The sequence below is a fragment of the Tamandua tetradactyla genome, chromosome 16, assembly GCF_023851605.1.
Source record: "Tamandua tetradactyla isolate mTamTet1 chromosome 16, mTamTet1.pri, whole genome shotgun sequence".
NCBI classification, from domain to species: Eukaryota; Metazoa; Chordata; class Mammalia; order Pilosa; family Myrmecophagidae; genus Tamandua; species Tamandua tetradactyla.
In genome coordinates this window covers 59609194-59897551 of record NC_135342.1, presented here as the reverse complement: position 1 = coordinate 59897551, position 288358 = coordinate 59609194, and the positions used below count along the sequence as shown (strand labels likewise).

General features: G+C 45.8%; 4 long non-coding RNA genes across 7 annotated transcripts; 2 read left to right on the top strand and 2 right to left on the bottom strand.

Moving 5' to 3' along the window:
- Nucleotides 1-52627: 52627 nt before the first annotated feature.
- LOC143659542 (uncharacterized) lies at nt 52628-61359 on the bottom strand. Of its 2 annotated transcripts, XR_013163601.1 has the most exons (5): nt 60873-61359; nt 59787-60214; nt 57096-57216; nt 55034-55069; nt 52628-54920 (listed from the first exon to the last, which is right to left on the bottom strand). It is a non-coding gene; the product is annotated as an uncharacterized LOC143659542 (long non-coding RNA). The 2 variants fall into 2 exon arrangements; XR_013163600.1 differs by having other exon boundaries at nt 52630-55069.
- Nucleotides 61360-61380: 21 nt separating this feature from the next.
- On the top strand, nt 61381-231512 carry LOC143659543 (uncharacterized). Of its 2 annotated transcripts, XR_013163603.1 has the most exons (6): nt 61381-61624; nt 67831-67935; nt 135969-136107; nt 202180-202252; nt 214220-214330; nt 231156-231512. It is a non-coding gene; the product is annotated as an uncharacterized LOC143659543 (long non-coding RNA). The 2 variants fall into 2 exon arrangements; XR_013163602.1 differs by lacking the exons at nt 214220-214330; nt 231156-231512 and adding an exon at nt 202435-203111.
- LOC143659545 (uncharacterized) lies at nt 226276-259905 on the bottom strand. Of its 2 annotated transcripts, none has more exons than XR_013163605.1 (4): nt 259666-259905; nt 252372-252415; nt 251823-251903; nt 226276-226527 (listed from the first exon to the last, which is right to left on the bottom strand). It is a non-coding gene; the product is annotated as an uncharacterized LOC143659545 (long non-coding RNA). The 2 variants fall into 2 exon arrangements; XR_013163606.1 differs by lacking the exon at nt 226276-226527 and adding an exon at nt 243639-244300.
- Nucleotides 259895-261126, top strand: LOC143659544 (uncharacterized). The gene is made up of 2 exons (XR_013163604.1): nt 259895-259981; nt 260844-261126. It is a non-coding gene; the product is annotated as an uncharacterized LOC143659544 (long non-coding RNA).
- The last annotated feature ends 27232 nt before the right edge of the window (nt 261127-288358 follow it).

Here is a 288358-nt window from a genome sequence, read left to right as displayed (position 1 = left end):
GATTCTCAGGCCCCACTCCAGAGATTCAGATAAAAGAAGAGCTGGGGGCCTGGGAATCTTTATTGTCAACAAGCTACTGTGGTGCTTCTGAGGCTTGAGAATCGTGGGAGGTGGGGAGAGGCGGGTCTCCGCGCTGCTGGAGGAAGTGTGGAGAATCCCAGCCCCCCTGTTCCCCGGGTGGGGCGTACCACCAGCCCTGCTCCCCGAGGAGCACTTTCCAACCCTCTACTTCCTGTTTTGGAGCCTCTTAGGAAAACTGTCCTCCCTGGACAGGAGGGTAGGGCCTGTTTTCCTAGAAGAGCACGAGCCCCTGCTGACCTCACATTGGCTATCAGTAAGCTTTTCCTTTTAAGTCGCTTTCAATCTCCTTATGCTCCAGTGGGACACACCGCTGTGCCACTGTTTGCCGATTCTACTTCTCTCTGATGAGCAGGGGTGTCAAAGCCACCGAGTAAATGAGTGGGAAAAAAAAGAAAAACGGTAACCTACAGGAATTAAGAAGTTGAAGACTCCAAACCAGGTGCAGGCACAAGGCTGTGGCACAGGCAGCCACCCCAAGGCCTGGGAGGGCTGCTGCCTTTCTCTTTGTCAGTTGCAGGAGAAGCCTTGAAGGTGGCTGGGATGCAGGACTTTCCCTGATACTCAGCATCGTCCAACCAAACTGGTCCTCTCCTCCCACCGTTGACTTCTCCTGTGCTTGTCTGTGACCTCTGCTTCTTCGCAGTCACCGGCTTCGTATCCTCTCATGCCTCCCCATTTGCCTTGAGGCTAGCTCTCATATGGGTTGTGTCTTAGTTTGTTGGGGCTGCTATGACAAATACCACATTTAAATGGCTTAAAAACAAATTCTTGTCCCAGAATTTGGAGGCCAGAAGCTCCCAAACAAATTGGAAGGCCCTGCCCTCTTGAAGTCTGCAGCACTGGGGGATGGGGGGGAAGCTGGGGGTGGGGGTGGGGCTTGCTGGAAATCAGTCTCTGCCTGGTCACATGCCCATCTGTGTCCTTTGTCTCCTTTCGTGGCTTCTACTTCCATGTCCAAATTTCCTTTGCTTATAAGAACTCCAGTCATGTAGATTTAAGGCCCACCCTGATTCAATTTGGCTTCATCTTACATCTTAATGGAATTTGGGAAGATCCTATTTACAAATGAGTTCACACCTGCAGGACTGAGAATTAGGCCTCGAACATATCTGTGTGGGGGATGTGATTCTCACCGCAGGCTGGCATTTAAGATCCCTTCAGTTCCTCTGCTCCCGTGCCCTTCCCTCTGTGGGCGCTCCAGATATGATTTGTTGAGGGCGTGAGTGACTCGGCTCCAGGCTTGTCATGGACAGACCTGTCTTCTCTGTACCTCTGCCCCTGCTGTCTCCTCTGCTGTGGGCACCTCCCTAGGCATCTGCTTGTGCCCAGTGCACCGGCTTCCCCGGGGGCAGCTCAGATGATTTTTGCCCCACCAGGCTTCCTCTGACAGTCCCCACCCGGTGCTGCAAGGCAGCCCCTCTCTCCTTCTGTGCTCCCACCACGGGGTGAATCCTGCTCTCCTTTATCTCTACCCATTTGCATGCCCATTTCTTCTTCACCCACTGTCGCTCCTAGTCACGCATGGTACCTGGTGGGCAGGAGGTGCCCAACGACGGCCAGCGGCAGAGACGTAGTGCAGACCTCACGTGGCTTTTGAGACCTGGGGGAGAGGCCGGTGTCCGCCTGCAGGATGGCATCCTCATGAGATAAAAAGGACCTCTGTTCTCAGAGGTGCGTCTCCAGCTTCAGGCCCTGAGAAGTGGGCTCTTGCTGAGTCTCCTCCGGGCCCATCCAGTCATGGATCTGGGTGATATTCCTAGGAGCGGAGCACGGTGCAAGGCTGTGCTCCTGGAAATAGGGGCTGAGGGACCGGACTCCACCTCGGCTGGCTGTGGGGGGGACTCAAAAGCACATGGGCGGGGCAGGCCAGGGTGGCTCAGCAGGCTGAGTTCTCGCCTGCCATGCCGGAGACCCGGGTTCGATTCCTGGTGCCTGCCCATGCGAAAAAAAAAGGGGGGGTGGTGGTGGTGGTGGTACAAGAGTAGCTCAGTGGCAGAATTCTTGCCTACCATGCGGGAGACCTAGGTTCGATTCCTAGCTCATGCACTCCCCCCAGAACAAATGGTGCTGCGATAATGTGTCAATCACGTGGAAGAGGAATGAAATGCGACTCCCACCACACAGCATACAAACAACAACAATTACATGGGCTTTGGAGTCTGCTGCTAACTGGCTGTGTGACTGCAGAAAACTTCCTCAGCCTCTCTGAACCTCAGTTTCCTGGTTGGGAAATATCACTAATGATCCCTCTAGGATCATTGGGACTATTAGGGATGGTATCTATAAAGCACATGGCACCTTATAGGAGCTCAGTGCTTGATGGCTAGTATGATTATCATCACCATTGTTAGCAGCCTCGGTTTTTAATTATTTTTTGTAGACATTTTTGTTCCCTCCAGCTGTTGGTGCCTGTGCTGGGATCACCTGGGGCCGTGATCCAGCCTGGAATACAGGTATCTTATAATTAGGTTGGCGGATGCAGGATGTGGCGGACCCCCTGCCGGAGATCACAAATTAATTAGTGTTGTTTGTGGAGCAGAGATCCTTTGCCAGGCTTGATGGGGATGATCCAATCCCAGGGTTGTCTGACCTTGGCTCTTGTGATTCTGTAGAGGAGCGAGCCCTGTTAACATCAGCAGGATGTGGGTGCTCGGAGGGTCTGCAAGAAACCCAAAACCTCAGAGGGTGCCCCTGCGTGTTATGTCCCGCATCGAGGCTGGTCTCAGTCATACCCTGTGGGCTCAGGGAAGCTCAGAGAAAACCTCCCCTTGTCTCCATGCCCCCCATCCTCGCACCCTGATTCATGGCTTGTATATATGCCTCAGTTTCCCCAGACAACATCCTACCAAGTCCGTATGCCCCCTGGCCTAGTTCCCTCCCAGGGCTGGGACGCCTGCTCTGCATGCCGGGAACCTCCCCTGCAAATCAACGAGCCATGCTCATCCATCTTCTCTTTGCAGCCTCCAGCAGCCCAGAAATCATGACTGGCTCACAAACAACAATGTCAACCTCTATTTATGTCTGGGGCTGTGGAGGGAGACAGGGCTCCCGGCATTGGTTCCCTCCAAGGATGCTGGCCTCGCTTTCTCCTCCTGGGGGGCAGTGAGAGGGCCGGCGGCCCCCACCTCCTCCCTGCCTCTGCCCCGCCCAGGGCATTCTCCCCTCACTCCACTTGCTGAACCATGGGACCTCCCGGGAGCTACTTTCATTCGATTAACATTTATTGCATGTTTTTCCAAGTGTCGGAGTGCCAAGCCAAGCTCTCCACACACATTCTTTACCCCACTTAATGGCTGTGAGGGGACCAGAAAAGAGCTATTATTATTCCCGTTTTATAGGCAAGGAAATGGAGTCTCAGAGGTTCACTGGCCCAATGTCACAGAGCTGGTAAGGTTTGAACCCAGACAGTCTGATCCTACAATCTTTTTCTTATTGAGGGATAATTAACATACAACAAAATGCACAGATCTTAGGAGTGCAGTTCAGTGAGTCTTGACAAATGCATTCGCCCATGGAACCAGCCCTCCAAGCAAGATACAGGACACTTCTTCATGCCTCTTCCCAGTCATCCCTGACACCGGGGGTGGAGGCCCCCACACACTGTGTGATTTCTACCCCCATAGGTGAGCCCTGTCTGTTCTTGGATTTCATGGAAATGGAATCAGACAGCTTATCCTCTTCCGGATATACTATATATACTTTTACGTACATGTATGAACTGTTTCTTTCGCTCAGCGTGTTTTTGAGATTTATCCATATTGTCGCACACATAAATAGTTGATGACATTTACAGCATTCCGTTACATAGATACATCACTATTTGTTTATCTCTTCACTTATGGATGGACAGTTGGATTGTTTCCAATTTTAAGGCTATTATAAATACAGCTGCTGTGAACAGTCACAGCCATGTACCAGACTGTGAGTGGAAACTACATCTTCATTTCTCTTGGTTAGATAGATACCTGAATTATTAGAATTGCTGAGTCATGGGGTAGGTGTATGTTTAACTTTCTAATTGCCAACAGTTTCTAAAGTGGCGATGTCATTTTATATCTCACTAACAATGTAAGAGAGTTCAAGTGCCAATATTTGATATTGTTAGTTTCTTTAGCTATTCTGGAGGATGAGCAGTGGCATCTCATTTTGGTTTTTATTTGCAGTTCTATGATGACTAGTGATTTTGAGCTGATTTTCATATACTTATTGGCAATTATATATTTTCTTTTGTGATATGATGGGAGAATACAATGTGCCTGAAACAATGTCTAGACTAGAGCCTGTGCTCAGAAAGGGATTATTTAATTTATCCTTTCCCTTCCCTCCAAAGTCTCTTTAGGTGATTTTCTCTACAGGAATAATTGTCTTCTGTTCTCCAACCAGCCACATTTCACTTTTTCTTGAAAGCCCAGCTCAACAAGGGTCTCTGGCACCAACCTTCTTAGAATGCTCTGACCCTGGAAACAATCTAAAAGCTGGGTCAGATTTCTCTCTCATGCAGTGGATGCTTTCTTTTGCATTGCTGGATTGGCCTTTGGGAGGTGGGTAGAACTTAATGCATTGCTATTAAGTCCATTTTGCAGATGAGGAAACAGGGTTAGAGAAAAGCCAGCTGCAGCACAGATGGAGATGGAGTCTAGTCTTCAAATCCACAGCTGTCTACAGAGGGCAGCTCTCTGTAGCCACCTGCTTTACCTCCACTGCTGTCCTCCAGGCCGTCCCCACCCCTTGCCTGGACCACTGGAGTGCCCTTGTCCTACTTGCTCAGGCAACACAAATTCTTTACGTTTCAGCCACTCGCAGGGCCTCCATTAAGTTCCCAGGATATAGTAATTAACCAGGCATTACCCTGCCCTCTAGGAGCTCACAGACCAGGAAAGCACATGCAGCCATATCGTTAGAATGCAGTGTGCTGAGGGGTCTGCGCAGTGGGTGGGTGGATCTGGCGCAGAGAGGGAGGGACCCTGAACTGCTTTATCTGCCTGGGACTGGGGCTGTGGGTGACCTCAGGGAAGCCTCCTTGGAGGAGGTAACCCTTGAGCCTGGCATGTCACTAAGAAACTTGGGTTTTATCCTGCAAGTGATGGGGGAGACTTTGGAGGATCTGAGGGTAGGGAGGGCATGGTATTGGGTGCTAGGAGCTCAGGTGTCGCAGTCATTAAGAGGGTGGATGGGGACAGGCGGGGTTAGAATGGGGCCTATGGGTGGCCCTTCCAGCAGTTGGTCCAGGAGAGAGATGGAGGTCTGGCCCCAGGCAGTGGGGCGGGTGGAGGGGACACTGCATCTCGTCCCTCCCCACGGAAGCTGCTGAGCGACCATGTGCGCTAAAGTAATTAATAACATCAGAAACAATCCCTCCATCGGAAAAGGGCAAATTGGTGAATTTACTGGGGAGAAACATCATGCCTTTTGATTATGAACAAATCAGACCCAGGCTGTCTGACCTGGAACGGGAGACTGGCTGTGTGAGGAGCCAGTGCTAAGGCTGAATTGGGGGGGGGGGGCATGGAAGGAGCAGGGGACCAGAGAGTCTGGGCGTGGGGGAAGAGTAGATGGGGCCAGTGAGGCACCTGGAAGTTCCGTGTGGTCGGACAGTTAGGGGAGCGCCTCCTGCCTCTGGCACTCTCCTCCTGGACAAATCCGGTAATCTCCCTCAGCCAGTTTCTTGTCCTCTGTGGAATAGGGGACATCAGAGCCCATGGAGCGGTTTTGGGGATTAAGTGCTAAACTGCACGTAAGGAAAGTCCTTGGCAGGTAATTATACTCTGTGGCTGCTGGATTCCAGGGTCTTCCTGCCGCTGCTTTTCCTGCCTGGGTACAGGTGGGGGAGGCATTTCCCAGGAGAGCGTCACCAGAGCCCTGTGTCCCCCGCCCCGCGCCCCAAAGCAGCAGCGGGGTCCCCAGTAGGGCCTCGGTGACAGTTGTTGGCGCCTCCTTTAGGGAAGGCTTCCCTGCCACTGCTCTGGGTTAATGAACATCGCCCGCTGGCAGCTTTTCCGGGGTGGAAACGCCAAAGGCAATTTCTCCCCAAGGAGGTATTTTATGGGTGGTTCAAGCCACACCACTGCTGTGGTTAAGAGGGTGGCTGGGGACGTGCCCTGCGCCCACCCGCCGCGCCCCACAGAAGTCGCCTGGACTCGGGGTCTCAGGCCAGGTGGGGAGGGCGGGGTGGGACAGGCTTGCACTTCCTTCTCCCTGCGGGGCCGCGGGAGGCTCTGGCCTGGGAATAGCGTCAAGATTGCCAAAAAAGGCTGTTATTACAGAAAACCAGAAACCTTTCTCCCTTACCTTTAAGGCAAAAGGAGGCAGAAAAACTCTAACTGCCTTAATAAGTCGACAATAGCTATTAAAACTATGAACTATTTAGATATGAGAAATTTGGGATCTAAAAGCTTTTAGGGGTACTTTTAAAGGCTGCCTAGTGTCAATAGTAGTGTTATTAATTTCCAGCTCCAAGACAGTATTTAAAGTGTTGGTTACGAAAGTCCGGGCGTGGGGCTGGGGTTATCTTCACTAGCATTCAGGATCTGAGCTGAAGGCATTTCCGCGGGCCCCCAGGGGGCTGCGCACACCTCGCCTGCAGCACCTCCGAGCGTGGGTGCGGGGGCAGCGGCGGACCGGGGAGCGCTGTCGTTCCTGCAGTCCGCCTGTTGGGACCCGGGACTTGCCCTCCCCCTGGCGGCCGCTAGGGGGAGCCCAGCTTCGCGCAAAGTGAAGACGGTTCCTTTAGAATTCGGAAAGCGGCGCGGGCAGGCGGACAGCGTGGCTGCTCCGTGGTCTGACGGCTCGATCTCTGACCTATGCTCGGACCCTTCCTCACCGATCTGCCCCCTCTTAAACCAGACCAGCACAGCTACATTTCACCAACGAAAGTGACCTGTTCCAGGAAACCTTCCAGAACAGTCTGTGTCCCCGTCGGTGAACCCAGGGCTTGTAGCAGGCCTGTTTTTGTGCCTGCTCCTGGCCCCTGGGTACTGTCCCCCCAGAGAGAAGGAAGCCCAGGACTACTGCCTTCTGTGGCTTCCTCCTCCTGCCCCCCCCCCCCCCCTTTTGAAGCCCCTCTGTGTGTACAGTGCTGTGGATGTGGTGTTGAGGGGCCGGGGGCTGCAGGTTGCACGGCCGGGACATTTCCCAATGTCACTGAGGGTGGGTGGGCCCAGACTCTGCATTAACAGCTCCAGGTCACACCCTGTGTTGGCAGAGGAGATGAGGTGGGGAGCCCTCGGGCTCCTGCTCATCTCCCTTGGCAGGATTGAGACAGAAGCCTACAGCAGGCAACAGTATCCCTTGGCAATTTAAGGTCATTGCTTTCTTTCCACTTACTTTTGACAAGTGATACATATACTATAGTGACACAGTGTTTCCTTTAAATGTATTCATTTACTTTAAAAGAGAAGGACATCAGTTAAAAAGAAAGTTAAGTAAACAATAGTACAGGTGGTGGTGCATGCATATGGCAAAAGTCCTGATGCCTGCACAAGAATCACTGCAGGGGGTTGAGAGCACAGGATTTGGAGTGACAGTTTGGGATCCTGGCTCTGACTCTTGCAGTGGTGTGACCTCTCGGAACCTCAGTTTCTTCGTCTGTGAAACAGGGCTAATGATACCTTCTCAGGAGGATTGCTTATGAAGAGCAAGTGAGAGAGAATGCGTGTCAAGGGCTTAGCACAGGGCCAGGTAAACAGGAGGTGCTCGATAATTGTGGATTGTACAGCAAGGGTGGATGTGGGTGAGAGAAACAAACTTCAAGCCAGAGCCCAGGCAAGCTTGACCCTTGGGGGTGGAGGGTAGAAGGAGGGGGTTGGGGTGTCCTTGAGGAGTGGCTGGGATGAGAATGCATCCCAGCTCCCTTGGCCCTGAGCAGGAAGCCAGGAGCTCTCCTGAGTTTCTCCTTGGGGTTGGAGAGATTTCCTTCCCTGTCCTGCCACTCCACCACCTGTTCTTTCAAGATTTGATTCAGAATTACAAGTGTTCATAATAAGATTCTGGCAATGTTAGCCTTGAAGGTTCCTAGCCTGAAGGGTCACATTTTTTACTGAAGTTCAATATCAACCCGTGAGAACAAGTCTCACAGGGAGCCGGAGCTTCAGCTGATGAGAATTACAATTAATCTCCAACTCACAGGCAATTGGGGTATGCTGGAAAAATATTAATGAGCTTTCCAACTTGTGTCTTCATTGATCCATTCACTCATTTGTTCATCCACTCACCAGGTATTTATTGAGGCCATACTGGGCCTTTGTACTTTAGCCTTTGCCGAAACCAGGAGTGCCCCTTCTCTGGCAGAAGCCTGATTCCAGTTCTTCAAACATGACCAAAATGCAGAAATTCCAGGGTGCCTGTCACTTGGCTCAATCAGAGAATTCTTGTTTATTTATTTGCTTCCAGTGATAACATAACATCCGGGTCACCCACACACGTGGCTTTGAGTTGTGTGCCCATGAGAATCATTTTTGCACAGCCTTGGGCACACTTGCTGGACTTTGTGACCCTGCCAGGAGCTGGCCCACCCTCCAAGCCAGCCTTCCCCCATCCCTGGAGCAGCTGCCAGCCCATCTTCCTGTGTCAGGGTGGCTCCTTCCAGCCCTGAGCACCTCTCCCCTGTGTGCCCTCTGCACGCTGGAGCCCCTTCCTGGAACACTCGCTTTCATCCTGTGTGCTTTCCGGGGCTCTCTGAAGCGACTCCCTGAGTTCTCTGCCCTGAGATCCGACAGAACCCACCAGTCCAGGCCCCACCATGGCCCTCGTGGGCCTGCATTGTCTGAGTTCTCCCACGCTCTCAGTCCTGTCTCCCCAGTGGGGCGGCGGGCTCCTGGGGCCAGGTCCTGGGACTGATCTTTGCTGAGCGCTGTGACGCAGTAGGCTGGGTGCTGAGGTGGGTGCCCGCTTCATATTCAGGAGGTCACATGGCAGGAGATAGCAGAGTGAGGGCTTGAGTAAATAGGAAGTCTGGCTCTAGAGCTCCAATCCCAAAACAGTGCCTCAGCCCCCTGCCCTTCCTCACTGCACGGTGCTGGGCTCACGGGAGCCCGAGGACGGAGGTGGACCCGGGCAGCTGCTGGCCCATGGGTGCCGAGTCATGGACTCAACCTGGAAAAGCATCTGCTGGGCATTAGATTGGAGCTGCTGCTGGTCCCCATCATTTTGGGGTGTGTGTGGGGTGTCTCTGCACAAAACCCACCTCTGGCTACCTGAGAGCTCACCTCTGTCACTGGAATGCTGTCCCTCTTACGCTTTAACTCAAAGCATTTATTTATTTTTGTTTTGCTTTCTTCCCCAAAGGACTTGAGCTGACCCACAGGAAGCATTCAACAAGTCATAATAAAATATAAATAAAAACAGCAAGGGAAGATGCTGCTTGCATCGCAATACTCCGTTCCCTGCACTGGAAAATCAGACTCGCCTCACTTCAAGAATCAGACCGTCCTCAAGGAGCTTGACCCTTGGGGATGGGGCTGGAAGGCGGTGGCATCCCTGAGGAGAGCTCCTCTTGCACTTGTCAGATTTTTAAGGTAAAAATGCACAGTTCTCTGGGACCTCCGAGCTTGTATTTTAAAGACTCAAGGGCTTCCCTGTGCTCGTGTGCATGCTCTGTGAGTAGATCAGTTTCCCAATCAAAGTTGCTAATTTGAAAGCCTCGGCTGGCCCTGGGCTCCTCGCCCGCTTTCACCGGCTGCTGTCCGTGGCCCTGCCCTCGTGCTATGGCCCCGTGGCTAGCACGACTTGAGAATACTGTAGAAAGAGGCTGTGGCTCAACTCTGGCAGGAAGAGCAGTGACCTTGGCTGTGGGGATCTGCTCGGGCCCAGTGGCCGGCACCGAAGGGCCCCCTTGTCCTTGGGGACAGTGGCTGCACCCTCGTCTCATCGCATGGGTGCCACTTTTCACACCCCCTGCCCCCTGAGGGTCCCGCACATGTGGCAGAGCCTCCCGCCTCTCCGATGGCTCTCCTTGCTGCGAGGAAACATTGCCATGGGGTGCAGGTTTTGAGCCCCAGGTGCTGGGGAGGGTGTCTTGAGGATGCTGGGCTTGGCTTACTGAGCTACCAGGGGCCCTGGCTGCTGACAGGCGTGAGTTTCGAGGGACATCGGGGCAGCGGCCCGGCGAGGCGTGTCCTCTTTCTCGCCCAGGTCTGTCTCCTTACATGACCTGCCACCCTGCCTATGACTGGCACATGTGAATACAGCAGCAGAAGCTGAGATTACAGTTGACCACGTTCCGGCTGTGAGATGCAGGAGGGGTGTTTTGCCAACAAGCTGCTTGTCATTTCATGGAGAACTTGGAAAACTGGGTGGGGAGGAGCCTTGGATTGAGCCAAGATTGGATCCCAGCTCTGCTCCTGTCCAGCTGTGTGGCCATGGATGGGTACCAAACCCCTCTGAGTATCCAGAAAAGGACTCGAGGTATGTGCCAGGCAGAAGAGATATTTCAGGTCAGGGGGCTGACCTAAAATATCTCTTATATTGTGATGGCTGCAAAAAGGCCTGGCATGTGCTGGGCGCCCAGTGCCCACTGGGACCTTCCTGGTCTCCTCCTTGTGGCGAAGGGGCAGTCTTACTTGGAAGAGGAGTCTGGATAAGACAATCATTGACGGTTCCTCCTGTTTCAGGGTTGCAAGGTGTTCTAGTTTGCTAGCTGCTGGAATGCAATATACCAGAAACAGAATGACTTTTAACAAGGGGAATTTAATGAGTTGCACGTTTACAGTTCTAAGGTCGAGAAAATGTCCCAATTAAAACAAGTCTAAGGAAATGTCCAATCAAAGGCATCCGGAGAAAGATACCTTGGTTCAAGAAGGCCGATAAAGTTCAGGGTTTCTCTTTCATCTGGAAAGGCACACGGCGAACACAGTCCCAGTTTCTCTATCGGCTGGAAGGGCACATGGCAAGCAAGGCATCATCTGCTTTGTGGTGCTGCAGCATTCTCTGCTCTCTCATTCTCCAAAATATTTCCTTTTTTATAGGACTCCAATAAACCAATCAAGAGCCACCCAAATGGGTGGAGACATGTCGTCCCCTAATCCGGTTTAACAACCATTCTTGACTAAATCACATCATCCAGGGAGATGATCTCATTACAGTTTCAAACATACAGTATTCAATAGAGATTATTCTACCTTTATGAAATGAGATTTATATTAAAACATGGCTTTTCTTAGGGGGCATGCTTCCTTTCAAACCAGCACACAAGGTATGGTCAGAGCTAGGCCTGGTGCACTTGGAGAGTCTGCAGACTGAGGTCCTTGCCCTTTGGGAACCGGCTCTTGCCGGGTGTAGACAGACATGTCGCCAGGTGATGACACCACGACCTGAGCGCTCGAGAGGATGCACCAGGCCAGCCTGCAGCTGGAGGGTGGGGAGCTGAAGATGGGGAGGTGAAGAGGGCAGGCCAGAGGGTGTCCTGGACCTAAGAAACGACATGAGCAAAGCTTGGGAGGGGCGTGAGGATTCAGGTGCACCCTTAGCATGGCACGTTTTGATTCCAGGAGCCCTGAGAGAGGAGGCAAGCTTTGTAGATAATGGCAATGATCGCACAGGCCTTGAGTGCCAAGCCGAGGATCTGGGCCTTGACCTATATCCTTCGAGCTCCCCTCTGCCCCCACCAGTCCAGTCCTCTCCAGTTTTAGGGCAGGGCTATGGGTGGCCACATCCAGTGCAGTTTCAAATGTGAGTCTTCAGTGGCCAGTGAGGTTGCTCATTGTTCTAACCCACTCAGGGATCCCGCCAGGTCCCTGTTCCACACCCTTCCATGCTGTCCCGCTGCCCTCCTGACAAAGTCCTAGCCTTCAAGACCCGTGACCTGATCCTACCCCGCCTGCCACCCCAGCCTCTCCTCTCTCCCCTCCCTTTTCCGGCTCCTCACTTCCGCTCCCTCTTCCCTCACTCACACTCATCTCTTCACCTCCCCTTCACTCAATTCGTTCCTGCTCATCCTTGGAGGCTCAGCTCAGGCTTTGCTTCCTCCAGGAAGCCCTCCCTGACTCCTTTGAGAGTCCCGTGGCCCTTGTGCTTCCCTTTGCAGCACATTTCAGGCTTTGGCTAGTGGCATGTTTCCCCACCAAGATGTTAGCAGTTCAAGGGCAGGGGCAGGGGCAGGGCAGTCCTATTCCCTCTGTACCCAGTGTCCTGGCCAGTGCCTGGCACTTAGCAGGTGCTATGCATCATTTTGGCATGAATTAATGATTGAGTGAATTAATGAAGGCCCTTTATTTCCTCTTTGTAAGCTGCTCACTTCCCAGACCTCAGCTGGGAACTTCACATTTATATGGCCACAAGAGATTCTAGAACTAAGATTTTATTGCTTAGATTCATCACATTTATTTCCTGCTTTCCTTTTTCTGGCTTTTCTGTCCCACTGCGTGGTGCACGAAAGCATTCCACTTTTCTGTATCTGTAAGCCCACCCACTCTGCTTCTGATGCTGGAGACCCTCTGATTCTTCAATAGGAGAACGTTTCATCTTTTCTGGTCACAGCTATTCCAGAAGCATGATTCAAAGCTTCCTGAAAGCGAGCTGCTGTGGCTTTGATGTCTTTGGTTGCTCCTCTGCAGGGGGAGACAAGCCTGGCTCACTGGGGTGGCCCTGGGGCCGAGGACAGTGGGGGACAGGAGTGCCCCGTGAGGTCCCAGGAGGTGTGGAGGGCAGTGGGGCCTGTCTTCTGAGACGGGAGGGGATAGGCAGACACCCTACTCCCAGGCTCCTTCCACTGCCTCTCCTGGACAGCAGATTCTCCCCACTGTAGAGAATGCTGTGGATTCCACACAGACCCCATCTGTAGGGTCTTTGCACCATTTCCCAGATGCTGGGAGTATCTGCCAGCTGTATCCCTCACTGGGAGCTGCCTCTGTCGTGGGGAACGGCCTCGATGGAGGTTAAGTCCGAACTCCTAGCCAGTGACGGGCTGATGGGTGTGTGGGGGGAGTGGGTATGAAGTCCCGGGCCCTGGCCCTTGATTTAGGTCCACTCTGAGGTGCCATCCTGGTTCCAGTCCCCCTGGGGAGGGTAATCTAAAGCCCCAGTCACACCTGTGCCCGGTCCAGTCCTCCTCATCCCCTCGCAGGCGCATCACCTGGGAGCACTCCACAGCAGATGGCACCCTGCAGGAGGCTGCAGCCCGGACTGTGTTTCCAGGGAACTTAGTCCAAGGCACCTTCTCCTCTGTCGCATGACAGTGTTTTCCTGGCCACCAGCTGGCGGTGTAGAAAGAGCACATCTGATGTCGATGGCTGGAGCATTCTGACCAGAGCCTCTTTTCCCTTCTCTCACCACCAGAAGATGCTCACCATGGGCACCGGGCTCCCCTTGTCTCTGTCTTGGGGTTTTGCCTGAGAGACTGACACACTCAAGAGATAGAAGCCAAGAGCAGAGCCCTCCATAGGTGTGTTAGGAGCTGGGAAAGCAGGTGGTAGGCCTGTGCTAGAAGCTGGATTGGAGCAGGCAGCTTGGCCATGAGGCCTGAGGGGAGATTCCTACAGCCTGTGATGAGTCCAGGATGGCCACACCTGCTGGACGAGACCCAAATGACCACGTGAATGAGGATGGCCACCCTGGCTCTTCCTGTTTCCTCCCGAGACCCTGAGTCCAGAGGAAGCAGCAACTCCACACACACAGTGACTCTGCTTTCCAGTAATGTGGGGCCTGATCAAAGTCTCAGGTTTGACCAGTCAGATGGCCAGGCCTGTCTTCCTTGAGGGAAGTGGCAATAAGAGCATGGGGATGAGCAGAGGGGCAGAAATATGAGGGGGAGTCCCCCTCTCAACAAATGCCTCTTGACTCTGCTCCTGCCCATGCCTTCCCTCTGCAGAGTCTGTGGGACTCTGCTCCTTAAGTATCTTTCCTGCTGGACTTTCTCCACTTAGAGCAAACTTCCTCTCCCCAGAATAACTGCAGCTGCCCCAGCTGTCACATCTTTGACCCATGTATCTGGTTGATCAGCAGTGGGGAGATGGATTTATGCTTTGCTCAATCTGGAGACCATTCCCTGGGGCTTCTTTTTTTCTCCCAGCAAGGACAGGACCTGGAGAAGTCTGTTGCACCTTGTAGAAGGGAGGGTGACGTATGCAACAAGCATTACCTATCGGCCAGCATCTCACTAGGCACTCTGCACACAGGAACTCCTTTCATCTTCCCTGTAATGCCTGATTTCTAGATGAAGAAATGAGGGGCAGAGGGTGTCCATTGTCATCCAGGTGACTGGTGGCAGAGCCAGGGTTAGAACTCAGGTCAGCTCTTTCCCTTATACATTTAGGCAGGTTCAATATTCCCTAGGTGCTGAGAACTCAAAGTCAGGTCTCAGGAGACAGCTTGCATCCAATGCAATGATCATCACTGACATTTATTGAGGGTTTAAAATGTGCCATGCACGATGGTTGGTGCTTTGCACACATGTAGTCTTCACTGCCTTCCCACTGTGAGGTGTGTGTTATAACCATCCTCATTTTAGGAAGGAGGACACTTGCCCCTTTTGCAACCTTGTTTACCTTGCCTTGGCTTCCCAGTGGAGCTCGGAGACTGCTGTCCTCTCAAGTCCCGGAGGCTCAGTCTGTTTTCTGGCTTCACTTTGGACAGAATACTGCAGCCCGTGTACAGCCACATGACTGTCCCCCTGGGATTTCCAGCCAGGTCCAGGGAGATGATGTTGGACTCTCTGGATGGGGCGAGTCATCCATTAGTGACCAGCATTTGGTGCACTTGGCTCCTGCTTTGGGCTGGCCTGTTCCCACCTTCCTCCCCTCGTGGGACTCTGGGAGCCGGGCCAGAAACTGAATGGCAGCCGTGAGGGGAGTCTGGGCTCATTTTGGGAACTGGTCATGGGGAACCCTGGTGGGGCCCATGTCCCTGCTGTCTTGCCCCCATGAGTTGTTCTTGGGGGGATTCAGCTGCGCTTTCCATCTGTATTTCTTTGCAGAAGAGCTTGGAGTGGGCTTCTCTGGAGACCTCAGAGTGGCATTATGTTCCTGACCTGAGGGTTAACAAACTCCAGGAGGCCCCTAGGTGGGCATCCTTCTCATGGTGAAGTGGAAAGCGGGAAGCCTCTGGGGTCAGGAGGCCCTGGTTCCAATCCTGGCTCTGCCACCTGGAAGCTGGGTGAATTGGGCAAATCGCTTAATCCCTCTAGGCCTTAGATCTGTCATCTAGTAAAATGCAATTACTCCAAACTTGGCCTGGAAGTTGACCTGAGGCTGTTGTGAAGCAGTGGCTAAGAGAGGACTTCACCTGTGCCTGGGACCTAGTAGGCTTTTGACAACAGATCCCCCCCCCGTCTGGGCTAGAGGAGACAGGATCGGAGCTGGCCTGAGCCCTCAGACCTTGTTTCAGCGAGTACCCACGGACTTCCGATTCCATCCTTGCACCTGATGGCTTTTCTGGAACCAGGGAGGGCCACTCTACCCCTTCTCCAGCCCCTTGGGGTTGCATTCTCTTCCATTGATGGAGGTGTATAAATACCTTGGCTCCTTTGCCTCTTAGGTGAGTAAGTTCTCAGGCAGGTTTTTATCGAGTGCCCTAACGACGGTCTGGAGGTGGCCTGCTTTTATAGGACACCCATTGCTTTCTCTTTCCCTGTGTCACTTTCCCAGTCTCTGACTAGTGTTCCTGCACCTCCAATTAAACTACTTGCACTTGAATTCTTGCCTCAGGTTCTTCTTCTGGGGGGATCCACCCCAAGACTCTCAGCAAACCTTTAAAATTAAAGACAGTGCAAAGGCAAGGCAAACCCAGTTGCAAAGGCTGAAGACGGAACTCAATGCATTTTGATGGGACGAGGTGCGGTCCCCCATCCTGCAGAAGGCCACACTGAGGTGGAGACAGCACCCAACCCTCTCCACCCCACGTCTGTCCCGCCCAGGGCTTCCGCTCCTGCCCGGTGGCCAGTGTGACTGCGCTAACAAATGACTCATTCCCCTCACTTAGCAAATTTCAATTTTAAGTGATTGCCTGAATCAAAGTTATTTATTGGGTCCTTAATCCACTTCAGATTTGAAACCAGTTTTGATTAGTTTCCATCATATTAAAATTGAAAATGCGTTTTCCATTCGGTGGTGATTTTCCTCCATGGTGACGACGGAGCCAGCATATCTGGTTTTAGACATCACTGAACTTAAATCTCTTTCTGGACCTTCCCCTCGAGATTCCTTCCCTTCTGTCTTCAAAAAAGCTCTTTGTTAGCACAGCCCTCGCTGGGCCAGGAACCCAGTGGCCACTCAACAGCTGATCTGGCAACTCATTCTGGCTGTGCTGGTTTGAAAGGATATATGCTCCCTAAGAAAGTCATGTTTTACTATAAATCCCATTTCGTAAAGGTAGAATAATCTCTATTCAATACTGTATGTTTGAAACTGTAATGAGATCATCTCCCTGGTTGATGTGATTTAGTTAAGAATGGTTGTTAAACTGGATTAGGGGATGACATGTCTCCACCCATTTGAGTGGGTCTTGATTAGTTTTTGAAGTCCTATAAAAGAGGAAACATTTTGGAGATTCAGAGAGACTCAGAGAGAGCAGAGAATACTGCAGCACCACAAAGCCGAGAGTCCATGAGCCAGCAACCTTTGGAGATGAAGAAGGGAAACGCCTCCCGGGGAGCTTCATGAAACCAGAAGCCAGGAGAGTAAGCTAACAGATGATGCCGTGTCTGCCATGTGCCCTTCCAGCCAAGAGAGAAACCGTGACTGTGTTCGCCATGTGCCTTCTCACTTGAGAGAGAAACCCTGAACTTCATCGGCCTTCTTGAACCAAGGTATCTTTCCCTAGATGCCTTTGATTGGACATTTCTTTAGGCTTGTTTTAATTGGGACATTATCTCGGTCTTAGAACTGTAAACTAGCAACTCATTAAATTCCCCTTTTTTTTTTTTTTTTTTTTAAAGGAAGGAAAGACAGAGAAGGAAGGAAGGATGGAAGGAAGGAAAGGAGGAAGAAAGGGAAACATCTTTAAACATTTTCTTGTTTTATTATATTTTGTTTGTTTGTTTGTTTTTTTTACATGGGCTGGGGCCGGGAATCGAACCGGGGTCCTCCGGCATGGCAGGCAAGCACTCTTGCCCGCTGAGCCACCGCGGCCCGCCCTAAATTCCCCTTTTTAAAAGCCATTCCGTTTCTGGTATATTGCATTCCAGCAGCTAGCAAACTAGAACACTGGCCATTGTAAAGAAAAATGAAAAATACGCAGAAAAGTATCAAGTCAAAAGAATCTTCATGTTTCCACTGTTGGCATTTATCATATTTGCCCCAAATTGCAGAGGCAACATGTGACCCATCGCCCACGAACAAATTTAGAGGACAACTGAGAGGGCTCAAGTCCCCACCGCTCCCGAAATCCGCATCTTCTTCCTGGTGGGATCCCCGTAATGCGTTTGGTTTGTATCTATTTAGTGCTTAAAAAAAAAAAGTCTTTCATAGATACTCACACATCCATAGGAAATAACAGTGTCCCCTTGTGTACTTTTACCTTCACAAATAGTTTTATGCTTTTCGGATCATTCTGCAATTTTACTTCTTTTCAGTCGACAATGTGATTTGTAGGGGCATGTCTGCTCAAAACAACAATTCTGGCTCATTTCTTTCAACTGTGGGTTTCATCACATTAAAAAAAAAAAGAACATCCTTTAGCAGCCGTGTAGTTATTTCCACTTCCTTTTTGCCGTCAGGCAATGCTGCAGTGTGTGTTTCACGTGAGTGTCCTTTTGCATGTGTGTGTAGGCAGGCAGGTGGCAGAGAATGAAGGCTACTGCAACACAGGTCAGCCGTTTCGGGTACTTCCCTCCAGCCACTCCAATACAGCATACACTAAAAAGGGATAGCTATATAATGCATAAGATTATCCTCCAAAATAACCTCTCGACTCTGTTAGAAACCTCTCAGCCACTGAAACTTTATTTTGTCTCATTTCTCTCTTCCCCCTTCTTGGTCAAGAAGGCTTTCTCATTCCCGTGATTCCAGGTCCTGGCTCATCCCAGGAAGTTCTGTCTCACGAAGAGGGGAGGGCAGTGAGTTCACCTGCCAAGTTGGTTCAGAGAGAGAGGCCACATCTGAGCAACAAAAGAGGCTCTGTGGGGTGACTCAGGCATAATTATCAGTAGACTTAGCGTCTCCTTTGCAGGAATAAGTTTCACTGGGGCAAGGCACTAGATCAAGGGCTCAGCCAATTGAGTTAGCTCTCTCCACTGCTTGTGAGAATATCAGGAATTCCCCAGATGGGAAATTTTAATATTTCCTCCTTTCCCCCCAGTATTGCAAATACTTTTTTATTTTCTGCCCAAATTACTTTGGGATATATCAGGGCATCACACTAATCTGTACAAACCAACAAGATCTCACATCTTATTCAAGATTCCATGTAATTATAGCGTTCAAGTAAACTGACCATACAAGTTAAAATAATGTGCTCCCAAAAATATAAATTTTGCATCAAATAAACCTCTCTCCCTTTGATCTTGCACAGAAGTTGAAGTTTTAAAATATGGTCCATATCATCCTTTACCTAGTATTCTAATCTACCTTAGTCTCATCCAGGTAAAAAGTCCTGTCAGCTTCATTCATATCTCTAGATGAAGGCTGATCACTTTTCCAGCTTTTTTAAACAGTTGCTGAATGGGGTTATGCTGACTTTCATAGCTTCAGAGCTCTAACTCTGAGTCTCACGGTGTCACATAAATACCTGAAGTTTCAGGGAATAACCAGGTTATATACAAATATCTCAGTATCTCAGAATTTAGAAATATTAGTTACAACACCTAAATATATGTGATTGCTGTAAGAGCTCACGATCTAGGAACCTTTACAATGGGCTCCAACTTGATAACCCATGCTCTCGACTTCGATTCTCTGAGTTTGTATGTTGCATTTAATCCATATGAGTGAGGCATGATAATATTTGTCTTTTTGTTTCTGGTATCTTATTCCACATACTGTCTTTAAGGTTCATTCACCCAGTTGCATGTCTCATAGCCTCATTCCTTCTTGCAGCTGCTCAGTGATCTGTTGTATGTAAACATCATTGTTCCCCCTTCCATTTCTCAGTCGTTGTATCCTTAGGCCACCTCCATCCATTGGGAAACGCAAACACTGCTGCCATAAACACCAGTGTGCAAATGTCCATTCGTGTCCCCTCTCTCAGTTCTTCCAGGCGTATACCTAGCAATGGGGTTGCAAGATCGTATCTGCCGCAGTTTAGAAACCAGGTGAGTCGTGACTCGCTGGAAGTTTCAACACTCTCCTTCTTCCCAATCCGCAAGAATAACAAAGCGCCCCCAGTTCACATACCAGTTTCCGTCACCCAAATCCCCCCTCAGTCCCTGATGGCAGGGGCTGGCCCACCTGGGTGGGCACTGGCCAGAGGATGGATGGGTGACATGTGGCAGGTGGGGACCTGGGGAAGGGATTTTTTGCAGAAAATCACGAGAAGTGATGCGGGCAGGTGAGGGGCATCAGAGAGGGAGGCCAGGATGCAGGCTGCACCCAGGTGGGTGGGGGTGGGGCTGGGCGTGCAAAAATTCAGAGCTGGGAAAATGGGCTGGTTCAGAGTGCTACGAGCGGAAAAGATGGTGAGTAAGCTGAATGCAGCGAAGGCTGTGGCCAGAACAGGGGTGACAGGTATGTGGGGCTTCAGAAAACTTGAAACTTCCACTTGATGTAGAGAGGGGCTGGCTTATCAGTCTGAAGGGGTCCTTCGAATGAGGAGGGTGCCTAACACAAGCTCTCAGGGACTCCTGGGTCTGGAGGAGTCATGGAAGGCCAGAGACCAGCCTCCTGTTCCCATGTGGGAGGCTTAATGAAGTCCAGAAAGCCAATTTCCTTCCATGAGGAGGCAGGGACTGCCCCAGCCAATGGTTTCAGAGAGGACCACTATAGTAAGAGAGCTTCTCGTTTGCATGAAGGTGAGTTTTGGAATCTTTCATTTCGACTTGCTCCTCTCTGCAGTGTGCCGGGGGCAGGGCCAGAGGGGAGAAGTGGCCAAGCCCTATCCACATAAGGATACGTCCAGCCCAGGTTTAACTTCAGAGAAAGTTGCTGGGATGGATGATGGTGATGCCGTGTCTCTTTCCTATAAGAGCTGGGCAAACATGGGTCCTGCAGTGAACAATAGGGGGAAAAAGAATTCTGGGCAGAGGGAACAGCATGTGCCCTGGCGTGGAAGGGTAGGAGAGCCTGGAGTAGTTCGTGGGCCAGAGATGTATGCTGCGGCAGAGCAATGGGGCTGGGAGAAGGTGATAATCGAGAAGTGGCCAGAGGACAACTCAGGCAGGGCCTTATCAAGTATTTAAGGCCATAGGAAGCCACTAACAGCATTAAGCAGGGAAAATTGCGATTAGATCAGCAGTTTCATTATATCACTCTGGAGGATGGAAAAAGGGGGAACTGGTTACTGATGATGATGGCTAATATTAAATTGGGCACTTAATTTTTGCCTGAGTGCTTGACACATATTATCTTATTTACTCTTACCTAAAACATAGATGTATCAGTCAGCTAATGCCACAATAATGCCGTGGAACAACCAACCATAGCATCTCAGTGGCCTACAACAGAAAGCATTTCTTTCTAGCTCACACACCAGAGGGCTGGCTGGGGCAGCTCTGCTTCAGGTTGTAGGTCTGCAGATCAGTGGAGGTCTCTGCTCCAGGTGTCTCCCCAGGGCCCAGATTGGAGGGCCAGTGGCTTCCAAGGGCATTTTCTTCTCATGTTGAGTACAGCAGCATAAGAAGGCCAGCTGCACCAGGCACCCACATTTCAAGCTTCTGCTGGGGTTGTGCCCACTAACATCCTGTTGGTCAACACAAGTTGCACGACTCCCCACCACCCCCCCCCCCCCACCCCATGAGGTCTTGGCCTTGAAGGGAGGGAACTGCTGCAGGGGAGTGAAGAGCTGGGGTCAGTAATTCAACCCTTCAAAGGGGTTTATTATAATCCCCATTTTACAGAAGAGTGTGAGAGAGAGAAAAACGATTTTCTCCAGGTTGCACAGCCAGTATGCACGGAGCTAGGATCAGCTCCAGGGGAGTCTGCCCTCTCCCACCCTCTGGGCTTCCTTGTGCTCCGGGGTGCCCTGGTGCCATGCCCGGCCATGCAGCCACCCCCTCCCCACCCCTCCCCTGTCAGCAAGGAAAGCTTTCTCTGCTACAAAGCAGGCCCCTAATCCCTTCCAATGAGTGTGCTGAGCAGCCTGTGACCGGAGCCTTTCTCGGGCTGCTTGGGGAGATTAAACCGGGCCCAGGCCCAAGTCGGGTGACTAACCCCCTCTCAGACCCCGCCCCGGCCTGAGCACCCCGTTCTGGGAATGACTTTGGCTCCCGGTACCCGGTGAGCGTGGCTCCGTGTGGGGCCGCCGCTTGTATGAAGAGCCGGGTCCGCCAGCTGCCATCGCTCTCGCTCAGAGACCCGCTCGCAGTCCATCAGTCAAGAGGGGATTATTACTTTCTTTTTCCATACCCGCAGGATGGCGGAGTATTTTGCAGCGAACAAGCCCTCCTATTTGCGACAAGCCTCACTGAGGCGGAACAGCTCATTGTATAGATGTCTGCCTCTGAGATATTACTTACCTAATTAAAACACACTCACGGCCAGGCCCGGCGCAGCCCTGCCACCGTCATTTGCACGTGTTACAGGGACCGGCCGGGAAATGGCAGGCCCGGTGCGCCCAACACCCGGATGGGCACGGGACCCACGGCCGTGGGTTTCCCGGGGGTCCCTGAGGTGGCTTGGGGGCGGCAGTGTGTGTGCGGGCCATTGAGGGTGGGCGTGGGATGGGCCGGCGGGGTCTCGGCGCCCCGCACGGCTGGGACAGGGTGGGGTAGGAGTGACGTCACCCCACGCAGCTGCGAGTGGCCCAGCAGGAGGCACGCTCCTACCCTCCGGGCGATGCCAGAGGCTATTTTAATTTGCAGATTTTTGTTTTCAAGACACACTGTCGAGTCATCCTAAAGAACAGATTTCTGTTTAAAACGGGGCTGGGGAAATGGTTCTTGTTTATTAAAACATACACACACAGTGAAAACTGCTTGACTTCTTATTACCAGAACAAGATTGGAGGCCGGGGGCGAGGTGGAGGAGACTTGGTTTTATTTATTAGAGGAAGCACATTTTATACAGGCAGACCTTGGAGAGAGCGCCGGTGGGGTGCCAGACCATGCAACAAGGGGAGCATCGCAGTAAACAGAGTCACATGAAGTTTTCGGTTTCCCAGTGTTTATAAAAGTTATATTTGCTCTATATCGCTGTCTATTGAGTGTGCAATAGCATCTTGTCTAAGAAAAGCAATGTACATGTCTTAATTAAAATGTGACACAGACAGGGAATGTGCACATGCTGTTGGAGAAATGGCACCCATAGACTCGCTCGATGCAGGGTTGCCACAAAGCTTCACTGTGTAAAAAGCACGATATCTGCAAAGTGCAATACAACGAGGTACTGCTGTATCTGCTTCTTAGCTTCACCCTGAAGGATGACTGAGTCGCAGGAGAAGAGAATGCCAGAGGGAGGGCAGGAGGGAGAAGGAGGAAGCCGGTTTTCAAACCACTACTTCATTTCTGACCCTTATGTTGGGTTCATTCCCCAAGGGCCATGCAGGCGCTCTTCTCCGTGGCTGGGACTTTGTAGGTGCACAGGGCAACTCTTCTGTAAGCAAATGAATGAAGGTTCTCATTCAACCCCTCACCAACTTTCTCCGACCGGGACTGATGTCCACCTCCCATCCTAGCCTCAGTCATGTTTGCAGCCCCTCCCTTGTGTCGCTGACTTCTGGGGTCCCCCTGCTACTGGAGGACCTGAGTCTGCCTCACACCTCTCCTGGACCTTTCTGGAGTCCCCAGAGCATCTCACATGAGCCCCTCTCTGCCTTTTCATGGTGTCCACCATCTTGTTCCTGCTCTTGCTCCCCTTTTTGCTACCCACTGATAGGGACGTCCTCAGGACCACCCAGGAATGTGAGGTTCATGCACAGAGCACCATCTCCTGATGCTGCCCCAGCCTCCCACCCTCGGGGGTCCACTTTCCTTTAGTTTTCTGTGCACCCAAGCCGTGCTGCTGCGGTACATGCAGATCTCAGCAGGTGCCTCTGTCCTCACTTGGCATTAGACTTTGTCACCTGGGGGCCTCTTCAGGCTTCCTTGTGCCCCTGTGCTTGGAGTTCCCTGGGGTAAGAGTGCCTTCCGCAGGAACGAATGTGGTGGCAAGGCACTAAGCACCCTGCCAGGTCCACGCCAGGGTGACATGTGTTAGCTTCCTTTCCTCTCTTCTCTGCTCCCAACTGGAGGAGTGGTAAGGCTGGAGGTGCCCGGGCCAGGATGGACCAGGGGGCTGGAGGCCCCGGCTTGTGCAGAAGAAGGGTGTCAGGGCTGGAAGCCAAATGTGGCTGAGTTCCATGGACTGTCCATCTGGGCTTTCCAGCCTCTTCTTCCTCAGACAGGAGGTCAAAGACCCAGTGGGAGCTGTCAGATGGCCTGAGGCCAAAAGAGCAGCCATCAACAAAGGCAAAGAGAAAGTGGAAATTCAGTAAAGACCCCCATATCTGACCCATTTTTGTGACCTACCCATTCCTCCACTATGATCTCTGGTCCTCTACAGATGGCCGATGGTCTTGGTGGTGGGTGTCTGTCTGAGCCCTGTGCTGTCCGTCCTTGTCCTTTACCACCCAGATCACCTAGATTAGGTATTGCTTGGTCCCTCGTGCCCAGGTGCCAACAGGGCAGGTCTCAGCTGGGCCTGCCAGCTGAGTGGCCTCTCTCAGTCTGCAGCTCCTTCCCATCCCATCACTCTTTCTGCATGCTCCCCCAACTGCACTTAGCTGGGGACATCGCACCCCCCATTTGTAACACTCAGAGTGCTGTTTTCAGTTCCCAGATTCCAGTATCAACAACCTCTTTACTGAACTGAGACACAGCTCAACAACCATTCCAGAAAACTCCTATTAGAGACTTTATATTGTGTTTGTTTCTTCCGCTTATCTGTAACCAGTTTTTTTTTTCTTTCTGGAATTTGATGGTGTTTCTCCTTAAAAAGCTGAACAACTAAAGCAAAACACAGAGAAGATAAATTCAGTTTCACTGATTTCTGTGGCTGGGACAATGCCCCAGAGTCTTCATTTAGTCTGGAAAGACCTGGAATCTTGATTGCCATAGAACTGACTTATACATTGTAAATGTCAGAACAAGTTTTATCACCCACAATTGGGTGTCATAGTCAAAAGAGGCCTCACTGCATCCCTGGCCCCAGCTCCCTCAGAGCTCAGTGCAACAATTCTCACAGCCATGCATATTTTACAACAGGGAGGCGTCGTCCCCACTTGACAGATGAAGAAACTGAGTGTCACGGAGGTTAAGCAACCAGCCTGAGGGAACTTAGGTGAGAGCTCCAGTCTGTCTGCTCTAATAGCAAAGGTTTTTTCCAGCCTTTTGATTTATGTAGCATATGCCTGGACTCTACCTGCTGTGGTTACTATTGTGATGTAACAAATGACAGCAAAACATAGCAGCTTAAAACAGCCATTTAATTGTGCACGTGGAATCTGTGGGCCAGGCACTCAGAACAGTGGGGGCCACGTGTCTCCATTTCCTGATGTCTGAGCCTCAGCTGGGAAGACTTGGAAGCTGGGATGACTTACTGGCAGGAGCTGGGAGTCACTTGGATGCTGGCTCAGTCATATGTCTGCTGTCACAGCTGGGATGACTTAGAGGCCAGGATGCCAGCTGGGCCACTTCCATGTGGCTACCTCACAGCCAAGTGGCCTCAGAGGAGTCCCCACTTCTTACATGGTGACTCAGAGCTCTGAGGTGGATGTGCCAGCGAAGAAGGTGGAAGCTGAATTAGCTTCAGCGACCCAGCTTGGAAGTCACACAGCATCACTTCTGCTGTATTGTGGTAGCTGTCAGATGCTGGCCGAGACCCTTGGCCCCCCCTCCATGGGGACAGTGTCAGGGCCACATAGCAGAAGAGGATTTTAGATGGGAGAGATGGCTGTGGTCATCTTTGGAAAACACAATCCACCATTGGTAAATGCTGGCTTTACCAAGCCCAGCATTGTGAGCACAAGGCAGTGCACTGCCCATAAATAGGTTCCGAAATTGCACTGCATTTTAGGAATATAAAAACCTCAGTCATGCAGTCTTACTGGCAGGCAGGAAAGGCAGCGTGCTGCGCTGCGCCGAGCCCAGAGGTGTACAGAAGGGCTCTGCTCTCCATGGTCCAGCAAGCCCTGCCCGCATGGGTCTTCCATGGCTCTGGGGCCACCACCCCATGTGACCACTGCTCCAAGAGTCATTCAGAAATGAAGACTCTCTCCTTTGGATTCTCATCCTTTTCTCTCTGGCTTTATGGCTCCTCGGTCTCCAGAGCCCTTGATCATCTGCTTGCCCTCTTTAAAGGCTGGGGAGCATCTGTTCCCACTGGCTCCACTCTGATGGCCACAGACAGCGACAGGAGCAGGAACTTGGCGTCAGGTGGGTGGAGCAGCTGCAAGACACTTGGCGCTCTGACTGATCGGCACTAGCCTTGTTTATCATGTCTCCCAGGGATGTGCTGAAAGGGGTCTGTTCCTTTACCACCTTGGCCACGTGCCTCCTCTTTCTGCACCCTGGGGAAGGGCCATATCTCAGGACAGAGGAAGAATGTGGGAGGGGGGAGGAAAGAAGTTTCCACTGGAGGAGAAAGACTGTTCCACTTATAAGGAAAGGGCCTTATTTCTAATTAAAAACATTAGCTGTTGCCCAAATGTCCTGATTACTGCCGGGAAGAGGCAGGGGAGGTATTCCCCTATCAGATCAGATAAAGCCGAAGAAGGAATCAGTTGCTACTGTTTGCTTGTTTTCACACATGCTCGTGCCCTTAGTACCGACTTGAAAATTCCTTCTACATGCACCATTAGAAAATCACCCTTCTTTGCCTCCAGTACATGGAGCCAACTGATAAGGACGGGTTTTGTCTTCTAGCCTCTTCTGTGTCCACGTAGTGTTGACCTCCCCACCCCTCCCCTTCCTTGGCTTTCATATAATTTGTTGGATCTTTGCTCATTTCAGTTCAACCCACACGAACAAAGGTTATGGAGCACGGAGTGGGGAAGATGAGGATGCTGCCTGGCTCTTGGCCCACACCCTCTCCTGGGGGAGACAGGACAGTCTATGCAGGTAAGTGACAAGTGCTGTGATGGAGGAGACTTGGGGGCTGAGGGAGCCAGAGGAGCGCCATGGAACCTGCCCAGCACGGTGGCTCAGAAGAGGAGTGGCCTGAGCTGGAAGGAGCAGCAAGGGCTTGTGAGTTGAAGAAGGTGACAAAATATGGCAAGCTGGATCTATGCAAGCTTTCCTCCTCCCTGCAAAAGAGACCTCTTTTTGCCCTGTAGCATCTGCCTCCCTGTGCACTTTAAGAAGACCTGGGCCCTTCCAATTGGAATCTCAGCTTTCATGATGAAGAATAAGATAGAAGAGAGGGACAGAACCTGAAGGAGAGAGTTAGAAAGGAGAGGAGCAGACCAGAGGAGCTGGCCTGGTCAGGGGCATCAGGGCACTGGGGAGGGGTGAGAGCCAGGGATTGACAAAGTCCTGGACAGCTACAGGGCTGGTTACCCTGGGAGGAGAGCAAAAAAGGATTTTAGGAAGATTTGATGGGGAGCAGCTATGACTTGGAACCCGTTTAAGCGTCTTTGAGAGGCACAAGGAAAGATCTGAATTATGTTAGAATCCATTTTGCTTGGGGGACTGTGGTTCCTTGCATGCAACACAGCCCAAGACCGGGCAGACTTTGCAGCCAGACTAAGTCGATGGGAAAGCAGGGTCGTGTTAGGAGAGGAGAGATCAGCTTGGCTGCAGGAGAGGGTGAGCTGTGGAGCACGGTACGGACTGAGTCTCAGATGCCTGCAGATTCGGGGCTTGATGGATTACTGGGTAAGTTTAACCAAGCTGGAAGGCAGCAGGGGAGCCACTGAGAAGTCAGATGAGATGGTGACACCGTCCAAAGGCTCCCTCTGACTCCTGCATGGAAACTGGATAAGAGAGGATGGAAATGACCAGAGATAGGGGCCGGCGTGGGAGACTGAGGCCACATCCTGCTAGCAACGCTGGGGCCTGATTTACTGCTGTGGCTTTGAAGGACAGATGAGGGGGAGGGGGGCGAGTCAGCAGGGCCGTTGGCCAGTTGCTGAGGACATGATGGTCCGGATGCCGGCCCAGGTCTCGATGGATTATTGAGCGGCCGAAACAGGTCGGTGGGTGGCTCACCTGGCCCACAGCGCCTGCTCCATAGCAGGCAGAGCCAGCGCCAGAGAAGTTTCCACTGCAGTTAATCTGTGGGATTATTTGCGAAGATCTGTCCCAACATCAGGCATGAGGGCCCCTGAGGACAGAGCTCAACATGAGGCGACATGCACTCAGTAAGTATTTAAAAAAAAAACAATTATTGTAAATACTTACATATAATATTTGTCATTTTAACCACTGTTAAGTGTGCAAATCATTAGCATTAATTCCATTCACAATGCCTTGCGACCGTCATCAGTGTCTATTTCCAAAACTTTTTTTTATCACCCCAGACAGAAACTCTGCACCTATTAAGCAATAACGCTCCATTCCCACCTCCACCCCCCAGGGAATCTCTGATCTACTTCCTGTCTCTAGGTCTTTGATGATTCTGGACATTTCGTATCAGTGGGATCATACATTCTGCGTTCTTTTGTGTCTGGCTTATTTCATTCAGCATAACCTTTTCATGGCTCATCCATGTTGTAACATGTGTCAGGACATCATTTGTTTAATAATAGCCCGTCATGTACAGATACCATATTTTGTTCATCCACTCATCTGTTGGACGCTTAGCTGTTCCCACCCGTTGGCTGTTGGGAATATCCTCTACAAACATCGGTGCCCAAGAATCTGTGTGAGAACCTGCTTTCCGTTCTTTTCTCAGTGTTATTTGAATGAATGAAAGAATGACTCAAGAGCTGTGGCCCTGCCTTGCTGCCCTCAGCCGGCCCTGGCCAGGGGATGGTGCTTTTCCCAGAAAGAATCCGAAGTCTTGGGGCGGTGGGACTGGTCCACACGAAACTCGGTGAGGGTCTTTCTTCCCACCAGACCCGTCTCATGACTTAGGATGTCAGCAGGCGTGTAATCACGTAATGCCATCAGCACACTCTCCAAAGGAGTCCTCTGAACTCAGAGCTGATAAAGTCGACAGAAAGATGAATTCTTAATAACGGGATGCATGTGAATGAATGCCTGGGAACTGAGGACCATAAACATTCACTTAGCTCTGAGGTTCCCCCCTCCTCCCCCCTCTTAGGGACTTTAGGTATCTTGGCCAGATGGGGCTCAGGGGGACATTTCTCTGGGTTTCTTGCATCATTTGCCTCATGGAAGTCCAGCCTGGGCTGCCTCTCAAGGCTGGGCCACCCCTGGGGCGAGAGGGAAGGAAAGCTCTGGTGACTGCAGCTTTGAGTTGTCTGGAGTCAGTGAAGACAGGACAGGTCACAGAGTGGCGGGTCGGTGATGGAGACGAGAGGACGGGTGGGGTGGGGTGGGGAACAGGTGTGAGCGCAGGCCGAGGCGTGAGGGAGGGACCCTGCGCTGAGCAGCAGGCGGGCGGGAGCCCTCGGGGAGCCGGGCTGGTTTGGCCCCATCCATTCCCCGCGCTGTGGCCACACCAATGCTGACTTCCGTGCCCCAGGGCCCTTTACACCAATTGCCTGGGATTCTCAGTCTCTCCATCTGCAATTTCTTGGCAGCAAATGCCAAGTACAGAACCTCTGGCCACAGCGTCCCTATAAACCCGGCTCCTGCTGTCCCTGTTTGGTTATTGCAATGGTCAGAGGGCACATTGTGTGCCTGGGGGCCGTGGGGGGTGGTGGTGGCTTCACATCCCGTTCTGATCAGTTTCTCTCAGTTCCACATGACCGCTGTTGTCCTGTGTTCTAATAGTGGGGAGAGTTCTCACAGTCCCTCCTCTCTTCCGCTCCCCCCAGCCCTCTTTTGGACAGGAAAAACATACAGAACTCAGTGTTCCTTGTAAAACTTCTCTGCCGTGCAGAAGCCACTGAGTCCACGCTTACTACTGGGCCACACTGTCCCATGCAGACGGTCACCTACAGGCCCTGCTGGGAAGGGCAGGGCCAGGGAGAGGCCCGAGCAGGAAGCCAGGATTCGATGGACTTTTCCACCCTGCCCTTGCCACACGGCTGGCAGGGTTAGAGCCAGGAATGGAGCTTCGTGCCCCCCCTACTTCTCGCCTACCCAGAGGTGGGGACACTGCTTACAGAAGAGCGTGTTTCTTTCTTTCACCTGCCAGTTCAGGAACCTTCAGCGGCCTCCTTGGCGGTTCTTCCCTGGCGCGTGTGCCCTCCTCCACTCAGCCCTCTCCCTCCTTTCCAGCGACAGGCCCCTTGTGTCCTCTGACGCTCCTGAGATTTAGCCAAGAGCTAAGCCTCCTGCTTGAACCTGCTCTCCTACCTCAGCCCCTCTGCTCAGCCTCTGCAAGGTCCCTGTGTTAGTTAGATTCATTTGTCAACTTGGCCAGGTGAGCATACCTAATCTTGTTGCTGCGGACATAAGCCAACAGTACGTGAACCTCATCTGTTGCCAATTACATCTGCAGTCGGCTAGGAGGCGTGTCTGCTGCAATGAGTGACGTTTAACTTAATTGGCTGGTGCTTAAATGAGAGAGCGCAATGTAGCACAGCAAAAGCAGCTCGGCATTCCTCATCTCAGCACTAGCAGCTCAGCCCAGGCCTTCGGAGATGCAGAAAGAAGTCACCCTGGGGAAAGTTGTTGGAACCCAGGGGCCTGGAGAGAAGACCAGCAGAGACCATCTTGTGCCTTCCACGTAAGAAAGAACCTCAGTGGAAAGTTAGCTGCCTTTCCTCTGAAGAACCAACAAAATAAATCCCCTTTTATTAAAAGCCAATCCGTCTCTGGTGTGTTGCATTCCGGCAGCTAGCAAACTAGAACAGTCCCCAACCTGAGACGTCCTCCTCACCCCACACTCACCCTGCAGCACCCGCACCCACCCCTCCCCACCCATACCCTTCCTTGCTCTGCCCACCCCCATCCCACCCTCTCATCCTGGCACCCTCAGTCTTGGTGGGGCTGGTTTGGCTCTTGCATCTTTCTCCTCTTATTCTCATTTGCATAATCAATTATAGATATGCCCAAAAATTCCCTTATGAGATCTAAAAGGAAAAAAAATCTTTATATTGATGTTTCTAATGTGTGAGGACCCTAAAGCACAGGCCTCAGGCAGGAGCCCCTCTCGCTTGGGTCTAAGGACAGTTCCGGGGTCTCTTACCAAATCCTGTACTCTTTCATGCCATTGTGAAATAATTGTAACATTATTCTTTATCTAATCAAAAGTGAACTACGTAGATGCTCCTGGCTGCCACAGTCGAACTGTGAGCCCCATAAGGCCAGCGAAGTACATTCCAGCTTCTCTGTTTCTGTGTCTGTTCCATGCACTTTACCCATGTGATCTTTTGCTCTGTGTCAGTCAGTGGCACTCATCCCATTATGCAGCTGAGGATACTGAGGCCTGGGCAGGGTACGTGACTTGCTGTGTTCTGTGCAGCAGAGGCAGGATTTGAACCTAGTTCTCTTCCCATGACACTGGACGGAAGTTCCCAATCTTAGCAATACGTTTGCTCTACCTGTCCGTGCTGTGCTGAGCACAGAGTTTAGCACGTGCTCATCACCTGAAGGAGGCTGGAGATGGCAACCAAGGAGGCCCAGAGGGAAGGCCTCCCTTAGCCCCTGCCCCAGCCTCCTCATCTGCGACCCCCTCCCCTCTCCCCTTCTGGATCTGCTCACCTGCCTCCCCTTGGTTTACGCTCTGGGGGATCTGGGGACCTCCTAGCCTGGGCAAAACCTCACACCAGGCCACATAGCACCTTTAAGCACATTAGGGAAAAGCTAAGCCTTTCTCCAGATGTCACTTCCATTTGTGGGAAACTTGTTGTAATGAACTGATGCTGTAAGACTGAATCCCTTATGGCCATCTGCTGGTATGTTAGGCAATAAACACATTTATGATGTTTATGATGCATGCCGCCCCCTTCCTCTCCGCCAAGGTGTGGCACCTTTGTGCTACCTGTCCACTGTGGCCATTCTAGAAGATAAATATAGCCCAAGGAAAGAGTCTCTGGAACATTCCAAAGCCTAGGGAATGAGATGTATGGATTTTCTGCTGGCAGGTAGAGCTTGGAGGGAGTCTTATTTGAATGCAAGCCACCTGGAAGGAGCCCCAGCATTCCATTAACCCCTTTATTCCACTGCCTCAGTTTCCCTGCTGGGCTTCCAGTTTTACCGCCTGACCTCTCTCAAACCAGCCCTGGAGCCTTGGCAATTGGACAGTGCTTGTGGGTTTGCTAGCTACTGGCTGGATTCCTGCTGGGGTGGACTGAGCATCCCTTCCCTGTGTATATTGGACCATTAGCTACTCTTCTTTGGGATCAGCTTTACGCTGTTCAATGCATGAATTAACCATGCATTAACTCATTAATTTAGCAGATAATTAGTAAGTGCCCCCATACTACGCCAGCCCTATGCTAGGCACTGGGGAACCAAGGTGAGGAAACAAGCAAGCACATGGGATGCAGAGATGGCTCTGGGGCCTTGCACCATACCCCTTGGCCAGCTCTGATCCAATACCCCCCTGCCCCAGCTACAGTGGACGGTGGCCACTTACAACACAGCTCAGACTATCCTTGCTCTTACAGTGTCCACTTCAAGCATACACTAGGTCCTTTTTTGGATAAATTCTGCAGCCTCCTCTCTTGCCCTTTAGGGGACCAATTCTAGGGGTCTTCTCAACGCCTCTGGCAGGTCCCAGCAGGACTGAGTCCCATCTTGCACAGGAGTGGCTGAGACAGCACCCCGTTTGATGGGCTTTTTCTTCTCCTCTGTGCCACTGTCCCTGCCCCCTCACTCCCTCACTCCTGCTCCCTGGGAAGCTCCCCTAAATAATCACCTATTCCCAAGTCTTGGTCTCAGGCTGTGCCTTCTGGGAAACCAACATAAACCACCTGGTCCTTTATGCTAGACTCAGGGAGATGGAGATGACGGAAGATTTCCTTGAGACAGTGACTCATTTGCTGTCAGCTGAAGAGACTCCATAGTTGAAGGGTGAAGGGGTATGGGGGGGAAGGGCAGTGCAGGCAGAGGGAACTGCATGTGCAAAGGCTCAGAGGCTGGCTTCAGGAGCATGACCTGTTCCAGGAACACACCAAGGGGACCCCCAGACCCCCACTCCTGTCAGTTCCTCACTCTTTCTGTCCCCATGGCCCCTCAGAACTTAGACCCCTGCATGCCCTGCCCAAGGTCCAGTCAGTTATAGCAAAGAAGAGTATACCTAAGTGTCAATACACTCTTCTTTAAATTCTGGGGCATTCAGGGGGAGTTGGTGGGTAAGTTCCTACTAGGGAGAAGGGCAGAGAAAGGGTAATTTGTTTTAGTAGGAACTCAGTTTGGCCTCTTTCTCCAGGGTCCACTGGCTGTGTATAAATGAGTGTGCAGCCCCCTCTACTTGCCCTCCTTCCTTCCAATATTTCCCCAAGACTGACTCCTTTCTGGCTCCTGGGGCTGTGGGCCCAATTGGCATAGAGGAGGTCTTGTTTGTTTTCCAAAACTGCTCACCTACGCAAGGGAAACTGGATTCTTTGTCAGCTTTCACAAAGATGGTTCCGGTTAAGTGTAGGCGGCTAGCCTGGGTGTGGGCCTCTTCTCGCCCCGGGTCCCCTCCCTCTCCTGCTGGCCCGTCCGCGGCGCTGGGGTTTGCTCTGTGGCCTGCTGAGGGGCTTGCAGAGGACCCAGGAAGGTTTTAAAACAGCTCAGCTGGAAAACTGGGGACTCCAGATCCCAGCCGGGAGGAAGGCTCTGGAAGGCAGAGAGACTCCAGCCCTCTGGTGTGTGAGGTCAGGCAAAGAAATCAGGGGTTCAGTGAGGTTTCTATGCCCGCATTTCTGGCAGAGGTTGGAGGGGGTGGGGAACAGGGAGACCCAGAGCTGAATCTGAAGCCACAGCTCGCTGCTGTGCCAGGGGTATTACAGTGGAGACGTGACCCTGACTGGCGAAAGCTCCATGCTCCGTTTTCCCCAGAAGTGTCTTTTCTTCCCTATTAACGGGGACCCATTCCCAAGCCAAGGGAGACAGACAGAAAGGTCTGACTGGGGAGGGCGTAGCAGGGAGACCCCTAAGCTCCATCCCTCTGTCCATCTGGTCAAACCTCGGCTCTGTGGCGTGAGCCCACCCCAGGGGCCCCCACCTCATCACCGGGTTCTGTACAGGCACTGGTGGACTCTCGGCAAGGCTTTCTGAACTCTCACAAAAAATGGAGGCACTACAGCTTTCCAATACTGCTGGGGTCCTAGACGCGACATTTCTTTTTCTTCCCCTCACTCCCTCCTCGTTCCTTTGACCTCATTTTCTCTTTTGGAATCAAGACTGCCTGAGTTAAAATCCTGGCTTCCCCTCCAAATAACTGTGGCTGTGGGACCAGTTTCTTAGCCTCTCCGTGCCTCAGTTTCCTCATCCTTTTATCATAGAGAACTGCTGTGGGGAACAGCGCCTGGGAGTGCTTGGAGCAGCTCTAGCTGTTACTAGATGGGCGGGGTAGGAAGTGGCTTGGTCATTTAAAGCCCTGAAAAGTGAGCTTTCAGACATGCCCTCCACTGCCACAGTTTACATTAAGGTCCTATGAGGACAGGGGGAGCACTAGAATTTGGGGTTCCTCCTTTCGATTCTACTGTTTGGGGGATGAGTTCAAACATCACAAGAGAAGTGTCTATCTCCTTTGGGGCTGGGTGGAGGGCATCCTCCTTTCCTCTTTTAAATATATGACTTATTAGACAGAGGAGGGACCCTGTTTGCCCAGGAAGAGCCTGACACCGGATGCCAGCGGCACGTGGCCAGGGATATGGGGTGGGGTGTCTGCGAACCCCAAGGTGCGCTGAGCCGAGACGCGGCCTCGGCGCGCGGGGAGCCCGCGGGCCGCCAGGGGGCGCTGTGGCCACGCGGCCGGCCGCGCCCGGACCCGGCGAGCAGCCCCTCCCCCGCTCCCGCCCGCGCCCCCCTGCGAGCCGCAACCCCAGGGACTGCAGCCCCGGCTGTGCTGAGTGGCGCCACCGGCGCCCCGCGCAGCCTCGCCCCGGCCCAGGCCTTCCGCTCGCACTTCTCAAGGTCACCAGCCCCTGGAATTCGGTGCTCAGCTCACCCAACTCCATCCTACATTTTGTAGGAGCAAGTCAGGTCTCTTTCCTTCCTCCTTCTCGCCTCTTCCTTCCCCGGTCTTCCTCCCTCGCTCCCTTTCCCCCCTTCATTCCGCTCTCAGCTCCCCCCCCCCCCTCCCTCCGCATTCTTTCCTTCCCTCTGGTTGCTGAGTTTCCTCCCACCTCCTTGGCTGCTGCTTCTCAGTCTTTTTGGCAGCTCCTGTCCCCCACTTCCCCCCTCCCAAAGCTGGGCGTTCTTCAGGGCACCTGGGCGGGGGGCGGGGGGTGGTGGTGGAGTCTCTGCTCTCCCTCCCAGCTCTGTCCCTGCACTTCACCCATGCTTCTTGGCCGGATAGACCCCTCTGGGAACAGGCGGTCTGGACCACTTCCTTTGAAGGGGCAGCGCACCCCGCCCCCACTCCCTTGGACCCTTGGGTTTGATGGGTTGAGCCTCCATTTTCTCAGGCTGTTAAATGGGCCGCCTCTTGGCCCCACCCCAGGCCGCTGATTCAAGCAGAATCTCTGAGGCTGGGCCCAGGGGACGTGATGACCTCTGGGCTCAGAGGTCTCTGTGGCTACAGCATGAACTGCTGAAATAGGTGTGAAAATATCCTGCTGAGGGATTAGGCTAAAAACCATATCAAGCAGGTGTAAAGTCATCAGGCAGGAGCCTGTGCAGGTGGATGTAGCTGGTGGGGAAACTCAGGGTGGGCTGGGAGGCCCCCAGGAGGGGGCTGTAAGACACAATGCCGTGGGGTCTGGAGCCTCCGGAGGCAGCTTGTTGGAAGCCCGGGGCTGGTGGTGGGTCTTCAGGTTTTTGAGCCAGTGAGACCTATGTTCCCAGACTGTCACTGTCATGGCTCTACTGATGGGAACACTGGCCTAGAGAGGACTATCAAGGTCAGCAGCAGTGAGTGGCAGGCAGGCTGGACCAGGTCAGAGGTCTTCCCACTGCCCACCTGTGGAGAGGCAATAGTGAGCCATAGAAAGCTCTAGAGTTCTCTCAAGGATGAGAGGGTCATTTATTTCTCCAACTAGAGGGTGGCAGATCGCAGTGGCCTGGCAGCATCTCTGCATAACCTGAGTCCTGGGCGCGGGCAGAGGTAGCAGGGAAAGACTTTGAAGCCATGGCTACCTGCTGACAGGGCAGTGGTTGGAGGGAGGCTGAGGATTCAGGTCAGAACCTGCCACACCCTTTGCTGCTCATCTTTGGGAAGGAGGAGGAGGGGTCCTGGTGACCAGCTGACTAGGTAATGAAAATAATTTCCTTTCTTCTCAACAGGAGGCTTACACCCATAGACTCTTTAAGGCAGGTGGTAAATAATGTAAAGGGAACAAAAGGATGTGTCTCCCGCACCTTGAGCCCCCCAGCCTCCCAGTTGTTTTCTGGAAACAATGATGATTCCTGGCATCCTGCATATCTTTCCAGTACGCCACGCGGCTAGACGCATACATGTCTGCATGTCCCCTTTTAAATAATAGCGTGTTAGACAAGCTCTTCCACACCTGACTTTTTGGCTTAAAAATATATCTTAAAACATGTATCTTGGAGACTGTTCAGTATCACTGTGTGAGGACCAGCTCTTGCTAGCTAAGCTAAGAGCACAGATCCTGGCGGTGCAACCTACGCTTGAATTGAGGTCCTACACCCACCCGCTGGTCATTCTGGGCAAATTACCTAACCATTCTGTGCTGTTGTTTCCTCACTTAAAAAACAGGCAAAATAATAATAATAATAATTTCATGGAGTTGTTTTGAGAATTCCCAGACATAACGTAAAACTTTCAGGGCCTGGTATGCAGTACATTCTCAATAAATGCTAGTTATTAGAATCATCACGCATTTACTAGCTTCATTAAAAATCACAATTTAAACTTGAAATGCCCCATCCTGTAGTGGATACTTAAACTCTGGAGAGCCGCTTACACCCTGGCTTTGCTGGCTGTGTGTCCTTGATCAAGTGATTTTTCAACCTCTCTGTGCCTCTGCCCAACCCATCTGTAAAGTGGGGATAATGAGTCCAACCACTGGCCAGGTTGTTGGAGGGTCTGGTGAGATCACGGAGACACAGCCACCGGAGCAGCACTGGACATGGGTTAAAGATGATGGAACTATCAGGAACAATGGCAGTATATTCTGAGCTCTTACCACATGCCCCGCATGGGGCACTCAGGGCCTCTCTTGGGCCTCCAGTGACCCCATTTGGTCTCACTTCCAGCTTTTATTGCGTGCTTTCCACGTGCCTGACACTGCTCATTGTGCTCTGTGCTTCTGTATGACACAGCTGCTGTATTATCCCCATTTTACAGAAGAAACTGAGGCTTAGAGGTGTTAAGTAACTTATACAAAATCACACAGCTAATAGAAGTCTGATTTACGTATTTCTGATCTGAGACCTGGAGGTGAACGCTACACCTTGCACCATCCCTGGGACTGGAAGGGAGCCTGCTACTGCACTCCTTCTCCACCTCACTCCGTTTCTTCTCTCCCTTTCCCCTCTCTTTTGCCCTTCTCCGTACCTCCCTTTTCTCCCTCCCTTTCTCTCTTTGTTCCCTTCTACCTCTTTTTCCTTCTGTTGCCCCTTTACCCAGATGCCAGATGTACGGACTGATGTTGGGTGCCCTCTGGGGGAACAGAGGCAGGGAGAAGTACACAAACAGCACCCTTCAAGGGGCTGACCCACCCAGCACCTGTAGGACACCTGGGGCATGTGTGTGTGTGGTTGTGCAGTTTGTGTACCTATGTCTCCTTATGTACCTATGTGCTGAGCGAGGGGATGAGAGCATGTTAATAGCCACTTTTACAGGCCATCCTATCAGAAAGGCTGGGGGCTCCCTTAACAGCAAAGATGCGGAGACAGGAAGTTTCCCAACCAGCCATGAAATGAGAGACACTGAGGGACAGGAAGCAGGAGCGGGTGCAGGTATGTGTGTGCCATGCAGGCGTGTGTGTGTGTGTGTGTGTGTGTGTGTGTGTGTGTGTGTGTGGCGGGGGGCGGGGTATGTTCTGGAGTCCTCCCCGAGCCAGCGCCTTTGCCCTTCACGCCTAAGGTCCCCGCCCCACCTCCCCCAGCTGTGGCTGGCAGCCAGCCCCTGCCCTGCTGTCACCGGCTCCTTAGGTCGCGTGTCCTGTGCCCTGGAGTGAGGGGTCATCGGACTCTCTCAGGACCTGGGCTGAGGTCACACAGCCTTGGGCTTCCCTTCTGTCCTTGCTGCTTCTTGCCCCTTAGTTATTCCACTGGGTTCCTTGGGCTTATCTGGAAATGGGCTGGTCATGTGCACTGAACAGGAACACTGTTGTGGCAAGAGGGTGTGTGTGTGTGTGTGTGTGTGTGAGCTGCCCCCACGTGGACCCCAGAGTGAGGGACAGGCCTGCATCTCAGTAGTCTCTGCCTGCTCAGACCCTTGGTTGCGTTTGTCCCGGCGTGGCTGTGCACGCGGGTCCTGCCGCGCCTACAGGAAAACCCGGGCCTTGAGCTGTTGAGTACCGTGTGGGAGCAGGGCCGGGGGCCGTGCCCGTGACAGGCCAGGGGACGGGGCTGGCACGCGGGATAGGCTCAGTGCCTCCCCTTGGAGCGTCCCACGCTGTGGTCTCCAGGCCAGGATGTCGGGTGGGGTTTGGGGGGGCATGCTGGTCCCCAGGCAGGGGCCACCCCGCCAGGCTTCTGGCCCCACCGACCTCACATCTGGATGCAGTTGCCTCCAGCTGCCGGGGAGGGGGGTCAGGGGCTGGCTGCCCTCTGGCTTCAGAGCCATCGGGGGGGGGGGGGCCCTACTTGTGGGGAAGGAAGGCTGCAGAGAAAGAAGAGGGAGGGATGGGTCAGGCTAAACTGTGGTGAAGAAATCTGAAAAAATGGATGTGTTTCTTAGGCATTTCCACTGTACATTTTACTGTGTATTTTACGTACTCTTTCCAATAATAACTTCTGAGAGTAAACCATTTTCTAGGAAAACAAGACAAAGGAATGTGGGGTGGGTAGCAGGGAGAGTGTGGGAGCAGGGCAAGGAATAACTTTGCATTCTGAAGAAACTTTTGGCCTTTCCCAACAAATCACAACCTCCAAAGGGGAAATGGTTTTCACTGTAGCCACACCCATGTCTAAATCCAGCAAGCCTGAGCCACACACATGGTTTTGTTCCTAAAAGAAGCAAAGTTGATTTCAGACCTGTATGGGGTCCTAAAAACACATAGTGAAAATTGCTCTTTTCCTCACCGTCTCCCTTGAAATTTATTTTGTGACTTAAAAATTTCTAGAAATTTGACGTCTCTCTGACTTCAGGCAGCAACGGGCCTCATTAAATAGACATTTCCTGAGAGTGGAGGGGTGGGCAGGGAGAGGCTGGGGTGAGAGTGAAGTGTTTTCTGGTTATCGAGGGAGGTGGAAACTTCTAATTCAACCTCTTGTTTCGTAGCTGGAGAAAACCGGCCAGGAGAGGACGGTGTCCTGCCCCAGGGCCCCCAGCAAAGCCTCCCCGTGAAATGACACAGTGCAAGAGGGGTGTGAGCTCAGCTGCTTCCTATAAGCTGTTTTGCACCCTTCCGGGACCTCTGGGAATGCATCTTACCTGTGACGGATCAGTGCAGGGTGTGGAGGCAGTATTGTGGGGGACACAGCCAGGCTGGCTCAGAGCCCTGGCTCGGGGGCTCCCGACTCCCTCTGCCACTACATGCTATTGGGTGTCACTCACCCCGGATCCTCAGTTCTCCATTTGAAAAGAGCAGCTGTAGCAGAGACACTGACATTTGTCATTAATGAGCACCCACCGTGCACATCTCACACATTGCATCCATTTGATCTCACGCCGCTTACAGGCTGGCATGGTTAATAGCTCTACTCTGCAGAGGAAACTGAGGCACAGGCAGGGAAAGTGGCTTGGAGTTGGGAGTTGAACCCAGGCAACCATGATGCTCTTAGCACTTTCATGGGGGGCCCTGCCCCTCGCCCCAGGCTTGAGGGGAGCTTCACAGAGACTTGAAGGGGACAAACTGGAAAGGCCTGTGCTCACTGCAGGCATGGGGGCAGAGTGGACGGGTGCAGCACCCAGAAATCCCCTTTCTTCTGTCTCTCTCCAGCAGGACTCCCTCTCTCCTGGAGCCTCACGGCCTCTGCAGCTGGGCCTGACCCCTCACGCCTTCCGCAGGGCATCAGGGCTTCACTCCAGCACTCTGTAGGCAGAAGGGGCACATTAGTGCCTGATTAGGAGGTGGCGAGGCAGCTCCCCGCGTTCCACCCCAGGCTGCTGGCTCTGTCCTTCCATCTCCGCCATGGCCTGGGTGTCCCTGCCAAGGCGAAATTAGAATGCGCAGCTCCTGCAGAGAGGGCAGATTGGACCAAGCCTCCCGCCGCCTGGCTTGCCAGGCCCTTCCAAGAGCTGACAGGCGGCTGGAGAGGGAGGCTCCCAGGCTGATGCCCACGACATTCCTCGTGACAAGGACGTTATCTCCAGGAGGGGCTGCTTGCTGCTCAGACACACAGTCCCCCAAACTGGCAGTTACTGGGGGACAGGCAGGCCCATGCTCCCCTCTCCCCCACCTTGGCTCCAATGGCTTTCCATAAATGTCCAGTGAGCTGGAAACTTCCAAGACACTGTCCCCTGTCTTGGAGGGGCTGTGAGGATTGCTTTGAGCCCACTAATGGACACTGCTTCCTGTGGGTGACAGCTGGGCTAAAAGCAAGACTCATTTTTCTGGTTTATTATACTAGGATTAGGAAAAAAGTCCCCTTTCCCCCTGAGTTAGGCATTTATCTATTATAGATAAGATAAGAGAGATCAAGTTGGAGAAGGTTATGTGACAGTAATTGGAGGGCCTCTGGACTCTTCCACAAAGCAGCCCTATGATTTCTGTCATATATTTTGTTCTGGGGCTCTTGATAAAACAGCCATTGAAGTGATTTGCAGGTTTGCTTTTTTTTTTGCAGAGCAGAAGCAGCCCAAGGGGTGGGATTCTGGGCCTTGGCCTGTGAGGAGAGGACCCTTCTGAGTGGGGTCTCCAAGGGTTGGCCAGTGGATTGGAGGCTGTTGGCTTCATCATTTGCAGGCTCCTTGATGGCCTGGCTCTGGAATGCAGTCCTGGCCTTGGCAGTGAGCTCTGGGTGAAGCTGCCTTCTGGCTTGAGTTGCTTTGGTCTTCCTATGACCGATAACATGTGCCTATGCCAACTCATTCTGGGGGCCACAGAAAATCTCCTGCAGCTGCATTACCACCCATTCTGTCTCTTCCTCTCTGGCATGGCATGGCCTGGGTTGGTCTGGACTGGTCCCATGAGGTGCCAGGTTTGGGGTGTGGGGACATCATGGACTTAGGACAGGTTCAAGGAAAGGATCCAGAGCTCTAGAGGCCAAAGTTTGAAGGAAATCCCAAGCTTAGTGGACACCCCGATTTTTTTTTACCTCTTTCTTCCATAACGAGATGCTCATTCACCAGGAAACTGCACCAGAGGAGAGGAAAGCAAGAAACAGGGGTTAGGGGTGAGAGGGGGGCAGGATATTCACGCCTGTCCTTCCGGATCATTCTTTATGCTGCTCTGGACCGGGCGCCAGCTGCTGTGCCCTGCGACACCCGGGCTCTCTCCCCTGGCTTTGGCCTCAGTTTGGCCAATGGGCAGCAGCAGCAGGGATTGGGGAGCAGGAGAGAGAGGACAGGCTTTTCTTCCCTGTCCCCTCCCTGCCAGGCTGGGGGCTTATAGCGACTGTCGCGCCAGCTCTCTCCCTCCACGGTTGGGTCCCCGCCCTCCCCTGTCCCCATAGGGGCATTTGTCGGTTTCCTTGGGTTGCTCTAACAGAGAAAGTGTCACACACCCTGTGGCTTAAAACATCAGGAATTTGGTCTCTCACATTTTTTGAGGCCAGACACAAGATGTTGGCAGGGTCATTGTCTCTCCGAAGGCTTTAGGGGAGAATCCTTCCTCGTCTCTTCCAGCTTCTGGGGGTCAGAGGCATCCCCTGGGTTGTAGCTGCATCACCCCACTCTCTGCTCTAACTTCACATGACCTGCTTCCCTGGGCATCGATGCGTCCTCTTATAAGGACACTGGCCATTGGATGTAGGACTCCCTTCACCCAGTACAGACTCATCGTAACAAATTACATCAGCCAAGAAGCTATTTCTGAATAAGGCCACATTCTCAGGTTCTGGTGGACATGGATTTCGGGGGACACTATTGAGCCCAGCATGGGGTGCTCCCTGCCCCTGGCGGTCCTGCCTTAAGCCTGCCTGTACTTGTGTCAACGGTGCCTTTCTTAGCCTCTCCTCCCTCCCCCTGTTGGAGTATGCCAGGGCCCGGACCGATAGAAGGGGTGTCATCCAGCAAACATTTGAGGGCCAGCAGAGGGCCCGTGGCCCCAGGGCCCTGGGAAGAGACGCGTGGTGGAAACGGCAGCCCTAGCAGCTGCGGCAGGTGCTGCAGACTGTGCACCTGGGTGCAGAGTTTGGCCCACCTGGATGTCACTTGTAGCTTCAGGGGACAGTTCCCAAACACACCAAGGCCTCCCGCTTGGATCACCTATGTCTCTTTGCCAGAGGGTGTTCTCCAGCTGGTAGAGCAGAGCGCACTCAGCCCGTGCAGGCAGGAGGTGCCGGGATTTTGTCATCCCCAGGAGCAAGCAAGGGACAGGAGTTCTGAAGTGTAACAGTCACTGTTTCCTGGGGGTCCCATGTGGGACCACATAGGACCACATGGGACCCAGCTGCCCACTGGGCACTTACCCTCCATCGGCTGTCCTCCCTTCCATTTCACCTCCTGGCTCCCCAACTTGGCCTCCTGGGATCACTCCCTCTCCTCCCCCATAAACTGCTTGCATTAGAACCTTGTTTCTAGGGTTGCGTTTGGGGAAAATGAAACTAAGTCAAGAACTAGCAAGGCCCAGGCTTACTATTCCCCCTTTTTCTATGCAGTTGATAGCATGGCCAAACTATGCAATAGTGCATCTTTTTCTCTCAAGAACCCCTGAGGCTGCTACATGTGTTATTTCTGTTTTATGGACGAGGGAACACAGCACTAAGAGGTGCAGTTACTTACCCAGGGTCCCAGAGCCGGGCCTCACCCCCAGGCAGGGTCTGATTTGGGGGCTGGCCTTATCCTTGACCTCTGCTGGGCTGGCTGGTTAGTGCTCAGAGGAAGGGGGCACGGGGCTCACACTTGCCGCACATTTGCCAGGTCCAGTGCTGGCACTTGGCATTTGATTAGTCACTGGGTCCTCTCACAACCCTGCCAGGTAGAAATTGATGTTGTTCCCATTTAATAGATGAGAAAACTGAGGCTCTAAGAGCTTAAGAAACTTGTGCAGCCTGTAGGAGGGTAGCAAAGCTGGGACCTGGGCCCAGTCCATTGGCCTCTACCCGCATGGCAGACTGTGCTTTTCCCACCCCGATCCTGGGGAGCCAGGTTTTTAGGTCCTTTCCAGGCCCCAGCAGCCTTCGCCAGGGGCCAGCCCCCACTTCTGCCTGCTGCCCCACGTATCGCCCCGGCGACCAGTTCACTGGTATTTACCAAGTTTCCCAGCCTTTCCTCCCTCTCTTCCTGGATGCCGCACAGTCTTCTACAGGACTCCGGAGTTTTGAAATAGTTGTTTCAGATTCTTACCAGTTGTCCTGCTGGAGAGACGGATTCCTGGAGCTTCCTGCTCTGCTTTCTCCCCACAGTTCCTCTCCCTGCACTCGCTTTTTTGGCTTTGTCCCCTGTCTCTGTCCCTTGGGGGACATCTGGCCCAAGGGAAGCCAGGGTCCTGGGGTGCAGCCTTGCCTGTGGCAGTGGAGGGGGAGCTGTGGACGGGCGGTGGAGTCTGCTGTCCTTTGCTTTACCACTCACGACCCTTGTTCTCTTTGAACAGGGACAGGCCCAGGGAGCTGGAGTTCCTCTCTGGCTCCGGGGTGAGCAGGGCGCTTGGGAGGCAGGGGGGCCATCCTGTGGTGTCCCTGAGATGATTGGTACGTGCTGGGGAAAGCGCAGGCTTGGCGACCTCACCCGGAGTGGGACAGCCGGGAGCCCTGAGGAGACGGTGTTGCGCCGGGGATGCCGTGGTCTGTCTTTCTCCCAGGAGAGTCAACAACAGGTCAGGGTTGCTTCATCTTCCTGAATAAACAAGCAGGTGAGTTGCGGGAACAGCAGATGTAGCCTGACTCTGAGTGTGTATACGTGAGTGTGCTTGTGTTGGTGACTGTGCATGTGTGGGTAGGTCTGTGCGTGTGCAGGAATGAGAATGTACACGCATATATGTGTATGTTTGGGTGTTGTATGCCCGTGTGCATGTTGACGTGTGTACGTGTGTGCACAGGGGTGCAGACGTGCATCTCTGAATGGATGTGTGAGCATGTCTGTGTGTGAGTGTGTCTGGGTGGGGAGTGGCATGAGTGTGTGGGAGAAGGTGTAGATGGTGTGTATGAATGTGCATGTGTGTGTATAAGGACCTGTGTATGTGTATGAGAGAGACAGTGTGTGCATGAGACCAGGGTTTGGCTTTCTTTCAAGACCCTCCTGAAAGAATATGCTGGGGGCCCTTTGGAGATCCCTGGGGAGACGCAGTGATAGAACGTGCTGAGGGCGCCCGGCCCACGGCCTGACCTCTGTGCGCCCCTGGGTGGCTCAGCCTGGCTCAGCCTGCTAACAGGCCACCCTGCCCCACGCGGCGCGGGCACTGGTGCACACACCTGGGCCTTATTGGGAGCAGCCTTTGAGCCCCTCAGGCCCTGATCGAATCCCACCTCTGCCTGGTCCCGTGGGGCCTTCGGCAGCTTGGACACCTCCCAGACTGAGGTTCTGTAACATGGGGTGACAACGTCCATGCACGAGGGCAACTTTCCAGAAACCTACAACCTCCAGATGGGGCCCTGGACCAGGTAAGTCCTGAAATCCAGAGGGCCCAGCCTCTCCGGAACATCAGCTAGTTCTATCCCCCTACCCCATACTGGTGACAGCCCCTGCCAACATGGAAAAGTGAGAATGGCCACAGCCCAAATACCCCTAAAGAGGGGGAGAAAGATCAAGGGTGATGGTGGAGTTACACAGAGAAGGTGGGGTTTAACAAAGAGTATGATGGCTGAATCATTAAATTGATATTCTTTTACTCTCCAGTATCTTAGAGCAGCTAGAAGTAAAAACCTAAAATCGTGGAATTGTGACCCATACCAAACTCTGAAATCTGTTCTGCAACTAATTATTGTGCTGTGCTTTGAAATTTATTGCTTTTTTGTATATATATTATTTTTCACAAGTGGCCATCTCTTTGCTGGCCCCAGGTGGCTGCTGGGCGTGCGGTCCGCCAGCAGCTGCACCCACACCTCCACTTGCAGGCAGGGCTGAGAGGCGGGGACAGCCGGCTGCAGAGCTCGGGTCAGCCTCTCCCCAGCCCTGGACGGGCTCCTTGCCCTTCTGGGTCTTGGACTTCCCCTGTGTATATTTGCTGCTCGACTGGCCCGTCTGGCTCCAGGGGAACTGGCACAGAGGGTTATACCAAGATGTCTGCGTGAGTTTCTGTGGGCATTGTAGCAAATCACCACAACCCGAGTGGCTTAAAACAGCACACACTTATTATCTTACAGTTCTGGAGGCTAGAAGTCTGAAATGGGTGTTATGGGCTAAAATCAGGGGTCAGCAGAGCTGTGTTCCTTCTGGAAGCTCTAGAGGAGCATTCAAGATTGAATCATGTCCCCCATAAAAGGCATGTTCAGGTCCAAGCCCTGGTCCTGTGGGTGTGAAGCCATTTGAAAACAGGACCTTTGAAGATGTTATTAGTTAAGGTGTGCCCAGGATGAAAGAGGGTGGCCCTTAATCCAATATGGCTGAAGCTCTTATAAGTAAGGGAAATGAGAGAGAAGGAGAGGGAGAGAGAGCGAGAGGAAGAGAGAGAGAGAGAGAGGGAGGGAGGGAGGGAGGGAGGGAGGGAGGGAGAGAGAGAGAGAGAGAGAGAGAGAGAGAGAGAGAGAGAGAGAGAGAGAGAGAGAGAGAGAGAGAGAGAGAGAGAGAGAGAGAGAGAGAGAGAGAAAGAAAGGAGAAGATGCCACCATGTCCATTGCCATGTGATGGAAAAGCCAAGAAGCCCCAAACATTGCTGGTCAGCCAGATTGCCTACACTGAGCCCGGGAGGAAGCAAGCCTTCTAGCTTCTGAAACTGTGAGCCAATAAATTCCTGTTGCTAAGCCAATCTGTTATGTGGTATTTGTTTTAGCAGCTGGGAGACTAAAACAGTCCACAGCAGGGAGGATGTGTTTCCTTGCCTTTCCTAGCTTCTAGAGGCTGCCTGCATGCCTTGGCTTGTGGTCCCTTCATTCATCTTCAAAGTGTGTCCCTCCAACCTCTGCTTCTGTTGTCACCTCTCCTTCTCTGCCTCTGACTCCCTGGCTTCCTGTTTTACTTGTAAGCACTCTTGAGATTATGTTGGGATAATCCTGAATAATCCAGAGTAATCTCCCCCATTGCAAGATCCTTAGCTAGTAAGAGAACATATTCACAGATTCTGGGGGTAGGACTTGGACATCTTTATGGGGGCACAATTCAGTCTCCCACAGTGTTCAGAAGAAGGAGAAGCAGCTTTGTGATTGGCAGGGATGGGAGCTGCAGCATGGGCATCCCCGCTGCCCCAGGGGAGTGACCAAACATACTATCACTCATTCACTTGGTCATTCCCCAACTATTTATGGAGAGCCGTCTGTAGGCCTTGACAGAGGTCATGTGTTAGTGGGGGACACTGATGACAAACAATTTGATATATAACATAGCAGAAAGCGACAATTTCCATGGAAAAAACTAAAGCTGGGTAAGGGCAGGGACTGGTAGGCTCTGTTAGATGGGGTGGGTCAGGAAGGCCTCTTCCAGGAGGTGACATCTGAGCAAAGCCTTCTGTGAAGCAAAGAGGCTTAATGAGGGCGGGTCACGGTGGTTTAGTAGGCAGAGTTCTCGCCTGCCATGCCAGAGACCTGGGTTCGATTCCCACTGCCTGTCCATGCAAAAAAAAAAATAAAGGAGTTAATGAGCCATGCAAACAGAGGTGGGGAAGGTGTTACTGGTAGAGGGCCCAGCAAATGCAAAGGCCCTGGGGCAGGAGTGAGCTTGGCCTGTTTGAAGGACAGCAAAGGGACAAATAAAGGTGGGACCTTGTAGGCCATGGCAGAGAGTTTGGACTGGAGGTAGCCAGTGGCTGCCAGTGATGATTTATTGAGGGCCTAGAGTTTGCCAGGCTCCATTGGATGCGAACGTTTCATTTAGTTCTCACAGTGAACCACTGAGGTTGGTTTTGACATTGCATTTTAAAGATGAAGAAACTGAAGCTTAGGGAGAAGTAACTTGCTGTTGGCCATCATTTGGGGTAAGGTGGAACCCAGCTCAGGCTGGCCATCGGGCACATCTCATCTGACTGGCTTTGAGCTTCACCATTCCAGGCACACTGGCCTCTGCAAGGGGGGGTACTTGCCAGCCACGTGCCTGGGGACCAGAGCATCGCACTGAGCTCTGTCTCCTATCACTGAGTGGCCAGAAGAGGGTTAGATGGAGGCGACAACAGCAGGGGCTGGCAGGAATGAGCTTTGTTCTGCAGTTTCAAAGAACAGGGATGCAATGGTTTTGGCCCGTGCCAGGATCAGCTTTGCCTCCTGTCTGCTGGATTCGTGATGTGGGAAGAGCTGGGGCTGCTGCTTGGCCTGCGATTAAATTCATTCTTCCTTCTCAGCCTGCTCCGGGGGACTCATCAGGCTCAGCATCCCATGCCCTCAGGGAAAGGCACTGTTTCAAATTCCAGTCATTCTGGATGCTGCCAAGGTACACGTTTTATTGCAATGAGAATGTGGGTGCCTGGCTTGTTAAGGGCAAACTCAGCTCCTCTGACCTCCTGAAGGCTGGGCCAAGCCTGCTTGGCTCCAGGGGGCTACGGCATGACCATGACTTCTCTCTGTGGAAAGGGCAGCCACTCCACCCACTGAGTTTTTCTTCAGAACTGCCTTCTCTTTGGGCCAAATGGCAGGTTTCCACAGGAGAGTCTTGCTGGCGGACTGTGGGAAGATGCCTGGCAGGGTGTGCTCTCAGCCGCCACCCCTTCCTCCCCGCAGCAGTGCTGGGACCGGCCACCGCACAGTCTGCTTTCCTCTGCTGTTCCCAGGCTGGTGGCTCAGCCCTGGCCAGGGGCCATGGAGCTGAGGCCTGGAGTTGGCTTCTTGCAGTAGAATAGGTGAGCAGTTTACTTGGGATTGGTGAACAGATCTTCCCTCTCCATAAAAATAAATCATAGCTATCTGAATTTGTGGAGTTTTTCCTTGTTGCCTTAATTTTAAATTGGTTTATGAAACTTACTGTGCAAACACAGGTTTTACAATGATTATATGAATACTTTATTTAAATACGCCTAAGGTTAAGCTAATGAAAAAATCCATTTTTGGTTGTTCTAAGTATATTGTTTTTTTTCTTAAATAAAAACGTTAAAAAACAAAAAAGAAATCATAGTGGCTGCCATTTATTGTCCCTTCATTGCCAAGGATGTTGCAAACATCGTCTCATTTAATTCTCACACAGCTTGACGAGGTGGTTATTGGTAGTGGCCCCATTTCACAGATGAGAAAACCGAGGTTTAACACTTTAGATGATGATAATTGCCTGTGTGCATCCAGCTATTGAACTGGGGAGTTGTAACTCGAACCCAGATCTTTTCTGTGTCCGAGGGCATGTTGTTCATCAGATCCCTCGTCTGGGAGCAGTTTGGGAGCAGGGCCCATACCATTTTTTTCTTCTAATATTTCCACGTGCCTAGCTGAGTACCTTGCACATAACAGCCAGTTAAAACACATTGATTTTTGCATTCATTAATGATCTCTTAAGTTTTGACAAGAGAGTTAAGTTCAATCAGAACTTTTCACAAATCCCAAACCAATTTTCCCTACTCTGTTGATTTATTTATTCTGTAAACATTTGCTGAGAGTCCCTTTGTGCCTGGGCTGCTCGGCAAGGTTATTTTCTCAGTCCCATCCTGCTTAGACTCTAATTATAGCTGCAGTTTTGAGATGACAATGCTTGCATTCTAGTTGGGTAAAGTACCACAGTATCTGCTAGCATGGCCTCCTGGGGCCCAAAAGCCACAGCTGGAAATGCCCCTTGACTGGCAGTGCCACCCTGTTACAGATTCCTGTTTGCCTGGAGGGGTTTTGAGTCTTTGAGCTCTGCAGGGCTTCCCATCAACCCTCACCTCCTTGGCCCTGTCCCCCCTTCCCCTAGGCAAAAACATGCATCTGCCCGGCCCCTAGAATGTGGGGGCCAGATGGTGCCAGGAGTCTTTATTCCAATTATAGTAGAGAGCTGGTCTGCTCTTCCTTCTTTTATCTTCTGTTGCTGTCACTGACAAATTCAAAGATGGTCAGGAAGGCCATGTTTTGGGCATTTCTGGTGACCCCAGGTCTCTGGGTGTAGCTATTCTTAAACATTTTAGGAGATGGCTGGAAAACTGATGTTTGTCTGTGTCAGGATTTTTGGGAGGAAAAGACATGTGGTAGTGGAGAGGAGGGTTGAGAAATGGGATAGAAGACTTTGACTAAGGAGCTAAAGTGAAAGCATGTCAGCTAAAATGATGAGATTGTCATTTATTGTCCATCTGCTTGACACTGTCTCAAAAATAACAACAATGAAACAACTACTTGGTGGTACCCAGACTGCAGGGTTGCATCCTTTCCATGGTGAAATATAAATGGCATGACTTCTCCAAAGAGCAATTTAGCGTCATGCATTGCATTTTAAACCAACACCTACCCCTTGATCCAGCAATTGCTTTTGCAGAATGAAACTCAATGAAATGAGCAGATGCAAAAAGCTTTATGCATGAGGTTTATTTAGGCATTGTGGCAAACTTTTGGAAAGACCCTAAGTGTACAAAAACAGGGGACTGGTTAAATAACTTACATCCATCCATCCATTCAGTGGGATGGTTTGCATCCATTTAAAATGGTGTTTGGGCACATTTTTTGCTGCCATGGAAACAGAATCATTGTGGCAGTATCATTTACAATGTGCCTATTATGTGCCAGGCACTGCTCCAAGCACTTTGCAAGGAACAGCTCAGTTAATCCTGCCAGCCCCCTTATGGTCCAAGTGCACAATTAGAATAATTCCCACGTTACAGATGTGAAAAATGGGCAAAAATCCAGGTTTGCCCAAGTGGCACCAAGTGGTCTCGAACCTCAGCTGTTTCTTAACCAGCTACCCTACGGCCTTTACCTGTGGCCCTGAGACAGAAAAATCAAGGACACAAAACTGCAGATCCAGCCTGATTCCATTTTCACAGGGAAAGATATGTGTTAGGTGTTAGGTCGGGGGAACAGGGAAAAGCAATGCAACTGGAGCTGTGGAGGCTGTGCCGCCCCTCCCAACATGGCTTTTGGAACCGCCCCTTCCGGACACCTGACTTCCGGAGACCCGCCCCTTCCAGACGTCACCTGACCCCCTTGCTTAAAAACTGCCCACGCCATCACCCAGGCACTGACTCACTTCCCTCCATCTTGGATTCCTGTTCTCAGCCTGGGAGCACAGAAATAAACCCACCCACTTTAAATTTCCCGGTCTACCGTCCTTCTTTCTCACCCTTTTACCTCCTAAACCTTTCATTAGGCATAGACAAAAGACTGGAGAGGAAAACAACCGTGATGGTGGCGCTGATTTTGGATTTTCTAAATTCTCTTCAAAATTAGTGCATTAATTTTATAATAGAAGTAGAGTGTGAGAAGAGAGAGAGGGGGAGGACATGGAAGTGTGAGTGTCTGGATGAGCAGGGCCCCAGCAGCCCTCCTCTTGGGGTGCGGATTATGGGGTGTGTGGGTTCCAGGGCATGACCCAGCCTTGCCTCCAGTTATACTGCAACTTTGGGGAGGGGAGTGGGGGACATTCTGTGGCTCTGAAGAAGGCGACAAAGACCCCCCAGTCCTCTGACTCTGGCTTCAGGAGCACCGAGAGCGAGGAGGTTTGGATTTTGAGTCCCTCCTTCTGACCAGCTTTGAATATTGTTCCTCCTAGGAACGCTTACAACTGCAGTATCAGGGTTGGAAAAAGGGCTGAGGATTGTCTGGGGCATGTTTCACCGTCATTTTTCTTAGTGGCAAAACAGTTTCTTCAAAATGAGTCTTGCTCATGAAGCAAGGCAAAGAAATGATACTTGGACATCTGGGACCAGTTTCTTTTAGATAGGGGATTGTTCCGTGTAGGAAAAGAACAATCAGGGGAGGCCCTGAGGATATGGTTTGTCTTTACAGTGAAGTCAAAAGGACTGTTCTCTATAAGAAACGAATAAGTCTTTTGGGATGGAGGAGAGGAGAGGCTGGGGAACTTGGGCAAGAAGGCAGCTGGGGACGTTCTTTGAACAGCAGGATCTTTCATGGTCCATTTTAAGGTCTTTGTGTTGCTGTGATGTTGGACCTCGCCATTTACTAGCTGTGTGACCTTAGGAAAGTCATCTTACCTCTCTGAACTGCAGTATTCAGCTGGAAATTGGGGACTATCTGCATTTTTTTCTTTATTATTATTATTTTTTATTTCTTTGGAAACCATCGACTTTTGAGGGTTGTTGTAAGGATAAGAAACAATGCAGGGGTTGTGTTGGTCCCGGGCCTTTGGTCCCGGGCCTGTTTGCTGTCAGGAGCATTCCTCTACCATCTCCACTTGGCTCTGTACAGCAAAGGGATGGGGTGACCCCTGGAATCTGCTCAGAAGACTGGAGGGCTGGAGGAAGGGAGAAGCCAGATTATTTCTCCTCTCCCTTTTCTGCCTCAGATGGGTTCCTGGGCAGCAGCTGGGTCTTTTCTGCGGGTCAAACTCTTGCCTCTTCCCTTGATCCTTCCAGCCCAGAGTGACAGCCGTCTCCGTCTGTTGAATCGCTCTGCCCTGATCGATTTATCGGCCCTTCCACCACTTTCGTCTGCCCAGTTCCCCATTAATTCCATCAGGGTGATTTGTTTGCCTGGTTGGACCTGGCTGATGAAGGGTTGAAAGAAAATTTGGCTTTGACTTTGATATTAAACTTTGGAAGACTGACTAGCCAGACGTCTGGTTCAGTGGTGTTTCTGGGATCTGCAAAGTTGTTCATGATTAATTTCTGAATAATCATGTAGGTTCTATCACTCCTCGTTAGATTATATCATCTAATTTTCATAACAATGAAATAAATGTGAAAGTTTACATCTTTTGGCTTTATTGTTAATATCTAAATATTCTCTTTCAAATATAGGTAAGTTTTGGGAAGTGGACTGTTTTTTGTTTATAAGTTGAAATTTTATCACTTGCTTGAAGTATAAATGCACGTCTATTGTTGCAAGAGTGAAGTTCTTCACTAATTAATTTTGATTTTGAAGGTTGTTAATTTTTTTATGAAAATATTTACATTTCCAGTAGTCAGGTAAATAAGGAGATACAGTGACAGTTAATGCCAGTATTGAGAGTATTAACTAGATAACTTTAGGAAGAACAGTATTTCCTTCCTGAGCCAACCTGTTTATAAAATGTAAATAATAATAAAGAACAGAATATGAGAAATTAGATATTACAATTATATTTGTAGCATTGTTATTGAGCCAGCATTCATAACGTTTAACGAAATAAACTTTAATAACTGCATTTAATTTTGAACTATTTAACTGTATTTAGGAACTCTAAGTCATGAGGATTTCAAGAAGATTGGGAATTTTTCATATCTTGGAAGGATGAATTGGAAACGGCCACTTTGCCACCTCAAAATGGAAGGAAAAACTCCCGAATCATGTGCAACATGAATCTTTGATCCAGTTATAATAAAGACAACAAAGAAAGAAAATGCTGGAGAAAGATGAGGCAACCCCCCAAGCATCTTTCTCCTCTCTTGACCTCAGTCGAGAGTAAGCATTTATTTAATAACACACAATCAAGGTCAGAGGCCACAGGCCCCCAACTGTTTTCAGTGCCGAGGATTTCTTGTTCCTAACTCTAAAACACGAATGCTCAAAAGTGATACTAAAACAAAAATGAAAAAAATTGTAATAATCATTAACTTTTAAAATGAAAGGTCGAATTGTGCTTTCATCCCAGAATTGAGTTCCATGACAGTGCCATTTAGCTTCAGTGGGGGCTAACTACTAATTTTGACACGCAGCCACTGGGTCAAAGTGTACGCCTTGCCCTGCCTGCGTGCTTTGTGATGGCTGGTTTGCTTGTCAGTATCCTCCACGGGACTCCAGGATGCAGGAGGCAGGGACAGTGTGTGCCATCTCCCTGCTCTGTCCCCAGCAGTGCGATTTCTGGCCCATATTAAGTGCTCAATCAATTCTTGTTGAGGAAGCAAAGTACAGTACAAGGCATTATTATTAAACCCCCAAGGGGCAGCTGTTGGGCATGAGTTAGGCAGCACTGTGGATTCCCAGACACCTCCTGATCAGTCAGAATGCTTCCAGCTGCAAATCGCACGACACAGAAAAATCAACAGGGCACGGCTTAAGCAATAAAGGGAATTTATTGACAAAGCTCAAGACTCCACGGTTGGAAAGGCCTGGGGGTGCACGGTGCTTCCCAAGTCACGAGGTTGTGGGATCTGTGGCTCCTTTTCTCGGGATTCCCTTTCTCCATCCTCCACATCACGCCTGCATCTTCTCCAGCTAACAGCAGCGTACGGGGTCCAGATCTGCACCACCCGCAGAGCAAACCAACGCCCTGAGCATCATCTTGATTGGGCGAGGTGGGTCACATGCCCAGCCTCGCACCAATCACTGAGGCTGGAAACGATGGGGCTCACCTGATTGGCTTAGGCAACAGGGTCCACCCAGTCAGGCTGTCTGTGAGCAAGGGAGTGGAATGGAGTGTGCCCGGGGTGTCTTCGTTTTCTCTTTCTTTGTAACACATCACCACAAACTTAGCAACTTAAAGCAACACACATTTACCTCACAGTTTCTGTGGGTCAGGAGTCCAGGTTGGGTTAGTTGGCCCTCTGCTCAGAGTCACAGCAAGCTGAACTCAGGTGTGGCTCATCTGAGGCGGGGCTTCTACTCCAAGGGCGCTGGTTGTGGGTAGAATTCGTTTCCTAGAGGCTGTGGGGCTGAGGCCCTCATTCTCTTGCTAGCTGTTGGTCAGGGACTGCCACAGCCTCCCCCTCTCACCACATGGCTGTTTGCTTCTTTCAGGCCAGCTGGAGAGCCTGTAGAGGAAGCTTCATCTCTGACCGCTAAACCCGCTTGAAGTCACCCCCTGATTAGGCCAGGATCACCCAGGATGATTTCTCTTTTAACTCAAACTGAACAGATTAGGGACCTTAACTGCATCTGAAAAATCTCTCCAGCTTTGCTCTATAATGTAACTTAAGGGAGTGCTAGCCCATCTTATTCACGTGTTTGGGTCACATTCAGGGGGCAGGGATTATACAAGGCCAGTATACAGTGGATGGGAAATCTTAGAGACTGTCTTAGAATCCTGCCTCCCGCAGTGGGTATCCCCCACATGCCTGGCCCTTCTTCAGATCCTGTCCAGGCTTCCTGACCCCCCAGTCCCAGCTGTGCTCACTGGGGCCACAATCTCCTTTCAGCCTGGAGGAATCACCCAAGAGAGGCACCTCTGTCCCTTCTGTCCTCCCCTCTGCTGGGTGCAGACCCTCTTTACTTGGAAGAAGAGTCAGAATCACTCAGCTTGAATTGCTTATCAGAAGCTGTCGGCAGCTTGGTCAAATCCAGCGTTGACCAAAGTCTTCTGAGGCCTGGACTTGTGCCTCCAAAACAAACCATGAATTTGTTGTTTGCTAGAGGACTTGATTGTGTGCTTACTATGTGCCAAGCAGCCAAGTATTGCACTACGTGTCCTTCCCCCATTACTCTCAACAACCCACAAGGTTGCCATTATCCACGTTTCTATTTTACAAAAGAGAAAATGGGGAAACAACTGTGTGTGTGTGTGTGTGTGTTTGTGCTCAGACCGCAGGCCGAGTACTCATCCTAGGTCATATGATCCAGAGCCAGGACTTGAACCCAGGGCTCACTGACTCCCAAACACACTCACTCAGTTAGTCGAGTAGTACACCTCCTCCCAGAATGTTCCAAACCACTGCAATCTAGCTTCCACATTCTGCTGATGGAGAAAGGGACAGATACAAGTTCAGAGTCCCCACCCAGAAGGTCAGCCGCATTAGTTGGTTTAATTTCATGTCTGAGCCTGGGGCGTGCAGACCAAGCCAAATAGATGCTGGGGAACAGTATCCACTTTGTCCGTTCTCCATCCCTTGAAGCGTCATATACGCATCTGTTGGGATAGCTCTTGCAGGCTTTAGAGAGCTCTCCTCAAGGGGACTATTCACAGAAAAACAAGCCATTCGATGCCAGTTGGAGAAGAAAATGCTGGGTGCTTTTTAATTCACCTTGTGAAATGGCTGCTGCTGGGTGTGAGCTATGGCAACCAGATAGCGGTGCAAAGAGCCAAGCATTCTGCGCCCCAGTTCCTGCTCTCGATGGCACTGGCTGTTCTAGAACACATCCTGACGTCTCGTGCAGAAACAACTTTGCAAAATTCTCTGAACACTGTCAAGCACACTCAGGAGCCAGGTTCTTTGCTTCAAGGCATTTTAATTACTCAGTGAACTTGCAGCAGGAGAGGCAGGGATGGACTGAGAGGACATCAGCAGTTTGGCTGGAGTGAAATGGCCCAGAGGTTGTTGCTATGTCCAGCCGCTCTCTAGTCTGACTGTTCAGCAGACACTGCAAGGCAGCGCTGTCCAGTAGAAACATAACGTTGAGCCATCTTTGTCATTCCAAATTTTCTAGTAGCCACATTAAAAAAGTGAATGGAGGGGGGCCACGGTGGCTCAGTGGCAGAGTTCTCACCTGCTATGCTGGAGATTTGAGTTCGACGCCCAGTCCCTGCCCATGTTAAAAAAAAACAAAAGTGAAAGGGAATAAGTGAGATTAATTTAATGTTTCATTTAACCCAGCATATTATCATTTCAATATGTAATCAGTATAAAATTTGTTGATAAGATATTTTACATTCTTTTTGTTGTTCTCGGTCTTTGAAGTCTGGAGTATATTTTACACTTAGAGTACATCTAGATTTGCAGCAGTTACATTCAAGGAATCAATGGGTTCTCTGGCTGTACCACAGCTATGCTCATGCCCTCTTGTGCTCGGAGACCTTCAGTAGCTCCTCAGCGCCCAAACTTTTGTGGGCAGCCAACTATTACAGTCATTTGTGTTTGTGACTACTTCTCTCTCCAACACTGAGAGTTTTTATGGGTCTACATGGGCACTCGTGCCAACATGTCCTAGTCTGAAGGTCCTTGAGTGATGTTAATGGTATTTACTGCTGCCCCTCAGAAAATCTTGGTAGGATTCACAAATGTATCTGTAAAATATCAGTGTTAGACGCTTTACAGAATTTGCTCCTTTAAATCTCACAACAATTCCATGAATTAGGCATTGAATCTCCATTTTATGGATAGGAAAACAGAGGCACAGAGAGATGAACTCAGACCAGACTTTTTATGAAACAATATCGTGCTGAACCCACATTCTGGATTCTCAGAAGACATGTATTAACTGGGTTGAATTGAAACAACTGACTTTGGCAATTCCTTGGGAAGGCGGCGGCAGGGGGAGCTGGGATGGCTGCTGAATAGCGTGTCCTTTGTGGTCATGGGTGTACAGTGTTAGTGGCGGGCCCAGGAGTACAGACAGTGGTTTCTTTGGGAGCTGGGCTGAACAGAACCGGCGCTTTCAGCAGCCAGGCAGTAAATTGGAAGCGCCCCGACTGTGAGCGATAATCGCCCGGGTGCTGCCCCTCCCATCCCTGCATCAGGCTGATAACTGGCACCCTGCATCTCGGGCTCCCCGAGTCGCTGCTATTTACGTGATGCATGAGCCACACTCATTTATTGCCAATGAGTATGATGCTTCGCCTTGGTACCTTACTGAGAGCACAATAAAAATAAAGATGAGCTACTAATAAAATGTCAAAAGAAAATGTCAATTAGGATTACCATAAAAAGAGGCCAACACTATTGTACATCCTCTCAGTGAATTCCCTTTAATTAGTCAAGTAAATATGCAGTCCTCCCACTCAGGTGTGTATTTGTTTGCTTTAAAACATTGTAATTACATCCCCCGATTTGGAAACTTCTGGGAACCGGAACCTCCACACATGGGCTTTGGCGAAGAGGATGTGAGCCAGCGCTTTGGCAGGAGTGAAACTATTTCTGCCTGTAATAAATTACTGGGATAATCATCCTGAAGCAGGCTGGGTCTTGCTCTGCCCTCACTCAAACACCCTCAGTGGCTCCCTAGGGCTTGCTGACATCAGTGCCAACTCCACCCTATATAATGGAAAGAGAACTGGGCAAGGGAGCTTGGAAAGGTAGTTCTGTATGACCTTGAGCAAACTCCCATTCGATCTATGTCTCTGCTGCCTCTTTTTTTTGTCCCCCTGCTTCCTCTGATGTGACAGGTCTGTCCCTTTTCCTCCAGTTTATCCGTATTCCCTCAAGAAAACATTAGAACATTACAACTTCAGTTTATATTTGCTTCTTATGTATTCCTTCTATTTTTGTGTATGTACGATTATAAAATTAATAGAGTAGAACATGAGTATGATGAATAAAATAAAAACTGATACATAGGTTGGCAGTGTGTCCTGAAAAGTGTTTTTCATGAAGAGTCTGTGTGATTAAAAAAAATAATAAATGGAGGCAGCCAGTATCAAGAATGGGGACCAGACGGACGAAATAAACTTTAGTCAGATGACATGCCGTAGAATGCTGGTCCTCTCTCTGGCTGAGCACAGCTCCTTAGAAAATGTTTGACCTTCTTTGTCCTGAAATGGGACTAATCTCACCTAGATGGTTTTAAGGGAGGTGATTCTGGGGACTGGATTATATCATGCATATGAAAATACCTTGCAAGCTCTGCCTCCTCTGTACAATGAGGGACAAATACGACGAGGTCAGCTCAAACCTCATGGGCCGGGTGCTGGGTTGGGCCTTCACACAGGCTGGTCACCAGGAAAGTCTCTTGAACTGCATGGACAGGTCAAGGTGTTAGGTCGGGGGAACCGGTAAGGGGACTATAACTGGAGCTGCGGAGGCTGTGTGCCCCTCCCAACATGGCTTCTGGAACTGCCCCTTCCGGACACATGACTTCCAGAGAACCGCCCCTTCCGGACGTCACCTGACCCCCTTGCCTAAAACTTGCCCACGCCATCACCCAGGTGCTGACTCATCTCCCTCCATTTTGGATTTGGTGAGCTCAGTCTGGGAGGGCAGAAATAAAACCACCCGCTTTAAATTTCCCGGTCTACCTTCCTTCTTTCTCACCCTTTTGCCTCTTAAACCTTTCACAAGGGACAGGTCCAGAGAGGTGGGGTCACAAACAAGCCATCACTGTTCCTCCTGGTCAGCATTTAGGTTTGAGTTTCATGAAGCTCATGATCTTACTACCAAATCAGACTCCTTGTCACCTGCAGCCTGATCTCAAGAGCTCATGCCTCATTCTAAACGTCAGCTGGACCATGTTCTCTGCATCCTGTGGCCAGGAGAGGATAGATTTGCTCTTTTAAGGCGCCACTGACCTTATCCAATAAAGGGAATCAGGATCTAAGGAGTCTGTTTAATTCATTATTAAAGATCATTTCCTGTTATTATCTTCCCTGTAGCAAAATTAGCTGTTAACTCTCCTGTTAGCATAAACCAGCCAGTATTACTAGGAAATTAGGAAAAAAAAAAATCAGTACAGGGATATGCGAGCTGAGCTCAGGGGATTCCCCATCTTTGGCGCTTATTAACATTAAGCCTTAGAAGTTGAGGAAATGTTCTGTTAAGTGGAAAAAGAGTGGCAGAAATTTTACTTTCAAAAGTCAAGTGAAAAAAGTTACTTTTTTTTTTTCCCAAGTCAAATTAATTTTTGTCTCAGGGCAAGAAAAAGTAAATTAAAAATCACACTCCGCCACTTCCTGCCAGGCCCGGTTTCCTCTTGGGTTTCCCTCCCTCTTGGCTGGGGTTTTGGGTTTCTCTGGCCCATTTAGGACCTGGGAGGTTGCTGGGATGGAGGGGTTTCTGCTCCAGGGACTGCTGGGCTGTACAGGGGTGGGGCTGCCTGCTCCTTCGCCCCCCCCCCCCACCCCCCCCACCCCCGCCTGCCCGCCCTTCTGCTTCCTTCCCTTCCCCCTGGGCAGTCTTTGGGGTTGAGGGGGTGAGGGGGCAAAGCCTGAGTCAGCTCCGGAGACACAGGGAGGGCCCGAACTTCACACCGTGGAGTAGGTGACATCTGACCCAGCATGGCTGGGAGGCTGAGCGCCGGTCCATTGGGCAGCGTGGGGCCTGCATAGCTGCGGGTGGGCACAGAGGCCGTGGAAGGATCCGGGCAAAAGGAGCAGATGGTGAGCTGATGCTTCCAGGAAGAGGAACGCAAGTGCACTGGCCCCCCCCCCCCCCCTCCCCCCGTGAGCGCTCACCCTGACTGCAGCCGCGGGTGCACAGAGGGGGTGTGTAAAGGAGGCACGAGGTGGCGGGTGCAGCCACAGGGCTTGGAGCAGACAGTGGGTGGGCTGGACCCCTAACCCCGTTACTTAACATCCTCAAGCAAATCGCATAACTGCTATGGGCATTGAGTTCTTCACCAGGGAATAGAAATTGATCAACCTTTGGGCTTGCAGAGAGGGCTCCCCTTAAGGACATCCCCAAAGGCTTTGCCAGATCTCCGAACGGTCTGAGGTGACAATGCTTGGCCAAGAACACAGGAAGGGGCTGGCACTTGCCAAGGCCCTGCAGTGTTCTGGGAGCTCTGCTAGTCCCAATACACATTTGTTATGGACTCACGGGTTCTTGCAGTTCAATAATTACCAAGAATATTAGAATTAGGACAATGCAGAATGTCAGCATTGTGAGGGATCCTGGGAAGCCTGGCAGAGTGACCAGCTCATCCTGGTTTGTCTGGGACATTCCTGGTTTTAACACTGAAAAGTCCTGTGTCCTTGGAAACCTCCCAGCCTAGGCAAATTGGGATGGCTGGTCACCCTAAAAATCTTTGTTTTCATGGACATGAAAACATCCGGTGTTTGCCCTTCTGTGTCTGACTTATTTCACTCAACAGGATGTCTTCAAGGTTCATCCGTGAAATGGTATGTATCAGAATTTCATTCCTTTTGACAGCTGAATAATTCCATAGTATCTCTATGCCACATTTTGTGTGGGCAAATTCATAGAGATAGAAAGCAGATTACAGGTTACTAGGAGGAAGGGAAGAGGGGTAGGGGAAATAGGGACTTGCTGCTTAATGGGTATAGAGTTTCTCCATGGAGTGATGAAAAACTTTTGGTAATGGATGATGGTGATGGGTGCCCAGTAGGATGAATTGTGCACTGGAAGGTGGCTTACATGGGAATTTTGAGTTGTATGCATGATACCATAATAAAAAAATAATGAATAAAAGACAAAACTTCTTGTTTTAAAGGTGAGAGGCAATGCCAGAGAAGGTGTAGGTTAAAGTCAGATGGCCGGGGAGTGGCAGAGCTGCTTTTCACGTGGACTCAACCTTTTGGGCAGAGGTGGAATTCAGTGTGGCTTCTGCCTAAGGGGGCCCCACCACCCACCTGTTTCCCTGCGCCCACTTTCACCTGCTGGTGTGTGACTTCCAATTGTTCTTTGTTAATGCCATTATCTTTAATTTGCAAGAACGCAGCCCACAGGAAATCTGTGGACACTTTCTCCTTAATGAAACACAACTTGATTACAAATCATTGAGTCCCCTGGTGGACAGCCTTTTCTGGAGGGTCTCAGCCTGCCCTGGCTGCTTCAGCACAACCTCTGCTCCTCGGGGGTCCCCTGCCAGCCTGTATCTTAATGCCAGCTTGACTGGTGTGGGGGAGATTGAAAAACACCCTCCCTCATTGCCCTGGGCTTCTCCTTTAAGATGAAAAAATGTTGTTCACCACAACATTTAATGAACATGTAAAATTTATGTTTTGTTGCAGCTGCCAATAGACGCCATCGTGAACAGTCGTGGAGGTGGGTGGGTCAGCTGGAGAAGGTAATGAAGGCAAATGGGGAGAAGGATTAGCCAAGTCACAAGGGCGCACCCATATACCAGGGCGTGGGAGAGTTTTGGCCTGTGAATGTCTAAGGAGGCTGGGACAGGGCCAGCCACCCTCCAAACAGGCTGATGGGATTCAGGGGTGAAACCTGGCAGACTGCGTGCTTGTGGCAGCATTTTAGTAGACATGATGATACCCTGCTGTGCCTGGGACAAGGCAGCAATGACTTAGCATTGCTTAGAGTCTTTTCACCCTGTCAAGTGTGCCAACCAAACTTCAACCACTTACTATCACGCCTGCCACAGATACCAGGAAGTTCAGAACCTGGGACCCGAAGCCTTATTTTCTTCCACCAGCTCGCGCTCGCCAGACGCTATTCTCAGCACCAGCCTCAGACTTTCACTGACCCAGGCATCACCCTCTCCCAACCCCAACTAGAAGTAAAACACAGCATCAGGACACATTGGAATTGGCCGAGCTTCCAAGCCAAGACTCCAGTCACACCGGTGGATCCCTGAACCGGATTGTACCTGGTATTAGTTTCGTGTTTTTGCGCGAGTCGCTTAACACTTTTGAGCTTAGTTTCCCTCACTGAAATGGGACCATGTGTCTCTAGGTATGGAATAGGGTAATGGTAGCACCTGCCTAGCAGGGTTGTGATAGAGATGGACAGACATGCAAGGACCTGCGTTGAGCACAGAGCCTGCACTCAGGGACCCCGAGCGTAGAGCAGGACGGTGTTCCTTGGCTTGAACAGCAGGGCGGTCAGGACCCTCTAAACAGTAACTTCTATTACACTGCAGATATTGGCTATGACAGCCAAGCAGTAATGCAGATATTGTGGCTATGACAGCCAAGCAGTAAACTCCGTGGTGTTCAGCTGCGGACAGAAGAGGTGGAATGCGTGGCTCAGTTCATATGCACAGTGATAGGTAAGGCCAAGCCTGGATGCGGCCTCGGGATTCTCTTTCAGATCCTTCAGGGGTCTGCCTTGGCCTCACGAAGACTTGCTCTGAACCTGGGAGGAGGGTCTTATCTGCCCGAGATGATGGGTGAGACCTCTCACGGTCCTTCCCACCACAGACAGGTAGAAGCTGAGTGTGGCAGGAAGCATGCAGGGTGCTGGTCAGAAAGGTGGGTTCTAGTCCTTGTTATGTCACAAACCAGCTGTGTGACCTTGGGCAAGTCACTCCTCCTGTCTGGTCTACTCGGTGTCCCTACTTGTGATATTGGTGAATGGATTGAACTATGCCCAGAAGCTTTCTCTTTTCCCTCATTCCATTTTCTAGGAACCATCTCTTTATTTCTTAGCTACACACAATCTTATTCCAAATTCCATCTGCCTTCTCTGTCGAGTGTATTTCCTCAAGGCAAAGGATCTGCCTTGGTGGACTCAAGTAGGTGCCCCACGCATGTGGGATAATTAACTTTTGATCTGGGTCTAGGAATGCATAGCAGTAAAATCAGGGTCATGTTGGATGGGGGAGGGCTTTACCTCATCCCCCAGCTTCTTAGAGTTGAAACTATTTTAATTGCGGGAAAGAAGGGTGCATGAAAATAGCTACTTGAATTCTATTTTTATTTGGCAATATAAAAATCAGGAAATTTCCATCAAGACAGATGATTGAAAGAAACAAAAGCAGAGCACTTTGTTCCACTCAAGATGCCGCCTCCACCAGCTGCAGGCTGCGTGGCCCAGGAGTGGTGTTCACAGACTCTTCCAGACTTTGTATCTCATGGTTCACAGTATTCTTGCTCTCCCTCATTGGCTCCACACATTCACCCAAAGCTGTCTGTGGTTTCTCTCTTTCTGCAGCTGTTTGAAAACAGTGTCAAAGCAAATCTCCTTTATCACACTGCTAATCCCTCCAGGGTTCTACTGTCATAGACGTCTCTCTCTCTCTCTGCCTTCCTCTCTCTCTCTCTCTCTTTCTCTTTACTATACCTGATTTCTTGGGGGACGTGAGATAGGGCTCACCTCCTTCGCAGGGTGGAATACCAGCCTTGGCCACTATTGGGAAGTGAAACAACCCCTCCTCCAACACTGTGAGTGTGAGCCCATTTCTTAATAAAGGTGTGGCCATACTGGACGAGGGTGGGCCTCATCCAACAAGACTGAAGTCCTTAAAAGCAAAAGAAACTGGACATGGACACAGAAGCCAGAAGAAACCACGTGACAGATTGCCATGTGACAGATTGCCACGTGACAGAAGATCTCCGAGGCTTGTGGCAAGCGGCACCAGAGTGCTACAGACTCTGGGAGAAAGCGTGACCCATTGAGACCTTGCTTTTGCATTTCCAGCCTCCAAAACAGTGAGACAGTGAGTCCCTTTGTTTAAACAACCAGCAGGTGCTGTTTGTCCTAGCACCCCTGCTGGACTGAGCTACCCTAGAAAGCCGAGATGCTGAGACTCTCCAGCAGTTGCAGGCAGTCCACTTGCCTTCTGCACCCCTTACATGTGACTCCCACATGTCGCACTGAGGTGTTCAGCTTATGGGAGAAAGAAGGGAGGAGGTATTTGAGAGGAGAAGCTCCCTGCTGTAGTGGTGGTGCTGGTTCTCTGATGTAGGGGGTCCATTGCCAGACCATCAGGAGATTTGAATTAGATTATGCCTCCAGCTTGCTGAGGGTCATGGGACACAGTTACCCCAAATGAAAAATTTAAGGCATTGAAATAAGTAAATCATAAAGGCCATTTCAAGCTCTATACGGAGATGAGGCAAAACTAGATCTTAAGTCCCTACTTGGGGCCAGCTATTGTCCCAGGTACTTTATAATGTACTCCATATAAGCTCCAAAACAACCCCTTGAGGAAGGCATATTATTAGCATTGCTTACAGAGGGGCAAATAAGGTAAAGGGCATTGCCAGTTTAAAAAAAAAAAAAAAAGACCAAATCCTGTTTTGTGACTCTGGAGATTTTTCGAATTCTACCCTCCCAAATAATGAGATTTTGGTATTACTCTCAGGAAAACCAGTGAGAAAAGTTTATTTCCCTGCTTCCGCTTGCACCATGTGTCTCATGTCACGGAGAACTTTTCTTTCCAAAAATTTGCAAAAGATAAATGATGCGTATGTCCTCAATTCTTGGCAACTTTACACAAGAACCTTAACAGCCTCTCGGCTTCCAACTCTCAGGGATGACATCTGAGCTTGTATGGCCATCGAGTGCCTGTGGTTTAAAATTTTAATGATGGACCCTTACCCCTGTCTATCTTTATTGGCTGTGACACTGTCCCCAGCTTCCTGGAGGTCACCGGGCTCTGCAGGACCGTGTTGCTCTCCCCCTCCTGCAGTGGAGAGGGCTGTCCCTCCTCCCCAGCTGCAGGTCCTGGTTCTATTAGCCCAGCCAACAGGCTCCACGGGGGCTTTCAGGCTTGCTGGCAATTTGGATGTCAGTCGCTGGAAATAACAACTTATTATTTGATGACATTACAAAGTCCACCTGTTCCCCAGCAGAATTAAAAAGCAAAATCCTCACAAGAGCCTCCCCCAAGGAGGTGGGGGACAGTTGGTCTGTGAGTCACGGTGGGTTGATGGGGGGAGGCCTGAGTTGGGAGTCAGCAAGCGTGGGCTCCGGTTTTGCCTCAGTGGCCAACTAAGCTGTTGACCTTGGGCAAGTCTCTGAGCTTCAGCTTTCTCCTGCATAACGAGGTTCTCTTTCCTGCTATGAATACTCTGATTTAGGAACGATGCTTTCTTAGATGGATGTCACTTTGTGGGGGTGTTTCTATAAGCAACTTCAGGAATGGCCTGGGCTTTGGGAGGAGGGTCAGGAAAGGAAGTATCCTGGAGACCAGGTGAGGAAGACTGGTAAAGGGACCAGCCCTGTTTGCAGGACCTACAAGAAACCCAAACCTGGGCTTTGGGATCCAGGTTGGAATCCAGAGGTTTTGGAGACCTGGAGGGTGAAACAGGTACCCATGACTTGGGCAAAACCAGGTTTCCAAATCCTGCCACTCTCTGGCTGGATGCTCAAGGGAGCCTCTGAGCTCAGTTACCACCACCAGACTCGCGCTTCCCTAGCACCTGCGCATCCCCCACCACAGGTGCTCCCCGGGTCTTTGGCTGAGTCTCATAGGTGCATGTCTCATCGGCCTCCAGGATGGCTTTCTGTGACTCAGTGTCTGGATTGGCTGGAGTGAGAAGGCAGGCCTAGTGGGGACAGATGGGCTGGAGCAGGTATCATGTCAAGTTAGCAGCTGCCATGCAGGGGGCGGGGCATATATGCATGTTCAGAGGTAGATTTGAAGATCAAATAGGAAATGAGGCAAATGTTCTGTTGTAGGCAGAGTCAATATAGTGGGCTTTAGTGAGGAAGAGTTTAGTGGATGTAGGAGAGCAACAGAATCTCTAGAAATAGATGAGTATGTCTAGATAGTCACAAAAGAAATCTCATTTCATTTCCTGGTGTTATTTGTTGGAGGAACCTGACATGTTATATTTGACCCAGAGAATCAAACTTTTTCATGCATCTATTACCAGATTGAGGCTTTCTGGGAGATCCCAATTGACACTGCAGTTGCTGGTTTGATGTGAAGAGGTCCTTCTAATCTTTGATGAATTTTGGGAATGGTCAGAGTAACCAGGATGTCAGCAAGCAGAGGCATGTAATGATATAGGAGCTGGGAATTCTAGAATTTGACACCTTATGGGAAAGACTCCCTCAGATGGGAAACTCCATTGTGCACCATCCTTGCAAATCAATGGCCTGTTTGGTCAGCCTTCTCTCAGGGAACCACTATCTTCATATGCAGAAAGTCGAGGTTTTCTTGGACTATCTTTCCATTGAATGCACCATGGCCTGGCTCAGTCCTTTACGATCTCAGAGTAAAGGAACAATGAAAGATGTTTTTCCTTAGAAGACTTTTTTTTTTTTTTTTTAAAGGAAAGACAGAGAGAAGGAAGGAAGGATAGAAGGAAGGAAGGAAGGAAGGAAGGGAAACATTTTTAAACATTTTCTTGTTTTATTGTATTCTGTTTCTCCGTTTTTGTTACATGGGCTGGGGCCGGGAATCGAACCGAGGTCCTCCGGCATAGCAGGCAAGCACTTTGCCCGCTGAGCCACCGCGGCCCGCCCCCTTAGAAGACTTTTAAAAGTGAAATACAAAACCCAGAAGCCATAAAAGAAAAAAACAAACAAACATGTCCATTACATTGAAATGTGCTTAATTAATAAAGGCACCATAAGAAAATCAAAAGTCAAACGTCAAACTGGAAAGATGTTTGCATCCTATGTTAAAAGGGAAAGTCTGGTTTCTGTAAAATATAAAGAGATTTTACAAATCAATAAGAAAGGACGGTGAGCTCAGTAGAAAAATGAGCAAAGGACATGAATAGAACTCAGAAAAGGAAGTAAAAATGCTTCATAAGCATGTGAAAAGTCACTCAGTTCCAGTAATAAGAAATGAAAATTAAGACTGCGTGGAGATAACTTTCAAAAATTTTTCAAATTGGTAAAGATCAGAAAGTTTGAAAATGCCACAAAAGTGATATCTGAGTGTATCTCTGTGTCCGATTTTGTCAGTGGCAGTGGAAATTCTTATAATCTTGATGGGCGGCAATTTGGCAATATCTTTATCACCTATTCATGAGTCAAAATTGTGAATGTTAAGTCTACAAATGACAAGGGTTTTCCACATAGGCTGATGTTTCCCAGACAATATTTCATGGATTAGGTTCTCCTACTATGTTGCTGAAGATATTTCAGGAACACAGTTGAAAAACCTTGATACATATGTGTAATGTAGTAAGTAGGTAGAAGGCACCTGGGAGCTACAAATATCATCCAGGTCAAACTGCAGTGATGGTAACTGCTCCTTTTTAGAAATGGGAAACTGCTCTCGCCTCCACCTTCACTTTCCGCTCCTGTAAACACTTGTCCATCAGGAGTATAAATGCCAGAACTGCGAAAAGGATTCCAGACCCAAGAAGGCTGCCGGGGGACAGACTCTGCTGTCTGCGGCTGGGACAAGGAGATGGCAGGCTCTTCTCTTTCCATCACTTCCCTAGTGTGCCGTGAGAGGCTGGAGACTAACCTCGCCGCCTTAATTAGGAGAGATGCAGCATTTGGAGACAATCTGTTTGCAAAAGCCTGCACAGGGCATGTTTGCACTCTGGGCTCTGGGGCTCAGCCATGCCAGCAGCCTGACTCCATGCTTCTCCATGGAATTCTCTGGCAGAACCTCTCCAGAATGTGTGGGAAAATCTGTCTTTGCCAGTTCTTCTTCGCTTCAAGGTGAAACAGGCGACTTCCCTTGTTGCCTCTCTGGGGGCAAGGTGAGCACTAATTACCCGCTCCCTGCAGAGCTGGCACCCAACGTGAACTGCCGTAGAACCTCCGGTCCTTTCTGGAAGCAGGCCAGGAAGTCAGTACAAACAGGTGAATGGACAGCGAGGTGGAGCTGGGCCGTGGATAATTTATGCTGATCAGTTTAAGGTGTTCCCTTCTGTTTCTCCAGTTCCTGGGGCAGGGCGGGTCAGGACTAGCTGGGGTCCCACCTGCAAACCACTGTCTGTAAACCTGCCTCACCTTTGCTCAGCGGGTGTGTGTGTGTGTGTGTGTGTGTGTGTGTGTGTGTGGTGTGTGTGTCTACTGCCTAGGACAGGGGCCCTTCAGCCTTGGCTGCACATTAAAACCACTGGGGAAAGCTTAAAAACAATTACCGGTGCTTGGATTTCACCCTCATCAGTTTTGATTTATTTGAGATTTTTCTAAAGCTCCCAGGTGATTGTGATGTGTAGCCAAAGTTGGGAACCTCAGAACTGGGATGATACTTGTGAGTGCCCGGGGACACGACTGACCATTATCTCAGGACAGTTTGCACACATGGGACCATCCTAGGCAATCTGGGATGCCCGGCCACCCAATTTAAACTTGTGTTACCCTGAGAATCGTCTCCCAAGAGATCATCTCATAATTGATTTTTTTTTTATTTTCTATGTCGATGAAACCCTTGGCGTGTTTACACCACTGCGGGTGACTATAGAAGTGTCAGGAATCTGATTTTGAGTTCTGTTCTGTTTCAACAGCTGCAATTCCCCCCCCCCCCCTTCTGGGATGTGGAGGGGGAGATATGGCTCCAGTAATTCTTACCCCTTGTTAGCTGCCTTGTCTCCTCGCAGAATCTCACCCCAGGAAGATAGCTGAGCAGTCATCTGGCTCCCCCCTTCTCTACAGTGCAGTCATTCCTCCTGCAGGGTCCGGGGCAATGGCAGTGGGGGGCAGTTTGGACTATGCTCTTTGCTCCTCAGTGTCACCCGTCCCCCCAGCTTTGTATGTTCCACTGACAATGCTGGAAGAGGGTCTCATCTAATCCTTACCTATCTTGAGGGATGTAGTATGATGTCCCCATTTTACAGATGAGAAACTGAGGCTCCAGATCAGAAAGGTCACACAGAAACTTGGCTCAGTCCACAGGGGAGACCTGTCTCTATTGTGTAGTGTGCAGTAGTTTTCTCTGCTAATCGCCTGTCCTGAATGGGTGACAATCTCTTAATACTTTGAGGATTGACAGGTGGTAATTGCTCCATTGTTTAGGAAGAATGGGGTGCCTTTGAATAAATGAAGTCCATCGTAAATATTACTATTTTTTTTTTTTAGCAAGCTTGTTCCTGGAGCAGTGAAATAAAAAGCAGAGAGCATGCCTGCCTGCTGTACAGATGGGAAGATGGGGAACCAACCGTGTGGTCTAAAATCTCACAGCAGGTAACTTTGCTAGAAAGGGAAGAGTATTAACAGTCATTGCATGTCTTGGAGCCAGTCTCTTCCCCTTATTGAATTTCATTATAACCTTTCGACAACTCTGCGCAGGAATTTTGTCATCCGCACATCGTGGTTGAGGAACCCGAGTCTCAGGGGGGCTATGTAGTTGGCCCAGGACCAGGGGACAAGGTGGCCCAAGGGGCAGGAGCAGGGAACGGCCTCAGATCCCAGGGGAGATGGTGATGCCCGCCAGGCGTCACGTCTCTGGAAGTTTCAGGAAGTTGTGAGATGGGTCACATCTTCTAAAATCCCCAGTGAGGCCTCCCCCCTCACGCAGACACTGCGGCCCAGAGCTCCCGCTCAGTGCCGTGCGAGGTGCTGCCCTCCGCCTTTGCCGCCGCCTCCTCGCCCTAGCGTTCTTCAGCGCCCGCAGCCTGCCAGGATCCCCGCTCTGCCCTGGGAGATGCGCAGCGATGGCTGTGACGTGGCGCTGCCCTCAGAGAGCTTCAGATCTAGTAGGAAAGGTACAAGGAGGCGGAGAAATGCCCGGTGGAGTGAGGGGTTGTGCAGAGGAGGGGTGGGCAGAGGGCAGGGTTTGGGGGCTCCCAGGAGAGAGGATTCAGCACGACACTGCCGGTCGGGAAGACAGCACAGAGCAGGTCATTTTAAAATCTGGGCTGGGAGCAAGGAGAGAAGGAGCAGAGAGAGGAGCATGTGCAAAAATATGAAAGCCTGGGAAGACGCTACCTGTTTATGACGAGTCACGGGGTGCCGGGCGGCGGGAGGGGGCTGGGCGGTTGGGCGCCGGCCCCTGCTCTCCCGGGACTCCTTCGTTCTGAACGCCCTGGACTCCGCCAGCCAATTCCCCACCCGGCTGCAATTCGCACTCAAAGCGGGAGCCAGGTCCCACAGCCTCATCTCTTCAAATTAGGTGGAAAAGGTGAAATGACTTAATTACTGTCCTTGGGTCAGTTGTCTCGTCTCTCAGTTTCCCTCCTGCTGCACGGGTCTTTCCAGATCACCCCAGGAGGATGCTTCTGTCCTCACAGAAGGCCTCGCCGGGCGTTCCGCCTGCCGTGCAAATGTGGCTACACCCTCACTTCACTCTTCCGGAGACCTTTGCTGGGTTCTGATGATTTGCTTATAAAAAGTTCACATTTGTTAAAATGCCACGTTTGGAAATAATATATATATATTTCTTTGGAAAAATAATCCATATTTAAATTGTTCTGTTGGAGCAAGCTGCATTTTATTAGTATTTCACTGTGGTTTGGTGACAGACCCAAGTTAGCTTGAAGGCTGTTAAAAAGAGATTCTTTGTTGATTAATTTGTTTTTTCTCTCCCATGGTTCTGACACTTAGGAGACACTTAAATTATATTTTGCCACTTTGTGCGAAATTATTCTGAGAATTATAGAGCAATGTGGGCAGAATTCGGGTGTATTTAATGATGTTGTGGAAGGCAGTACATTTGAAATTCACAGAATGAAATACACCTGGAATTGGAAGGACTTCAGGCAAGAGCCGTGCTGCTTTAGCTACTGGCTGCTGGTACCAGCATTCCTGTTAGGCAGTAGATTAACTTCTGCTTGGATATCTCCCGTGGCAGGGAGCTCACTACCTTAACAGTGGTCCTGACTTATTGCTATGGGACGTGCCTAATGATATCACCCAGGAAGTTTTTTTCTGTTTGGCTCGAGGATGAAGATACCACAGCCCTGTGCCGTGGAAGTCTGGAAGCTGCTGCTGGTGTCAGGGAGAAGAAACATGCAGATGCAGGGGAACGAAGCCTGCCCCAAAGCCACCTGACAGTGATTGGGAGGGGCTTGGAGCCAGCCCTAAGCAGTAGATGTGCAAATACTCAGGGTCGAGGGACTGGGGAGCAAGAGACAGATGTTTCAGGACAAGAACAGTGTGGTTCCTGCAGCAGTTTGCAGACCAGACCCGCTTGGAGGGTGTCTCCTCTGCTGCCCTTGTGAAAGGTCACTACCAACCCACAGAGGAGAGAAGTTGGAGGCGTGTCCTGTACCATTCATTTGACGAATATTTTCCTTCAGAGGAAATGACTGCACAATGCTCTCCTTCCAGAGTGGGTCTGGAAGGAGACCCACTCCTTCCTGTTGCTGTCTTAAAGCGGGTGTGAGAGCAGCCCTAGGGAGGTACTACGGGTGCATCCCTGGACCAAGGAGGCCAGGGGTTTGGCTGGGGTCAGGGGCCCTGGGCCCTGCTTCTTAACCAAGCAGAGATTCAGAGGGTCTGCGGTGGGGCCTGGCCTTGGCAATTTTCAGGCTCCCTGCGGGAGGTGCATGCTCGAGGGAGCTTACTTTTCAGAGCATGGGCTTAAGGAGGCCCATCTGTCCTAGGTGTGCTGCATGTCACAAAAGCACTGTGAGAGAAGAGAATGTTGCACCAAGGTGGTGGGGGGCCTGGGGGCTGGGCAGGGGCCCCGTGGCCTCGCTCCATCCTGTAAATTGGTTGTGCTGGGTCTCCTACCCTCTGTCCTGCCCCAGGTGTACCGAGAACTGTAGTGCCTGAAATTTCTTTTCAGGCTTGACACACTGCTGGAGACACTGGAGAAAAACCCATTGCCTCCCCACCCCCTCCTCACCTTGGCCTGTTCCGCTTCTGGAGAAATCTCACTTCTTCCCCGCTGCCTCTCGCCCCGGGGCAGATGCCCGTCTGTGGCTGCGAACATCCATCCATTCCTTGCACCTCACACCCCGGCTTTCCCCATGGTGCGATTCCTTCCTGCTCCCGGCTACGGGCAGGGAGGTGTGAGCTCCACTGAGCCGGACGCGCCCGTCAGCCAGGGCCGTGATCAGCCAGGCACGTGGTCCTTTTCCCCGGAGCCCAGGGATGGTGTGAGCTAAGCTGGCTCCGAAGACGCTGCCGGGAAGACGTGCTGTTCACGCTTCAGCTTTTTAACACGTCTTGCCGAGAGCCGTGCAGAAGCTCCCAGCTGAGGTTCCGCGGCAAAGGGAAGTGACACAGGGAGACCCAGTGCAGCTCTGCGCCCGGCCACACTTCCAACTTGCCTTTCCCGTAGGTTCTCAGGGAACCTGAGCCCAACGGTTCTAGCAGAAAACCTTAAATGTTTTCTGCTGCCGCTCCCGTCTTCATCTTGACTGTTAGCGGCCGTGTCAACTTGAGCAAACGGCTTTACCCTCTGAGGCTGAAGAGCCATGTCTGCCTGACGCCCAAACCTCCCGGAGCACTTGGGAAGGAAGCGCCATTCTGCTCCTGCTTCCTGGTCAGTCAGCAGTTTGTCTGTACATTACTTCCTGCCTGGGAGAGCAGGACCAGAGCACATGCACATCTGGGCTTTTTCACTGCACATAGCTCAGAGCCGGACAGCGCAGGAGAAATGAGTCATCAAAAGGAGATCCCAGTTCTCCGAGACCCAGTGAGTGAACTTCCTGGTGGGAAGAAGGGTGCTGGTGAGGGCAGGGTGGGGGCCAGGGCCTATGGTCGCAGCTGGTTAAACTGACCCTTCGTGCTGGACCGTCCTGTGTTGTGTGAAAATAATGACCAATTCTCCTTCTTGTTCTTGGTCCTTGGCTGTCTCCTCCGTGCCTGCTGTGGAGGGGTCCCTGCACCCCTGGGAATCCTTTCCTTGTCTGGTCCTCCGTCTTGGAGTCATCGGGCCCAGGGGCCACCTGCACCCTGGCAGAGCCTAACGGACACCGTCATTCTTCTTCTTACTTTGAACGCACACAATGAAGACCGAGGATATGATGATGCAGTAACGACCAGGAGTCTTGTTAAAATGCAGATCCTGATTTAGGGGGTCCGAGGTGGACCCTGAAATCCTGCAGCTCCCAGAGACCCCAGGGCCACGGCGGCACTCGGGTCACAAATCAGAATCACCCTGATTCTGAATCCTCGCTGGACCTTCTTTTCTGGTCTCTCTTTCCCTCTACTCTACTAATTTTCCTGGGAACATTCCTTAAGAAATCACTTGGATCTGAATTCTCATCTCAGCTTCTGCTTCTGGGGAGCCCCACTTCAGACATGCCCCAGTCCCGAGAGATGGGCGTCGCCATCCCCACTGTACAGACGAGGAAATCTGAGCTCGGAGTTGGGGAGTCGCTGGTGCCACGCCACCCGGCAGTGAATGGCGGAGAGGACGGTCCATCTGGGTCTGCCTGAGTCCCAGACCCCTTCTCCTCCTGGCACACCGTTGTCTAAGGGACCTGCATCACGCGGCTCCACTCACTCTTCTCAGCTGCATTCAGCCTCTTGTTGCATTCATTGTGTTCTCTCCTTCCCGGACCTTCAGGTTTGGAAACCAGTTGGGGGCAGTCCGAGACCACTCCCCACCCGGCTCAGTCACAGCTTCCAGGCCTGGAACCCTTTGTGCCGGGGAGTGCACGGAGATTTAATTGCAGCGCCGGCCCTACCATCCCAGCCCTCCAGCCAACACTTGCAAGCATCGTGCAGGGGCCCATTTCTCTTTTATTTTGACCACAAGATAGTTAAGTGATGGGTTCTATAAAAGCCATTAAGTAAAGCAGAATGTCAGGATCAATCCAAAGCCCTTGAATCCTGTTATCCACCTGGAGATGGAGCAGAGGTCACGCGTTGTGCTGAAAGGCTGTTCTGTGTTCTCAAAGGGCCCCCGCAGGCCTATGTCCCGATGGCTGGGGGACGGCGTGCGGCCACGTGACACCCTGTCACCCCTGAAACAGCTTTTCTCCATTTCCCCACGAGACACCTGGGCAGATGAAACCCCATTACACTGCTTATAATTATAAATGCCACCCCGATCATCGTCGTAGCTGTTTCTGCCTCGAAGATATTAAAAAAGGGAACAAAAGTTTATTTTTTGGTGCAGAGTGGAGTTTCTTTTAAGCTTTCACCCTGAGAAGCGGTGCAATCATGGAGTGTTTGGTGTCCCTCCCAGTGGCCTGCTCCATCTAACTGGGAACCAGATTTCTTAATGCTGGTTTCTCAGGAGGGGCTCCCTTGGTAGGGGTGGGTTGTGCTTTGGGTTGGGGGAGTGAAAAAAGCTTCTCCCCCACCACCATCCTCAGACCAATGAGAACTCACTGACACTCAGATGGACTGAACACACATTTTGGGAGAAATAATAAATTTACCTGCAGTGGGTGTAGGGAAGGGAAAGGGGGTCCTGGCAGAAGAGAGGGGTGGGGGGGCATGTTATCTTTGGTCTCTGTAGTGGGTTGACTAGTGTACCCTCCAATTCATGTCCACCTTTTATTTGGAAATAGGGCTTTTGAGATGTAATTTGTTAAGAATCTTGACGTGAAATCCCCTGGATTTAGAGTGGACCCTAATGACTGGGGTCTTTAAAAGAAGAGAAGAGGACACAGAGAGACACACAGAGAAGCCCATGTGGAAATGGAGGCAGAGGTTAGACTGATGCATCTACAAACCAGGGAATACCAAGGATGGCTGGTAACCACGAGAAGCAAAGAATCAACCTTGTAGACAACTTGATTTCAAAAGTACGACTTCCTGGATTGTGAGAGAATAAGTTTCTGTTTTAAGCCACCCAGTTTGTGGTGATTTATCATGGCAGCCCCAGGAGACTAATACAGCCCCACATCTTCCTTTGTGCAAAAACCGGAGTGCATGGACATGTGACTTGATCCCTTTTCTCTCTCTGACATCTGGGTCCCAGAGGTGGTGCTCTGTGTGGGCTAAGTGATGCCAGGCAAGTTCCCTCATCTTCCAAATCAGTTTCCCCATGTGAGGTGGACTCACATGTATTAAAGGAGGTAAGGCACATAAATCACTTCGGACAGGAATAGCAAGTTCTGAATAATTGTGTTACTCTGGTAATTGGTGTGTGGCTCTCAATCTCTAGTCTTCCAGGTCAGGGAGGCCTTATGGAGAAGGCAGATCAGGGAATGAGGTCTTGATGGATGAGTCAGCGATACCTTTTCACTTGGAGGTTGGGGCTTTTCTCCATCAGGAGCTTCTCCCTCTGCTCCACTTGTATTTTTAATATATATTTTAGTTAAGGTGCCAAACACTGTTTCTGGATCAGATGACAATTTAGCTCAGGCTATTGACTTTCTGCCTGAACCTAATCCATGAAATGCCAGCAGAAAATGGTGGAGGTTTGTGGATCTTAGAACTTTCCTCAATCACTGCCCGTGAGGCTCAGTGAAAAGTGAAAGGTGGCTGGGTCCCAGCATGGGATGATAGGGCAGCTTGGAGGGGGGCCAGGCGGTGAAGGCAGAAGTGGCTCCTCTCACTATCATTCCCAGTGACCCATGTGGGGAATTTATGCTTCCCATCCCCTTAACTTCAGAATCTACTGGAGGCACATTAAGCTTCCTCTAACGTACAGCCATTGCCTGATGCTGGTAGATCAGTGGCCCAAGGAAGAGTTATACTTCTGATAGAGTCAATGACGGATTATTGTGAGGAGGTAGAGTTGTTGCTGTATAATGGGGGCAGGAAAAAGTATGTCTAGAACTCCAGAGATACACTGGGGCAAGTTTTGATGCTCCCATTCCTGGCAATAACCATGAATAGGCAATTATAGCAAACATAGCCAGATAAGGGCATGGTACCAGGGACTCAGACTCCCAGGAATGAACTTGTGGCAAGAACCTAGACCAGTGGAAGAGCTTGCCAAGAGGATTCTAGAATGGGTGATAGAGGAGGCTAATGATGAACAGCAGTTACAGTTCAGGACCAACTGCCCCAACCATCTTTCTGTGGTAAGTAAACAAAATCTTCTATTAAAGAAATTATGATCAGTCACCACATTGGAAAATCCATGACAGATGGAGAGAACTTAATGTGGGGCATGACTGAATCTGACTGGGACAAGGGGTGGATTGTAGCTACCCCTCTCGGGGTCCTGCCCGTACTGCACCAGTATCCATTGTTCCCATGCACATAGAAGGCTTCCTACTGCAAACATCGGTGACTGGCCTTCCAAGGGCTTTCTCTGGCACGTTCATCTGTACTCAAAACAGTCAGGAAGTGCTGGGGCGTCGATGTCTGTAGGAGCAGCCCTCAGACAGGGGTGCATGTGAGTTGGAGGAGAGATATTCTAGTCTCCTCAACCTCAGCAGGAGTGGAGGTGGGGTCACTTTGAGACATGCTCTACACTGTCTCCCAGAGGTCATCAGTGGAATGGAGACTCTGTAGCCTGTAGTGTGACTTATGATGTACCCTGAACTGCTTCCTGTCTCATTTCCCCACTCCTCTACTGGTGCTTCCCGGGATTACCGCCATAAAAATGACCTACATTTAAATCCTTGTCTAAGGATTTGCTCCTGGGGAACCTAAATGAAGTCAGAACAAGAAATAGGATCCACTTGAGTGCCCGCTATGTGCTAGAAATTGTGTCAGGCTGTTCACATCCTCATCTCTCTCTTTTAATCCTGCAGAGTTGACTTTGTCATTTCCATTTTAACCCATGAGGAAACCAAGGTTACATTTATTTGCTGGGGACCTGGTGCCCCACAATAAATGGTGGGATCAGTGTTTGTTTCTGATGATGGAACAGCTTCTAGTTCTCAAACGACAGGCTGGTTAACCTTCTGGGATAAACCCTGGACTAAGTCAGGAGCCCTGGATTCAAGTTTCAGGCTTAGAACTTACTTGGACAAGTTACTTCCTCTCTCTTGCCTCCTGTATCAGGTAATTTTGCTTCCCTTATATGCCCCCTCCAGTTTCCCCATCTGTGAAATACAGGATGGGGTCAGCTCATATCTGAAAGCCCCTCTGGCTCTTAAAGTATAGGATGAAAACCCATAGGTAATTACACCCCTGAGCCCCATTCTACTCTTTACTTTCCACAACACAATTGAGTCTCAAGTGTGACTTCTTCTGGATAAGACCTGAAGGCTGACGAATTTACTTCTCAGTGGCCTCCTATCAAGGTTTATTGACTGTCAGATGTTTAAGGGTTGGATGGATTGTCTCCCTGTGATAAGACAGTCATCATAATTCTCTGAATGTCATTTGACTCTCTAGGAAAAGCAAATTTCTTGGCTGCTCTGAAATGTCATGAAAGAAAGTCATTGGAATTCATGGATGAAACTAATTTTTTCTCATGTATTTACCACCAATGCCACACAACTCTTTTATGAAGCTGTTTCTATAGATTTAACAAAGAGAATGAAGCAGGTAAGAGGATGGGTGACAGCAAATTAATGCCTGCTTGAAGGTTGATACCAAGATGAAAGCTGATGATGGGCAAAAAGTCAACATATATGCATTAAGGGCTCTCAGTGTACCACATGTGATTTGAAGGGACTGTCTCCATTTCTGAGATGAAAAAACTCAGAGTCAAAGAGATGAAGCAGTGAGAACAAGGTCACTCAGCCAGCTGGTGGCAGAATTGGGGGCTAAACCCAGGTTTTTTTGAAAAAAGTGAAGGCTTTGGAAAGAGGGGTGTGTGTGTGTGACTTGCATATGAATCTGCCACCAACTGATTAGTTGTGTGATCTTGGTAGGTCAACTTTACCTCCTTGAGCGTCAGATGCTTTGTCTCAAGAACGGGGACAACACCATTAATGGATCACTGCATGTATGGTTGTTAACATGATTTCAGGCATGTGAAAAATGCTCAATGTGTCACTGTGACATTATGCTGCCTTTCAGGGCTCTGCGCTCCTGCTGGCTCTTTCTTCCCTACCAGTAAGTTACCATGGCTACCTGGTATTGCCCCATGGGCCATTCACACCTGGCAGCAAATCCTGCCTTACCCTTGCTGGCCCATCTCCTCTACCTTAGGAAGCCCCTCCTCCCCTTTTTTTGCAATTGCAGAAGGGTGTGCAAATAACTGGATTCTAGCTTTTCTTTATAATGGTTTCCCAATTTTTCCAATTTCAGGACATCTTTGCTCTGTTATGGGATGTTCAGTGATGTCTGCTTGTTCTTGACCTTGAGGCTCCTACGATTATTCGCTCCCACATGATTTATCCCAATATGCAAATTCTGCTGAGTTTACTGCCCACATCACACCACACCACATCCTCCTTCTAGCTTGGGAACCTTGACTCTACATTATAAGTTCCAGATGGATATGGCATTAGGCTCCTCATTCACTTGCCATGGTGCTTGAAGCCCCACCATTAGAAAGTCATTTGTTTGATTAAAGTTTAGTTGTCTCCTGTTAAAAAGCAGCCATCTCCAGGAAATGCACACCATGTTCTTCAACCATCTTTATCTTAGCAAGAGTTATTTGAAGGAAGCCTTCTCAGTAATGGGCTACAGAGTGGATAAGATGCTGGGTAGTTCTGATAGTCTCTTTAGTGAGTGAAGAAATCTCAGCTGTCTTCATAAGCCCATGCCTGACCTTTCCCAGTGGCAGCCATGTTCCCTTTAAGCTTGGCCTCCAAGACTTTCTGAAGTAGACAAATTTGATTCCCCCTCTCACACTCAGCCCATCAGAAGGGAGATGAGGAGGAATTTTGGACTTTATTATAAGTGTGAAATTAGGGAAAACCTAAAACAAGTCCAATAAGAAAATATCAAAGGTTGGAAGGGACTAATTTTTCTGAATGCTTATTCCTTAGCCAACATCTCATTTCTAATGGGCTTGTATGGTATGACTGGTTTAAGAAGTGCAAATTTGGGGATTCAGAACAATATTAGAGGCCATATGCCAGAAGATGCAGTTACAGAGAGGAAATAAAAACAAGTACGGCTACAAAGCCAGAGGACTTTGGGTGTTCCTTCTCCCTGGTTCTTTTGTAATAATAGCTGAAATTGTTGGGGGCACTTATCACATGCCAGGCATTGTTCTAAATAATTTATGTGTATTAACTCAATGAAGCTGCAAAACAACTATTATTTCATCCATTCTGCTGATGAGAAAACTGAAGTGCAAAGAAGGGAGTTGATTTTCCCAAGGACTATTATCCCCTTCTCTCAACTGATGGCAGAAGCAGGATTTGCACCCAGGCATCCGCAGGCTGCTCCTTTAACCCTTAGGCACTCCTGCCTCCTGTGTGTGGTAGACTTGCTTCCCTATTGACCCATAAGGACCTCTATGCCAAGCAAAGCGCATGTCTCAGTTTTCAGCCAGGGAAAATATGGCCATACAGTCTCTGTTCCCACCTTGTTTGCTTCCCTTGCACTGACATGTGCCCCACTTCAGACTGTGAAGATTTATCTGTGACTTTTGAGAGGCCATATCAGTAACAGGAAGGTGGGACTTTTGGGTCTGTCAGATGTGGGATAGCTTGGTGTAATTATATTCCTTTGGACAAATTGCCTCTGTGATTATTATAAAATATAGTATAAATAATATATATAATATAAAAAATAAATAATGTAAAAGAATCACGCAAAATTATAATCACAAGCTGAGATGTAGTGGAATGCAGGACAGGAGCTATACACAAAGAGGTAAGGGACATTATATCAAGGGAGATCATCCAATCGTGAGGTGAATTGTGGATGCTTCCCTGGAGCAGTGATGTATCAGTTGAGATGTAAACTATAAGAGTAATACTGCTTTGGGGTGAAAAATTCAGACTAAAAATGTACACAAATACTAAATGTCAGTAGCATAGTTTTTGAATCTCTTTGGATCCCCCTGAATAACAGACAAAGCAACTAGACAGTAAAACGAAAAGCCCATGGACACCAGAAGACCTGGGTTCGATTCCCGGTGCCTGCCTATATAAAAAAAAAGCCCATGGACAATATTTATAACATAATTATAACATAATTAGGTGATATGGTTTTTCTACAACCCCCGACATGCAAGTGGGTAGAGAAAAAAATCACTGATATCTACTAGATTTGCATGGCGTGTGTGAGGAAGCAACTCAGTGAAGTTAGCTTTTATAGCTTCTTCAAAGAAATTCAGAAAAATTATTTTTACATGAAAATGATCCACATTAAAGAATAAAGACCAAATCCCCTGCAAAATTGTTTTAAGAAAAATGAGCATAAAGGGCAAAGACATCCCTACAGACAAAAAATATGCCACAAAATAGAACAAAAGTGTAACCTACTATCTTAAATAAATAAAAGACATTGTGATATAATATGCAAAAGAAGAACATAAGTCAGAGTTAGAAAACCTCATAAAAAATGACAGAAGTCAGGAAAGAATTAAAAATTAAAAAAAATGAAGACCAAACTAGGAGAAATAGAAAGAAAACATAAAAGCACAAGTGTCTCAATAGAAATAAAGGATGAAAAGGAGAAAAAAATGTAAAGAAATATGACAAGAGGAAAATGAAAAGGAATCAGGGGAGACTGACTAATGTTGAAGATAAGTAAAGACAATCCAACATATGTGCAATAGGAGCCCTAGCAGAAGAAAAACAAAGCAAAGGAATGGAGCAGATACCAAAATTATAATTCAGGAAAACTTTTCTGATTGAGTAGATTGAGATACTGGTGGTCAATGAGAGGAAAGGGTAAGGAGTTTGGGATGTATGAGCTTTTTCTTTTTATTTCTTTTCCTGGAGTGATGCAAATGCTCTCCAAAAAATGATCATGGTGATGAATACACAACAATATGATGTTATTGTGAGCCACTGATTGTACACTCTGGTTGGACTGCGTGTGTGTGAAAATTTCTCAATAAAAATATTTTAAAAAATAAATAAATTGAAAGAGAAGGGAAAAATGAAAATTACAAATTATTTGTAATAAATAACATTAAGGGAAGCTATCAAATCTTGTTGAGATATGGCCAAAACAGTATTACAAGAAAATGTGTAGCTTTAAATGCATGCATTCTGAAATAAGAAGAGTTCATTAAGTAGTTAATTTTTAAAAAGGTTAAAAATTATTTAATGTTATTAAATGAACCTAGTGGGGGAAATAAAGAATGGATTAGGAAAAACAGAAAACTTTGCTGAAAAAAAAGATTTAAAAGCACATATTGAAAGAGCACACTGTATTTCTAAGAATACAGACACAAAATAATCAATTCCAAAACATAATCTGATAAAATTGCTAGAGCACAAAGAAAAATAAAAGAAAATTCTTTTGAGCTAGTGACATAAAGGAAATAAAATTAGATTTTCATCAGCTTTAGAAAATGATGCTTCATTTCAGAAGAAAATAGAGTAGCATATTTAATGTACTCAAGGAAGGAATTTGTGGGGCAAGGATTTTATTTTCATCAACACTGACATTCAAGCATAAAAGGGAAAAAATTCAAACCCACATGCAAGGACTTAGGGAACACAGTTCCCTTGAGACCTTCCAGAATAATTTACTAGAAGCTCCAGATACCGAAACATCTAGAGGGACATTGCGATAGGGACTTGTGGTAAACATTAAATGCATAGTTACTTGCAGAACTAACAAAAATTTAAAATATCAGTGGGAGAGAATGGTCTGTAATGGCTAAATGCTCTGACAGTGTAAATATAGCACCTCTACAAAAATAGGAGGAGAATGAGATCGAATGCAAAACAAGTTATATTTAGCTTTCAGTCATCAATTTGTGGTGGTAGTATTAATACTGCTGTTTTGAAATTGTTATGTATATAATGTTGGATAAATCCAGTGAGTAATTCTGAGATATTCTAATTCCATCATCGCCCACATCTTGTGAGCCATTATTCTGTGTAGGGAAGAAAGGAGATGCAGATGTAATACATAAGTGGTATATCAATCTTGAATTCAAATTGGAAGTGTCAGTACATTCATGCTATCAACTTTTGCTCATATGATTTTATGTAGGTCTAACTCATTCTTTCTGTTGGCTGAAGAATATTCCATTATGTGTTTTTGCCACAATTTACTCAAGTAATTCTTTACCAATAAGTATGTAAGTTTTCCTCCCAAATGTTTACTAATACAAATCATGTGGCCATATCTACCCAAATATGTGAGAAAATATTTTTTAATGAGAAATCACTATAAATAGACTGTATGGTATAGGACTATACTTATGCCAGTTTGAAAGGATTATGTGCCCTAGAAAAGCCATCTTTTCATTCTGATCCATCCTGTGGAGACAGCCATTACCTTTAATCCCTGTTTAGTAGGGATTAGGTTGGAAACTTGATTAGATCACCTCTACAGAGATGTGACTCACCCAATTGTGGGTATTAACCTTTGATGAGAGGGAGATGTGATTCTACCCAGACCTAATCAAGGTAGATTTTGATTAGTTTACTGGAATCCTTTAAAAGAAGAAGCATTTTGGAGAGAGTCCCTTTTAGAGCTGTGCGAGAGCCACAAGACCCACATGAGCCCATGCAGCCAGAGACCTTTGGAGATGAAGAAGGAAAACGCCCCTGTGGGAGCTTCATGAAACAAGAAGCCTGGAGAGAAAGCTAACAGATGTCTCCACGTTTGCCACGTGCCTTTCCAGTTGAGAGAGAAACCCTAAACTCCATCGGCCTTTCTTGAGTGAAGGTAACCTCTTATTGGTGCTTTAATTTGGACATTTTCATAGACTTGCTTTAATTGGGACATTTTCATGGCCTTAAACTTGCAACTTATTAAATTCTCTTTTTAAAAAGCTGTTCCATTTCTGGTATATCACATTCTAGCACCTAACAAATTAAAACAATGCTCTTCAATAGATATTGAGTAATTACCCTCCAAAAAAGTTGTGTCAACTTCCACTTCTATTATGAACGGATTAGAGTAGTGCCTTCCCACACCTTCACTGACTTATTTTCAGGTAATAGGAAAAATATTTCTTTGAAATATATTTATTTGATCACTAAGGATATTGAGAATTCATTTACAAGCATATAGGTCATTTCTATTTCTTCTTTTGTGAATTGCCTACTTATTATTTGACTCATTTTAAGTTGAGTGCTTGTCTTTTTATTGTTTATTTGTAGACACTTTAAACATATTATGGATATTTATCCTTTTTCCAGTTATACATTTTGCAAATATTTTTTCTTAATCTGGCACTTCTTTTAACATGGAGATGATTGATGTTTTATGTAGCCAAATCTATCAATTTTTCCCACAACTCCCTGCCTTTTTTATGGTTCTTGGGTTTTTTTTTTTTTTACATTTAAAAAAATGTTGTTTACCTCTAACTCATAATAATTCTCCAATATTTATTTCTAGTGATTTTACAGTTCTTTACATTTGGACTTTCATTCCATTGTACTTTTAGTTTTATGTATGGGGTGAGGTAGGGATTTATCTATTGAGTCTATCTATCTATCTATCTAATCAATCTATTTATTTATCTATCTATCTTTACACCTATCTGATCTTTACAATAGATAGCTATTTTCCCAATGCCCTTTATTAAATATATATTTGTTCCCTATTGATTTGAAAAGTTACTTTTCTGCTCATTTTCTGTTATCCATGCTGTCACACTAATTTATGCCTATTTCTTTGCTGGTACCATACTATACTTTTTTTTAATATAATGAGAGGCAAGGGCAGTTTGTAAAAAATTATTTGATATATCTTTTTCCCTGTCACATATGTAAGTAGGCCTAGAGGTCTCTGACAACTTTCAGAATGTTGTAACAGCAATCTGCTCTGTAAATCTAGCGCTGCCATTTTAAATCATTCCTCTGACCTCTTGTTTGACCTCCTAAGTCTCCTTTGTCTCTGTCTTTAGTCCCCCTAAGGACTATTTCACCTTGACCAAAGATTGGTGTTATACCTTCAATTATTTTAAATTTAAATAAATTTCGATATTTGGCAGAATAAGTTCCCCTCTTTTACATGTGTTTTCACTATTCTTACACATTTGTTTTCTAAGTGATGTTAATAATTAATTTCTGATTGAAAATAACATTATATTCATGAATTAACTTGGAGGAGAATAGAGGAATATGCAGCATTGTGTTTTTACATCCAAGAACTTGATCTCTCTTTTTAGGTTTTTGAAAAACATCTTTTAGTACATTTTCATAGAGAGTACACAAATTTTTCTTGTTAAATGTATTTTTAGATGCTTTGTAATTACTGTGGATATTCTGAATGTAGTTAAGCTTTTCACTATATTTTACTACTGATTTCTGCTTACATAAAGTGAAACTATCACATGTAAAAATGTTTACCCCCATAAGGCAGTGGGGGGATCCTTTACTGTGGAGAACTTTGGAGACAGGGCAGCTAGGTGGGGGAAGCACTCAGCTGAGGGGATGACAGGTGGCTTTATAATCTTCTCCCACATTGAAGGGCTGGTTCTGTGTTGGGGTAGCCTCATTCCAGGATGAACTTTTATCTGGCTTGAGCCTTGGATACGACCAAGTCAGTGGTTGGCTCATTCAATAACCTTCCAGAATCTCCAGGTTATCTCTGAAACTTGGACCAAATGCCACAACTTCTCCCTTTTAAGTCCATACACCCCCTTTCCCCAGCCAACTCAGAGATGGGATATATGCAGCATTTCTGGTGACTGTTCTAGTTTGCTAGCTGTTGGAATGCAATATACCAGAAACAGAATGTATTTTAAAAAGGGGAATTTAATAAATTGCAAGTTCACAATTCTAAGGCTGAGAAAATGTCCCAATTAAAACAAGTCTATAGAAATGCCCAATTAAAGGCATCCAGGGAAAGATACCTTGATTCAAGAAGGCTAATGAAGTTCAGGGTTTCTCTCTCAAGTGAGAAGGCACATGGCAAACACAGTCAGGGCTTCTCCCTCAGCTAGAAGGGTACACGGCGAACATGGCATCATCTGCTAGCTTTCTCTCCTGGCTTCTGGTTTCATGAAGCTTCCCGGGAGGCATTTTCCTTCTTCATCTCCAAAGGTTGCCGGCTGGTGGACTCTCTGCTTCATGGTGCTGCAGCATTCTCTGCTCTCTCTGAATCTCTTTCTTTTATAAGACTCCAAAAAAACCAATCAAGACCCATCCAAATGGGTAGATACATAGTGTGCCCTAATCCAGTTTAACAACCACTCTTGACTAAATCACATCATCCAGGGAGATGATCTCATTACAGTTTCAAACATACAGTATTGAATAGGGATCATTCTACTTTTATGAAATGGAATTTTTATTAAAATGTGGCTTTTCTAGGGGGCATACATCCTTTCAAACCAGCACAGTGGCTCAGTCTGCATGAAGCACATACACTCAACATTTGAGCCATGCTATGTAATCCTACTTGATAAAACTTCTAAGCATATTTTGTAGAAAGAGGGTTTAGATTTCCAGGAGTTCTGGGTTAGAGACTATGGCAGCAGGTTAGCATGTAGAAATTTGTGCAAAACTGAACTGGGATATGTGGAACAAACACGTAGTGGAATTGTGGGGGTCAGTATTTTTCAAGCCTGCATGGCATCTCTGGCGCTGGGGGTAAGCTCAGCACAGCGTGGAATTGAAGTCACGTATCGAGTGTTCACAATTAATATGGGAAACTGTCTAACAAGTTGTACAATTTGGTTTAATGGGATGTCTGATGAGTGACACATGGTTGTTTGTCGACTAAAAATATCTTGAAGACCTTTGAGCAAACCAAGAGAGACCTCCCTTGTGTCGCATTTCACAAACAGCTGTGCCCTGCCCTGGGTACACATAATTGCTGAAACCGATTTGGGAGGGTGGGGAGTGTTGATGCTGTCACATTAAATTTGCTCCATAAATCAACACATGGACTTGACAGCCCTTTAAAATCTTTATCATCAGGCATTTACCTTTGTTTTCTGAAGGAGCCTTAACTGCATTTGATCCAAAGCAAACTCACACTTATTAAACAAATATTTATTAGCATCAACACGTGCTGAAGATGAAAAACCTAGACCCATGGGCAAGGAGCTCACGGTCTAATGGGGAAATATACATACATGCCCCAAAGTTGCAATTTAATGTGATTGGGGCAGCAATAGAGTTAAGCACTGATCTGATGTAGTGTAGCCAGAAAGATTTATTCATTCGTTCACTTGTTCATTTATCCAATAAACATTGGGCTGGAGACAGACATATAAGCATATTATAAATAAATACAAGCTATAACAGATTCTCAGGGGGGTAGGGTAGGACAGGTCAGAGTAAGGAAAGGTCATCTCATTTGGGAAGATCAGGCAAGGCTTTGTAGGTGAAATGGTGGTTGAGCTGAGTCTTGAAAAATTGGGCACGTTTTTACATCCCGGAAAGGTAGAGAAGAGTATTCCAAGTAGAGAGAGTGGTGTGTACAAGGCCTCTGGGAAGAAAGAACAGATTATTCAGGACCCAGAAACAGTGTGACATGGGCTGAACATGAGGGGCTGATGTGGTGAAAGTGGAGGCTGGAGAATGAGGCAGAAGTCATGTCGTGGGTGGTCTTGAAATGGTATAAAACACAGTGCAAACTCTCAGCTTTGAGAACACTGTGCATATGAAATAATAGAATTTGAACTAAGATGGATTGTCTGTTTGTGGTTTTTTTTTTTTTGGCTTTCTTTACTTGTCTGTTTGCTTATTTTGTCATATTTTAGTATAGGCAGCATCTAATATTGAGCATGAAATGGTTAAGAAAGCTGCTGCATGAGTGGGATTATGCCACCCACCCAAGAAGAGATCCCTTGCTGCTCTCAAAGACGGTGGCTTTGAGGAGGTAGACCAGTTGTATTAGTTAAGGTTCTCTGGAGAAACAAAACCAAAAGGAGATATCTGTAAATATGAGATTTACAAAGGTGTCTCACACAACCATGAAAATGGAAGAGTCCAAAATCCGTAGGGCAGACTGTGAAGCTGGCAGGTCCAATGAAGGGTCTGGATGAACTCCACAGGAGAGGCACACTGACTGGGGAAACAGCAAAAAAGTATCTCTTTTTCCTTAAAAGTCTTTAACAGATTGGATTATCTTATTGGTGGGGGCCATGCCTTAGTTGATTGCAGATGTAATCAGCCACAGATATGATCAACTGACTGATGATTTAGTACACCTTCTGGTTTATCAACCAGCCATGAAATATCCTTGCAGCAATGGTCAGGTCAGTGCTTGCCTAACCAGACAACTGGGGATTATCACTTGGCCAAGTTGGCAACAGAACCTAACCATCACAGTCCACCCCTTGTCAATTTGGTGCCTATGCACATCACTTTGAAACATGTTTATCCTCCAAATAAAACATAAAAACAGACATGTTTTGCCTAACAATACTCAACTGTTGTGCATACAACTGGAAATGCACTACATCTCTACAGAATGGGAAGCAAGTCCTTAAGAAATACTCACTCTTTAACTTCATATCCTAGGACTTAAGTACTATAACTTAAACAATACAACTTTTATCATATGATAAGAGGAAAGCAAGATATTTGCTTACATATGAATGCAAACGTATTCATAACAAAACAGGGAGGAAATATTCATACAATCACAGTCCTCATTTCTGTAACGGGTCACATAGTCATAGTTCATAGTTATCACTATTATTTTCTACTAGCCATTCCATGTTTCCTTTACCCTCAGCCAGCACTTCAGCTGGCCCTGTTTCTTTGTGGGGTGACTCACACCTTCATTCTTGAAGTTTCTGAGTAGTCCTGCCTGGATTGGGTTGTTGCAGTTTTCCATTAACTTTAATCACAGGGCATGGTAGTACTAAGAGATGCTCTAGGGGATCTCCTGTGTTCCAGGAAAACTCTTCTTTACCTCCATTGTGTAGTTGCAGTTCTATTTTCCCTTGATAGTCAGGATCAGTCACCCCAGACAGAACAGTAATTCCCTTTTGTTGATTTAGTGGCATGAGAAGCCCAAAGTGGCCAGATGGCAGTCAACTTCCAGTTCAATGGAATCATTTTTGTATATCCTGGTTGGAGAACCCTTCCTTTTGGAACTAAGACCAGCAGGCCAGCAGAGCTTAAGGTTTCAGGGCTAGGAAGCAAAATTTGTGCTAGGGGGTGACTAGGGGTGATAGCAAGTGTGGTTGCCACTCCCATATTCACTCCTTGATTCCTCAATGCGTGAATGTTGGCTATGAAAGAAATAGCACCATAGAGTGGATGCTGATTCAGAGCATACACAGCCTCCTGGAGAACATTGCCCCAGCTCTGCAAGGTATTGCCACCTAGGTGGCACTGTAATTGGGTGTTCAAAATGCCATTCCACCGTCTGTCAGCCCAGCTGCCTCTGAATGATGGGGAATATGGTAAGACCAGAGAATTACATAAGCATGTGCCCATTCCCACATTTCATTTGCTGTGAAGGGGGTTCCTTGATATGAAGCAATGCTGTGTGGAGTATTGATGGTGGAAAAGGCATTCCGTAAGTTCACAGACAGTAGTTTTTGTGAAGCATTGCATGTAGGGAATGCAAACCCATATCCAGAGTATGTGTCTACTCAAGTTAGAACAAACTGTGGCCTCTTCCATGATGGACGTGGTACAATATAATCAACCTGTCACCAGGTAGCAGGCTGATCATCTCAGGGAATGGTGCCATACTGGGGACTGGGTGTGGGTCTCTGCTGCTGGAAGATTGGGCACTCAGTAGTGGCTGTAGCCAGATAGGCCTTGGTGAGTGGAAGTCCATGTTGCTGATCCCATGTATTACCTCCTTCCCTACCACCATGCCCATCTTGTTCATGAGCCCATTGGGCAATGGCAGGAATGGCTGAGGAAAGAGGATGACTTGTATCCGCAGGATGGGCCATCTTATCCACTTGATTATTAAACCTTCCTCTGCTGAAGTCACTCTCTGGTGAGCAGTCACATGGGACACAAATATCTTCACGTTCTTCACCCACTCAGAAAAGTCTATCCACATACCTCTTCCCCAGACCTCTGTCACCAATTTTCCAATCATGCTCTTCCAAGTCCCTGACCATCCAGCCAAACTATTAGTGTTCTTGTTTGCTAGCTGCTAGAATGCAACACACCAGAGACAGATTGGCTTTCAATAAAAGGGGATTTATTTAGTTGACATATAGCTCTTCAGAGGAAAGGCAGCTAACTTTCAACTGAAGTACTTTCTTACGCGGGAAGGCACAGGGCAATCTCTGCTGGCCTTCTCTCCAGGCCTCTGGGTTCCAACAACTTTCCCTGGGGTCATTCATTTCTTCATCTCCGAAGGCCTGGGATGAGCTGCAAGTGCTGAGATGTGGTATGCTGAGCTGCTTGGGCTGTGCTACATTGCACGCTCTCATTTAAGCACCAGCCAATTAAATCAAACATCATTTATTGCAGCAGGCCCGCCTCCTAGCCAACTGCAGATGTAATCAGCAACAGATGAGGTTCACCTACCATTGACTCATGTCCACAGCAATAGAACTAGGCACATTCACCTGGCCAAGTTGACACCAGACTCTAACTACCACATGTCCACCCCTTGTCAACTTGGCAATTACACTCATCACGTTAAATGATATTGAAGTGCAAAAAATTCTCTTCTAGCTGTGGACCTATGAATCTTAAAACAAATTATCTGGTGCCAATATGCAAAGGAGGACATTCACAGGATACAGGTTTTCATTTCCATAGGGAGAATTTGGAAGGAACACAGGGATCACAAGACCCAAACAGTTCTGAAAACCTACAGGGCAAAGACCATTGGATTTCAAAGTCTGAAAATCATTTATTCTTCAGCTTTAGAAAGTGGCAGTCCCTCCCACCCTTTCCAAGGGCCTAGGCAGTGGCCCGTCTCTTTCCGAATCAACCTTAGGGGACATTGAGGAGACCACCTTTTTCTTGGCTCCATCCTCTCCAGGCATCGGGGCCACACCTGGGCTCTCTGCAGTTTCTGGGACACATGCTCAACCCCTCCATGTGGTGGCAGCCAGGCTCTCCCCAGTCCCCAAGGGGTATGCTGTACCTTCTTCAAGGCCTGAGGCTGCACAATTCTTCCACTGCAATGAGGTAGGAGACTCATCCTTGCTTGCCCTGCAGGGTAAACTCACCCTCTCCATGTATATGAGTGGGTCCACTCTCCTGGATAAGATTTCTAGGCTTCAGACCCAAACTTCCATGGTTCTCACTCTGCAAACTCCAATTTGTCCCTTTTGTATCCTCCTTTGTCCAGATTGGCAGTAGTCCATTTACACCAACAGTCTCTTCAAGCACTCCAGGACTTCTTCATCATTCTCTTCAGTTCCTCCAAAATCTTCCCCTTATCCATCCAAAAAACTGGTCCAACATGTCTGGTATTTGCAAACTATAGCAGCACCCCACTTCTCTTGTACAAAATCTGTTCTAGTTTGCTAGCTGCTAGAATGCAACACACCAGAGACGGATTGGCTTTCAATAAAAGGGGATTTATTTAGTTAACGTATAGTTCTTCAGAGAAAAAGTAGCTAACTTTCAACTGAGGTTCTTCGTTACATGGGAAGGCACAGCGCAATCTCTGCTGGTCTTTTCTCCCGGCCTTTAGGTTCCAACAACTTTCCCTGGGGTGACTCCTTACCGTATCTCCAAAGGCTTGGGCTGAGCTGCGAGTGCTGAGATGAGGTATGCTGAGCTGCTTGGCTGTGCTGTGTTGAGCTCTCTCACTTAAGCACCAGCTGATTAAGTCAAACATCACTCATGGCAGCAGGCACACCTCTGAGCCGACTGCAGATGTAATCAGCAACAGATGAGCTTCATGTACTATTGGCTCATGTCCATAGCCATAGAACTAGGCATGTTCACCTGGCCAAGTTGACACCTGAATCTAACTGCCACAATTAGCAACAGCCCATGAGTCAGTATACAAATGCACCTTTAGCAGTTTTCCTTCCAAGCAAAATGAACAAGCAGGTACACTGCTTGAAGTTCTGCCTACTGGGAGGATTTCCTCTCACCACTGTCCTTTAAGGACATTCCAAAAAGGGGTTGTAGTGTTAGAACTGTTCACTTCTGGGTGGTCCTGTATATTGTGCAGAACCATCTGTAAACCAGGCCAAAATTTTCTCTTTCTTGGTCAACTGACTGTAAGGAACTCCCCAAGAGGCCATAACTCTGGTCTGGAAAAGAGAAGGTAATGTGGCAGGAGTGGGGGCCATGAGCATTTGAGCCACTTCCTCATATAACTTACTTGTGCCTTCAGGACCTGCTCAAATCCTATCTCGTATAAACCATTTCCATTTTATGATGGGATGCCGCTGTACATGCATAACTTTATGACTTGGTGGGTCAGACAATACCCAGCTCATGATAGGCAACTCAGGTCTCATGGTAACTTTGTGGCCCATGGTTAAGTGTTCAGTCTCTACTAAGGCCCAGTATTAGGGTAAAAGCTGTTTTTCAAAAGGAGAGTAATTACTTGCAGTGGATGGTAAGGCTTTGCTCCCAAACTCTAAGGGTCTGCATTGTGATTCTAGGGGCCTGCGAGAGGCTCCAGACAGCATCCCAATTTGCCACTGACACTTCCAGCACCATTGGATCTGCTGGATCATATGGTCCAAGTTGCAGGGCATACATAGCAGCTTGGATCTGTCACAGAGCCTTCTCTTGTTCAGGTCCCCTCGAAACTAGCAGCTTTTCTGGTCACTCAGTAAATGGGCCAGAATAGCAAACCCAAATGAGGAATATGTTGTCTCCCAAATCCAAAGAGGCCAACTAGGCATTGTGCCTCTTTTTTGGTCATAGGAGGGGCCAGATACAAAAGCTTACCCTTCACTTTAGAAGGGATATCTCAACATGCTGCACACCACTGGACACCTAGAAATTTCACTGAGGTGGAAGGTCCCTGCATTTTTGTTGGATTTATCTCCCATACCCTGACACACAAATGCTTTACCAATAAGTCTAGAGTAATTGTTAGTTCTTGCTCACTAGGTCCAATCAGCATGATATCATCAATAATGGACCAGTGTGATGTCTTGTGGGAGGAAGAAGCTATCAAGTTCTGCAGACAAGATTGTGACATAAGTTTGGAGAGTTGATATACCCCTGAGGCAGGGCAGTGAAGGTATTCTGCTGACCTTGCCAGTTGAATGCAAACTGTTTCTGGTGGCCCTTATTGACAGCTATTGAGAAAAAAAGCATTTGCCAGATCAATAGCTGCATAGCAGGTACCAGGTGATATGTTGATTTGCTCAAGCAATGATACCCCATCTGGAACAGCAGCTGCAATTGGAGTCACCACCTGGTTAAGTTTGTGATAATCCACTGTCATCCCCCCCAAACCCCTCTGTTTTCTGCGTAGGCCAAATAGAAGAGTTGAAAGGGGATGTGATGGGAGTCACCACACCTGCATTCTTCAAGTCCTTAAGAACAGCACTCATCTCTGCAATCCCCCCAGGAATCTGCTGTTGCTTTTGATTCACTATTTTGCTAGGTAGGGGTAGTTCTGGTGGCTTCCACTTGGCCTTACCTACATAATAGACCTCACTCCGTAAGTCAGAGCCAACATGAGGATTCTGCCAGTTTCTGAGTATGTCGATTCTAATTATGCATTCTGGAACTGGGGAAATGACCACAGAATGGGTCTGGGAAACCACTGGACTCATTGTGAGATGGACCTGAGCTAAAACTCCATCGACCACCGGACTTCTATAAGCCCCTATTCTGACTAGTGTGCTAGAGTAATGTTTTGGATCTCTTGGAATTAGTATAAATTCTGAACCCAGTATCCCTGAAATAGCTGATCATATCTTTTTCCCCAGTGCACAGTCACCCTGGTAAAAGGCCATAGGTCTCCTTGGAGAAGGCTGGGAGGAAGGTTAACAGTGTAAATTTTGGGGAGGGTAAAAGTGTCCTTCCTCAAGAGAACTGGTTCTCCCCTCATTCCAGGGGCTCTGGGTCTGTAAAAATCTTAAGTCTGGGAATTGATTAAGGGTCCATGACTCTCTGCTTTTGTAATTCAAGTTAGATTTTTGTTCATTTGACCTAGAATTCTTCTGCCTATACAACTCAAACAAGAATTTACTAAGCTTCCCATCTTTTTTACTTCTAGGTACCCCATGATCTGTTAGCCTATGCCACAAGTCTCTGCAAGTCAGATTATTTTTACTGCTGCTATGAGTCTGCTATCCATTATGGTGGCCATGCCCACCTTGTCTATGGTGATTGTTGCCGCAGGACTTCTGCCAACTTAGGATCTGGCATCCCCACTGTGTTTAAGGATTCCAGCTCCATGACAGCAGTTTCCATAGTAATATGTGACCTACAGAGAAGGGTGACTACAGAGCTCTTCAGGGATGATGGAGCTAGTCTCACGAATTTCTCAAGGTTCTGGTGAAATGTGTCCTCTGAAAATTCCTTGAGTGTGTGAGCAGGTCTTCTATGAAAAATCCACTCTAACATTCCAATCTGTCTCAGCCTCTAGATCCCCTCATCTACATTATACCAGGGCAGTGCTGGCATTTCAACCTCAGGTAATGTCGGCCAACTTTTGATCCATGTTTCATCCAACCACCCAAACAAACTGGTCAAGCTCTTTCTAACTCCTTGAGCTACAACATTGAATGCAGAATCTTTGCTTAGTGGGCCCATACCAATAAATTCAGCTTGATCCAACTTTATATTCCTTTCCACCATCATCCCACACCCTTAATATTCATTCTCACACATATTCCCCTCATTTCTGTCTATGTAGATTGGAAAACTCATGCAGTTCTTTTGGAGTATAGTGTACCTCCTCAAGAGTTGTGACCCTTTGTACCTCACCTTTTGGGGCCTGCTGGGGGTTTTAGTCTAGTTATAGGTCCCAAAGAAGAGAGGGGTGTTGGGGGGTGAGTCATGAAAAGAAATAGAAGTGTCTTTCAAGCCAATTATCTCAGGGTATTCCATTGCAGTTTCATCTGTTGAAACAGGATTAGTCGCTCCAGACAGTGGAGGGAAGGCTGTTTCCCTAGGGGAGGTGGTTAAAGGGTTAGGCAGTGAAGGGTTAATCCCATTAGGTGGAGGTTGGTTGGCAGACTCTTCTGGGCAGACTGGAGGCCGGGAAGCTGTTTCATCAAGGCGGGCTGGAGGTTAGGAAGCTCTCTCCTCAGGGCAGTCCGTTACAGGTCTATCTAAAAAGCCTTAGCAGATTCCAGGGATCCCATCTCCCCATCGTCATCATTATCAAGCCATATATTTCCACCCCATATCTCAGGATCCCATTCTTTTCCAATCAAAGCCTTTGTTTTAGCAGCAGATACCCTGAAAGGTTGAGATTTCAGTTTACATTATAAATCTGCTACTTGTGCAATGAGGCTCTGTGTCTGGTTTTCAGAGATCTGAAGACTGCAACTGCAGGAAATAGGAGGAGACAGATAAAACAAAAATTACCACCTAATTTATTATGTAATCGATTATAGCCCTTCTGTGCCACTGTTTTTTTCTGCGAGTCCCAATTTCAAGCATTTTGTTCAGTACCTAGACCATGTATCATGCAAATGTCTCCATCTTTGTTTGGAATGTATATATAGACTTTAAGCTGAGCTATATAACCTGAGTTACATTCTAGTTATCAACAAAGTGTTTAAGGGTAGGGATGTGGACCTGAGGAAGTGGTGGCTCTGCTGAAAGAGGGGGTTCCTGGAGGTGATGATCTTCATTCACTCACTTGACAGATATTGGTTGAGTCCACACAGGCCAGGCACAGGACTCGGTGCTGGGCATGAGGAATGCACAGATGCCTTTGATTCCTGCCCTTGATCCACCAGGGGAGACGTTGTTTAACAGCGTATATCATCACATGATGCATCAACTAATTATTGCAACAAAGTTCGGTGGAGTAGAGGGTTCTATGGGAGTGTGTGATAGAGGGAGGTGACCCAGACCAAAGTGTCAAGAAATGCTTCCCTGAGGCTTTGACTCATGAGCTGAAAGTTGAAGGATGAGTACTGTAAAAAGGAGCAGTCCAGGTAGCAGGAATGGTAAGTGCCAAGGCCCTGGGGCACCAAGGGATTTAATGCATTCCTCCAAATAAAAGGTCAATGTTTCTGGAAGAACTTGGGCCATCCTGCACAGGAGATGTCATTTTTGCTCAGGATGGGTTTAAATAATGAGTATCTCTCTGCCTTGTGGATGGGAGACATGTGATGAAATAGAATGAGGTGTGATACAAGGAACCACTTACCCGTTATTTAACCATAGGGACTGGACCTTGGTTTCCCCATCTGCCCGTGGGGATCCTGACCTCATGCTTATTTTCAAGACATCACAGATGGGAAGGTACTTGGAGAAAGACAAACTCTACCACATAGTTATGAAGTCCTTCCCCTCCCCCTTACCTCAAGAGCACATGTGAGGGGGTGAACTGAGGTAAAGGGAATATGCTTTTGGCTTCCATATTGAAGGATGGTGGCTAATTAAAAAGACAAGTGTTTCTTCTTAAGCACACAATAGCATTTAGGGAAATTGCTCTCCCCAGCTGCATGCAAATGCTCAGCTCCCAATCGGAAGCAGCAGACAAAGAACTGATTATGACAGAGTGGCACTGGGCTGTTGGCACTGAGCTGCCAGATGCCATTAGTAAGTGGGAATAAAAGTGAAATTGGGAAATTGCTGGGAATGAAGCCACCTTGCATCTCACAGGCCATGGGTGGGCAGCACAGTGGAGATGGAACTTTGGTGGCCTGAGGGTCAGAGCTGGGGACAGAGGTGTCTCCTCCATGGACCCAGGCAATTTCCAGAATTGTGAGGACATTAAGGCATAATTACTCTAATTTCCCAGAGAAGTGGGAGTCAGTGGCAGACGGTAGAAAGAATCAAGCTTGAATTTTGGGGATTAGCAATTTAAGCGCTTCCTATGAAGAACATTTAGCTTCTCTGGCGTCTCCAGTAAGACAAAGGCAGAATGTTTTTGATCTAGACATGGGCCAGGCAATCATCCTCCTAGGGACACTGCCAACGTATCCAAATATTTATTGTGCACTGACTGCCAACCTACATTTATCCCTTGGCTCCATCCGGGCCCCGTGAAAAGGGAAACATCCTTGTGGTGAGTTAAAAGCAGTTGCTTCACAGAGAAGCAGACCAGGGCCAAATCTCAGCTCTGCTCCTCACAAGCTGTATGGTCCAGGGCATACAAATTTCCCAGGTCTCAGTTTTCCTATCTGTAAAATCGGTATTGTAGCACCTCTCTCCTGGGTTGTTGCACAGATTAATTGAGAATATGCATGTGAAGCGCTTAGCAGAGGTCCAAACCAGGAAGTGCTAAGTATCATCGATTATTATGAATAGTATCCTATTCAGCAGGTGCTTCTTTCAGCCCCAGGCGTGTAGGTCTTGGAGATCACAGCTTGTGGGAGAAGATGTTCAGTGACCCCAAAGTTTAACCCCCTTAACGGGAACCTTAGGGGATGGAGAATGGACAGAGTTTTGTTGGCGCTCTCCCCTCTCTCTCTGGCCTGGATCCCTATTCTTCAGGACCATGGGTGTCTTTCACTGATTCTTGCCTTTTCTAACCTCTCCCCTCTGAACTCTGAACTCTGAACTGTGCCTGCTCTATGCCAAGGATCTCTTTCTTATCTGCTTTCCTTTCCCTTTTCTCCCATGCAAACGCAGAGTCCTTCACTATGGTTGGTCTAAAAGAGATGCTGAAACTAGGAAAACCATCTGGTTTAAAAACTTGGAGAAAGGTGTGAACAAGTGATCATCTACAGAATTTCTTGGGGCTTCATCATTTTTTAAAATAGAATTTAACTTCAAAGGAGTTCTATACGATGGGGTGGGTGTGGGGTATAGTTTTGAGGGCTGGATTTGGGGGACAGTGCCAGAGTTTCTGCTAAACAACTCCCAGAAGAAAAAAACAATGTGTCAGCAGCGTGTTACTTTATTTTGGAAAGGCTGCCACGATGGTTTCTCCCATTACCAGCCACTGCTCTGGCACAGTTTTCTGTCCTCTGTGCGGGGGGAGAGTGTTGTTTGAATCAGCCACATCAGCTTGGCTTGCTTATTCATCATTCCCGGAATTTCATTTACTCATTTCTAATCCCGTGATTTTGTTCTCCATGACTTTTCTTCTTCCTGATGTTACCATTTTAATTTTAACTGGTTCAACCCCAACTAGGACCTGTGGCTGGAAAATACGGGAAACTTTATTCGAATCAGAGTCTCAATCCAGCTATAAAGGAGAATTCCTCCCAGGGATAACTGTTGGATTTGCCTGCCTCTTCCAAGTCTCCCTGCTGGTCACCTGCTGTTCCCTTCACTTGACTACCTTGTCTCCCTGGTCAACTCCAGCTCATGCCTGCTCACCTGAAGGCTCCTCTCTGAAGTCTTCCATGCCTCTCTGCGAGCCCACTGGGGTGCTTGTCACATGGTGTTGACTGTGTTTCTCTCTCCCTGTAGACTGTGAGGTTCTTGGGAAAGGTCTAATTCAAAGGCTCTGACATGTAACTGGGATTAGAAATAATTGATGCACAGGTGAGTGGATAAATGAGTGGCGAGGCAGGGAAAAACAGGTGGGTGGATGGATGGATGAAAGTGTGGGATTATTGTAGCATCTCTATTACTGCTTCTGCCAAGTTTGTGAGTCACCTGTGGATACTCACCTATGGATAAAGTCACCTGTGGATAGAGGGCTGCTCATTCATACCACCAGCGTGGTTAAATGAATGAATGAATGAGAGAGGGAGCTAGAGAGAGAAGCAATCTGATTAAAACAACTTGTTCTAAGATGTGAACAACTGATAGTCCCTAACCTTCCCTGATGTATCTCATGAGTAGAGTTTATTAGCTCTAAAGAAGTTGGTGGGCTGTGTAGGGGATATTTTTGAAGGTTGCAATCAGGGAGGGGACAGCTCCCTGTGCCCTGCTTCTATTTCATGTTCAGAGCTTTCCAACCTGCTCTTGCTGGTTGCCCTGGATCTGGATTTCTCCTTTCTGCTCCCTGCCTTGCCTTTGGGTTGGATTTGGCTGTTCTGATTCGGCCTGCGACCTGAGTTCCTGTGGGACCTCACAGCTTTGCAGGTGCCTCGGCGTGGCAGTGCCAGGGGAACAGACCGGCCAGGTGAAAGTCCCCTACGCCTGCAAGGTTGTAGAGAGGGCACAGGCGTAGTCAGAGAACTGCCTTTGCTCCTGGCTGAGATGTTAGGGTGTGTTCTGTTGCTGCTGAGCATGCAGCTGCTTTCAGACTGACCCCTGCACGGCCTCCTTTATGTGTCCTCACTTTCTTATCTAGCCAATGAGAATTGTGGGTGGGGCCAGAGAGCAAGGTGCTTTATTCTAATGTCAGGAAGGAGAACTGAACAGCTACAGTTTTATTTTTATACAATCCAGAGTTCTTAAGTGAGTGAGCTCTGTCAATTCAAGGGTCCTGAAGATGTATTTTAATGTAAAACATACCTGCCATTGTCTAAAGGGCAAGGGGAGGCCTTTGCCCAGGGATTAACTATTTGGAGGCGATTTCCTGCCCCCCAATGTATAAAAGACACCCTAAGAAAACCTCAGGTTACTTTAATCGGTCGGTCCAGATCTGTAAGATTTTTAAGACCTTTAAACAGCTTATTGGACATAAAAATGCTTACAGATCTGGCACACTTTGGCGAGGCCATCACTTTGACTCCCTGGGTCTCCGTTTTCTTCTCTGTGCAATTGTTATAATTATACTGTTGTACTTATTCTAAGGTACTATGAGGATCAAATAAGTTCATCTAAATTGTAAAATGTTAAACAAATGCTAAGGTTTGAGGCTCATTATTATAAACACAGCATGGGCCATCCATCTCAGAATGAGGAAATCTTCCAGGAGAGCGGGAGAATTAATGGGGCGAATGACATTTATCCTCCAACATGCATCTCTTCTCAGTTGTCCATCTTTGAGTCCTTGGGGCAGGGACAGAAAAGGAGGGTGGGGTGGGCAGGTAGGAGAATTGGAGTTAGTTTATCTTCTTGATTGTAACGTTTCTGGCTGGGGAAAACTGTATGGGATGCTAAGGGATGCTGCTGGAAGACATAACACCCAGGTCTTGTGATGATGGAATGTTTGGCGTTCAGGATCTACTACTGTCTGCCCAAAACCTCTCCTGCAGTTCCCACCTTTACCATATTTCCATCCTCCCTGGATACATCCCTCTTCTGCAGCGAGGCGAGTCCTCACCCTTTCGGGAGCATGCCTCACCTGGTGTCTTCTCCATATCTGGGCTCACACATTTCCCTCTTCTGACTGTGAGATGTTGTGCCAAGCCTAAGATCTTCTCATAGCCACAGGACTCAGGAATTCCTAAATCCTGACGTCTATCAGACACCCCTTCTGTGGTGTTCTGGAGGGGAATCTATGCTTAGGACAATGACTACAAAACAAAGACAGGAGCTATTTAGCAGGATAGTTAGCTCCAAGCCCCAATGAACATCTCTGCTACTCCAGGCTAGACACTTTGAAGGGTTCTCTTTCTATAATTTATGACTCCAGTGACCTCAGACTATCCTGCTCTGCCCACATGCCTTAAAACAGACCCAAGTCTCAGCAAGGCACCTTATTCATAAAAAAGGTTGCACCCAAGGGCTGTGGAGGAGAAGGGTTGAAGGCATCAGGATAGGAGAGAGGTCTCCATTCTTGAGGGGAGGTGGCCCAGGCTGCCCGCCCCTGGGCTTGGTGGTCTGAATGGAGCCTGAGTTGGGTGCCCTGTTGGGAAGTGGGAGGGAAAGCCACAGATCTGCTGTAGGTTTGGAAGGAAAGAGCAAGAGGAAAGTTCATTTTCACTTGGTTTTTATGCTCTCTCCAGCCCAGCAAGACTTTCTATTTTTTTAGGTATGAAAATGGGTTTTTATTTAAAATGAGAAAAGAAATAGCAATTTATAAGAGCTGACAAACACAACGAATATCATAAAAACCCAGAGAAATAAGCGAGTTTTATTATTTTCTTGGCAAATTTTGAATACTTTTTTTCCTATAATCTTTGGCTGAACACTGTCATTGCCTCTTAATACAACAACAAATTTATAATATAATTTTCCACAGAAGAAAGGATAAGTCAGTCTTTCCTCTAACATGATTGATTGACATGTGTATATTATTGATAATTTAGAAACTTTTTTCAATTTCACTACTCTTTACTGGTAATGACATACATTTTTAGGAATGTTGTCAAATTTAGGAAAGAATCTATCAAGTTTCACTTGTGCGCTCTTACAATTTCAAGGCATTTCAAGATTTCTTATGCAATTGCTAATCTTTTAAAAGTTTAATTTTTTTGAGATATAATTCACATACCATAAAATTTACCCTTTCAAAGTGTACAATTCACCAAATTGTGTAGCTATCATCTCTGTCCAATTTCAGAACATTTTCATTACCTGCAAAAGAAACCTGTACTCATCAGCAGTCAACCCCCCATTCCTCCCTTCCCCCAGCCCAGCAAGACTTTCTATTTTTTTTAGGTATGAAAATGGGTTTTTATTTAAAATGAGAAAAGAAATAACCTCTGGGAACCACTAATCTGTTTTCTATCTCTGTGTATTTCCCTATTCTGGACATTTCATATAAGTGGAATCATATGATTTGTGACTTTTTGTGTCTGGCTTCTTGCACTTAATATGTCTTCAAGGTTTATGTATGTTATAGCATGTGCCGATACTTCATATCTTTTATGAATGAATAATATTCCGTTGCATGGGTATACCACATTTTGTTTATCCATTCATCAGTTGATGGACATTTGGCTAGTTTATACTTTTTGGCTCTTAGCAATAATGCTGCTGCAAACATTAATGAACAAGTGTTTTTGTGAGCATATGTCTTCAGATCTCTTAGGTTTATACCTGGGAATAGAGTTACTGGGCCATATGGTAATACTATGTTTAATTTTTTAACCATGAGATTTTAAAAACATATGAAGGGTAACGACAGCTCTTCTCCCTAGAGGGAAGGTTAAGGGTGGGGGTATTAGATGGGGACAGGGTTAGGGAAGGAGAATGTTGAGTGTCCAGCAAAGGGTGCTCACTGTGCTGCCCGCTTCTCTCTTCTTTGATTGACTAGATCAAAGAAGGATATTTGGCATCAAAGACACATCAGGGAAAATAAACAAATTTGTGGGTTGCACTTCTAAAGATTGAAAGTGAAAGTAGTTTGATTTAGTCCCATGGGCAAAAAATGCATTCTGGCCGCTTAAATGACATAGTATAATGTTTAGGTGTGGTTTGTAGAATGGGCTGCCTGGGTCAGCACCCCTGCTCCATTGCTACCAAGCTGTGGGATTTGCCGAAGTTGCTTAACCTTGCTGTGCTTCAGTGTCATCATCTGTGCAATGCGGATATGCCAACGTGCGTACCTTCCTGGTGGAGCTGTGGGGCACCCCAAGTGTGATAATGGTGTACCACACTCAACTGTGTCCCTGGTACACTCAGTCACTATGTTATGGGCAATTTTGTTAGCTTTCTATAGGAATGTTAATGAGGACATTGTAACCTAGAGATGAGGTTACCTTTGAGGTTACCTCCTTGCAGGAGGGATAGCAGTTAACAGCAGAAAAAATGGCAAAGGTGAAAGAAACTTGATTTTCAGAGATATGGAGATGTGGCGTGCTTTGGGAGGCTGGAGGAGAGCATGTGGGGCTGGGCTGCCTTGGAGATGAGATTGGACGACAGCGCTGTGTGGGTGGGGTCAGCTTGTGGGAGGAACTCATGGAACTGCTCACCCCAGTGGACGGGGACAGATGCCAGTACCCGGCCCTGCACACCACAGCCTTCTCTGCGGTTCTTACCTTGAGCGCAATTGTTGGTGGCCTCTCTATCTCTCATCCCTCAGGCACTGGGTTAATGCCAATAGCCATCTCTTTAGTTGACTGCCTGGGCTGATATTTCAATTCCCATGCTAATGGACATTTAATTTACAGCTAAAAGCATCATTAGGGGCTTTTAGTAAATCAAAGAAAGCATATTTGTTTGTTGACCCCCGTAAAGAGATAAAATGGGTTTGCTTATACTTGCTTTCTCCAAAACAATTGTTGACTTTTCTTAGAGCACCTCCAGCCCCACTTCCTTTCTTTTAATTAGCTAAAATCCGCAATGGAGTTGATTTAATAAACAGAGTTGAGAACCTTCAAACTGCCAATGCAGACACCTTCTACTGATTGGCAGGTCCCCAGTGGACATGGGCCATTGAGGATCCCCTGGCTACATCAAGCAGTGGGGAATCTGTTGTCCACAATTCTGAGTCCTCCCTCTGCATAACCCCCAGAGACTGGTCCTTGGGAATAGTGAGTGTTCGAGGCAAATTGCTCAAATGACTCTCTCCCAGGACTCCAGGCCACCTGCGTGAGCCAACCCACACACTCTTATGCCAAGGTGTTCACCTGGGCACACATCCTCAAGAAGAGCACAACTGCAGAAGCACCCAGAAGAAGGCAGTCCAACCCCTGTTTGAGTGAGTAGCCAATGCAGAGTCACTTGGTTTGCTTCAAACTCAGAGCTGCTCAGCAACGGGAAGAGAAAAATGTCCATAATTCACCATGGAGGGAAACAAATCTTCTCTCAAGTGCCTATCGATTTCTTTCTGCATTCTGGAAGATTTGTGTAGGTTTCCAAGAATTTAATATCAACAACAGGCCTGGCAGAAACTTAACTTTCTCCTGAATTTTGGAAGGTTTGTGTGAGCCATTCGTGCTGCATGCCATTTAGATCTCTGCGGTCGAATAAGCCTAGTTCTTCCATGTTAGCATGGTACGTCAGTATTGATAATAATTGATATTATTGAAAACTGAATATGAGACAAGCATTGTTCTAATTTCTTTATGTGTCTGATGGGATGGATGGTGTTATTGTCAGATTTTACAGTGTTATTGCTAATTTTACACATTAGCAAGATGGAGACCCAGAGAAATCAAATAACTTGCTTAATAATAACTAACACAGAGACCTTTCCATACACCAGATACTGTGCTCAGTTCTTCACATGATCTTTATTTAATCTTCCATGAGATAGGTACTATTATTATTTATATTTTTATTTATGAGGAAATCGGGTACAAACAAATTTACTTGTTCAGGATGATGAGTTATAGGCTTGGAACTCAAAACCAGGGTTATATTAATTCTTAATTATCACATTAACCTACCTCTTGGATGTATTTTGATAGAATAACTTGGTTCTTTGTGGGTTCATATATACTGCTGAATATTTTTCCCTTCAAAGCATAGATGAAGTGCTTAAAAATGATTATTATGCTATGTTCATAATTTATTTCCATTTCTGAAGCCAGTCTGCAGAAACTTGAATTATATCAGAATGAACATTAAATGAGATTTCTACCTTTTTGGAATGTAATCTGCATTATCCATTACAACAAATAACATACTCATCTTTTTAATTCAGCAGTCCCACTTTGGGGATTTCTCCTATAGAAACAAAAACAGCAGCATGATTAGGAGAATGATTAAGCAAGTTTTTGCAGCATTGTTTATAATGACAAAAACTGCCCATCATCCCATCCTTGGGGTGGGGATAGAGACAGGTCAGTAAATTGATAAATTATGTTTTACTCATGCGATGGAATATTGTGCAGTTCTGACATATATTTTCTGACCTGGGATATGCTCAGGTGACAGCAGCAAGTAACAGAAATGTGTGCATAGGAAACTCACACATTCCCTTGCTATGTACATGTGGATATGTCTGCACGAATCTGAGAGGGCTGTGCAAGGATACACTCCAGGTTATCAATGTTTATATCACGGAAAGTGAGAGTAAGACATGGGGAAGAATGAGGTTTGGAGTACTATTAATTTTTTGTGTTGTTTCTCAGGGAGTGATGAATGTGTGTTACTTTAAAAAAAATTTCAGAACTTAAAAAAATTGAAGTATAATTTATTTGGTGAACGTCCAGATCTTAACTGTGCGGTTCCATCAGGTTGACAAATGCTCACATCATAAACCACACCCCTATCAATATATAGGACACTTCATAGCTCTGGAAATCTCCTTTGTGCCCTGCCCAGTCAATCCCTGCCATCCATCCCCTCTACCAGAGGCAGCTGCTATTTTCATTTCTTTCATTGTAGCAGTTCATCCTGTTCTAGAATGCCCTATTAATGGAATCATGCGGTGTGGATGCTAATGGGTGTGGTTCCTTCTGCTCAAAACACTGTTTTTGAGGTTCACCCAGGGCTGCATGTATCAGTAGTTTGTTCTGTTTTGTTACTAAGCAGTATCCTATTGTATGACTATACCACAATTTGATTACGCATCTTCTTGTTGATGGACATTTGGGTTGTTTGCGGTATTTGGCTTTTATGAATAAGATGCTATGCATATTCTTGTGGACATATGTTTTAATTTCTCTTGAATAAGTACTTAAAAGAGCAATTTCTGGGTCAGAGGGTAGCCACGTTTAATTTTTTAAAAAACTGAGGAGTTTTCCAATGGTTGTAACATTTTATACTCCCACCAGCAACAAATGAGTTCAGACTGCCCCACATCCTTGTCAATCAGCCTATTTCATCTTAGCCAATCTATTGGATGTGGAGCAATACCTTAGTAGAGTTTTAATTTGCATTTTCTTGATGACTTTTATTGTTGAGCATGTTCTCGTGTAATTTGTAACCATTCACATATTTTAATCCTTACTGACTCCAGAGATACCTTTAAATTTCCATGAATTTCACGGTCTCCTGATTACTTAAGCTTTAGAGTAAGTTTTGAAATCAGGTATTTTAAGTTCCTCAATTTTCTTCTTTTTCATAATTGTTTTGTTCTGGGTCTTTTGGATTTCTGTATGCATTTTAGAATCAGTTTTCTAATTTCAACACAAAGCTCTGTTGTATACAATGGCTAGGATTGCACTGAATCCATAGATTAGTGCTGTCCCATAGAAATATAATGTGAGTCACTTGCATATAATTTAAAATTTTCCAGAATTACTTTTAAAAAATAAGTGAAATAAAATTTAATGACAGTCTGACCTAATATTTCCAATTATTATCATTTCAACGTGTCATCAATGCTAAAATTATCAAGATATTTTACTTTTTTGCATTAAGTTTCTGAAAACTGGCATGTATTTTACACTTCTAGCACACTTCAATTCAGACTAGCAACAGTTCAAGCGTCTGTTTCTTGTGTTACTAGTGGCTATTGGAAAGTGACATCATAGATTAATTTGGGAAGAATTTTTGTCTTTACAATATTAACATTCAATCTGTGAACATGGTACATAATTCCATTTGCTTAGGTCTCTTTTAATGTCTCTCATTAAAGTGCTTACAATTCTTGCACATATTTTGTTCAATTTATCCCTAAGTATTTTATGTTTTTTGATACTATTATAAATAGTATTTTTACAACGACAATTTCCAATTGTTTGTAATATATATGTAGAAAATGGTAAGAAAACTATGAATAAACTATTAGAACTAAAAATGAGATTTTTCTACAAATATGATTATGTTGTCTGTAAATAAAGAGGGTTTTACTTCTTCCTTTCCAATCTGTATATCTTTAATTTATTTTTCTTTCTTTGCTACACTGGTTAGGACAGTCAGTAAAGTGGTAATATAAGTGGTGAGAGTAGACATTGCTGCTTTGTCCTAGATCTTAGGGAGAAAGTGTTCAGCCTTTCATCTCATTAAGTATGGCATTAGCTATAGGTTTTCTCCAGATAATCTTTGTCAGGTTGAGGAAGATCATTTCTATTCCAATTGTGCTGAGAGTTTATATCATGAATGGATGTTGGATTTTTAAAAAGTAATTTTTGGCATCAGATGAGATACTCAGGCTGTTTCTCCTTAATGCTAAGTTACATTGCCTTTTTTTTGTGTGTGTATGCTGTATGGCAGGGATCACATTTCATTCTTTTTCCATGTGAGTATCCCATTATTGCAGCACCATTTGTTGATTTTTGTTTGTTTGTTTGCTTGCTTGCCTTCTTTTTGCGGGGAGGTGGGAGGAGTGCATGGGTCAGGAAATGAACCCAGGTCTCCCTTATGGCAGGCAAGAATTCTACCACTGAACTACCCTTGCACCCCTACATTGACTTTTGAATGTAAATCAATCCTGCAATCCTGGAATAAACCCTACATTGTCATGATACATTCATTTTTATATATTGTCTGATTCAATTTGTCAATGTTTTATTAGGGGTTCTCATGTTAATGTTCATGAGAGGTATCGGTCTGTGGTTTTCTTTTCTTTTAAGTCCTTTTGTCTGGTTTTGGTATTGCTGTAATTTTTGCCTCATAAAATGGGTTTGGAAGTGTTTCTCCTGTGTTTTCTGGAAGAGTTTGTGTAGAATTGGCATTAATTTTTTCTTAAGTGTTAAGAGTTCAGCAGTGAAGCCATCTGGCCCTGGATATTTCTTTGTGGGATGATTTCTGATAATTAATTCAATTATAAAAATAAATTTAGGCTATTCCTATTTTTTATTTCTCATTGTGTAAGTTCATTGAATTATCAAGTTTAGTGGCATAAAATTGTTTAGACTATTATCTTCTTGTTCTTTTAATGTTTGTAGCATATATGGTGATGTCCTCTCTTTTATTATTATGGTTACTGAGACTGGTAATTGGTAATTTGCGTTTTCATGTTTCTTCCTTCCCTCCCTCCCACCCACCCTTCCTTCATTCATTCTTTCCTTCCCTCCTTCTTTCTTTCTTCCTTCCTTTCCTCCTTTCTTTCTTCCTTTCTTCCATCATTCTCATTAGGGTCTATTAATGTTATCAATTTTTTTAAAGGACCAATTTTTGGATTCATTGATTTTTCTCTACTGTGTTTCTGTTTTCTATTTTATTGATTTCCATTTCTATTTTTATTATTTCTACCTTTCTACTTAAAGTAATGTTGTATTTAATTTGCTCTAATTACTTTTGATTGTTAAGTTTGTAGTTATTCCATTGATTTTCAGCCTTTTTCCTTTTCTTACGTAAACATATAAAGCTATAAATTTCCCTCTAAGCCCTGCTTTGGCTGCACCCTATAGATTTTACATGTTATGTTTTTATTATTATTCATTTCAAAATATATTCTAGGCTTCTTTGACCCACGACTATTTAGAGATGCTTCAATTTCCAAGTATTTTGGGAATATTTCTCATACCTTTTTGTTATTGATGTTTAATTTAGTTCTCTTATTTTCCAAGAACACACTCTGTATAATTTCAATCCTTTGAAATTTTTTTCTAGTTTCGTATCTATCATATACCTATTTGGTGAATGCTTCATGTAAGTTTGAGAAGAATGTGCATCCTGAAGTTGTAGAGTATAGTGTTCTATGATATCAGTTAAATTTAGTTGGTTGATAGTGTTCAAATTTTCATATTATATTTTCACTAACTTTTCTGTTTACTTGCTCTATCAAGCACTGAGAGAGGAGTTTTAGTGGCTTCTTCTACTTTATAAATGTGAATTTGTCTGCTTCTCTTAGTTCTATCAGATATTATTTTATGTGTTTTGAACTTTGTTTTTAAGAGCATGTACATTCAAGGCTGCTTTGCTTTCTTAATGAATTGACACTTTATCGTTATGAAGTGTTAATCATTCTCTCTAGCATTATTCATTGTCCTGAGATCTACAGTTTTTTTTCATTTAGCAAATATTTATTGAACAGATTTTATGAGATGCACATTGCTAAGGTCTATTAAAGATATAAAGATCTATCCAATTTAGACTTATGGTTTAAAATACCCATCTATAAATATTCACATACTGCCTAATTTCAGATAGCTATTAAGAGCCTCTCAAGGCAATAGAAATAGTATGCTCATGCCCCCTGAAAGAGAATGATGATAAAGTACAAATGCCCTCTTATCTAAGCATGGAAAATCAACATTCTCTTGTCCAAGTCTCAGTCCTGATCATGTTTTATACCCTAATTCCTTCTTCATAGTCTGTTTAAAAATTCTTCTCCATAAAAATTTCAATGTTTATATATCTTAGGGCCTGCTAATCAGTTGATTTAAAAATTCTGATCTGTTCAAATCATATGCAAAGTGACATTTAATTTACAACCTACAGTTTCAAAAGTCTCTATAGCCATTTGATATTTTATGAATGATGGCTTTAGCCTACTGATGATATCATGAAGGGTGGGAAGGCATGCATAGACACACACACATCTTATTGACTCATTTTAAATAAGTACATATCTGAATTTTTTATAAAAATAAAATAAAGAAATTCTCCTTCTTAAAAAAATGATATACTTTTGCAAACTCAAATATTGAACCATGTTCACTCACCAAGAGGATTTCTTGTCCTCCAGTCCATTGGAGCAGGCTTACTATGGTAAGGGTTTTCATGCCAAATCTTGGCTCATGAGCTCCTCATCTAAGCAGCTGCCTGCTTGCAGGAACCACTGCTTTGACTGTGTGTCACTCAGAAAGTCATAAATTAGGAAAAAGGACTGTTGAAGGGCAAGTGTCTTGTCTACCTTGATATAAATATATTTAGCTTTTTATTGTTACTGCCCAAATGATGTGCACAGAAGTCAATGCAATGACACCAGAATTTCAAGAAAATAAAGAGTTTATTGCAAGGCCAGGCCAGCTGGAGACAGGAAGCAAGCCTCAGATCTGTCTCTTTGAGCAGAAGTGGTTGAGCATTTTTATATGGTTTGGAGAGGGTTGGTTTAGGATAATGACATAAAATGGGATGACATGACATGGATCAAGGGATAGGGTTAAGTGGAGCAAGTTCAAAAATGGTGGCTTAGCATGATGAGTGGGTATGATTTTTACTATTATAATTAGCAATAAGTAACTCCAGGTCAAGACGTCTTCTGTCTGCACATGCTCCTGTGGCTAGAACTGGTCAGAACTGGATTTAGCAGGTGCAACAAGGGAAGAAGAAAGTTAGATAAACATAAGGAGGTGGGAGTTCTAAGAAAAGGGAAGTGGAAACCTCTGCAAACCAGTAAAGGATGGGCTACTTTGGAAAGTGGGTCAGTAGGTGGTGGTTTCATTATGATTAGTTGTTGTATGGCATATCCTGCCCCCTGTTCTTCTGTTTATTATTTATATTTTTCATTAGAGTGAATTTTTTGTAAATGGCATACAATTGGATTTTGCTGTAAAAACATCCAGCTTGACAATCTCTGTGCTTTAACTGGAATATCTAGACTACTTACATTTAACATAACTATTTGTATGGTTGTGCTATTTCCTTTGGATTTGTCCCCTTTGCTCCTTGTTCATCTTTTCCTACTTTTCTGCCTTCTTTTACATTCATTGATAATTTATTTAAATTCCATTTTGTGTTCTGTACTGGATTTTTCTCCATACTTCTTTGTTAATGTTATAGCAATTGTCAAGGAATTGCTTATTGAATAATTTAAGAACATTACAGTGGTATACTTTTGTTTGCCTCTCTGATTCTTTATACTATTATTTCATGAACTTTACCATATTTTACTTCCCTGTAAAACATTTTTATTCATTTTCTCTAGATAGTCAATTATCTTTTAAATAAATTAAGAAATGAGGAAAAAATTCTTTTATATTTATCCACATATTTACAGTTTCTAATGGTCATACTTCCCTCAGGTACTATAACTTTTCATTTGGTATCATTCTCCTTGTGCTTGAAGAACTTCCTAAAAAAACTTATTTTTGGAATTCAGGTTTGCTGGTGATATGAAAATGTTTATTTTTAGTTTGAAGGATATTTTCTCTGGATTTAGAATTACAAGGTGTCAGTTGTTATTTTCTGGTAATTTAAAGATGTTCTGTTCTTTTTTTGGTTTACATTGTTGCTGATGAGAAGCCAACAGTTCTTTTCATTATCTTCTTTGTCATGTGTCTTTATTCTTTGGCTTCTTTTAAGATTTTCTCTTTAACTTTGGTTTTTAGTCAGTTGATTATGATATGCTTTGGTGTGATTTTCATTACATTTGTCCTGTTGAGTATGTTGGATCTTTGAATGGATATGTTTCAAAATGCTGGACATTTGAAATTATTATTTCTTCAAATAGTTTTTTCTTTGAGCTAGTCCATGTCTCCTCTCCATTTGGCTCTCTCATTATTTATCTGCTAGACTTTTTGATATTGTCCCATAGGTCACTGGGACTTTTGTTCTTTTTTTTTTTCTGCTTAAAAAAAATCAGTACTTTAGTTTGTGTAGTTTCTTTTACCCCATTTCAAGTTCACAGATCTTTTTTCTACGTTGTCCACTCTGCTTTTAGGCCACCCACTGAATTTTTCATTTTGTATATTTTATCATTTGATTCTCAAATTTCTCTTTGGTTCTTTTTTAAAATTCATTTTAATTTCTTTACTGAAATTCTTCATCTGTTCCCTCCCTATGTTTATGTTTTTCTTTAAGCTTTTGAACATATTTATGAAAGCTGTTTTAAAATTCTTATCTGTGTATTTTGACATCTCTTTTATTTCTGGGTCTATTTATATTTTTCCCCTGGTCATGGGTCACAGGTTCCTTTTATATGCCTAGCAAATTTTGATTGTGTACTGAAGACTGTGAATATCACATTGTTGAGCTTCTAAATCTCATCGTTTTCCTTTAAGGAGGGTGCAATTTTGTTCTGGCAGGCAGTTAATTTATATTTAGATCAGTTAATAATTTTAGGTTTTTTAAAAAAAGCTTTCTTAGGATGAGTTAGGTTAGTCCTTCCTCTAGGGCTAGCATGGTCCTGCTTTTAGGGTGTGCTCTCTCAAGAGTGTCAAATGAATGGCCAGAGTGCTCAGTGAGTTATCTCAACTCGGGCTGCTTGGAGCCACAGTGACTTCCAGCATGATGGGAGTTCCATTCAGCTTGCAGCTGCTCCACGATTGTTCCCTGCCAAGCCTCTTGCTTTCTTTGCAAGTGCAGCTTAGTGTTTGACCAAAGACTTAGGAGGACCTTTATGGAGATTTCTGGAGACCTTTTTTTTGGTACCATTTCTTCCTCTCCTGTACCTACCCCACAAATTCCAGCTGCCTCAGTGGAAGTCTGATCTCTGTCTCTTTAGCTCACTGAGTTCTCTGTGCTCTATTTGGGCTCCCTGCCCTGCATGGTCTGGACAGTGAGTTAGGGCAGAAAGCCAGGGAAATGTGGGCTCATCTCCTTTACAGATTAAGGTCCTGCACTGCTTGTTATCCAGTATCCAAAGGCAATTGTTTTATATATTTTGTACAGCTTTCTAATTGTTTACAGCAAGAGGGCTGGTCTGGTACCAGTTACTTCGTCATGCTGGAAAGAAAATTCTGAATACTTGTGTAAAAGAGAAATTAATTTTTTTTTCAAAAGAGAAATAAATCTTAAGATATTATTTAACCAAAAGCATACTGAGTAGGGTAATTGGATGGGATGGGGTGAGCAGAGCAGAACTTCTTGGTTTGGGAATGCCAAAGAAAAATACATTCTTTCCCCTACTCTCCTTTGTTTCCCTTTTCCCAACCATGTGAACTTAGGGGACAGGTAGTTGAGTGAGTGAAGGATGAAAGAAAGGCTGACTGCCTCTAGCTTAACTAAAAATTTCCATCCTCATGGTCCACGCTGGAGCCTGCAGCAGATGTAGGGCAAGTGAAGGGCACATCTTTGTCATCTCTACCATGGTGTAGAGGTAACCTCTTCCTGGGGACCCCAGAGAAGTGGATGGTTCCCAGACCTCTCATCATGTTGTACAATCTCCTTTTATGGCCAATGACACCATCACCAAATGATGAAACAAGAGAGGTGAACCCATGAAGGGAGTTTCCCATCCAAGGCTTTGCTGAGGATGAAGCTGGAGCTCTGAAACCTATATCTAGGAGTTAAGGGTACCATTATTATAGAACGCAGGCACGGAAGAGGCACATACAACTGTTGCTTGGCTTGCTACTTGGAGAAGTATCCTGCTTAGAGCTCGGGTGCCAAATATATTGAAATTGAACTCTCCCAACCCCAGACCACGAAATCAACATTTTTTCAAAACAAAGCTTCCTGGAACTGTCTATGGAAAGATCAGAAGCTCCTCTTTCGGGTGAAGTGCTCCGTCCTGTGAGTTCCTGGGAAAAGACTCTGTCCTGGTGGGTGGGCTGGTGGGAAGGGGCCTGTCCAGAGTCTGGAAAGGTTTGGTCTGGGCTCTGGGTCACGTCCACTCTGGACTGCTGGGGGGAGTCAGGGGACTGCTTTGAGAAGAGGACTCTGAGCTCGAGTCATCGCTCTTGCCTTCCATGCTTCTCAGCCTTTGGAATCCAGTGACCCTTGCTTCTTGGGGCGAGGAGCTGGCAGCCCCAGCTCAGCAGAGGAAGAGTTTCTTTGACCAGTAGCCTCCTTGATAACTGATTATGTTGCTTCATTCTCAGCCACAGCTCTGGGACTTTGGTAAATTATTTTTAGGAAGCAAAAAGCAGGCAGATGGAAGCCTCTAGTTTGGTCACTGGGAATGGTTTCCTCACGCTTCCCAGTTTAGAATATTAGACAGTCCAACTAGAAATAGCTTTCAGAGATTTCCTGCCTTGGATCTCTGATTTTTAAAGGTGGTGTGAATGCAGGACTCAAATTAAGGCCCCCAGGCTCAGCAGAGTTCCTTCCAGAACTAGCAGAACGCTTCTTGGTAGAGTCACAAAAAAACCAAAACACGCCTTCTCGACACAGCAGCTCCGTGTGGAAAACCCAGGCGCGGAGACAGGGAATGATTTAGCCGAGGGCCTTTGGGCTGCAGAAATAGAACACAGGAACCACAATTAGAGGCTGCTTCACTTCCCACCCAGCCCTGCAGCAGGCAATGGTGTATTTTGCCAGACGAAAAATCTTAAATAGGGGGTTTTAGGGACATCCAAAACTGGAGTGTCTCAACACGACATTTCGTTTGCTTGGAGACATTGCCGAGTGGTTTGGTGAGTTTTCAAGATAAAACAACACTTGGATTATCACATTCCCAAATCATGACTAAGACGACTCAGGCTGTCTAAATAAAGGGAAACAGTCCTATTTAGTGGCCTCCAAATGTAATTAAACCACCGGATCAGTAATTTTCTAAATGTGGGCCCCTCATGCGTGACTAACACCTTCACTCTCCAATCAAAACACTTGAAAGGAAAGAAGAAAACAAACAAAACAAAACAAAGCAACAGGGAGATATCAAAACGAGGCTCTAAGACATCAGCCTTTAACGCTGCGTATTTTATTGCAAACTCATAGCTAGGGTAAGCATTGCTGAGGAAGTCACCCATTCCACTGTAGCGGGCTGGTAAGAGGCCGGTGGGAATCCTGGAAGAGGCGGCGTGGCCTTGCTTGCTCGTGAACCGAGATGGGAAAGTCTTAAATTAAATGCCTGGGGAATCGAAGCTGTCAAGTGGAAGGACCAGGTTTTGACCCGGGCCACCTGGCTCTGGGGCCGGCTCTGCACGAGGCTTGATGGCCACCAGCCTAGGTCTGTGGCCACATGGACATTTGGTGTGTATTGGTTTTCCCAAAGCCACGGAGACAAGCAGCCACAGACCTGGGGAGGGATGTGTGTGTGGCCACCTGCACTGAGGTCAAGGAAATGGGGAGATGAAGAAGAAGAAAAAGAGTCGCCCATCCTCGGCTGAGGCTCTGAGATCACTAGTAACAGCAGAGGTGGTGGAGAGGCAGCCCCCATCCACCGATCCAAGAGGCTCAGGTGGGCTCTTCCCAACACCCGCCTACCCCACAGAGATAGCCCAGCTAGTGGGTTTCATTTCGGCAGGATGCGAAGGGAAGGGCCAGACTGACTACTCGGCTAGTCTCATGAAAGGAGTTGGATATTGGCAGAATTTTCAAATTCTGACTGCGGGCCAGAGCTATTAATGTTGAAAACATTTGAATGACTTTTTTTTTTTTTTTTTCTTCCTTTTCCCCTTTCTCACAAGGGAAGACGGGCACACTTCCAGGCCTGCCTCTGCACCCAGCCAGCCTCCAAAAGCCACCTGGGGTTCTCTCTGCCTAAACTGCGAGGAGCCTGGCTGAATAAAGGCCCCCACCCCCACTCTGTAGAGCTCCAGGAGTGCTCAAGTTGAATATGCACTTGACCGCTTTGTCTTTCAGAAATGAAATTTTTTGAGTTTGGATTCTGGCGCCCCCCCTCCCCAGGCCCCCACTAACATCTAATTAACCGGACCACACTTTGACTTCAAAAGTGCAGGAGAAAATGAGAAGATATATCATGATGTTCTCTCTGCAGGAGTCTCGAGGGAGGGGCTGGAGAGCGGAGCCAGGGGTCTTTTGAAGTGTCTGAGTTGGTGGTCTGCGTTTCTGCCAGAATGTGAGATGAGCAGGTCAGCCTTCCTTTGCAGCTTTCTTTTCGCTCCATAAAGAGTGATTATCTTTTCTTTTGTTGTCGTTGACTCTTCTTGGCCTGAATTTCCCAGGCTCTGAATCTGAGCTCCTCTGATGCACTAGCAGACAAGGGGGCAGCCAAATGTTCTCACACACCTCCCCCTTCCAGTTTTCCCCCAGGGCTCTGCCACTGGGCCTGAATCCCACCGTGAAAGCCACTTCTTTATCCTCAGGGCCCTGTGTCTACAAAACCCCAGGAAAATCCATCATCAGAGATAGTTTACTGCATTAATAATCCTTGAGAAGTGGAATCAGGGCCTATTGAAGTTGACTTTGACAAGTACTGATTTAGTGCAATTTCCTGTTTTTAAGGCATGGCTGACAAAGTAGAAGGCGAGAGAAAAAGCGAGGCAAAATTGTCTGGCGCAACTAAGAATGACCACAGAAGCCACCTTGTTCATTTTCCTGCCTCTGTTGTCTACACTTGGGAGGATACTGATTGTGGATTATCCTTGGGAGACTGGGCTGGTTACTGGAATGGAACAGGTGGGCGTTTCTAGGACATGCGAGGAGTGCTGTGATTTCAGAAGCAGGAGATCATGGGGGACAGTGACTGGGCAGGTCTGGGCAAGCCATGGCTATAGAAACTGATCAAACACTTCAGGGCTCATCTAAGTAAAGGAGCAAGGAGTTGGCCAAAGGCAATGACCCAAGAGTTGTGGGGACCTTGCCCTTAATTAGGTCTTGGTGCTTTCTCAGGAGGCCCCATCTGGTGAGTGGAATAAGGTGGGAGCAGGGTCTGGTGGTGGTGATTTTCAAAGTTGAGGCATGAAATCAGGGTTGTTTTAAAGATTTAAATGAGATAGTACTTGTAGATCCACTTAGCCCTCTGGCTAGCAGACTGTGCATGTTAAATGAGTGGTCTCATTCATCATTGTTATTATTATTGTCAGATCATGTGGATGAGATGAAAGGAGCCTAAATTAGAAGGAATGAGAGATGGAGGGATTGAGATGAAGGCAAAGGACAAGACAGGGGTCAGGGATACAGAGAAGTAGAGACAACCTCTGGGTGAGCAGCAAGGCAGGCTGTGGGGGCCTTGTGTCCGGGAAGTCCAGGAAGGGGAGAAGGAGGTTGCAGGCAAGACCTGCTGTTTGCCATGAACAGTCTCCATGAGGTCAAGGACCATTTCTGACGTGTTCACCATTGTGGTTGGGGTATGTAGCACCATCCTTGGCACATAGGGTAAGCTGGTAGCGCGTGTTGATGCTCCGCCCTAGCCCTTCACCCATACCATTTCAAGGCCAGTTGGCCTGATTTCCAACTTCCAGCTTAGGCAGTTCTGTGCCTGAGAACTTCCTCTGTTTGCTGAAGTCTCCTTTGCCCTCCTGAGTGGAAGGTCAGGAGTGGGGGGATTCACTCTGGGAAGGCAGCCCTCAGCCAATGACCACGTACATGCTCTACCCACTGCCCTCTCTGGAGTGACGTGTCTAAGACACATGCCCTGTACTGACCCTGAGAGGCGCCACAGTGGGGCACTTGATCACACGTGCCTTATGGGCTGCTTCTCTTCTCAATTAACTTCTTTTGCAGTGTTTTCTTTACCTCCAAAACGACCTACAGGGACTTGAATTCTTCTCTCAGTGGCCATTTCTAAGGGCACCTAAACTAAGCCAGGGCTCAATAACTAGTTGAAAAAAGGAGTAAATGCATGAGTTGGGTCTAGTTGGTATCAGTGCAGTTTTTCCCTCCCCACCTGCCTTTTCAGAATTCTCTGTTGCACAGACACCCACAGATTCAGAAAGACATACTCCAGTGGTCCCAGAGCACGAGGCTGTGTGATCAGCCCTTATCCTTTGTTTTTATGTTACTTTTTTGCTTTCTGGTATGACCAGGGGGGAAAGAAGAGATTTTCTGCTGTAGAACCTCCATCCATGGCCATTCTGCTTCATGAATCATTTTGTATCAAGGAGAAGCCTTCTTTCATTGCAGCTTTCAAAGTCTACCTTTATCTTTCATTCTTAATGAGTCTTTAAAATAATCAGTCAAGAAGCACACTAGACCATTGCAGCTTTATCTCCAAGAAAGGCTGAGAAGATGGGATAACAATGCCTGTTATGCAAAACATAAGAGCCATATGCACCCAGACGACCAGTGGAAAGATGGAATCTTAGTGTCTGGGGAATTCAAGCCATCGCTGAGCCCTTATTTGGAGAAATTTGTTAAACAATCTCCACGTCTTGTACAATTAGATGACAACATTTATTTGCAAATAGGAAGGGTGATGGTGACAGCACTATAATTTATGTCTTCAATAAGTGGCTCATGCCCTGCATATCAGAATAGATCCATTGCCATTCAATCTCGCCCCTGGTTTTCACATTTTTGCATTTATATTGGGGAGGTAAGTGACAAAATAGAGCATGTGACAGGCCAGATTGTCGTTGGCTTCACTCTTGGATTGCCAATTGCGCTGGCTTTTGATAAGATAATTATTCCATTTTGTGTGTGTTTCTTGCTTCTCTTAGGACAAATTGAGCAATATTGGGTCTGTCTCTGGAGCATTTCTCCTTGTGTTCACAGAGGGAAGGAGCAGATAGTTATTGCTTTGTTGCTTGAGGTTGGAAATTTCCCAGTGAGACAATGGTACATCCTGGGACCTCTAACTCCATAGAAACCTCCAAGTTTCTCTTATTCATCCAAATGGTCAAATTGCCCCCCAGCATCCCCGGCTAGCAGCACCTTTGATAGAGGGAAACGATAATTTGCTGTCCAAACTGGAACACTACTGAGGATGAAAGGGGGCACTATTAATAATTTTCCTGGGAAGAAAGTGTGAATTAGACAAATTTGGCCATAGAGACACACTGTCTTCTATGATTGCACCCCCCCTGTTAGGGTAATCCGCCTTTACCTGATTAAGTGTATATATCCAAAACCTATAGCCAGGGGGAAATAAAAACATTCCTCTCAAAATTAAGAAGAAGACAAGGGTTAAATTATTACCTTTTCTTTTCAATATTTTACTGGAGGTCTTAGCCAGCATAGTTAAAGAAGACTAAAGAACAGGAAGTATAAGGATTGGAATGAAGAAACGAAACAACCTTCTTTTCATAGAAATTAAAGTTGTCTACATAGAAAACCCAAAAGAACCTACAGACCCATAATTAGAATTAATGAGAGTTCATTGAGTTTGTTGGATATAAAATCAATATACAAAAATCAACTGGATTCTGCACATCAGCAAACAGACATTAAAAACACTATCTATAATAGTAGCAAGAGGTGGGGGATACACTCTTTCAGGTGCAAAGATTTATTTTCAAGCTGTAGTAATTAAGGAAGTATAATATTCTTGTGGGGTTAGACAAATAGATGAATGCAACAGAACAGAGAATCTAGACACTCAACTACACAAATGTCCTAAATGACAGAAAAGACAGAGCAGATCAATGAATGGTGTGGGGACAATTAATAATCCAGATGGAAAACAATTAGATGCTAATTCAAACACAAAAATAAATTCCCGGTGAATTAAACACCTAAAAATGAAAAGCAAAACTGCAAAATCTTTAGATGAAGATTTAGGTGAATATCTTCATGACCTCAGTATAGAAAAATATTTATTTATGTTATGTGCACAGAATTGGATTAATTATAATCCTTGGTTCATGGCACACTCTCCCTGTTGTTCCAAACTTCCTGTTATTAGTAATGTTTCACTATTACTGATAATGCAATAAGCATCTATGATGAACTCACTACCTAAATTAAAAAAACTAGGGCCTTGACAATAACCTGTATTGAATAGGAAGGCTCCCCTACATCCCATCCCTTTGTCTCCTCCATCACTAGGAAATCATTACCTGAACCACATGCTCATTATTCTCTTGATTTTCCTTTTATATAGTGTTATTCCATTTATGTTTTCCTAAGACTGCATGTTTTAAATTTAGTTGCTTTTAACTTTATAAAATAGATGTCAGGTTGTTTTTAATCCTTTAGGAATTACTTTATTTCATTTACTATCAAACTGATAAATTTTTTCCTTGTTATTGTGTACCAGTAGTTAATTTACTTGTATTGTTTTTTTATATTCCATGTATGACTATATCTCAATTTATTTCCCCAATGATAGGCATTTGGTTGTTTCCAGGATATTTACTTTCATGAAATATGATGTAATGGACATTTTTGTAGAGTCTTCTTTTGTACACGTGCAAGGGTTTATCATGGGTATCCTCAGGGGCAGGGACAAATTTCCTAAACAAGATACAGAAACGTTGACTATGAAATTCATTGCCTAATTTGACTACATAAAGATTAAGAATTTTGTTCTTCAACAATCTCCTTAAACAAAGTGAAAAGACAAGTTACCAATTGGGGGCAAAGAATTGTAATAGACACAGCCTAATAACAGGATTTGTATCAAGAATATATAAATAACTTATTGGTCAGAAAGAAAATAAACAAATTAAAATGGGTAAAATATATGAATGGCATTTCATATATAAGACTACACAGAAGGCAGATAAACACACAAAGGAAAGAAGTTTAACCTAACTAATGATCTGGCAATGTAAATTAAGGCCACAAGGAGATACCATTTTCACCCATTCAATGGGCAAAATTAAAAGTATGAAAATACCTAATATTAGAATGGTCTGGGACCATAGGATGGCTGACACTCTGCTATATTGCTGCAACAATTTGGAAAATAGCATTGTCATGGTCAGGTTCATGTGTCAACTTGCCAGATGGTGGTGCCTGGTTGTCTGGTCAGGCAAGTGCTGGCCTGTCTGTTGTTATGATGACATTTCATGGACTCAAATCATGATCACTTTAGCTGGATCCACAGCTGATTGCATTTGTAATCAGCTAAGGAAAATGTCTTCTACAATGAGTGACACTTAATCTAATCACTGGAAGCCTTTTAAGGAAGAATCAGAAGAGATAAAACACTCTTCCTGCTTCAGCCAGCCAGCCTCTCCTGAGAGTTTGTTGAGGACCTTCATTGTAGCTTCCAGCTTGCGTCCTGCCCTACAGAGCTTGGCCTCTGCATCCCCATGGTTACGTGAGACACTTTTATAAATTTTATATTTACGGATATCTCCTGCTGATTCTGTTTCTCCAGAGAACAGTAGCTAATACCAGTGTATATGTCCTAAAGCTGAACGCTCACATACCCAATGACTCAGCAGTTCCATTTCTAGGAAATAGTACCCAACAAGATGCAAAAATACAAACCATAAAAAAGGACTGATAATTTTTACTTAATAAACATTTTTCTTGACCCTCACTTGTCAAAAAACACCATCCAAATTGAAGAGCCAGCTGACTGGGAGGAGATATTTATTAGTAATGCTACCAATGAAGGATCAGTAGCCGGAAGAGAGAAAGAACAGTTACAAATCAACTAGATGGAGACAAACACCATCATTAAAAAAATGGACAAAAGGTATGAATGGGTAAACTATGGAAGAGCACAAATGGCTAATAAACAAATTCTGCTCAACCTCACCAGTAATCAGGGAAATGCAAATGAAAATACTAATGAGATACTCTTTCATACTTATTAGAATAGAGAAAAACTAGCAAAAAAAGTGCCACAGAATCAGATATTGTAGAGATTTTGGTGCCACTGGAATATTACATTGCTGTTGAGAGTGGAAATGAGTAAAGTAAATTAGGAGAAAAGATTTCTAATTTCCAGAAAAGTTAAGCATGTATAAACCCAAGGGCCCTGTGTGTTCCATCCTTAGATGTAAACTCTAGAGAAATTCAAACCTGAGTTCCCAAGCACACTCATGACCACATGGTTTTTAATAGCATCAAATTGGAAATAACCTAAATGTCCATCTACTGGAGAATGAATGAATCAGCTGAGGAGTTACCATAATGGTGAATCTACAGCTGGAGTTGGCAAACTTTTTCTGCCATGGGCCAGAGAATAAATATTTTAGACTCAGTGGGCCATATGATCTCTGTTGCAATGACTCAGCTCTGTGGTTGTAGCAGGAAAGCAGGACCGTACAATTTGCAAATAGGCGTGTCTGTGTTTCAGTGAAACTTTATTTACCAAAGCAGAGGGTTGACCTTTGGGCTGTAGTTTACCAGTCTCTGCTGACAGAATGAAAATGAATCAACTACAGTGACAAATATCAACACGGATGAGCCCCCCAATATGAGGTTGAGTGAAAAAATGAGCTGCAGGACAAAATAACCGTATGATACCATTTACATAAAGTTTATACAAAAACTTGTACAACAATACCAAATACTGCTTTGGGACACAAATATGTACAGCAAAATGTGAAGAGATGTATAGTAATGATGCACACACTATTAGGACAGTACTTACATTCCAGGGGTGGGGGAAAGAGGCAAGGTAGAGACATGCAACTGGGAAGGGAAATTTGGGGACTTCAGCTATTTTAATAAGGTTTGTTTTCTTAAGATGGATGGTGGATACCTGAGTGATTGTTGTAGTATTCCTCACATCTTTTTGCATATCCTAAGTATTACATAATACTTATATGTATAATATATTTAAAAATAACACGAAATAAAAGGGGTGGTTTTCTCACTGTGTAATTCTGTCATTGTAGCATCTGTCCATGCACTACCTAGAATGACCATAAGTCATTTCAGGGCCTCCAGGAACAGGCATTGCCATTATATGGTCCTTCTTTCCTTGTCTCCTTTACTCCCAGAGGAGAGGGAGTCATGGAGGCAGAGCTAGAACTTTCTGCGGCTGGTTTCTCTTGTTACAGTTCTGGGACAAGATGCTTCCCTTTGCCCAGGCAAGTGCCATTGGGTGAAACGACTTGGGAAGTCAAGGAAGATACAGGTGTGACTGGAATTGAGTGGCCTCTGGCTTCTTTAGATGAAGGAGCGGGACTTCCAGAGGCCATAGGCTCTGCTCTCCCACCCATCCTTGGTATCGTCTTGAGCGGAGCATACGGTGACTGGAGAGCCAAGTCCTTCCAGGGAAGTGGTTTGACCTCTCTGAGCTCGATTTCTCATCTGAAAATTAGGAATGACAAATCTCTGCCTCACATTGCCTTTTGTAACCATGAGGTCACATCACATGCAAAAAAGTCCTCAGCCATACTCTGCAGCTATATTATATGTAATATCTACCTCTCTGGGTTCTTTTGTCATTGTTCCTAGAAATTGGTACTAGCAAAAAAGTGACTGAAAGAAAGGGTGGGACAGGAAAAAGTCCCCTTGGAAACTCAAAACTGAATCATGCTTCTTTCAGAGCTTTTCACATTAGATAGGATTTGCTTATCTCTATCACCATAACAGTTCTTTCCATTTCTTCTCCACTGTAAATGAGATCTTTGCCTTCTCCTGAAATTTTAGACTTTTGTAGGAAGGTCTTGTCCTCACGATCATTTTTTTTTAAAGTCCTGGGTATCTAGAATTACAGGAATCTTGAAAGGCCACCTCACTCATGCTGAAGGCCCATAGCTATCCTAAGAGGTGAGCACTGGTCTTTGACTGCTTCTGGTGATCGGGGAGCTCATCACCTGCAGAGGAAGAAGGACTTTTTACAGACCTGGTGGCGGGGGGAGGGTCAGGAGGTCTGGGTTCTAGGGCCAGCTCCACCACTGACTGAGCAACGTTGGTTAAGCGCTGTCCCTTTCTGTGCCTCAGTTTTCCCCCTTTGCAAAATAAGATCACTCCCGTAATTACACCTGCCCATTAGGGTTGTCATGAGGATTAAATGAGAAATTTGTGAAAAGTACTAAATAAGTACTTCGTGCATAATGTGAGGTCACTATTGCTTAGGGATGGTCATAAAGGAGCAATCTGTCTACAGAGTGAGTGGTAGAGCTGTCCTCAAACCCAGGCCTCCAGATTTTGGGGCTGTGGACCCCACTTGGCCCCACCTCAATGCCAGGACAGTTATTTGCCTGTGGAGGATGGACAGTGGCATAGGTTGTCATGGTTCTGTAATGAAATGCTGGCAATTTAAAGCTGGGGCACTCAGGCCCCACAATTAATGTGATTCTTCTAAATATTCTTTTCCATTTCACATATGAACTATGATTACAGGCGTTCTTGAGAGCTTGGAGCTGCCTCTAACATTGAGGTGCAAGATACTAATTAGGGGCTCACTTTCTTGGGGAGCTTAAAAAATAACACACCAAGTCCATTAACAAGGTTTTAGAATAAGCTCCATTCTTAATTGCTGCTGCAAAGAGTAATACATGTATTTTCTCTTTAAACTAAACACATTTTATATATACAAAATCTTATACATAATACATTACAATTATATATAATATATAAATTATACATGTGTATATATATTATGTTTGTTTGTTTGGTTTTGTCTTCCCCAAACATTTCTTTCTTTCTCTTGCCCAGTTTTGCTGTAAAAGTGCTAGGGGAAATTGTTGCAGAATTATAATGGTTTTGAACTGTATCTCTTTTGAGTGAAATGTCCTCCCAGCTCCTAGCACATGGAAGCTACCTGATAAGCGTCCATTGAATTGAGATACCCCAAAAAATATCTGAGTCACAAACGAAGCACCAGAGCTCATCCTGAGACCAGGCAGGCTAGAAGCTCTCTGTGGGAAAGAATGTATTTTTTACTTTTATTTATAGTTTTTTTCCCTCTGGTTATAAGAGTAAATGTGCTCATTATTAAAAAAAAAATAAAAAAGGAGGAAATTACTTAAAAGCATGTTGCAGAAACTGAAAATTATCCAAAGTCTCACCAACTGGAGATAAGTCCTGCTCATAATATATATTCTAGAAGATATTCTAATAATCTTTTAAAAAATAATTTTAAACTTACAGAAACATTGCCAAAATAATACAAAAATAATATAATGAACTCCAATATATGCCCTACACTGATACCCAGATTTACCAACTTTTAACATTTTGCCACATTTAAAAAATCATTCTACCATTTATGTATCTATTCATCCATCACCTACTATTTATCTTTCATCATCATCTATCTAATCAACTATCTTCTAAACATTTGAAAGTAGGTTGCATAACCTAAATATATATATATATATATGTCATGATTTAGTGGTAAAGGGGTGACGATTATTTTACTGCGAGGAAACAGAACCCAAGCCTTTGCCTAAACATTTTGCATATATTAGTCTCATTTAATTCTCACAATGACTCTGCTTAAAATGATCTCTATTTTATAGATGAGGAGGCTTAAACTGTGGAATGTTCAAGTAATTTTCCCAAGATCACTCGGTAAAAGGCAGAATTTGTACTCTTAATCACCACATCAAGTTTACCATGGAAATTCTAACCTATTCTTTTAAAACATCATACCCTATGCAATTTACCCTATAAAACAAACCTACGTAAATAAGTTGGTAAGAGGCTCATCGAGGCTATAGCTGGCAGGGTGCATGGTTATACCTGTGTCCCTCCCAGCTTGTGAACTCCCCTTACGTTCTAAAGAGTGCCTGCACCAGTGGTCCACTTAAATGCATCTTAAATAGGCTGTTTTGAAATTTTTTATTATAATAAATGCCGTGCAATGAATATCTGGTGCTGAAACTTTGTCTGCATCTGATCATTTCCCTAGAAAAGATTTCCAGATGGATAATAACTGAGTCCCAGTTTCTGATGCTTTTAAGGCTCTGGCGCGTTGGGCTGCCACCAGCGGAGCAGGCACAGGTTTTGGAGATTTTGCAGGGTCACGGATGGACGTACCCGAAGGTTGAAGCCCTGGCCTGACTCACTGGGTGTCACCTTCACTTCTTCCAGTCGGAAGGGGCCCTTTCATCTCATCAGGTTCTAGCTTCCAAGTAAGGCTCTACATAACAGATAGCAGATGACCAGGCTGCCTTCCACTTGCAACCTAAGCTGGTGCACCACAAATTCTAGGAGAATTTTGAGGCAATTTAAAGAATCTAGCTTTGTTGTTTCACTAGCAGATGGTTGGAAGTAAGTTCATCTACTTTACATCTCCTAACATTTGTTGGTTTGGACATTTTCTTCATAGTAAGAAAAAGCCCTCTATATATTTTTGAATGGGTTAAAAAATGTTTTCACATGGTAAAGGCAAAAAAAGTAATTTTGAATTAGAAATTACAGTACATCGGTGTATTATTAAGTATAAAGTTATGAAGCTCAACCTAAGTTTTAAGTAATATAGAAGCAGGCAAATTTTGACCTTTTGCAAATTAATAAATGACAAATGATGCCTTATGAAGAATGAAAAAAGATCATTTGTTGGCAAATATAAAAATTGGCTTTTGACATCATGTTTGGTTTTGGGACCAAAGGTTTATTGAATTTAACTATCTATCAGAGCAAGAGAAATGGATATACATTGTTTTCATGACCTGATGTTTGGTACGCCTGAAATTTTGCTTAAAATTAAAGCTGTTCTTTTAAAAGTAACTTTAGCATTTTTTTTCCAAATGGCATGCTAAGAGAGAGGGTTTCTGGCTACTCTTTGAAAGCCTGTCTTCGCTAATAAGGCACTGTGGGCTGCAGATGGTCTTTATTTCCAATATATAAAAAGCCATTTGGGAGGAACAGTTACCGTCCTAGAAAATGACTTTCAAAGTTGTGGAGCCATGTTGACATGTGTCTTTAAAATTTTGTCCAGATGAATGCAATTTCTAGATCTGGGGGTAAGTTTGCAGGATCATCATTCCTTCTGTGCCCTCTTGTGTGTCCACATCCCTGCAATGACGGGTCCTGATGTCTGAGCCTCAAGCCCATGCCCAGCTCACCTCCTGCAACCACTGGGCACTCCCGTGGTCAGCCCTCAAAGGCTCTTCACCTCTTCCGTTTTAAAGGGAAGATGTTCCACTGATTTTTTTAAAAAAAATAAATGGTTATTAAGGGGGTGAAATTGCAATAGACTGTTTAACCACTAAAATGGCAGGAAACCCTGAGATGTGTGCATGAACCCTGGGCCCATTTAAACCCTGGCTTCAGGGACAGCCATCTGGGCCAGCTCCCCTGGCCCTTTGCTGGATGCTTTCTGCTTCACTTTGGTCATGGCGTGCCATGGGGTGGAGAGAGGATCTCTGTTTTGAGGACCCCGTTCAGAAACTCTTCTGAAGTGGGCAGGAGCAGGGACTGTGTGTGTGTGTGTGTGCGTGTGCACGTGTGTGTCAGATGTGGAATTGCCGGTCAGGACCCTGGGTTCTGTGCCAGCGCTGCTGCTCTGTCTCTGGGTCTCAGTTGCCTTATCTGCAAAAGGGAGGCGTAGAAGTACATGTCGTTGAATCATAGTCCAGGACTTGGATTTTTTTTTTTTTTTTTTAGAGCACAGAATCCCTTCTCTATCTAGCCCCATGAAGAGCAATTTTAGGCAGCAATCTGTTCTCTAAAATAAATCACCTGAATTAAATACATCCATGGGAGCCACAAACTTTGCCGGGAAAAGAGTTGAAGAAAGTCTAGGCTACCATTTCCACTCTCATTTGTCCCAGTTTCAGAGCCACTGAGAGCCCTGGACAATTCATCTGCTGGCTGGTTTTGAAACTATCCTTTAAAGGCCTTTAATTTCATGGGGCTGGAGAGGAACAGAGAGAGAGAAATTTGCAATTATTTTCAGCAATAATGAACTGATGCAAAAACAAAAATTCAGTTCAGAGGCTCGGCCCCCATTCTTTGGGAACCAGAGCTGAGCTAGCTCTCGAGGGTGAAGGATATATCCCCGAATCTTTTAGACCTGGCCATGTTAGTGATTGGTTTCACACCTGCAACTCCAGCTCTGGCCTCCAGAGGGCGCAGGACACACACTCGGGGGCCCCGGACCAGAAGCCTGAAGGTTTCTTGGGGGTCCTGGAATTCTTGAATGTCCCGGCTGGGGAGGGCTTCAGGAAACGGAGTTAGTTCCCTTGCCTCAGTTCACAGGCGGGGAAATTGAGGCCTGGAGAAGGGATGGAACTCAGGGTTGCACAGAGTTAGAGGCAGAGCCAGCGCTGGGGCCCAAGTCATCTGGTTCCCATTCAGACCTTTGCCAGTCCCGGATAGGCAGAGGTGGGGAGCTAAGGTGGAGACCTCCCCTCGCCTGTCCACCCTCTTCCTGGGCCACCTTGTGTATCACGAAGGGTCCTGGCATTTGTGCCATCCCAAGCCGTGCAATCCCTTTGGGGTGGAAGCTTCCGAGATTGAGACATCAGCTCTTAGGTCTTACTTCAACCTCTCCTGATTTTGAAGACTCTGGGGTCCTGGGGGATGAAGGGTCCTCTGCTGAGGGACATAGAGCTGCAGCCTGGTAGGGGCTTCAGGAAGGGACCCCAGAGGAGATGGCACTTAAACCAGAGTCAAGGATGATGCCAAGTTGACATTGGGGCAGAGAGGACAGCAGGGCCTGGTGGGGGGGGTTGAGGAGGAGTGTGGGGAGGTGGGATGGAGGCAGCTTTGGGAGAGGGCACCGCACACCACGCCAGAGACAGCTGCTTTTCCCTACAGGCACCCAGGAACCACGGAAGGGCATGGCTTAGAAAGAGGACCTCCCTTTGTGTCTGTCCCCAAGGGAAGGTCCCTCCGACGCTTGGAAAGCAGTCGGGTAATGGCACCAGCGCTGCTCCCCCACCCGCACAAACTTCACAACGCGTGGGGCCATAATTCTCCCTAATAAAATAATATGAAGCTCAATTATGCTCCTGTTCCCATGTTCCTGGACTTCATTAAGCACAGAGGGATTAAAAACTTGTATAAATTAATCAATGTACCATAATCCTAAAAATTAGAAGATGAGTCCTTGAGGAAGTAATGTAATGCGGGCTTTTTAATTAGTAGGGCCCCTGAGATTCATTGCGCTCCCCTGCAAGTCTCGTATTTATGAATCGCTTTATCCTTTGAAGGGGAAGGCTCAGCGGGCTCTGGGCCTGTTGTCAGGAAATGCTAAAAGCTGTGCTATTCCCAGGGCTGACACCCTCCCAGGGCAGAGCGACAGGGCTGGTCTTACTTTTCTTCCTTCCTTCCCCCCAAGCCCTACCCCAAAAGAGCTGATCTTTAAAAGGAAATGTAGATAAAAGAATCCAGAGGGAAAATGAGCCTATTTATTCTTCTTCTTACTGGGAATGTGGAATTAAGAGCATAGATTTTGGACTCACTGGGATCTGGGTTTGAATTTGGGCTCTGCTACTGACTGGCTGTGTGATGGGGGCAGGATGTGTGGTCTCTGGAAGCCTCTGCTTCCTCATCCCGTCAGGCCTTTCTGAGAAACACTTACATCAGAAGAGAGCTCCCTGCAGACCCAGAGGTTTTCCCCAGCCATCCCCTCACCTTTCATTTCCCAAATGGGACAAACACCTTCTCTTCCCACCAAGGGTGAGTCAACCCAGGCTTGAGAACCTTTTTCTCTCTTGACCCTCTTCTCATCTTAAGTTACTCACCCTCTCTCTCCCATCAGCTTTGAGCCAAGCCCTTCCATCCTATCAAAACCAAAATGTAATCCTTCCTCTACCCACTTCCCCCTCCAGCTGCTACCACTAACCTTTCTTCTTTGCAACTTGCCTTGGCCTCACTCAACACCACTTGGTCCCCCAGAGCTTGGCTTGTGCCTTCAGTGTGACTCTGACATTTCTCTCATCAAGACCTCCAGAGAGTCTTCATCTTTACCACCTTTCCTACCTCCTCAAAACTGTCTGGTTTCTTCCTGGGCTTTTGGACACTTCTTCTCTGAATCTTTTTTGCCCCTCATCTTTTCAGTGTTGAGTTTCTTGGGTTTGTTCTCTTCTCTGTTAGAGGGGCACTCATCCACCCAGAACCTTTCTACCACCTACATTAGGCCTCCTGCAGGCCTGCCTGCCTCAGTCCTGTCTGATCTGCTCCAGACTCAAAAATCCAAAGTCCATTGGCCATTCTACATTGACATCTTGCAGACCCTTCAAACCCAGTGTACCCATGAACAAACCCACCCTCTTCCCCACTCCCTTCCCTGGAGGGGCTTCTCCAGAATTGGAGGCTGGGGTATGACTCTGCTAGCTCCTCCTCTGGATCAGACCCTCCTGGAGAAGCATTTGTTCTCTTTTCCAAGAAGTAACTAGTAGGATAGCCACTCACATCTGCAGTGAAGCTGCTCTGCTCTCATTTCTCGGCTGTTCTCTATTTTTATCTGGTGGTTTTGGAAAACACAGACATATGTACACACAACAGCAGTGCTGCCAAAATCTACACCTCCTCTCCTTACAGGATTTTTCCTTGAAGGCTTGGTGCTCCTGGAGAGCCAGTGCCTGCCTCTGGACTGGGATGAGCTCCTGGTGAGGAGCCAGGCAAGGGGTTCTTTGCTGAGCAGTTTTGTCAACCTGGGTGTCAAGATAGTGTAATAGGGAGCGCTGTATGGCTCTAGGGTTCTAATGCTATTGACACCCCTCTTCCAATCCCCCTCTTGTCTCTTGGGAGAGTCTGGCCCCTATCCTTTTGTCAACAGGGGTCTAGTTGGAGGAGCAGACCTCTCCTTGCAGATGACATGGGCCCCTCAAACCCTTCAGGGCCTTCCCTTCTCCAAACTGTCAGCTGCATGCCCTGAGTACTGTCAGTGCTTGCAGGCAGCATGGAGATCGGAAGTGGAGACCTGGGTCAGGAAGAGTGTTGAGAGTCTTACTTATCTTTGTAAATGATCCCTTGCCTGCCTCTGCTTGAATAGGCCAGGGTTCCAGGCTAGAAGGTCTTCCTTACACCAGGGTCCTACACCTGCATCTTCCTTACCCTGAGACTCAGTCTCCATAATCTTTTCAGTGGCCCTGGTTATGCCTTGTGAACCTCATAGCCTATGCAGGAGACCCTCCCCATTCTTTCCCAAACCAAGACTAGCTCCAGGAAGGCAGACTCCTGGAATGCAGAGAGCAGGGCCTTAGGTAAGTACAGCTGGGGGAGACATCAGGGAGAAATTCCAAAGAGATGCTCCCCAAACACTGCTGCCTGCCACACCACTGTGCACATGCACGTGCATACATGCCCACACACTTACACATGCACGTGCACACATGCACACATAAATACGCATGCATGTGCATACATGCACATGTACATACACATGCACCGCACACACGCTTACACACATACACTTGCATGTACATACATGTCCACATACCCACACATGCGTGTGCATGCATCACACATACATACACATGCACGTGCATACTTGCACACAAACATACACTTGCACATGCATACATGCACACACACATACTTACATATGCATATGCACACATGCCCACATACCTACACATGCAGCACACACATGCACACATACATATGCATGCACATGCATACATGCACACATGCCCACATACTTACAGCTGTATGTGCACACATGCCCACATACATACACATGCACATGCACACATACTTACACATGCACGTGCATACATGCACACATACATACACGTGCACGTGCATACATGACCACACACACACACACACACTTACACACGCATATGCACACATGCCCACATACCTACACATGCAGCACACACATGCACACACACATATGCATGCACATGCATACATGGACACACATACACATGCACATGCACACATGCCCACATACTTACAGATGTATGTGCACACATGCCCACATACATATACATGCACATGCACACATACTTACACATGCACGTGCACACATGCCCACATACTTACATGTGCACGTGCACACATACATAAGAATGCACACCCACACACACACAGAGTCAAAATTTCTCCAAGCTGGCATTTCACTTACACCTCAGCAGAGCCAAAGCACTATGACAGAGTTCTGGTTTCCTGCATTCAGATAACCCTGTGATTGAAAACCAGCTTGTAGAGCCCTGTCCTAGTTTGGAAGAGTCAGCACACCTTGGCCTGGTGTCCCAGTCTTCATAGTTGTTGTTATTTTTTTTCAAATAAGAAATAAAAATGGTAATGCGATCATAAAATCCTAATGTTCAAGGAACAGCAGAAACAGAAATGACTTGTTTCATTTTGAAAATCTAAAGCAGTGGTTTCCAAACTTCTTTTTTTTAAGTGGTGGAATCCAGTTTTGAAATAAAAATCCCCTGCAAATGCATTTAATGTGCAAAAAAATACAGGAAAGGGAGGGGACTAGCCAGAGGTAGAGATGGAATTTTTCAGCTCTGTCTGCCCGTTCTCCCCTGCCCTCAGCATCTTTGGGGACCCTTTAGGGAATCTTCAGAGCACAGTTTGGAAATCTCTGACCCAAAAGAACAGAGCCAGCCCTTGTTTACCCAAGGGTCTACCCCAAATCATGAATCCTGAGCCTTGGTGACTTTTCAGGGTTTTAACAGTTAACGAAAGAGGGACCTTTGGCCCTATCTCTCTCTGGTTGAAGGAGAGGAAGAGGAAGCCAGGATCTGACCTCCTGAGTGGTCCTCTAGCCACAGGTGCCTGAGGGAGTCAGTCCTACTGATGACACCAAAGGAAATGCAGAGAGCTCCACTGAGCACTCTTGGAGTGCCTTCCCATGGGTGGGAATCTCACCACCCACGACTCTGCTGTGCCCCTCCTTTTGTGATCCAGGTCAGACAAGGTCTGCTTCTTTGCTCTGGGGAGCCACCCACCTACGCGTTGTTTGCCTGAATCCCAATTTGTCTTAGAAACTTTGCAGCTGGAGAGCAGGGATGCTTCCACTTTCCCCAAATGTATGAGGACACCTCTTTGGACTTTGGTATTTGCCTTAACTACTGACGCTGGTCAAAGAGACCATTGTGCATTTTGGCACAGGCACTAGATCCGCTTTCACACAGTTGTCTTTTTTGGAGTCCTTAAGTTAGATACAGAAGGAAGAGGCTGGCCTGTCTCACAGTGTTAGCAGAAAGATTGATCTCAAGATGTTTGCAGCACCATGAGAGGCAGTTCAGGATATCGCAATCAGACTTATCTAAGAAGCTCCTCCACCCATTGCAATATTCACACTGTTTTAGCCTCCTGCCATCACCAAGGCAACTCGGGATGCTTGCATGGATGGAGCCATTAGTTATTGTGACCAGTCCATGATTTTCTGATCCTGGGGCTTTAAATTCTTCTGGTGGGACTCTGGCATTTTACGAGGCCCTTGAAAACATCCCAGCTTAAAATCTTAGTGGAGGATTATTTCTAGGGTTTCGTCAATGTCCAGGATCAATAAATTAGAAATATAGCCAAACTATGTAGACCCTAAACGCCAATTAGAAGTGTGTTCTGAAATCCTGTGGGACTGCTGATGAATACGGAGTCTTTCTGCTTAACGAATTGGGCTGTGTCCAGTGACAGAGAGGTCAGGCTTGGCCTGGCGGGAGAGCGGTGTGGAGAAGAACCAGCTCCAGCATGTTTAACTCCAGGTTTTTTAGGTATGCAGGGAGTCCTGAACATCTCACCCTAGTCTGATAAAGAAACTCTCCATGGCTATCTGGCTATATCAGGAGTGAGGGGAATTTCCAAGTTCATGGGTGGGTGTTACATGATTCAAGGGGCCAAGGACCCACAGAAGAAGCGTAAGGGCACCAGCTGGGATTCCTGAGCGGGAACATTGGCACTGGTTGTGGAGGCTGCATATGCATGCTCCCTCCTCCCACTGCTGGGCGATGCCCTTGAACCTTGTTATGGGATGTCGGTTGCTATGGGGGTAGGAGGGAAGCTCATCTAGGAGAAAACCTGGGGGGGGGGTAAGGGTACAAAACAGAGATAGGATTTTGCCATAATGCAACCATTGTCCCCATTTTCTCCTTCGAGCTGGGCTCCCGGCACTTCAACACCTGTCCCTGTTTGACAGTGGGCAGCATGGGACTAAGAAGGGCTTCCAAGTTGCTGATGACAACAGACATGTCTCTGTTTTGTTACATTACCCTGGTGATCTGAAGGGCCACAGATGCCGGACGGGAACCCTCTTTTTTTTTTTTTCTTTACATGGGCAGGCACCCGGAATCGAACCCGGGGGTCCTTGGGCATGGCAGGCAAGCATTCTTACCTGCTGAGCCACTGTGGCCCGCCCAGGGGAACCCTCTTATGTGACACGTGTGCCTCCAATGAGCTGCCTGTGTGAATGCGGGAGACACTCTGCTGAAAACAGATGCAGCTACACGTGGCCTCTGCTCCGTGTCCCACGGGCTCCATCCTTGCTCTTCTTTCCTTTCTAAGGAGTAAGGGGGCCTTGCCCAAATGTTTAAACCTCTCTCTGCACAAACAAGCTCTCTGCCTGCACAGTGGAGACCTTGACCTTGACCTTTCTCTTGGCAGGCCCATGGGAGGGGAACCCTTGGGCATCTCCTAGATGCTGAAAGGTGAGGTCAACAGTGATAAAGTTAGTAACCGGAATACTGACCGAGGAGGTGAAAAATGCAAACTCATCTTCTTTCTCATTCACTTCTATGCTCTCACTTTCAAATTATAAACATTCATCATTTGAATACAACTGTATATTTATGCTTCCTTCCTTCCATCCCCATCTCCCCAAAACCTTTTTTTGCTGGGCACCCAGTAAGGGCAAGACTCCATGACAAGTAACCATGAGGGTCTCAGGCCCTGTCCTAGAGGAGTGCACAGCTAGAGTGGAGGAGGTGAAAGTCAGACATCGAAACCGATGATCTCAACGCACTGCAAATTCTGCACAGGAGGATGCATGTGCTGTGTGAGTGGGGAGGAGGGAAGAGATGAGTTAGACGGGGGGACTCAGGTGGTTTCTCTGAGGAGGTAACACTTGAGCTGCATCTTGAAGGAAGAGATTTCCAAGCAGAGAGTCAGGTAGGGCTCCTGGCAGAGGGTGTAGCATGTACAAAGGCAGAGGACAGCCTGGAAGAGTCTTGACTGGTCAACTGCCTTAGTCACCTAGGCTGGCTGTGACGACAAAATTGAGGCCTCTCCATCTGTTCTAGTTTGCTAGCTGCCGAATGCAACACACCAGAGATGGATTGGCTTTTAATAAAAGGGGATTTATTTCATTAGTTCTTCAGAGGAAAAGCAGCTAATTTTCAACTGAGGTTCTTTCTTACGTGGGAAGGCACAGGATGATCTCTGCTGGCCTTCTCTCCAGGCCTCTGGGTTCCAACAACTTTCCCCAGGGTGATTTCTTTCTGCATCTCCAAAGGTCTGGGCTGAGCTGCTTGGGCTGTGCTACATTGAGCACTCTCATTTAAGCACCAGCCAATTAAATCAAACATCATTCATTGCAGCAGGCATGCCTTTTAGCTGACTGCAGATGTAATGAGCAACAGATGAGGTTCACGTACCATTGGCTCATGTCCACAGCAACAGAACTAGGTGCCTTCACCTGGCCAAGTTGACAGCTGAATCTAACTACCACACTGTCCTCCTCCTTTTCCTATTCAGAACTACTGTGCCCTCTATGGTGCAGCAATATCCTGCTTCTTGGAGTCCCATCTCCACCTGGGTCCTCTCCATCCAGAAGGCCCTTAAGGCCTGCATTTCAGGCCCAGCGCAGTGTCCAACAGCTTCTTTACCTAGTATAGGGCTTGTCTTCAAGGCCTGGAGGTGAAGTGAGTCTTGGAGCTTGTAGGAAATGATGCCAAGTGGGAGAACACCTTATTACACAAAGACCTGGCTGCTGGGGTGCAGCATTAGCTGTCTCAAGTAAGCATAATGCTTAAAACAACTTGTGGGTGGCAAAAAGATTTTTTGCCTAATTTTTCCAGATTTTTCTCTAAATTCCTTTTACCTCTTCAGAAACTGGCACTGCCTTGGATACAGAAGCCTGAGGAACATAGGTTAAAGGATGGGGAAGGCAGGCCAAGCAAGCCTGTTTAAGTTATGTGTTCATTGAGTCCAGAATTCAGGAGTTTTGTGGTTCATTTCAGGCACCAAGGAGTCTAGCCATGGCCCATTTGGCATGTCAAAGGATGAGATAAGTTTTGGCAGGATCCAGGGCAAATTTACCTCTCTTGATAAGGTCTCCTCTAACAACCTCTCTCCCTGCTCTCCACCTTCCCTTCTGGAAGTGGGTAGTCATGGACTTAGGTCAGGAGGAGATGGACTTAATGGAAGGGACTTGGAAAATTGCACTGTTGGTTCTTCTAATGTTTCTTAGAAACTTCTGTCCTGGGGTCAGGTTTGTGGTCTGGGTCTAATTACTAGTCAGTGCAATCTCTAAACAGCCTCTATCTGAATTCACATTTTAGTCCCAAGATTCTAGGTTTAGGGCTGAATAGGGGGTGGGCCCTGTCTACCATTTGACACTTACCGCTGTCCATATCATTTGGTTGCTCGGGGTGTGATAGTGCTTGCATCAAACTTCCTTCCCATCATGGCCTTCTGCCTCTGCCTGTGTGTGCTCACATCCTCTAATGTGGGCACATGTCATTCTGGGGTATGCTGTGCTTTCTCCCTGTCACGACTACACACAAGCCGTTCCTTCTGCCAGGAATGCCCGTCGCCTCACTGTCTGCTTCCTGATCTCGCAGATCCATATGCTCCAGCTCAGATGTTGCCTTTGTTGAGCATTGACTTCCTCCTTGGCTACCCCCACCAGCCCCCACTGAGTGGTCCTATTTCTACTGCTGGAACGTGGGCTCTGAGAAGGCAGGAATAAGGTCCCATGGTTGGTACCCCAACATCCAACCTTGGGCATAAGTGATGAATGGATGAGAGGAGGGATGGACCAATGCTATCTTGGCTGCATGCCAGGCCGTGTGCCTGTCCTATCTGTCCATGTGTGGGTTCACTGGAGAACAACCAGGTCTCTTTCTACCCTCCTCCGGGTGGTCTCCCAGGCCATTCTTGGATTTGGGGAACAGAAGCTGTGTTTATGGCTTCCATCTTGGTTTCCATTTTCCTTAGAAATAACAGGGCTGTTATGGATGCCCTCGTTCCTCTATTTGCCTGTCTGGGGCAAAGCTCATGTTGTGCATTCTGCCCTTCAGGAGCAAAATGGGCATGAGGTAGGGCTTGGGATGGGGCTGCATCCTTGGCGTCTCAGGCTGTGTGGCATCAAGGCCCACCCCAAGAATGGATGTGCCCCAGTTGGTAGGTCTTCTTGGCAATACCCCACAGGCTGCTGACCCAGGGAGTCTCTGATTCTTCTTCTCCCTCAGTTCCCAAAGCTTCTTTACACAACATCTTCCCTGATTCCTGGTGGATACAAAAAGCTGACGGGGCAGGTGTTTGCATCACTGTCCTAATGATGAGAAAACCTGGAGCACAAGCAGAGTGCTGTGGGTGTTATGGGAATTGGGAGGCCCTGCTCATGGCATCATACCCTTTCCCTCCACACTGAATCTGTTGACATCACTTATGTTTTCTGTCTTTGAATCTGCAATCTGTTTTATATTTTCTTTTTTAAATTAGTGGAAGAAGCAAAGAAATAAGCATAAGGGCCTCAGGCAAGACCCTGGGGACTGGAAACATCCTTGGTTTAGCATTCTGGACTCCTCTGGGTTCTGGGCACTAGAGCTTCCTCTGATCATGTAGACTGTGGTCAGAGTCAATGAGATTGACTGATCAGGTCAAGGAAAGAGAGGAGCAATGCTGCTGCTGGTGGTCTCTGTGTAACACCCCCACCTATCCTAGAGCCTTCAACAGCCATCTATTTAGGTCATCATTCTTCAGGTCAGCAAGTTGGATGGGACTCCAATGGGCAGATCTTATGGTCTCAGCTGGGCTCACTCATGAGTCCAGTGGTGGCTGCCTATTATGTAGGGTAATAGGGGTGACTGGGATACATGTCTTTTATCCTCCAGCAGGCCAGCCAACTGTCTCATGACCAGGAAAGTTTCTCAGAGAGAGTGAGATTTTGGAAGTACAAGGTTTCTTGAGGGCTTGGTTGCAACTGGCAATCAGTTCCCCTGTTTTCTCTTGGTCAAAGCAAGTCCAGATTTAAGGAATGGGGAAATAGACCCCACTTCAAGATGTAAGGGTCTACAAAATCACAATGCAAAGGACATGGTTATAGGAGGGATTGAGAACTGGGTCATTTTTGCTAAGGGTCTAACCTAAGCCAGCCATCTTTTTGATTGGGTGAGGGAGCTTATGCAGACCCTGGTTCTCTGCTGCCGTTTGCTGACCTCTCTGCCTAGGAGGTGTCTTGCAGCACGGGTTGAAGGCAGTATCCAGCTTTTTGCACCTTATATGGTCAGGGAACTAGCTGGACCTCAAATATGCCACTCCAGAAACGTTTTGCTCATCAAACATTTATTCCAGCACCCAGCCCAAGGTCAGGCATAGAACCCCACACAGGGAGGCAAGGGGTCCTAAGCAGTGAAGGGTTTGGACTTTGGGGTTGGACAGGTCTTCAATCCCTGCTGTGCTACTTACAAGTTATATGTGCTCCGAGGCAAGTTACTATCCCTCTCTGAGTCTGCTCAATCATCAAAAAAATGGGGGTTATCATATCTGTCTTTTGGAGAAGCTGTGAGGCTGAGCCAGATACTGTGTGGATATGTGAAGTGCTTAGCACAGCACCCGGCAGGCAATAAAAGATCACTAAATGGCGGCTATTATTATTAATAATAAATGTAGGCTGCATGAATGCACAGATGAATGAATGTCTGGGCAACTTTCGACCAAATACACATGACTAATGCTTACCCCCTCCCCACCCTGTCCAAATAAAATACAAAAAGTGTCTAAGCAAACCCATTAGTTGTCTCTAAGTTTCTTATGAGAAATCCCAGGGCCACAGCCGGGGCTCTTCCCTGACCCGGGCTCAGCGAGATGGATTAACAACACCACCCTCTGCTTCAGGGCTCAGAAGGAAGGGGCGCCCCTCACTGCATCCCCAAACCCCTCCTCTGCTCGCTAGCGCGCCCCACCGATAACGAGGCTCACTCGTCTTGCTGGCAGTGCACCTGCAGTCGAGGCCGGCCGAGAAGCATTTTCCCCTCGGTTGTCGGGATGATTTTGTCTCCACACCTGCAAACAGCCTTCTTTTCTCCCTCTTCCCCAAATCAAAGTGCGCCTTTGCCTCCCAAGGGGAGCAGGCAGGGAGGACAAGGGGAAAGCTGAGCAATTAGGCACTCAGCCGGCCCCTCTTGCAGGCTGGAGCTGTTTTTAGCTCAGTCTCCCAGGCAGGCGGGCCAGGCCTTGCGGTCTGGTCGAGCCTGATAAATGAGCAACAGCGGAAGGCCGTCGGGGCGCTTTAGTGCCGGGAGAGGGGGCCGACATCCCCCCGAGCGACCGACGCGGAGTTTGTTCTTTTATTCTGTTTGTAAATGGTGGAGTTTTCTCCTTTAAATGTGCGTTGCTTCCATCCACAGCTCTTTGCCAAATGACCCAGTGTAATTAAAAACAACAATAAACTCCCCCTCTCTATATTTTTAGTGGAGAATAAAAACATGCTTTCTGAGCTGAAACTGCACACCCGGCTGAGAATGAAGAGAACGTGCAGGATGCAGGGTTTTGGAGCAGTGGAGGAATCCTGAAGCATCTAACAAGAGAGAGCATTTTCTCAGCTAGTGGTGTAAGTTGGGGCTGTTCCCAGGAGCCTGCCATGGGCGGGGGTCGGGGTAGACGGTGTGAAGAGGGTAAGTTTTGCTTTTTTTAAGCAAGAGGGTCAGTTTAGGGAGGCAAATGGGCTCCAGGCTGATACAATCTGTTGGAAACAATAACTCTGGATTTGGATCTAACAAAGGCTATGAAGGAGAAGCTCAGAGGCTTGTTTTCCAGTCTTATGGGAGTCTGGGTGGCTTTAAATGAAGGGCAGATGTAGCCTGAGGCCAAAACCCACCTCCTCCCAGCCCGCCTGCAACCTTATTAAAGGAAAAAATTTCAGGCAGGTCTTTTATGGTAAGAAAGAAAAGGCATGCCAAGTTGGCTTCCTCCAACTGAGAGATGTTCTCGGGACACATGTGAAGAAGACGGAATCATGTTTCCCTGCAAGGGGCGACAAGGAGGGAGGTGGGGGTGGGGTGGGGGAGCGAAGGTTGGGTCTCTGGGGAGGTACAGGGCCTTGATCTGACTGTGGGGCTCGTGGGGAGGGGGTGCCTCCCAGCTTGGGCTGTCTTTCATCAGCCCCCACCAGGCCAGTCCTCCTCTCCCCGAACCCCCACAGCTCTGGCTGCTGCACAGAGCTGGAGAAGATCCCCCAATAATTAACAAAGTCTCCCCGCGAGCCTGTAGGTGCAGGCTCCAGCTCACCACTGCGTGGGTCTGACCAGGCGCCCCGCAGCGATTCAGGGATTTGACCTTTGGTTGAGCTCTGTCCCCGGTCCCCGCCTTATCTGCAGTTGACCAAATTTTCAGCTCTCCCCATACCTCTTCCAGTCTCACTTGCTCCAGAACACCTTCTCAGAGGGAGCCCTGTGGCATTAATGGTTGGAAGTGCTCTTAACACCCAAATTGCCTTCCCTTCCCAGCAGGATCCTAAGGCCCTCAGGGGCAGAGGTTGGGTCTGCGGCTTCCGTCCTGCTCCCGCACACCTCCTGAGGGACAGGGCACATCACAAGCCCTCCTCACCTCGTAGCAACAATCCCACCTCCTCCACGCACCGCGGCACGTTGGTACCGAGATTTCATCCAAGTCCTCGTTCCACCCTCGCTGCGGCTCTAGGAGAGACTCAGGGCTGGGCCTGAGTCCGAGACGCCCATGTGTCCTGGCGCCACTGCTGGTCAGCTGAGGAGCTAGGACTGGAACCCAGCTCTGCTGCCCCTAAAGCCCAGGCAGTCTGGCTCACCGGGGTTGAATTGTCCCTCTGGGGACATTTGGCAGTGTCTGGAGACAGTTTTGGTTGTCACAACTGGGGGTTGCGGCGGGGAGGGTGCCTGCTACTAGCATCCAGTGAAACATTGCTAGGCATCCCCAACAAAGAATGATCTGGCCTTAAACTTAATAGGGCTGAGGCTGAGAAGCCCTTGGTCCCGCTTTCCCTTGAGATGAGACCTCTCACATCTGCTGGCCTATGGTCTTCAGCCAGGTTGGGGTTTTGCTGCTCCCTTCCTCGGGGGGCGAAGTCCTTTTCAGAGCCCCAGCCCCAGTGAGTATTGACTGAGCACTGGCAATCCAGTCAGGCTCGGAGTGACCGTGGTGGGGAAGCAGGAGTGCTGCTCAGAGCCCTGGGCTCGGGCCCCTGAGCTGGCTTCACTTTTCCTGGGCAGTGGGCTGCGGGAGCCGCCGGCCAGGGGGCGTCTGTGTGTTGCGATGACCCGCCATGGTTTACCCTCTGCCTGAGCCTGCTATTCTCCTTCCAGGGAGGTTTTCCTCACTGCCTTCTCTAGATTGAGGCTGTTTATCCTCATTCACAGATGATGTACCCATTAGCAGGAAATGAAAAAAGAGGAGACTTTTCAAGGTCAGGGTGTGCCCTTCCTCGGGAGGGTTGAAGAGAAGGAAAGGGAGAACCACAGCTGCTGTTCCCACCTGGGACCCGAAGAGGTAGAGCGTCCCCCCCAGTCTGGCTTAGAATCTGTCATTCTCACCCCAGGATGTTGCTGCCTCCTGCTTCCTACCATGAAAAGACTGCGCCTGGCATTTACGAATCCTTAACATTCAAGTGAAAGTCAGATGTAGTTTTTCCTCCATTTGCAAAAATATAAAGGTTGATTTTGCCCAGTGTTTTCAAGGCTGTTGCGAAATGGACATTTTTGTACACTGTTAGTGGGAGAGCGAATTGGCCCAATCTTCTTTTTGGATAGTATTTTGGCATTGTCTAGAAAAAAGATCAAAATTTACATTTGAGGAATGGGTGTTATATAAACACAAGCACGAGGGCATAAAGACGTGGATATGAGGTTTTAATTGTGTGTGTATGCATAAGAGCAAAAAATTGAAAATAAACAATATCTTTCAATAGGTGGTTGAATTGAGAGCAATATATAAAGTGTGATAAGATTTCCCATTTTAAAAAATGCTGTAGATCTCTAGGTGATGATGTGGGAAACAGTTCGTGATCTTTTGTTAGTGGAAGCTAAAGCAAGTTGCCGAGCTTGGCCGATGTCCCAGCACAGCGGGTCCATGCCATTTGCTCACGGCTGGATCCCCAGCTCCTGGTACAGAACCGAGCCCAGGAAGTGCCCTGTAAATGTAGCTCTTATTATTCTTGTTACAGGCTGTCAATAAGCGTTTGATGAATGAATCCTCTACAGTATTGTAAAATCCTCTGTAGGCGCCTAAGGAACTCGTGTAAGGAACCATATGAAAAGGCTAACAGGGTTTATCTCTGTTTCGAGTAGAAGTGGTGGGGAGGGCATGCTCATTTATATTTTGTGCTTCCCTGTATTTCTTGAATTTGGTATGAGCTTGTATTATTTTTGCAATTAGGAAAAAAAATAAGAAAACAAACAAAAACCCAGAAGTGGGAAAAAGCTTCCTTCTTAATCTTTCCCTTTCAAGTCTGCCTGGGGTATCTGCTGTCGAACCCCCAACACACGCATGAGCCTCGGCAGTCCTGGGAGCCATCCTGCCTCTACTGTCGCCTCTCTGGTTAGCACAGCTCCTCTCTCCCGGGGTTCTAGGGAGGAGCATCTACAGCCATGGGCCTGGTGCTTTCAGCACTGCTCCTCAAACGAGTGAATGCTTGTGGACCCTGCCTTCCTGTGGAGGTTCATTCACTTACTCTACCACTCACTTTTTTGCCCCAAGGGCCTTTGCTTGAGTTCACTGGAGAATCGTTAGTGCTTGAAATACCACTGGGGACGAAACCTTCAGGAAGCTTCAGTCCAGCTCTTTCATTTTGTGGAAACCAGGGCTCGGAGAGGTTAAGTGACTTGCCCAAAGTCACACAGCTATGAAGTGATAGAGGTGGTATCTGCACTGGGCCCCAAAGCTGTGTACTTTCAATGCACTGCACGGCTTGGCAGGGATTTAATATTTTGCCTTCCCAAGAGGATTCCTAGAAGCAGAGATGTTTTACCCCAAAGGGAAGGAGTCTCCAAAGGAGGCTTTTCACAGTCCATCAGAGGCCACCATCTCCCTGAGAAGGGAAGGGGCAGAGCTTGAGAAGGTCATCCACTCTTGTGTGGATTCCAGTTCTCTCTTCCTGGCCCTTCCTCTGTAGTCACTCTCCCAGCTGGCCTGGCTGCCCATGCAGAGCTCTTTCTTGTGGACCACAAGCATCAGAGCCTGTCAGATCTTGGGTTCAAAACTCTTCTCTGACCAATTATGTGCCTCGGTTTAAAGCTGCAAAGTGGGGACAGCAAGATCTACCTGGCAGTTGTGTTTTGAGAATGAAATGAGATGGCAGTTACACATCTGTGTGGCAAAGGGTCTGAGCTTCAGGGCAAGCTGGCTGGCAGCAGACACATTGGAACCTGCTGGAAAGAAGGGCATTTCAGTGTGTGGGGGCCACCTGCTGCAGAGGACTGGGTCCCAAAGACTAGAAAGCAACATCTCCCAAGAATGTCATCGTACCCTCATGGTGACTTTTGATCGCTCTGGAGGTCTTTAAAGTTTATATGGGAGCAGGATAGTAGAGCAGTTACAAGCCTAGTTTTAGGAGTCATTACGTTCTGGACTTAGGTCCCGGATCTATGACATAACAACTCTTTGACCTTGGACAAGTCCCTTAAATTCACTGCGCCTCCATCTCTTCACTTGTAAAATTGGGCTAATATTAACATCTACCTTGTCATGAATAGTAAATGAAATCATGGTATAAAGGACTTAGTCCAATGCCTCATATGCAGTAAATAATACATGTTTGCTTCTTTTATGATTTTGTCATTGACATTGTTTTTTATTATTACATGGTAGGTCATTTGTGTTACTCGCCAATTATTTTCTGTTTGCCTCTGGACAAATGATAAGATTACACTTCTCTGTACAGTGAACTTATTATGCTTATCCTTTGATTTGCTTTGGGCCAATGAAATGTAAGGGGAAGCATGTGTGTCACTCTTGGGCTGAAGCTTTAAAAGAGCCAGAGTGTGATGTGCTACCTTCCCTTCTCCTCCTGCAGTGACTATGTTGAGGAGAAGCCCCTGGTCTGAACACACAGTGCAAGTGACAGATATACCTCTGTGGGGACCAGCTGTTTTAGCAGCATCTCCTGACCTATCCTGACTGATACACATGGGCCTGGCCTACTAGGGGTGAGACCAAGTGCGATGAAAGGCCTTCTGCTTTGTCTTGTGAGGAGGGGCAAGCGAGAGGCAGGGGAGTTCCCGCAATCCTGTAGGCAGGAAGTTTTTGTCAAATGGAGTGCTTTCAGCTAGCAGGCTCAGTACACCCTACCCCGGCATGGAAGAGCCGGGATGTGTGTGGGAGGCCCCAAAGATCGCGGAGCAGATTGCAGCTGTACGTTTCTTCTTCGGAACCAATCAGTCTCCTGCCTGAGCTTTCCTTGGGTATTTCTCTGCAAAGAGTGGGCTGTTCATGATTCTTACAGTGTGAACTTCCAAGTGACTTCCAGCGAACACCCGCCCATGAGGATTTAAAAATTGCACTCCCTGGAGGCAGCCGTTGTGGAAACTCCCCTGCACTCGCTCCCTGCCAAATCCACAAGCAGGCTTCCTGTGTGGGGCACTGGGGAGGAACGACAGAGAAGGGCTCTGAGCCGAAGCAACACCCCCTCCGCACTCCCGGGATATTTGTATTTGGGATCATAGGACAAGGAAGGCTGGAAACCCCGTTGCTCTTAGGTGAGCTAACGTATATTAAGGTGTAAATGATGAGTAGAAAGCTATTCCACCCTGGTCTGAAATTGAAATATGTGCTTCAGTGGAGTCAACAAGATACAAATGCCTATATGCCAAGAGATGGTACCGAAAAGGGCAAACAAACAAACAAACAAACAAAAAGGACATTAAAGAGGAGGGCGGGAATAGATTAAACTTTATCTGGATGCTGATGCTGGCCTTCGAGATCAAACAACTGGATTCACACCCTGCCCCTACCTCTCGGCAGCTGTGTAATCTTCAGGGAAAAGACGGGACGTTCTGAGGCCAAGAGAGGGCAGATGACTCTGTTCCTGAGATGTGGACGCGGGTGGAGGCCCCCAGAAGTCTCCCCACACGCGCTCCCACTGAGGTTAGCCCTGATCTGATCTGACCTGTACCCCCCCTACAATATAAAGCACCCAAACCAAAAGTCATATTTTCTTTGTTTCACTGTAGGAGTAAAATTACTTTTAGCATTTGAACTGAACGAGTTCCTACTGCATGTCAGGCCCCAGGCTGGGTGCTGCAAACGGCGAGAGGAGGAAGGGATGCTGCCTGCTGGCGGAGGCTCTTGGGAAACCAGGGGAGAGCTCGGGAGCGGAAGGTAGAGTCTCTGCTCCAGGAAAGGCGTTTCCCCTCTCCAGGACTTGGTTTCCGAATGGAACACAGGGCAACAGGTTTACCCCCTTCTGGGGGGTGGAGAGCAAATGAAAAGGTGTGTTTGAAAGTCAAATTATTTGCCTACAATAAAGTCCGGTGTGCGTGTGAGGTGTTTTAATTATTATTGAGTCTGAAGGGGGTCCACCCGGGGTTCACCCCCAGTGGGCCCTGCGTCCCTGCCGGTGCTTGCTGTGGTTTTCTCCAGAAAGCCTTGATCGCTGACATTTGGCTGGACTTGGTTTGTCTCAGTGGGCTTGGGTGGCTCTCTGCTCACATTTCCTAGGAAAAGAGGGGGCCGTGGCTTCCGTCCATCAGTGGGTTCTTGACCAGCAGCCAGCCCTCCTCCTTCCGGGTCTGCGGAAGGAGTGAAACTGTATCCTGCTTGAAGAAGGAGTGAAACTGTATCTGACTTGAAGAAACGCTAACCATCTGGCTGCATGGCCGCCTGCCAGAGAATTGTCTTCAGGGTGCAAACAGCCACGATTCAGAGGGAGGCTGGGGAGGAATCTTTGCATCTCCACCCGGGGCGTAAGTGCAAACGGGTGATCCCAGCAAACGGTGGTGTGATCCTCTAGAATCTGGAAGGTCTCCTTATTTTTAAAAGATCACGGATTTTTGTGATTTCTGAGCCCAGATGCCCTTAATCGACATTCTTGATTATGTTTCTGCTTTGAGTTTTTGTGTTTAAATAAAATTATTACGGTTATTCCAAAGTTGACCTGATGTTCTAAGATGGCCAGTTCCCTGGCAGATCAGGGAAGACTTTCCTCCTTCGGGCCCCGGGCTTTCAGGTTGGCCGGGGCCAGGGCGTGGCTGTGCCCACAGGGTGGGTTTTTCTCTGGGAAGATGGAAGATGGATAACTCGGCTTAAGCTGCAAATCACAGGAGCTGGTTTCCCTTGTGCCGGACCCACTCTCTGGGCTCAGGCACGGTGCTAAGGTAATGGGGGGAGCACCGGTTTTGCTATTCGATTAGATGGCCACTGAAGAGATGGGGAAATAGGGAGATAAACACAGTCATGCTAGAGGAGAGGACAGCCTGCTGGGGTGTGGCTGGTGAAGAAGGGGCGCTGGAGAGGATGTATAAAGTGATTCCGAGTCCCTAGGCATTGAGGAGGCACATGGACGTTGCAGCAGAGGGGCATGCAGACGAGGACCGAGACCTGGACCGGTGCTGCTCTGTCTAGGAGGTGCCAGCGGGAAAGAGTGTGCATGAAGCCGGGAAAAGGTTTGGAGGCCAGACTGGAAAAGGCCTGGAATACCAAGAAGGGGGCTGATGTTGTCAAGCTTTGCATCTTCTGTTTGAATGCCCCTGGTGATGGGAAACTCACTACCTTCAGGGTTGGGCCATTCCAAAGTACTGACCAGTTAAAAGTCCTTCCTGAGAGCAAGCCAGTGTCTTTCATCTAGTCTTGCAGGGGTCTGAAGGACAAACCCATGCCATCCTTGAACTTCCCAGCTCTGTTTTTGTCTCTGATGGAGCCACGAACATTTGTCTTTGGATCAGCATGATAATCTCCCTTCACGGTGACCTTTCAAGAGTGAAGCATGTGCCAAGAACCTCTGGAACTTTCTGCTAACGATCCAAGTGGGGATTATTGTCTGAATTCATCTTGGCGGGTTTCCTAGTGACTAATAGCTTGGGGTTTAGGATTCAAGAGTGCTGACTTTGAATCCCATCACAGCCACTTTATAACTTCCTGAGCATGTGGCTTTCTTCTCAGAGTTCAGTTTCCTCATCTGCTGGCCACACGGGTTTACTGTAGATGCAAGTAACACACTCAAGTCTCTGTCCTCTGTTTAAGAGGCTCCTCTTCCTAGGCAGCTGAGATGGCATTTTGGAAGATTCTTGCATAGTACTGTCACTGAGGAGATTCCGGAGCTTCTCGCCCCTTTGCAATCATCTTAGACCCTTAAGAGCTTATTTACCCTGTTTTCTGGCTAACACAGGCCACATGGGAAAGAGGTGCTCCTGTTTCTGTAAGCACATAGGTTTAAGGGCTGCACTTTTGGTTCAGTTTTTGTTGTCTTGGGATTTTAAGCTATGTATTTTGTGCATTTGTGATACATATGGAATATGCATCTTATAAGCTGCTTTGGTCTGTTTTTAGACATTTCAAATATTTGGACAGAGTTTCCTGCCTTGCTTCTCTAGCCTGTGCTTGAGAAGCCCCCAGATTTGTTCTCTAGGAGCCTTTGGTTCTGTGATCCTCTAAGCCTGGAATGTCCACCGGGGCCCATCTGGCTGGCTGCAGGCCTGGCCAGGAATCTGGAGCCACCAAGCATCGGGGGCTGAAGGCTTCTTGGGAATCACCCACTTCATGTTCCTCCCGTCACAGGCATGGAGCTGGAGGCCCAGGGACCTAGGGCCTTTTCTAAAGTCGCAGGGCAAATTGACAGCAGAGGTAGGTTGACCCCCTCCCACCCCTAGCTCCATGATCAGTTCTCAGCTGGGGGCCTGGAGCCCTGGGGTCCATGAGGCAGCCTGAGTCATGCAGACATCTCTTCATCGTGCCTGCATTTGTTCTTCAGCGCACCCGTCTATCTGTAGCTCCACACTCCATCACCAGCCCAGTCCAAATTTAGCCTGATTAATGTCCCAGGCTGTCTGATTGGCAAATGCCTAGAAACTCAAAGCCAGTTCAACATATCTTCCTTAACACCAGCCCTTCTTGAGACCCGGTATCTGGCTGGGGGTGGGGTTTGGGTTGTGCTGTGAGAATACTCTGTGCATTATAACAGTTGTGGATTTGGAAAAATGGAATGAAAACTTCCTTCCCTATTCTCTTCTTGCCACTTGACCCCAGGCAGAGTATTGAGCATTGAGTTGTGAGTTTTAGAAAGGTCCTGAGAGTGAAACTGTGATGGTCAGTGGATTGGTTTGCTTGTTGCTGCTGTAACAAATTACCGCAAGTGCAGTGGCTTAAAACAACACACATTTATTCTCTTCTGGTTCTGCAAATTAGAAAGTTTGAGGTGAGTCTTGAAGGGCTGAAGGCAAAGTGTCAGCAGCACTGGTTCTTTGTGGAGGCTTCAGGGGTGAATTTTTTTCCTTGGCTTTTCTAGCTCCTAGAGGCTGCCTCTATTTTCTGGCTGGTAGCTCCTTCCTCTCTCTGTAAAGCCAGCAGCTTAGCATTTTTTCTCTCTGCTTCTGCTGTCCTATGGCCTTCTCCTCAGCGCCAAATTTCCCTCTGCCTCCTTTTTAGGAGCACACCTGGAATTACATTTAAGAACCACCCGGGCAATCCAGGACATGCTCCCCATGTCAAGGTCCTTAACGCAATCCCATTTGCAAAGCCCCTTTTGCCATGTAAGCGGACACAGTTTCTGGGCGTTCTAGTTTGCTACCTGCCAGAATGCAATACACCAGAAACGGAATGTGCTTTAAAAAGAGGAATTTAATAAATTGTTAGTTTACAGTTCTAAGGCCGTGAAAATGTCCCACTTAAAGCAAGTTTATAAAAATGTCCAAAGGAAGGCACCAACAAGAGGTTATCTTCACTCAGGAAAGGCTGATGCTGTTCAGGGTTTCTCTCTCAACTGGAAAGGCACATGGTGAACATGGCAACGTCTGCTAGCTTCCTCTCCAGGCTTCTTGTTTCACGAAGCTCCCCTGGGGACCTATTCCTTCTTCATTTCCACAGGTCTCCAGTGGCATGGGCTCTCTGCTTCGTGGCTCTGCCATGGTTCTGTGACGTTCTCCTTGTTCTCAAGCTTTCTCCAAAATGTTTCCTCTTTCAAAGGATTCCAATGAACTAATCAAGACCTCCCTGAAATGGGTGGAGTCACATCTCCCTCTAATCCAAGGTTAATACTCAACTGGGCGAGTCACATCTACGTGGAGAGAATCTAATCAAGCTCCCAACACACAGTGCTGAATGGGGTTTAAAAGAAGCTGCCTCCACAAGATTGGATCGGGATTAAATGGCTTTTCTAGGATACATAATCCTTTCACACCTGCACGCTGGGGATGTGGTCATGGGCATCTTTGGGAGGCTGTTATTTAGCCTACCACAGTCCATGTATGTCATGCCTATTTTACAGACATAGGACTTGAGGACTGGAAGTCTGAGTGATCCAGGATATCCAGGTCTCTGATGCCTGCTCCATAGTCCTTGTCTTGGCATTGGTGCTTTTTGAGAGCCTCCCCAGGGCCTGTGGGCTGGTCTTTTAAAAAGTGAATATCTGACATGGTCCATTTTTCACACAGGTTGGTCATTTCCTGGGGGTGGGGTCACTTCTTTGTTGCTTTGCACTTTTGGGCAAGCTCTCCTGTCTTCCTCTTGATTCTCAGTTTCCTCATCAAGACACTGAAGCTAGTCACATCTACTACTCATCTTGCAGCATTTTCAGGAAGAAAGAAATAATGAGTTGGAAGCTTCCAGTGCACTGTTCTGGAGGTCAATTAATGCAATTTCCCTTCCTTCCTTCTTTTTTTTTTCCTTCTGTAATGGAAATAATCGGGGCCCACCTAGACCGCTTGCTGAACAGGTACATCGACTCCCAGCTGGGTCAGCGTTGGATGCTAATGACTCATAGCTGCCCCCTTCTCTGCAGACTCCTCCTCAGCTGAATAGAAGCTGATTCCTGGGAGACAGGTGTTCTAGTTTGCTAGCTGCTGGAAACAGAATGGCTTTTAAAAAGGGGAATTTAATGAGTTGCTAGTTTACAGTTCTAAGGCCAAGAAAATGTCCCAATTAAAACAAGTCTAAAGAAATGTCCAATCAAAGGCATCTAGGGAAAGATACCTTGGTTCAAGAAGGCCAATGAAGTTCAGGGCTTCTCTCTCAAGTGAGAAGGCACATGGCGAACACAGTCAGGGCTTCTCTCTCAGCTGGAAGGGCACATGGCGAACACGGAGTCATCTGCTAGCTTTCTCTCCTGGCTTCCTATTTCATGAAGCTCCCCGGGAGGTGTTTTCCTTCTTCATCTCCAAAGGTCGCTGGCTGGTGGACTCTCTGCTTTGTAGTGTTGCTCTCTCTGAATCTCTCTGAATCTCCCATTCTCCAAAATGTTTCCTCCTTTATAGGACTTCAGAAACTAATCAAGGCCCACTCAAATGGGTGGAGACATGTCATCCCCTAATCCAGTTTAACAACCATTCTTAACTAAATCACATCAACCAGGGAGATGATCTCATTACAGTTTCAAATCTACAGTATTGAATAGGGATTATTCTACCTTATGAAATGGGACTTATATTAAAACATGGCTTTTCTTAGGGGGCACACTTCCTTTCAAACCAGCACAACAGGTGATGCTCCTTCTTCCTGCCCAGGCCTCCCAGGCTGTTGACTAACTGATGGGGATTAATCAGGTGGGTCCCACTGTCTCCAGGTGGGACTGTCTCTCAAGCTCCCTGTGGAATCAGGCTAGTTTCCATCTGGAACCACTTCCTTGCTTAGCTCCTAACCCTTCCCTATCCTGCTTCCATCACTGCCCACCTCCCAAGAGGCCTCCCATATGATCTGACGCACTCTAATCCCGCCACAGGTCCTGCTCTAGGGGACCTGTCCGAAGCCACCTTCCCTTCTGCCTTTTACATATTTTCTTTTTCCATCTCTTTTTTCCTTCCTCACTGAGAAACCAGTAGAGTGTCTGTATTAGTTTCCTAGAGCTGCTATAACAAAATCCTGTGGTTTAAAAGAATAGAAACTTATTTTCTCATAGTTCTGGAGGTCCAAAGTCTGAAATCAAGGTGCTGGGAGGCCCAGGCTCCCTGTACAGGCTCTAGGGGAGGTGCTTTCTTGGCTCCTTCAGCTCTGGTAGCTATTGGTCCTCCTTGACTCTCCTGGCTGCATCCATGCAATCTCTGCCTCCATCCTCCATGGCTCTCCCTCTGTGCCTCTTACTATTTGCCATAGGATTTAGGGCCCACCTGGATAATCCAGGATGATTTCATCTTGAGATTCTTAACTTAATTACATCTGCAGAGACCCTTTGTCAGAATAAGGTCATGGCCACAGGCCCACAGGAGGTTAGGGCGTGGACATATCTATTTGGGGACCACCATTCAATATACTGCAGTGTCATTCCATGAAATCAAACTGGGTAGGTTTGACAGGAGGAGAGGGAGCAGGATCAGAGGAGGAAAAGAGTCACTAAATTCAGGACTAAAGATTGCTCAGTGGTATTGGCCTTTAGAAGGTTTATGGATGGCCTCCTGTGTAATTAAATATAAAGGGACAGTTAAACTTCACCTTCTTTCTTTATGGCTGGGAATGTAGAGCTTAAGAAAGCAGTCTTTAATGATAGAAAAATGCCAGCCAAGTCAATTGCCCTGCCTTAGCCTTAGTTTCCCCACCTGAAAATTAGGTTTGTTTTTGTGATTCTAAGAACATGTCCTTGCACATCTGTGCAAGCAAGAACAGTCTTATTTCCTGGCTTTTGATGTGTGTTCCAGCATGGTCCTGAGCCAGGGATGGGAAGTATCTATTTAAATCCTTAAAAGCCCCTTGTGAGATGGGAAGTACATTGCCCCCATTTTATTGTTTCACCTATTTGTCTGTATGCTGATGCCTCCTGATTTTATATTTACAGCCTGGACCTTACCCCTTGAACCAGCTGAAATTGGTCTCTGTTTCTTCTAAACCTCCAACCTCCTGGCAAAGAGACCATTAAATAACCACATAGGCCTCAGAACAACTTGGGAACTCTGGTAGACATTGTGGAACATGTCTCAAAGTTACCCCAAACAGGACAAAAGAGCTGAGGTGTGTATCCATTCCCAGCTCCATTGCTTGTTTTGTTTTGCTAATTCTGCCAGAATGCAATATACCAGAAATGGACTGGCTTTTTTTTGGCATGGGCATGCCCCGGGAATCGAACCTTGGTCTCCATAATGTCAGGTGAGAATTCTGCCACTGAGCTACCATTGTACCTCCCTGGATTGGTTTTAACAAAGGGGACTTATTAGGCTACAAATTTATAGTTCTAAGGCCAAGAATATGTCAAAATTAAGTCACCAACAAGAGGATACCTTCACTCAAGGAAGGCTGATCATTTTCGGGGTTTCTCTGTCACCTGGGAAGGCACATGGCAATGTCTGCTGGCCCCGTGCTTCTGGGTTTCATTGCTTTTAGCTGCTAGTTCCAGTAGCCTCCTCTGCGAGGTTCTGTCTGTCTCCAAGATTTCCAAATGTCTGTCACTTAATTTCTTTTCTCTGTTCTCTGTGATAGCTCCGAACACTCTTTCTCTCTCCATGAACTCTTTTAAGGACTCTGGTAAACTAATTAAGAGTTACCTTGAATGGGTACGGTCACATCTCCATGGAAATTATCTAATCAAAAATTCCTTCCTGCAATTGGGTGGGTCACATCTCCATGGAAACAACCTAATAAAAGACAACCACCTTAGCCTCTCTGCACCCACAAGATTGAATTAAAAGAGCATGGCTTTTCTTGGGGTACATAACAGTTTCAACCTAGCACAATGGTCGAGAGCTGCTTGCAGTAGGTGTTAACGTCTGATCCACCCATGTAAAATGAATGAGCTCCAGTGGCCAGGAAAAGGTCTTAGGCAGAGTTGCAGGTACTTGTAGTCAAAGCTGTTGGGTCATCATGTTTGGGAGAAGAACATGGCAGGGTGTCGACCACCTTGCTGAATTTGTTTATTAGCTCAAGTAACTTTGCTGCCAATTTCTAAGCATCTTCCAAGTATAGTATCATATCATCTGCAAATAATGAGAGTTTTACTTCTTCCTTTCCAATTTGGATGTCTTTTATTTCTTTGACCTGCCTGATTGCTCTAGCTAGAACTTCTAGCACAATATTGAATAACAGTGGTGACAGTGGGTATCCTTGTCTTGTACCTGATCTTAGGGGGAAGTCTTTCAGTCTCATGGCATGCCCATGTTAAACATCTGAGAAGAGGAAGTTCAGTGGTAACATCCAAAACAGCAGTTTCAGTGGAGCTGTGGGCAAGCAGAATTAGAGTGAGGCTACCGCTGAGTGAGGAGAAGAGGGGAGCAGTGCATGGAGAGGAGCAGAGTATCCTACTTTAAAGACGGCAGATTCAAGAGCATACTTTGGCATGGATGGGAATGATATGGAGGGTGAGGATGTAATTGATGAAAGAGGAGAGGTAGGGGGACCAGAGTTGTGAAGGTTTGAAGAAGGAAGAGAAGGCTAGAGAAAATGGGGTGCAGATGCTCGTGGAGTGGCTGGCCTTTGTGAAGAGAGAGCCTCTTCCTTAGCTGGGAGCGGAGGGAAGAAGGAAAGAAGGGAAAGGAAGGGAAGGTAGATTTGGAGATTGTTCTAGTTTGCTAGCTGCTGGAATGTAATATACCAGAAACAGAATGGCTTTTAAAAAGGGAATTTAATAAGTTGTTAGTTACAGTTCTAAGGCCAAGAAAATGTCCCAATTAAAGCAAGTCTATAGAAATGTCCAATCAAAGGCACCCAGGGAAAGATACCTTGGTTCAAGAAGGCTGATGAAGTTCAGGGTTTCTCTCTCGAGTGAGAAGGCACTTGGTGAACACAGTCACAGTTTCTCTCTTGGCTGGAAGGGCAAATGGTGAACACAACATCATCTACTAGCTTTCTCCTGGCTTCCTGTTTCATGAAGCTCCCTGGGAGGTGTTTTCTTTCTTTATCAAGTTTGCTGGCTTGTGGACTCTCTGCTTCTCAGGGCTATATCATTCTGCTCTCTCTGAATCTCTTATTCTCCAAAATGTTTCCTCTTTTATAGGACAACAGAAACTTATCAAGACCCACCCAAATGGGTGGAGACATGTCATCACCTAATCCAGTTTAACAACCACTCTTGATTAAATCACACCTCCAGGGAGATGATCTGATTACAGTTTCAAACATATAGTATTGAATAGGGATTATTCCGCCTTTACGAAATGGGATTTAGAGTCAAACATGGCTATCCTAGGGGACATATGTCCTTTCAAACCAGCACAGAGATGGAAAGCTAAAGCAGTTTATATCTGGTGCCTTCTAGGTTCCCAGACAAGCATCAAGCAATGGGAGGATGAAGGAGTGCAGGGCGAAGGGTAGGATGTGTGTTAACACTGTTGGTCCATTTCTTTGGTCCTGATGCACCATCAAAGCTCAAACCCAGGAGGCCTGCACAGTGCCAAGGCTTAGGTGGGGCTGGCATGTTTCTTTGCAAATTCTATGACAGAGGAAAAAAAGTCCCATTTCCCACTACTGGGTAAGTACATGTTTATGGAGGAGATTACCGAATTATGATGATGACAGGGAGAATTCTTCAGACTTCAGGAACTGACTTACAATGATAAATGTCTTTTCTCTTTCTCTCCTTCAGTCATACTGAAAAAAAAAAAAAAAAAAGGCCAGCGTGGCACGTATAATGTAGTATTCTTCATTTGCTTCCTCTGCTGTGGCTTTGAAAACAGCATCCTGAACAAGCGTATTAATTTGAATTTCAAGTCCCTTTGTATTAAAATGATGGGTACAGAAATGTAAGAAATCACATCTTTTTGTTGTCCTTGATATAAAATGGATACTCAGACTGTCCCTCCTGAGAGGAGACAACTTTATTCTCCTGAGAAGAAACAAAGATGTTTAAACAGTCCAATAGCTAACATGATGAGTTGCAGTTGGACATTGTGACACTAAAATGGGAGCATGATAATAACTTTTCAGGGTGCCCAACTTACCTGCTGTGCCTGCCCTCATGTTTATTTCTACATAGTTTATGGTTTTAATATTCTGCAGGTTTGTCCACATCATATTGTGATGAAGTCCCTTTCTGAGAAGATGCAGTGGGAATAATGAAGAACAACGTCCGTATTGAGCTTAATGATGGATTTCTTGGGTTGAAATCCAGCAATTGTATCTGTGCCTCTCATTAGATGGAGATAGAGAGAGGATAATCAATTTGGCTGTGAGAAACAGTAACTTTGCAAATTCTGTATTTGTGCCTCAGGGAGAAATTGAAATTCCCTGCACTGTATTCTAGAAGAACAGATTATCAACAAGATCAAATATTTTATTCCAGGGGGCGGGGGGCAAGAGATGCGCTGTGCACAGTCTTATGTTCAAATATCTTGTCCATAATTGCCGATGTTATTTGTCACACCTGCAGGACAGAGATTCCTAAAGGGTTCAGTCTTCCTAGGAATTCTGTATAGTTTATTAGATTGTTAAATACTGGGGTGATAAATTGGGACCAGGAGGTAGGCAAACTCATGTGTGAAGTGGCAGTGCTATTCAGTGGACACAATCTAGTGGTCAAGAGAATGGGATTCTTGTCCCAGCCCTGAATTTGGGCTCCTGTGTAGACTCAGGCAGTTTCTTCCTTTTGCAAATAAGTAAATGGAAGGTTAGGGCTTAACTATCCTTGAGGTTCCTCCTGGCTCAGATACGCCAGGATTCTACAACCATAGATATGATCTCTGTTTCTTCTTGTATCAGCTTTACCATCTATGAACCATCAGCACAGGGACAGGGAAGTTTAATGGAAACCCCCTTCATACACTTTAGCCAAGACAGGCAAGAGGGATGAGGGGAGAGGTGGAAATGAGAGCCGTACCTGGTTTTTAATTACAATTGTGTGCTTAGGTGGTGTCATGGTCAGGTTCATGTGCCAACTTGGCCAAGTGGTGGTTGGGCAAGTGCTGGATTGTCTGTTGCGATGAAGACATTTCATAGAATTAAATCATGATCATGTCAGCTGCATCCACAGTTGATTCCATTTGTAATCAGCCAAAAGGGTGTGTCTTCTGCAATGAGTGATGCTTAATCTAATCACTGAAAACCTTATAAGGAGGATCCAGAAGAGGCAGGCTCTTGCTGTTTTGGCGGGTGAGCCTCTCCTGTGGAATTTGTCCAAACCCTCCATCAGAATCGTTGGCTTCACAGCCTGCTCTGCGGATTTTGGACTCTGTGTTCCCGCGGTCACGTGAGACACTTTTATAAATGTTATATTTGCGAGTGTTCCCTGTTGATTCTGTTACTCTAGAGAACCCTAACTAATACAGTTGGGAAGGGGGTTCCTTTTCCTTTAAAGTCAGGTTATTTGTAATGGAAAAGTCCAACAGGCCAGTTTTTAGACAGATCTGACACTGGCTAAATATGAAGGGGGCAAGGAGGGATTTCCTGTTACCCCTTAAAGCCAGGCCCTCATTGTTTTCTGTGTTCTTTTACTGTGGAACAAGCAGTTGTCATGAGATTATTAAAAATTAGCAATAAACTAAAAAAATGCAAGGTGACAGATTGGTGCCCGGGGTGCTGGAGAAAAGAATAATTTACAGCCTCCAAGTGAAATCTCAGGTTGTTTGTTCTTCTTTTCTAGGAGCATAACACAACATTTGTAGTATGTGTTGGATAAATTAACCTCTTGTTAATTTTGGAAGCTGCTGTCATTGCCGCAGTCCCTTTCTTGGCGTCAGCCACTGGGCAGACTCGTGGAGAGGGGAACCTGCGCTGTCCCAGGGTGTGGCCTGGAAGTCCCACCAGACCATGTGCTGAGTCTATTTTGTATTTTTGGTGCCTGGCACATACTAGGTGCTCAATAAACATTTGTTGAATGTGTGACTTGCTGGCTGTGGCTTCCAGCTGAGTAGCTGGAGAAAGCTGACTGGTTTAGCAGAGCTCCCCTTTTTCCACAGTTCCCACATAGAAGGAATTCAACAGCAGGCATGACTCCCTGGGAGAAAGTCAGCTTTCAGATTGTACTTCATGAAGGCCAGCCAGGAGGGCGACAGGGGAGACCTCGTCCTGGCCCAGGCTTCCTGGAGCAAGAAAGGAAACACCTACTGTTCTGTCCTTTGGAAAGAGGAGTAAGTTGTGTTCTTATCCTCACATTCTTATGGACGTTATTCAGTTTTCACTAATTGGCTTTACGATTTCCTCAGTAGTTAATATTCATCTGTCAAAAATGAAAGCATAAATAAATAACTTCGGTTCGAGCACACCTACTTATTAGGCCATACATCATGTTAGAAAGTTCGCATTCTTTAACCAGGAAGATGAAATTAGAAACATCTTGAAAAAGGCTTCTTGTTATCAATCATGTCATCTTGAACATGTTTCGAAGCTTGCTGTTGGCATCAAGAATAGATGTTTTATTCAAAAGAATGTATTTAAAGAAAATGACAGCACTTTTCAATTTCAGCTTTTTAAAAACAGGAAATCTTTCCAGGCCTCCTGACTGTGAGCATTCCAACGTCTTGGAAGGCGCGGAGTGGCTCGCTCTCTGAGCATAGCGTACTCTCAGCGCCTTTTGAACGGGTGCGCTACGGAAAGACAAAGAAACCGATCACGCAGATTGTGGCTTGGCAGAACGGGCTGGATCTTGTGTGGCTTCGCCAGAGTCGCTTGCCCTCTCTGGCGCTCAGTCAATTTATTTATAAAATGAAGAGATTGAGCCAGGTTAGAGGGGAGCAGCCCTCTTCCCTCAGAAAACCTGGAGAAGCAGGAAGTAGAAAACCTCATTCATCATTCATGTAGATCCTGCACCATTCCTCATTGTATGTGTTTGCTTAAGTATAGAAATGTGCACGTTGTTTCCGCTGAGTGAACTGACCTCTATAAAGACGTGCTTTGCTCACGTGGCAGCTTTTCCTCTGCCCCCGCTCACGACCTACTCCTTCTGGGATGGGGAAGTGGGACTAGGCATTCTCTAGTTCTGACTTCCTTGATCCCCAGACAGGTGAGGGGCCTGCTGAGGTGCACCTGACTCCATGTATCTGGCCTCTTCCTTCCAGGAGGCCTCAGGATCTCCACCTGGCCCCAGCCTTGCTTTCCAACTACTCTCCTTAAATTCCACAGCACAGCATGCCCGGCGAGCTAATCCCTGAGCCGTGGACCGGGAGATAGGATCCTTCGCCCAGCTCTATCCCATCACGCTTTGTGACCTTGAGTAAGTCACTGTCCCCCTGTGGGCCTCACTCTCCCCACCCATAAAATGAGGCAGTTGGATGATGGGTTGCTCTTCAAGGACAAACACCCTGGGAGTTAAGGGAGAGTTAAAGCCGGAATGTATTTCTGAAAAACAAATAGGACCCCATGTGTTGCCTTGAAGCCCAGGTCCTCTGGAGCGGTGTTTTCTTATGGCAAAGACAATTTAGAATCTTTCAGAGACTCAGCCCTTCAGGTCAAGGGCTCTGGCCACCAAGTGAGGTCATTTTAAGAACAAGAACACTCAAAGCTTTCTTATACCCCAATGATCCCAAAGAACAAGTACCTCAGTCGTTGGCACTTAATGACTCCCGGATGTTGTCCCTATGATAAACTTCAACTGTATTCTAGTCCATCCCCCTCATTTGGCCATTCAGAAAATGGGGACCCTGAAAGGAGAATTCACTTGTCCAAAGTTACACTCGGGTATGGCAGAGGTGAGACTGGAAAACCCAAAGCTCCTGACTCCCTTTGCAGGAGTCCCAACCCTAAATTTGTATCTCATGTAAGAGCATTAATAATGAAAAACATCAACTTCCTGAAATGCACAACTCAATTTTGAGTTCTTCTCCTCCTTTACGTGTAAATATAAAATCTTCGTTTGTAAAAATACACAAACACTGAACCTACATTCCGAGCCATATGCTGCTAACCACACCCATCTGCCACCCTGAATTTCCAACATGACTGACTGTCAAAAACTCATCTTGGACAGTTTGCCAAACATTTCACAGCCAAACCTTGTTGAAATTTAATAACATGAAGGGAGCCTGTGACATCTCATAAGAGTCATATGTGTCTATTATGCCAAACATGTGCCCTGCCCCATTATAAAAAGTGGAAGGCATAGACTGAATTACTGCAGGCAGTGGCCAAGACCTTTGTATTGTTGGCCATCAGGTCTAGCTGAGAAAACTGGCCAGGCATTGGGCTGAGCCTGAGGATAGAAAAGATTAGGATAAATCCTGCTCCTGAGAGCTTACAGTCCAGTGGACATATATGCCTTGTAAGCAAGATTCAATAATGCCAGATGGGCTGAGGTCATCGACACAGTGTCAGCCGGAGCCTCAGTGGAGGGGCAAGCACTTCTGGCAGGCAGATTATGGGTGGGTGGGTGGGGGAAATGTCTGTACCCGTCCAGGAAGAGGGGAAGGATTTGAACACATGGAGAAGAGTGCCTTGAGGCCCAAAGGTGAGAATGCATAGTGAATATTTTAGAACAGTGGAAGTTTTGGCTCAAATGAAGGGTTGTGGTAAGAGAAAAGATTGAAAAGGCTGCTTGAGACCCAATTTTAAACTCTTCAAATGCTAAGCTAATGACTTTGTCTTTTACTCAGGAGGCAGCCAAGCTACTGTAATAGTGGCTAATTGATATAGAGGGAAAAATGTGGGCTTTGGAGAAAGACATTCTGGGTTTAAATATTAGGTGTTCTACTTACCAGTTGGTGACCTTTGACAAGTCACTTAACCTGTCTGAGCCTCAGCTTTCTCATCGCTAAAATGTGGACTCATTCTTATTTTACAGCCAAGTTCTTCTACGTTGTGAATCACTTTTTGTAATAATGAGTTAATGTGTATTGGACATACTGCATACCATGCATTGTGCTAAGCTTTCTATGACCTATGTCATTAAATCTTCAAAATGACTTTCTGGAACAGATACTATTATTATTCCATTTAACAGATGAGGACAACAGGGCTCCCACAGTGGGCAGCTTCCTATCTATGCAATGACCTCTTAGAGATGATGTCATTCAGCTTGGCACATCAGCTGATGACACCCGTCAGCCCCTGCCTCTACCATTGGCACAACAGGCTGTTATACAATACATTCAGCCACCACCTTCCCTGTCTGGCTGTGTCTACCAAAGTTTGGGGCCATCTGGAATTGAGAGAAGCACGAGCCACTGCCCATGTCTTCCCATGTAGCTCTGTTCTCCATTGGCAGCACATTATCTGGAAAGACCACAGACATGCTCTGTCCCACACAAGAGCCACTTGGTCTATGTGGCTAATTAAATTTAGGTTAATTAGAATTAGATACTCAGTGGGAGAAAATATTTGGAAATCACATATCAGACAAAGATTTGATTTCCTGTGTATATAAAGAAATCATACAACTCAATAACAAAAGAACAAACAACCCAATTATAAAATGGGCTAAAGATATGAATAGGCATTTTTCTGAAGCACAAATATAGATGGCTCAAAATCATGTGAAAAGATGCTCATTTTCATTGGCTATAAGAGAAATGCAGATCAAAACTACAATGAGCTAGCACCCCACACTTATAAGAATGGCTGCTATTAAACAAATAGGAAACTATAAATGTTGGAGAGGATGTAGAGAAACTGGGAAACTTATGTACTGCTGGTGGGAAGGTATAATGGTGCAGCTACTATGGAAGACTGTTTGGTGGTTCCTTAGGAAACTAAATATCGAGTTGCCCTATGACCCAGCAATAGCACTACTTGGTATATACCCAGAAGAGCTGAAAGCAACGACACAAACACTGATGTTCATAGCAGCATTATTCATAATCACCAAAAGATGGAAACAAACCAAATGCCCATACAGATGAGTGAATCAACTAAATGTGGTATATACATATGATGGAATATTATGCAGCAGTAGGACAAAATGACAAGATGGATGAGCCTTGAGGACATAATGCTGAGTGAAATTAGTCAGACATAAAAGGATAGATACTGTATGAGTCCACTTTTATGACCAGCATAAAGGTATAATAAGAGACTTATAATACAGAATATAGGGGACTTAGAGATACATAGAATCTAGAGATGGGTGAACCGTTAGCTAATGAGGCTGAACTCCAATGTAAGGGAATAAATAGGAGCGAAGGTGGTTCCCTAGTGGGTCTATAAGTAATATTATCTTATTGAAGCTGAACAAGATTGAAAGGAGTTGTATAGACCCATGTGTCCCACTGATTAACACTAGAAATATGAATTAGTTCTTGCAAGAATTACTTCAAAGATATGATTTCTTGTACAAAGAGGGTTGAACAAAGTCCTGGGTACAGGGGGAAAACTGCTATTGCATGCTGTCATGGTCTGGTTCATGTGTCAACTTGGCCAAGTGGTGGTACCTGTTTGTCTGATTGGGCAAGTGCTGGCCTGTCTGTTGTGATGAGGACATTTCATAGAATTAAATCATAATCACGTCAGCTGCATCCACAGTTGATTCCATTTGTAATAAGCCAAAGAGGATTGTCTTCTGCAATGAGTAATGCTTAATCTGATCACTGGAAGCCTTTTAAGGAGGATTCGGAAGAGACAGGCTCTTCCTGTTTCGGCTGGTGAACCTCTCCTGTGGAGTTCATCCAGACCCTCCATGGGGATCGTCGGCTTCAGGCCTGCCCTGAGGATTTTGGACTCTACATTCCTGCGGTCACGTGAGACGCTTTTATAAATTTTATATTTGCGAGTGTTCCCTGTTGATTCTGTTTCTTTTAAGAACCCTAACTAATACACATGCTATCAGCTATGTTCAAAGTGGAACCATCAGCACTACCACAGCAACAGCTGAGGTAAATAATGGGAGGAGAGACAAGAGTTAAGAGGAGGTTTGGGTTTCCTATGTGGTGAGGGTGTGTTTATTGTTTTCTTTCTCTTGAGAACAACGAAATAATCTAAAATTGAGAATGTTGATGGACTGTGGACTCTGGGCCCTCTGCATGATGCCTGATGAATGCAGGTGGCTGAAAGATGCCCTGATGGAGAAGTAGATTGGCGAACGATGGTGTATACTTATGAACAAAGGTTGTGCTGCTACAAAAAGGAACAAAGTTGTGAGGCATGCAACGATGTGAATGAACATGTGGGACACTTGGTGAGACAAAATAAGTCAGAAACAAAAGAACAACAATGGTATGGTCACCTTTAGAAAATGCTTATAAGAAAACAGGGGCCTAGATTTTAAGCTTTTAGAGCAGACACATTAAGTCCAGAGTGGTGATTATTATTTCTGAATTTTGAGAGGCTGTTTTATATATTTAATCTGATATTTACAGATAAGAACAAAGCCAAACAGTTTGGGGTTAAAGTAATTCAGAAAATAGGGGTAAGAAAGATAGTATCTGTATTTTAGAACCACACATACTCTTTGAGACCAATGGAAGAAAGGTTTATTTGGTCTGGAACTGAAATTTTCTGTAGTGCATAATTTAATTCAACCTATCTGTCTTTCAGTTTGAACAATTGAAACACAGTGAGCACAGAATAAGAAAGAGCTCCTTTAATCCTGTATAGATTATTATAATGCCTGGAAACATCTTAGAGTATATTAAGCAGATAATCAAAAAATATTGGGAAAAATCCCCTGAAGGACGGTAGAAAGAATATGAAACTGTTAAGCCTTACCATGAGGGAATCCCCTGAAACTGGGTCAAACTTTAGGGACACCCAAATCAATAGGCCATCTCCTCAATCATGAGGCTTACTCCTGTGATGCTTTTGTAGGTAGTGGAGAAGCTAAGACTACCTTTAGGCATACCCTAAGAGTTACTTCTGGAGGACCTCTTTTGTTGCTCAAATGTGGCCTCACTCTCTCTAAACCCAACTCTGCAAGTGAAATCATTGCTTTCCTCCCTACCTGGGACATGACATCCAGGGTTGAAAGTCTCCCTGGCGATGTGGGACATGACTCCCAGGGACGAATCCAGACCTGGCACCATGGAATCAACAATTCCATCCTGACCTAAAGGGGGAAAAGAAGTGTAACTAAAGGTATCAGTGGCAGAGAGAGTTTAAATAGAGTCAAGAGGCTACTCTGGAGGTTGCTCTTACACAAGCGTTAGTTAGACCTCGCTACTTATCAAAACCTGCCAACCCCCAACCAGGACCACTCCAACCAATCCTAAAGAATACCTAGGCAATATATAAGATTCCACAAGAGTTCCATGCACTAGAGTAACTTTCCAGAAACCTACAACCTCCAGATGGGTCCCTGGTCCAGATAACTCCTGAAACCTAGCCCAGCCTCTCCAGAATATCTCCCTACCCCACGTTAGTGACAGACCTTTCCAATATAAAAAATTTAGAAAAACCATAGCCCAAACACCCCTAAAGAGAGGGATGGAGAGATCAAAGGTAAGGGTGGAGTTATACAGAGAAGATAGGATTTCACAAATTAATATGAATGCTGAATCATCAATCTGACATCTCTTTTAGTCTCTAGTATTTTAGAGTGGCTAGAAGTAAAAGTCTAAAATTGTGAAATTGTAACCCATGTCAAACTCTGAAATACGTTCTACAACTAATTGCAGTGCTATGCTCTGAAATTTATAGCTTTTTTGTATATATGTTATTTTTCACAAAAAAAGAAGGAAAAAAAGTCGATTGTGATGATAAAAAAATATTTAAGCCTTTTAGCCTCCTATATACTGGAGCAGCTAGATGGAAAAATCTGAGATGATGTTATGGTAGTCCATGACAAACTCTGGGATCTGTCCTGTAACCATTTGTTGAAAAGTGCTTTAAAAACTATTGTTTTTTTATTTCTTTGCTTTGTGTGTATGTTATACTATACAATTAGAAAACTTAAAAAAAGTTAGATAAATTTAAATTCAGTTCTTGAGTCACATCAGCCATATTTCAAGTGCTCTGTAGCCACATTGTGGTCGCTGGCCTTTGTAATGGACAAGACAGATTTAGGGCATTTTCATCATCACAGACAGTTCAGTTGGAGAGTGCTGCTATTGACATTCCCAATCCCTGCCTTTGGCTGGTATGAATCTCAACTCTTACGCAGTTCAAAGCCTTTATTCAATCTACATTTGCCCATCTGGAGAACATTCTACTTGCCCAGCCTTCTGAGTCTACTAAGAGAAGCTAAGTGACTTGCCAGTGGTCATATAAGCGTCAGGGTTGGGTGGAGAAACCGAGTCTCCAGAGGCCACACTCCTAACCACCTCTCTGCTGCCTTCTGGCATCTCCCCAAACTGAAAGAGGTGACATGTGCCAACAGCCTGGTATACAGTGGGGCCCTATACCTTGGCCCTCATTTCTCCAGAATGTGGTCTTGTCCCGTCTACTTTCATCACCAGTAGGAAGGACTTTTGTGATTTTTCAATCCCTTTCTGGGTTCACATATGGATTGACCTTTGTCATTTAAGCAAATCCTGAAGTAGGTGCAAGAGGTAAAACTGGAGCAGAGTAACTCCAGCAGGTAATTGGAGCAGAGCCAGAGTAAGCAGGTAGTAAGAAAAATAACCACACTCCTCCCCCCACCCCATACCCCCACCACCCATACCTGTCTTCATGGATTCCTCTGAGGAACCAGCCATAGGATTGGAGACCACATGCACCTGGATTTCAAACGCATAGGCTGAGCCTCAGCTTTGTAGAAAAGTAGCCATATAACTCTGGGCAACTTCCTTAACATCTCCAAGCCTCCTTTCCCCTGCCACCCCCCCCCACCCCCCCCAATACGAAGGATAGAAATAATGATACCTTCACCCTCCACAAGATATATGATAAAGTTAGAAGCGTGTTTAAGGTTTTTCTAACCCTAAATAACTGCACTTTCTTTATGGAGTTTGGTGGGATGATTTCTCCAAAGCTCTGAGCAAGTTACATGTGGTGGTACATTCATTGTCCTTTCAGGGCCACCTCAGCCCCACCCCCTCATCCCCAACCTGTAGGCACTCATGGTAAATCTGACCGGGCCCAGGTGTTGCACATATAGTCCAATGTTCGTGCTCAGCATGCATGGGGGCGTTGAAGGGCCGGGCATAGGCTAGGGAAGCATTTCACATGAACTAATATGTAGTCTCTATGCAACTTACAGTCTCTCCCATTACATCGATGGGGAAGGTGAGGCCTATAGAGGATTAGTACCTGCTCCTATCTGACAGCTGGCAAGTGGGGAGCCAGAGTTTGGTGGATTTGTCTACAGCGTGCCACCTGCCTGGAGATTCTGATTCAATTGCATGGGGTGGAATTGGTTATAGGTAGATTTTTAAGGCTTCCTGGATGATTCTGATGTGCAGCTAAGGCTGACAGCCTCTGGCTTGCTGTCCTTAACCAAGACTTTAAAAATGATAAATCCAAGCCCTTCTCTATTTGTGGTGTCCATGGATTCCCAAACCTAGATCTTTGTTCAGTAAACAACTGACTTCAAATAAAATAAAGTTTGAATCATGCTGCTATGGCCATTGTGAGAATGAAAAGACAGGGGAGAGAAGCTCTTTAAAGAATTTAGATATATACCATGCATTAATAGGAGTGCTGAGGGCAAAAGTAGCTTTTACTCACTTATCAAGTTCCTGTCATCACCTGCCAAAACAATGAACTTTACTTTCAAAAGATATTGAAAAGAATATGAACAGTGGGGTTCCCAAATGGTTAAAAAGTGCGGCTTTAGTAGGAGAGCACAAAACACATTTTCAGCTTCATTTCTCCCTTCTGGAGAAAGAACCCCTATCCGAGGGCTATTGGACATAATGGAAAAAGGAACTTTGGATTTTCATACTTCAGAATTAAGAAGGTGACATTTGAGGATAATTTGTAACGTGTATATTTGCCTTATTACTATCTTTTGTTTCTTGGGGCAAGTATTCTTATGAGGCCATAAGGGATACTCCATCTAAATGTGTTGTCCCAGCCCTCATGTATTACCTGTATGCTGAGCAAGTTATTAAACATCCCTGCTTTCCCTGAGGCCTGCTCTTCCAGTTTCTCAGTCTCTATCTAGCTCTAGACCTGTTCTGGCTGCGGTGAGAACAGAGCTTGTAGTACTTCGATTCAGGTGTCAATTTGACAAGGTGATGGTGCCCTGTTGCACTGGACTTAAATCATCAGCATGTGAAATTCATCTATGGCCGATTACATCTTCTGCAATGAACAACATTTAATTTAATTAGCTGAAGGCTTAAAAGAGGGAGGTCAGAAGAGAGCCCAGCAGCTCAAACCTAGATGTTTGGAGATGCAGAAAGGACACTCCCCAGGGAAAGCCATTGGAAGCCAGAAGCCAGGAGAGAAGGCCAGCAGACGCCACTGTGTGCCTTCCCATGAGATGATAAGAAACTCAGATGAAAGCTAGCTGCCTTTCCTCTGAGGAACTGTAAATTTGTAATTAAATAAATCCCCTTATCAAAGCCACTCATCTCTGATGCATTGTATTCTGGCAGACTTAGCAAACTAAAATAGACCTTTTTATGCTTTTCAGAGAGGGTGGTGGTATCTCTGAGTTAATGCCTTCAAGGAGGACATGCAGTAAAGAATTTAACTTGGGCACAAGGAAGGCTGGCCTTTGCCCTTAGATTCTGGAACGGAATCTCCAAGACCTTGGAATGTCATGACTGATAGGACTACCTTTGTCTAGGGGGGTCCTGGCCACCCCAGAAAGATCAACAATGTGATTTAAAGTAGGGGCTTTGGACCACATGGTATCAGTTGACCTGGAGATTGAGATCAACCCCATGGGCAATCAATCAATCCATCTGTCATGCCCAGGTGATGGACACCAAGGCTCGGGTGAGCTTCCCTGTTGGGAATACTCCATGCATATGGTCCCACACTGATCCTGGGAAGGAAATGTGTCTGTGAGTCCAAGGGGAGAAGACATCAGAAGCTCCAAATAGTTGTACTTTTCCTGGACTCTGCCCTGGGAACTTACCTCTTGGTTGATTTTAATATGTTTCCTTTCCCTGTAATAAACCATAATTTTGAGTATAATAGTTTTCTGTGAGTTCTGTGAGTCCTTCTAGCAAATGATCACAACTGAGGGTGCCCTAGACCTTGTGTGGACTCTGCCTGTGCATTGTCATCTCAGTCCGTCCTTCCTACATTCTTCATACTTCCCAGAGAGGTTGACAAAGGTGCTCAAAGTCACACAGTCAGTGAGGGGTGGAGCAGGGCCCAAAACCAAGATGGCACAGCTGTAAAGGTGTGGATGAGCTCAGCCATGCAGCAACCACTGTCCTGGGGGGTGACGGGGCCATGTCTAACATAGCAGTTAGAGAGGGGGTGAGTCATTTTCCTAAATAAACGTGAGTTGGAGAAAGAATGAGGGGATTGCCCTACTCCACCCTGCAAAGTCTGGGCCTCTGTGGGGGCATCCAGAGGAGAAGATCCTTTGTTGGGCCCTGGGCAGGAGGGCTCTAACACCCAGGCCCTGGAAGGAAATGTGGTGAGTTGGGGTTATTAACCTGGAGGAGGGAGAGGGAAGAGAAAGGTCTTAAATGGTTGATGAGCTCATGGAAAAGGAATTAGCTAGTGGTACATGTTCCTACTATGTAGCCTAAAGTGCCCCTACTATATAGACACATTCTGGTTTGATGTAAGGAAGGACTGTCACGTGTTTTTGAAATGCAAATGAAAAAGGGCTAACTTAACTAGTGATAGCCAGCACTCTGTCACTGGAAGTGTCCTATCAAAAACAAGCCACTTAATTAATCTCATGGGAATTTGAACCCTCACTAAGTTGAGAAGGGCAAGGGGGCAATGCCAGCCTTTAAAGCGCAACATAAAATTGAGCCCAAATTTTCAATTAATTTCCTGAAAATTCCAAAAAACATTAGAGACAGACATAAAATTTATGTGGAAAGAATGTCTTCCCGTCACTGTGTGTCATAGTAGAGGCCAACCCAGATGTCCCAAAATAAGATAGCGCTCAAGAAGAATTGGGTACTGCTGTACAATAGAATATTTAGTGTTAAAATGAGATTTTTAAAAAATATTTAAGTCACAAGAAACACTCACAACATAATTTAAGTAACAAAGGAGAATTAAAAAACATATGAATAGATAAATGTAAAATGAATGTAAACACACACATACAAATGTAAATGAACTCTATGACTAGGAAAGAGTAAACTGGACAAACTATTACAAAATGTAGACAGGAATAACGGCCTGATTGTAGGATAATGAGAGCAAAACGCTGTTCTGAATTTCGCAAAGTTTTTCACTAGGGGCCTGTATCACTTCTATAATCAAGGTACGTCATTAAAATTATAGTTTTGAAGCCTATAATGACACGGGAAAATACAATATCACATTAAGTGAATAATGCAGGATGCAAAAGTATGCATGTATTATGACTCTAATTATGCACATAAATTTAGTTATTTTTTTGCCTCCTGCTTCATAAAAAGTATTAAAAACGACATGGATGAACAAACTCGCATGTGCATCCCCCCCCAGGGGAAGCCTAAAGCAAGTATCTAAAAATGCTAATGGTTATTTCTGGGTTGTGAGATTGTGAGGAATTTAGTTTTCTACTTTAATCATTTCAGTATTCTCCGATTTTTTTTTGTTGTTGTTGTTAATGTCCCTAGAATCAGGGTTTGGTGGGAGGCCCCAGAAAAGCCAAAAAACATTCCTGGAACAGATTAAGAACCCAGTGACAGAGCTCCTCTCCCAGCAACTCTTGCAACTTCTCCTGCAGCAACTCTTGCAGCTCCTTTTGCAGCCTGCTCCCTCACACTCCCGTTATCCTGCCAAGTGGACAGCCTGCCTGCTGGGGCAGTTGTTCTGAGAGTCTCTAGCCTTCTAGGGGGTCCCGTGGCACAAAGACCCCCAGAGGGCGAGGGGGCAGCTGTGGGCACTGATCGCTGTCCTTCGGGGCGGAAGGATGAGCCCCTTCCCCTGGCTCCGCCCAGAATCCTTGTCAGGCATGAACGGAAGGACGGTGCTCCACCACTCCGGGACCGGCTCGGGACGTCCCGGGTCTCTGGGAGTGACTTGTTAAACAGGATCCATCTGAATTCATCAGCTCAAGCTGAGCCTTGTCATAATTCCCGCCTCACAGTGAGTGTAAATAGGGGGTGATGCTTCCCCGGAGTGTGCATCGAATTTACTTATACTTCTATAAAGAGGTAATTTGCAAAAGTGCAGTTAATCCCACCGTGCTTTATAATTTAAATGTCACTAGCAATGATTGCTGACATGCAACTGATTAACAGCAGCCCTTAGTGGCAAATTAATCAGCATCTAATCCCGACTATGTATTAAGGAGAAATGAGATAAAAAAAAAATAACTTCCTCCCTGCAGCCCCTTCTGCTGTTATTTCAAGAGAATGCCCAGCTTTTCCCTGCGGTATGGGACTATGGCTAAAAGCTAGGTTTGAATATCTCTCTTACACGGAAAAGATGCATAAATGATAAATTGTCGAAACACATGTGTGGGATCCCCTTGGGGAAATTACCTTCTCTTCATCTGATGTAGTTGGGAGGGATTGCCAATCACTCTGCTCAAAGCTGGGGGGAGAGGTGGGGGAAGCCGTAACTACCTAACATTCTGGGAAGATAAGTGGTGAGTTGGCCAGCTCAGGAGCTGCCTAGTTTTTGTCCTTCCCCAGGCATAATAAATGCTTCATTTCTCCTTTGCCTCCATGAGCCACCTGTGTCCTTCCGGTAAATTCCCTTTAAAAAAAAACAAAAAAACTTAGCCAATATTTGTTCTTATTGATTGACCGGAAAATAAGAATCCTGATATAAATGTTTTGGAGGGAAATAAATCTAAGGTCCTGAAGACAAACTTTAAAAAGAAAACAAACAAAAGATTAAGTAATTAGAAGAGTCCGCCCGTTCCCAGCATCCCTGCTAAAAATAAACGCAATATTTTCAAATAAAAAATAGGCGGAAAGGGTGGTGGTAATGGGGATTTCCTTGTGGCTCAGCTGCCGTCAGTTGTGAGTGGATTTTTCTGCCAATCTTACTAAGGTCTCTTAATAAATGTTATGATAACGGTCCTTTCCTGGTTCTAAGACAAGGCTCTGGGGCTGGAGGGCAGGTGTCACACTTCAGAGGACATTTTAATTTTCCTACTGAAAGCTTCTCCTTATCCACCAGCCTCTCTTGGCCCTCCCCACTCCCTGGTTTGGGGATGCCACCTGCTCAGGAATTTCCTCATCCTTCCCAGCCCAGGAGGGCCAGGTCCAGGCCAGAGGCTGGAGGAGACAGAGCTGTGGTCCTGCGTGGGTCCAGTGGCTGGGTGGCCCTCTGGCAGGTTCTCATCGCCCTTTCTTCCACTTGATCAATCCCTGGCCATTCCTGTCTAAAACTTTTGCTCTCTTCCTTCCAAATGCATTTTCAAAGGCTGTTGTCCATGAAACGGACACCCTACCACCGTATGAGCCCAATTTCGGCTTTGCAAAATTGAAAGGCCTGGGCTCATACATGGAGAAGGAATGTATCTTAGAGGAAAATAAACACAGTGTTTATAACCAACATGCATTGAAGGTGGTACTCAGGTTTCTCCAGCCAGGAGTCCCTGTATTCCATCTCAGCAGCTGAAAGCTCAGCATTCTTGAAAAGGCAGCTTCTCCCCTGGGGAGACAGGACTTCCAGTGGGTCTCGAAGACTCAAATTTGTACCTGGAAGCACTATTGTCCACGAGGGTGGTTTTCCAAATTTTTCTTATTTATTTATTTATTTGGTTTTTTGTATACTGTATGGTGGGGTCAAAATTTTATTCTTTTTCCATGTGAGTATCCCGTTACTGCAGCACCATTTTGTTGAAGTTTTGTTTGTTTGTTTTTGTTGGTTTCTTTCTTTGCTTGGGAAGTGCATGGGCCGGGAGATGAACCCAGGTCTCCCGCATGGCAGGTGAGAGTTCTACAGCTGAACTACCCTTACACCCCTTTTCTCTTAATTTTTAGAAGCAACAAAACTCTACTTTGAAATGGTATATTAGGCAGACAGTATAATGCAAGGTCTGTATCTACATGTGGCCCAGACCTGAGGAGAAGCTGGGACAGACTCAACACTATTTCCAAAAGTTCAGATTTAGACATTTGTGTATCTGTAAGTATTATTCTGATTATCTATAAATTTCACAATGAAATACTAAATGTTGATGCTTCGCTTTTCTGCTTTGATAGATCTCTCAGTTTCCTAGGTCAGGGTGCAGCGGGCATCTGTGGCTCAGGGAAGCCCACCTATTCAAAGCCAATCTACGAGAGAGTCCCTAACTGGCTTCTCCATCTGTCTGTTTCCAGTGTAACTGAATGGCACACACAAGTCCCCGGCAGTGAAAATCACACTCCATTTGGCTCTAGCACTTACTGTGTGCCAGACACTAGCTGGGCTAAGGGTGCAGGCGGTTATTTCATTTAGTGCTCACAGAAGTCCTAGGAAGTCTGCACTATTTTCACTCAAACTCAGAGAGGCTGAGTAGCTCACACATGGTCACACAGTAAGGGCAGACCTGACATTTGTACCCTGGTAAGTGGACTTCAGAGCCCATCCTCTTAGGCACCGGCCCCTGTAACTCGCTTTGCAAACCTGAAAGTGATCTAGCAAGAGCAGCTCCTATTTCCCCTTCCTGTTTCTCTCCCTTACTGTTCATCCCACCCCAGTCCTCCCCTTCTCTCCTTCAGCCAGACACGTACCTTCATCTCTCTAGGAGACTGCTGACACCCATTCTCACCCTGGCTTAAATGGAAACATCACCGGGGCCAGCTCCTTGCATCTGCTCTAAGAAAGATAAAGTGGAAAGTTTACGCCCCGAGGCTTCCAAAGAATGTGCGGAGGAAGTGATTTGTGGTGTGTGAGCTGGAACACTAGACTCCTCTTGGGCTTGAAGCTGCGTCCTGCCTCTGGGAGCTGCCCGATAGTTCTCCCCGCAACGGCTGCCTCAAGCCGGGCTGTTGGAGGAAGGACTTTCCTTTACTGAGAGCCAAGTTGGCAGACATTCCTTCCCAGGTTCTTGCAGGCCAGGGCGCAGGGCTGCTACCAATATCAGCCCGAGATGGAAGCCATCTTGGCAAATAGTTTGCCCAGATTCTGATAACTTCTAAGTATTCTGGTTGGCTATAAGGCCAGTTTCCCCCACTGCCCCCCATGCCCGCTTCCCCCACTGCCCCATGCCCATTTCCCCCACTGCCCCCCATGCCCGCTTCCCCCACTGCCCCATGCCCATTTCCCCCACTGCCCCATGCCCATTTCCCCCACTGCCCCATGCCCGCTTCCCCCGCTGTCCCCATGCCCGCTTCCCCCACTGTCCCCATGCCCACTTCCCCCACTGCCCCCATGCCCGCTTCCCCCACTGCCCCCATGCCTGCTTCCCCCACTGCACCCCTGCCTGCTTCCCCCACTGCACCCTGTGACTGGCCCTCTGGCCTCCCATCTCCTGGTCAGGTGGAATGGGGAAGGAAGGCCCCTGGGACTTTGCCCCACATCCTTTTCTTTACCTGCAATTCTCACCCGGAGAAGCCAGGGTGAGGCCTAAGCTTTTCCTCTGCTCAGGGTCAGCGATGGGCTCAGGGGTGGCATAGAGAGGCAGGACCGGATCTGACAATGAGTCTGGGGTCTCCCTGGCAGTACCTTGGGCTTATGTGGGGAGGTCGCAAAACAAAGAATCAAGCAGCTTTGTAGATTAGGTTGGGGAGGAGAGGAGATGGCAGTGTTATAGCAGGTGGGAGCTGGGAGAACAGGTCCCCAACCAGCACCTCATTTTATTGGTCACACGGTATGCACCTAGAATCTTGTCTCCTGGTTCTCAGTGCCTTTTGTCTTGTTACCTTTTCCACAGCCTTCCTTGACCACTCGAAATGAATGACCCCACCCTTCATCTCAGCCAATATTTGGCTTACTCCACCATGCCAGCACAGCCCATTCTGCTTTCTCAGCTGAGACTGGTGCCTGTTTCCGTGTTCCCTGTATTCCCAGCCCTCCTAGCTCCACGGGCCATCAAGCTCCTTGAGGTGGAGGCTGGGCACTAAGCTTTTAGGAGGCTCCACCCAGCGGCTCTGGAGGTCTTGGCAGAAATGGGTATTTGACGAGGGGCTGCCAGCGGCCAGAAGTGGGGGACACTGCAGATGTGTGAACCACAAAGCGGAAGCAGAAGTTGGGGGATGGGCACAACAAACAGTCACTGTTAATTGGACTCGATGGTGGCAAGCAACAGAGACCCAGCTCCAGCCGGCTTAATCCAGAGAGGAGCATTATTGGGAAGCTCTGGGATAACCATGAATTTGGACAAAGAGTTGCTTTCCATATGTCTTTAATCACCGCTTGGCCTCGTTCTCTCATCTTATGGAAAAATCTGTCTAGAAAAGGCCCCGAGAACAGGGACCTTCTTAATTTTATGCCCAAGTTGTCTCACACATTTCATTCTAGAGTCAGCCCTGACTGAAAGGCCCAGCTACGCATCCGTCTCTTACGACTCCAGTTTGAAAAGCTTCAAGGAAAGAACAGATTGCATTGAGTCATATGGACATTCTGGGTCAATTCCTCATTTTGGTTTTATTTTTCTCATATCTTAAATGGAGAGGGGGAACTAAATGATTTATAAAACTTCACTGAGTCCTAATGCTCTAAGGGAGATGCGTCTTTACATTTCTTTATCCTCTGACCCTAGCTCAGGGAATGGCACCTAGTGGCTCTCCCTACCTGTGCGCTCAATGCTACTGCCTCTTCACCAATATGTGCCGTTGCTCTGAGCCACCAAGAACAGAATTCCGTGATATTTCTCAGGACCTTTGAGTTGTAGGTTAAGGACTGGGAAAGGACATGTTTAAGATGCAGACCAGGGTGGGGAGATTTTTCTCCAAAGGAGAAGCCGCTTGGGAAGCGCTGACTATGTTGGATGGCCTGGTGAGAACATTCCTTTCCATCTTGGCTCTGCCTGCCGGTGAGGGAGGAGGGATGGGTGCCCAGAGAGCTGATGATGAATGAGGTGAGTCCTCCCGAGGAGACAAATAGCTTTAGCCTGCACACTTCTTCCTGGGTCGAGCCGAGGGCCCCCAGGGATACTCTGTGTGGACAATGTGACAGGGCGGCCTGTGGGCTCCAGCCTCTGGTGCTGAAGGGCTCTAGGTGCCAGTGGCAGTCAGAGGTGAGGGGCTGGAGAAGCTGGAAGAATAGGTCACTGTGTGTCACTGCAGTCTCGTTTCCTCTTCAGGAGGCTGAGCGGGGTTAATAGGGGGTTTTGGCATCAGGGAGAACTACTGGGTTTCCAACGCTCACACCCAGTGTGGGCATCTGAAGTTGAATTCAGCCCTGTCACCCACCAGCAGTGTGTCCTTGGACAAGCTGTTTAACCTCTTTGAGCCTCAGTTTTACCATCTGTAAGATGGACCTGAGAGCATGCAACCTATCTGCCAAGGGTGCACACACAGCCATGGCACAGATGTAAATTTAATTTAAGCCACTCTGTCAGTTTCGATTGTGCCCACTGCTTTGTGAAAGTTACATCCTGAGTCTGTGGTTTCTAAATGGAGTGTGCTGGCCCCTGGATTCTCTGGGTAACTGCCTGGGCTGGGTTGGGGGTGTGGACTGGGGGGAGGGGTTCCTGTACCAGGCTGAACTCTGTCTTCTGATTTCAACCAGGGAAGCTCCACTCAGAAGGGTGGGGCTCCATAGTTCATTTGCTAAAAAAAAAAAGGCTTTTTCACTATAAAGCATATCAAAGCTGACGGCTGCATGGAAGAGCCTGAACGCAGAGCTAGCTGGGTTGGGTTCTTCACCAGCAACTCAACCTTGTCGGATTGTAGTGAGAATCAGGGTGCTGAGCATTCCCAGGAGGACCCACGAGAGTTGCTTTTCTTTGTGAATCCATTGATACCTGTGGAAACTTTGTGGGGGTGTGTAATGCCACCCAGGATATGGATGAAGTAGGTGGAGCCCCGCTAGGGTAGGCACAGACAGTAAATGGAGGCAGAGGGGATGTGTGTGTCTGGGATTCAGGCCTAGGAAATGCCTACTCCTGGGCATTGCCCAGGGGGACACGTGCCACTGAGCAGCCCCCCACTCCCTTCCCTGCCTGGCCTCACACGAGTTAGCTTTTTCTCTGGCTGGCAAGAGCATCTGCACTGCACATATTTTGGGGAGATCTTTCCTCCACTTTTGTTCTTCCATTTCCTGACTCCCACTCCAGCCCCACTCCCTCACCTCCCCATCTCTTACCTCCATCCCTTCTCTGCTCCGTTTTCTTTCTGATTCAACCATGACCTCCAGGAGATTCCCAGAGTTTCATCTTGGCATGAAAGGAGGAAGAGGTTTGCTTGATAAAATGCCAGGATTCCCATTAGCTTTGTGCTTGACACTTGCACACTATGACTCGAGGGTGTTCCCTCCCATCCGTGCCTGGGTCTCCCGCAGCTAAGCAAACCACCCCTGTGCCCACTGCTCTCTTGTTCATCTCTGTATCCCACTCGGTGCAACAGCTGATGCTGGTTTTGGAGACCAGTCCATACCAGCAGGGGACATGTCATCAGTAATCAAAGCTGTTGCATGTCCAATCAGATATACTAATGTTTTTAATGTAGCTGACTAATTTTGGAGAATATATATGATTAATCCATCAAAAATTAGAAAACTTTTACAATGTAAATTTTTGTATGTTTAGGAGAAAACTGTATTCCTGTCCCTTTTCTCCCTGTAATGCCACCCATTGATACGGTCCCGTCATTCTACATAAGGGTAGCATGGAAGGAAAAGGGCTGGGGAATGAGTGGGGAAGGAGGAAGGAAGATGCGAGCAAAGTGTTTAGAGCTTTATGGAAATATAAGGAACAATGACTTGTTTATCAAAAACTGGAGAAAGCTGAGCCTTTGCATATGAGGGGAACTCTGTAAATGACCACAGAAGACAAAAGGAAAACGCTTATGCTTCTCTCCACAGGGTTAATTCCTGCATTTCCGATTTGGGCAGATGGATTTTTGGTGGCCTGTGGGGTTTATATGGGTCTTTCCTCAAAGTGATTTGAGATGAAACAAAGTGTGTTGAGAGGTAGGAACCCTGAATTCTACTCCCGGACTATTTAGAGGTTTTTTGTGAACCCGGATGAGTCAATTAAGCTCTCTGAGACTTGATTGCTGTGTCTAAAGAATGGATCATGCAATGGTAGAATTTCTGAACTTGGAGGTTTCCACGAAATAGGGACAGAGAGAGCTGCCTTGGCTGCCTCTCAGGGGTGTCGTGACGGTCATGAGGTATAGTAAATGTGACCGTGCCCTAAGTTATGGAGTAATCTGATAAAGCAGCATATTTCTATGGTTCTTCTTGTGGCCACTGTACCCTGATCCCTCAGGTTGGTGGAGGGGTGAGGGGTAAGGTGCTGCTTGGAGGGGCCTGGGTGCAGGCTGGCAGGAGGCTGACTCCCCTTCTCTAGCCGTTCCTGTTCCCAGTCCAAATCTGCTCTGGGAGTTCTGCTCTGCTCCTGCCTCTGGACCAGGTGGAGCGTCTGATAGTCCCCAGCTTCTCTTTGCCTGGCTGGGCCTGGGCAAGGCTGCTTCCAAGCTTGCCTTCTCCAGGCTCTATCAACATGGATATCTCAATCCAAAGGAAAGGAGGGGACCCTCACCCCCATTCCGAGGCCTTTCTCCCAGTTTTCTATACCTGACCCCACTTCTAGGGTCCTACAGAAGCCCCGCAGTTCCTCACTATTTTCAGGGGACTAAGCAGAAGCTAATACTGGATTTTATTTTTTTAAGTAACCAGAGGGAAGAAATTCCAGCCTTAAACAAAGGAAACGATGGTTGTTAAAATCCATCCCAAGGGTCAAAATGTGGCTGAGTGTTTTGTTCACATAACTGTGTAATTTATAGAATTTTTTTTTGGGGGGGGTGCTGGACCATCAAAATATAAATAGCTGATCTAAATGAGGCATTCCAGGAAAATGAGACACATTAGACTTTGTCTTTTAATATCTGGAATGGAAAAAACAATTCTAACAGCGACCACAGGAATGCTTCTAATGCGCTGGAGCTGCTGCCCGACAGGGCCAGGCACTGATGCCGAGGTTTGAAATCCAGAATGTGTGTCATGAGAGACCCCCTGGGCTGGAAGGAAGGGGTCCTGCCTAGGGTCTGATTTGTAAAGCAGATTGTTGGTTGGTCTACGGCAGGCAGAAGCTGTTGCTTAGGTGGAGTGAAGGGGGAGACTTTTACTCAGCACCAAGTCACGCTCTGTAAGGCTCTGTGGAATCTCCAGGTGAGGCAGAAATGAGACCCCCATCCTGGCCAAGTGAATGGACAAACCAGAGCTCAGGGGATTGAAGCGGCTTCCCTGAGTGCCTTCGGTTGGTAAAAGGTGGAGCTATGGACCTGGGGACTCTGCCTCCTGTCTCCAAGTCCAGGGCTCTCTCCGAGACCTCGGTGGAGTCATTTATTCTCCGCTCCTCCTTGCTTCCTGGAAGCTCAAGACAAGTCTATTGGGCTGTGTGAAGACTGGAGGGAGGCGCTGCTCGGAGTTGCGCCTGGCTGCTCGGCGCCCCTGCCCCTCCTAGGGGGCTGCCTCCAGGTCCGCCAGCTCCACGCTGCAGCCTCCCGGGCTAACGCTCTCCCCCTCTATTTACAGACTCTAATCTTGTCCTATGCAATTGAACAACTTAATAAGCTGCGAAAATTTGATAAGACAATTTAATTGTCGGCTTTTATGAATCTGCTCAATATAGTTGGGTTTCTGGGGAAGGTGAGCTGGAAGTGTGAGCAGAGACACTTAATTAAAGAACTGAAACAATGGCGCTAGATTAGAGCGCTCCGGGGCGCACCCACTGTGGACGTAGGCGCCTTCCCTCCTTTCAGACTGGGCCCTTTCTGCAAACTTTACAGGTGCCATCCAGACCCTAGACAAGTAAAGAGGCAGGTTCCAGGCACTCGATGTGCAGTGCAGGGACCTGGCTGTGCATGGGACAGCACTTCTGAAGGAGCTGTTTTTTTGTGGGGAAGAGGTTGGGTCTCGAGGGAAAGATGTAATTCTGTTAGTGTGACTGTTCTAGTTTGCTAGATGCTGGAATGCAATATACCAGAGATGGGATGGCTTTTTAAAAAGGGGAATTTAATAAATTGCTAGTTTACAGTTCTAAGGCCGAGAAAATGTCCAATTAAAACAAGTCTATACAAATGTCCAATCAAAGGCATCCAGGGAAAGTTACCGTGGTTCAAGAAGGCCCATGAAATTCAGGGTTTCTCTCTCGGCTGAAAGGGCACATGGTGAACACAGCGTCATCTGCTAGCTTCCTCTCCTGGCTTCCATTTTCATGAAGCTCCCCGGGAGGCATTTTCCTTCTTCATTTTCAAAGGTTGCTGGTTGGTAGACTCTTTGCTTTGTGATGCTGCAGCATTCTCTGCTCTCTCTGAATCTCCCATTCTCCAAAATGTTTTCTCTTTTATAGGACTCCAGTAAACCAATCAAGACCCACCCAAATGTGTGGAGACATGTCGTCACCTAATCCAGTTTAACAACCACTCTTGACTAAACACATCATCCAGGGAGATGATCTGATTACAGTTTCAAATATACAGTATTGAATAGGGATTATTCTATCTTTATGAAATGGGATTTTGATTAAAACATGGATTTTCTAGGGAGCATACATCCTTTCAAACCAGCACAGAGGCCATGCCATGTTCAAGGGGATGGTGAAAACCAGCCTTGTCCTGATGGAGAAGGACAGGGGTGGGTTCTGAGGGCAGCATGTGTGAGTGTCTACGAGTTATTGCAATTTGGGCTGTGGGGTTGGCCACATTGCACCATGGGGTTCTGATGCCAGTTAGAAACTAGGTACCCTCATTTAGGCACTCCTAAAGATAAGTCTGTGAAGGATGGGTTTCATTTTTTCATTTGTTTTTAAAAATGTCATTGTGGTAACATATCTATAACACAAATACCACATTTTAACCATTTTTAAGCGTATAGTTCTGTGGTGTTACTTGCACTCACAATATTGAGCTTCTATCACTATCATCGTTATTACGACTTCTCATGATCGCAAATGGAAACTCTGTACCCATTAAGCCATAATTCCCCATTCCCCCTACCTCTGGCCCCTGTAACCTGTAATCTACTTTCTGTCTCTGTGAATTTGCCTATTCTTGATATTTCATATCAGTGGAATCCTACAATATTTGCCCTTTTGGGTCTGGCTTCTTTTACTCAATATACTGTCTTCAAGGTTCATCCCTGTTGCAGCTTGCCTCAGAACTTCATTCTCTTTTATAGCCGAATAATATCCCGTTGTATGGAGCGCCCACATTTTGTTTACCCATCCGTCTGTGGGTGGGTGCTTGGCTCATTTCCAGCTCTTGGCTATTGTAGATAATGTTCCTCTGGCGTTGGTGTAGAAGTGTCAGAGTCCCTGCTTTCAGTTCTTCTGGGTACATACCTAGGAGTAAAATTTCCAGATCATTTGGTAATTCTCTGTTTAACTTTTTAAGGAACTGCCAGACTGTTTTCCACAGTGGCTGTGTCATTGTACATTCCTACCAACAATATACAAGGGTTCCAATTCCTCCACGTCCTCACCAGCACTTGTCATGGAGAGATTTTTATTGCTGTTTTACAAATACAGACCCTGAGACTCCGTGAGCTTAAGCAACTTGCCCGAGGCTGCAGAGCTAAGCAGCAGCACCAGAAGTATAGCAGTCTCTTGAGGCCTTGGTCAGGACTCCGCCAGCCTGTGCTCCCGCTACCCAGCTGCTCTTGTTTGCCTCTAGTGGCTTGTCCCTGAGGCTAATGGAGCCACTTCACCGACAAGCCCAAGGACCCAGCCTGGGAACACATGGCTTCCCAGCCAGGGAAAAACTGGTGCTGGGCTATGAAAGTCCAACCTCCTTACCTGGAGGCAGACAAACTTTGAGATATAATCTATGCTGGGGTCAGGCTGAGATTGGGCCCTTGCCTGAAATCGCACCCTTCCTTGGCTTCTTCCCTTTCTTTGTCCTCCTTCGGTTGCCTTCTTACCGGTCTGGTCTCCTTTCTTTCTCCTTAATAAATCCCTTCCATACAAATTTTCAGCACAGGAGCTGCTTCCAGGCCACCTGACCTGCGACACGGTTGTGTGTCTGACCCATGCCTGCCCCTGGGAGGTCCTTCAGTCTTGCCCCTTGTTTCTTGGAATTAGGCTAGCTGCCTAACCGGATGGGACAGGTGGCAAACATCCAGCTTGGAATTTCTGGATGGTCCCAGATTCATAATGGAACAGAGCATGAGTCAGGAAGATCTTGGGACTAAGTCATTTGCCAGCAGTTTCATCATCTGTAAAATGCTAATAATAGCAGAATTGATATTAAAGGACTGCTAGGAGTTAGTGAATTTGAAGATGTGAAATATTAAGTAATGAGCATATAGTCGGTGCTCAATAAATGCTCACTGTTATTTCTGGTATTCAACTACTTGCCGGCTTGTCAGACACTGCTTACTCTTTGGGGTTCAGAAATGGGGTCACTCTGGGTGTTCTTGTCTGGCAGGGACCAAGCCAAATGTTCGGTGTCCTCTAACCACTTAAGAAACAATTTGGGTGGGGACATTTTTTAAAAGGCTGCGGCTGTGGGGAAGCATCATCTTCTGATTTTGCTGTAACGTGTCACGCTCACAGTTCCATTCTCTCCCAACCTCCCTTTCATTTGCAGGATAAGTTTACCAAGCATTTCATAAACGCGCTGTGGGGTAAAAAAGAGAGGAGGGAGAGAGAGACCGGCCGAGTGTAGCAAACGGGAGGAGAGAACGGCTCGGCTCGGCTGCATTCCCCAGGCACTGGCGAGGGCCTGATTAACTTAAAATATTTCCCAGTTTCTGAAGCACTTGATTAAAGTCAATTGGGGGGAAAGAAGATAAGCTTTCACAAGGGCTAATTTGAGGCTGAGAAAACTTGAATATGTCTAAATCTCAAATTGGGTGTGGGGCGCTGGTGACTGTTGGGTCTGTGGGGAGAGCCATGGAACATTCTAGAATTCCACCGGGGGCGGCACCCACTTGCCCCCGGCTGTCGTCTCCATCCCCTCCCCCCACCCCCACTTCCTCTTTGTGATCACTTTGCTGTGGAGCCTCCATTCACTCCCTTTTCCTTCTCTCTTCTGCTTGGGAGGCTTAGATGATCTTCCCTTTTGAAGGCATAGAAATAGATGGCTTTGGATTCAGGACATAGCCTCTGTTGCCTTCTTCCTTCCCCCAGTTGCCTGGAAAAATCAAAGTGGGGGTTTAGTGCTACTGTGCCGAGCTGTCCTCTTGATGTGTTAATGGGTCACACTGCAATGCCGCCCCTGCTGCCATATCTCCCCCCTTCCCATCAGATCAGGTGGCACACAGCCAGGCAGGGAGCAATTTGTTTTCCTGTCATGAACCACACACTGGACTAACTTGATCTCTGACAAGGAATTTCCTGCAAAGATGCAGACAGAGGAGGTCTCTAATCCCAGCTGCCCAGCTTAACACAGTGAGGACTTGGGGGTGGGGATTTTGTTGGCACTGGGTGGTGTTTTAGTTTTCTGTCGCCGTGTACTAATTATCACACCTGTTTATGAGCTCAAGGCTCCATAAACCAGAAGTCTAGCAGGGTGTGGCTGGATTGTCTGCCCTGGCTTCAAGGTGTTGTCTGGGCTGAGCTCTCAGATGGAAGCTCTGGGAGGAAAATCCACTTCGATATCATTCAAGCTATTGGCAGAATTCAACTCCTTGTGGGCCTAGGACAGGGGTCCCTGTTTCCTTGTTGACCGTCAGTCGGGAGCTTCTCAGTTTCTTAAGCTGCCTGCATTCTTTCTCATGTGGCCCCCTCCATCTTCAAACCAGCAATGGCACATTGAATCCCCACCCCCAGGCTTTGCATCTCTGACTTCTCCTCTCACTCGCTGTGCCACAGAAAGCTCACCCGATCAGGTCAGGCCCACCCAGGTCATCCCTGTATTTTAAGGTCAGATGACTTGGGATTTTAATCACAGCTGCAAAATCCCTTCTCAGCACCTAGATTGGTATTTGATTGAATAACTAGGATATGGGAATCTTGGGGGAGTTGTTCCTTGGAATCATAGACCGTGGTCGAGTGTGATAGCCTTGAATTGCTTCCCCATATCCTGTGAGGTCCTCGAGGGCAGGAGGTAACCCAGGGATTGTGGCAAATGGGAATGAAGGTACCAGCTTCTTATTCTCAGCAGAGACTCTGCAGTAGCCCCTGGAAAGACCTCTGGGGACAACACAGGGTTACAACCTTTGACCTCATGGGCTCCCTCCCCCAACCTCCTCAGCATCCATCACTCCCTCTTTCTTCTCCAACTTTCCAAGAGCATGTAAGAGTTATCAGCAGCATACACAGAGATAATTGTGGCCATTTCTTATAGCATTTAATATTGAAAGACATTATTTTATATTTGTTACATTTATTTCTTAAAACAAATGACTGGTAACTTCTCATTCCAGGTGGTATCCTACAAAGTTCTCTGTTTCTTCCAAGGTCCTTCAGAAATACCTCTCAAATAACAGAAATGAACAAAACAGGATGTGCCACTGGAAACCAAGACTGGCAGCCTGTAGTTGTAGGGATCTGGGGGTGGTTCCACCAGGGGCAGAGTGAAGATGGCTATTGGAGGCCATGAATGCATTAGCCTAGAGGGAGGAAGGCAAGTCTGGGGTTGCTCCCTCTCTCCTTTTAGAATCCAGAGGGCCAGGGTCTGAGTTCTACTGGCCAGCCATGCCGCTCAGTGGTGTTTCTGCTTCTGAGCCCCTCAGAGCATGTTCCTACCACTCTTCTCCCCCAGCTGCCACCCCAGAAATCTTCTGGGCACTGTCGAGGGAATGATGGCACACCATCCTTTCCTGGGACATGTGATCCAAGAGCATGGCTGTGCGGGTGGAGAAGCCAAATGGAGCCCTGGAGCATCACACTCTGGGGGCTGCAGGCTTCAGTGAGCTCCTTTTTATAGGGGAGCAGGTAGTCGGGGTCTAAGGTCTCTTTCCCAGGTCTTCCATTTCAGCACGAGTAGTGCACTCAGTATGAAATTAATTCTTATATGAATACGCCGGCCAACACGGATGGGCTTCTCATAGTTCAGTTGAGGCTCTTTCTATATGGCAGATGTGGAATTAGAATATTTTGAAGAAAAGAAGAACAACAGGGTAATGAAATGCATTATGACAGCTACAGTAATTAAAATAGTTTGGCACTGCTGTAAGAATCAACAGACAGATCAATGGAATAGAATAGATAGCCCTGTATAAATTAGAACTTGGTATAGATTAAAAAGGCTGCAGAATGAAATCAATAAAGGCATATAATTCAACAAATTATATTGTGAAAATTGGCCATTTGGGAGGAATATCAAATTATATAGTGCCTCATCTTTCAACAAATTGCAAAAATATTAAAAATTTCAACCCTGTCCCATTCAATATTCTATACAAAACTAAACAACAAATGACAAACTGCCACACATTTGGCAGACAAAGGGTTAAAATCTTTTTTATACCAGGAGATCCTGCACACCAGGGGGGAAAGGACAGGAAGACAAGGCTCTTCGACAAGGGTCTTATAAATGGTACTGCAGTACCATTTATAAGAAAAAAGAATTACTCAAAAAACAAACAAACAAAAAAATAAAAAACAAACAAAGAAACAAAAAAAACCCCAGAAATGTTAACAACTGAAGAGTGGGTTGAATAATGTATGGTATATGTATGTGATGTACTATTGTGTAGCTGTTATAATTGCGCTCTGGAGAATATCTACTTTCATGGGGTCAAATGGGAAGTTTCATTTTTGAACAATGCAAAACAACATGCTGTATGATGATCACACACACACACACACACACACACACACACACACGAGAATGGAAGGGAATACCCTACCCAGTTATAGCTTCGGGTGCTGCCATGATATGGGATTTTATGTGCTTTCGTATTTTATTTTATATATTATATTTGTGTTTTCCAAATGTCTATAATGAGCTTTTTATCAGCAATAGTAGTTATTTTAATAAACCAACAGATGCTAAATTGGTATATTAGAAACACTATGGGAACAAGTAGAGCCAAGCAGTATTTATTAGTAGAAAATCAGAATATTGTAAAGATATCATTTCTGTTTACATTAACCTATTTATTACATTAATATATTTGTTGATAAATTACTCTATAAATCCCAGTGAATCCCAATTAAAACACCAAGGTGATTTCATTATTAAAATTTGACAAAAAGGTTCTAAGTCATCTGGAAAAAATTAATGTGCGAAAATAGCCAGGACAATTCTGTAAAAAATAGCAATAAAAGGAGGATGGTGGTCATGGATATTAAAATGTATTATGAAGTGAAAATAAGAAAAATGATTGGTTTCAGGAAACAAACGAATACAGAGCTCATTAGAACAGAATGGAGCTCCTAATTATGCTAGAATACTGAAAGGAATTTCAATGTGTGCTAAAGGAAGCCCTTAAATCAAGTCTTGGAAAGGAAAGGATGGATTGTTTAATAAATGGATCAACTAGCCAGCCATTTTGGGGGAAAACTTATAAAGCAGGCTCCTATTTCTTTCTTTCACTAAGATAACTTCTAGATGGATCAGTAGGGCCCTTTGAAACAATGAAGTCAGATGATCGCCCTCTCTAGTTTTTGTGCCATTGTGCTTAGAAGAGCCCCTTCCCCCCATCGCACTCTGAACCTAGGAGACGTGATCCCAGCCCGCACTCCTTGCCGGCTTCTCTGAGCCTGCGCTGATATCCTCTCTGTGCTGTGGACTCACCCAGCTCCTTCCAGCTCAGCGACTGCGCCCGCTGAACCCCTTGCCTGGCCTGCTTTTCAGGGTTCTTTCTGGGAAAAGTGACCTCCTGCTCACTGGCTCCTCCCCAGAGAGCCTCCCTCCTCCTTGACATCATCCCACATTATTTTCTCCATAGCTCTTGTCACCCCCTAAAACCATTTGTCCATCCATTGACATTCTGTGGCGGGGAGGGCAGCTGCCTGGCCTGTCTTGTAGCCTCTGGGCCTCCAAACAGCACTCAGGGCAGAGCAGTCCTCAAAGCACGTGCATCTGGACGAATGACTTTAATTCTGAAGATGGAATAAGAAAAGTCAAATGGAAACGGGGTTTTTCTTCAAAACCCTGGAGAGGGGGTGCCTTTCCTTACTGCCCAGAAAAGAAGAAAAGCTTTGAAGGAAGAGAATGATAAATCTGACTAGATATTAATTCATGCATTAAATCAATAACGCTTGAAATGCCACGAAGGAAACAGACAAGGCTGAAGAGGCTAGCTGAGGAAGTCCTACCTTAGACAGGTGAGCACGGAAGCCTCTCCCAGAGACCCGGATGGACCGCCTTCTTCTCTTAGCTACCCAGAGGACAGAAAGAAAGAACGTTCCAGATGGAGAGAAGTCATGGTCCAAAAACCTGATGTGGGAAAGTGCCCAGGTGGGCCCGGAGCACAGCAGGTGGGCAGGAGGGTGTGGCATGATCCTGGAGAAACAGGTGGTGTCCAGGCCAGGAAGGGCCTTTTAAGTCATGGTAAAATTGTGCAATTTATTCTAAATATGATGGAAAACAGCAAGACAGCTATAGCAAGGGGGGGGGGGCAGGCAACATGATCTGATTTCAATTTTTAAAAGATGACAGTTGTGGCAAGAGTGAAAATGGGAGGATCAGTTAGAGAGTTGTTTTATATGATTAAAGAAGGCCACAGGAAAAAATGTGACAAAGAAATCAGAAACGACAAACCAGTAAAAAAAAAAAAAAAATCTGTATTATCTCACCAAAAACGGATTTCCTGATTTTATAAGGAAGTTATACAAAGTGATGGGGAGGGGGAGATATGGAAGAGACAATGGACAGGAAGTATAAACAAGCAGTTGATAAGGGAGTCCCTCACCTCGGATCTCACACACAGACACACACACACACACACACACACAGACACACACGCGCAAGTGCACAAACACACACAATTTCTAAACCAGACACAACAACACTGCACCATAAATTGCCAATCAACATATGAAAGGGCCCTCACTGTTAGTCATAATAAAAGAGATGCAAATCAAAATAGCAACAATATTCTGTTTTTCACTTCTCAGATGGGTAAATATTAAAAAGTTTTCTATTTTCCAGTGTTCACTAGAGCTTGGGAAATAAAGAGACACTCCTGTACACAGTTAATGGGAGAAAGCGTGCGTGTGTGTGTGGTGGGTGGTGGTGGCTGCTGTTGGTGTCACCTCCCCAGAGCAGAGTTTAAACACCAATTCCAAGAGTTTAAATGCACGTGGCATGGGACCTGGCAATTTCAGGTCGAAGAATTTATGCTCTGAAATGCACGAGTGAGGTGTCCACTCTGTTGTAATAGGAAAATCAACCAGCAAGCTCACAAACGACCATCAACAGGGCTCTGGTTAAGTAATTTCCAGGTTATCCACGAATGGAACACTCTTCCCTCATTAGAAAAGAATGGGATGGATCTACATGCCCTGGCATGCAGTCCTACCTAAGGTATACTGTTACATGGCAAACATTAAAAAGCAAGGTGCAGAATAATGGAAAACACACACCCATCCCCCCACACACTCACACACACTGGTATATTTGAGAAATGTTTTCTGGAAGGGTATGGAAGAAACTGCTATGTTAACAGCAGTTGCCTTCGGGGAGAGAGGTAGGAGGTTTTGGAGCCAAGGAGGGAGACTTTAAATTTCATTTTATATTCTTTGTGGTGTTTGCATATTTAAATATAGTTTATTAGGCAAATAAAATATGTTAAAAAAAACAGGAAACAAGTTGGCTTCATTTTTCCAGGCACAATGAACAATAATAACCCCTAATAAAGAATAATAAAGGTTATTAATAACCCCTTGCATCTGCAGGGTTCTGTACCATTCACTAACCATTTCTTCAGACATTACCTCATTTAATTCTCCGTGGGCAGTCACAGTTCTCCCCGTGTGGTGGGAGCTCAGAAACCATTCTCTGTTCTCATCTGATGATAGAGGCAGAAGGCAACAGTTGAAATGGCAAGTTTTCCATTTCTCTAAACTGAGAGGGAAAAGTTATGGATTGTTCTCTCCCAGCCAACCGTCTCGTCTGCAGTGTGACCTTGGGCAAGTCACTGCACTCTCCAATGATCTCTAACGTGTCTCTTCCACCTCTAAATATCTTTGATTTATGCTGAATGTCTTGCCGAGGTAATTGAATTTCCAGGGTGGTGTGTCATAACTCATTTCTAAAAGTTTGAAACACAGGTTCATGGACAACATTTAAAGAATTGGGGTCCTGAGCAGCTCTGTAAATCACACATTTTAGGAAGCACATTAGTCGTACCCTTGAAATGACAGTTCAGGAAAGATGCGGCAGACATTGGCCAGGCTGTACTGCTTCCAGCTCAGGCTGAGTCTCCTTCTGCAGGAGCTCTCCTCTTTCCTTCCATCCAAAGGCCCACGTGGCCCTGCCCTGGCCTCCAGCACCTGCTCTGGTCCTGCGCTCCCCCCACTTCATTATATGTCTGTCAGTATCTGCTGTTTTCATTTCCTAGCTACTAAAACAAGTACCAGAGTTGGCTTAAACAATGGGAATTTATTGGCTTATAGTTTTGAGGCTGGGAGAAGTCTGTAATGGAGATGTCAACAATGTGATGCTTTCTCCCTGATGACTGTAGCATTCTGGGACTGGCTGTTGGTGATCCTTGGTCCTTGGCTTTTCCATCACATGGCAACACACATGGGGCATCTTCTCCTTTCTCTTCTGACTTCCATTGTCTTTCAGCTTTTGGCTGCTCCCTGTAGTCTCTCTCCCAGTCTGACTTTCACTTGGCTTATAAAGGACTCCAGTAATCTGGGTTAAAGCCCTGCCTGATTCATTTGGGCCACATCTTACCTGAATAACATCCTGAAGACAGCTTATTTACAAGGAGTCCACACCTACCAGGAACATGTCCAAACTGAGGCACACAATTCAGTCCATCTCGGTGTCCATCCATCTTCTTAGGGCAGCCTTATCCACCAGGCAAACTGTGATGCCAACACATTATCTGGAACATCATATATGTTGGCTAATTGGCTTGGCTTGCCCTGACATTTAAGACTTTGTGTCTGAGTTCTAGATTATGTAGTTGAAGAATTCTAGAATCTTAGAAACATGGGACTATGTATTTAAGGGAGGTGGTAAAGTCTTAGAAATCAAGTGGAGGCAATGTGTGGTTTGAACATGTGAGCTGTGGAGGCCAGCAACCTTGGACTTGAATCCTGTCTGAATTCCAGTTCTCCTGGTCAGGGCAGCAGAGACCCCACTTACGTCCCTCCAACCTTTCAGTGTGTCCCCCTCCCCTCTACCAGGATGACTGTCTCTGTGCTTGTCCTAGAAGGATGGAAGTGCCATGGAATTTGCACCTCTCTCTCCCACTCAGCAGCCCTCAATCAATGACTCTGGGAATTGATGTTATATTGAACCACTGGAAATTGCTATTTCTGGAAGTAAAAAATGACCGAATATTGGCAATTTCCTACAGTTCAACCTAATATAAACACCCCAGCTTCCTGGACCCTCAGATGAGATTATTTTGCAGTGGACAGTCTTCCCAACTTCCCAGTATTTCCCCATTGGATTAAGGGCAGTCACCCACTGTGGGAGCTGGCACCCTTTATTGTCTATGCACCCTCCTGGGGTCGCTGCTCCACTCCCTTAGTGATATTTCTTAGGCTCACCTCCAAATCAAATGTGCCATTTGGATTTTTGTCTCAGGGTCTGCCTCTGTGGGAGCCCCTTTTTAAGTTGCTCAGATGTTCCCATTTGTAGGCTGACATTGTCATCAAGCTCATATGAGGAAATGCACCTAAAGTCCCGGGCACATAGCAAGTGTGAGTGGATATCAGGTGTTGCTGTTATCAAGTGTCATGTGCTCATTTTAATGATGCAGAAACTGAAGTCCAGAGAGGAGAGGTTTTTTTCTCAGTGCCACCTCATGGGTTAGCATGGGCTTCTTTTTGTCCAAGTGTGGGGGAGGTGGTACCAAAGGCAGGCTGAGTGCTCCCTCACTCTCCTTGAGCAGTTGCACAAGAGGATGTGATGGGGGAGCTAGTTGTGACTCCCCTCTGTATGCATGCAGAAATGCACCTAGATGTTCACCTGCTTGTGCATGGATACTGACTGCCCAACCAGGGCAATGGCTCATGGGAAGTTAGGGATGCACAGGACAGTCACCAGAGAGAGCATTGCATCAGGTGTCAGAATTTCGGGCCTGGGGTCATATTTGCTGCCAAGACTCTACCCAGGCAGTTGCTGTCCAAATGGTAGGATACTTGTTTGGACACCCTGTCATGGTGCCAGCTCCAGACAGACTAGGGATTAGGAAGAGGAGAGTTTTGAATTGACCTCCTCTTCAGTGCACATGGAATGGGAAGACGTCTCATTGTTGACCACTCTGGGGCTCTGGATCTGGGTGGGAGGGCCTCTTGAGAGGATATAATCTGGTGCATTTCCTCTCTGCCTTCCCACCCTGTAGGTGGGCCAGGTGGGAAAGGGGCCATAGTGACAGATGATGACCTCCCATGTCTCCTCTTAGAGGAGTCTGCCCTGGTGTAGTGGACAGCATCCTGGGGAAAATGCTAAGGGACTTGGATTTTGATCCTGTCTGTGCCACTAATGTGGTGAGAAGCTTCAGGCAAATCCCTATGTGAAGCCAATTTCTTCTTGTCAGGTGGGACAATATGTTCCTGAGACAATTCTGCAACCATCTTTCAGGAAAGATGGCAAGCTGATGGGAACCAAATACATCATGTCAGCCTCTCTCCTTACTTCCTCTTCATTTCTGGGGAAGTGTCAGAGCCAGAATCTAAAGTCTGGGCCGGCGCTATTGTCTAAGAGGCAACATTTTCCAAAGTTGATTCTAGAGAACAACATTTTGTGGGCTGCTAATAGGTACTCATCATGTAAAGAGTTGCAGGGTGATTTGGCAGGTGTGCTAGTTAGAAAAGAAACGATTTCATTTTTAGGTCAATTAAATGAAAACCAGTGTTTATTTACTAAATATTTATTAATCAAAGCCCTGTGCTAGGTTTGTGGCTACAGACAGGAATGATACGTGAGCCCTGGCCTGATGGGTCTCAGCATCTAGTCTTGGAGACAGACTGGCAGCCCATAACTACCCTCACAGTGCTAAGGGTAAGAGAACAGGTGGATACAGGGTTTGGGGCCAGTGTGGGAGAAGGAAGATGAACTTGGGAAGGGGAGTGGGGCAGAAGGTCTCTCAGATGTCATTCTTATAAAGGTTGGATAAATTGCCCTGGTGCAAGAACACTCACAGGACTCCCCTAGCAAACAGAATCTTCTGTATAGAGGGTAAAGGCTGGAAGCAGCATGGAGTGGTTGATGGTGAATGGACAAGTTTAAATGGACAGTTACTGAGAGCAGGGTTTTAAGACCTGATACATCCATGGGCAAGCTTTCCCTGTATATTACTACGAAAAATAGAAACTGGAGTGTATGGCTCCATCAACCCTTTTAGGAACACAGTAATCAAACACAGACAGCTTTTTAAATTGTCTGAGTCACCAAGGAGAAAATGCTGCAGAAATGTGGCAGCTAGGAGACAGCCAGGCTGATAGAGGTGATGGGCATGTCAGATGCTGACAGTGCTGTGATACTGTCGGGGCTGCATCCACAAAGGGAGCCTTTAACACAGTATCTCCCGAACTTTCATGTGTGCACATATTGCTGGGGATCCTATCGCAATACCTGATGGTGGGTTGAGGCCTGAGGGCCTGCATTTCTAACAGGCTCCCAGCTGCTGTCAATGCTGCTGGTCTTCAGACCACACTTTTAGGTAATGAAGCTATAGAGTTGGGGTTGGAAAACTGTGCCCATTTGGATGCACCAATTATTTTTGTGAATAAAGTTTTATTGGAACATAGCCATGCCTATTCATTTACACATGGTCTATGGCTGCCTCCACACTACAGGGGCAGAATTGAGTAGTTGCAACAGAGTCCCTACGACGTGTAAAAACTAAAATGTTTACTAACTGGTCTTTGACAGAGAAAGGTTGTTGACTCCTGCTCTAGAGTAGTATTGAAATAAATGAAGAAATCCCAAATGAGAGCAACGGCTATTTGCTCAGAGCTTGCTGTAGCAGTGGAGTCAGCCACCATCAATTGCATTCGGCAGAGACTCAAAGGCAGACAGAAGAGTGGGAAAGCTTTAGAGTGGAAAAAAAGGGGGAGACTTCAGGTATGCCCTGATTGGAGTGTGTTGGCAAGGGAAGTCTGGAGGTGGGCTAGCTAGAAACGAGGCATCCTCCGTGACTGGTTAGGAGAACATATTTGGCTTTCTCCAGTTGGTTCTAAGTTGGAAGCAGGGGCAAAAATTAGGGAAACTGTCTGTTACGGACCAAGCCCTGGCCATTTGGGTTTGATTGTTATAAGGATTGAGGTTTGACTTCCTGAGAGGTTTGCGGTAAATAGCAGCCAACTCCCAGGACTGATTATTGCAGTTAGTGGGCCAAAGTTTTCTGGTCTGATTATTGCTGATGGTGGGTCGTTGTCCACGTGCATAGTCAATGTCTCAGTAGTGGTTCTTGAACTTAGCTGCATATTAGAATCATCTGGGGAAACTTAGAAAAATCTCAATGCCTGGGATGCAGCAGACAAATTAAATCATCTCTGGGGATGGCCTCCAGGTATCAGTACTTTTTAAGACCCCCAGGTGAGTCCAATATGCAACCAAGGTTAAGAAGCACTGCTGTAGCAGCTGCCAAGAACTGTTTTATATTATGCCTGCAATTCAGGGACGTGCCACAAGCAGGCTGAGGCACTGGCTAGGCTTTGCATGCAAGCAGAACAATCCTCCTTAGGCATGGCTGTCTGGATGACTCACACTGGCTCTAGTTACCAAGATCTCCCAGCATAATTGGAACATGAATTAAAATTGAGAAATGGGGTCTCCTAGGTGGTCAGCTAATGTAGACTACTGGTCCTATTCAGCTAAGGCCAGCCTTGTGAACCTGTGGGCTTCTTTAGATCTTTTACAAATGACTCGAAAGGAAATTGCTTTTTGCAGGGGCCTTTATCTTTTACAATCTTGGGTTATTTCCATTTGGATTTTGCCATTGGGCTCGATGTCAGGATTTCCATTCCATACATGGCATATCTACTGTGGTTTAAGTTAAACCAATAGCAATTGTAACTCTTATCTGTCTGGCTCTCAACAGCTTACAAAGGACTCTCACATCTATTATATCATTTGGATTCTCACAAAAACCCTGTGTGTGTGTCTCATTCTTATTTTACAGGAAAAGAAACCTAGGTTCGTAGAATGGAAGAGTCATTTTCTAAAACTAGTGAGTGGTAGGATAGGACTCTGAACCAAATCCTCTCCCTATGACACCAGTGATTGCAACGGCTAACTTCCTCCAAATTTTAGAAAAGCTCAATTTTGGTGACATTACAGTGTTATCTCTCATGGCTCCCCATTCCTCTCCTTTCTGCAGCTCACTCTCTCCTGTCTCACTTCCTGTGTCTCTCTTTCAACTCCTTTCAAATGAATAAAAGATTTTACAATTTCTTTATAAATACTCTGAGGATTTCAATCCAGCCTTTCTATAGATTCAAACAAAGTCTCTAAAGGGGCTTGGTTCTCTCTTCTTTTTCCTTTCTGTTTAATGTGTTTGAACCACTTTAAACCTAACACATCAAAACTGTTTTAAACGCAGGCACCCAGTAATTGACTCACAGATGTGAGTCTGAGCATTGCTACTTACGGTCCAATCACTTGAGGGCACTGTAGGTCATGGAGAAGACAAATAACCTCCAACTTGAATTCAATTTCATTTCCTTTGCCCCAGTGAAACTTTTTCACCTGTCAGCCTCATGCTCGTTGGGAACAAAGAACCAGCCTCCTTGAATCTGACCTGGGTGGGCTGTAGTATTTGGGAGGTGCTGGGAGATGGATGTGGGCCACTTTGGGTTGGCCTTTTGCCCTGAATATGGTGGTCGATTGGATTCTAGCAGTCCAATTGTTTTCCTGTCTTAAAGCCCTTACCTTTCACTTTGGGAAATGAAGTGTCCAAACCACAAAGGCAAAAGGAGAGAAGTCCAAATGCTTGTAGTTGAATTTGTGTTTCATTCCCTACCCCATTCTATCAGGGAATCAATTTCCGATGTGCCCCTCTGCAAAGGGAAAACGCAAGCAACCTGTGAATAAATGTCCAATGAGAAATGCCAATTTTAGAATGGACAGTAAATATAAGAGAAGAATATTCAATTTTATCAATGTTTTTGAGATTTACAGCACCCAAGTGGGCTGATAAAACAGGGAGATTGGAGGTTCTGACAACACATCCTAGACTTTCTGGGACAAAACTAATTTCTTGTACTTTTTGTTTTTGAAAAATAAAGATGATTAAGTGCACAAAACCTTGATTTCATCTTTTTTTTTTTTTGGGCATGGGGAGGCACCGGGATTGATTTCATTTTTATATCATTTTTGATCTTCAGAAATTAATGTGCCTGAAATCATAAAGAAACAAAATATGTGCTAGTTGTGGGTTGGGGAAATACGGGTGATTGCAAAACTCTAACTCAATGTGCTAAAGTTAAGACCAGTCATTGTTTGCATTAGGCAGGGGGCTTGCTAAAATTCATGGACACCAAACTTGAACTGGCTTAAGCAAAAAATGGGATTTATTCGAAGGCTATTAGGCAGCTCATAGAATTGAAGGACAGGATGCAAAACCAGGCTAGGAAAAGCCAGGAACCAGGGCAAGCCCATTCATGGAGACCGGGAACAGGAAATAGGTCTTCTAAGGCCACAGGAATTTTTCCTCTATCTCATATCTGATTTTGGCCTCTCTCTCTCTCCTTGCAAATTACCTTCATTCTAACAGGGCCACCAAAGCTTCTAGACTCACATCTCCAAAGCTTGACCATTGAGAGGAAAAAGGGACGTTTCCTCCTGCACCAGTTACGTTTCTCTGGGGGAAAGGACTCTGGCCAGCTTTGGGTCACAAGTCCAAGCCCTGGAGCAATCACTATGGCTAGGAAGATGACTTCCCAAAGGATTATGGGAAACACAGCCTTCGACTTTAAGGTTCTCATTGAGAGGCAGCCATTCCAATTGCTTCTGCACATTTATGAATCAAGAAGAAAATACAGGAAACAAATGGGATTATTTATTGAAGACTTATGTATCTGGTAGACATTTAAATAGATTGTCTCCTTTAGTCCAAGCCCCTGAGATAGGTACTTTATTGCTATCCTCATTTTACTTGAGAGAAAACAAAGATCCAGGGAGGTTAACTAACTTTCCCAAAGTTACTCTTATGCTGGAGGAGGAGCTAGAGTTAGAGGAGGTAGAGTTAGAACATTGGCGAAATCTGATCCCTAATCCTGTGTTCCGAACTGTTAGGGTCCTCTGCTGCCTGTGTATCCCAACCCCTCCCAAACCCCCTAGTGCTTTGTTGGAGCTGTTGTTAATGAAGCTGTTCCATTCAACAGGGGGTATTTATTAGATACTGTCTAGGTATTAAGGACATAAGCCATGTCCTTCCATTAGTATGTCCCTGGTTCTTTGTTTTTCCTGAGAAGACCAACATTCAATTAACCGTGATTGAGTCCTCTCCCTTCATCCCTCTTCTCACTTAGGATATGTGCAACCCGTCATCGGTAGTGCCCCACAGCAGAGAGCCACTGTAGTTTACCATCTTTCCACTCCCTACACCTCCCAGAGCAACAAGCCCCAGAACTCTTCAGTTTCTAATTCCTGGGTTAGTTAGTGTCAAAGAGAAAAATCTGTAATCGGTGTGTAGCATTTAAATTCCAAAAACAATCCTAAAATCAGTTATCCTTATTGTCGTAGGTAGAATTATGTGCCCCAATTTACATATGTCCTTAATCTTGACCTGCACTCCTGTGGGTATGGACCCATTGTAAACAGGATTTCCGGAAAACCTTATTTTAATTAAGGTGTGGCTCAACTAAATGAGCTTGGGTCCTAATCAGGATCACTGGATTTCATTATAAGCACAAGAAATTCAGACACACACACAGAGAGGGAAAACCACAGGGATGAACAGGAAGCCAGAAGTCAATAGAACCCAGAAGAGAACGGAGAGAGACACATTAAGGAACCCCAAGGATTCTGTAAAGCCAGTATTGGAAGGCTCCCGACCCTCAGAGGAACCAAACCTTCCAAACGCAAAACAGTGAGCTAATAAAGTCCTGCTGTTCAGCCCACTGTGTGGTATTTGTCATGGCAGCCTGGAAAACTAAGACAATTATGACACACACAAAAAATCAATAGGTCTTGAGCAAAGCTTCCTTCCTTGCCCTTTCTTTCCCTTCCCTCTCTGCCCTGCCCTTCCTTTTCCATTAACTCCCCTATCAACTGAGTGCTGAAAGTGTATTCTTATTTTAAGAGAGTCTTTTCTGAGCCTGGGTGGCCTCCTGTTCCAGAGGCACAGGGAAGCCTCACTTCAATGCAGGCAGACCTGCCCATGTTCAAATGGGCAGACAAGGAAGCCCAAGTACATTCCCAAGCTGTCATGGCAAAGTTCTAGAAAATGTCACATCTCCTGAGTGGCTTCGGTGGATGTACACCCCCATCAGCCTCTCACAGGTCTGGGATTTATTTGTTTCCCAAAGTCAGGTTGTTGGCCAGGACACTCAAGAGGGTCTGGGCCCTGTGTGGGCATGACGGGCATCAGGTATCCTGAACATTACTGAATGGGATGAGAACCACCCATGAGTCAGTTGAAAGGACAGGCTGATTGAGGTTCTGCCCTGTAGCTCTGGAGAAGAGAGGGTGCCTGTGGGTCAACAGAAGGCAAGTCCAAGGGACAGTCAAGACAGTGTGTTTGGAAGTGGACTCGATGAGGTGGCTTGCCAGAGCTGTCCAGGGTTGAAGCTGTGAGCTGCTGTGAGCCTTCCAGGCTGCTGGACTGGGAGTCACTGGGCCTGCGTTTCCTTCTTGGCTCTGCCATTGACTCACTGTGAGGTCATGGGCAAGTCACATCTACTCAGTGACCTACATTTTTCTTCTCTATTAAATATGAGGAGTGATCCACATTCCTGCTTCCTCTCCTCCCTTGCAAGTTGACCCCAAGGGTTCTTCTCGATAAATGCTGCCCACTAGATTCCATGTAAAAGTCTGCTTTGTGGAACACTGCCCTTTTGGGGCTGCTCTGGGGTTGGAGAGGGAAGGTGCAGGGGACAAACATGCCCCTTCCACGGCCGCAGAGTCCTGGTTGAGAAGGGACCTGAACCTCAGCAGCATCTGGTGGGTACCAGGTGCTGGGCCAGCCTCCCAGAACAGCCCTATGACATGCTTATCATTGTTTATAGGGCTTAAGTGACCAGTTACTCGATACAGTTTACACAGTCTGAGTGGGGGCAGCTCTGCTGACTGAATCCCAGAGCAACCGAGAGATTCATCCCCACTGCCGTGGTCACTCTCAATGTGTCATCCTTGTGCCTTCTGGTCTTACTCTGTCCATACCAGCTGTCCTCACTGCCAATTCCGATATCTGTGTCATTGCTTCAGGATTATGTGGGTGCCACTTCAGCGAGCATCCTTTAGGCAACAACAGACTGGAGTCAATGGACGAGTACCCCAGCTCCCTTGCCGTGTTCACCAGTTGCCAGAGAGCCCAGCAGGAGCAAGTACCTGCTTGGTAGCCTTCCCTTCTGGCCTCACTTGCTGCAGCGTCATGTGGGTTTCTGAGATCATGTTCCAAATAACCTCTTGCTTCTGAATACTTGCCTCAGGGTCTGCTTCTGGGGGAAAGTTGATCTAAGTAAGGTGCTTTGGGAAGACAAGGTATAACTTGACCTGCTCTGATTGAAGGAGAGCACACCCGCAAGTCACACAACCTGCATTTCATTTTCTATGATGGGTGGTGAACATCATTTGAAGTCCGACAATCTAACTTTCAGTAATTGATGCTGTTTGGCTTAAGAGTTGTAATTTTGAAAATTAGCCCCAAACCTGAGTAGCGTGAGGGAGACAGTGACAGAACTTTGGCTTGGCTCTACCACGCCTTTCGCCCTGTCCTGCAGCTCTGCTCCCCTTCAGTGGGACAGACAGACACCCACCCTTTACATGTCTCAAGGGCAGGAGCTGTATCTTCCACTTCTTTTTCATCCTTTGTTGGAAAACTGTGTCTTTCTGTGTGTTCGTAATTGTTCTTAAGATTCTGTAGAAAAGGTTGCCTGAATCTTTTAAGAACAAAGTAGGCTTTTCCATGAGGAAATCTTTCTCTGATGGGAAAAGTACAAGAGAAAATCAGAATATGTGAAAAGAAGGGTCCTTTCTCTTTGGTTTGTGACTCTGGGAGCAAGGAAAGAAGAGTGCTTCTTGGGATGCAGGAATAGGGAATAACACTCTATTAGAGTAAGTAAAGTAAGTAAAGGAAGCAAGTACTGATGATATTCTGCAGGAAATCCACATTCATCAGGGAATAGGATCTGGATTCTTCAATTCCAACTGCCACCAAGAAGCTGCCCATGAGCTCTGTCTCTTCCTCTCCAATTGCTCTGTCTTCATCCAGGCTTGTGTGTCTTCTGTCCCAGCTGCCCCCATGAGCCTTCTGCCTCTCACCCTCCCAGCCTATTCCCTCACTGTGGCCAGGGCTGGTCTCTCCTCGTTCCACTCCTGCTCATCCAGCGGCCCAAGTTCAAGCTCTCAGTTGGCACACAGGTCTTCCTGATCCATCCTAGCCTCCTGATCCAGCCTTTTCCCCATGATACTTCCAGGGCTGTCCTGCCAGTGCTCTCGGTGTTCCCAGAACCCAGAATCCCCTCCCACTTGACCTCCTGGACTATTTCAACAAGGCACAACTCAACAAAGCACAATTCAGCAAAGCACAATTCAGCAAGGCACAACTCAACAAAGCACAACTCAACAAAGCACAACTCAACAAGGCACAACTCATCAAGGCACAACTCAAGTGTTCCCTGGGTAGAAATCATAGCTCACTTTTCATGCTTCCTTAGAACCTGGTTACACCTCTATGCTCCTGTCACTGCATTATTCTGATTCTCCAGGAGATGCACAGTGCTGCCCCCTGACAGACACCTAATGTAGGTTCGTGGAAAATAATCAAATGGCCTTGAATTTCCCTTTTGCATGTTCACATGCTTACATGCTCTTTCTTTTCAGTGAGGCCTTGAACACCTAAGAGTTGATGTATTTTATTTCAGATTCTTTTTATAATCATGATACCATCTGATGCTCCGTAGCCCCAGGGGCAGCCTGGCTGTGGGATTGTGTGTAAAAAGTAGTCACTGGATAAGAGAATAGATGACAATCATTCTTTCAGCTCCAGAGCTCACCTCAGTGTCTCCTATCTCACACGGATATGCTGACTGTCTGAGAATATTTTTATCATCCCGTCTTGCTTAGAAAGCTGGACCCTTGATCCAGGTCATTTCAAAGACAGAAATGATACAGTTTCCAGATCCCTACGTTCAGAGAAAATCCCTGGCAGAGCCTCCTGCTTCAGGAAATGTGACATGTGGTTTTGCAGCACACCTTGCACACCTGTGGGGTGATGAAAGGTAATTTAACACCTGTCCAGGCCTCCCTTGTGGCTCTCCAGGTGGGTTAATGGGATGTTGGGTGCAGTGTTAAGAGCCTTAGCCCATCGGTGTTACAGCATATCAGCACCTCCGGCAACCAGCCCTGCCATGTACTTGGTTCCTGTTTCTCAGGGGCCGCCCCTTCTGGTCTGCACTCCAAAACCAAGCTCTCCTGACTACACCTTTGCTGTGACCCTCTACGGACTCCACTGTGCGGGGGAGCATCCGAGGGCAGCTGCTCACTGGGTCTCTCTGCTGCAGGCACTGGAAACCAAGATGCCAAGGGCATTGTGACCTCCTACATCTAGGCATCTACTATGCAACAATACCCAGGATTTTATAAAGCCTGCAAAATTATTCACTGAGAAAGATAACCCAATATAATACTTTTTTTTTTTTTTTTTTACATGTATAGGCACCTGGAATCAAACCTGGGTTTCCAGCATGGCGGGTGAGAACTCTGCCACTGAGCTGCTGTTACCCACCCCTCAATATAACACTTTAATTGTATCATTAAAGTATATTATTTTCAAACTAAATAATCACAGCATGAGTGTGATATTAACTTCCCATCTCTTCCCTTTTGGGAACTGGTAACTCCCCTAATCCAGACCAATAAAAGCTTATTGGGCATTCTTATTGGGGATGGCATGGTGACCTAGCAACACAGCAGAGTAGAGTCATGTCTTATGCCCAGTTAACTAATGCAAGTTCAACAAAAGAGAAAAAGATAAGGAGAGAGAGATGGGGGAGAGAGCGCTTTCCTTGGTCTGGTGACAATGTCTGCCATTCTCCCCAGTGAACACATTTCCAGGCACAAGTGAGGGATGACCCTGATGCCAGCCTGTTACTGGTTTTGGAAGCTGCGAGCCTCTTGCAGGTCAAGCCCTGGCTGTGAGCTTGGTGTTTGCAGAGGTGCACTTCTCACCCTCAGCTTTCTCTATCAAATGCCATCCACCTCTATATCCATTATACATATGGGTGTATTTACTGAGCAGGGCTGTGGGCACCAAATGAGGCAAGCTCTAAGTTATGGATGACTTAAGGGTTTCTCATGGGTCAATTTTAACAGATTTTTTTTGCCTTATATGCTGAACTTAATAAACTACAACCTCTAGGTCAGATGCAACTTCATGAAAACGATGATGGCAATGATGATGAGGGTCACCACTCACAGGCCACTGACCCAGACCAGCCAGTACGACACACATTTTCCATGAATTAGCTTCATTTGAATTCCACATCAGTTCTATGCATCTGATAGCATTCTTTAGATGCTACCCTTTTGATTGAAGTTTATGTTTCATAGAGCACACTTTGGTGACTCTTTTCATATGCACACACCCGTGTAGTTGCTGTTCTTATCAAGATATAGACCATCCTTACCTGGATTAGTCAGGGCTCTCTGGGGAAACAGAACCAAAGGAGACATCTCTAAATAGTATGAGATTTTATAAGAGTGTCTCATGCAACTGTGGAGATGCATGAGTCCAGATTCTGTCGGGCAGGCTGCAAGCTGGCAACTTTGATGAAGGATTTTGGTGAGTTCCCCAGGCAGAGCTGGTTGGTTGAAGTAGAGATAAAATTCTCTATTCTCACCCCTGAAGTCATCCCTCCTCCTGAAAGCTTTCAACTGTTCAGATGAAATTTCTCTCATTGCTGAAGAAGTTCTCCTTAGTTGATTGTAGATGTAATCAGCTGTAGATACAATCAGTTACTGATGATTTAAGGCCATGAAATGTCCTCACAGTAACAGTTAAGCCAGTGCTTCCTTAACCAGACAACTGGACACCATCACCTGGCTGAGTCGACCCGTGTACCAGCTCATTACACCACCCCCAGAGCAAGTTCTCCCATTTCCCCTCTTAATCAACTCCTTCCCCCACTGAGGTGGCCATTATCCTGACTTCTAAGACCAATTTGAGTTTTCACATTCTAGAATTCCATATAAATGGAATAATACAACATACACTGTTATGGGAATTGTGAATCCCCAAGAGATATATTGAAGTCCTAACCCCCAGTACCTCTCAATATGACTTTACTTGGATGTTAAAATAAACTGGGAAGATGGAAATACTGGCAGTCAATGAGAAGGAGGGGTAAGGGAGTATGGTATGTATGAATTTCTTCTTTCTTCCTTTATTTCTTTTTCTGGAGTGATGCAGATGTTCTACAAAATGATCATGGTGATGAATACACAACCATGTGATGATATTGTGAGCCATGGAATGCACACCAAGTATGGAATGTTCATATGCTAAGAATGTTCATGTTTGTACGTTGTTTGGTTTTATCAATAAAAACTAAAAATATATATATATATATGACCTTATTTGGAAATAGGATTGTTGCAGATGGAATTAGTTAAATGACGATGAGGTCATTCTGGAATCGGGCAGGTCCTTAATCCAGTATGATTGGTAACTTTATAAGTAGGTGACACGGATGAACACAGCAGGGAAGGCCAGATGGGGCAGAGGAGGCAGAGATTGGAGTGATGCAGTTGCAAGCCAAGGAGCACCAAGGACTGCCAGCAAATGCCTGAAGCCAGCTGAGCCAGGGAAGGGTTGTCCCTACAGGCTTCACGGGGAGCATGGTGCTGCTGAGACCTTGATTTCAGATTTCTAGCTTCCAAAACTATGAGACAATGAACTTCTGCTGTTTTAAGCCACCCACTTTGTGGTACTTTGGTGTAGCAGCCTGGGGAACTAAGACACATACCTTTTAGTGTCTGACATCTTTCTCTCAATGTAACTTTTTTTGATATTTATTTACTTTTTAAAATTTATTAATAGTTCATTTTTATCACTGTGAAATATGCCATTATATGAATCTACCACAATGTGTAAATCTATGCATCAGATATTATTCTTTCTGTTTTATAGATGAAAGACAGTCTAATGCCTGGATACATCCCCAAGTATGTTGAGCAGATAATTAAAAAATATTGGCAAAGTGCCTTGAGAGATGGGAGAAAAAATATGGAACTATTAAACTTTACCACTGGGAAAACTCCTGATACTGTGTCAAACATTAGGGACTCTCAACTCAATAGGCCAAGCCCTTGATCTTGAGGCCTACTCTTGTGAAGCTTATTTATGTAGCAGAGAAGCTAAGCCTATCTATAGCTATGCTTAAGAGTTACTTCCAGAGGACCTCTTTTGTTGCTCACATGTGGCCTTTCTCTGTCTAAGCCCAACTCTGCAAGCGAAATAATTAGTCTCCTCCCTATGTGGGACACGACATCTTGGAGAGAAAATCTTCCTGGCAAAATGGGATATGACTCCCAGGGATGAGCCTAGCCTTAGCACCATGGGATCAGCAATACCTTCTTGATCAAAATAGGGAGAAGAATTGTAACAAATAAGGTATCGGTGGCTGAGAGAGGTCAAATAGAGTCGAGAGGCTACTCTGAAGGCTACTCTTACACAAGCTTCTGCTAGATATTGCTACTTATGGTTTTCCAAACCCCAACCAAAACTATTCCTTCCAACCCTAAAGAACACCTAGGTCTTATCTGAGATTCTACCAAAATTCCATGCACTATGATTAATTTCCAGAAACCTACAACCTCCATATAGGTTCCTAGGTTAGATAAATCCTGAAACCCAGAGGGACCAGCCTGAGAACATCAACTAGCTCATCCCCCATCCCATATTTTCAACAACCCTTTCCAATATGAAAAAGTTAACATGGGCATTGCCCAAATACTCCTAAAGTTTGGGAGAAAGATCAAAGGAGAAGGAGGAATTATAACAGAAAAGACATGACACGATTCAGTATGACTGTTGAATCATTATATTAATATTTCTTTTAGTCTCCAGCATCTTGGAAAAAAACTTTAATTTGTGAAATTGTAACCCATACAGTCTGAAATCCGTTCTACAACTAATTGTTGCGGTGTGCTTGGAAATGTGTTCTTTTTTATATACATTCTTGATTAAAAATAATATATATATATAAGAAAAATAGAAGTGGAGGGGCAAGGTAAGTTATAGGACATCACCTAGCTGGCAAGTGGTATTGCAAGGATTTGAACCCAGAACCGGGAACTCCAAAAGCTCTATAGGCACTGCCTCTGTGCAGGGGCTCATGGTAGCTCCAGTCTTCCAGTCCTAGAAGAGATGCCTGCCTGGGTGCAGGTGGATGTACACAGACAGAACACAAGATCATCGACTGCAGGATGCAATAAACGTACCTGCATTACCAATGTATTATGCTATTTCTTTCCGGTCAGTTTTTTGCAGATGGATTAAACCTTGAAAATGCAGGTACTTCCCAGGATAAGAGGCTGAGCCCTGGCTTAAGCCAGAATCTCCATCCATCTACCCAGAATCTTGATTCCTGAATTTAACAGAAAAGGTATTACTTTGATGTTCGAATTGTGCCTTTGATCAAAAGCTTGCTGGCTCCCTCATGTCTCTTAGAACAAGACAGTAGCTCTATTGTGCTGGCGTGTGTTGTAACATTTCGGACAGCAGAAATGACATTTACATGAAACAGCCAGCCTTGGAATGTGTGAGATAAGACAATTTCAACAGCTCTTCGAAGAAGAGTCCCCAGCGTTGACTTTAAATCAAACAGAAGTAATAGTGTGTCATCCTGGCTTCCCGTTCTCTACCTGGTGTTAATTAAAATCCTGATAAGAGAACTGAGTCAACATCCATATGAGGAAGACCAAAGCAGAGCTTAAACATGTTCAGATGAAAGTACAGTTAAGCAGAATTAAAATAAAAACACCCCCTACACAGTCTTCATTCTCATTTGGCCTCGACTGGACCTGGTGATTAATATGTGGAGGTAATTTCTATGGACTCCTCCTGCTGTACTTCCCGAATGGAACCGTTGGAAATAATTGAACAATTACTTTGTGCAGTGTTATCAAAGTTTATTAAATGGGTCCCAGCAGCTCTGTCCAATTACCAAATTTGGCTGATTTGCATATTGCAAAGTGGAGTGGTGGAAAGGGTTCCTAGAGTAAACCCTAGTTACTTTTGAGGAGAAAGATTGTTTAGCTCAAATCCTCACCTTTTGCAGATTAGGAAGCTGAGGCTTGGAGAAGTGGAAGGACTTGTTTCAGGTTCACCGTGAGCTGCAGGCAGGGTGGGATTGTGGAGTGGGATGGTGGGGTGCGAATGTAGGATGGGGTCGTAGGGTGGGGTTGTATGCCCTCCTCCTTAGACTGCCCCCACGCCCATCTGGCTGTAGGGATGTTGTGCCCAAAATGAGTCTAGAACATACTTCACATCCCCCAAAAAGGCTAAAACGTACTTCCCGCACGTCTCAATTGGTTCCATTTTGACATGACATTGAGCGTACGCTTAAAATGCAAATCCATTCTGACGGGACAGGAAATAATAAAGGCAGATTATTCCATTTCAATTTAGTAGTACAAGGGACTTGGGGTTGTTGAAGTGACAGGTTGCTGGTCCAGAATGAAAACACTGTTCTTTCTTTGGAGGGAAAAATGAACTTTAGATGCTTTCCATCTTTGTTCCTGTCTCAGGACCTTCCTCTTAGAGCTCATTCAGACTTTGCTTTTATCTTTACACTTTCATTATAGAATATGACCAATCCATGCAATAGCGCGAGGATACATAAATCACCCCACATATACCCATCCCTCAGTTCAACGGTTTCAACTTCCGGCCAGCTCTCTTCTGTCTCAGTGCTTCCCCCTCACTGGTTCATTTTAAAGCAAGTCACAGGCATTGCAACATTCTGCAGTTTGGACCTTGCATTTCCTGTTCAGTCACAATATTTTATAAGTAAATATATGTGGTATATGTAAATTTCAAATGATGCGACCATTAAAATGTTAATTCTGAAATATTCTTCATAATTCCACAAAATTAAAATCTCAACAGAAGATAGAATGTGCTCCTATTTCTGTAATGCACACACAGAGAATCTGAAAGGATGTGTTCCAGATTGTTGTTTCTTTTTGTCTTTTGGCATATCCTTTTTTTTTCTGCCTTAATAAACATGCAAAATTTTTGTGATAAAAAAGAGTTGTTTTTTTTAAAGTCACCCGTAAAGAGGTGTGAAAGAGTGGGGATGGGATGCTGAATTCTGCTACTTCCAGAGTAAGGAGATGTACCAAGGAAGAAGAAATGGCTCCTGGCATGTGTGGGGACTCCTTAGTCCTGCTTAATGATAATAGGTGTGAGAGTGATTAAAATTTTTTTGCTCCGAAAAGTGTTTGTTAAGCCTCTACTATGGAACAGGTTTTGTGCCACTTGCTGGGATTACGATTACGAGACTAGAAAGAAAAGAAGCACCTTCCTACTCTTCTACTCCAGGCTGGTGCGTGGACCAGCAGCATCTGCCTTACCTGTGAGCTTTTCTAGAAATTCAGATTCTCTAGGCCCCACCCTAGATTAGTAAATCGGAATCCATTTGCAATAAGCTCCCCCAGTGATTTGAATGTACATTAAAATTTGAAAAATGCTGAGACTGATCAGGGTATCCTTGATGTCTGGGAATGTGTAGTTTCTGCTTTCTCGGCCTTCCTCAGAACTTGCTCCAAGGAGAGGTGGTGGAAGTGTTCAGGGCTTAAGCAGCACTTAAAGTGGGTGTGTGATGCACCCTTGTTGACTTGAGTGAACAGAGGACTGTCCTTACACCCTGTTTCCCCTCCTGCCCTACAACCTTTACTGATTCACTGTTGTCAAGGAAGCACCTCCAATCACCTTGGCTAGTCATTAGGAGCCTAGGACAGAACAGGCCTTTGAGATATTTAGCATTTTTATTTTGGAGCATCCATTATACCTTTTGACTCTGTGCTTTGTCCTCATTGTGAGGTATTCTGAAAATTCTGATCCATGCCTTCCTTGTCCTTAAAAATCTAGATCCTCTGCCATCTCCTCCAGCCAGTGTTCTAGGAACACACCTGCAGGCAGAATCTGTTCCTTCTCCACACTTTGGCAGGGTCTGTAGTCTATGGCATTCACTGGTTTACTATACAAGTGTGGCCGAGAAGAAACTTAAATTCCCAGACCTTTAGTTTCCTTCCCTGTAGAAGGTCTTGAGGGTAAAATGAGAAGTGTATACAAAGCACTCAGGAAGATGTTTGCTTAATGTATGCCAGGAGATTTTCTAAGTTTATTAATATCTGCAAAGCATTAACCGTCGTGATAATTCTAGGAGGCAAGTAATATTTTTCTCCTCATTTTACAGGGGGGAGAGAGAGACACAGAGAGGTTAAGTGACTTTGCCCCAAGATCACCACAGCAAGTGGAGAGGAAGCCAGGTAAGAGCTCAGGCAGTCTGACTCTGAAGTTGACACTCATAAATGACTGTGCTCCATAGTTATTCAGCAATGGGACAGTAAAAGTGGTCATGTGTGTCCTCCCATGGCCCCTCTCCCCAGCCTAGCCCAATGACGTGGTTGCATAAATCGACTCATGTTTGTTGTACACTTTTTCCTATCAGGTGCTGGTACTGGCTGGGACAACTGCATCCTCGCCATCCCCACTGGCTGGGCCAGGTGTCTTGGAGCAAAGATGCCTCCAGGCTTGTTGGGAGGAATTGTGGGCTTCTTTACGGCTTTCTCCAGCCTGACACAGACCTCTTCCTGTTTGCATGCCAACAGTATTAGCAGTTCTTCATGGTCATCGCATGTGGTTTGTGGAAGGAAGGAAGCAAAGAGCATTGGATTTGGAGTTGGGACACCTGGGTTAGAGCTGCTCCCTGATTTATATGTTGCCTGCATGTCACTTAGTCTCTGAGACCCTCAGTTATCTTGTCTATAAAATGGGACCACAGGGCCAACTTCACAGGGTTGTTCTGAGAATTAAATGAGAGGATGGAGAAAAAAGCGTTTTGGACTTGTGATGTTCAAAAGGAAAACCCACTAGAAGGTGAGGAGTTTGAGACCAGAGACCACATGTTGTCACTTGAAAGTAGATCCCAACGAGAGTGCAAATTACTAGTCTCCATAGTGATTTCATATGGCCACATAATATATCCTTGGATTGACATAGCTCAGTTACCTGGACTGTTTTGGCCAGAAAACAACCCACTGGACATCCTTAAGTGCATTTGTTCCCTTTGGCATATAACTTTAGGATAAATCTCTAGGAGTATGATTATCAGGGAGAACATGATGAGCATCCTTCTAGTTCTTCAAATGCATTTTCATATTGCTTTCTTACAACATTATGCAAATTTTACCACAACCTCACTAGAATTGGTTTTTCACAGTATGGTTTTATAATTTTAAAAAACTCCTTAGTTTTTTTTTTTTAACAACAAAACAGCATTGTCCAGTCACCACATGCTTGTAGTATTGCACTTATCACATAAAAGGGTAAATCATTTATTTTTAAGTTGTTCTCTGAGCTGTTCTTTCCCCCCAGATGTGAATGCCATGAAGGCCTAGTCCATAGTTCTCTGTCATAGTTGGAACATAATGGCAGTAATTGTTGAAATCTTTTCCGTTATCATGCAGAATACCGTCAGTCACCTTATATGGTTTCAAAACGACACTTAAACTTAGTTTTGCTCTGGGGTGCTGAGTGTTGGATTAGAATCCAGGCTCTGTGGGACTTAGAATCCTAGGAAATGGAGTTTCTGAGGTTTACCAAACCCCGACATTATTCCAATGAAGAGTGCTGAAGAAGCCTCCCTACCCGAAGTTTTGCAGAGGAAATTTGGGTCTGTCACCCAGTAAACTGATGACAGATAAGATATTTCCCATCAAGGACATGCTACCACTGGATGGGAGGTGTCCACAACACCAGAGTGACCTGACTGGGTCAAATGAGGTCCCTGGTCTGGAGACAATAGGCGACAATACAACATGGATATTTGTGCAATGAGGGAGGCTATTTTCAAAAGACGGTGTTTGGAAACTCACTTGTTTAAAGCTGAACAGCTGACCGAGATAAGGGTTCAGCTGGCGAAGAGGTTGTGTGTAAAGCATGAGCGTGTTGTGGGTTCAGCTGGACCTTGGAGAAGCCTGGGAGAGCAAGAGGAAGGCAAGGGCTGGCAGGAGGGTGGGTACCATTGGTTAGGGGTTGGGGCTGAGGATTTTGTTATTATTCTTTGTCATTATTGTGAAAAAGCAAAGAAGAGGTGCTTGATAGCTTATAGAGAAATTCTTAAAAGCTGAGGAAGACAGACTGCTAGGTACCAGGAAGTGGGAAGGTGATGGGGGAAGTAGGGTGCTTACAGGGCATCCCTCACTGGGTCAGGGTGTAGGGTACAGCCCTCTGCTCCAGCATCATCCAGTGGTCACACCTGAGGGCTGTGGAGAGGAGAGAGACAGTATCTCCTAGCCCCATCCATCTGCCTTTGCACCCACTCCCAGACACTTCCCTCCTCCATCCCCACAACCTGGCCAGTCCAACCCTCTCCACCATCTCCTGTCTTGTATCCCAAAGTCCAGACTTTTCCCTTATCAGCTGGACTTTTGCAAGTAGAACCTCAGTGGTTGCTGCACTTCTTTCTCTCTTTCTAACACTCCATCTTTCTAGCTGCTGCTGAGAGTGAGTGTTCTTTCAAATAAATTCATCTGATCTCATCATTCTTCTGTTTAAAAACTTCTCTTTGTTCCCCATCACTCCCAGGAGGTTTCTTTGGCATGGTTTCCCAGATCTTTCACAAGCTGTTCTACAGGGATTTTTCTTTCCTCACCTCCAGCCATGTTAACCCACCCCATGTTTCCTGCCCTTCAAGTTCTCTTGAAGATTTCCTTTTCTCAGATCTATATGCCCTTGTGCAAGTGATTCTCTCATCTTGGAATCCCCTTTCCCTCTTTTCTATGTGGAAAATTCCCATTCATCCTCCAAGGCCCACTTCAAATGCCCCCATTTTTATAGATGCTTCCTTCCCAGAACAATAATGGTCATGCCGAACCCTAACAATAACGGTCATGCTGAAGGAACGACATCTAACTTCACCATGGGCACAAGGTAGAGAGAACTTTGTTGAAGGTGTGGGACAAGAAGGAAACTGATGTGGAGCACCTATCATGTGCTAGGCAATTCACGGACCTGATCATGTTTAAACATTTCAAGGACTCTAATAAGTGGAGGAAACTGTTGTCCCAGGGTGGTGCAATGACTTGCTTTAGGCAACCCAGCTAGCATGGGCCAGGCCTGGGACCGGATTCCAAGTTGTCCTGACTCAAAAGCAGGACCTTGGATGCTGAAATTATGGCATGGCACACTGCTTATTCCTTTGATGAAGCTATCCCATTTGCTTATGGGTTGGGGATGAGGAATCCAAAGCCCTAAGAAGTTCTGAATCACTCTTTCAGTATTGGGAGAAGCTGCCAGTACAGAAAAGACACAGGTATTTCAGCAAAACGTTTCCACCTCCAGAACTGGAAGATGAAATGTTGTTTGATCCAGTCTCAGGTGCCCAAAGCTACTGACACCCGAACCTACCTGGTTGCCGGGCACTCCGGGCAATGGCGGTCTCAAGGACCTGCTGCACGGGAATGAGGGGGCTTGTCCCCTCTTTGGAGGCCTTCACGCTTCCTGTCTGGTCTCTCCCTTTTTTCCTGCATGGGGAAGTAGGGTGCTTGCAGGGCATCTCCCACTGGGTCAGGGTGTAGGGTACAGCCCTCTGCTCCAGCATCATCCAGTGGTCACATCTGGGGGCTGTGTAGAGGAGAGAGACAGTATCTCCTAGCCCCATCCATCCGCCTTTGCACCCACTCCCAGACACTTCCCTACTCCACCCCCACAACCTGGCCAGTCCAGCCCTCTCCACCATCTCCTGTCTTGTATCCCAATGGACATCAGCTTAGATGTCACTTCCACGGGCAAATCATGGGAAAGGAGACCTCCTCTTGCACTCTCCATGTCTCTACCTTGGCACTTGCCTTAACTGGAGTCATAATTTAAAATGAAGAGTTCAGTTAATTTCGGTCTCCCCTGCTGGACAGTGTGTGCCATGAGGAGAGGAGACGTGCTACTGCGGCTGCTGTTCCATAGTTGCTCCATCTCTCGTCTCTCCTCTGTGCCTGGTACGTGGCAGTCACCAAATCTTTGTTGAGCATGAAGGAGATGCTCAGTGCCTTCTCACTTTATAAAAGAACGGTGAGAGATGCTCCTGCTGAATCTTTGCCACTGGGGGATTAAGAGAACTCTTGTGGAAAATCCGTTCCTAGGATGTCAGGTCACGGGGGGCTGCTTCCTCGTGAGGAGGAGGGACCCAGAGGATGGGCTGCCCAGGCCTGGGCTCCAGCCCTGACTCTCACACTCACCTGGTTCTCTCTTTATCACACGTGGGGAGCGAGTCGCTACAGCAGCGTGTCGTGGGAGCACAGGCTCAGGGCACAACAAAAACGCCCAGCAAGTGATCCCTTTATTACTTGCAGAGAATAAAGAGTCCCGGAAGGGAAATGATCTCCTTGTCACTGACACAGCACAGAGTCCCGGGTGTTTGAATACTGCTCCAGGTGAGGGTGGATATATGTCAGCTGCGCATGCCCCACTCCGTGCCTGAGAAGAGGGGCCAATCAATACTGGCAGGTGTGATTTTTATCCATCTGGGGGAGTGGGAGGGGCCCTGCACTGCGAATTCCTGTTCTGATAAGCATTTGGGACAGCTTGCTTGTGGTTTTGGGTTTAAGGTCTGTCCAGCAATTTACATTAGACCTAATATCTCCCCCAGGCTGTGAAATGGCACACAATAGAAAAGGAAATAGGTGAGGTCTGGGGCAGAATATTTATCTGGAAAATGAGCATTTGGACAGAATGATGTTTAAGGCTCTTTCCCATACCTATAGCTGATGAACAGAATGGCAGGATTTGGTAGAAGAAAAGTAAGGGCCTAAACTGAGGTCTGGGGCTAAAGGAGAATCCCTAACTCTTCCAACAATTCACGCTGTGTGATGTTGGGTAAGGTACTTGCCCTTTCTGAGCTCCAACTTGCACATCTTAAGATAGGGCACTTGAGTAAGGCAAACTTCAAAATATCGTCTAATTCAAATATATTGAGATTTGAGGTAAACCAGAGGCCCCCAAATCCTTGATCTAACTTACTTGGTTCCTGTCAGTTCACAGCCAATCAGGTGGGAGGGTCAATTATTTCCTGACTCAGAGTTAGACTCTTCAACTCTGAAATAGAGATAGATAGCTTCGTGTGGGCATATGCACTCCAGAGGGATTTAAAAGGCTTAGGTTTCTGTCCCAGTAATACTACAATCTGCTGTGTGACCTTGGGTTACCCTCTCTGGCTTTAGGAGTTCCATTTCCAAAGAAGAGGAAGTAGATAATAAACCAGGGCCCGTTCAGCTAAACAGTTATTTATTTTAGATGGAATGTAGAAATTCTACCATAGCACTGTCGAACACAAATAATCCTTGCTAAGGCAGCCTTTTGAGAAGAGAGACTCAGCTGGTTGTGCTCACTCTGGGCTCCTGGATATAGATGTCAGTAGTTATTTGAGTCTGCTCAAACATGGCTTGGCTCTGTTTCAGTGGCTGCAGGCTCAGTTTTGGTTTCCTAGGCTGCTCAAACAAATTCCATGAAATGGTTGGGCTAAACAATGGGAATTGATTGGCTCACGGTTTGAGGCTGGGGAAAAGTCCAAGTCAAGGCGTCATCAAGGCCATGCTTTCTTCCCAAAGACTGGCATTCTGGGGCTGGCTGCTGGTGATCCTTGGCTCCTCTGTCAAATGGCAAGGCACAGGGTGGGTCTCCTGGTCTCTCCTTTCTCTTCAGGATCTCGATTGTATCCAGCTTCTTTCTTCTTGTGGTTTTCTCTCTCTCAAGTCTGAATTCTTTCCATTCATAAAGGACTCCAGTAATAGGATTATGAGTCATTCTGATTGGATTGGGCTGCATGTACCTTCACTGAACTAAGTTTATCAAAAGATCCTACTTACAATGGGTTCATACCCACAGGAATGGATTATATTTACGAACATGTTTTACTGGGTACATACAGTTTCAAACCACCACTGATGCCTTTTCTTTGGACTTAGGAGAGGCATTGGCATGATATATTGAGGATACCTGCATCCATGCCAGCATGAAAATTGGCCACAAATTTGTGTAGAACAAACAGTTTGCATTTTTTTGGGCCCTCGCTCCTGCTCACCGTGGAGTTGAGAGCCCACAACAGTTGTGTGTCTGGGGTGCAAGCATTCACACAGATGGCATTCTTCTTCTTTCAAGTTCCAGAGTCTCCTTCATGTCCTGTCATACTCAAATCATTCACTCATACTACAAATATCAATTAAGCAGCTCCGATGTGTGCCAGGCGACGGTTTTAGGCCAATGGTTGCAGTTGAGAATGAAACAGACAGAAATCCTTGCCTTGCAAACTTACCTTTCAGTGGGAGGGAGACAGAAAGGAAATCAACTGATGGCTCTAGAATGCATTTGGTGGTGATGGGAGGGTGGCAGAGGGTGCTGGTGGGTGCTATTCTACAGGTGGCTGAGCAGGCTTCGGGTGGGATGAAGCAAAGAGAATGAGCCAGGCAGGTCCCTTGGAGACCATCTGTCTGCCTCTGGTCTAAGGGGCCTCTGCTTCCCAGTTGTCAGCCTTCACGTCTCAGTGGTTCAAGAAACCTTTAGATTCAGCGGCTCCACCTTTTGTGCCTCTTTAATATCCTCCTCAAATGCGACGAGGCTGCTTTCTGCATCTATCACCATGTCTCTATGATCCTGTACTTTCTGTTTTCCTTGAGGACCGTGATCTATCTAAGAAACAGATATTCCCCGCTTGACTGCAGAGAAGAGCCGTGACTTTTTTATAATGTGGGCTGAAGCAGATTCTCCTTTGGGCAAGAAACAAAGACACCGTGACACCCTCTGAGCAGCACGTTTCCCTTCTCCAGGTGCTGCAGCTCCTTGAGGCTGATCACTTCATGCCCCGTGCTGCGAGGGTCTCGAGTGCTCTTTCAGAATGAGTTCATTAATAACCATTACATGCTTAAGGGGTGGATTCGACGCTTGATGCGATGGCCAGTGTGGAATCACTGAAGTGAGAGACTCGGGGCGTATAAACGAGGCCCCTTCCGGCCTGCACACCTGGCTGCTGAGAGTGGGCCACCCCAACCCACGGAAGGCGGCTCGTCAGGAGAGGCGGCGGCCGTGGGTGCCAGATATTTGGCTCCCATGTTTGTCAGTGATTCATGAAGTGATTATCAACATTCGCAACCACTTCATGAATCAACCAGGAGCTGGAAAAAGATGTAACCATAATGAGCTCATTTCCATAGAAATAGGAACCAGACCCAGTGGTGGGTCAAATGGCTGCTGCAGCTTAGACTTTACCCTCTCCCCTCCTCACCCTCCTCCTTCTTGGCAGGCTCATTTCAGGCCTCATTATCCCTCATCTTCTCTGCCCTTATCAACACTTTGGTCCCTAACCAAGAGCAGCCAATAGCTGGGACCTCAGAAGAGGTGGAATCCGAGTCCTTCTTCGTTCCCATTGGAGGTGGACATCTCTTGGGGTCCCTTGGTGCCTATTTCTTTTGTGCCTCCAGTCTTTATCTCACAGGGTTAAATTGGCAAAGCACCTCCTCTGGAGGCCACTTAATTCTTCTCTTGGGTGCTCCTGGTCCCTTCCCGCACACCCCTGGAACTGGCTGTCCTATGAGATGGTCACCTGCCAGCAACATGCCCCTCTGCATGCCTCAAGCTGCTGGTGACCTTCTCACTAGTGGGCCAGTTTCCCCATTGTCCTATCTGGGTTCTCCCAAGAAGCAGATCTTAAGACAAAGATTGGGTGTCTATGGTTTATTTGGGAGGAAGCGCTGTTCAGGGTGTGAGAGAGGAATGGTGATGAAGGGGGCCATGGTGAGAGACCTAGCACTGTGACCCTTTGAAGAGTGTGTGGGACACACCCAGGGTTGGTCAATTGAGACGAGGAAGTGGGGGCATTTGTCTACCAATTCCCACCCCTTGTAGGATGAAGGTCCCTCCATTTTTTTCCCAATTATTGGCGTAGTTGTAGGTTTCACAGGAAAATCATGCAGAAAGTAGAGTTCCCATATTGACTCTGTCCCCAATTTTCCCTACTATTAACATTTTGCATTGGTGTGGTACCTTTGCTACAGTTGATGAAACAGTATTATTATAATTATACTAGTAACTATAGTCTGTAGTTCATGTTAGGGTTCACTCTTTGTGTTCAACAGTTCTATGTTTGTTTGTTTTTAAATTTTTATTCTGTTAACAATCTAAAAATTTCCATTTTAACCACTTTCAAATATGTAATTCAGTGGTGTTAATCGCACCTGCAGTGTTGTGCTGCTCTCCCCACCTCCATTGCCAAAATGTTTCCATCACTGTGAAGAGAAACCCTGTATCTTTTGAGGTATTAACTTCCCGCCTCTCAGGCTGGTCCTTTTTGCACACACCACCTGCAACCAGCGTGAGCCTGCGGCAAAAGGCGCGGGAAGATGCCACGTGTGTAGCAACGTGTGCTAGTGATTGCCAGGGTGGCCCTGGGAGCTCTGGGGAGGCACCGATAGCGCTAGCTGCCTTCTGCAGGTCCCACACCGAGCCCACCCAAATGGGCTCTCCCTCTCCCTCTCTGTGGCTGAGTTTTCAACTCTTTCCAAGAGGCATTGGCTCCTGTAGCATCCAGCATCTCTTTCAGATGCTGCACTTCAATAGAGCCACTTGGATTCCTTCAGACTCACCACTCACCTAGATGAAAGGCAGAGTCTCGTGGAAATCAGAATGAATGGGTTCCTCGGCCAGATTTCCTTTCTACTGAAAGGAGGGCTTCATCGCACAAACTTGTGCATCCCAGTGCTTCAGAGAGTTCCGGGTGAGCCAGGCAGCACGGCAGCAGGTGGAGGTGTATTTCTGGAGCAATAGCTATCATTTCTCAAGTAGCCGTATTTGAAAGCAGCACCTTTCTGGGCTCTATCCTCCTGGCCCCTTTTAAAGAGATTGTGATATAATGTCAAGAAGATTGTGCTCTTTGAATGGTTCAATAAGCTTTTCATTATGGCCTCCAAACTTCCAGATTTGGGGGCTGGGGAACTATCCCAAATATCATTTGGATCAAAGATTAAGTCCATTCGAGTTTTCTGGTTGAGCATGTCAGATAGGATGGCCAAAGTTGGGAGGACAAGCTTCTGGGGTGGTGACCACTGGAGGGGAAGAAAAGACGCTTGTGGGTGGGAGTATTCGGAGGTTGCGTCAAACACCAGAAAATCCCAATGCTATAAACTGACCACAAGGAGGGTTGAGAGGGCCCACCAAGCAGCATCCCTATTAGACAATTAGACGCTTTGGGTTTCTTCAAAGTCTGAGCAGGGACAAGGGCTTGGGTGCCAGTAGTTCATCTGGGAAGTGGATTTAAGAAGCACAGTGAGGGCAGAGAGAAAGCAAGACCAGGGAGGGAGGAAAACCAAGAACGGGTATGTTCATTCAATGAGCTGGTTACCCATGTGGCCGCTGGGGCTCAGTCCTACAGGTGGCTGTGGGAAGAGCAGTGTAGAACACACATTGGAATAACTCTGCCAAAGACAGGTGAGCTGAGGATTTACCCACCAACCCCAGCGGCTGGGGGTTGGCCCCGGGGGTACTGAATCTTCTGCACTTCCGGGAGGCACACGCGTCAGATGCGCTGGGGCTGCGCGCCGGGGACTGAGTGTTGTGTGGAATCCAAGGCAGGGGGCCAGGGAGTGAGGCACAGCACTTCACAGGCCCCTGTCTTAGACCCTCAGTTTGGAGAATTAAGATCCATCCAAACCTTCCATCCATTTCCCTCACGTGCCGGGAGATAGAGTGGTGAATTCGCCAACTCCTCTCTCGCAGGCAGTTTTCAGTTAGAAGGGAAGGCAAAGAAGCTTATATAATTTCAGAGTACTCAGAACAAAAGTCCCGTGTCCTGAGGAGAGGGCATTCGTCCAGCTGAGATGAGGCCACAGGGCTTTTCCCATCCCCACAGGCCCTTGGAGAACAGGTCTGGAAGTGTCCCTCTGGCAGGGCGTCTGGTGCCCCATCGTGGCGTGGGAAGAAGGGCATGTGGAAACGAGAGAAGAGGCTGGTCTCTGCTCCCAGGAGCCACCAGCTCCTCTCCTTTATACAGGCTCCCAGATCAGGGAATGGACCTACTGCTTATCAAGGAAGGAGGGTGGCTCTGAGGGAGGACTTCCTGCTCACACTCTCATAAGCGCCTGTGGAGGTCCCACGGGCATGGCAAGTGAGGAAACGAAGGCACTGAGGGGGCACGATGACCCACACTTAGGGGGCACGATGACCCACACTTGGGCGCCGGGACACACGTTCTGCGTCATTCCCAGGGCTGGCTGTGGGCCAAGGAGGAGGAGCCCAGTTTTGACCGGCTGAGAGTGGGGTGTCAGGGAGAGACAGGCCCAGCTGCTGGGGTCCTCCTGGTGCTCTCGCCTGGAATTCCCTCTTTCAGATCCTGGCATCACCTTCTCCAAATCTGGTGCCACCTCCAACTCCCTGCTTTGCCCTGACAATTCTGTCTGGTTTCCAGTGAGCATCCAATCTGGAATGAGACAAAGGTGTAACCCAAGACTGGCTCTAAACTGGAACCTGGAGCCATCAGTAGCTTCCAGTTTCCTTTCCTCTCCACGTGTCTGCTCAAAAGACACCTCAAAGAGGCTGTCCCTGAAAGCCTAATTAAACAAGACCCTATCCCATTGCTCTCAAACATATACCTGGATTTATTTTCCTCCAAGTTAGTTCTTACCATTTAAATGTGGATATGTTTACTTGTTTACCAGGGTGTATGCCTGTGACAACAGAGATCTTGCTGTTTTTCTGTTCGCTGCTATACCACTTAGAGAACAAAACAGTGCCTTTGACACAAAGCAGGCCCTCAATAAACATTTGTTGAATGAATGAAAGAAATCAACGTCTCAAGAGTATAAATGTGAAGCGGCCTAGCCCGTGCCTTAGAATACAGAAGAGTTACTCAATTCCAGAGCTCAAGGACTCATCACACCCGAAATGAGAAGATAGATTCCCTTGTAGCTTTTGTTTGAAAACAGAAAAAGCTCACATAAAACACGCACCAAGCATTCGTTTGATTAGCTGGACTTACTACACCAGTGTGTCTAAAGGAATATATCGCTGGATTTCACCCTGCATTTGAAAGCAAAACAATTCGCATTTGAAAATCTCATTACCAGCATCTTCCCTCCAAATCCATTAATGGCGTGAGTGTTTCTGGCAACCGAAATCACCTCGGATTATAGTAGGAAATGCAGCTCTGGGGAAAACGGTACGTTTCAAAATGTTTGTACCATTCACTTGTCAAATATTCACGCGGTTATGATTCTCAAAGAAAGCACACAATGTAGGGAAATTGGTAACAAAATAAAAGCTCCTGGATGTATTGAGAGAAGGCGGTCAGAGGACTCTTCTCTGACATACCTAATCCCAGAGACGGGAAATTAAAAACCACGCCAGAATATCAATGCCTCACCCAAGGAATGTCTTGCTTTTCTTGAGGGAAGTTCCAGGTCTCATCTACCAGGGCAATCACAGACTTCTTTCCTGGACTGTCAAGTCTCCTCTTTGCCCACCTCACAAACAGGATTCTCTTCTTCTCCCACTCAGGTTTTTCACCCCAGCTAAATCAGGCTGTTACCAATTCCTGAATCTATATGGCCATCCTTCGTTTGTGAACTTGCATGAAGATCAGATTGCTAGAGCCAGAGAGGTCATCTAGGGGTTTACCAAGTTCTTGCTCTTGCTGAAATTAGTTCCGTAAGGTTTAAAATGAAACAAACAAACAAACAAATTAAAAGGGGAAGGTCTAGGGGTCCTGGAGCCAAATGAATTGGAAACTACAGAACATGCCACATTCCCTTGGAGTGTCCCCAGTCCCAAAGGATGTCCAAGATCAGGAGGTACCTCATGGCCAAGAGATCTGTTCACACTTATTTCACCTAGTGTTGTCCAAAATAAGCTGACCTTGAAGACTTTAATTTGACCATGTAAACTACTTAAATTCTATGGAAAGCTAGTGTTCAAGTTGAAATCCCAGTTCAGGACTCCTCAGCTGCCCTCTTTCAAGTCACTCAAATTCGGTTCAGATCAGTTCAATTCCATCCCATCCCATCCCTCCTGTTCAATAAATATTTCTTGAGCGTCTGTCATGCCCAGGAGATGTTGTGGGTCCTGGGAATATACAGATGAATGTGAGAGATAAAAGACCGAACAATACAGAATATGACTTTGCCTTCATAGGGTTGAATCTAGTTTATAGGTTTTTATTATTTGCATCCTTCTCTCACTTTTTCTCATCCTCATTCCAGATCATCCAGATCACCCTTCACTCCAGACAAGACAAATGGCCCTCACACTCCACTTAAATTGCATCTCTCCTGGGCCAGGCTTCTGATGGTTCCTTTTTATCTCCCAAACAGGTATGCTCTCCGGGATGGCGAGGACTAGGGCAGTAGGGCCTGGGCTTGTTTAATTCACTCTGCTGAATGGCTCCTGGCTCAGGGTAGGTGTTTGATGGTTGGGTGTTCAGTCCATGGCCGAATGCTTTCAGTCCTGCAAGTTATCCATGTACCTTTAACCATTCCCTCCTTCTATGCTCAGCCTGAACCCTTCCCTCCAAGCCAGGCCAGAGTCCTAGTGGTCTCTTCACAGAACCCCTTGTTCCTTTCCTTCTGCTTTTCTTTGAGCCAATTTCTCTGCATGGGAAAATGAGTATTGAGTCCCTCTGAATGATTGAATGAATCATTCATTCACTGTCTGAATGATTCAAATCTCATATCCAGCTCAATTTCTCACCTAATTTAGGGAAAACGTCATTGAAATTCAACCTTTCTCACTCCCTTCTTTACTTCCCACCTTCTTCCCTTTTCCCCTTTTCCCTCCCTTCCTTTCATCCCTCCTCTTTGTCAGGTACTATGGTAGGTCCTCTGGATCTCAGTGTAAATCATGAATAACCCTGTCTTTGAGGCTCTCATGGTCCAGTAGGAAAGACAGACAAATAAACAATTATAATACAAGGTAATTTTGCCACCAGTTGTTTGGAGGGACAGCCAGCTCATGTGGGGTCCCAGAAGGCTTCTGAGAGGAGGGGTTACACAATAAGATGGGGCAGGACAGGAGTAGGATAGAGAAACCTTGCTCATGCTTGTGGGGAGGAAGGGAATGTCAATAAGGAAGAGCTATAAACTAGAGATAATATCACGTCTAAAATTCCTAGATACTGGGTGGGTGGGGGAGGATCTTATCTTATCTCTAAATTTTATTTGGAGTCATACCTCAGATTAAGACCCAGGTCTATGTTACTGTTCTTGGTCGAGTTACTGAGCTTCACCTGTGAAATCAGAATATTTTTATTCTGTATACCTAGCACCAACCTTGACACATAGTAGGTGCTCAGAAAAAATGTTTGTTGAACAAATGAATGAATAGTCTACCTGTGGTAGTTAGATTCAGTTGTCAACCTGGCCAGGTGAAGGTACCTAGTTCTGTTGCTGTGGACATGAGCTAATAGTACGTGAACCTCATCTGTTGCTGATTACATCTGCAGTCGGCTAGGAGGCGTGTCTGCTGCAATGAAGGACATTTGACTTAATTGGCTCATGCTTAAATGAGAGAGCTCAACGTAGCACAGCCCAAGCAGCTCAGCATTCCTCATCTCAGCACTCACAACTCAGCCCAGGCCTTTGGAAATGTAGAAAGAAATCAACCTGGGGAAAGTTGTTGGAACCCAGAGGCCTGGAGAGAAGGCCAGCAGAGATCACCCTGTGGCTTCCCATGTAAGAAAGAAAGTTGAAAGTTAGCTGCTTTTCCTCTGAAGAACTGATGAAATAAATCCCCTTTTATTAAAAGACTATCCATCTCTGGGGTGTTGCATTCTGGCAGCTAGCAAACTAGAACACTACCTAACAATGTTTGTTGTTGAGAGTGTTTGAAGTAATGAGACAATTTGCCATATATTAGCTTCCTGCTTTTTTTTTTTTCCGCTATAAGAGATATACAGAAAGGACAGGAGGTTGGCCAAGCCTCTGAGAAGAACAGTGGGTCATATCTTCTCTCCCAAGAGGGCTCTCTAACTTCCATTAACTACTCTTTCCGCCGCACTTGACCTATCCATTCAAATACTGATAATCACCTAAATGGAGCCCATTGTTCACCTCCTCTAGCCCTCAATTTTTCTGAGTAGGTTTTGACCTATGCAGCAACAGTATTGGCAGTGACCCTGTTTAAATTAACCAGGTGTTGAAATCTTACCAAATCTGACTTTTTCCCCCTTCATTCTGACCTCTTGCCCTACATTAAAACATAAGCTGTCCATGTCACAGGTCCCTGTCAGGGACTGGCTGCAGCTTCCTCTGCTTCATTTTCTCCACCGAGCTGCTCCGAGGAGCTCAGCTGACCCAGCTGACACTGAAGTAGAGCCATGTTTTAGGCACTTCCTTTGTCTCCACAGAAATTGGGAGGGCAGGGGGCAAGGTGGCTGGTACAGGGGGCAACTGGTATTTCTTGAGTAAATAATTGTGCCAATCGCTGCGTCTGGTGTCTGAATTCAGAGTTGCATTTAATCCTGATGGTAACCCTGGTTGTTTTTAGGAATTCAGAGTTCAGGCTCTGCCCTAGGCCAATTAAATCAGAATTTCTGGGGATGGGATCTGGACATTGGGATTTTAAAAATTCTCCAGGCCATTCTAATATGCAGAAAGGGTTTTTAATCACTGCATTAAGCAGGCTGCTTCTTAGAAAGCATATTTTAAAAAAATTGGGGAGCCATCTCACTTCAAGGAAGACGTAGCCTTCTAATGAGGCCAGAACTGTTCATAGGCAAGAACAAATAGGGGGTCTTCAGGGCTCTAGGGAAAAATTGATCAGAGATCTGATAGTTTAGTCAATCAAATATACTCTCTGAGCCTATTGTCCTAACATAAGAGAAGATGAAATTATAAAGCTGCCTTATCCAGGGGATACTTGATGAGGTAACACAGGAAGGAATTTAGCGTGAGTAGCGATCCCAATTAACAAGGGAGAGTTTTTCATGTCGTACACATCCTAGGAGTGGTGTTTATAGTGCCAAAAGTCAACCTGGCCTCTTAAAATCTCATCTCACCACTGCAGAAGGTCACAGACAGAGAATGCAATGCAGGAAGCGATTGTAAGCATTCTGCAGATCTCACACAAAGAAGTTTTACAAAAACATGTATTGCAATAGACAAAACAGGCCAAACTTCTTATAAGGAAGGCGCTGGTCTGCTCTGCATTCCTATGAGACATGGAGTGGACTGAAACATGGATAATCTTGATGTCATTTCAGAGTCTTTCCTCTAAGTTGCACATAACCAAGAGTTTCACTGGTTTCTTGGTGGGGAGGGATTTAATTAATACCAGAAATACACAATAGTGATGTTGGCTATTATTTGTAGCTTGCTGGATTTGTTTTGTAAACATTTCTTTACATAAATCTTATACTAAATCATTTTAATGTTTTCCATATGGTGGTTTCAGTCATTCCTTGTCATTATAATGTTATTAGTTAAAGGGATCCCTCCACATTTGTAAAGATGGGTATTGAAGAAAAGTAAGCCTAGTTGAATATGTATCTCAGTTTTCTGACCCCTGATAGGAATACAAGGCAAGCAGTCCCATTTTATAGACTAAAAGAACAAATTCAGATTCTTCTGGAGAGGACACCTAAAATATCTTTTCCAACTGTTCTACATTTAAGAATAGGGAGAAGGTGATGCTAAATAAGTGTAACCTCAGTCCTGTACCTTTTATGGTGGAAAAGGAGAATATTAAAGTTGATTACTAAATAACAGTATTATTAACCAGACAGACACACAAATTGAACCCCCCCAAATACATATGTATATATATTTTAAAAAGTAATTTCTTTCTCTTTGAAGTCATTTTTTTTTTTTTATAACAACCCAATGGAATGGTTAGGAGCATGGACTCTGGAGCTAAGCTTCTGGGATTCAAATCCCAGTCCAGTCACTTACTAGCTGTGTGACCTTGGGCAAGTGACTTAACTTCTTTGTGACCCATTTTCCTCTTCATGAAACGGAGAATCTACATCAGAAGGTTGCTAGGAGGATTAAATCTGTTAATATTTGTGAAATGCTTAGAACAGTGTCTGGCACATAATAAATGCTATACATGTGTTATTGAATAAAAAAAGAATTCTCCCAGTATTTCTCACATTTTAATGTGCGTATGAACCCCAAGGGGATTTTGTAAGAAATGCAGACTTTGTTTCAGAGGTCTGAGTGGAGCCTGAGATTCTAGTTCTAAAAAAGCTATTTCTCATGCTGCTGCTGCTGACTCCTGGCCCCACTCTAGGTGATGAGGGGTCTACCTCTTTCTGCAACCCAGACAGGGGGTTCAGGCATGATTCCTGGGCCCTATTGAACTTGTCCCAGCTCCTCATCAGATGGGGCGTTTCAAGGTAAGTTCTTGGGACCAACCTTCTGTGGTTGCTAGGAGAAAATCTGGGCATGAGCATTCTCTTTCTTCTGTCTTAAACCCTTTAACTCTTCTCCTTGCTATTCCAGGGGCTTACCCACTTCTCAGATATAGCATTCAATCTATGGGCTTCACTCTGGGTGAGAGAGGGGTGAGGAATGGGCCTTCAGACCAACTCAATGGGTCTCTTAGAGAACAATCAACTTCTCACCCTGCCGGTATGGGCCTCTCCAGGGTAAGTTTCTTGGGGATTACCATATGAAAAGGGGTTCTGTCTCATCCTCTGGCTTGAGTCACTTCAGAAAATTACTGTTTTATTATCCTGCTTTGGTAAGTTCCAGCCTTTAGGAAAGTGAATGGGGGAAAATTGAGACCAACCCTCTTATCACAGAGAAAAATGGTTTATTACCTACAAGATATGGATCATTCTGCTTCTTCATTTTTGAGTGCCTGATGTACAATTAGTTTAAATTTGCCATCCAATAAGTAAATAGATGAAGGCTTCTTAATGGCCTCTTGGTACACTGCATATATTTAAAGCATTTGAAAATATCTGGAAAATTAGAGTCCAAAGTGAAAAAAAAAGGACTCAATTTGCTGGGGCAGAAAGCTTAAAGGCTATAAGTGACCATGATTGTGTTATTTAGTTGTATTACATCTGCAAGTTCGGTGTCCAGGTGTTCCCCTACTTATCGCTGGCTACGTCATCTGCAGCTAGGTGACAGTACCACTAGGTAAATGGTAAGGGCCGGTGATGGTGGCCTTGTGAGTTCATCAACCAGCTGTACATATTTGAAAATAGCGTTGGAAAGCATAGTAGAAAATTTGCATATTTCTCTAAGTAAGTATGCTTGGAAGAAGAAAAGGAGGGACTACTCAGAGCAATCATAGATAATATTGAAAAATGAATCATTTGCAAAAAATATGTTTTGAAGAAAACAAATATTTCAATATGATTTGGTGCCTTTCATTGATGCCTACTTGCTATTAATCATGGCTTAACTCCACCCTGATATTTTCTCTGGCTCTTGTAAATGCTTCTTTCCATTTCTTTTCCTTCTCTAAAAAATGTTAGATCCTTATTTTTTTTTTAAATTGATGAATAATTAACATACAGTGAATGCAGATCTCAAGAGTACATTTAATGAGTTTTCATGAATGCATATGGCTCTGTCTCCCACATCCTTGCCAAGAGACAGAATATTTCCATCACCCTCAATGTATGTCTCCTAATCTTTTGCAGTCCATCCCCTTCCCATCAGGAAAACACTAATCTTTCCCCAGATCTCTGGGGATTTCTTTCCCCAGAGATTAATTTTGCCTGTTTAAACACACCATACAAATGGTATTGTGCAGGTTGTACTCTCCTATGCCTGGCTTTTTCTCAGCATGTGGCATGAGGTTCATTTGTATTGTCACCTGTATCAGGAGTTCATTCCTCTTTCCTGATCAGTAACATTCTGTTGTATGATTATAAGTCAATTGTTTTTTAGTCATTTGTTGAAGGATATGCAGATTGTTTCCAGTTTGGGGGTATTATGTGTAAGGCTATTATGAATATTCTTATACAAGTCTTACTGTGCACATGTATTTTCATCTTTCTTGGGTAAATACATAGAAGTGAAATTACTGGGTCATAGGGTAGCTGAATACCTAACTTAATGAGAAACTGCCAGATGGATTTTTAAAGTGATCAAACAATTTTGCACTCCTGACATTAATATATGAGAGTTCCTATTGTTCTACATCTTTACCAAAATTTGATATCGTCAATCATTTAAATGCTAGCATTGTAGTGGATGGATGGTTATAGCTGAGTTTGGTTTTAATTTGCATTCCATGGATGAATAATGATGTCAAACACTTTTTCTACATGTTTGTTGGTTGTTCATGTATTTTCCTTTGTGAACAACCTGCTCAAATCTTTCTGTCCATTTTAAACACTGCGCTGTCTTTTGATAATTGAAATTTGAAGAATTATTTATTTTTGGATCGAAATGCTTGTCAGATATATGTTTTGGGAGTGTTTTCACCTAATCTGTGTCTTTCTTATTCTTTTTCTTAATGGTGTCTTTTCACAAAAATGTTTTACATTTTGATGAAGTCTGATTTATCAAAATTTCTTACAATTAGTGTTTTCTGGTTCTTGTCTAAGAAATCTATATAGACTTCAAGGTTGACAAGATATCCTCCTGTGGTTTCTTCTAGCAGTTGTATTGTTTTTAGCTTTGATAGTTCTATGCATAATCCACGTTGAATTAATTTTTATATATGATGAGGTATGAGCTGAGGTTCATTTTTATTCCTTAGAGATAGCTATCTCTTCCAGTCCCATGTACTGAAAACACTATCCTTTCCCTACACCTACAAGTTTAACAATTACATGTATTAGATTTACAGAAAGGTCTTCTTACGAGGAAAGCACTGATCTAATGTGCATTCCTAAGAGACATGATATTATTTCAGAGTCATTTTCCTAAATTACAAGTGCCTAAAGATTTTTCTAGTTCCTTGGTGGGGATGGATTTGAATTAATTTCAGAAACACACAATAGTGATGCTGGCTATTATTTGTAGTTTGTGGAATGCACATTTGTTTTATATAAACCTTATTCTCAACTATTTTAATGTTGTCCATATGGTAAGCTCAGTCATTTCCTGTTATTATAATGTTATTAGTTGAAGAAATTCCTCCAGGTTTGTAAAGGTGGATATTTAAGACTAGTAAGACTAGCTGTATCTATAATTTTAGATCGAAAGTACTTAGAATTTAGCGCTTTAAAAATATTGTTTTGTTATCTTTTGGGTCTCATTGTTTTGATGAAAGGTTATTGGAAATTATTATTTTTTTACTTGTATTTTATGTGTCTCTTCTCTTGCTGCCTTTATGATCTATATTTCTGTTTCCTCACAATTTCATTATGATGAGTCTTAGTGTGGTTTAAAAAATTTATCCAGTCTTTGGGCTTATTGACCTTCCTCAATCCGTGAATTTGTACTTTTCACCAAATTTGGAAAATATCCAGCCACTATTTCTTCAGATATTTTCCATATCTCAACTCTCTCCTCTCCTTTTTGGGACTCCAATTTCATGTGTGGATTATTATTGTCTTATGGTCAAGACTTTATTTATTTTATTTGGTGCTTTTATTTTTCTATGCTTCAGTTCAAATACTTTGTACTGACTGCTTCATCTACAAGTTTGCAGATCTCTTCTTCTGTAAGGTCTAATTTACTACTTAGCCCATTTGGTGGAGCTTTTATTTCAGGTATTGTATTTTTCAGTTTTAGAATTTCCATTTGGTTCTTCCTTTTTCATAGCTTTCACATTTCAGTTGAGATTTCCTTCTTGTTCTTTCATTACATTCTTATATTCTTCTTTTCTTTAAGTCCTTTGAATTTTCTCCTGGTATCTGCTTCTTTTCATGTCTAATAAGTTTTTAAAATAGTTTCTGGGACTCAAGAGGCTCAGTTGTTAGAATTTAGATTTTGAGGTTATGTTTTGTTCAAGCAGAAATTAATTTGCTTTTAGATCTCTTAATTCATCGAAGGCTTTTTAAAAAAAAATTTTGTTTGGGTGGGTCTAAGCCTCCATTTGTGCTCTTTCTAAGGTATGACCCTTTCACTGTCTCTAGGAATGCCCAGGGTGTTGATGAAAGCCTCACTATTCTTACTGGCTGGAGGTCAGAGCTTCATTTCCCTGTGGAAGCTCAGCTAGTTCAGTTCACAGTTCTCTAGTGGTTCTTCTGTCTCCCTGGTTATTCTTTGCCTGGCCTCTGGAGTCTTACCCTGTGTATTCAGAGCTTAGTTTTCAGCCAAGGAACCAAGAGGTCTCCTACAAACTTCTTGACTTCAGGCACAAACAACAAGCAGTGAAGGATTGCTACGCTCGAGAGAAGAGAAATATGTAAGGTGAACTCCATGACCACCCAGACTTTTTGCCTGGGTAATAGACTACAGCATAAAGAAAGGGATTGTGGGATAGGGAAAGGGATTGTGGGATCTATAGTTTCTCTCTATAGATCTCATTCCAGGATCCTGCCTTTCAAATTCCAGCCGCTTCAATCACCTTCAGCTCTAGTCTCTATTTCCTCAACCCAGAGGTATCAGGCCCTCTTGATTTTATTTCCCTATCCCACAATCCCTTTCTTTATGCTGTAGTCTATTACCCAGGTGAAAAGTCTGGGTGGTCATGGAGCTCACCTTACATATTTCTCTTCTCTCAAGCATAGCAATCCTTCACTGCTTGTTGTTTGTGCCTGAAGTCAGTTATTTCATGTATTTTTTCAGTTTTGTATTTATTTACTTTAGGAAGGAAAATCTAGTGGCAGTTACCCCTTCTTGGACAGAAGTAAACAGCCCATTCCTTCTTTATGTGTAGGGCTTATCATTCTTTCCATGACTTCTGTGTCTCAAAGCATAAATCTCATTGAAGTTTCTTGCTTCCCCTCACCCTTCCCCCACCTTTCTAGAAGAGAGGTTAATAATTTAATGATGCTTTAGTCTAAAAAAACCTAGCATTTTTATAGCTAGCACATACCCAGGGCTCTCTCTGGCATTTCTCTCCCCTTGGGGAGTAGGTCTTACCATTATCCCACTATTTCAGGTGAGGAAAGTGAGGCTCAGATTGGAAAAGTGTTTTTTCCTAACACCTCTTACCTGGTAGGTGATGCTTTTTTGACTAAAGCTCTGTACTTGCAGATTTTAGTGTAGTTTCTACTGTACTTGTAAATTTCAAATCAACCTTTCCTGTCCACGCCCTATCCCACCTGCTGTTTGAACTAGAGCATATCAACTTTTACATGTTTAATTCATTGGCATTGTATGTGAACGATTTTTAAAAGGGGTCTTGGAATCAAACAGAACAGAATAAAACAAAACAAGACAGAATCTGTAGGCAACGAAGGCACCACACTAGGCATTAATTTTCTCTTTTAAAATACTGGTTTCCTCTGAGGTGAGGAAGAAACCACTAAGGAAAATAGAGAAAGAAAATCTCTTTGTTTTCTTGCCCCTTGTTACATGATATTGCAGAAAGTTTACAGATTCTAATGTTTAAATCCTGGCTTTACCATAAAGCTATATGGTTTTCCCCAATTGACAAAACTTCCATAGCCTTGGTTACAAAATCTGCACAATTAGGCAGATAATACTTTTCACCAAGGTGTGGTAGGCAGCCTCTAAAATGACTTCCAATGATATCCACAGTCTTTGCTCGTGCCCCTGTGTAATCCCCTCTTCTTGGGTGTAGGCTATATCTGGTGACTTGCTTCTAATGAATAGAATATGGCAAAAGTGATGGGCTTCCTGTCCAACAATAGGTTGCAAAAAGACTGTGGCTTCCGTCTTAGGTGTCCTCTCTGGCTCTCTCACTTGCTTGCTCTGAGTCATGAGTGAGGGGTTCTTCGTGGCAAGAAACTGGTATCTCCAGCCAACAGCCTGTGAAGACCGGAGGTCTGCCCACAGCCATGTTCATGAACTTGGAAGCAGATCCTACCCCTTGTCAAGTCTTGCAATGACTGTGGCTGCCACTAGTCTTTTGATTGCAGCCTTGTGAGGGACCCTGGAACCAGAGGCATCCAGCCATGCCCAAATTCCTGACCCACAGAAAATATGAAATAATAAATGTTACTAAGCCACTCAATTTGGGGGTAATTTGTTACTACCAATACGTCACAAATACAGACAGTGTCTGGCACAGAGGCGATACTCTGTTAATAAGAGTTTTCTCTCTCTCCCCCTTCCTCCTTTCCATCCCTAGAAAATGGAGATTTGGGCAGCAGCCTGCCTCTGCCGGTCTCCAGGGATGATGCTCATGCTGGACCCTGCCCTGATCAGAAGGAGAATTCTCCACTGCAAGCTCTCCCAGTTCTCCCTTCCTTTACGAGAAATATTTTATTTGGGTGTGGTGAGAAGTAAAACTTTCATCCAATTGTTTTCAGATCTAAGAATTCTAATGTACAGGACGAGACATTACCAGCACTTGGATTTACAGAAATTTTAGTTCATCTTGCAGCATACGTTTTAAAAACACTCTAGATGTACTATGGTCTTAAAACAGATCTAGTGTAGTGAATGATGCGAAGGTGACCCTGCATTGCTTCCTGTGGAAGCACGTTAGGCATGTATGTTCTTTGTTTGAGTGTGTGTGTGTTGTGTGTTTTTTTTTTTTTTTTCCTTTTCTCTGGTTGACTGTGAAGTTAAGTTTCTTCCCATGGGATCACTTTGAACTTTTATCTCCTTTATAGGTTCTTAGCTTTCAGGTTTGCCCCCCCCCATTTTTTTCCAAGCTAGGAAAAGAAGCCTGAAGTCTGCAGGGTATTGTTCATTTGATAAGATGTCCATCCCCTGGCGATGCAGTTATTGTGGAATTTCTGTGGTCTGCCTGCCAGAATGAATTTCATTTGATCTCCCTGAGAATTGAAGAAAGTAAAAATCTTAGATCTAAAGACAGATTACTGAAGACGGCTCCCCTACTTTTTTTTAATCTTGAAATTCCCAAGATGACTTTTTTTTCCCTCAATCTCAAATTGGGGGAGCAATCTCCATTAAGTAATGGATGGTCTGTGGCATCTGTTTGAGAAGGGGTGGGGAGGGATCTTACTGTCCAAACAAGTGCTCTTTATATAACATGAACAAGGGTCAGGTATATACTGCGTCTGAGAGGGGACTGCTTGAAAGGTGGGCTCCAACCAGTCATTCCCCTAAGTCAGCACTGCAGGGGCTGGCAGGGGCAGGCGGGAGCTGGGGGTCCAGGTCACCACAGCACATGCCTCCCTGTCTAGAGGCCTTTGTATTCAATGTGTGTGTACGTAGCTGTGTGTGTGTGCATATATGTGAGAAAATATGTATCCGTATATTTCATAGTGTATATATACAGGTATGCATTTATATGGACTGTAAGCACTCTAAATACGGAGTCTGCAAGACAAATTTAGATCAGAGACGCCTGTCTAGCATCTTACACTGACTATCATTAGGCTTGCTAAAAGCTGCACACTTGGAGAGTGACATATATCCCCCTCCCCCAATTTGAATGCTTTCACTGAATTTCTGGTTCAGTGACATCAGACTGCCCACCCGTAGGCCTCATGGGTGCTGTGTCAGTGTTTGTCCTGCTCATCGATATGCCCCTGATGCTTAGATCGGTACGTGGGGCTCAATAGATATTTGGTAAATGCTGAGTAGATATTGCTCAAAATATTGAATAAATAGGGAGGGCTTTGGTGAGATTTTCAGGGAATTTATGCTCAGACGTTGCTGAAGATGATGTTTACCACATATCGTGACATCCTCTTTAGAAAGACCCTTGGGAGAAATGACTTTCTTGTTTTAGAATGAAGAATAATTTTGCTCCTTCTGGGAAAATAAAATCACTTTGCTTCTGCATTCTTCTGGGTGGCCACTAGGAAGCTCAAAACTAAATGCTTGATCAAGCTCTTGAAATTACATAAGCCTTTATGGATCGCTTTGTTAATCAGATTCAGTCCTACATTCCCTTTAGGGGCAGCTTCTGCTGATCGTCTCCTAATTTTTTTGTGGTCGTGCCACATTTTATGTATCTTTGTCAGCAGTCCTACATTCTGGGGAGCAAATCAATAAGCAGAATGCCATAGAAAATGGAGCAGGAATTAAAGGAGTAGCTGGGAAGAAGGCATGGATGTGGAGAAGGAAATGGAAGAGGTTCCCTGGACAAAAATGAGGGGATAGAAGAAGAGGGGACATGGGATTTAGAAGGCAAAAAGTAGGGACTGGAATCCCTCCCAGCCCCTTCAGGACATCTCACGGGGTGGTCTGTGGGGCCTATAGCTGCTGACACAGCGCGGGTGTGTGGCTAGCATCACCGGATGAACTTATGGCCTGGGACCCTTTGAAGATAGGGAAGGAGACAAAACCATGAGAGTGTCCTTTGGAGGTGGGTGTGTATTACTTTAGGACTATGAGCTATCACTTGCTTTCTCTGGGCCTGGGTTTCCTTCTCTGTAAAGTGGAGCTCATAGCACATCACACTGGGGCTCTGTTGAAGATTCAATCGGGTAATGAGTATGAGGCATCTGATACATGCCCAGTGCTCAAATGCCAGCCACCGTTCCTACTGCACTGGGCTCACTTTGGATTCTTGACTCCTCTCAGGGTCATTTCATGGTCAGGATGGAGTGGCACTGGAAGAGGAGAAAGGGGGTAAAGTCTTAATTTCTCTACATTTATTATCATGCCTTGGTGAAAAGTTCTGTTTTCTTTTAATCCAAATGTCAAATGTCACTGGCCCTCCTTGGCTTGTGCTTGCTTTCACCCGGCACCTCCTGTCTGTAGGCAAATCTTACAGAATTTGGCATCACTAAAAACAAATATAACTCAAAAAGTTTGGAAAAAAATATTTTTTAACTGAAGGATTCCTTCCAGAGGGGCCTAGAAATCACCCCACCCCTTTACTAACTCTGTCAAATGCTTTTTTCTTCCTCCTGTATCAGGCTGTTTATTTCCACTGCCTCCTTCTCTCCTGGGCTGCTTCTGAATTTTGTAGACCTTTAGAGAAATAATCAGTAAATCTTTTCTGTAAAGGGCCAGATAAACATTTTAGGCTTTGTGGGTTACATGGTCTCTGTCATAAATGCTGAACTCTGCTTTGTAGCATCAAAGTCATGGGCAATAATGAGTAAATGTATGAGCATGGCTGTGTTCTAATCTAACTCTATCTACAAAGAGCAACGGTGGTAGTCGGGGTCAGGTGTGGACCTGGCCAGGTGATAGTGCCTACCTCTGGTGCGGTGGCCTTAAATCATTAGCACGTGAAACTCATCTATGGCTGATTACGCCCGCAGTCGCTAAGGGGAGTGCCTTCTGCAATGAGAGGTTTAATTAGCTGGAGGCTTAAAAGAGAGAGGTCAGGCATGCACTCAATGCAGCACAGCCCAAGCAGCTCAGCATACCTCATTTTAGTACTTTCAGCTCAGCCCAGACATTTGCAGATGCACAAATGAATCACCCTGGGAAAAGCTGTTGGAACCCAGAAGCCGGGAAAGAAGGCCAGCAGGGTCCGCCCTGTGCCTTCCTGTGTAAGCTGCCTTTCCTCTGAAGAACTGTAAGTTTTTAACTAAATAAAACTTTTATTAAAACTTTTATTAAAAGCCAGTCCATCTCAGCTGTGTTGCCTTCTGGCAGTTTTGGCAGACTAGAACACAGGCAGAGGACCAGATTTGGCCCACAGGCTAATTTGTTGACCCTTGATTTTGAGCAACTTACACATTTTTAAAATCAACTTTTCCTATCATGCATGGAGCAAAACCCACCTTAGAGGGCGCAGGAAGGTAAGTGGAGCAAAGTGGAGCAAAATTTTCTCCCATGGCTTAAACATGTTAGAATGTTTCTTTGCCCACACTACCTATAAGACACCTGTGTCAGGTATGGTTGATCTCTGGAATTAGTGTGACCATTTTTCCAAGATGAAGTGTGCATTGAAGTTTGGGACCAGAATTCTCTGGGCAAATGCAGGAAAAGCTGAGATTCTATTTTTTGGCTTCTTTCTTTCTTTTTCTTGTATGCTGTATGTATGGCAGAGTCACATTTCATTGTTTTTCTGTGTGAGTATTCCATTATTGCAGCACCATTTGTTGAATTTTTTGTTTGTTTTGCTTTTTTGGGGGGGTCGAGTGGGGGTGGGGGAAGTGCGTGGACCCTGATTTGAACCTGGGTCTCCTGCACGGCAGGCCAGAATGCTACCCGTGAACTACCCTCGCACCCTCTGGCCTCTTTCATGTTTGTTTTCTCATTTGACTCTGGAAAGATCCTTACCTCAAATAGTGAGATGAATAATGTACTGGGCCAGAGCCAGCAGATCTGCTTGCTATTTTGGTTCCATCACTGCTTTTGTGTTTGACCTTGGCAAGGCCATTCATTCCCTGGCTGGTCTGGTACAAAATGGGAATCTTTGGTTGCCAATCTTTCAGCAACTGACTCTTACTCAGATGAAATTTTACCTGGAGCCCCGATATGTATGGAATGCAGTTAGGGCTGGGGGATCAGAGTCTTGCCCAATGGCCTCTTTGTCCTGACGGTCAATCTCACCCCTACATGAGGGGAATCCTGAAGCTTCTCTGCCAGGACCCCAGCCCTCCAGGCAGCATAGTTAAAGATCACTGAACTGCATGATTCTGTAGTGCCCTATCTCACCTTCTGCCATGCACCAGTATTCCAGACACCCCAAAATGGTTAATGCTCCTTCAAAGTGGAAAATTGGTTTCTTTATACTTTTCTTTCCTAGTGGGCTTCCCATTCCTTCCACCCCTTATTCCTACCTCCTGGACTCCTACTCATCCTATAAATCCCTGCACCAAATGTCTCCTTGTAGGTTTCATCTACCTAATTGGTTTCTTGTAGAAAACTTTAGAAAGCCCCATTGATATAAAAGAATCTCAAGTCATAGCTTCTAGTTTTCTTTGTTTAAATGAATCTTTCTTTTCCACAGCTAAGACTTAGGAGGGTCCAAAAATCTCATCAGCAAAAGTTGACATGGTCCCTGGGTGGTCCTCCCTGGATGCAGCACTTCTAGCTCATTCCCAGTGCCTGCAACATGGCACCTGTTGACTAACTTAATTCATCTCACCTAACTTTAACTCACTTTTGAGGAGGTGGTCATGGAGTTACCGAGCTCCCTTTCTTTTCCCTTATCAACCACCAGGTAGGGATGTTTGGGAAAAGAAAATAGAATTCTGTCCACCCTTGGAAGTGAGTTTGGGGATAGAATGACTTGCAGTTGGAAATGATTTTCTGCAAAACAGTAGTGGGAGAGGGTTAGAAAGTCCTATCTCTCAGCATTGCACACAAATATCCTGACTCCTTAGAACTTCCTTTGCAGAATCTGTATGAACAGATTCGCTTTCTGTCTGGTTGGGTGACAGGTTTTGCAATCCTGGTTATGTCCAAGCAGTGGGCACTGCTCTACTGCCCACCTGGACCCGTCCTGGTTTCAGGGGAGCTGACCAGCTGCTCCATGGAACGGGAATGGGGCTGCGGTTGGGCCAAACTTGACGTAAATGGAAACAGGGATTCAAAGGCAAAAAGGAAAATGATTTAGAAAGGAAACCAAGAAGAAATTACAATTAGCCGCAGGTTGCTAAATCTCGATTAACCTCCCACTGTGCTGTTGTTCTGTAGCCAACTTCGATTATCCAAAGACAATGTTTAAAAGCAATTTTAACTAAATTAGCAATCATGTAAAACCTTCACTCAGGATCTCTATTTTTCCACACTTTCCGCCGGACAATTTCTGTCAAGGAATCGCACGAAAAATCGAGGTTGAAGGAGTCTGACGAAGAGTGAAACTTTTTTAGCAAGATATCAAACACCCATGTTAGCTCTGCGTGAGCAGATGAATTTAATTCTTCCCTCTAAATGGATTGACTATACTGTTTTGCCCAAAACAGTCTCAGTTCATACCTGTGATCACGGCAAAATGATTGATAATATTCTTTTTTACTTGCTAAAGTGTCCCAGTTTGGACAATAAATTCTTTGATCGCTCCATATTTGCAGAGAAAACACTGGTCTCCCAGAAGATGTAGGGAGGGATATTATAGCCAATTGCCTTTCACATTTCATGATCCAGGACTTAGATCTCAAGGTCTAGAACCATGGAGCATCTCCTTAATGACAGGTGCATTTATGCATTTGTATGTATTGATGTAACACCAGAAACCTAAATTGCCTTACTGCAGTGCCAGGTATATTGTGGGTGAGCAATAATTTTTCATTTTCCAAGAATAAAACCTGGGTTGATATATTCATTGATGGCGATCCACTCGACGCTTACTGCTCATGAGGTGTGTGTCCCTAAACCTGGTTCTGCCGCTATCACACACATAGGGGGTGGGGGAGGGAATGCAGGAAGTTTCCTGCATTGAGCAGGGGCTCTGACTTTCACGGGTTTGTGCTGGCAGACGCCAGCTTGAACATGCAATAAAGTGGGAGTGCCTTATCACTGCAGCTCCATCTCCCCCATCACACTGACCGTTGGATCATTGTGGGGCCTTCCTCGAATTTACCCATTTGTAAAAGGAGCGTCAGCTACTGATGCCTGTCTCCTCTACCCTAGGGTGAAGTGAAGTCTGACGGAGATGGAGCCCCCGCAGAGGAAAGGCTGTTTTGTTCTCGGTTGTAGACTGGGTGGCCATCATTAGTCAATTTCTGGCAGTTTAACTATGACTCAGAATAAAAAGGAAGTGTTTGAGCATCTGATTTTTGCCCTCTGTTTCAGCATTTCTCTCCCTGTTTTTTTTTTTTTTTTTGACAAGAACACTCTGATTTCCTTTTGAGGAGTTACCGCTCTTCTCTGTGAGCTTCAATTTCTTCATCTGTAAAACAGGAACAATTGCACCATCTAAGGTCCTATGGTAATGATATAAATAGCGAATAAATAAATATATGTAAATCTCTAAGGGAAGTACCAGCCTCCTTTGGCCTGTAGCCAAGGCTGATGTGATGTGTCGTCACTTTGGGTCAGTATTCAAGACTTCCCCTGGTGTTGCCTCGCTCTGGCCAGCATGTGGCCCTTGTCTGGCTAGTTGGATGTTTTTCTGTTCTAGAACTCGAAACTCTGCCACCACCTATTTTTACTAGAAAAGCAAAACTCATTCTGCTTCCCCAATGATGGAAGTAGGACAGTCAAGCCAGATCCTCTCTGACCTGTAAAGTTCAAATTGATTAATTCCCTCTGTTGGCAAATGTTTATTGACGTCTTTGTATCAGCCAATGCATGCCAAGCCTTTCACATATTTTTGTCATTTAATCCTCAGGACGTATTATGTGTTGGGTTCTGCTGCTTACTTTGCAAACGAAGGATCAGAGCTCGTGCAATTTAAGCAACTTGCCCAAGGTTGTCCAGCTCAGCATGTGAAACTGAGGTGTGAACTTGGATCTCATGGACTCCCAAGCCTCCGTCGTCTTTGCTGTGGTATTTGACCAGAAGAAGAACATTCGGAAGCGTGTGTGACCTAAGACTCAAGGGAATGATTGTGTCTTTGTTCAAAGTGTCTGTAGCAGTAACTGAGGGTCCCATGAGCATGGAGGATGTGGGTGCATGAGGGTATCTGTTGGCTTTATCTGTCCAGATTCCTTCTTTTCTTCTGATAATAATGACAGGCTTTTTTTGGTTTTTGGGCAGCACACCACATTGACCCATTCCATGAGATTCTTGTGGGGTTGTCAGTTACAGAGCCAGCTCCTCTGGCCACAGGGCTTTGCTTCTCATCCAAGCCTAGCTAATCGGAGCACTCTTCCCCTGGCCACAAACGCTTGTTCCAGGGGAGGGGACATGACCCGAACCAGCCAGCCAAGTCCTTCCCTAGGGCTCACATACCATGGAGAAGAGAGAGACCTTCTTTCTTATCTCTGGGATGTTAAACAGGGGATCTGGGTACAGCCGCTCTCCCTTCAAGGCAGGGGCAACCATGGGAAGCCAGAGCACAGGACTGGCATACGGGGGGAGGCTGAGGAGTGGGACAGTCTGCAAATGCTGCTCTAACCCTTCTCAGTCAGGTGTCCTGGTAAGTCACCCCACCCCCACTGTTTTAGCCATGAGTTTGGTCTCTGTCATTTGTAACTGACTCATACAATATGCTTCCTGGCACATGTTTGCAGGAGCTCGGGGTCCAGGAGGTGATTTCCTTTACCTGTGAGTGGCTGGCAGAGGGAGAACCAGTGATGGCAAAACTGGAGCAGAATTATAGTCCAGGGTGTCCCCCCTGCCCCCACCCCCCATATGCTGTTTATTCATTTGTTCACTTTCTCGGGCAGTCACCCACTCAGATTCTCCGTGGGTGCCTTTGTGGGCTGGGATGTGCAGGGGTTGGAAGCACGGTGACAGCCAGTGGCCACCATCCCTGCTCTCACAGAGCTCAGACCCAGCATCCTCTTCTCCCTGGAGCCAGCACAGCCCTCTGTTCTCAGCAGGCTGTGCTGGCCGCTTAGAATATACTAGTCGGGGTGCTAAATTATTTACAGACTCTTTTTACCAAAGCATCCAAAGGCTTAAAGGCAGATTCTGTTTCTAAGGCCTTGGGTCAAATCTTCTTCCAGAGAGACGTCCCCTATCTTATTTCTCTCTCCTCTTTGCCCTCAACATGCCAAGGATTAAAACAGAGCTCCTTTGCCAAGATCACTCCTAGGGGGAATGTATGAGTTGGACCTGGAGACCCCTTTGAATATGCTCCTTTTTGTTCACTTGAATTTAAACTCACTCATGTGTCCTGATGGATTGGAGGGAGAAGGCTGTGCCCACTTATGAGAATAGAGGAGTATGGCGGCGCTGTGACCAGCACATTTGCTTGGTCCCATCTGGCTGCCCACCCTGCTGCCCATTGCCCCTTCCCCAGCCTTCACACTGGCTGGAGTTCTCGTTCCTGGCCCGTCTTCCTGCTCCTCCACCCCATTTATTCCTGGTCACCCTGATGCCAGCCTGAGTGCTTCTTTAAGATCTGTCTGTATATGAATGTGTTGTTTAGGCACCACCTGGCTCCCAAGTGCCTGCGGACTATGCTTCAAGGAGAAGATCTGGAATAGGGCGAATGGCCTGGGGCCCAGGACCCTGGGTAGGTTGTTGGGATACCGAGTCAAGGTAAAGAGGAGAAATGCAGCAGCAGGGGTGGGGATGGAAGGAGAAAGCAGCCGTCAGGACTTGGAAACTTAATGCAGATGGGAGGGAGAAGGGTGGCCCCCACACATGGTGCTGGAGCTGGGCCCTGCTGACTCTGGCCAATGCCTAGTTCAGCTATACTTGCTTATCTCCCAGCCACAGGGCAGGCCTTGCCTCAAATGCTGCTTCCCGTGGGAAACCATCTTCAACAATCCAGACCAGAACAGCTTCCTCCTTCCATGTTCTCTCAAGGTCAGATGGTCTTTACCAGACAGATGATAACCCGAAACTCATATGAGAATGTCGGATGTCAGCCTTCCCCTTGGGAGTCCTCTGGTCTTGTCCGCCATAGTGTCCCCAGTTAAATGTCTGGAAATGTTTGTGGAATGACTGAATGAGTGACTGTTTGACCTGTAGATTTCTGTTTTTCTTTATAAGCTTTTTGCCCAAGATATACATCTATCTTCATCAGGACTTCCTGGCAAAAAGATAGATTGACTGTATAATCACTGCAGTTCATGTGCATTTCATCTCAAGCCATTTTTATTTTATTCAATACAAAAACACAAATGAAAAATATTTATGTGAACTTGAAGAAAGATATGTAGGAAATGAAGAAGCCATTTAAAGCCATGGTGAGTGATAGCACATTGGCTGTCAGAAGCAATTTAACCAGCTTGAGTTCTCTGTAAGGGCCAGGAAAGGCAGGGAGATGGGATCTCAGGGGAGTCGGAAGGACCCCATGTCCAGGCCCCTCGCTCTCTGGCTCCTCAATCAGACAATTGCTCTGAGGTCCACCATCAATGGCGATTGACATTTTTAAGTTGGATCTTCTGATCCCCTTTCCATTTCCAGGTTTCCTCTGGGAGGGTCACATTTAACAGCTGGAAGATCAGAGATCTCTGAGCAAGTGGGTGGTCTGGATATGGTGGGCAAGTGAGCTGAGGAAGAGCGATGAGGAGGCAGGGCCCCTGGAGCAGGAAGGAGGAGGCTGCTTCTTCCTTCCAATCAGGGGATGCTTAAGGTCTTTGGGCAGAGAAGTACTATGATCTGACTTAAGTTTTATAGATGTCATCCTGGCTACTCTGCAGAGAAAGGAGGAGGCATGAATTGGGGGAATTGGAGGGAGGCTGCTGAGAGGTTCAGGGAAGAGACAAAGATGTGAGGCAGCAGAGTGAAGGCAGTGGAGAGGAAATGAAGGAACTGATTTGGGATTTGTTGTGGATTGAATTGTGCCAATCAGGAAGATATATTTGAGTCCTAAATCCCCATCCTGTGAATGTGATCCTACTTGGAAATCAGATCTTTGGAGATGTTCTTAGTTAAGATGAAGCCAGATAAGATTGGGGGTGGTGGTGGTTTCTAATCGAATATGACTGGTGAGCTTGTAAAAGGAGAAAATTAAGAAAACAGTAGGAAAAAGAGTGAGAGAGAGGGACCCGCTATGTGCTAGCGGCATGCCACAGATGGTGGGCGAGCCGTGGAACTCTACGGATTTCACAGAAAGCCTGGCCTCACTGGTGCCTTTCTTTTGGACCTCTGGCCTCCAGGACTTGGAGAAAATAGATTTTGTTTTAAGCCACCAGTTTGTTTCATTCCAGTAGTCCTGGCAAACCAACACAGCGTTTTACCTCTGGACCTACTGTTGGCTAGCTCTGGACTCTGGTCCTCAGTTTCCCCATCTGTGGATTGGGAGCTACTCTCAAATGTCCACCTAACTCTGTGGGCCCCAGGAGGCCCTGTTGACTCTGGCCCCCTCCTCAAGCTCTGCGTCTGTATGCTTTTTCTTTCAAGGCTGAGAAATGCTCAGTGGAAAGAATTTCGATTTATGGCTTCATGTAAAATTTCCCAACGTTCTAAAGTTCTGTTAATATTTCAAATGCGTGATTATCTTGTGTTCCTGCTGCTTCTTGGTGGTGGGTGAGGGAGTTACACTATTAATAAAATAAGAATACATTAAAAACATTTATTTTAATGTAATTTATATGGGAAGCATGGTCTTTTATGGAGCTTTTGGCACGCTGGAGGAAATGCATGCTTGTCCTGAACCTTTGAAGGCCCCTCATCAAGCTGAGGTCTTTCTCCCCGACAAAGCCCTTGACCCCTTGTGGTTTCAGTTCTGTTTACTCTTGGCAAGTGTTTCTGGTTCAAAGGGAGAATCTTTAAAAGCTGGATTGGGAAAGTCTATAAAATCTTAACGCATCTTTGACATCAAATAGCTCTTTCAAAGCAGTAATTTGAGGAAGTAAATAGGAATGCAGCACAAACCATATGGAACGCATTTTCCATAACTGCTCTGCACTTGAATAACAAAGGAGAAAAGTTCTTGGCAAAAGGAGTTTGGGGTTTTAATGACCCTTAAATATTTGGCTCAGTAGCCAGATGTGTTTTACCAGGCTGACAATTCCGAGGATGGCCCTGCCTTTCTCTTTGGCAGAACATAAGCTAACAGGGTGTTGCTGCACATGAAGCAGTGTTTGTGCCTCATTGAAGAACGCTTAATTCACCATCATTTCCTCAATTATCCACCCCTCCCCCAAACTGGCAGAATTCCCAGCATGCCTCAAGTATAATTTCTGATGTGACATACCAAAGCAGTTTATGACGATGTCACAGAAACCTCCTTAATTATTTGAAATTGGGATCAAGGGGTTGAAACATTGTTTGGACCGTGCCTTTTGATGGAACTGGGACGGGATGGGGGGCTTAGTCTGCCTGGCATCAGTGGTTCTGCCACTAACTGGCTCTGTGAGCTGAGCAAGTCACTCAGTTTCTTGAGCTCAAATGGGATAATGTCGCGTTTGAGCTGTTATTGTCAAGTTTTGATTCTGACTATGAAAGAAAGTGCTGGTACTAAAAATACAGACACGCACCTGCTGCCTCTCAATGTCATCCCCTGGGAAGTCAGTCTCTAGTTTTCGTAGGTGTCCTCCATTATTTGAAACATTTGTGTGTGGGTATGGGGAGTGGTTCTCGTATCAAGGCAGGCTTAAAACTATTTTACCCAACTTGCATGCACTAACTGATGGATTGCTGACCTCCAAAAACCTTGCTTAATAAGAGAAATAAATTTGCAACGTCAGATCTCTTTAAAGAGATCTAGCCCAGTGTACCCAATTCAAAGATGAGGAAACTGAGGCCCTGAGAGTGGAAGGTGGTTTGCCTGAGACCACATAGCTTGTGGGTGTCAGCACCTGGGTCAGAATGTGCCTCATTCATTAGCGGTTTGGTCCCCAAATGACTTTCATTTGTAAAAGTAACATGCATCCCTATAATAAGAGGAAAATTTTTCAACACAGAAGATGTTTAAAAGATTGTATTTCAGGGTGGAATGAAAGAACAGAAAGGGAGGAAACCCTAAGCTCTGAGCTTGAGGCACTTCCTTGTGTTCTGTTGCTTAATCTTCTATTTGAAAAATGCAAAACAATTTACAGAAGAAGAAACTGAGGCTTAGTGGTGCTGAGCAATTTTTGCAATGCCACGCAGCCTAGCGGAGGCAGGGCTGCTGTCTTGTGGCTCTGAAGCCCTTGCACATCCTATGAGGTGACTCTCTGCCCTGGCGTGAGCCCAGTGGACTTGGAGGCCAGCAGCCTCCTGGCGAGCTGGGGCTGGGTCTCTCAGCTGCATCCGGGGTTTGGATCACCGCCCTTCCTACCTCTTTAGTCACCCTGGAGGGGATTCTGCATGCTCCTCTTAGCCTGGCAGGAGCCCCAAGGACTTAATCCATTTTTCCATTCTTGCCAACAGTTGCTTATGGATGAAAGCCCACATCCTTAGGGGAACTGGGAATAAGCTCACAGAAGCCTGGACTAAAGTCATAGCAGATACTGGGATATACTTTCTCTTTATAAAAATTAAGTACTGTTGTGCTTCCAAAATACAAAAGACAAAAAAATGTCACCCTGACTCTCAGTTTGTCTGGCTGTGACCACAGAGCTGTGGGCAGGGCTGGTGACTGCTGGCAAAGGTGAAGGGCATGTCGTCTGCCTCCTAAGTTTCCACTGCTCCTTCCAAGCCACCCTCTTCTGGCTTTTCTTCCCTTTCCTCTTCTCCCAACCTGGCTGGCTCCTGTAGGAACTTCCTCCTGGATGACCGCCCACCCCCATCCTCCATGCCATCAGTCACGCTCTTGGGATGTAGAGCACGTGAACATTCCATCAAAGGCAAAGCATCATTATGGGGAAATGAGCTCCAGGCAGAGGGATGGAGCCAACAGAGGCTGAGCAACAAAGAGCAAGTGAGATGGGCGAGGAGAGGACAGGGCTGGAGTCCCCAGGACTGACTTCCAGCAAGCCCCAGGGAAGGCTCTGCATTTCCTCCGTGTCCCTGGGAGCTGCACTGAGAGGCCCAGGTGCTGGCTGAAGGGGGAAATCACTCCACCCTGGCTTTGGCTCATCCAAATTCCTGAACATGGTTTCTGGGTTTTTGTTCCTTAGTCCAGGGGCTAAGAAGTTCTAAGACTTTCTAGCAGTTCAAAACCTAGGGTGGGGAAGAGAGCAGTTGTTCCTGGGGTTTGGGGTCCTGGCTGAGCCCGTTTGGTTCTTGGAGTAGCTTGCTGATGCTAGAGCAGCTTGCTGATGGTGCCGGCCCTGGGTGGGGAGTGGGCAGCGAGCAGAGGGTGGATGATGTGGACTCCAGAGAGTCTGGTGGTTGGAAACTGGCTTTGCACTGGTTCAGGCATGTTAATCACATGTGGGATGAGATGCCCCCAGATCTTCACAGAAAAGTTGTTTTATTGTAACTCATTACCAGATTTTTATTTATTTTTTTTATTAATTAACGGAAAAAAGAAAAAAAGAAATTAACCCAACATTTAGAAATCATACCATTCTACATATGCAATCAGTAATTCTTAACATCATCACATAGATGCATGATCATCGTTTCTTAGTACATTTGCATCGGTTTAGAAGAACTAGCAACACAACAGAAAAAGATACAGAATTAATATAGAGAAAAAAATAAAAGTAATAATAATAGTAAAAACAAACAAAAGAACCAACCAGACAGACAAAAACAAACAAAAAACAAACAACAACAACAACAACAAAAACCTATAGCTCAGATGCAGCTTCATTCAGTGTTTTAACATGATTACTTTACAATTAGGTATTATTGTGCTGTCCATTTTTGAGTTTTTGTATCTAGTCCTGCTGCACAGTCTGTATCCCTTCAGCTCCAATTACCCATTATCTTACCCTGTTTCTAACTCCTGCTGGACTCTGTTACCAATGACATATTCCAAGTTTATTCTCGAATGTCGGTTCACATCAGTGGGACCATACAGTATTTGTCTTTTAGTTTTTGGCTAGACTCACTCAGCATAATGTTCTCTAGGTCCATCCATGTTATTACATGCTTCATAAGTTTATTCTGTCTTAAAGCTGCATAATATTCCATCGTATGTATATACCACAGTTTGTTTAGCCACTTGTCTGTTGATGGACATTTTGGCTGTTTCCATCTCTTTGCAATTGTAAATAACGCTGCTATAAACATTGGTGTGCAAATGTCCGTTTGTGTCTTTGCCCTTAAGTCCTTTGAGTAGATTCCCAGCAATGGTATTGCTGGGTCGTATGGCAATTCTATATTCAGCTTTTTGAGGAACCGCCAAACTGCCTTCCACAGTGGTTGCACCTTTTGACATTCCCACCAACAGTGGATAAGTGTGCCTCTTTCTCCGCATCCTCTCCAGCACTTGTCATTTTCTGTTTTGTTGATAATGGCCATTCTGGTGGGTGTGAGATGATATCTCATTGTGGTTTTGATTTGCATTTCTCTAATGGCCAGGGACATTGAGCATCTCTTCATGTACCTTTTGGCCAGTTGTATTTCCTCTTCTGATCGGTGTCTGTTCAAGTCGTTTCCCCATTTTGTAATTGGGTTGGCTGTCTTTTTGTTGTTGAGTTGAACAATCTCTTTATATATTCTGGATACTAGACCTTTATCTGATATATCATTTCCAAATATTGTCTCCCATTGTGTAGGCTGTCTTTCTACTTTCTTGATGAAGTTCTTTGATGCACAAAAGTGTTTAATTTTGAGGAGCTCCCATTTATTTATTTCCTTCTTCAGTGCTCTTGCTTTAGGTTTAAGGTCCATAAAACTGCCTCCAATTGTAAGTTTCATAAGATATCTCCCAACATTTTCCTCTAACTGTTTTATGGTCTTAGACCTAATGTTTAGATCTTTAATCCATTTTGAGTTAACTTTTGTATAGGGTGTGAGATATGGGTCCTCTTTCATTCTTTTGCATATGGATATCCAGTTCTCTAGGAACCATTTATTGAAGAGACTGTTCTGTCCCAGGTGAGTTGGCTTGACTGCCTTATCAAAGATCAAATGTCCATAGATGAGAGGGTCTATATCTGAGCACTCTATTCGATTCCATTGGTCGATATATCTATCTTTATGCCAATACCATGCTGTTTTGACCACTGTGGCTTCATAATATGCCTTAAAGTCCGGCAGTGTGAGACCTCCAGCTTTGTTTTTTTTCCTCAAGATGTTTTTAGCAATTCGGGGCACCCTGCCCTTCCAGATAAATTTGCTTATTGGTTTTTCTATTTCTGAAAAATAAGTTGTTGGGATTTTGATTGGTATTGCATTGAATCTGTAAATCAATTTAGGTAGGATTGACATCTTAACTATATTTAGTCTTCCAATCCATGAACACGGTATGCCCTTCCATCTATTTAGGTCTTCTGTGATTTCTTTTAACAGTTTTTTGTAGTTTTCTTTATATAGGTTTTTTGTCTCTTTAGTTAAATTTATTCCTAGGTATTTTATTCTTTTAGTTGCAATTGTAAATGGGATTCGTTTCTTGATTTCCCCCTCAGCTTGTTCATTACTAGTGTATAGAAATGCTGCAGATTTTTGAATGTTGATCTTGTAACTCATTACCAGATTTTATATACTCCACACGGGTGAGATTGACGTTCTGTATTGTAAAAGAATGCTGGATTTTATGGTCCTCAAACTTCAGATATTAAGAGAGAAACATTCAGAAGGGACAGTAGTGAGAATGGAGGTGGCACTTGGAGGCCCCTGACAAGATGAGGAAGCCCAATGGAGCATAAAACGCCCCAAGTACTCTCTGGGCATAAGTTTGGTAAATGGATTTAACAAGAGTTCAGTTTGAACCAGACCAAAATTTTGTGTCTTTTTGGGCCCGTGGACTTCATTTTTCACTTCTCCTAAAACTTTTTCCTCTGATTTTCACAGGACCCACCCTTTCCTCCTTCACCACCTTCAGGGCTAGTCACAACACTTAACACAACTGTGTGTATATGCAGGTAGAGGTGTGTGCAAAACTCAAATCTAATTTTAGTTTTTATCAAGGGAATGGATTAGAATGTCAAATAGTTATCCTAGGACTCTGACGAAAAGTAGCAGCCCCTGACTTCTTACTCCTGATTCCTAATCCCGAGATGCAACAGCTTTCAACTCTTAGCTGTTCTTTCTGTATTCACTTTTACATTTCTAAAGAGCACACACATACCGTTATTTTTCAGAGTTTCTGTATTAAACATTGTTCTAGTTTGCTAGCTACTGGAATGTGATCCACCAGAAATGCAATAGCTTTTAAAAGGGAGAATTTATTAAGTTCCTAGTTTATAGTTCTAAGGCCATGAAAATGTCCCAATTAAAGTAAATTAAAGCACCAACAAGAGGTTACCTTCACTCAAGAAAGGCTGATGAAGTTCAGGGTTTCTCTCTCAACTGGAAAGGCACATGGTGAACACAGCAACATCTGCTAGCTTTCTTTCCAGGGTTCTTGTTTCATGAAGCTCCCCTGGGGAAATTTTCCTTCATCATCTCCAAAGTTGTCTGGCTACATGGGCTCTTGTGGTTCTCGTGGCTCTGTCACTCTCTCTGAAATGCTTCCTCTTTTAAAGAATTCCAGTAATCAAGACCTGCCTAAAATGGGTGGAGTCATATCTCTCTCTAACTAATACCCACAATTGGGTGAGTCACAACTCCATGGAGATAATCTAATCAAGTCTCCAACCTAAAGTGCTGAATAGGGATTAAAAGAAACTGTTGTCTCTATGTGATGGGATCAGGATTAAACTATTTTCTATGTGCTTTTCTAGAAAATTAGGCACATATTCCTTTCAAACCATGACAAACATGGCCTATTAAGTTCCTACCATAGAAGAGGATTTAGCCCTTTTTTGCTACCCTCCTCCCTATCCCCACACTTCCATGAGTTCTCTTCACCCTCCCAATGAATTTATCACCCAGTTTGTTAAATAAACATTCAGTGTTTACAATGCTATGACCATATTATTCACAGTTGGGATGTGCAATGTTCCATTTCTTCCTTTCTTATGCAACTATATATATTTTCAGAACTAAATAATTCCTCTGTTTGTTCATTTGCTGGGTGTCCATGTGCCAGACTCTCTGCCTGTTCTCTATCCTGCCTGTCAGTGAGGTCAAACCCACCAGACCATCTATCAGCCCTGGGCAGCTGCCTCCATATAGCTCTAGCTGCAGGGTTGTTTGGCAGCCTTGCCACTGGTCCTCAACCTGGGACTTCCTTTACATTCAGCCTGGGCATTCCCATGCCAATCTCCTCTTCTGGATTGTCTGTTTCCTGGATCCCAGTCTTGACTTCTTTTCTTATGTATTCCTCATTGGACAGATAACTTCTTTTCCAAGTATGTTTGGTACATTATTTAAAAGCATGCAAATCTGAGGGAGATTTTTCTTTACCTACTTGAACTCTGGATTTGATAATTAGCTGGGTATAAAATTCTAAGTTGCAATTTTTTTTTTGCTCAGAATTTTGAATAATCTTCTAGATTCCAACATAGCCATTGATGCCCCTTTTGATTACTGATCTTTTATAAATAACCTGTTTTTTCTTTCTGGAAGCTTTCAAAGTTCTCTCTTTCTCTCTCTCTGGGGTTGTGATGTTTCATGAAGATATGAGTGCATTGCCACTTTGTTTTCACTGACTTGAGCTCTTAATGGACACTTTTAGTTTGGAAACATGTCCTAAGAAATTCTTTAATTTACTCAATATTTTTTTCTGTTTTCCTCTATTTTCATTTTCTAGAACTTTTAGCATTCAATATTGTTTTCTTGAACTGAGCCTCTTTTTTATTTCTGCCATTTTCCATCCTTTTGTTGTACTTCACAAGTCAATTTATTTACTTTTTTTTTTTTAGCAAAGTATAATTTCCATTTTGTGGCTATAATATCTTGGCTTTACAAGGATAATAAAATTATGATTTTCCTCTGTTTGCATTGTAGCTTTAACTTGGTTCCTTTCTTTTCTATTTCTGTTGGTGTTGCTGTTAGAGACTTTCCTCAAATGCTTGGTAATTCTTCGTTGTCCACACATATTTTGGGGAGAGGATGTTGTCAAATTGCTGATCATCAAGATTAGTGTGATTGGGCAGAGTCTGTGAGCTCTGGGCTTCACTTTCAAAAGGAGCTATGACCTGGCAATTTTTTTTCTCTTCTCTCTCTACACTCAATGCTGGCATCTATTGATCATTTTCCTTGGGCTGGTCAGTATCCCAGGAGAGGACTTTTCTAATCTCCTGCCTGGGCAGTAAAGCTGGGCTGTGTGTGGTCCTGGAATCTCAGGATGTCAAATGTAAAAAGTTTTCCTTTTTAAAATTTTTGTTGTGGTAATATACATACAACAAAAGTCTCCATTTTAGAGTGATATCACCTATACTCACAATATTGTGCCACCATGACCACCACCCATTATCGACACTTTTTAATCACCCCAAACAGAAACCCTGTATCCATAAAGCAGTAACTTCCCATTCTCCTTCTCCCCATCTGCGCCCCCCCCCATAGGATGTCAACTTCTGCTTCTTCTTCCTGTTTGCAGTATGATGCCTCACTGCAGACCTCAGCTGTCCTTGTTGACTGTACATCCTGAGTCCCTCTGATTTACTGGTCTTGTAGAGCACAAACAGCTGAATTTTTGCCGTATTGGAGAAAGCGTGGCCACTTGTCCTTATGAGCTGAGGGCCATAGTAACTCCTTGCACAGATTTTCAACTAATCATCCATTTTCATTCTCATCCACATATCTTATTTTCAAAGGTTCCTGGTTATGCTTGACTGTAACCAGGGTTCTGTGGTCACAGCACATGTATCTTATGCACCTCCTCAAATGCTTATGAACCAGGCTCTGTCCCCTGGGCCAAGCCTCTTACTCTGCCTCAGCTATAGTGACAGTGACTGACCCCATGGTCCTGGGCTGCTCTGCTAACAGAGGCTGACCAGCTGCATGCCCTCCCACCACTCCTCCACCCACCCTCAGCCTGGCCTCAGGAGGGATCCACTCAGTAGAATGAGATCCCCCTGGTTTTATCTGCCTTGTTGTCTGAGTACAGATAAATGCAACCACTGCAGAATGTCAGTTTGGTGGGAACTTGAGGGCGACCACCCACGAGTGCACCTTGCCCTCGGCCTTCAGCAAGGCCTTGGGTGTTCCATCTCTTCTCTAACTGTGTGAAAAGCCCCCCCCCCCATCATTTTTTTTTCACTTACATATCAGTGTGGACAATAGAGACTTAAGGGTAATTCATTTATTTTTCTTTTGCAAAAAAAAAAAAAAAAAAAAAAGAAAAAGAAAAAAAGAAATTCAGCATTTAAGAAAATTAGGAGGAACTGGAGAGAAAATGGCCTGGGCAACATTCTTATTCTGAGGTTCAAAAACTGCCTGGTGCTGAAATGCAGCAGCTGGGGCTATGAGCACATTGTTTCCCCGAACTGCATTTCCCAGTCTCGTTGTGCTTTTAGGGCCGGGGGATAGGTCCCTTCCCCGCAGGGATGCCTGCCTTTCTCCCAGGTGCGTGCCTTCACCTTTCCCTTTTCCCACTAGGTGTGAGGAAGGGAAAAGCCCTCATACTGTTTTTCTCTATGGCTCTGGCACCCAGATAAGGGCTTGGCAGGGATTAGGTGTCAGAAATGGAATTGGACCACTAAAATTCTTGGACCTTCCCCCAGGGTCCTGCTGTATATTTGAAGGCACCAACCTGCAAGTAGGGTGGTGGATCTGCAAAACCAGACATCTCTCATGCATCTGAACCAGGTCACCCAGCTGCGTGCCAGGACCTGGCTGCCAGGAGCCGGGATTCTGATGTTTCCCTCTCCGAAGTGGTACCACATTTTAGTGATGAATGGAAACAATGTCGGCTATTCCTCCCAGCACAGGAAGAGTGCTTCGTCCCTGACCTGGCATCTCTGGGAATGTCTGCCTTGGCGAGATCCACTTGGTGTCTGGTCCTTCCGGCTGGGCTACCAGCCCTGGGAGTGGCGTGTTCATCTCCTGTGCAGAAACGAAACCCTGTGTCAGCCCGAAACGGGTCAGTCTCGTTTAAACTAGCACCATTTCTTAGCTTCGTAAACAAATATGTGAAATAGGTATGCTGCAAAGTGATCATAAGACAAACACCTGTGGGTCCAACACTGTTTAAAAACAACATTACGAGAGCACGTCCGTTGAAGCTCTGCCTTTCCCCCAGAATCAGTTTTCTGGATTTTGTATTTATCATCCACCTGCTTTTCTTTAGAACTTTACCGTACATGTATCACCCCTAAAAATATGATTTGATTAGTTTTTCTTGGTTTAACTTTGTAAAACTTGTATCATGGTATAAACATATGCATGCAACTTGCTTTATAAATATTGTTTATAAAGCATGCTGTATGTATTCTTAGGCAACTTATTTTTTTTCTTTACCGTTAGGTTTGTAAAATTAATTCACTATGATCTATGCCCTTGTCCTTCATTCATTTTCACTTGGTCTACTATTCTGTTGCCTGACCGTGTCACAATTTATTTCTTCATTCTTCGATTAATGGATATTTGGACTGTTTCCAGGCTTGGTTACAAAAATGTGCCATAAACATTCTTGCAGACACATTCAGATGCCCATGTGGTATGTATCTACCAGTAGAGCTTCTGGGTCATATGAAATATTCAAACAAAGTTCTACTAGCTAATGCCAAATCGTTTTCCAAAGTGTGCAAAGTTTAAATTAGTTTGCACTCCATCTGGGAGTGTGAATTAATAGAAACTCTCATACATCTTCAACAGTACTTTGTACTGTCAGGTTTTTTTTTTTTTTTTTTTGCTGGAGTATGAAAATATATTCTATCTTGTTTCCAAATGAAAATTTTTTGATTACTGATAGAGTTGAGCATCTTTTCAAAAGTTTATCAGCCGTTCTAGATTCCTTTTTGAGGATACTGTTCAAGCTTTTTCCCTGTTTTTAAATTTGATTGCCTTTTTCTTATTGATTTTTAGAACTTCAGTGTATATTCTAGAGTCTAATCATTTGATGTCACATATATGTAGCAAATATTCCCAGTTTGAGCCATCTTCTCACTCTCTTCTAGACATCCTTTGGTGAAGAAGAATTCTTAATTTTTGGGTAGTTGAATTTATCAATCTTTTCTTGAATGGTTTATTTTCCACGTGGATAATCAATTCAATTGCCCCAGAACCATTTATTGATTAGACCTTCTTTCCCCACTCATCTGAAAAATCAGCTCTGTCAAAACAATATGAAGCAAAACAAAGAAAAAGACGTGTATGCGCGCGTGCTTAAGGACTCTTAAAATATGTATGAATATCACTGTATCATCTAAAACTTAACCTCATATATACAGTCAATAAAACATGTTTCCTATATTCTTTCATATTATTAAAACTGTGTGCTTGAGTTAGGATTCAAATAAAGACCATCTCAAGAGTTTTTCATAGTTTGGATTTAGCTGATTCGAACACCAACATGTTTCTTTGCTCTTGCATTTCTTGTAAATAGTTTGAGACTTGATCAGATTCAAGTTCATTTTGGGGAGGGAAGGAGCAAACCTACTTCACAGATGGTATTGTGTACAAAATATCTATAATTAAACCCATAACTAAATATATTACTAAACAATATATTTAGTTGTCTCTCTTTCATCTTATTAGCAGCATTGATAATCACGTCCCAGATCCATCAATTCAGTTAGGATGACAAAAGGGTGACATTCTTATTCTATCATTCCCTCTTAATTATTAACTGGAATTCTTGTAAAAGAATTATCCATTCAGTTGCCTTGAGCAACAGTTTGTAAAGGAAAAGCAGGACAAATGTTTCTTTCCCGTTATTTCCCAGTTCTCAAAATAATGATTGGTAAACTTTATTTACCAGTTTTCAAAATAATGACTGGGTTTTCCAGCATCCTCCACAGGTTAACAGATGGGTTTTAAAATACATCATTCTTGATTCATGGGCTTAATTTATTAGATGTTTTCAACCCATTGTAGTTGTCATCCTCATTGATACCCAAATTGCGCCACCTGGGGCCAGGGCAGCTGCTGTGGCCGGTTGTATTATGTATCCCAATTTAGATGTGTTCTCCATCTTAATTCACATCCTTATGAGTGGAAACCCGTTGTAAATGGGACTTTTGGAAGATAGCGTTTTGAGTTAAGGTGTGGCTAGTTGTACCAGGGTGGGTCTTCATCTGGATTACTGGAGGCCTTATAGGGAGAAGGCCGCAGGGAGAAGTAGGATGGCAGTGGGGACCCGGAAGAGAAAGAAGAGGACATTGCCATATGACTCTGATGACGGGAATGCCAGGATCCCCAAGGATTGCCTGCAGCCAGCTCCAGAATGCCATGGTTTTTGTGGAGAAAGCAAGCTTTGCTAATATCCAGGTTTTGGACCTCCCCTAGCCTCCAACCTGTGAGCCAATAAATTCCTGTCATTTAATTCAAACCCAGTTTGTGGTACTTGGGATAGCAGCTCGTGCAAACTAAGACAGCAGCTGAGATATTTCTACATGACCCAGTAGTGTTTGTTAACTTTCCCCAGTCTCACATTACAAGTTGTTCCAGGCTTAGGCTGGACATTGCCTATTCCAGACCTAGAGTCAACAATTTGTCCAAGGTGCTTTGGTTCTCTTTAGTGGGAAATGCTATTTTGAAACTAAAACCTGCTTATTGCTATTGCCTTTTGCTACTGGCTTAGTCCTTTTTTACTGGTCCATTTCAATGCAGAGTGCTAAGGAATATATATTTAATATATATAATTAAATAGAATTATTTTTAAAGATGTATCATGGGTCTTATACTTCCTACTCAAATTGTGAATATCTGTTTTTTATTTACCTTAATCAGTTTTACCTCTGTAAGAGTCATGTCCCTGGTGTGAATACCATTTTGAGCTCTTACCAATAATGTATGAAAGTAATTTTTTCCCATGAATTTTGGAAAACTTCTGGATTAGAATTGGATTAGAATTGGAATGTTAATGTAAGTTTCAATTTATATCTCTATTATTTTGAGCAAAGTTGAATACTATACTGTCTATGTGTATATATAGATATATAAAACACAGACACACGAATATATATATATCCATATACACAGTTTATACACATACATATATTTATTAGTTTGTTTATTTATATAAAAGCCAACTTGTGAAGCACACGCCACCCCCCTCGAATAAAGAAACTTGGGAATTTTTATTAGAACTGAATTGAATTCAGAGGTCAATTCCTGTCAATTTGATATTTTATAATATTGTATAATCTCCTCATCCATGAACTAGTTATATTTCTTTACCTATTTTTGGTCTTCTTCAATGGTTTTCAGTAAAATCTACTAATCTTATCCACAAAGGCTCTTATACATCTTTTCCTAGACACTCTTAGGCCCTTTATGCCTTTTGTTGCTTTATAAGTAGGGCATTAAAAATTGTGTTTCTATCTACTTGCTGGTGAGATAAATATAATTGATTTTTGTACATTGCTCTTATGTTTAGTGATTTTGCTAATTTTTTGATTATCCCAAATAATTTTAGATTCTTTTGGGTTTTCCATGAAGACAATTATCTGGGAATAATGATGGCTGTGTTTTTCTATTCCAGTCCTTCTACGTTTGATTTCTTTTTCATGTCTTAGTCCGCTACCAGAGATCTTAGGACAATGTTGGATCACACCATATTCTTAAGTTACCTCCATTGAGCATATCACTGTCCTCATCTGGCCTAGAAGCAGCACTTAGGAGAAAAGTTTACTCTCTTCTGTTTATCCCATTTCTCCATCTCTGTTTGGGTTTGGCTCTTGTGCAATGAAGACCTCGGCTGATGTTTTGTGAGGTACTTGCAGCAGTGAAGATGTTCATAGCTTTGCTTAGTTAACCTTCCCAGGCAGAAGAAAATGCAGCTTCTCTAACCTCATCTCATTATGAGCAGTGTGATATGCTCTGGGCTGCCAGGAAGCCTGCGAAACCCTGGGGCAGGGATCTCTGGGCCATAGCTGGTGCAAGTGGGTGGGATGAGCCTGAGGAGCAGTGAGTCTTGTGCCCTGAGAGTCCTGAGGGTGAGATTTAAAAAGCCCTTCGGCCATCATCAAGAACAAGGAGGCTATAGAACATAAGGCAAAACCTAATTACTGGGAGACCAGTGGGCCGTGGACCATGGCAGGGAGTTAGAACAAGTGCATGGTCCCAGATGCGTCAACCTTAGGTCATGCACGTATTTGTGGGTCAGTGTGGTTAGACTCAAGTTTACATTGTGAAGGTTAAATGTAGCTATACATGCACAGCCCCAAGCTCAGGCCCTGACATACAGTGGGAGCTCAATCAATGGCAGTACTTAGCAGGTACAACACTGAATGTCTACAGAGGAACCTGTGATTTTGGTTCCATGGGTACTGGGGACTCAAGAGTTCTGAACAAATATCTGGTGTAACCAAACCACTGGAAAGGGTGGTTATGGGAGCTCTGTGGGGGACATGTTAGAAAAGAGAGGGATGATCCAGGACGGCACTTGGGGAAAATTAGTGTGGTGGCAGATAAAGGATGGTTGGCTGGTGGCTGTAGGTTGTGGACTGAGAGGGAAAAGGAAAGGCAGAGGAAATAGGTAGAGAAATGGTTCAATGTAATTACCATTATAATAGTGCTCCTGTCAAGGTAAATTAAGGGCCATGTTTGTGTTGAATAATTTGGCTTCCCTAGCACTGGGCTGGGTGCATCTTGTCCACAGGGCTCTCCTTGCAAACCAATTCTGGTGTCTTGCTGTCTGTTGGCCATGAGTTCTTCCAATCCAGTCATTTCCCCCATGGCCACAGCAAACAACCCTCTGGAGCCTGCTCGTGTCTCCCTGGTCTGCAGATGCCCAGTGCCTCGACACCCTGGGCATGAAACCTGCCTTGTTGACACCCTTGAGTCCTTTTCTGGAACTCAAGCCTGTGACTCCATCAGCAGACTAGGGGCTGGGGGATCTGTGTAGGGGGTCGAAGTTGTTTCAGTCACAGGCTTGTTTAGGATAGACTTGTTTTTATCCCAATCACCGGGAGATAAATGAACAGTGTAAATCCCTGGGACCTACTCAGCCTGGGCTATCCTGAATTAGCAGTTTTGGATTGGAGTTTACCACTTGCTGTGTGGCCACTGAAAAGTCTCTCTCAGTCTCTGGTCTTCAGTCTTCCCTGTCAACTTCCCAGGAGTCTCTGACCACACTGGTTACATTGGACTAGGGCTCCACCCAAATTTAATATGATTTCATCTCAACTCGATTACACCTACAAAATCCCTATTTCCAGATAAAGTCACATTTATGGACACCAGGGGTTAAGACTACAACATATCACTTTTGGGGACACAGTTCAACCCAGCCCAGATTGTATGCCCCTCCCCAGTTTCCCTGCCTTTGGGCGTGTTCCTGTTTCCAGGTCCTTTCTTTCTACGGTAAAATGCAGTCAGGGAGGGGTTAGGATATTCACTGCTCTCATCTCCTGCACTGATTATCATGACCAATCTCCTTTCACACATTTTATCCTTCATTTTATGATAGCTATTAAAGACTGTTAGGAGTTCTCACGGTTCCTGGAGGAATATTTATGCATTTTATAAGACTCTCATGAAGGAGAGAAGCCCTTATTAGTGGCCGGCAGGGAGATTCTGCATTAGGGGGGCATTCGGAGGCCTTACCCAGAGGATAATGGTGCCTGGCTCCCTGTTTAACGCTCTAGTTTATGCACCTGTTTGAACTATTTTCTTTGGGGGGCGATTAAGGGATCTTTGGCAATTCCAAACAGGACAGGAAGGCTGCTTTCTCCTGCAGATCCTGCTGCTGTTTGCAATATCATCTGCCCTGGTGGGAGGGGTGGGAATGAAGGGTGCCTGGATTTCCCGCTCTGATTTCACCACCCTCCACCGAGGCCATGCTTGGCTCACCCATGAAGGAACTGGCATCTGACCAGCTGCTGGAGTGACTGTTCCTTGCCCCCAGTACCACGTTGCACACTCAGCCTCCCCAGCAGCTGCCCTGGTTTCTGGGGACCCGAGGCAATCTCCAGCCCTGTTTTGAGCTGCATCCAACCCTCTTGGGAAGTGGGCTCTCCAAGCTGGGAGCAAGAGGGATTTTAAAGACCACTCCCTTCCTCTCTCTCTCCTACAAACCACGCTTCCCTAGTCGAGCTGATTGCTCCTGCTAAATCTATCACTGGCATCCCTCCTATGCCTGCCCTTCCTCCATGCCCTGTGGGGCCTCATCTTCTCCAGCGGGGCTGATGCAAGGGCCTTTTCACTGACTATCTGTGGCTCCTGCAGCATTCCCAGGGATGGGCAATGTGTGCGGGCACTGCTGTCACCATGGTGACCAGATGCAGAAGGAGGGGCCACAACAAGAAATCTCTGGTCTATTCCTTGTGTCTCAAAGTGTGGTTCCAGACCACATACCCTGGAGGCTCTGGGATGGTCAGACAGGCAGATTCTCACATCCTCCACAGGCCTAAGGAATTCAAACCCCAGGACCCTCCAGGTTTAACCCCCCACCTCCATTCCCCCAAAGCTGATTCTGATACTCCCAGAGTTTTGAGAACCCTCCAGAGGTCCCCCAGACCTTCAAAGGGGACTCTCTCGAGGCCCCAGAATTCTCCTTCCTGAGGAGGTCTCCCTGGATTGGGGTCTTTCTGCTCTGCCCCCCCTTGGAAACCCCTCCCTCCTGCCCTCCTTTCCTTTCTATCAGGTCTGCTGTCATCCTCTATTTCTCTTTGCCTTTCTCTCCATCTCATTTTAATTGATTCCCAAGTGTGAAGGCATTTAGAGGGTATGAATTTGTGTTTCGCTGAAATCAATCTCTTTCTGCAAGCTTGCTTCCCGCTTCTTTCAAGTCAGCTAAATCTTGCCTCCCCCAAATTAAATGGCTCCAGGCGGAACCAGCTTTGAGCTGATTACCTGATGCCGTAGCAGCTCAACCACCCCTGAGCTGGCTTGACCCAGTGTGACCCAGAAATACTGTCCCACTCCAGAGCATCGTCCCCATTCGGGAGCAGGTGTTCTTTCACTGTCATCCGGGGAGAAGCAATGGCGGGGAGGACAGGAGGCTGGAGGTGATGGGAGTGTTTTACCCAAATGGGAAAGAAAAGTTTCCCCATCGGGAAAATCCCTGCTGCAGGACTGGGAACATACGAGGGGAGGGGTATGTTATTGGCCTCTGAAGTTTGGGGTGACCCCAAGGAAGAGAAGCAAATGTTTTCCTTTCTTAATTACCACTTAAAGCTGTGGTTTGGAAATCTGGGGCTCAGGCACTGCAGGAAGCCAAAAGTGTCTCAGAAACAGCATGGGCTGGAAACAGATGGGTGTCTCGGTGTGACCCTGTGAATCTCAGCTTCAGTTTCCTTATTTGCAAAATGATGATGATCATATTGGGCATTCACTAGATGATGCACTTACTATCATTTCATTATCATTAAAGCTCAAAGGACAGGTATCAAACCTGCCCATCTTCCAGGTATAGAAATTGACACCAGCACATTTAGATAGCTTATCCAAGGACACATACCTGTCTCGCTCAGTGTGGTAGAGCAGGATTTGAGCCCAGCGCCACCTGACCAACTCTTCCATCCTCCTTCTTAAGGCAGACCTAGGGTGCAGTGTGGGTCCAGGGCTCAGGGACAGGCAGTCCTGGGTTTGCCACCCTGGTGATGCCCCTTTATGTGGGGACGTCACAGCTTTACCTCTTGGCCTCTTGCTCACCCATGGTGGTTTGCATCCTTCTTCCCCCAAGTCTGAGGAAGTGGGAGGCATTCAGACACAGGAGGGGGCGCCTCCCACACCCGTGGCTCAGTGCCTGGAAGGTACTGTGATGAGGCTGAGCTGTGGACATTTGTGATCAGAGGAGTCAGGTCAAAGGGTGCAATTAAAGGGCTCATGATACTGGTGTTGCTGCCCGCAGGCCATCTCTCGGGAGGCCATTAACCTTGGCTCCACCAATTGGCAAATATTGCTGTGGTAGAGAATGAGTGAATGGTTGGGCATGCATGTACTTGGCACATTCTTTGGCACACAGTAGGTGCTCAAAATAATGTAATAAAAAAATTAGTTAACTTACATGCAGGAGACCCAGGTTCAATTCCCAGGCCATGCACCACCCTCCTGCAAAAAAAAAAAAAAAAAAAAAAGTTAAAAATCTATTAAAATGTCTGCAAAGACTGCCTGTTGGTGGGAGAATGCTGGCCAGGACAGATGTGAGCCAGCCCGCTCGCCGAGGGCATGGCTTCAACCCCGCAGCCCAGGGGACATGACGTGATCCCACACTGGAGGGATACTTGTCTTTGTAAGAAAAATATGCAGAGAGTGGCTAGGGGAGGCGCTGATTTTGCACACATACACATGAAAAAGCTTGTCCTCTGTTGGTTAGATCAGCAATTCTTCTTCCCGGTTTTGTTTCACCCCAGGGTGTCTCCAATTAGCTCAAGAAGGGTCAGGAACCAATCAAGATATTATTAATTTTAATCCTTTCTAATTAAATATACAAATGGGCCATGTACCACTTCATGGAAGGAGAAAAGGCAGAAATAACATCTTAAAATCAAATATATAATTCTTGAGTACAAGTACCAGCTTCTCAAGGGCTGGGAATTGTACATTGCTTTCTCCTCTCTTTGTCTCACTCTCACCAAGTGCTTTTCTGGGTGTTCCGGTTGATATGGGTGAAGAATGGTTGCATCTGGGGAGTCTGCAGCATGATAGGAACAGTGAGCGAGGGGGGGGTCGGCGGCCTGGGTCCTTGTCCGAGGCTTGCCACTCAATGGCTGCATGCCCTCGGGGGGCTCCTCGTCTCTGATGAGGCTCATCACCAGTCCTTCCTCCTCTAGATCGCTGTGTACTTTCGTGCAGTGGTGAACCAGCCAGAGCTTGGTAACTAGGACATCTTCGCATTCATACCTTCCTTTAGGACATTTATTAACCACTGTCAGGGGAACAATGATAAGCAAGAGATGACAGGTCCCAGCTCTTGGGCAGTCATAGTAGAAGGGGAGGAGTGGGGTCAGGGTGATGCATGGAAAGTGTCCCTGAAGGAGCTGCTGCTGTCTTTGCACCAAGATACTCCTGGAGCTTCAGATACTCCTTCTAGGGGCAGCGGGGAACTGGTCCCTGTCTACAGAGAGGACTGAGAGGGGCGGCATCCTGGGGCAGAGGCCCCCTCATTCCCTCAATCAGTCCCCCATGGTCTTCTTCTCTTGATGCTCTATATGGTCAGGTTAGAGGGGATGGAGTGGAACAGGCAGAGCCTGTGAATTGGCCCAGGCTTGATCCAGTTGGGGGTGTGCTGGGAGGGGAGACGTCGGTCACGTGGTAAGGGGCAGGCTACTGGGGAGATGCTTTGTCCTCCCCATTGAGAAGGGTCCATGTGAACCCCAGAATGCCAGGCCCTTTGAGCTTCCCTGCATGCTGCCTGGGTGGTCTCCCGCCGTGGGACCTGGAGTGAGCCAGTGGGATTCTGCAGAGGAAGGAGTGTCTCCCTCAAAAATTCAATTACCACCAAAGAAGCATGGTAAGCAGAGTCAGGAGCATGTGGGAAGTGGGGTCTAGGGCCTGCTGAGAGGAGACGGAGCAGGTGGCTCAGAGGGAGGCTCTGGAAACAGGCCTGGAGGCACCTCTTTTTGCTCTTAAACAGCCTGTGCCCTGGCCTTTGGGGTCTTTCGTGTGTCCCACCCCGCCACCTCCTTTCTCAAGTTCTCCTTTCCCCCATGCTCTCTCAGTGCCCAGTCATGCTGACTCGCCCTTCACTCTCATCTTAGATTTCCTTTCTCCAGGGAGCCACCCCTGACCTCCCTGGATGGGACAGGTGCTGTCCCAGTGTGTGCTCACAGCCGCCTCTTCCTTCAGGTCTTACTTCTCAAACCCAGAATCATAATAGCTTGTTTCACATCTGTGGCTGCCTTAAACTGTGGTTGCGTATTCCCTGGCTCTGAGCATAGGCTTGGCATCTAGTAGGTGCTCAGTTAAGGCTTTTGGAATGAATTGTGCATTGCGGCTGTAGGTGCAGAGCCTGGGAAGGGGGGATAGGAGAACCAGGGTTATGGCAGCAAGAAATAGGCTCACCTCCTGCTTTGGGGGCTGTGGCCCAGGTCAGAAATGTTTTTGAGGGTTGTGGGGTGACCTCTTTTTTGCTCGGCCTGCTCGCTCCTGGGGCTGAAGCTGCAGCTCTATTCCACATTCCTTACATGCCTTGGGTGATTTTTCAAACGTTTTACCTCCAACGTGCTTTGCATACTGCCACACATTTTAAACCCACATATAATTTAAGGAACATTTAATCAATAGAGTCTTGATTCATTTTTCCCTTAAATCATCAGTATTATTGTTGTGAAGAGCCCATTTGAAGTTCAGGAAGGCTCTTAAGCATTTTTAATAACCATTTTCTTCCCTTGCGACGCATTTTTTAAAAACTATCTTTTTGAAAGATACTTTTTCCAATGGCTGCACAAGCTTAAAATGCGAGGCTCCTAATGGCTTAAATTGTGTCCAATATGCAATTCAGCAAGGAAAAAAGACACTTCCAGGATATTTTCATAGCCATAGTTTGAACCGAGGCAGGGTTTGCTGACGATTGTTTGAGAGCTATCTGAAAAGGGCTCTGGGCTCCCAGGTGTGACTTGAGGAAATGCCACTAGGGCAAAGGAATCAGACCTTCTCCAAAAAGGCCTCACTGCTCATATCTGGAGGTTTCACACCTTTTAAGCACCGATGACATATACGGCAGACCTTTCTTGGGTCTGATGAGATTCTCTGTCCCTGTGGGTTTTATCTGCAGCATCTTACATTTATTGATGCTCAGTGTCTACAAAGTATCGTGGTAAACACTTCACATGCAACATCTCATGAGGTTATTATCCCATTTTACAGGCAAGGAAACTGAGGCAGAAGGCCTCTGTATTTGTTTCCTGTGGCTGATGTAACAAATTGTTGCAAACCAGGTAGTTGAGAAGTAGAAAAACTTATTCTCTCACAATTTTGGGGTGTCGGAAGTCTGAAATCAAGGTGCTGGCACAGGTGCCCTCCCTGGAAAGCTCTAGGGGAGAATCTGTTCCTTGCCAGGTCCAGCTTCTGGTGGCCACAGGTGATTCTTAGTTTGGGGCTACTTTGCTCCAGTATCTACCTCTAGGGTGGGTTGAATCATGCCCCCCATAAAGATATGTTCAAGTCCTAACCCCCAGGCCTATGGATGTGAACTTATTTGCAAACGAGATCTTTGAAGATGTAAAGCCCAAACGAATCAGGGTGGGCTTTCATTCAATGTGGCTGAAGTCCTTCCCATCAGCAGGGGACATCTGGACGCAGCCAGTCAGGAACAGAAGGAAGCAAAAGGAGACGGAGTGCCCTGTGAAGGAGGCAGAAAGGGACTGTCAGCAAGCCACCACCAGAATGCTACAGACTTCAGAGAAGGCATGGCCTGCTGACACCTTGATTTTGAACTTCTAGCCTCCAAACACTGAGTCAATAAATTCCCGTGATTTAAGCCAACTGGTGTATGATACCTGTTATTACGGTTCTGACAAACTAAACCTCCCTGGTCACATCTTCTCCTCGATGCCATGTGTCTTGTCATCTCCTCTCTGTGTGTGTATCTTTTATGTTTTATTAGAGAAGTTGTGGGTTTTGCAGAGAACTCATGCATATACCACACTGTGATTAATATCTCGGTATTAATGGAGCACATTTGTTATAATTCATGAAAGAGGATTTTTACAATTGTTCTATGGACCGCAACCCCTTGTTTACAATAAGGTTTACCATTTGTGCTGTGCAGTCCTTCCTATGTTTTGTTTTCTTTTTTTAAGTTTTTATTCTAGTAGCATCTCTATGACCTCTCCTTTTGCCCACATTCACATATGTAGCTCAGTGCTGTTGATTACATTCACAATGTTTGGCTGCCATCACCACCATCTATTACCAAAACTCTTACAACCAACTCAAATAGAAACTCTACACAATTTAAGCATTAACCCCCTATTCTCTACCCCTAACCTGGTCCCTGGTAACCTATAATCTAGATTATGATTCTGTGAGTTTACCTATTCTAATTATTTTATATCAGTGAAATCATATGATAGCTGACCTTTTGTGTCTGGCTTTTTCACTCAACGTGATGTCTTCAAGGTTCATCCATGCTGTTGCATGCATCAGGGCTTCGTTCCTTTTTTACAGCCGAATAATATTTCATTGTGTATATGTACCACACTTTATCCATTCTTTGGGTGATGGAAACTTGTGTTGCTTCCACCTTTGGGAAATTGTGAATTATGCTGCCAATGTTATTGTCTCTTAAAAGGACTCTTGCCATTGGACTTAGCATCTATCGGGATAATCCAGGATAAGTTCCTCCTCTCGGGATCCTTAACTTGATCACATCTTTTGCCATGCATGGTAGCATTCACAGGTCCTGGGGATTAGGACCAGGTCTTTTGGTGGGGAGAGGGGGCTACCACTATACCTTGTAAGGGTCACAGTCAGGATTTGAACCCCGCCAGCTTGGCTCCAGAGGTGAGGTTCTGGGCTATGTGCTTAGTTGCTAATGTTCCAGGACATGGTAAGGCAAATGCAAAGTGTTCCATACTCACACAGCCTGCTTGGGGTTTTCATTGGTTCTTTCCCGAGAGGGTGCTCAGAGCCTTTATTTTGTTTCCCTCTCATCTTGACAAAAATACTTGGTCTTTTTACTCCATCATGGAAACTCTGAAGTTAATGTGACTGATATTCTATTCTGTGGACTGTGGTCGTGCTCATTGGTGGTTGCTTCTCTGCCTGACATGGGACAGGGGTATTCGACTGGGATGCACATTTTTGTGTATAATAGGTTGACTCATATGAAAGTGCCATATTTTTTTGCCAAAATGATCAAACACCAACAATTTCATATGGTTCAACCTCATATTGATTTAAAATATACTACCCATGAGCATTTTCATCTCTTCCCCTAGCTGGGCTTTGTGCTCCTGCTTCCTCCAAAGGCCAACAACATATCCTAGCTTTCTGCCTGCATGTTTGATGTCAGCATGTGACTTATCTGACCCATCTCTGTTGCTTAGTTTTTCAGGCACATCTTCAGCAGATTTGGCACTTCATCATGCCCCAAATTCCATCCTAAGTTTGACTGTCTCTAGAGAAGCCACAAAGCAGCCAGCTCATCTTGAAGTCATCAGATTCCATGAGGGGTTCAGGAGCATCTGTTTGAGGCCAACATGCTCTTTCCCTGCCTGGAAAATCAGTAGCAGGATCGTGAACCATGCCCACTAATGTACTTACGGGTAGTGCCAAATTGGGTCCAAGGCTAAAAATACCCTCTTCCCATCAGCACCTTGTCTTCTTTGAGGAGTGACCTGGCTCACAACCGGAACTTCACCGCACTGAACATTTACACATTTAATGCATCTTGAAATATTCACCTATATTATGCATGAGCAGCAATGTAAATGTTTCCTTTCCTGGCAAGGACTGTGTTATTGGAAATCATTTACTGAGATTTATGTCTTAACAGGGCTGAAGGACTGTTTGCATTGTTAAAGTTCCCAAAAGCTAAGCCAGAAATCCTGAGTGAGGGTTCCAGGAGATTCGGAGTCACTAGGCAAACCCCTCCCTGGGATGGAATGGGAATCATCCACTCCATTTGCTGGGTGTGTGCTGTGTGTGAAGCTAGCATAGTCATAACTCATTGGTTGTGTGGCTTGGGGGAAGTTGTTTTACCTCTCTGAGTCCTAGTTTTCTGCTCTGCAGGATGTGGTGATAATAAAGGCACACGCTTTATAGGTTGCTGGAAGGGCTCATGTTCTTGGCCCAGGGCTTAATTCCACAGCCTTGTAATTCCAAATATAGAAGAACCTTTAATAGGGAGTGAGTTCTCTAATGCTGAAACTGTTTAGTGGAGATGAGAGGTTAGCTAGCAGGGATCTTCCTGATGGAATCCTCCATGTAAGAGAGAAAGAGATCTTCCATTTACCCCTGGGAGGCTAGGATTATGTGCTAGCTTTATCTGGGAAGAAAGTAAGAAGGTATATCCAGAAAGAGGAAGGGCAGAAGAGATTATCAGAGGCATTGGTCTTTGGGGTCTGTCATGGAGTCAGCCACTTGGTAGGAACTTAATCATTTTATATTTGTTCAATAATATACATTTATTGAATATCTGCTGGGATGCCAACCCCATATGAAGCACTAGGGACACATAGGTGGACATGCCTGAGCATGTGGCCTGAAGGAACTGTGCCTCAGTGTCTGATTCCATCATAAGAAGGATTTGGGGGAAAGCAGTGCAGAGAAGAGAAAGCTAACATTTGTTAAAGTCCTGCTTAGTACCAAACATGATAGATATTATTTTCTAAAAACTTTGTGAGTATCACATGATTACACCCATTTCACAGGTGCAGAAATGAGATCTTAAGTAGTCTCTGATCAACTCTGTATTAGCCAGGATGAGCTAGGTTATGCTTAGTAACAAACAGTTCCCAAATCTCAATGGCTGAAAACATGAATGATTTATTTCTTGCTCACTCTACATTTCCATTATAGGGCAGCTGTAGGCTCTGCTCCACAATGCTCTATTCCTCATTCAGGAGCCTGGGCTACTGGAGAAGCTGCCATCTAGAAAGATGCTGTTGCCTTGCCAGTGGGAAAGGAAAATGTGGCGAAGTAAACATTGACCTTTAAAGTTCTCATTTCACTGGCTAAAGTCAGTCACACGACCATACCCAACTTCCAAGAGGTAGAAAGAGCAATCTTACCCCAGGCCTAAAAGGAGAAGACAAGGACACTTGTGAATAGCCCTATGACTACCAGTCTCTCAGCAAGTGGTAGAGCCAGAATTCAAGCCCAGGCCAGACTCCTGGGTCCACACTATTTCCACTAAACCATGTGGCCTTGGAGGCAGCAGGAGGACTGTGTCAAATCTCTGCCTTCTGCAGTGAGAAATGGTCACACCATGGTGGTATGATGCTACACTCTGTGTTCAACTTCCCCTCAATCTCCCTAGCCCCAAATATCCTGGATTCCATTTAACATCCATGATCCACATGGAAGATTTGCCCTCTGCTGCCATACATAACCAGGTTTGGGAAAGGGTTCAGGGACTACCTTCCCTGGGTTATAGGAGCATGATTCCAGGCATATATAGACCAGATATTAGTCAAAGCTCACCAGCAAGATGAGGCCAGATGACCTGGCCATTACTGAGGAAGACAAGAGGATTTGAGGGAAGAAAAAACCCAACAGGTCAAAGAAAGATCCATCCTTGAAAGTGTCAAATAAAAAATTTCACTTGCGAGTGATAGTAGAAGAGGAGGCAGGAAAAGTGGGTTTGAGAGTCCAGCCATTTCTAGCAGTTATTATCTCTGTATCCTTTACATCACCTTGAGGCTTCAGTTTCTTCATCCACATGATAAATTAGTGCCACATTCCTCATTCAGCAGCAGGCATTTAGAAGGAAAGCACAGAGGAGTTCTCTTTCCCCTTCTGATTCTTAGTTTCTCCATTGGCCAAATGGAGCTGGCTCTGACAACTGCAGCCATGAGGGCTCATGGACAGTCACAAAAGCTGGAGTTGCCTCAAAGATGCCATTGTTACTCATCCTGTTTCTTGTGCCCAGCACAGATGTGGGGACACAGGAGGGGTGGTAAGATGTTGAATGAATGATGGAGCAATGAAGTAACAATAGAAGAGTGAATGGTAGGCTTAATTAATTGGAGCCTGAACAGTTTAACCTTCTCCACCAGGGAACAAGAATGATGACAGCAGAGAACCTGAGGGGGTAGAGGGAAGGCAACAGGCTTTGGGGACATTGAATGGGTTCATTTGTTGGTGTCAAGCCTTACTAGGGCAAATTATCAGACTCTCTGTGCCCCGGTCTCCCTGCCTCTGAGGTATGAAGATCAGGACTAACAAGTTTGACATGTGGGAAGAACTTAATCTGTAGGAGCCACTACTATGTCGGTATTTATCGGTTGTCCCTTGGCCAATGGGCATCAGACCATTTGAGAAAGGAATAGCACTTGCTCCTTTCATGCCTTTCTCTGGAAGAAGGCTGTGAATCAGCAGCCCCTGATGATGGGTCAGTAGCTATCCCGACCTTAGATCTCACTGTCCACCTGTGTACATCCACCAATGACCCTCTCCTGATGGTCCTTCCCAGCTCGTTCTCAAGCCATGGATGATACAGAAGCACAGTCCTTTATCTTTAAAGGCAGACTCCCCCTAGGATCTCGTTTAACTTTGACTAATGGCTTAATATTTTTGCCCTCAAGAGGAGGCCATGTCTCGAGGTCCCTTCTAACTGTTGATCAATGTAATGGCCCCTTTTGGAAGCACCTAGAAGTCACTGGGAGAAAAAACAGCTTCTTCCTCCAATCCTGGACTTCTCTGCATGCTCTTGGTCTGTCTGACAAGCTCTCCTCCTTCTGTGAGTGCTGTCCTCCCGGTCCTGTCCCAGGTGCCAAGGGCTTCTCTTAGCCTTGGTAATGGCCTGGTGACTGCTCCGTTATTCTATCATCTTCTCTTTACTACTGTTCCTCTTTTGTCATTGTTCTTGCAGGTTGAGAGGCCATGGATCCAAGAACTTCTTCTGAGCTTAGGTCCAGAGACTTTGCTGAATTGGTGGATGTGTTTAGCAGCATACGCAGTCCAGATGGCTGGAAGTACTACCAGGATGCGCTGAGTCATCTGGGGGTCTTAGGTGGTCTTTCAGTCATATTCGAACGAAGGTTCAAATTGAGCACTCACTGCTGGCTCTAGATATTCTTGGCTGTGGGTCAGCACTTTACAATTTACCAAGTGTGGTCATCCACATATACATAACAAACCTTGTTCTCCATTCATTCATTCACTGTGGTTATTGAGCACCTACTTTACAGCATGAAGTGTACAAGAGCTCTGTGCTACTGGTGGGCAGATATGAATGAACATAAAATTGTCTTTGTCTCAATGAAATGAGAAAGGAAAGCATTTTTGGAGCCCATAGGAGAGCTATTCACTCCAGCAGTGTGAGATTAAAAGGGTTGGGAGGGAATATCAGGATAGGCTTCTCAGAGGAGATAGCTTTTGGGCTGAGCTTGAAGGATCCATAGGAGCCAAGGAAGCAAAGCCTGGCATTGAGAGGGTGGGCAGGCAGAGGTGACAACATAGGCAATGAGGTGGAGGCATGAGGTCGAGTGGCAGGGCGTTTGGCTTTTCTAGAGATTAAAGGATTATTTATGAAGTGTCAACAGAAGATGACATGCTAATTTCCCTTGACAGGGTATCCATTTTCCTTATCTGACAATAGGAATGCATATCTTTTCAGAGAGCTGCAAGTGAGTTCTTGGGTGTGAAACCTGGTAAACTTCTTGATTGAAGGACTTGGCAGGGCAATAGGTTTCCAAGCTAATAGAGCAGTCCCATCTTCAGTCCTTCCTTCTCCCCAGCCCTGGTCCTTGGCTGCCTTTCCTTGTCCCACCCTTCTCCATCTCCTGACACATCTGTACTTGATTTGGTGAGGTGGGGGACCACTGGCCTAAGTGTCAGGAGCCCTGCCATCCATGGCTGGCCAAGCCTCTGGGTCCGGGTGAGACACTGGGCAAATCACTTCTCTAGTTCCCAGGTGGGATGAAACCAGATGGAATGCTTCCTTCAGATCTGCCCACCAATGATTTTATTCTTCTAAACAGATGACCAGATCCCCATCATTGATCTGGTTAATATGTTGTTAACTGTTTCTAGCTCCTTGATTTTTGCCGAGTGACAGGTGACCCTATGCCAATAAAATCAAATAGTGGATGAAGGAAATGTCTACTATGTTATCTTGCCTTCTAAAACCATAGACACTAAAAACTTGCATGTTGCTAGTTATATAAAATTGGATAAGTTACTTATCTTCTCTAATCTTCACTAATTAACAGTGCTACAGATACTGCATAAGGATAGCGTTGAGCCACATAACCACATATGGTTAAGCTCATTGTGCACTATTCAAGAGTACCGGCTTAGGGGAAAATGGGAACTGAAATCCAGCCTGTGTTCTGATGACCAAGGCATAAGCCTGCCCCATATGTGCAACCATCTGCACCCTTTTGCTTACTCTCACAAAGGTATGGTAGGACTGGTTTTCCACCCTGGTCCTTAGCACAGTGTCTGGCTCACAGGCTACTACTTATGTTATTTACTCTTCTTATTATGAAGAAAGCTAGTATTTAAGGACCTGCTTGAACTTAAAGTCTCACTTTCCCCATCTGCAAAGTTGTGGAAGTGAGCCTGTTCCTCTCCATTATTCTCATGAGCTTGGGCCACCTCTGAGCCTTGAATTCCAGGTTAGGAGACATGAGTTCAGCTTTAAAATCTGTTATGTGTTCTCTTTCCATACATGTGCTTGAGCTGAATTGGCAACTGAAGTTTTGGGCTGATGGGGCTTCCTGGTTGCATGGGCCAGTTTGGTTGAGAGAAGAGTTTTTCTTGACCTCCAGTTTGCCACTACAGCCCTAGGTGAGGCACATGGATGTATTGGGCTGCTGATGGATGCACAATTTACTTCTCATTGATCAATGTCATCTAGGAAGCCAGAGTGCAGCTATGAATGGCTCTCTGGCAGGTCACTCTGAAGACTCTTGTGGAGGGGGTATAGGAAGGAGGATGATTTTGCTTTCTAGTCCCAACAGAACTATATCCACCAAGGATTTCATGCCTTTAAAAGCACAAATATGTGAATTTGTAAAAATTCCTTTCCAGTAACCAACTTTTCTTTCCTTCTTGTGCTCAGATAAAGCCTGAGGCTTGCAGTGGATTAAAACCGCACTTCAGAGTCTTAGTGACTCAGACTGGAGAAGGTTTACAGACCCATCAGGCAGAATCTGGCCTGGATGGCTGCCTAGTGCTCAGCCCACCTCTGATGTCCTGACCTGAAGGCCACAGGCCTCTTACTGTGCTTGGGACCACGTTCTGTGCTTGGTGAGTCACGGGCCAAACAGGCCAATTAGCAAGGACTGCCTCTGGTGGAGCTGGCCGTGCTTGCCCACGGGGCCCCTTCCTGAGACCTCCTTCTCATTAGCCTTGACTTGTTCTTGGGTAGTCAGAGGAGCAGATGGTTTGATGCTCTGCAGCTGTCTCAGGCCACAGGTCCCAGGACCACCAAGCCCTGCTTTTCTTCCTCTCCTCGGAAGAGGCCAGGGCAGGCAATCTGCTTCTCTCTCCCCTCTGTGTTCTTATATTCCCTACTTAGTTCTGAGCCCGAGTATTTTGACAGCCTAGAGACAGACTCCAATCCACATCACTGCTTCTCTATCCTCCTTTTCCACAGGGTCCAGCTGAATAGAAAATCAATGACTAAAAGACTGATCTTTTGATCATTATGAGGATAGTACATTGATTATTCCCAAGCTTTCCCTCCCTCCTTGTAATAGGCTTGGACCTCCCCAGCCTTTGCCATATGACCTTGCAGTGTCTTTCTGTAGGAAAGGTAGAGTATTTATCTTTGCCCCATTGACTTTGGTTGTGGCCATGGGACTTTTTTTGACCAATAAAATGCTAGTAGATGTGACAAAAGTAGAATCTTTAATTGTGCTTTTGTGGTTTGGCTCGGTCTCCTGCACTTGTACCATTTGCTATGATAACAGAATGCTCAGATTAGCTGCTAGTCATAGAGAGAGAGACACATGGGGTAACCTTGAACTTGCCCTGCCCCAAGTCAGAAGTAGAGCTGTCCTGCTGAATGTGTACTTCAGTGCAACAAATACTGTTGAGCTGGATTTGCTTGTTACACAGCAGTATTGCAGAAAAACACCCATCAGAGTGGTCAACTTGGTGTGAGTGCTCTCTCATTTTCTTTTCCTTCTGATGCTAGATAGGCACACAGTAGGAATGCCAAAAGTAAGCTGCTGAATGGAGACAGAGTTATGTTAGGTAAATCTCTTGGACACACTGTGCTTGGTTGCCACACTGCTCTCAATCTGAATTTACACCACCACCATTTCCAAGTTCAGCAGAATCTACGGCTAAGGCATAAACTAGATTTGCATGTGCAATTCACAGATATTAAGGTATCGAATCAGATTTTTATACCACTCATCAGGCCAAACAGAAACTACTTTGGACCAACCCATGGATCATCAGTTTGCAGCCTCTGGTCCATTCACCCCAAATGTGCCCTCACTCTGAAACCTGGACATTGGCTAAAATTCTCATGGAGGGATCTGTGAATGCAGAATAGAAGTTAGCCTATTGCCGTACCCTGTTCCTTGGATAGTGCTCACTTGTTGCTTTTGAAATATCTCAGATGTGACCAAGAGAGAGTACTAAATTGAGAGTCCAAAGTTTTAGTTTGAATCCTGTCACTGCAAGCTACGACTTGCTGTGTGACACTGAGCTACTTTTCTTCTCACTGGTCCTTAATTTTCCCATCTGTCTAATGTGGTGGTGGAGGGAGAGACTGGGCTTCCCAGCATTTCCAGTATATATAGCCCAGAATCTCAATCCCATAGCCTGTTCTACTGTTAAACTAGGAAATCAATATCCTCCCCTTGATGTTTCTCACTGCATATTAGTTTATTAGAGACTTGGAAATGTTCTGTATAAAACAAATTGCTTAAGTGCCTTTAATCCAGTTTCCCTGGGCTCAGGTTCTGACTTAACCAATTACAAGCTGAGAAACTGAGAATGAATGAAAGAACTTCTCCAACTGTTAGTATCCTAATCTACAAAATGGGATATCATTGGTTACCTTCCTGAGCTCAGTGAGGATTGAATGAATGGAGTGCAAAGAATGCTAACTGTGGCTCCTGCTGCTGCTGATAATTATTAAAAGCAGCAATAATAATAAGAAGTGAAAAACATGACCTGGGATTTGTACCAGGAGCTGGGTACAAAAATTGGCACCAAGGATTCTGGGGCAGCTATCTTAATTCCAGCAGAAATGCACTGTGTTCTCATTTCTACTCTGTCCAGTGGCTTGTGTCTCTGCTTATGCCCTTTCAGTCCCCACCCTACCCCCTGGGGCCCCCTGTTGGATTTCATCTTGGCTTGGCTGTTTCTTAGCTCATGGCCAGCTTAGAAGTGGGTCCCAGGTGCTTAGCTCTGAGTGTGGGCTTGCAGATTGGCTGACAGAGGAAGGCTTTCCTTGACCTTGAGCTTGCAAGATGCTCTGTAAGGTCTTGTCTCTTGCCCTCTCCCCACCTCTGCTGAACACATTTGGTTGATCCAGAGTCTGACATTCAACCCAAGACTGGCCAATCAGAGTCCTTCTCTGGGACTCTTCAATCCCTGAACTGGAAACGGAGAGCCCTCTTCCATGCTGCCAGCTGCACGCAGATGTGTTTCTAACCCTGGAGCACCCGGGCTTCCTTTCCCAGAACCAAAGTGAACAACTGGGTAAGACATGGGTCAGGACAGTGCCAAGGCCATCTGAGGGCCAAGAGAGCATGGGTAAGACTGGCCTTACCTTTGGTTTGAAAGCACCGCTGTAGCTGAGCAGACCAGTCGCTGCAACCAGGTGGCAGAAACTCACCTCAAACTATCCTAAATGGAAAGGGAATAGCTGACAAATGTCTTGGAAGACCAGGGTTGAGCCAGGCCTCACAGACGCTGCCATCTCTCTCTCTGTCCCTCTCCTGCCACCCCCACCCCTTCTCGGCTCTGCCTGAAGTGTGGCCCCTGTGCCTTTGGAGGCTATGAGTGGTTAGAACTCGGAAAACAGGGCAACTTCCCTTCAGAAGACGGGTTGGATCGCGGCTGCTGGGGGAGGAGGAACCCCTGCGCGAGGGTGCTCATGCCACCTTCTGCCTCCGTCCCACACCCCTTCGACCCTGCCCTGCGCCAGCCTGCTCACCTCTGGGCACTGCTCCCGTGACATCCTCTGTCTGGGTCATTTCTCGGCTCCTGTTGACCAGAAACTCCTATGTACCCTGAAAACCCACCCCAGTTGCCCAGCTTTCAGAACCATTCTCCTCCATGCTTGTGTTTTAGGCTCCAAATATGAGCATTAGAGAGAATAATACAACTTTTTGCACATGCTCATCACTTAGGTTCAACAAGCACCACTTCCTGTTGTTCTTCCTTCATTTTTTCCCACTCTCCCCCCCCCCCCCCCCCACCTCTCAGAGGCTCCTCTCCGCTCTGCAGAGAGATCAGGGCCCTGCTGCAGTCACGTGAAGACCAGGTCCAGGTCATCCTGCAGGGAATGGGGCAGAGCCAGGGCTTCACTGCCTTGCATCAGTGACTTGTATGCAGAGGAAAATGAAATGAGAAATGAAAATGAAATTCAGTGTACATAAAAATGGAATTGGCACAACAAGCAAATTTGCAGAGAACTGTGTGATGCTTGAAGTAATAAGACCAGCATTGTTTAGAAGACAGCAGATGGGACAGTGTACATGTCTCCGCAGTCAGAGCCTGCATTTATCTAAGAGCCCACGTTAGTTCAGGCCGCCAAATAGTTCTCCATGAGCAGCAGGGGTGCCTGGACTCTATACCATGTCTTGGGAATGGATATTAGCCAGGACACGGTCTTTGGCAGGGAAGACAGCAGGACTGGGAAGGAGGGTAGCTTCAGGTGTGCTGACTTCTTTTTTCTTTGAAAGATTCCCCTCCCTTCCTTCCCCCTCTCCTCCCGTCTCCCTTCTCCCCATCCCCCACCCCCCATCCCTCCATCCCTCCATCCCTCCCTTCTAAATTGTCTGTGCCCCTCTTATGCCGTGCCAAAGCTTAGGCTGGGTGGTGGCCATAATGCACTGTTGACGGTAAAAAGAACAGATAACACCAAGCACTTCTGTGGGCATGGTGACCCACACAGCTCCAAACACTTGACATGTACTTGCTCACCTAACACAAAAGCTGGTGAGCTCAATTATTATCATCCCTGTTGTCACGGTCAGGTTCATGTGTCAACTTGGACAAGTTGTGGTACCTGTTTGTCGGGTTGGGCAAGTGCTGGCCTGTCTGTTGTGATGAGGACATTGCATAGAATTAGATCACGATCATGTCAGCTGGATCCACTGCTGATTCCATTTTTAATTAGCCAAGGGGAGTGTCTTCTGCAATGAGTGATGCTTAATCCAATCACGGAAAGCCTTTTAAGGAGGATTCAGAAGAGACAGGTTCTATTCCTGCTTCTGCTGGTGAGCCTCTCCTGTGGAGTTCCTCCAGACCCTCCATTGGAATCGTTGGCTTCACAGCCTGCCCTGCAGATTTTGGACTCTGCATTCCCGTGGTCACGTGAGACACTTTTATAAGTTTTATATTTGCGAGTGTTCTCTGTTGATTCTGTTTCTCTAGAGAACCCTAACTAATACACCTGTTTTACAGGTGAGAGAATTAAGAAACAGAGAGGTTAAGTCACTTGTCCGAAGTCACACTGCTACTAAACATGCCAAGAGGAATAAGACACATAGCTCAGCATGCATAGCCCACACAAATATGGGACACATTTTGAGCATCAAACAGCAAATGGTATTCACGAGTCCATGGTTGATAGCCAAAGAGAGAAGGGCAAGTAGGGAATATGGTTGGGGGAAGGGGAGGGTGAGAAGGAAAGAGAGAGAGAGAGAGAAAGAATAGCTCTTCTTCATAGCAGAATGCCAACTTATGAATCTAGAAGAAATGAGAAAATTACCATTTTGCAACCTCCAGTGCAGTCATGGATTCAGGTTAGGATCAGAAGGTATGCTGAAACTACTGGGCAAAAGGTGTTGGGAACAGGGTATTCACATGGTTTCAAAGACTCACCCCACAGATTAACAACCAACTACAAAGGGGAAAATGGAGGTTTATAGTGGAGAGATCTGGTAGTAATTAATTACTGCTTAACTCAGTGATAAACTTCACATCCACAAGACAGGAAAACCTGGCATTCTAGACCTCCTGAAATGATACAGTTAGGAGTTGATGACATCATCTATACAGTATTCTTGCAAAAAAAAGTTTACTCAATATAATCATAAGGAAACAAGAAGATCAAATCACAATATGGGACATTCTCCAAGACAATTGGCCTAGACTCTGCAAACAAAAAGAAAGTCATTGCCATTGAGAAACAAAGAAAAAAAAGATACACATATGCGTGCATGCGTGCGTGTGTGCGTGTGTGTGTGTGGTGACTGTGTGTTCCAGGACAGTGCTTTTCATATGTTACCAAGAGTGTGAATTACATGGGGGATTGTGCTAAAATGCAGACTCTGCTTCAGAAGGTCAGGGGGTGGGACCTGAGTTTCTGCATTTTTAGCAATTTTCAGGCAATGTTGATGTTGCCTGTCTGATGACCACAGTTTGAATAATGGGTCTCGATTACATGAGGTTATTAAAGAGACATTGCCACCAAATGCAATGCATGAACCTTCACTGATCTTAGATTCAAACAAGCAAACAAAGCGACAAAGGACACTCTGGGAGAACAATTGTGGAAGTTTGAATATGGACTGTATATTAAATACAATATAAGTTGTTAATTTTCCTATGTGGTTATATAGGAGAAAGTCCTTATTCTTAGGAGATGCAGGCTGAAGCACTGACTTCCAAATAGTTTGTACAAGCATGCACACACACACAAAGAAAATATGCAGAATAATAATTCATGATTAAATTATGGGGTTAGAATGGTTCATTATATTTTTGGGGGATGGTAGGATTGATCATTTTCAGATAAAATCTTGGGGAAAGTTGGAAGTAAGAAATGATGGTTTGGCTTGCTGTGAGGGAGGGCAGGTGTGTCCTGGGAGTTCAGATGGTGAACTCAATACAAACTCAACACAAACTTGTTGAGTGAATGGATTGAAGATCTTGAGCCTTCTGGCTACTTTAACCATGGTACTTCCTTTAGGTGATCATAACTGAATTAAGATTTTTTTTAAAGTTATACCTCCACATAGTTTAAAGCACCAAAGTTTTGCAACTCCTGGGAGTTCAGATGGTGAATTGGGGGGTGGAAGGATGGATGGAGCAAGTGCTGGGCAGGTAAATGAGGCATCTCCATCTTAGGGGCCCCAAGTCTGCAGTGGGGGCTGATACACTCTAACACAGCTGATAAACACTTGCGGACACCAAGTGCTAGTGAAGGTGCTGGGGAAGCAGGAGTGGACAAGGCAGACATCGTCATTGCCCTCACAGAGCTACAGGTGTAGGAACACTCTGTCACCAGACAATTCAGCAGAGCCAGGTGAGCGCATGTGCAGCAGTAACTGCCCTGGGGCAGCCGCGTCTTTCCAGGGGATACAAGCATTGAGTGAAGTCTGCTCAAATGGTGACACTTGGAGGCAGAGTTGGAGAAAGAGGAAGGGTCAACATGAATGATGAACTGTTCAAGAGCAGGGTCGGGCTCACCATCGACTGGCAGAGTTCATTACTGAGCACGCTTTCCTTTCCCCTCATCATCAGGCCCCTGGTGGGTGAGGAGGGGGCATTTAAGGAGGTATCAACCCCATGCCCTGCCAGTGTTAAGGGCTAAGGGAGACCCACATCTGAGTGCGGACACTTCAGCCACTGTGACCCAGTGGAAGTGAAGGCTGGAGTAGGAAGGGCTGGCTCAGTGCCAAGAGAGCCCAACTAGGTGGTGCTAGAATCAAGACGCAGCTGGAACTGGTCATATTCCCTCAGAGCCCAGTGCTGAGAAGCACTCCTGTCCCACAGTGGGACTCAAAACAAACTTGGTGAGTGAATAAATTGAAGATCTTGAGCCTTCTGGCTGCTCTAACCATGATACTTCCTTTAGGTGATCATAACTGAATTAAGTTTTTTTTTAAGTTATACCTACACATAGTTTAAAGGGTCAAAGTTCTGCAACCCTTTTTCCATTTCCTCTTTCTTAGAGCATTCATTTTCAACTGTGTTAGTTGGTTTTTTGGTGTCTCTACCTCGAACAACATGCTCTTATTTTACCTCTTAACTTCTCAGTTTAAACACCAGCTGATGACATCTTAACTGAGAAAGATAAGGGGTTCATCGCCTCTCTTCCTCACTTTTCCAGTTGCTCATTCTCCCAATATAATTAGATTATAATTTTCGTTAGTGCGACCTTCAGGGCTTCAGTGATTTTGACCGTACTGAGCCATGAGTTCTACTATGATTGTTTTCTTGCATAAAATTCTGGGAGACAATTCTTAATGATGAATCAGAATATAAAACAAGAAGATTTATACAATTAGAGAATTTGGGGTTAACTGAATTAATGATTCATACGTAGAAACTAAATATATGAAAAATGGTTATTAAATCTGGGGAAAATAAAAAGGTTGTGCAAGGGGAAAAAACCCAACTCTAGTTCCTGCCTTGGGTGGGAAATCGAAGAGCTTTTGGAATTTTTGAATCTTTGGTATGAGTTGGGGAGTCATGGACAGAGTACTTAGAGAGAGGCAGGGAATGGATGGAATTTTCTTTATTATTGGTGGACTATTTGTAATTAATTAATTAAAATAATTAATTAAAATATTTAAATAAAATAATTTTTAATTAAAAATAAAAAATTTTGGTAGCATATCTAAAACATGAAATTTCCCATTTTAACCAGTTTCAAGTATACAATTCGCTGGTATTCACTGCATTCATAACGATGTGCTCCCCTCAATATGAATGGGCCCTTGAGTCGCTGTCCAGCCCGTGTGTGTGAGCCCCAGGCTCTGGGTTAAGGTGTGAAGCTGGACTTTGTCCTACAAGCCTCTGAAGTAGTGAAGGCTTCCACAGTCTGCTGGTACTGAGACTTTGGAGCCCCCTTTCGTGAATGGATTAGCTTCTCAGCTCTCTGCAGGTTGAGGAGCCCATCTTCTCGGGCCTAAGTCGGTTACATCTATTCCACTTGCTTTCTTACTTCCTGTGTTTTATTGCTCTTGTCTCCTTTCTCTTTCTCTTTTCTTTTGAATCCTTTTACTGTAATTTTAATGGGATCTTGGGAGGAAGAGAACAGAAATATGGGTGTAAAACTCATCCTTGACCCCAGAAGTCACTTCCTTTTTAAATTTTTAATTTTTCCCTTTCTTCATGACCCTTGTTTGTACAGGAAAGTCCTATCTTTGCATGATGTATGGAGCCCCAGGGAGGGCGTAAGTGTGTACCTTGGCTCATTCTGGTGTCCAGAAAAAGGGATCCTTGGTATTTGCTCAAATTGCAGAGTGGGAGTGCCCCCCCTAACCCCACACACACACCTGGAACACTCCTTAGTCACCTGCCTGGTTGTTATTCTCCTTTTAAGGTACTCAGAGAACAACTCCCTCCCTCCTTCCCTCCTGTGAGCCTGCATGATGTTTTTTTCATCCTTCTTGAATGGATTCCACATTTGTGAGCTGTATTTCCATTCTGAAATTAATTGGGCTGAGAAAAGAGAGAGAAGCAAATGAATGGGGAGTTGGAAGTAGCAATGGATTGCTCACTCTTTAACCTGGGAGACTGCAGCCCATTGCTGAGTGCAAAGACTTTTCCCTTTTGAAGTGAGATTATTGCCCCATGAACTATTTAATGTAGGCATGTTGCTGACAGGGCTTGAGGAGGTCTCCAAACCCACTGGCCTCGCTTCTAAAGTGCACTGCCCCCAGTTCTGTAACCAAGATTCCAGAAGCTTGGGAGCAGCGGCCAGCACTTTGGAGGCCCCAGCAAGGCATGTTGTCTCCTCTCAGTCACAGGGCGGCGCTGACCTTTCCAGCACCTGCTGCCTAGTCCTGCGCTGACCCTACTCACAGGCATCTACGTTGCTTCTGCCCAAGCTGCGTCTGGGTTTGTGATCTGCAGAACGAAGCATTCCTTCCTGCCGTCTGCTCTCAATTCGCCTGCATCTATCTGCTTTGGAGGAAGGCTTTCACCATCTTTACAGGGCAGAAAATAGAAGTCTCTGTAATATTTGCAATTTTACCTCACTCCATTGAGTTGCTCCTTACCCAATTTGGTTCTGAGATACATAAAGCCAGCCCCTGCTCCCATTTTTCCTACTTCTATTTTACAAGCCCCTTTAGGTTGATTCTTAACTACTTCATCTTAAAGGAGGGCATGATTGCCCATATCCCCCAAATCCACTCTTGCTTGAGGACCAAGCCCCCTTCCCAAAGCAGCCTTCCATAATGCTGATGGAGAGAGACCTTTCCCACGCAGAAATTCAGCAGCATTACTTAGCCCATGCTAGGCATTTGGTGAACATTGGTTGACTGTATGGTTCCAGCGGTGTCTCCTGCCTGCCTCTCCAGGCTTTCATCCAGTGACGCTTTCACTCATATTCCATATTTAAAAATAGACGCAGAGTCCACCAGCCAGCGACCTTTAGAGACGAAGAAGGAAAACGCCTCCTGGGGAGCTTCATGAAACAGGAAGCCAGGAGAGGAAGCTAGCAGATGATGCCGTGTTCACCATGTGTCCTTCCAGATGAGAGAGAAACTCTGAACTTCATTGGCCTTCTTGAACCAAGGCATCTTTCCCTGGAGGCCTTTGATTGGATGTTTCTATAGACTTGTTTTAGTTGGGACATTTTCTTGGCCTCAGAAGTATAAACTAGCAACTTATTAAATTCCCCTTTTTTTAAAAAAAAAATTAGCAAAGTCAGATTTTCCTTCACTTATTTGATACTGTTTCACCTCTCTCTTTACTCAGTTGAGATGTATTGAGTGTCTATTGTGTACCAAGTGTTTTCAAGTTCAGCACTACCCATTTGAAATATGTGAGCCACAGATACAATTTTAAGTTTTCTAGTAACCCCCAATAAAAAAGACAAAAGAAATGGGTGAAATTGATTGAAATTAATTATTTAACCCACAGTCTAAAATATGATCATTCAACATGAAATCAACACAAAATATTGTGCCAACGATAGTTTACAGTTTTTTTGGGGACTCAGACTTTGGAGTCAACATGGATATTACACTTACTGTGGGTCTCTACGACCAGCCACATTACAAGTGATCAATAATTACTGGTCCCTGTGCCCACTGTAGACATTGCAGTTCCTGGTGCCAAGGATTCAACAGCAAGCAGGGTATACAGAATCTCTACATTCATGGAATTTCCACTTTAATTGGGCAGATAGAGACAAACAGCACAACAATATGGAATATAATTTCAGGTAGTCATGTTTCGTTCTCGTTCTGTCCATCTCCGTTAAACTACAAGCCCTTCGAGGGTTGCCTCTGTCTAGGGTAGTGGTTAAAATGTTGGGATAAAGATTAAAACCTCACCCCTGCCCTTTACCAGTGGTGGAAGGTAGAATAATGGCCCCCAAAGGTGGGCATCTTGGTCCCTAGGAGCTGAGAATAGGTTCTCTTACATGGCAAAATGTGATTGATGTAAACTAGGGGAGATTATTTTGGATTATCCAGGGAGGACCCCAATCTAATCACATGAGTCTTTAAGAGCAGAGAAGTACTTGCCCTGCATTGCTGGCTTTTAAGATGGGGGAAGGAGGGCCACAGCTCAAGGAAGGCAGATGGCTTCTAGAAACTGGAAAAGGCAAGGAAAAGATTTCCTCCTTCAGGATGGAGGATGGGATGTGTGTGATTGTGAAGAAGCTACATCTCTAGACATTGCAATAGGTCCTCTTCCTCCTATATTAAAATGTTGAGTTAGGGCTACTTTTTGGATAACCTTAGATGCCAATACCAAATCTTCAGCCACAGAAAGCTTTTCAAATGAATCTCTCTCATATTATAGATTTAAGGGACATCTTTGGCTTTGTATGATTCCTACTTTACCCATCTGGTCTCTAACCAAGAACCCGTCAACATGTATACAGGGCCTTGGTACTAGTCTTAACTAGTTTTGGTTGTTAGAAACTAAAATCTGACTAGGGCCAGCCTTTGGAGAAGGAATGTTCATTGGCTTATGGGCAAGGTATCATTGAACCACCAAATCCCAGGAAGTTTGGGGCTGCAGCTGGGCTTTGGGCACTCCTTAAGCCAGGGTTCAGATACTGTCTTCACTCTCTGTTCCTCTATAATCTCTTTCCCCACTGTACCTGGCTTTCATGTCTCAGTCTCACATCTTCTGCTCCCACATATCAGAGAGGGGCTGGTTCTGATTCCCGGTTCAGGGGTTGAAGAGTCCCAGAGAAGACTGGCCAGTCTTTGGCTGAATGTCAGACTCTGGACCAACCCAATGTGTTCAGCAGAGGTGGGGAGGGGGCAAGAGACAAGACCAAGGAAGAACATGGCTGCCTCCTCTCAAGCTACGTGATGCTGTTCTGCAAAGAAGGTGGTGGTGGGAGATGGTGGTTAGGCACAGCAAGGGGCAGGCTCTAGACAAATGTGTGGATCTACCTGCAAATCTTGTTCGCATAGCTCAAGTCTTTATTCTCCACTTACCAGTCTTCTTCTCTCAGGAATATTCGAAACTTCTCTAAGACTCTGTTCCCCCAGCAGTAAAAATGGAAATCGCGATACTTTCTTTGTAACGTGTTATGAGGATTGTGGGAAATAACGGGTGATAATATCTAGTGCCCAATAGGGGATCAGGAAATTTTTTTACTTCCTCCTTTCCCAAGTGGCCAATTTTTCTCCTAGATTTTTGCTTAGGAAGCAGATTTCCCAGCTCATGTTTGAAATCCTTCTCTTATTATCGCTTCCTGTTTATTGGAAAGAAGTAAAATGAGTTCCCTGCTATAATTACTTCTAAGACTGGTTTTAAAACATACTGGGTTAATGATAATTGGAGAACAACTAGGACATCAACGAAATATGTAGGTCATGCTAATAGTGGCTGTTGGAGTTCCTGAAATAAACCTGATGGAAACTGTCTGGGGAAGCGCACATTATGCAAAATGCTCACCTGAATGGGGAGGAGAGAGTGGAGGGAGGAACCCGCCCTTTGGGAGAAAAGTGCCTTCGGGGGAACACCATGGTGTGATTCTCAAGAGCCTGAAGTTTCATGCAGGATCTCGGGTGGGCTTTTGCCTTCAGACGCATCTCAGGTATGCTCACCTGAAGGGATTTAGGCACTGGTCTTTGGCTCTTAACAGATGTCAAGGATTGGCCCAATTTAGGGTCTTAGCAACAATGTAAAGAGAGGTTTTTCATAGTGGAAGAAACCCTCCTCCCTAGTAGGTGAGGAAAACCTGAGAAACTTCTGGATCATGTGGGCACTCTTACCTGCTAGTGAAAAAAATGCAGGTCCTGTCCTGAGAGTGAGCTTAGGAAAAGCAAAAGGAAAAGGATAATGGGTTTGGGATGGAGACATCATCTGAAGGAAATGCAACACCGAAGAGGGGCACCACCCCTTCACCTAACCACCCACCCTCTGCCCATCCATCTGGTCTCCCATCCATTCTTCTATCCCTTTGTCCATCTACCTTACTGCATTTATAATTCAGTTCTTCTCTTGGTCTGATATAGTAGTTCTAAGATGGGAACAAGGTTAAATAGTAAATGCTGGAGAAACAGAAGTGGATAAGACAAGGCCTTTCCTATCTCACAGAGTTCGCAACCTTATTTTCTTCCACAACCCACAGCGTACAAAGGAAGTTTCTTCCCCTATACATATAGAAATAAGAAAACAAGAAAAATATTTAGAATACACAGCACATACTAGAAAGCCTGATCCATCAACTCAATTACCCTTGCTTATTTTTTTCACCTGAGATTTGTGCAGTGACAAGCCTCCTGATTCCTCTGGAGAAATCTGCCAGATTCAGATTGAATTGGGGTGTTCAGAACAATTATTCTCACCAAAATATGCTTCCCTGCTCCTTTCTTACCCTTCAAAAAATATTGCCTCCTTTCTTGCTAGAAAAGACTGACGCATGGCTAGCCTGGATCCAACTCTCTGTTTTTGAGAGGCGATAGGAGTGAGTGGAAAGAACACTTGCCTGGAATTTGGCACCTGGGTTCCTAGTGTATCTGCTGTTCTTCTGGGCACTTTACTTCCACTTGAGGCAGTTTCTCACTTTCACCCACCTCCTGCACTTTCAGGCCCTGAGATTCTCCCCCTGGGGATTTCTGTATGCCTTGGTCTGTGAGTTGACATCTGTAGAGCAGTATTATCCCCTCCTCTTCTCCAGAAAAGGGAAAGCTACATGGTTGAAAATAGAGCAAACGTTTAAATGAGCCACTTCATGCCATTGCCTCAAAAGAAATGTCCCTTTGTTCCCCATATTAAGGCACAAAAATGCCCAGGACACTTAAAAGTCACCAGGTATAATGAGGATAGATGGGAAGCCACACTGTCCTTTAAAAATGTCTCAGTGCACCTTCTGTATCTCTGGACTCAGCTAAGGAATTAATTCCTGTTGAGGGTTGGGTATATGCATAAATGTGAAAAAGTCACTGAGAAATACATCAAAATGCAGAGGATGGGCTCAGGGAAAGCTTCCAAGATGAGGGGATTTCAAACAAGAATCTTGAGTCATGAGTAGGAACAAGATGGAGACAAGAAAATAAGAGAAACTCAGCATGAGGGAGGATGGGAAGGAATGCAACTGAGTGGTGGGTTTTAGCTGCAGGCAGGGGGTGCCGCTGGCCTCTGGCTTTCAAATGAGAAGTGTATTAGTTTCCCGAAGCTGCAATAACGAAGTACCACAAATTGAGTGACTAAAAGAAGATAAATTTATTTTTACACAATTCTGGAGGTTGAAAATTCAAAATTAAGGTGTCTTCAGGGTCCCACTCCCTCTGAAGGCTCTGGAGAAGATTCCTACATACCTTTTCTGGTGGCCTCTGCTGTTTCTCAGCTTGTGGCAGCATCTCTCCAATCTCTCCCTCTTTCTTCATGGGGTCGCATTTTCCCCGTGTGTCTGTCTGTCTCTACATCGCCCTTTCCCTATAAAGACACCAGCCATTAGAGTCAAGGCCCACCCTCATCCAGTGTGATCTCATCTTAACTTGATTACATTTGCAAAGACCGTATTTCCAAATAAGGTCACATTCACAGATGCCTGAGTTTCAGACGTCAATGTCTTCTTGGAAAACACAATTGAATGCACAACAAGGCGCCATAACCAAATTCGGAAAGCTCGCAAATATTAAGCAAAGGAGTTTTAGTTTTATCCTATAAATCAAAGAGATTTTGAAGAGTTTTAAAGAGAGGAGTGCGATGGTGTCTTAGTTTCAGCTCTTCTTGAAATCAGAGCCTGAGATGAAGACTTGGGTTCCTGTGGGTTCATTTGAAAGATGGTCCCAGGAAACAGAAGGGGTCTATACAAGTGGAAGAGGGAAGAAAGGAGAGCTGAAACCATTTGTGTGATACTGAGCTGGTAGCCACTGTGGACAAAGTGGACCTCAGTCTTGCTGGAGCATCTCTACATGCAGTGCACAATGCCTCTCAGGATTGCCCCACTGAAGAGTGGGCGCTGGTGGCATTTATCCATCGACCCACATACTTCATTGGTTGAGGTTGCCCTTGGGGGCAATGCATGATTTCTTGCACTTCTGGGCCACCCATGGACTTAGCTGAATTTTGTGATTTCAGAGAAATCCCAGAATTAGAAAAGCAGAGTGATGACTCAGGGAACACCTGAGGTAGATTACTGGCTACATGCATGGGATGGTCCATCACAGCTGCCCTTACCCAGGTGGGTTGCAGGGATGTGATGCTGGGCATTGCATGCATCTGCTGCACAAATGGTTGGAGCTCTTTTTTAGAATGTGACTTTAGTCCTGGTAAGGAATACGGATTGGAAGCGCCAATACTGGTGATAGGCAGATATATTTTATGGGAGAAATTCTCTCATAGCTGTTGGAAGTCCAATCAAACATATGTGATTTGAATATTTCTTTATGTGAATCATCATGCTTCTCTAGGAAAAATCCAAGGAAGTAGTGGGAGTGAGCCTATGCAGGAGGAAGACAGAGAGGGGGAGAAGGCAAGATTAGCCCAGTCTACATTAAAGGACATTTCTTTCTTGACTCACTGGGTCTTGAGACTTTTATTCTTAGAGGTGATTGACAGCAGGATAAGTGGGGTCAGATACAAAGGTGGAATTTGAAATTTAGACATTCCCTTTTTCCAGAACCTCTAGGAGACTGGTAAATATTTATGGAGTTAGAACAGCTCCCAGTTATAGAGTTAAAACTTCCATCTTATTGCAGTCGTACAATTCAGGCACTCACCTTGTTGGAAAAATTAAAGATTAAATCAGAGCTTTCAAATATCCTGTGGGTTATATTGCTATAAATGTGGAGCATCCATATCAGATGTCTTTGGTCTAGAGAAAAGAAAGGTTACATTATTATTATTTTTGTGTGTGTGGAAAAATAACATTTAGACTCCACAGAGCTTTGTCCTTTGCATTTCCAGCATCTACCATGTAACTGGGGTAATTTTTCTCTTTCTTTTACATTTTCTACCTGCTGCTTGAAGGAAATAGTTCTTTCTTGCTTTGAAAAGCATCTTTCTCTAGCCATCAGGGAAAAGAAATCACATGCCATTCCCAGGCCATACAAATACTGCGAAACTCAGGACAGAGCAGGGTCGGCACAGAAATTATTAAACGTTAGGCTTTTTACTTGAAGCACTTGGACCATGGCAATGGAATCGGCCTTTGTAGGAACTGGATGCAGTCTAATCCAATTTCCTGTGGCTAGATTGTGAAACTGCCTGTAATTATTACATGTCTGCTCTCTGAGCTCTTGCTTACATGCAGATAATGCCTGTCTGTACTTCAAGCCCTTCCCACGCTGTCTTTAGCAGAGCATTTCACGTATGTGGACATGTGGAGTAGATTACTGTAGACATCAAAGGGCTGTGACTGACCTGCTTCCTTCCCCCGTCCTATCCCTTGTGGTTGTTTTTAGAGTCGAATGAGTTTCAGCCCATCCTTCTCTGTGGAAGTTAATTTAATCTTCCAAAAGCAATATTTCCAGTATGTCAGTGTATGTTTAAGAACACTTGATAGTTCATAGAATAAAGCAATCAAGGTCCCTTCTCAATGACATTTCCATGGGATTCTGGGTCTTGCATGTAGTAGGTGTTCAATAAATATTTGTTGATGAACAAATGGATGAGCAAATGAATGAATAGGATAAAGCAGGATGCTAGGCATTGGAAAAGAAGACCCTGAAATATGAATGGTATTAGGCTAGCAACATAATTTGAAGGGCCCAGTGCAAGATGGAAATGCAGAGCCCCTTGTTAAAAAATTGGTAAGAAATTCAAGATGGTGACAACAGAACACAGAACCAAACACAGGGCTCTCCTAAGACAGCAACTGCACACTTATCTTGATGGCTGGGATAATGGAGTTAATATATTCCATATTTTAAAAATCCTCTATAGTGAATACGAATATTTGCATAATCAGAAAATAATTATTCTAAGGCAAAACATACGGAATAAGAAGAGTAACTATCTGCACTCTGAACCATGAGTCAGGAGATCTGGATTCTAATCTTGATTCTCTTCCCCTGTGACCCTCGTGAGTCTCGTCCACTCTGTTTCTTGTTTTCCTCCTCAGTACGGTTACTAGAATGGCAAGAAAGAGGTCCAAGACCTCCTAATGGCTCATGATTCTTGGATGCTAAGATAATCCCCAAGAAAACATACCTTGAGAGCTTCTTGGATGCAAAGGTTAGAAAACAGTGTGAAGACACTATCTGCCAAGGTCTCCTCTGAGTTGTACTTGGAAACATCCTGGACACGTTGTCAGGAGCACTGCCCTCTCTCCAAGAATATCTACTCCACTGGAACTGCAGGTCTCCAGGGAGCTGGATGCTTTGTGTGGTTCTGAATCAGCCAAGTGGAAGCAGATGAACCCAGGCGGCTGCCTGTCATTCTAACCCAACACCTCGCCCGGGGTGGGGACAGAGAAGGGTTGGCGGGGAAGGGAGCCATTGACGATGGCCAGTTTTCTTACAGCAGTTGCATGAAGCCTAGAGATATTTGGGCTGGTTGTACTCGCTTACATGCAGCAATGAATCATCTCATTATGAGAGGCCAGAAATATACTGGGATGAAATTAACATCATTTGAAACAGAGAGCAGATTCTAGCTGCCACCACGATGGGCTTCACAAGACCAGCCCAGATCGCTGGCAGCCAGCAGCTGGCTGCTATCCTTAGTGGTGAAAATGCCTATGCCCCCGTATTGCTGTTTCTATTTTTATTTTCTTAAAAAGCCTCTTTTCAACTCCTCTTATGGAGTACCTTCTAATCAGAATATTTGTCCCATTCAGGTTTCTTCTTGACTTCTTGGGTCTCTGGGAAAACACACACACACGCAACCTATATGAAAAAAGAAACTAGCACAGACTTTAAGAGTTTAAAGGAGAGGATAAAAATGAGGAACTATGTCCAAAAGATACGACTGGAGGTTTGCCCCCATGTGCTAGACAAAGCAGCATTTAACAACTAAGGTAATATATTTTTTAGGGGGCTGATATAATTTTGTATCACAAGTCAATGCCCCTCTTCCGATTTTCTTTCTTCCTCAGTCTTCTTTCAGACATCCATTTCCTTACTGGCTTTGAATAAAGCCCTGCAGGGGCACAAGGCATAGACTTGGGAGAATTCATGGTCTGCCTGAGCAAGAGTCCTACCCTACAATTAGAAAAGGATTCCTTAGGCTGAGGAGAGCAGGCCCAGAGTGGAAGCAACATGAGCTTGGATGCTGGCGAATCTCAGAAACAACTTGGGGAAAAGGCTCATGAGATCATTTTCAAGCCTCGACACACCCTGTAGGGGTTCTGGCGCTGGTTTGGTCCGGGCCAGGTGCTCCTTCCAGCATTCTGCGCCCTGATCTCTGTGTCCTTCCAATGCTGATGGCTGGCCACGGCCACTGCTGTTTGTAAACTCCTGCCACATGCCTGACACACCTAATAGAGCACCTTGAACGACTGAAGCCAAACCAGAGTCAGCTCAAATTCTAGATTAGGGGTACGAACTTCAGAAGTCAGAGAGAATCTAAGAGCAAGAGTCTCCCTGGTGGCAACGTGAAGCCTGATTCCCAGGGATGAATCTGACCCTGGCACTATGGGATCCACAACGCCTTCCTGACCAAACGGAGGAAAAGAAATGTAACAAAATAAGGTATCAGTGGCTAAGAGAGTTCGTGTAATGTTGAGAGGCTACTCTGGAGGCTACCCTTAGGCAAGATTCAGCTAGATACTGCTAATTGCTAGGTTTATCAAATGCCAACCAAAACCATTCCTGTTAACCCTAAAGAACACTTAGGGCTTTATCTGAGATTCTACAAAAGTTCCATGCACTAGTATTACTTTCCAGAAACCTACAGTCTCCAGATGGGTCCCTGGATCAGATAAGTCCTGAAATGCAGAGGAGCCATCCTCTCCAGAACATCAGTGAGTTCCATCCTCCTATCTCATATTCTTGACAGCCTTTCTCAACATGAAAAAGTTAGAATAGGCATAGACCAAATACTCCTAAAGACTGGGAGAAAGATCAACGGAGAAAGAGTTATAACAGCAAAATTAAGATTTAACAAATGAGTTTGACTGCTGAATCAATATATTGATTCTTCCTTCAGTCTTCAGTGTCTTGGAGCAGCTAAAATTGTAGAACTGTAACTTATACCAAACTCTGAAATCTGTTCTATAACTACTTGTTACAATATACTTTGAAATTTATTGCTTTTTATATATATGTAACATTTCACAATAAAAAAATGATAAAAAAAAGAAGCCAGAGAGAACCAAGAGGATCCAGCAAGCTCTAAGTACTTCTAACTTCTCCGAGCCTCAGTATTCTCATAAGTGAAAAAGGAATAATGCAACATACTCATAAGGATGGAACCACATTAAATTATAACACAGATCAAGCTCCCAGCTCTGTACTTATCAGATGGTGGCCAGGTGGTAAATGGCACTCCATTTGGCCTCTCTTGGCTCTGGTCTGAGAGTCGGGATGGCGCCTCAGCCTCACCCAATCTCACTTTTACTGTATCTAGTCCTTTTGAAGCCCCAGGATAGCTTAAGACTGAATCCACTTAGGTTATGAAGAGGTCCAGAGTCAGAAGCTTTTGAGGACATTTTATTTTCCATTATGATGTGTTCCTGAACTGTGAAAACCCAGTGTTCAAGGAGACAGCAGTGCCTCAGAAAGTGCTGATATTGATTGACCAGTCAGTATGGTGCTCACGGGATAAACTGCCTGGGTTTGAGCCTAAATCTAACACTAGTTGGGGCAAATCACCCACCTTTTTGTGCCTCATTTTCCTCTGCAGTAAAGTGTTGATAATACTAGCTGCTGTGAGGATTATGGAGTCAATTCATCAAGTGCCTAGAAGAACGCCAGGCACCTTAGAAATGTGTGAGCTATCACCATTGTTCTGGCTGAAGTTCCCAGCTGCCCCATCTTTTGTCTGAATTTGACTTGCAGATCTAATTAGGCTCTGCAGGGTGTAAGGAGCAGGGCTTCTCTCTGGCCTTTTTCAGAAAAAGGGTTTTCTATCAGGATTCTTGGGCTGGTGTCTGGAGAGCCATTTGGAGCTGAGGCCACTCTAGGGAGGGGGGGCCTCCATGGGCTCCCTGGCCTCTCCTTTTCCTTTCTGGGCCATTTTGGCTTCTTTACCCTCTCTTCTGCCCCCACCCCTTCTGCTTGCTCAGACCTTGCTTTCCCCATATCTCTTCATGACCTCTTTTTTCATCTTAGGGAACTCGTTGAGAAAGACTTCAGAAACAGATCCTGAAATGGGGATTGAAATGCAGGTGGTTTCATGGGGAGGTGATACCAGGAAATACAGAAGGGTTAGCGGGTATGAGAGAGGGGAAATAAGGAAGCCAATAAAGGGTGTGGTGTCAAGCAAATTAGCACTCTGGGCAAGTAGAGCTTACTCTTTCTGGAGTTGGGCTACATGATGGGCAAGAGAACTTGGGTATTTATATATCAAGCCCAAGTGGTCATTTCTCAGGGTTGCTTACAAAGGGCATTCACTCTTTGGCACTTCTGACTTCTACACATTGGCCAAGTTGTGTTTCTGAACCCTGAAAAAGCCCTTGGTCAGCGTTACAGGTGTTTGCAAAGCATCTCTCAGCTTGTAGAGGTGGGAAATCATAGGACATGGGTAGGGTTGGACTGCACCACCTGTAACCCTGCTCTGTGACCTCATAGAGTCCCTATTTCACAGTTCCTGGTATAAGATGGGGAGGGTAGGGAAGGGGGAGAAAGTAAGAATACAAATGAATATTGGAACCTGGGTGACCCACATCACTTTTTTGCTCTATCTTTGGTCCTTGCTTGACTGGGCCAAGGAGGGAGGGATCCTATGTTCCATCCAGGGCTGTGGGAGGGGAAGATTCATTTGAGTGGCTGTAGCTGAACATTCTTTTAAGACATCTGTCACATAATTCTCTACGGTCTAGGAGGATGGAAGCAGGTTTGTTCTGACAACTCATGTAGAAGAGAGGTGAAATCAGATGGCCTCAGCCTTGTTCCTACTTTTTCTCGGCATCTGCATCAGCGAGCGATGCCGAATTCCCACCTGCTCGACAGTCGAGGTGATGAAAAGTCATATAAAGCCAGATGAAGCCCTGGGCCAGTGGCCAGCCCAGAGCGGTTGCTTCACCTTAAAACAAGCCTCATCGTGGCTGTGCCATCATCAAGGGAGAAGTCACACATGGCCCTGCTGTTTTCTCTGGAAGAGGAAGTAACAGCTTCAACTCTCTGACATTTTTCTTGCTCTGGGATAAACTTCAGCTTTGAAGTGACAGAATATCTTCTACTAATCCTACCAGGAGAAAAATGAATCAGGATTTTATACTCTGGGAGCAGAGGCATTTTGAAGAATGCTTGGGATGGTCTCTTCTAGAACAGTGATATCCGAGCTTAAATGTGCATAAGAGTCACCTGAAGATCTTAAGACACAGATTGTGATTGCGGGTGGAGCCAGGGAATTTGTATTTTCCAATAAGCTCATAGTTGATGCTGATGCTGCTGGTCTAAGGACCGTATCTTGAGTAGCAAAAGCATCGACTTTGGATACAGCCGGAATCAAATCTCAGCTTGGCTGTTTCCTAGCTGTGGGGATCTGGGCAAGGTACTTAACTTAGCTGAGCTTCAGTTCTTTGATATTGAGAATGTGAAACAGAAATCTTACTTCTCAGGACTGCAGTGAGGACTTGATGAGATAATGCATGCTGAAGATGGAACGTTACGTATTATAGTTACATTATAATCCACTCATTTAACAAACACTCTATTTCTTCCTGTTTCTGGCCCACTTCCTCCTCCCCCACCCTGGCAATGGAACCTGCCAATTTAACCATTATCAAGGAAGGTCACTGTTTGAAGCCTGGGCTGGGGTAGAGGTCACCTCATAGTGAAAAGGGGACATGTAGAGGGCTACTGTATCGCCTTGGTTATATACTGCAGGTAAGCAGGCAAGTGTGGCTGCCTTTAGGAAACAGAAGTGAACTCAGACAGTAGGTAAGGTAAGACCTACAGCCTGTCTGTGGAGTCCGGTTGTGTTCTCTGGTCATCTTGCCCTTGCCCTTCTCGTGGGGGCAGTTCCCTGGAGCCCACACCTGTGGATATACATATTTCTTGACTCCCGGTTTGTTTCTGATTCTGTTCCTAGGCCCATGTCGCCATGCTCAATAACTTCCTCAGTTCACAAGCACACTGGACTTGAGTTGCAAGGGCTGTCTGCCCCCAGAGAGTCTTACTGGAGCAAGAACCTTCTTTCTTTCTGTCAATCCCTTCATTTTGTGGATAGTGAGCAGTGCCTCTCTGGGTCTCGGTTTCCCTACCTGTAAAATGCTGATTTTATAGGTGTGTATTATATATTCCAGGCAGTTTTACATACTTAACAGTTCCATCCTTCTCAATGGGCTCAGTTGTAGCTGCCCCAACAGCTGTTTTTGTTGTTTTTTTCTTTTTTCCTAAACTCTGTCCATCAATCTCCTTTTTCTTCATTATTGAAATTTTACTTCAGATCTCACCTCATTTCCAGGACCTATGGATGTAGAGCTTCCATGTTCTCTAAAATTGTGCCCCTTAGAGTTGTGCTGTGCACAGCCTGCGTGGTTGTACACTGGAGCTTTGCATAGACCTATTGCTTTGGACACCAGTTGTCCATATTCTAAGTCCCAAACTCTTCCAAACTTATACGTATCGCCAAAGCCTAAAACCCCAGCTTGGACCAAGCTCCTTGATTAGCTCCCAAGAAGGGAGTTGAGCTGGGAGAAGGGAAAAGATCTGGGAGAGGCCAGGGCTGACACCAAGAGAGGTAGGGTGATAAAGGCAGATCACTAAAACCATCGCTCTATACTGTAAGCTTTTTTTGGCCCTACATCTCAGGCTTAATGTTATGACTCAATATTTGATTAAAAATTAGGATTTGATCCTCTTCAGAAAGCAATCTCACTCAGCCTAGAAATAGCATCTTGAATCTATTAATTTCAGTCCCTAGATTATGAGCTCCAATTGTTTACTAAGTGTTTGTCTCTGTGGCATCCATAGCAAGAAGACAAATTTCAGTTCGGTCTCCAGCAGCTAAAGTGCCCAGTGCCAGCTCCTTTTTTTTTTTTTTTTTTTTGAATATTTTTTTTTTATTAATTAACGGAAAAAAAGAAAATAACCCAACATTTAGAAATCATACCATTCTACATATGCAATCAGTAATTCTTAACATCATCACATAGATGCATGATCATCGTTTCTTAGTACATTTGCATCGGTTTAGAAGAACTAGCAACACAACAGAAAAAGATATAGAATGTTAATATAGAGAAAAGAAATAAAAGTAATAATAATAGTAAAAACAAACAAACAAACAAAAAAAAACATATAGCTCAGATGCAGCTTCATTCAGTGTTTTAACATGATTACTTTACAATTAGGTATTATTGTGCTGTCCATTTTTGAGTTTTTGTATCTAGTCCTGTTGCACAGTCTGTATCCCTTCAGCTCCAATTACCCATTATCTTACCCTGTTTCTAACTCCTGCTGGACTCTGTTACCAATGACATATTCCAAGTTTATTCTCGAATGTCGGTTCACATCAGTGGGACCATTCAGTATTTGTCCTTTAGTTTTTGGCTAGACTCACTCAGCATAATGTTCTCTAGGTCCATCCATTTTATTACATGCTTCATAAGTTTATCCTGTCTTAAAGCTGCATAATATTCCATCGTATGTATATACCACAGTTTGTTTAGCCACTCGTCTGTTGATGGACATTTTGGCTGTTTCCATCTCTTTGCAATTGTAAATAATGCTGCTATAAACATTGGTGTGCAAATGTCCGTTTGTGTCTTTGCCCTTAAGTCCTTTGAGTAGATACCTAGCAATGGTATTGCTGGGTCGTATGACAATTCTTTATTCAGCTTTTTGAGGAACCCTTGAAGGCTGATTTTGCACATTCTTCCAACTCTGAGTTCAGTGGTGTCATGTTGATGGCTTGAAATCAGCCTTGGTGGAAGCATTTTTCCAACAGAAATTGGTCAATGCCACAAACTAGGGTTTTTCTTTTTTTTGGAGAGTGGGTTTTAAACATTTGCACACCATTGCAAAGACCACCAATTTCCACCCCCCTCTTCCATGGGAGACTTCACTAATGCATTCCAGCACATTTTTCTCCTTTGAACACAAATATGGCTCAAAATCCTTTCCAGCACGGTCTCCCAGGCAGCACTTACCAGCGATTTGTTGTTAGCTCATGGAGTGCAACTCAGTCAGTACAAACTGCTTCCTGTGGGCCAGGACATCTTGCACAGGATTTCTGAATGGTGTAGAATAGCAGACCTCAATCTTCTGGATTTCATTAACCTCTAACACATTCAAAAGATATTGTTGGAGCAAATTAAGATGACCAAATTCTTATTTGGTTAAGTAAGGCTGTAAAACAATAGCAACAGAAATATTTCCCACTTCTACCATGATAATGATTTCATTAAAGGAGGACATTTTTATGCCATCCCCTAGATATGACAGAGTTAAGGAATTTCCATTAAACTGAGTAAATATCTGTTCTTTTTTTTTTTCATTTGCTGCATTCTAATGTAAATTTCCTCCTGGGCCAGCCTAACATCCATGGACAGGTGTTTGAGAACAACACATTCCCAGAATTCTGGAGGCATTGTCTGAAAGCCAACTATCACAGTATCCATACTCTCTTCTCTTTGGGGCTGTAGAGATGATTGACTTGGCAGGTGTGAAAATACTTTCTGTGGTGTGAAGAGCTTTACAAAGTTTGCCAATCTTGCCATTTCACAACTACTTTTTTTCAGTGTTGCCTATTTCTCTATAGATAGACTAGTGCAATTAGGGAAACTGCGCCTTGTTAGTAATGAAAAAAAATTAGAATATAATTAAATACCGATATTTTCAGTTGACTTCATGAGACCTGCAGCAGTGTGAGGTAGGTTTGTTTATACTATCAGATTATTTATAATATTATTAATAAAGTCAGTGAACTACAAGAAAGAGGATGACTATATCATTCATCACTTAATTCTTCTATTAACATCTTTTTAGGTACTTGATAAGTACCTCCCTGTACTGACCTTCCCAACCCCCACCATTGTCTTTTTCTATGGTCTTGCTTCTGCCACATAGCAGCCCAGGAGATTGGCCCCCAGGCCACTTTTCCTGCTTTGGGTCCAACAGAAGCTCTACCTTGTCCTCAGGGAGAATTCCAACCTCCACGGGTGCCATAAAAACTCCTCCGTGACTTAGCACCTCCAGTCTCAATCCTTCCATTCTTTAACATGGACCCTGTAGGGGGAGTCGGTTTATTTTTATTTCCCCAACATTCCATCTTTTCTCTCATTTCTTTGCCTTGGTGAGGTTGCTCTCTCTATCTAAACCACACCTAACTTTATGTGACTCGTTTCTAGTCTGTCTTTAAAGTTCAAATAAGGCATGGCCTTCTTTAGAAAGCTTCCTGCACATCTCAGGAAGGACTGTACCCTCCCCTCATAAGCACACACACCGTGCTATACCCTAATTATCCCATTTAATTGCATCTCTCTCCCACCTGACTCAGAACACATCCTTGAATAACTGGCACTTCCTGAATGGCAAGTGCTCAAACATTTGTTGAATGAATGGGCAGGTCTATGGCAGAGAAAGAGAGAGAACACTTTAGAGAGAAGAAGTAGTGTGAGTAAAATTAAGCCTGTGTGGGGGAAGGTGTCATTCTTAGAGGAGAGGGGGAACAGCCCATGTGTCTGGGAGACAAGGTGCATGGGTCCAAATTGGGAGAGGTAAGGCTGGAAAAGTAGCCTGGAGTCAGTTCCTGAAGGAC